Consider the following 288,358-nt stretch of genomic DNA (forward strand, 5'->3'; position numbering starts at 1 on the left):
ACACCAGGGTGTTATGTTTACTTTCTCGCTCCATCCATTCTAGATAGGGCTTCCAATAAAACCAGCCTTTGCTTACTTTATTACGATGTTATGACATAATGGAGATTTCTTAGAGTGGCCCATCCCAGGTGTTCTTACCTTTTATTTCTATCCACTTCTACTCTTGGGCTTTAGGTACAATGGCTGGGAAGCAAAATAGACTATAAACTAGGGATGGCAAGCTGGAGCTTCCAAAAAAAAAAGAGAGAGAGACTGTTTCTGGTTAGGAAGAAATAAGGGAGGGATTAAGTTCATGAAGGACCCTGATACAGAAGCTGGATGCAGTGGGGTGTCACTATTTTACTCACAAACCTTGTGGGAAAATGGTATACACTTGTTAGATGTATAAATTGCCTTTCCTCCAGGAGCTTTGACAGATGGACATAGCACTCCATTCTCCAATGCTCCATGAGAATATCCATGAGCAGAAGAACAACGAACCCTGACACTGAAGACTAATCTTCACATATAACATTCACCCTCCAAAAGGATGGAACAGAATAAAGCCACCAGTCTCGCTGAAAAACCCAAGTCTCAAGAGCTTTGCAAAAGGCCAGCAGAAACAAACTTACCTTATTTCAGAATGAATCCATTTTCCAGAGGACAGGTCAGCCACAGAGAAGTCCCTGTTCCAAGGTTCTGATATATCATCAGGGACAGAATTTGAAAAGAACTCTCTCTTCCAGATCTTAATGGACTGCTGTGAGTAAGTAGACTCATAGCTATTCAGATTCTGAACCTTTAAACTTAGCAAAGATGAACTGCACCCAAAAATACACAGGCAACTAGTGCAGCTCTAGAAGCAGAAATGTTACATGAGCAAATTCTCTGGTGCCAACAGTTGTTCAGGTTGCTACATTCTGGACCAGTGTCAACCCCTGAGACACTTAACAACAGAAGGACCGAGGTCTTGACCTCTCAGTAAGAGTAGGCAGTCCCATAGGGCTTTAAAGGTGACCAAGGTGGGTTGACCTGGAAACACACAGTGTAGCTCTTGAAGCAGAGATGTTATATGGGCAAATTGACTGGTGCCTGTAACTTCAATCTGCTGCATTTTGGAACAACTGGGTCTTCTGAGTAGTTTTCAGGGGTAGCCATTTGCAGAGCACATTGCAGTAATCTAAATAGAACTCTGGATAGTGAACAGGAATAAAAACACAATACAATTATTTAAAAAAGTTAAAAGGAAAAATTTTTTTGAGGCTCCAATAAAACTCACATCCATAAATCAGCCACACCATGCCAGTGTAATGAGTGCCCCAGCCCAAATACTCAGACTCACAAGAGGCTGCTAAATGAAATCTGATTTATTAAAGAACTTAGGGCAAATACAGAGAAAGCTGAGAATGAGCAAAAGCGCGCCAAATACAAACTTAAACCCTTGGTGCAAACGTATCCCACCTCCCGCGTAACAGCCCCGCCCGTCACAGGTGCTAGCAATCGTCAGAGCTGCTAGCCTGGGAAAGTAACCTTGAACGCAGTAGATAATGCAAATACATTCCAGAGCAAAGCCAAAAGATAAATACTCCCATCCTCCCGAGAAAGATGAAACACGCATCCAGCTAATGACATGCGAAACGTTACGATGTATCAAAGACATTGAAACGGCGAACATGACATACCGCCCCCCTAAAAATACCCCTAGGGACCCGGCTTAGTGGGATAAGCAGAGTGGAAACGGGCAACTAGGACAGGGGAAGCCACATCTGGCGCAGCGACCCACTCCGGATGAGGGAAATGCTTCCAACCAACTAAATATTGCAGTATTGCGAAGGCGTCTAGAGTCCAAAATCTCTTTAACTTCAAAGTGTTGCTGACCGTCAATCATGATGGGGGTTGGAGGTGGAGGTTGGTGATGCCAGCGGTCAGAACGAATAGTTGGTTTGAGCAAACTGCAATGAAAAACAGGGTGTAAGCGTTTGAGGTTATGAGGCAAGTCAAGTTTAAAAGTCACAGGGTTAATTTGAGCGGTAATGGGGAAAGGACCCACAAATTTAGGAGCCAGTTTCTTGGAAGGTTGTGAGGACTTTATGAACTTAGTGGAAAGGTAAACCGAGTCCCCGACTTGAAATGCCGGCTGAGGGGCACGCTTCCGATCAGCATAATGTTTATAATCCAATTGTGCATCAGCCAGTGCCCTTTGAATCATCGGCCAGGAGTCTGCCAGTTGCGTTGCCCAATCACCCGGAGTGGTTGATCCGCCTGGAGGTTGCGGTAGATCCGGGATAGGTACAAAGTCTCTGCCTTGGGCAACACGAAATGGGGTTTGGCCGGTGCTTTGATGAACCGCATTGTTGTAAGCCACTTCAGCAAAAGGGAGGAGATCTACCCAGTTGTCCTGTTGGTAATTCACAAAAGCTCGAAGGTACTGCTCCAGAGTAGAATTTAAAGCCTCTGTGGCCCCGTCCGTCTGGGGATGCCACGCCGTGGACAGGGCTTGCTTCGTTCCTAACAGTTTGAGGAACGCCCGCCAAAATTGTGAGGTAAATTGTGTGCCCCTGTCCGAAATCAAGCGGGAGGGACAGCCGTGTAGCCTGTACACGTGTACCAGAAATAGGCGGGCCAATTGATGTGCCGACGGAATGGACACGCAAGGGATGAAGTGGGCTTGTTTTGAGAAATAGTCTTTGACCACCCAAATGACAGTTTTGCGTTGACTGGGTGGTAATTCAACAATAAAGTCCATGGAAATTTCATCCCAGGGGCAAGAAGGGGCAGCCACCGGCTGCAGCAGCCCCTGAGGCTTCCCCCCCTTGCGCTTAGACATCACACAAACAGTGCAGGAGGCAATAAAGTCCTTGACATCTTTGCATAATGTGGGCCACCAGAACTGCCTCCGAACAAGGTGCAAGGTTTTAACAAACCCGAAGTGACCCGCTAGTTTGTCATCGTGTGAACGTAGTAACACCTCTTTTCTTAGGCTTTCAGGGACGTAGAGGCGGTTAGATTTCCAAGCGAAGCCTTGGTCAAAAGTAACATTGTCTTTATTTGCAAGCAACCAAGTATCAGTTTTCAGCTCTTTTAGAAACTTTTGTTGCAACTGGGAAGGAATTGACAAAGCGCTCGGCTGGGCGGCGTCTGCAGCGGGTGGCTGCTGCGCGCGCGTTTGGCTACGCGTCACAGCCTGCATACCCAATTGGGGTGCCGTCCACAGGGTGCTAACCACTTCTGGCGCTGCCCCAGAGTCCTGAGGTTGCCTCGACAACGCATCAGCCAGGAAATTCTTTTTCCCCGGAATAAACTTCAATTGAAAGTTGAACCGATTAAAAAATTGAGCCCAACGGACTTGTTTCGGGCTCAGTTTTCGAGGGGTGCTAAGAGCCTCCAAATTTTTATGGTCAGTCCACACCTCAAAGGGATGATTCGCCCCCTCTAACAGATGCCGCCAAGCTTCTAACGCGGCTTTTACTGCGAATGCCTCTTTCTCCCATACATGCCAACGTCGCTCAGTCTCGGAGAATTTGCGGGACAGGTAGGCACATGGCTTGAGGCATCCTGTCCCATCTTGTTGCATCAACAATGCCCCAATGGAATAATCGGAGGCATCAGCCTGAACCACAAAAGGTTTCGAGGGATCGGGATGTTGCAAAATGGGCTCTTTGATAAAAGCTGCTTTGAGTCGCTCAAACGCCGTTTGACAAGCAGGCGTCCAGCGCAACAGCGCCCCTGGATTCTTTACTCTTCGAGTGTCTCCCAAACCCTTGGTTCGGAGCAATTCGGTTAGTGGTAAGGCAATTTCAGCGAATCCCCTTATGAATAATCTGTAGTAGTTACTGAACCCCAGGAAACTTTGAAGTTGCCTGCGGGTGCGGGGACTTTCCCAGTCCATGATAGCCTGCACCTTAGCAGGGTCCATTTCAATGCCTTTATCCGAAATTCTATACCCCAAATAGTCAATTTGTGTCTGGTGAAATGCACATTTAGACAGTTTGGCATACAATTCAGCTGATCTGAGTTTACTCAGCACCCTTTTCACCAGAGAGACATGCTCTTCCATGGTTTCGGTATAAATCAATACATCATCCAAATACACCAATACCCCCTTAAACAGATGCTCATGCAGTACTTCATTGATCAATTGCATAAATACCCCAGGGGCCCCGGCCAGACCAAAAGGTAACACCTTATACTGGAATGCACCCAACGGGCAATTGAAGGCAGTTTTCCACTCATCGCCCTCCTTGATTCGTACACGATAATAGGCTTCTCTTAAATCGAGTTTAGAGAAGACTTTTCCCTTAGCCAGATGTGACAACATGTCCTTGTTCAATGGCAGGGGATATTTATTGGAAATTGAGACGGCATTTAATCCGCGGAAATTGGTACAAAGTCTCAATGTCCCATCCTTTTTTGGGCGGAAGAGAACCGGTGCCCCCACCGGTGAATTTGCTGGCTCAATGAATCCGCGCGCCAAATTTTTGTCCACAAAGTCTCTCAACAGAGTCAGTTCCTTTTGTGTCATGGAATAAATCTTTGGCTTGGGCAATTGGGTGTTGGGCACCAGTTCAATGGCACAATCCATTTTACGATGAGGGGGCAATTGATCTGCTTCCTTTTCGCCAAACACATCAGCAAACATCCGGTACTCCGGTGGCAAGCCTTCCAGAGGAGGGGCCAGGAAATGCGGAGTCGCAGCTGCTGCAACCCCCACCATCTCCTTTGGGGCACCCTTCCCTTCTGTCGCTTGGTAAAACCCATCCCTAAACGTGATAGTCCGGTAGACCCAGTTTATTTGGGGATTTTGCTGAACCAACCAGGGCACCCCAACACCACCAGAGGACCCCCTACCGGAGCCACGACAAAAGACAAACCTTCCCGATGGCTGCCCAGCTGCAAGGCTACCTGCCCTGTGAAATGGGTGACCGGTTTGCCCCCTGCCATGGACCCATCCAGCTGTGTAAAGGCGATGGGTCGCTGTAAAGGGAAAGTGGGTAGCTCCAGAGCTGCTACCACATCGGGGTGCATTAGACACCGGGAACACCCCGAGTCGATCATGGCCCATACTTCTACAGTCTTGGATCGGGAGCCCAACTTCAACTTCACCGTGAGAATGCGGTAACTGCCACTCACCGATGAAGGCTCGCGCCCTTCTTCCACCACCTGCCCTGCGGCGCCCTTTAAAGCAGGTGGCTGGCGTTTCCCGCCGGCTGCAGTAGTTCGGGCTCACCCTCATCCTCGTAAAACCTCCCCCGCTTTCAGCCACCGCGGCTTTCTGCTTCCTCAGCAGGGAAGGGGACTTTGTCGTCGGCTTGCCGAGCCGTTCCTCTCCCTTTGCCTTCGGGCACGCCGCCACTCGATGCCCCTCCTTACCACATCGCAGACACTGGCCTTTTGCATACCGCTTCTCTCGCTCCTCGTCCCAGGGTCGTTGTCCTGGTCACTCCCCGGTGCTCGGTGGGCGACTGGGCTTCACCTCCCGCCCCGATTTGGTGGTCTTTCGATGGGCGAAGATCTCATGGGCATGCTCAGCCCTTCCCGCCAGCTGGATCCACTCGTACAGCGTATAGGGGTCGTCCCTCCCCAAGGACCAGCGCAGCACCTCTGTGTTCAGGCCGTCCTTGAATAACTCGATGATGGTGGCTTGGGACCAGTCATCCACCTTCCCAGCAAGCGCTTTAAACTCTAGCGCGTAATCAGCCATGGATCTTGACCCCTGCTTAAGTTCTTTCAGAGCTCGCTTTGCCCTCTCTTTCGCCAGGGGATCCTCAAAGTGTTGCCTCAATGCCCAGAGGAACTCGTTGAATTTCTCCAGTTCAGGCGCTTCCGACTGGCACATCTGGACATACCAGTCTGCCGCCCTCCCTTTCAGTTTGGTGGCAATGGTGATGATCTTTGCCTTTTCCGATTGAAAAAGCGACCCCCATTCTTCCATGTAGGCTTTAGCATTCGTCAGGAAAACTGAGAGTTTGGTCGGATCCCCATCAAACTTGACAGGGAAGTCTCTCATCCCGCCCCCCGCCGGGCTGCGCCCCGCCACCGGGGCTACAGGGGTTTGCACTTCCCGGGCTAGTGGCGGCGCGGGGCCCGGGGGCGGCCGCACCGGCAATGCTGCTATTTCCATCTGGACCGCCTGGTCCCCCTTGCGCATCCGCGCCGTCCGTCGCCGCTCCGGGGACTGCCCATGGGACGAAGGGGTCGAATGCTGTTGGCTTGATCCTTCCCGGGTTTCTCTCAACGAGGTCACATCTAGACTCAGTTGCTTCAGTATAGTTTCCAACGAGTCCATTTTTGACTCCAGCACTCGGATACGATCCGGGGTGGGGGAGCCTTCTCTTGGCTGCACCTGAACCACTGTGGGGGATAATGGGTACCTCTGCCTCCAGGATGGGCCCCCTGCCACCGAGACATCCCCTTGGGTCTCATCCCAGGTGACCAGCTCACCCGGGGAAGTTACGGTAGTCTCCGGGGCAGTTTTCATGCCTCCGGCTTCACCCTCCGACTCGGAGCTCGCCTCTTCTAGGATGGCTGACAGCTCCCCCACTTGGGACGGTCGGTCGGGTCGCCTTACGGTCGAATCTGGTTCCCCTTCTTCCATCATCACGATGTCGGGTTCGGTCATCGCTGGCGCTCTCCCTCACAGGGTTAGACAACTTGCCTTTTCCTGGACAGGGGCCAGCGGAGTTAGGATCTTAGATTCTCAGCTTTATGTAATGAGTGCCCCAGCCCAAATACTCAGACTCACAAGAGGCTGCTAAATGAAATCTGATTTATTAAAGAACTTAGGGCAAATACAGAGAAAGCTGAGAATGAGCAAAAGTGCGCCAAATACAAACTTAAACCCTTGGTGCAAACGTATCCCACCTCCCGCGTAACAGCCCCACCCGTCACAGGTGCTAGCAATCGTCAGAGCTGCTAGCCTGGGAAAGTAACTTTGAACGCAGTAGATAATGCAAATACATTCCAGAGCAAAGCCAAAAGATAAATACTCCCATCCTCCCGAGAAAGATGAAACACGCATCCAGCTAATGACATGCGAAACGTTACGATGTATCAAAGACATTGAAACGGCGAACATGACAGCCAGCTCCATCAGTGTCATCCTGGCCCCAGTGCCAGGGAGAAAAGCCAGGTCTTCATTGGTTTCCTGAAGGCCAACAGGGTCAGGACACACCTTCTCCCTCAAGGAAGCATTGCCCACCCACCTCCTTGAAGGTTTTCACCAACCAAGAAGGTGGGGATCTAGGTTACAGATAGTACAGCTGATATCACAGAGAACTCTGTCCCCTTCCTCAGGACCTACATTCACCCCAAATAATCTTGAAAGGTAAGGTCTTTATCACCTCACTGAGATCTGCTCAGCTAGCATCCAGGTCCAGGTGAATATTTTATCCTCCAAATGTCTCACAAACTCATGACCACAACCTCATATATACTCTTCTGAGTTACTTTAAATATGGCTGCAAGTCAGGACTCTGTAGATGCATTAAGGACAGATAAATATTGCCATTTCACTGGATTTTTTACCACAGTGTAGGCTCAAACCTCAGATCTTATACATCTTTGTCTGGGTTCACTCCTCATTTTTCTAGGCATTCTGAGCGTTCGTTCATTGATTCATTGATTCATTGATTCATTGATTCATTGATTCATTGATTCATTGATTCATTCATTCATTCATTCATTCATTCATTCATTCATTCATTCATTCATTCTATATAGCTGCCCATCTTGCAGCAGTGACTTTGGGAAGCAAACCAAGGGTTTTGGTTAAAAGCAAAAAGGGCAAACAACACAATTTTAAAAATATACACACAAACACAAAACAATCCACAGAGCACATGCCCATGGTCCAAACAGTTACTCCAGTTTACAATCAATAAAGAGACAACAGGCAGACAAGACTGTAGAGGAGTATGGAGATAATCCTGAAGAAAGAATGCAAGAAGGACAGCAACAACTTAGCCCTGAGAAAGAGGAGGGGATGAGAAAGAAACTCAAGATTACTCCATCTTGATTCTCCTTGGTATAAGCGGGGACAGAAGAAAACTCTCACAGGCTTTCAAGATTCTGTTATTAATCCTACAGCAGTGGTTCTTAAATGGTTTGACCCAATTCCCCTTTGTCTGGTCTTAAATAATGTCAATATCCTCACAAAAAAACCAGACTTTGTTGTTTTACCCATCTTGAACTGGGCCAGCCAAGTGATGCTGTTGATGTCTTGTCCCAGTGTCTGCAGGCTGTTGGTCTGTATTGGGAGCAACAAACTTAAACTTAATCCTGAAAAGACCAGTATTTGGATGTGGCTGTGGATATTTAGGCCTTCCAAATCTGGGGAATTTCCATCTTTACTTTGGATGGAGTAGCACTTCCCCACTCAACACTGGTGCACAATCTACCATGTCAGTTGTGCCCACTCCTGGATTGGAAGGCCCTTCACAGTTATTCATGCCCTAGTCACCTTACAAATTGACTATTGCAATGTTGTCTACATTAGGCTGCCATTGAAGGCCACTTGGAAGCTACAGCTGGTCCAGAATGGGGTGGCATGAGTAGTGATGGGCATTCTGTGATATGCCTATGCGACACCATTGCTCCATGGGCTACACTGGTTGCCACTTGGTTTCTGGGGGCAATTCAAGATGCTGATTACTGCCTATAAAGCCCTTCATTGCATAGAGCCTGGTTATTTGAGGGACCATCTCTCTCCAACTGTTGCTGCCCATATGGTGAGATCAAGCAGAGTGGATATGCTTCAGGCCCATTTGATGGAACTATCATCTATCAGACCTGGGAACTGTGTCTTCTTTGTTGCAGCACCTATCATCTCCAATAGCATCCCTCCAGAGATCCATCCTGGTGATGTTCAGAAAGTCACTGATAACCTGGCTGTCTTCCCAGGCCATGGGACATGGTGGCGGTTGATCCCCTGTAGGATGTTTTGTTTGTGATAAAGATGTGCCATCTGGATGCATATATTCTGTTTATTTTTATTGTTACTACTTATTGTTGCTGCTTCTTTTAAGCATAAACTGGAGTCATTTGGAGTTGGGCAACCCCTAAACTGTATTATCAATACATATATGCAGTATATACATACATAAAGCATGAACTCTGCTGCTGTGCTATGGAGAGTCTCCTAAAGGTGCAAATCCATCTTTCAGGATGAAGGATCATCAGTATTGGCCTGCTAAGCAATGATTACAAACTAAGATGTTCTCCTTGTACCTTCTCACAAAAACACAGCAGGAGGACTTTAGAGCAGTCTTCTCCAGAAGTGTTGGGACAATGGTTCCAAACCACCAAGGCCATTGGAAATCTGGGAGTAATTGTCTCTCAACTGCTTGAGAACATCCAGTTGGAGACTACTAGGTGTCCACCCTGTACAATCAGCTCTATACTGGCAGACACCCAAACACATATCCCAGAAACCTTGCGGCAATGAGGCAAGTAAAGTAAAGATATATGCAGAGGCAAAGTTCACTTTTACAGTATAGGTTTAGGATCTGAGTTCCCATATAAAGCTGCCAGATTGCATATCAGAAGATCAAACCAACAGGAGAAGGAAGGAGTCACATTCATCATACGCACGTACTACAGCCAAGGTAAAGCCTCCAGCAACTTTCCAGCAACCGTTGCTCCACTGTTAAGGAAGATATGGAAGGGGGTTACTTTAGCATGGAAGGGTAGCCTCCGGATGAGGGAGGTCTCGGAGTGGATCACTGGAGTCGTCAGTTAAAAGGATCAGGTAGAATCGATAGGAAAGATCTTGTGGATTAAAAAGGGTTGGATATGGGAGGAAGGGAATTACAATATAATCTTAAAGAGGGTGGCGAGATGATCTTGTTTGTATGTATCTGCTGTGGAAGATGGGAAGTCAGTTCCTTATCTTTTCTTGTTTCTATCTATATATTACTTTCTTAGCTTCTAAATTTTGGAGAGTGGCTTGATTAAAATTGTATATATAACTGCTGAAAGAGATCAGAAGCCACTTCTGTATATGTATATGTATACTGTATGAATATGTATATGTATATCTATATATATCATCTATCATCTATCATCTATATCTATTTATGCTTTCTGTTTTTTATTTTCTTTTTCTGTTTTTCTATCTTTTTCTGTTTTCTCTTCTCTTCTCTTTTTTCTTTTTCACATCTACCCTGCTCTATTTTTTTTAATTTAAAAAATAGCTTCCTTAGCTTCTCACTTCACTTTTTTGCTTTTTTCCTTTCTTTAATTTCTGTTCATTAATTTTAATTTATCTTTTATTCTTGTGAAAATTCTTAATAAAAATTATTATTAAAAAAAGAAAAGCAGAAAATCTTGGATGAAGTTTCAAGAATTATAATGCATTGGAAGGGGAAAAGATTTAAATACAGCGAATATAATCACTCCCCATGTATCTTGCTGATTTGTTTTTGATTGATGATGCCATCAAGTCATTGTCAACTCTTAGCAGCCACATAGATAGATTTTTTTTCTACGATTAATTGTCCCTAACCAAGTCTTTCAGGCTGTCCAAGAGTGTATTCATTTTTAGCTTTAGTAGATTAATTTTTTAAAGTTGCATTTAGCTAGATCTATTTTTATAGAGAGCCGGTTTGGGGTAATGGCTTAAGCATCAGGCTAAAAACTGGGAGACCCTGAGTTCTAGTCCTGCCTTAGGCACAAAGCCAAGTGGGTGACCTTGGGCCAGTCACTCTCTCTCAGCCCTAGGAAGAAAGCAATGGCAAACCATGTCTAAAAAGCCCTGCCAAGAAAACTGCAGGGACTAGTCCAGGCAGTCGCCAGGAGTCAAAAATGGAGTTGAAGGCTATATATGTTTGTGTGTCTGTGTGTCTGTGTATGTGTGTGTGTGTGAGAGAGAGAGAGAGAAAAAAATTATTTTTAGCTACATTTAATTCAATCAGACTTAGATTTTGCCTCAACATCCCCCCTCTCCTTTTTTGTTGATGATGTTCATTTTGCATGTTATTTATGCAACTATTGCTTGGAATTAGCAATAGTTAATTGCTAACCCATTGATTCCGACGAACGGCATGCAGAAATGCACATCAACATCTTCATTCCTATAGATCTAAAATTTGAACAACTCAGTTTATGTTATGGACACAACATCTTTATCATTTTGTTTGAAGGCTCCAGAGACCACCACCTGGTTGGAACAATTCTCCTTGGCTTAAAAATATACCTTTTCAACATCATGAAGCTTCTTTCTCTCTACATTTTTGCTCTCCTGGCACCTACAGGTAAGTCCAGTAATATAGCCAAGATGAGGCAATAGAACAGTGCTTCCCAAACCTGTGTAAATTACCCAAAATTGGGTAAAAGTGGTTTTTATTTGGGTAACAACACATGAATCCATTACTGAATCACTTGGTACATTTAAATTGACTTAAAGTGTTTTACCTACATTGGGTAAAAAGGACTTTCTGATAAGTGGTTTGGGGTAATGAGGGTAAAAGTTTGGGAAGCACTGCAATAAAGGTTTGGTCCTGTGCAGAGCTGATCAAGATCAGCTTTTATATCAATCAACTTGAACATCATTCTAGCGTTGGCAGTAAGTGTGATCAAATTCCCCCCCCCCCCCCAGCCATGAGATGTGCAAGATGAGGGTGGACTACCCAGGAGAAATATCCTTAAATTACAATACAGGGACTTTCACTGAATAAAATTGGTAGGACATGAAGAGGGCTGAAGCTTCCTGGAGGATAAATGCAATTAGTACTTCTGAGTTTCTGTGTTAGGCTAACTTTGTGTGAAAGAGCATTCCTGCCGATCAGATTTCAGTTACATGAAATCACTGCATAGCTTTTTATCAGCTGGTGATTAATAGGAAGAAAAGGGAGGGAGGAGAGAAAGTTTCAGTGCATTTGAGGATCGTATTAGCCTTGCCCATGCCTTCCATATCACATGCTTCCCATTTAACATACAGATAAAATGTGGAAGCAGGCTTAGAGAAGTAGAGGAAAAACAGCATAATCCAGATCTATGTTCCAAATACACGGTCTCCCTCCTTCCTGTGCTGTATAGGGCAGGAGTTTTTGTAGCCTTCTGACCTGCTTCCTTCTAGAAATTTCAAGAGAAGCCTCCTGTTTTTAGGCACATAATGTTCCTGGAGGTAGACACAGACCTTCTCTTCTTGACTAGTTCTCTTCTTGATTTATGCTTTGCTCAGCAATGCTTTTGGGGGGTTCCCTTAATAAAATCACCACATGTCTAGTAACTAGATTACTCATGCCCAGTCAGCGTTCATTAATTATTACATTTATATTGATCAAGAGTAACACGGTTTATTTGAAAAGAGATCTCCCCTAATGTAATCCCCAGAATAGCAAACTCCTCTGTTGGGTTCAAATAGTGTTAACTGGCCCAAAGTCACCCCATAGTTGGCTTCACACAACACAGTTAACAAGTAAACCCATTTTGTTTGCAGATTAATACAAAATTGGATAAATCAAATATATTACATTTCACATTTTTATTGCTTATTTATATTTATTGTACTTATACTTGCATTGAATTTTAAACGTTGCTGTTATTGTAAACTGCCAAGAGTCCCTCCTTTGGGGGGAGATGGGTGGTGATAAAATTTGATAAATCAATCAATCAATCGATCTCAAGACTAACTCTAGCCAAGTCTGGCATCTTTTGTGAATGAAGCTTCTAACTTGGGAAACACACCTGAGCTCTATTGTTGAGTGGAAACTTGGGACATGGGTTTTTGCAGCCCAAGTTAAGGCGTTAACCCTGATAACAAATTAAAAAAACATTATTACAGTCATAGACCAACAAAAGTAGGGTGGATACAGTCACTGAAAATAAATATAACAAGATTATATAAAGTGGAAAACTATATTGAGACATAGAATGTATAAAAGAGATACAGTACAAAACTAAAAGATTTGTATAAGAGGCGTAGAAGATACAAACATTTAAATAGTGGGAATATTAGAATAGTAGAAGTGAAGGGGAGCATAAAAAGTTGGTACGTGAAAGACTGTATGCTGAACTAGGTGCCCACTGACTCTAGTTTATCATGTTGAGCTCCAAGCACAAGCCAGAAATCATCATCTGATGAATTTTGAGGGCTGCTGCATAGAACCTGGCAACGCTGTATGTTGCATCAGGGCTAATATCTAAAAGCAACAGGGTGGTGTAAAATTGTCCTGTGTGCACTGGATACTTATGTAGTAGTGGTAAGGTGAAGCTAGCAAGAATGCCTTTGCAGTATCAGCGCTGGAGAAGCACATGGCCTATTGTTTCAGTGTGCCCAGGATCCCAAGGGAGGGAGTTTCCTCTATCGACCTTCATGGGCCATTGAGGAGCCCTTACGACACCAGGCTTGTTCTTAGTGACCCTCTTTGCAAAACAAGCCCATCTGGGCACAGCTGGTCGTGTGTAAAAACAATAAGGTAACTCCAGTACTTTATTGCCTTTTTAGCCCCAACGCATCCTGCGCTCAGCTCTATCCTACGAATAAGGCCAAGAAAGTTAGCAGAGGGTGATCTGTTCCTCCCTACTTTTGGCAAAGAGACACAGTCCAAGAGCCAATCCTGCCCTCCTCATTCCCCTGCCTGTCTTTGTCCATGTGAATCCTTCTCAGCTTTCAGTCCCTCCTTATTCAAAATATAATATGAATTTGCCCTAAAGCTATCAAACTCCAAAAACTAGAACAAAAACCACAGCATCAATAGATAGCATGCCATGATCTCTACAGGCTTTATGTAGTTGACATCTCTGGTGCATGCAGCATTTTTTCCATGCAGCATTTTTACAAGAAAGAATATATACCAATTTAGGGGAATATAAGGAGAGAACTTCTTTAAGGAGAGAAAGAAAACCTAATAATTTTTATTCCTTCTTCTTCTCTTCAGTAAAGTCCTTAATCTGTCAAAACGGTCTGGGACAAAATTCCAATTGTGAAAATGGCAAGTGCTATTCACAAAATGAAGAAAATAACATTGGTAAGTGCATATGCCTCTGGGAACACATTCCCATAGATTTTGGGTTTATCAAGGTGGCCAAATATGGTGAAGAAAATGTTAAGAGGCCTTTAAGAGTGGGGAACCGGAGAGAAGAATGAGGCCTGCTATGGATGCGTGGATTTGCAAAAAGCAGGAGGTGTGGAAAAGTTAAGAGGAAGGGGCCCAGGAACTGAAATAAGTGCCTTCATATACATCATACAGTGCACCCTCAAATGGAGAGATAATCTTATGACCTGTCCACTGCATTATTTTGAAAGCAATTTCACCCCAAGCTGGATTAAAGTTGCAGCAACTGCTTCACTCTTACATCAGTAAACCAGCATTTCTTTTCAATCTGCTGGCTAAACCGACAAATATATCCCTAGCATCACTGTGTTTCTAACAAAATATCACAGACTCTTTATAGTACTGTTCCAGGAAAAGAGATAATCCTGTTCCCGTGACATCTTAACCCTATCAGACATATCATGACCCAGCTTAGTCACACCTGCTCCTCAGCCATTGAAGCACAATTCTTAATTTTTTTTGATCAATGACCAGCAGTTTACATATAAACCTATTTTAAAGGGAAAAACCACATTGTTCAGCCTTGCATCAGCCATTGCTTTATTTTTATTATGGCGACACAACATTTAGCTACTGTACAGGTAATAAAAGTTTTTCTAACTGCAGGCAGGGGGTTTGTATAATATTTACTCATTCTTCCTGGGTATGGATACAGTAAGAGGAAGATATAATTATTTTGACTGTCCCTATAGAAGTTACAATCAAATAGCAAGTGGTAGAGTCCTTCTATCCTCCTGGATCTGTGATGGGGTGGGGGTAGAGTATCTACTCTGGAAAAACACAGAGGGAAGGATATTGTGTTTGGCCTTAGGAAATGTTTTTCTTATCCTGGGGAAGGTAAGACCATGTTAATACTTTGCAGATGCTCAAATATCCTTTGCAACCCGAAGCCTGTTGTTCTGTGACAACCTGTTGACCTCACCTTGATGCTCCGTATCAATTCCTCTTTGGGTGTTTGTTTCGCCTGTTCATATCCCAGAGCCATTAAAAATGTCTCTGATAACTCAAGTGATGCTAGTTATGGTTCTACTGCCATTTTCCAGTTGGAAGAGTAATTGTCCATAAAACCTAAAGACAATAGAGCTCTTGAAAAAAACTGGGTTTTCATCCAGTAATTGACTATCAACTTCCAAGCTCATACCTCAATTTTAGACATCCTTGTTTCCCATCTAATTGTGGCATTTGCTACCCCCCTAGGGGCAGCAGGTGTGGATCTCAAAAACTTCATTGGTCCTAGCTCTAATGCATCCTTGAAAGCAACCCATTTTATTGATATAGTGAAGTACAGATCTTAGTGCCCTTTTAAGCATGAACCACATAAAGTATTGGGATCTTATGGTCTTCAGTTTTAGGAGCATGGAAGATGATGGATGGATGGATGGATGGATGATAGATAGATGATAGAGACTGAGCAGAGCTGAAATGAAAATGCATCCTTGGCAGACTCCCCTCTGTGTACAGATCCAGTCAGACAAGGTCCCTTGTGGGTTGCATCTCACTTTTAACGATGTGTTAAAGTTCTGAATCAAAAAAAAAAAGGAGGCACCTTTAAATTCTTACATTTTTTAGTTTCTCCCATAAAATAGTTCTAGGCAAAGGCAAATATGCAGTCTAGGAAGCCATGTCCTTGGAGGACATCATTTTCTGAACATACATCTGCATGAAACAGTGCAATACAAGAATATGACCTATTGTTGATGATCCCTCTCTGAATCCTCCTCACTCAGAGCCAATTTCCTTCCAGTCTTAAAGCATACAGTTTAGTGGCTTGGCATATAATTTGCTAAGCACCCTCAGAAGGCTAATATTCCTATAATAGGGCAGATTTTTCTGATTATCCTTTTTGTATATTGGTCCTATAATTGCTAGCCCCCATCCTTCAGGATATGTTCTGTTGGATCAAGGTGCAAACCTGGGCTTACCGGTGGGGCTAGTCCTCCTCCAGGTCTCTCCCCTCCCCCGGAAGCCATTGCCATTCAACCTAATACAAAATCCATCCAACTCCAACTTAAATATAGTCCAGGTTTCCTACAAGAAAAGGATATCACATTTTGAGTGGATTGTAAAACAAAAAGTTGGTCTTTTGGATTAACCCTAACCCTGCAATGTTCCATGAGATGAGGATGAGACAGCAGTCTGGGGGAGGGGGGATATCATGCTACCTGCTTTTGAGGAGTTACAGGTGTTAAATTTTGGCTTGAGTGTGTTAACTCTGTTAGGCACCTTTAAATTCTTAAGATGCCCTTCCTCCCACTGATTACAGTGAGTTAACCAGTCTGAGTAGATGATATACTCTGTTGAGCGCATCCTACAATTTGAACCAACTGGGTCAAATTCAGCATTTTGGCGTTTCAAGGTTCCTGCTGATTTCTTTCAAAGAGTGTGTAATATCCTGAGCATTGGCCGAGCTTGATGGCAACATTAATACACCATGACCCCACCCAAACACCCACCCACCCATTTACCCAGCGAAGGCCATTTCCAATGACTGACTTATCATACCTTCCTACCATCCCCAAGCTTTCCTGCTGTAAAGGCTGCCCTGCTTCCTGTTGTTTGGTTACAACAAGGGTTGGAAGACCCTGGAACAGGCTCTGAGACCCAAGATGGGAAATGGCTTATGTGCGTTGTGGAAAGTGGGTCCGAGAGTGTGAAAAAATGTTGATGCCAGCAGTGGGGAAGAAGGTTGGGGGAGTGGGGAGGTGCAACCAGAGGAGGCAGACAGAGGTTGCCATGGTGGGAGGTGAAACAGCGTTGGTATAAACCAGGGTTTGGGGGTGGGGAGTCTCCTCATCTCTCCAGGCCCCAACTACAGATGGGAGATCAATCAACTTCTCCCCCCCACCCCCAGCCCCCAAGTGCAGAGATATTTTAGCACCTTGGTTATTTTCTAAAACCAGCTAATCCCGATGCTTCAACAGTGCATTACTGGAACTAATGCATTGCTTCCTTTATAGTAACTGGGTCGGTGGAAAAATACGGCTTACAAAGCTGCCTTCCATCATGCAAAGAACTCAACATAAAATTCACATTTGGAGAAAACAAATATTTCAGAACGGCTACCAAATGCTGTGAGACAGACAACTGCAATACTGTTCCTGAAGGTAAGTGGGTCAGGCATGGACTGCAGTTCATGCAATAGCAATTCAGCAGGTCAGCTAAGGCCTGGGACCCCAATATTGTGGTGGTGTTGAGCACCCCTGGAATACTGAGAATCTGCGGGATGCTTCCATAAAACAGCCTCTGTGGTTTCCCCATTCAGAGAGTGGCTTCTGTGGGGGATGTGTCTAGTCACTGAACACCCCTTTATCTCAAGGCAAGCTCACAAATATTGTTATTAACCCTCCAAGTCTCTCCATACTACACAGAATTCTGACTTGCTGTTTGCTTTTTCTGGGCTTCCAAACTAAGACCCCGGCTGTGGCCATTCAGCATTTTTATGTTTCAAGGAGGCCTCAGTAGGACTAAGAGGCATCCCTCTTAATGAAAGGGAAATGAAAGAAACCCCCTAAGGTGGGGGTGGTAAAGGTTTGGTTGCTATTCAAGGTGTTAAAATGAAAAATAATATTTAAAAAGCTCAAGTGGGACAAGGATTTTGGCAATGCACGGGTGTCATATTGAAAACTACAGGGACTTGGTCTTACACATTTGGGTACCAAAACGTGGCAGCCAGTTCTGCAATGGAGCTTTTTCAGCCACACCACCACACCATCATGGTTTTCTCTGAAAAAGAGACATAGCCGGGAAAAAGTTTCTTGTGATTGGAAAGAATGCAATTTTTTATTTACAAGATTGCTGATTTAGCTATTTCTCGCGCTTATCCCTTTCTCCACAGTACCTAGCGGAGACACGAAAACCAGCAATTTGGCTTGCCCTGCCTGTTTTGCTTTCCCTCCCAATCTCTGTGAAGCCACAGTGATCAGATGTCCTGAAAAAGAGGACCAATGCGTGAACATTACTGGGATCCTTTCTGAAGGTAAAACTGAAACCAAAATACTTGGAGTGAGGAAGTGTCTGGCTGGGTTCACGTAACACACAGACACACACACAAACACAAAAGTAATCCTGGAAAGCTCAGCAAGAATGGACCTGGCTGGCCTTTGGATGAGCTCCATTGGAAAGCCAGGAACACCTCTTGGCACAAGGCAATGGGAAACCACTTCTGTGGTGCTGCTCTGAAAACTACATCAATGTGTCCATGGAGTCACTAAGAGTTGAAGCATCTCTACCTTTTCCTTTGTATTAGCAGCAATTACTTGAGGCTACTTGTCCTCTTTTCCTCTTTTCCAGGTTCTGAAAAAAAATTGTTCTATGGTAGAGGTTGTACCACGCCTGCAGGAAAGAACATTGCTCCCAATGACTTTATAGCCACAGGTCAAAACTCCATGTTTCAAATTCTGGCCATCAGCGTGGAGAAAGCTACAGGTACTTTGTGATCAGTTCAAAGAAGCTTCACGGTTACCCTCCTTCCGTCTGGTCTTATTGAAATCCAGCTGACCAACATCTTTAACTGATCTTGGTTTCCTGTATTGAAAAAGCATCTGAGTCCCAAAGAATTAAGGATGGGGCTAATTCCGAGGGTTGGATTGTAATTTAACCCCAAAGAAGTTTTGATCTTACCTTTGGGAAATCATGTTTTTGTGTCAATACCATTTGATTGTTTTTCATATTTTAAATAGTTTCAATCATTATATCTAATCAAGTCACCAAAAGGTTTTTCCCAAACTCTGACATTAAAATGTATTTGCATTCACTCAATGTGAAAAAGAATGGAAATGGCCCTGTTCAACATAATAAGGCAAAGTATCTATTTGCACATCAGGGTGTTGTGTTTCCTTTTTTGCTCCATTCCTTCCAGCTACAGCTTCCAACTAGCCAGGCTTGGCTTATTGTTTCTTCTTCATTACCATGTTATGATATCAAAGGGATTTCCTAGAGTGGCCCATTCCAGATGTTCTTTCCTTTATCCCTCCTCCCTTCGACTCTTGGGCTTTACGTACAGCTGCTGAGAAGAAAAATGGAAGGTCGGATCAGCTTTCCAGACTATAGACCAGGGATGGCAAGCTGGAGCCTCCAAGTAATGTACTTCTTGTGGGCGGGAAGAAATGAGAGAGGGCCAAGTTCATGAAAGATGGAGAAGTCTGATCCAGTGGGAGCACTACCTTTTCATTCACAATGCTCCTGGAAATCTACATCATTGGTTAGATTGATACCTTGCCTTCTGTCTGGGGGTTCAGAGGGACAACCTAGAACTCCCAGCTCCATTGCTTTTCCTAAAGAAGAGCTTTGTGCTGTCGCACCACTCCCAGTAAGGCCTTGTGGGGGAATACTGTGCCCCACCTGAACCTGGATCTTAACCCTGTGCTGCTGGGAGGAACAGGAAAGAAGAAAGGGTGCAATGGGATGACAATATGAGTTTCTTTTTGCCATGCAGAAAAACTATTGCATTTTATTTTATTTATAAACTTTCTATTCTGATTTTTAATGGTCAAATGACATGCAACAATTTGCCACACCTTAACAACCTTTTTAGAGTACTACTTTACAGTAAAAACACTCCAGGAATGCAGTCTCTTTAAAGGCGCAACCTGACTTCGGTTGTTCTGCTGTTAGAGTGTCATTTTCCTTCTTCCCTCAACACAAATTCTGCTGTCAGAAGAATCTGCAATGCCTCAGTGATGAGGCTGGCAATGATGTGATCAGAGGCAGGGATTTGGTGTGCTCCTGTTGGCTGCTTCAGTCCTTGTGGGCACATTTCCTCTCACCTGGTCACTACCTGCTCTGTCCATTTTGGCTTGGGCACAAGAGAGACTAGACCCTTGCACAGAACAGCCCTTCCTTTCTTCCCCAGGACTATCTATCTCCAGACTATCAATAGTCCTACAGCACTACGGCATGCACCTCTCTCCCTATCTCTCTCCCTCTCTCTGTCTCTGTCTCTGTCTCTATCCCTGTCTCTCTCCCTCTCCCTCTCTCTCTCTCTCTCTCTCCCTCTCTCTCTCTCTGTCTCTCTCCCTATCTCTCTCTCTCTCTCTCTCTCTCTGTCTCTATCCCTCTCTCTCTCTGTCTCTGTCTCTGTCTCTCTCTCTCTCTCTCTCTCTCTCTGTCTGTCTCTATCCCTCTCTCTCTCTCTCTCTGTCTATCTCTCTATCTATCTCTCTCTGTCTCTGTCTCTCTCTCTCTCTCTCTATCTCTATCTCTCTATCTCGATGATGATCATAAAGCACATGAGGGGAGCAGGAGGCATTGCTGCTCCAAGCAGGGACTTTCCTCTATCAACCGTCATGGACCGTTGAGGAGCCATTACAACACCCGGCTTGTTCTTAGTGACCCTCTTTGCAAAACATGCCGGTCTGGGCAGAGTCTTGTGTGGAAACAATAAGGTAACTCGAGTGGTGCCTTTTTAGCCCCAACCCATTCGGTGGTCAGCTCCATCCTACGAATAAGACCAAGAAAGTTAGCAGAGGGTGACCTATTCCTTCCTCCTTTCAACAAAGAGACACAGGTCAAGAGCCCACTCCTGCCCTCCTCACTCCCCCAAAAGAAAGCTGCTCTCGCAACTTCGTGACTTGGTATCGTTTATTTTTCGGGGGTGGGATCATATGGAAAGGGGTGGGGGAGCCTTCCCTGACTCTCTCTGTGGTGATGTTTTTTTTCAAAACCCTTTTTTTAGAATATTAAAAATCCCAGCCCACTTTGCAACAGTTGGAAGAACATCAAAGACCACTGGTACCTGGTGTTAAATATTTATCCTGGAGAGTGGCTGGCTGGGTCAGCCGTGGCAGGCAGATGTGTAGTGTTCCTGCTGATTCTCCCAGAGTTAGGGTTGCTTGACACTTCTCTGCCTCATTCACCCAGGGAGCAAAGGCTGTTCTTCTTGAGCACCTCTAAGCCTTTTGCTGTATGCCTGTCTTCGTGCATGTGAATCCTTCTCAGCTTTCAGTCCCTCCTTATTCAAAATATAATATTAATTTGCCCTAAAGCTATCAAACTCCGAAAACTACAACAACAAAAACCGCAGCATGAATAAATAGCATGCAATGATCTCCACAGGTTTTATACTGTATAGCTGGCATGTCTGGTGGGTACAGCATTTGTTCCATGATTATATACAAGAAAGAATAAATACTAACTTAGAGGAATTATAAGGACAGAATTCTTTTCAGGAGAGAAAAAACCTAATAATTTTTATTCCTTCTTCTCTTCAGAAAAGCTCTTCACCTGTCATGACACTACGACGCAATCTAAGACTTGTATCGGGACCAAATGCTATTCACAAAATGAAGAAAATAACATTGGTAAGTGCATATGCCTCTGGGAACATGTTCCAGTAGCTTTTGGGTCTATCAAGGTGGCCAAATATGGTGAACAAAATGTTAAGAGGCCTTTAAGACTGGGGAACCGGAGAGAAGAATGAGGCCTGCTACGGATGCATGGATTTGCAAAAAGCAGGAGGTGTGGAAAAGTTAAGAGGAAGGGGCCCAGGAACTGAAATAAGTGCCTTCATATACATCATACAGTGCACCCTCAAATGGAGAGATAATCTTAGGACCTGTCCACTGCATTATTTTGAAAGCAATTTCACCCCAAGCTGGATTAAAGTTGCAGCTCCTGCTTCACTCTTACATCAGTAAACCAGCATTTCTTTTCAATCTGCTGGCGAAACAGAGAAATGTGCGCCAAGCATCACTGTGTTTCTAACAAAATATCACAGACTCTTTACAGTGCTGTTCCAGGAAAAGAGATAATCCTGTTCCCGTGACATCTTAACCCTATCAGACATATCATGACCCAGCTTAGTCACACCTGCTCCTCAGCCATTGAAGCACAACAATTCTTAATTTATTTTGATCAATGACCAGCAGTTTACATATAAACCTATTTTAAAAGGAAAAACCACATTGTTCAGCCTTGCATCAGCCGTTGCTTTATTTTTATTCTGGCCACACAACATTTAGCTACTGTACGGTTATAAACGTTTTTCTAACTGCAGGCAGGGGGTTTGTATAATATTTACTCATTCTCCCTGGGTATGGATACAGTAAGAGGAAGATATAATTATTTTGACTGTCCTTATGGAAGTTACAATAGAGTCGCATGTGGCAGAGTCTTTCCATCAACCTGGATCTGGGATGGGGCAAGAATAGAGTATCTATTCTGGAGAAGCACAATGGGAAGGATTTGTGTTCGGCACTAGGAAAGCTTTTTGTCATCCTGCTGATTTCCTTCAAAGAGTTCCTAGCCTCCTGAGCACTGGACGAGCTTTATGGCATCATTAGCACACCATGTCACCACCCACCCACCCACCCACCCACCCACCGACACCTCATTTACCCAGCGAAGGCCATTTCCCACGACTGACTTATCATACCTCCCTCCCATCCCCAAGCTATCCTGCTGTAAAGGCTGCCCTGCTTCCTGTTATTTGGTCACAGCTATGGTTGGGACGGATGAGCCTCATGTGGCGCAGAGCGGTAGGAGGCAGTATTGCAACCAAAACTCTCCCCATGACCTGAGTTCGATCCCAGAGGAAGCCGGATTTTTGGGTAGCCGGCTCAGGTTGACTCAGCCTTCCATCCTTCCGAGGTTGGCAAAATGAGTACCCAGCTTGCTGGGGAAGGCGACGACTGGGGAAGGCAATGGCAAACCATCCTGCTCTATAGTCTGCCAAGAAAATGTCACGAAAGCGGCGTCCCTCCAAAGGGTCAGAACAGGCTGTGAGACCCTAGATGGGAAATGGCTTATCTGCGTTGTGGAAAGTGGGTCCGAGAGTGTGAAAAAATGTTGATGCCAGCAGTGGGGAAGAAGGTTGGGGGAGTGGGGAGGTGCAACCAGAGGAGGCAGACAGAGGTTGCCATGGTGGGAGGTGAAACAGCGTCGGTATAAACCAGGGTTTGGGGGGGACGTCTCCTCAGGACCCCAACTGCAGATGGGAGATCAATCAACCTCTCCCCCCGCACCCCCAGCCCCCAGGTGCAGAGATATTTTAGCACCTTGGTTATTTTCCAAAACCAGCTAATCCCGATGCTTCAACAGTGCATTACTGGAACTAATGTATTGCTTCCTTTATAGTAACTGGGTCGGTGGAAAAATACGGCTTACAAAGCTGCCTTCCATCATGCAAAGAACTCAACATAAAATTCACATTTGGAGAAAACAAATATTTCAGGACGGCTACCAAATGCTGTGAGACAGACAACTGCAATACTGTTCCTGAAGGTAAGTGGGTCAGGCATGGACTGCGGTTCATGCAATAGCAATTCAGCAGGTCAGCTAAAGCCTGGGACCCCAATATTGTGGTGGTGTTGAGCACCCCTGGAATACTGAGAATCTGTGGGGTGCTTCCATAAAACAGCCTCTGTGGTTTCCCCATTCAGAGAGTGGCTTCTGTGGGGGATGTGTCTAGTCACTGAAGACGCCTTTATCTCAAGGCAAGCTCACAAATATTCTTATTAACCCTCCAAGTCTCCACATACTACACAGAATTCTGACTTGCTGTTTGCTTTTTCTGGGCTTCCAAACTAAGACCCCGGCTGTGGCCATTCAGCATTTTTATGTTTCAAGGAGGCCTCAGTAGGACTAAGAGGCATCCTTCTTAATGAAAGGGAAACGAAAGACACCCCCTAAGGTGGGGGTGATAAAGGTTTGGTTGCTATTTAAGGTTTTAAAATGAAAAATAATATTTAAAAAGCTCAAGTGGGGCAAGGATTTTGGCAATGCACGGGTGTCATATTGAAAACTACAGGGACTCGGTCTTACACATTTGGGTACCAAAACGTGGCAGTCAGGTCTGTAATGGAGCTTCTTCAGCCACACCACCACACCATCATGGTTTTCATGAAGAACAGAGCAGACAGGGATTGGCTAGTATCTCATGCCTCAATGATTTCTTGATTGATGTAACACAATAGACCAGAAAGGAGAGTTGAACATGCAGTTACAGCCCCTCCCCACAGTTTTGGACTCCCAACTTTCCTGTGACCCAGATGAGCAAGATCACATGTCACACTATTTCCACCCCTGAAATCATTCAGTGTGTTGCATAAAACTGGACAGAAAATTTCTAAGACTGATCTGTACTTTCAACATTTGGCTTGAAGCCTGGATCTTGTTTAGGGTTTGTTTGGATGATGAACCAAGTCAGGAGTAGAGAAACCCAGTGACTCCCAAGAGAGTTATCAGTCCCAGAAAAACTCTTATAGAAGGCTTAAGAAAGAGAGGAGGCATCGCACAAAGCCAGAAGCCCAAAAGTCAGTCTCGGAATTCAGAGGGAAACTTCATCCAACAAGGCTTAATTGGGCATTAGGGATGTTTGGAAGACAGTAACAAGAACTTATGGACCAGAGTTTCTAAAGTCCTCCAGAAGAAGCTTTTTCTCTTGAATTGTACAGGTAGTCCTTGCTGAACTACCAGAATTGGGACCGGAATGTCAGTTTCTTGGGCTGGTTTGCTGTGATTTATTCTTGATAAACCCATATTGGCCTCTGCCAAGCAATGTGTTCTGTTCTAAATGCTCACAAGCCAATGGCTTAATAATTTGCTCCTGAATTTTGATTATGTGTGATCAAATCAGTGACAACTCCTAGTGACCACATAGATAGGTTTTCTGCATGATTATCTGTCCTCAGCCTGGTCCTTCAAGGCTTCCAACAGTGTTGCAGAGTTTTACCCAGTATTGAAATCTTTGCTGCCCTTGAAAGGATGTCCAAAGTTATGCAGCTGAGAAGCAGTTAGTAAGCGAATCCGACCCAATTTTACGAGCTTTTTTGTGGCGGTCATTAAACAAATCACCACAGGCATTATGCAAAGCACATGGTCATTAAGCGAATCACATGGTTCCCCATTGTTTTTGCTTGTTAGAAGCCGGCTGGTAGAAAATGGTGGTCACGTGACTACAGGATGCTGTGACGGTCACAAATGCAAACTGGTTGCCAAGAACCCAAATCATGACCACATGACTGCAGGGATGCTGCAACGGTCATAAGTGTGAGGAGTGCTCACAAGTCTGTTTTTTCAGCACCATCATATGTCCGAACCATCACTAAGCAAATGGTTGTTAAGGGAGGACTACCTGTACTGTCAATGAATCCATTACTCTTGGAATTCCCTCTTCATTACGCAGACAATACATATTAATAAAAGAGCAGCAAGCACACGGCGGAAAAAGAGCAATACTTAGAAAGAGGCAGTAGGGAAAATGTCATGCCCAGAAGCAAACAACAACTCCTACTGCTAGAGGGAACAGGTCCCACCATTCTGGCCCCCAAGGCCTGCTTCTTTTAATGGGCTTCCTTAAACCAGGAGGAGGGGTCATCTTGATTTCCCAGGAAATGTTTCTTGTTTTTGGAAATAATGTACTTTTTTTTAGTTACAAGATTGCTGATTCAACTATTTCTTATGCTTATCTCCTTCTCCACAGTTCCTAGCAGAGACACGAAAACCAGCAATTTCGCTTGCCCAGCCTGTTTTGCTTTCTCTTCCGCCTCCTGCAATGCCCAAACTATCAAATGTCCGGAATCAGAGGACCAGTGCGTGAACATTATTGGGGAGTTATCTGATGGTAAAACTGAAACCAAAACACTTGGAGTGAGGAAGTGGCTGGCTAGGTTCACATAAGACATTTAGTTGTGGCTGACAGACAGAATTAAATTTCTGAATGTCTTCAACTGCAAATTTTGTCTTGGCTGTATTCTTTGCAAGCACCTAGTAATATAAGGACGTAACTGCAGACAGTCCCTTGTAGGACAAGAACCACTTAGTGATCTCACTGGGCTAGTCATGTGTCCTGCCATTTCCCACTGTTTGGGAGCAGATCCAAACCTGTGTGTGGGTGTATGTGTGTACATTTTTGTGTAGCTTTTGGATGAGCTCCACTGGAAAGCCAGGAACAACTCTTGGCACAAGGCAATGGGAAACCACTTCTGTGGTGCTGCTCTGAAAACTACATCAACGTGTCCATGGAGTCACTAAGACTTGAAGCTTTTCCTTTGTATTAGCAGCAATTACTTGAGGCTACTTGTCCTCTTTTTCTAATTTCCAGGTTCTGAAAAAAAATTGTTCTACGGTAGAGGTTGTACCACGCCTGCAGGAAAGACCATTGCTCCCAATGACTTTATAGCCACAGGTCAAAACTCCATGTTTCAAATTCTGGCCATCAGCGTGGAGAAAGCTACAGGTACTTTGTGATCAGTTCAAAGAAGCTTCACGGTTACCCTCCTTCCGTCTGGTCTTATTGGAATCCAGCTGACCAACATCTTTAACTGATCTTGGTTTCCTGTATTGAAAAAGCATCTGAGTCCCAAAGAATTAAGGATGGGGCTAATTCCGAGGTTTGGATTGTAATTTAACCCCAAAGAAGTTTTGATCTTACCTTTGGGAAATCATGTTTTTGTGTCAATACCATTTGATTGTTTTTCATATTTTAAATAGTTTCAATCATTATATCTAATCAAGTCACCAAAAGGTTTTTCCCAAACTCTGACATTAAAATGTATTTGCATTCACTCAATGTGAAAAAGAATGGAAATGGCCCTGTTCAACATAATAAGGCAAAGTATCTATTTGCACATCAGGGTGTTGTGTTTCCTTTTTTGCTCCATTCCTTCCAGCTATAGCTTCCAACTAGCCAGGCTTGGCTTATTGTTTCTTCTTCATTACCATGTTATGATATCAAAGGGATTTCCCAGAGGGGCTCATCCCAGATGTTCTTTCCTTTATCTCTCCTCCCTTCGACTCTTGGGCTTTACGTACAGCTGCTGAGAAGGAAAATGGAAGGTCTTTCCAGACTATAGACCAGGGATGGCAAGCTGGAGCCTCCAAGTAATGTACTTCTTGTGGGCGGGAAGAAATGAGAGAGGGCCAAGTTCATGAAAGATGGAGAAGTCTGATCCAGTGGGAGCACTACCTTTTCATTCACAATGCTCCTGGAAATCTACATCATTGGTTAGATTGATACCTTGCCTTCTGTCTGGGGGTTCAGAGGGACAACCTAGAACTCCCAGCTCCATTGCTTTTCCTAAAGAAGAGCTTTGTGCTGTCGCACCACTCCCAGTAAGGCCTTGTGGGGGAATACTGTGCCCCACCTGAACCTGGATCTTAACCCTGTGCTGCTGGGAGGAACAGGAAAGAAGAAAGGGTGCAATGGGATGACAATATGAGTTTCTTTTTGCCATGCAGAAAAACTATTGCATTTTATTTTATTCATAAACTTTCTATTCTGATTTTTAATGGTCAAATGACATGCAACAATTTGCCACACCTTAACAACCTTTTTAGAGTACTACTTTACAGTAAAAACACTCCAGGAATGCAGTCTCTTTAAAGGCGCAACCTGACTTCGGTTGTTCTGCTGTTAGAGTGTCATTTTCCTTCTTCCCTCAACACAAATTCTGCTGTCAGAAGAATCTGCAATGCCTCAGTGATGAGGCTGGCAATGATGTGATCAGAGGCAGGGATTTGGTGTGCACCTGTTGGCTGCTTCAGTCCTTGTGGGCACATTTCCGCTCACCTGGTCACTACCTGCTCTGTCCATTTTGGCTTGGGCACAAGAGAGACTAGACCCTTGCACAGAACAGCCCTTCCTTTCTTCCCCAGGACTATCTATCTCCAGACTATCAATAGTCCTACAGCACTACGGCATGCACCTCTCTCCCTATCTCTCTCCCTCTCTCTGTCTCTGTCTCTCTCTCTGTCTCTGTCTCTCTCCCTATCTCTCTCTCTCTCTCTGTCTGTCTCTATCCCTCTCTCTCTCTCTCTCTGTCTATCTCTCTATCTCTCTATCTCTCTCTCTCTCTCTGTCTCTGTCTCTGTCTCTATCCCTGTCTCTCTCCCTCTCCCTCTCTCTCTCTCTCTCTCTCCCTCTCTCTCTCTCTGTCTCTCTCCCTATCTCTCTCTCTCTCTCTCTCTCTCTGTCTCTGTCTCTGTCTCTATCCCTGTCTCTCTCCCTCTCCCTCTCTCTCTCTCTCTCTCTCTGTCTCTATCCCTCTCTCTCTCTGTCTCTGTCTCTGTCTCTCTCTCTCTCTCTCTCTGTCTGTCTGTCTCTATCCCTCTCTCTCTCTCTCTCTCTGTCTGTCTCTATCCCTCTCTCTCTCTCTCTCTGTCTATCTCTCTATCTCTCTATCTCTCTCCCTCTCTCTGTCTCTGTCTCTGTCTCTATCCCTGTCTCTCTCCCTCTCCCTCTCTCTCTCTCTCTCTCTCCCTCTCTCTCTCTCTGTCTCTCTCCCTATCTCTCTCTCTCTCTCTCTCTCTCTGTCTCTGTCTCTGTCTCTATCCCTGTCTCTCTCCCTCTCCCTCTCTCTCTCTCTCTCTCTCTGTCTCTATCCCTCTCTCTCTCTGTCTCTGTCTCTGTCTCTCTCTCTCTCTCTCTCTGTCTCTGTCTCTCTCCCTATCTCTCTCTCTCTCTCTGTCTGTCTCTATCCCTCTCTCTCTCTCTCTCTGTCTATCTCTCTATCTCTCTATCTCTCTCCCTCTCTCTGTCTCTGTCTCTGTCTCTATCCCTGTCTCTCTCCCTCTCCCTCTCTCTCTCTCTCTCTCTCCCTCTCTCTCTCTCTGTCTCTCTCCCTATCTCTCTCTCTCTCTCTCTCTCTCTGTCTCTGTCTCTGTCTCTATCCCTGTCTCTCTCCCTCTCCCTCTCTCTCTCTCTCTCTCTCTGTCTCTATCCCTCTCTCTCTCTGTCTCTGTCTCTGTCTCTCTCTCTCTCTCTCTCTGTCTGTCTGTCTCTATCCCTCTCTCTCTCTCTCTCTGTCTATCTCTCTATCTCTCTATCTCTCTCTGTCTCTCTCTGTCTCTCTCTCTCTCTCTCTCTATCTCTCTATCTCGATGATGATCATAAAGCACATGAGGGGAGCAGGAGGCATTGCTGCTCCAAGCAGGGACTTTCCTCTATCAACCGTCACGGACCGTTGAGGAGCCGTTATGACACCGGCTTGTTCTTAGTGACCCTCTTTGCAAAACATGCCGATCTGGGCAGAGTCTTGTGTGGAAACAATAAGGTAACTCGAGTGGTGCCTTTTTAGCCCCAACCCATTCGGTGGTCAGCTCCATCCTACGAATAAGACCAAGAAAGTTAGCAGAGGGTGACCTATTCCTTCCTCCTTTCAACAAAGAGACACAGGTCAAGAGCCCACTCCTGCCCTCCTCACTCCCCCAAAAGAAAGCTGCTCTCGCAACTTCGTGACTTGGTATCGTTTATTTTTCGGGGGTGGGATCATATGGAAAGGGGTGGGGGAGCCTTCCCTGACTCTCTCTGTGGTGATGTTTTTTTTCAAAACCCTTTTTTTAGAATATTAAAAATCCCAGCCCACTTTGCAACAGTTGGAAGAACATCAAAGACCACTGGTACCTGGTGTTAAATATTTATCCTGGAGAGTGGCTGGCTGGGTCAGCCGTGGCAGGCAGATGTGTAGTGTTCCTGCTGATTCTCCCAGAGTTAGGGTTGCTTGACACTTCTCTGCCTCATTCACCCAGGGAGCAAAGGCTGTTCTTCTTGAGCACCTCTAAGCCTTTTGCTGTATGCCTGTCTTCGTGCATGTGAATCCTTCTCAGCTTTCAGTCCCTCCTTATTCAAAATATAATATTAATTTGCCCTAAAGCGATCAAACTCCGAAAACTACAACAACAAAAACCGCAGCATGAATAAATAGCATGCAATGATCTCCACAGGTTTTATACTGTATAGCTGGCATGTCTGGTGGGTACAGCATTTGTTCCATGATTATATACAAGAAAGAATAAATACTAACTTAGAGGAATTATAAGGACAGAATTCTTTTCAGGAGAGAAAAAACCTAATAATTTTTATTCCTTCTTCTCTTCAGAAAAGCTCTTCACCTGTCATGACACTACGACGCAATCTAAGACTTGTATCGGGACCAAATGCTATTCACAAAATGAAGAAAATAACATTGGTAAGTGCATATGCCTCTGGGAACATGTTCCAGTAGCTTTTGGGTCTATCAAGGTGGCCAAATATGGTGAACAAAATGTTAAGAGGCCTTTAAGACTGGGGAACCGGAGAGAAGAATGAGGCCTGCTACGGATGCATGGATTTGCAAAAAGCAGGAGGTGTGGAAAAGTTAAGAGGAAGGGGCCCAGGAACTGAAATAAGTGCCTTCATATACATCATACAGTGCACCCTCAAATGGAGAGATAATCTTAGGACCTGTCCACTGCATTATTTTGAAAGCAATTTCACCCCAAGCTGGATTAAAGTTGCAGCTCCTGCTTCACTCTTACATCAGTAAACCAGCATTTCTTTTCAATCTGCTGGCGAAACAGAGAAATGTGCGCCAAGCATCACTGTGTTTCTAACAAAATATCACAGACTCTTTACAGTGCTGTTCCAGGAAAAGAGATAATCCTGTTCCCGTGACATCTTAACCCTATCAGACATATCATGACCCAGCTTAGTCACACCTGCTCCTCAGCCATTGAAGCACAACAATTCTTAATTTATTTTTGATCAATGACCAGCAGTTTACATATAAACCTATTTTAAAAGGAAAAACCACATTGTTCAGCCTTGCATCAGCCGTTGCTTTATTTTTATTGTGGCCACACAACATTTAGCTACTGTATGGTTATAAAAGTTTTTCTAACTGCAGGCAGGGGGTTCGTATAATATTTACTCATTCTTCCTGGGTATGGATACAGTAAGAGGAAGATATAATTATTTTGACTGTCCTTATGGAAGTTACAATAGAGTCGCATGTGGCGGAGTCTTTCCATCAACCTGGATCTGGGATGGGGCAAGAATAGAGTATCTGTTCTGGAGAAGCACAATGGGAAGGATTTGTGTTCGGCACTAGGAAAGCTTTTTGTCATCCTGCTGATTTCCTTCAAAGAGTTCCTAGCCTCCTGAGCGCTGGACGAGCTTTATGGCAACATTAGCAAGCCATGTCACCGCCCACCCACCCACCGCCACCTCATTTACCCAGCGAAGGCCATTTCCCACGACTGACTTATCATACCTCCCTCCCATCCCCAAGCTATCCTGCTGTAAAGGCTGCCCTGCTTCCTGTTATTTGGTCACAGCTATGGTTGGGACGGATGAGCCTCATGTGGCGCAGAGCGGTAGGAGGCAGTATTGCAACCAAAACTCTCCCCATGACCTGAGTTCGATCCCAGAGGAAGCCGGATTTTTGGGTAGCCGGCTCAGGTTGACTCAGCCTTCCATCCTTCCGAGGTTGGCAAAATGAGTACCCAGCTTGCTGGGGAAGGCGACGACTGGGGAAGGCAATGGCAAACCATCCTGCTCTATAGTCTGCCAAGAAAACGTCACGAAAGCGGCGTCCCTCCAAAGGGTCAGAACAGGCTGTGAGACCCTAGATGGGAAATGGCTTATCTGCGTTGTGGAAAGTGGGTCCGAGAGTGTGAAAAAATGTTGATGCCAGCGGTGGGGAAGAAGGGAGGGGGAGTGGGGAGGTGCAACCAGAGGAGGCAGACAGAGGTTGCCATGGTGGGAGGCGAAAAAGCATCGGTATAAACCAGGGTTTGGGGGGGACGTCTCCTCAGGACCCCAACTGCAGATGGGAGATCAATCAACCTCTCCCCCCGCACCCCCAGCCCCCAGGTGCAGAGATATTTTAGCACCTTGGTTATTTTCCAAAACCAGCTAATCCCGATGCTTCAACAGTGCATTACTGGAACTAATGTATTGCTTCCTTTATAGTAACTGGGTCGGTGGAAAAATACGGCTTACAAAGCTGCCTTCCATCATGCAAAGAACTCAACATAAAATTCACATTTGGAGAAAACAAATATTTCAGGACGGCTACCAAATGCTGTGAGACAGACAACTGCAATACTGTTCCTGAAGGTAAGTGGGTCAGGCATGGACTGCGGTTCATGCAATAGCAATTCAGCAGGTCAGCTAAAGCCTGGGACCCCAATATTGTGGTGGTGTTGAGCACCCCTGGAATACTGAGAATCTGCGGGATGCTTCCATAAAACAGCCTCTGTGGTTTCCCCATTCAGAGAGTGGCTTCTGTGGGGGATGTGTCTAGTCACTGAAGACGCCTTTATCTCAAGGCAAGCTCACAAATATTCTTATTAACCCTCCAAGTCTCCACATACTACACAGAATTCTGACTTGCTGTTTGCTTTTTCTGGGCTTCCAAACTAAGACCCCGGCTGTGGCCATTCAGCATTTTTATGTTTCAAGGAGGCCTCAGTAGGACTAAGAGGCATCCTTCTTAATGAAAGGGAAACGAAAGACACCCCCTAAGGTGGGGGTGATAAAGGTTTGGTTGCTATTTAAGGTTTTAAAATGAAAAATAATATTTAAAAAGCTCAAGTGGGGCAAGGATTTTGGCAATGCACGGGTGTCATATTGAAAACTACAGGGACTCGGTCTTACACATTTGGGTACCAAAACGTGGCAGTCAGGTCTGTAATGGAGCTTCTTCAGCCACACCACCACACCATCATGGTTTTCATGAAGAACAGAGCAGACAGGGATTGGCTAGTATCTCATGCCTCAATGATTTCTTGATTGATGTAACACAATAGACCAGAAAGGAGAGTTGAACATGCAGTTACAGCCCCTCCCCACAGTTTTGGACTCCCAACTTTCCTGTGACCCAGATGAGCAAGATCACACGTCACACTATTTCCACCCCTGAAATCATTCAGTGTGTTGCATAAAACTGGACAGAAAATTTCTAAGACTGATCTGTACTTTCAACATTTGGCTTGAAGCCTGGATCTTGTTTAGGGTTTGTTTGGATGATGAACCAGGTCAGGAGTAGAGAAACCCAGTGACTCCCAAGAGAGTTATCAGTCCCAGAAAAACTCTTATAGAAGGCTTAAGAAAGAGAGGAGGCATCGCACAAAGCCAGAAGCCCAAAAGTCAGTCTCGGAATTCAGAGGGAAACTTCATCCAACAAGGCTTAATTGGGCATTAGGGATGTTTGGAAGACAGTAACAAGAACTTATGGACCAGAGTTTCTAAAGTCCTCCAGAAGAAGCTTTTTCTCTTGAATTGTACAGGTAGTCCTTGCTGAACTACCAGAATTGGGACTGGAATGTCAGTTTCTTGGGCTGGTTTGCTGTGATTTATTCTTGATAAACCCATATTGGCCTCTGCCAAGCAATGTGTTCTGTTCTAAATGCTCACAAGCCAATGGCTTAATAATTTGCTCCTGAATTTTGATTATGTGTGATCAAATCAGTGACAACTCCTAGTGACCACATAGATAGGTTTTCTGCATGATTATCTGTCCTCAGCCTGGTCCTTCAAGGCTTCCAACAGTGTTGCAGAGTTTTACCCAGTATTGAAATCTTTGCTGCCCTTGAAAGGATGTCCAAAGTTATGCAGCTGAGAAGCAGTTAGTAAGCGAATCCGACCCAATTTTACGAGCTTTTTTGTGGCGGTCATTAAACAAATCACCACAGGCATTATGCAAAGCACATGGTCATTAAGCGAATCACATGGTTCCCCATTGTTTTTGCTTGTTAGAAGCCGGCTGGTAGAAAATGGTGGTCACGTGACTACAGGATGCTGTGACGGTCACAAATGCAAACTGGTTGCCAAGAACCCAAATCATGACCACATGACTGCAGGGACGCTGCAACGGTCATAAGTGTGAGGAGTGCTCACAAGTCTGTTTTTTCAGCACCATCATATGTCCGAACCATCACTAAGCAAATGGTTGTTAAGGGGGGACTACCTGTACTGTCAATGAATCCATTACTCTTGGAATTCCCTCTTCATTACGCAGACAATACATATTAATAAGAGAGCAGCAAGCACACGGCAGAAAAAGAGCAATACTTAGAAAGAGGCAGTAGGGAAAATGTCATGCCCAGAAGCAAACAACAACTCCTACTGCTAGAGGGAACAGGTCCCACCATTCTGGCCCCCAAGGCCTGCTTCTTTTAATGGGCTTCCTTAAACCAGGAGGAGGGGTCATCTTGATTTCCCAGGAAATGTTTCTTGTTTTTGGAAATAATGTACTTTTTTTTAGTTACAAGATTGCTGATTCAACTATTTCTTATGCTTATCTCCTTCTCCACAGTTCCTAGCGGAGACACGAAAACCAGCAATTTCGCTTGCCCAGCCTGTTTTGCTTTCTCTTCCGCCTCCTGCAATGCCCAAACTATCAGATGTCCGGAATCAGAGGACCAGTGCGTGAACATTATTGGGGAGTTATCTGATGGTAAAACTGAAACCAAAACACTTGGAGTGAGGAAGTGGCTGGCTAGGTTCACATAAGACATTTAGTTGTGGCTGACAGACAGAATTAAATTTCGGAATGTCTTCAACTTAACTGCAAATTTTGTCTTGGCTGTAGTTCTTTGCAAGCACCTAGTAATATAAGGACGTAACTGCAGACAGTCCCTTGTAGGACAAGAACCACTTAGTGATCTCACTGGGCTAGTCATGTGTCCTGCCATTTCCCACTGTTTGGGAGCAGATCCAAACCTGTGTGTGGGTGTATGTGTGTACATTTTTGTGTAGCTTTTGGATGAGCTCCACTGGAAAGCCAGGAACACCTCTTGGCACAAGGCAATGGGAAACCACTTCTGTGGTGCTGCTCTGAAAACTACATCAACGTGTCCATGGAGTCACTAAGACTTGAAGCTTTTCCTTTGTATTAGCAGCAATTACTTGAGGCTACTTGTCCTCTTTTTCTATTTTCCAGGTTCTGAAAAAAAATTGTTCTATGGTAGAGGTTGTACCACGCCTGCAGGAAAGAACATTGCTCCCAATGACTTTATAGCCACAGGTCAAAACTCCATGTTTCAAATTCTGGCCATCAGCGTGGAGAAAGCTACAGGTACTTTGTGATCAGTTCAAAGAAGCTTCACGGTTACCCTCCTTCCGTCTGGTCTTATTGGAATCCAGCTGACCAACATCTTTAACTGATCTTGGTTTCCTGTATTGAAAAAGCATCTGAGTCCCAAAGAATTAAGGATGGGGCTAATTCCGAGGTTTGGATTGTAATTTAACCCCAAAGAAGTTTTGATCTTACCTTTGGGAAATCATGTTTTTGTGTCAATACCATTTGATTGTTTTTCATATTTTAAATAGTTTCAATCATTATATCTAATCAAGTCACCAAAAGGTTTTTCCCAAACTCTGACATTAAAATGTATTTGCATTCACTCAATGTGAAAAAGAATGGAAATGGCCCTGTTCAACATAATAAGGCAAAGTATCTATTTGCACATCAGGGTGTTATGTTTCCTTTTTTGCTCCATTCCTTCCAGCTACAGCTTCCAACTAGCCAGGCTTGGCTTATTGTTTCTTCTTCATTACCATGTTATGATATCAAAGGGATTTCCCAGAGGGGCTCATCCCAGATGTTCTTTCCTTTATCTCTCCTCCCTTCGACTCTTGGGCTTTACGTACAGCTGCTGAGAAGGAAAATGGAAGGTCTTTCCAGACTATAGACCAGGGATGGCAAGCTGGAGCCTCCAAGTAATGTACTTCTTGTGGGCGAGAAGAAATGAGAGAGGGCCAAGTTCATGAAAGATGGAGAAGTCTGATCCAGTGGGAGCACTACCTTTTCATTCACAATGCTCCTGGAAATCTACATCACTGGTTAGATTGATACCTTGCCTTCCTTCTGGGGGTTCAGAGGGACAACCTAGAACTCCCAGCTCCATTGCTTTTCCTAAAGAAGAGCTTTGTGCTGTCGCACCACTCCCAGTAAGGCCTTGTGGGGAAATATTGTGGCCCAGCTGAACCTGGATCTTAACCCTGTGCTGCTGGGAGGAACAGGAAAGAAGAAAGGGTGCAATGGGATGACAATATGAGTTTCTTTTTGCCATGCAGAAAAACTATTGCATTTTATTTTATTCATAAACTTTCTATTCTGATTTTTAATGGTCAAATGACATGCAACAATTTGCCACACCTTAACAACCTTTTTAGAGTACTACTTTACAGTAAAAACACTCCAGGAATGCAGTCTCTTTAAAGGCGCAACCTGACTTCGGTTGTTCTGCTGTTAGAGTGTCATTTTCCTTCTTCCCTCAACACAAATTCTGCTGTCAGAAGAATCTGCAATGCCTCAGTGATGAGGCTGGCAGTGATGTGATCAGAGGCAGGGATTTGGTGTGCTCCTGTTGGCTGCTTCCGTCCTTGTGGGCACATTTCCGCTCACCTGGTCACTACCTGCTCTGTCCATTTTGGCTTGGGCACAAGAGAGACTAGACCCTTGCACAGAACAGCCCTTCCTTCCTTCCCCAGGACTATCTATCTCCAGACTATCAATAGTCCTACAGCACTACGGCATGCACCTCTCTCCCTATCTCTCTCCCTCTCTCTGTCTCTGTCTCTGTCTCTATCCCTGTCTCTCTCCCTCTCCTTCTCTCTCTCTCTCTCTCTCTCCCTCTCTCTCTCTCTGTCTCTGTCTCTCTCCCTATCTCTCTCTCTCTCTCTCTCTCTGTCTGTCTCTATCCCTCTCTCTCTCTCTCTCTGTCTATCTCTCTATCTCTCTCTCTCTCTATCTCTATCTCTATCTCTCTATCTCGATGATGATCATAAAGCACATGAGGGGAGCAGGAGGCATTGCTGCTCCAAGCAGGGACTTTCCTCTATCAACCGTCATGGACCGTTGAGGAGCCGTTATGACACCGGCTTGTTCTTAGTGACCCTCCTTTGTCAAACATGCCGATCTGGGCAGAGGTAGTCTTGTGTGAAAATAATAAGGTAAATCCAGTAGTGCCTTTTTGGCCCCAACCCATTCGGTGGTCAGCTCCATCCTACAAATAAGGCCAAGAACGTTAGCAGAAGGTGATCTGTTCCTTCCTACTTCTGGCAAAGAGACACAGGTCAAGAGCCAACTCCTGCCCTCCTCACTCCTGCAAAAGTAAGCTGCTCTTGCAACTTCATGTCTTGGTATTGTTTATTTTTCGTAGGGGGGAAATCATTTGCAAAAGGGGTGGGTGAGCCTTCCCTGACTCTGTCTGAGGTGGTGTTTTTTTCAAATCCCATTTTTTGGATATTAAATATCCCAGCCCACTTTGCAACAGTTGGAAGAGCATCAAAGGTGAAGTTCCCTGTTTGAGCAGGGCATCCTTGGTTGAACGCCAGCGGCACCTGGTGTTAAATATTTTTCCCAGAGCAGCCTTTTTCAACATTTTGACCCTGGGGGAACCCGTGAAATATTTCTCAGGCCTCGGGGAACCCCTGCACTTTCATGCTCAAATATAGACCAGAAGTTACAAAATTATTATATTCGTTTCATGTGTAGGCCTGTATATATACACTAACAGTCTTCTTATACTAAAAATAAAGAATAAAACTTACCTCTTTAATGTGAATTTGCCCGAATTTGAAATTATTTTAAAATAAATCGTGACCTCCCAGGGAATCCCTAGTGAACTCTTGCGGAACCTGAGGGTGCCAGGGAACCCTGTCTGAGAAACCCTGTCCCAGAGAGTGGCTGGCTGGGTCAGCCGTGGCAGGCAGATATGTCGTGTTCCTGCTGATTCTAAGTTAAGATTGCCTGGTGCTTCTCTGCCTCATTCACCCAGGGAGGAAAAGCTGTTCTTCTTGAGCACCTCTAGGCCTTTTGCTGAACTCCTTTCCTTCTACACATGAATCCTTCGCAGCTTTCAGTCCCTCCTTATTCCAAAGATTTGCTCTAAATCTATCAAACTCCAAAACTCCACAACAACAAAAGCCAGAGCATGAAACATAGCATGCCTTGCCAAAAACTTCTCTTTTGTTCTTTATTCGTTTAGTCGCTTCCAACTCTTCGTGACTTCATGGACCAGCCCACGCCAGAGCTTCCTGTCGGTTGTCAGCACCCCCAGCTCCCCCAGGGACGAGTCCGTCACCTCTAGAATATCATCCATCCACCTTGCCCTTGGTCGGCCCCTCTTCCTTTTGCCTTCCACTCTCCCCAGCATCAGCATCTTCTCCAGGGTGTCCTGTCTTCTCATTATGTGGCCAAAGTATTTCAGTTTTGCCTTTAATAGCATTCCCTCAAGTGAGCAGTCTGGCTTGATTTCCTGGAGGATGGACTGGTTTGATCTTCTTGCAGTCCAAGGCACTCTCAGAATTTTCCTCCAACACCACAGTTCAAAAGCATCGATCTTCCTTCTCTCAGCCTTCCTTATGGTCCAGCTCTCGCAGCCATATGTTACTACAGGGAACACCATTGCTTTAACTATGCGGGCCTTTGTTGTCAGTGTGATGTCTCTGCTCTTAACTATTTGATCGAGATTTGTCATTGCTCTTCTCCCAAGGATTAAGCATCTTCTGATTTCCTGACTGCAGTCAGCATCTGCAGTAATCTTTGCACCTAGGAATACAAAGTCTTTCACTGCTTCTACATTTTCTCCCTCTATTTGCCAGTTATCAATCAAGCTGGTTGCCATAATCTTGGTTTTTTTGAGGTTTAGCTGCAAGCCAGCTTTTGCACTTTCTTCTTTCACCTTCATCATAAGGCTCCTCAGGTCCTCTTCACTTTCAGCCATCAAAGTGGTATCATCTGCATATCTGAGATTGTTAATGTTTCTTCCAGCAATTTTAACTCCAGCCTTGGATTCCTCAAGCCCAGCATGTCACATGATGTGTTCTGCGTACAAATTGAATAGGTAGGGTGAGAGTATACAGCCCTGCCATACTCCTTTCCCAATCTTAAACCAGTCCGTTGTTCCGTGGTCTGTTCTTACTGTTGCTACTTGGTCGTTATACAGATTCTTCAGGAGGCAGACAAGATGACTTGGTATCCCCATACCACTAAGAACTTGCCACAATTTGTTATGGTCCACACAGTCAAAGGCTTTAGAATAGTCAATAAAACAGAAATAGACGTTTTTCTGAAACTCCCTGGCTTTTTCCATTATCCATCGGATATTGGCAATTTGGTCTCTAGTTCCTCTGCCTTTTCTAAACCCAGCTTGTACATCTGGCAATTCTCGCTCCATGAATTGCTGAAGTCTACCTTGCAGGATCTTGAGCATTACCTTACTGGCATGTGAAATGAGTGCCACTGTTCGATAGTTTGAACATTCTTTAGTGTTTCCCTTTTTTGGTATGGGGATATAAGTTGATTTTTTCCAATCTGATGGCCATTCTTGTGTTTTCCAAATTTGCTGGCATATAGCATGCATTACCTTGACAGCATCATCTTGCAAGATTTTGAACAGTTCAGTTGGGATGCCGTCGTCTCCTGCTGCCTTGTTATTAGCAATGCTTCTTAAGGCCCACTCAACCTCACTCTTCAGGATGTCTGGCTCTAGCTCACTGACCACACTGTCAAAGCTATCCCCGATATTGTTATCCTTCCTATACAGGTCTTCTGTATATTCTTGCCACCTTTTCTTGATCTCTTCTTCTTCTGTTAGGTCCTTGCCATCTTTGTTTTTGATCATACCCATTTTGGCCTGGAATTTACCTCCGATGTTTATAATTTTCTGGAAGAGGTCTCTTGTCCTTCCATTCTATTGTCTTCTTCCACTTCCACGCATTGCTTGTTTAAAAATAATTCCTTATCTCTTCTGGCTAACCTCTGGAATTTTGCATTTAATTGGGCATATCTCCCCCTATCACTGTTGCCTTTTGCTTTCCTTCTTTCTTGGGCTACTCCTAGTGTCTCAGCAGACAGCCATTTTGCCTTCTTGGTTTTCTCTTTCTTTGGGATGTATTTTGTTGCCGCCTCCTGAACAATGCTGTGAACTTCTGTCCATAGTTCTTCCGGGACCCTATCTACTAAGTCCAGTCCCTTAAATCTATTCTTCACCTCCACTGCATATTCCTTAGGAATATTAGTGAGCTCATATCTAGCTGATCTGTGGGTCTTCCCTAATCTCTTTAGTCTGATCCTAAATTGTGCAAGAAGAAGTTCGTGATCTGAACTACAGTCAGCTCCAGGTCTTGTTTTTACCGACTGTACAGATGTCCGCCACCTTTGGCTGCAAAGGATGTAGTCAATCTGATTTCGGTGTTGTCCATCTGGTGAAGTCCATGTGTAAAGCCATCTCTTAGGTTGTTGGAAGAGAGTGTTTGTTATGCAGAGTGAATTGTCTTGGCAAAATTCTATCAGCCTATGTCCTGCTTCGTTTTGTTCTCCCAGGCCATACTTACCTGTAATTCCAGGTGTCATTTGACTGCCCACCTTAGCATTCCAGTCTCCCGTGATGAAAATAACATCTCTTTTAGGTGTGTTGTCCAGTAGGTGCTGCAGATCCTCATAGAACTGCTCTACTTCAACTTCTTCAGCATTTGTGGTTGGGGCGTATATTTGGATCACTGTGATATTAGATGGCTTGCCCTGAATTCGAATTGAGATCATTCTGTCGTTTTTTGGGTTGTATCCAAGCACTGCTTTAGCCACTTTACTATTAATTATGAAGGCTACTCCATTTCTTCTGTGGTCCTCTTGTCCACAGTAGTAGATCTGGTGGTCATTGATGTGAAGTGGCCCATTCCAGTCCATTTCAGTTCACTGACGCCCAAAATGTCTATCTTTAATCTTGACATCTCACCAATAACCACATCCAATTTGCCCTGGCTCATAGATCTTACATTCCAGGTTCCAATGGTGTGTTGATCCTTAGAACATCGGATTCGCCGTTCACCACCAGCACCGTCGGCCGCTAGCCGTCCTTTCGGCTTTGAGCTAGCTGCGTCATCACGTCTGGGGCTAGTTGAGCTCATCCTTGGTTCCTCCCCAGTAGCATTTTGACCATCTTCCGACCTGGGGGTCTCATCTTCCGATGGTATACCGACATATCTCTGGTTGTACTGATCCATTGAGTTTTCATGGCAAGAATCCTGGGGTGGGTTGCCATTACCTTCCCCAGGGATCTCATTTAGTCTGACCTCTCTGTCATGACCTTTCCGTCTTGGGTGGCCCTTCACGGTTTAGCTCATGGCATCATTGAGGTGCTCAAGCTCCAGCACCACGACAAGGTAACGATCCTTTGCTGAAGAAACCTTCTCTACAGGTTTTATATCGCTGGCATGTCCGGTGGGTGCAGCATTTCTTCCATGGTTATTTAGAAGAAAGAATATATACCATCTCAGAGGAATTATAACAAAAGAATTCTTTTAAGGTGAGGAAAAAAACTAATAATTTTTATTCCTTCTTCTTCTCTTCAGAAAAGCCCACAGATCTCACCTGTCATGACTCTACAACACAATCTAAGACTTGTATCGGGACCAAATGCTATTCACAAAATGAAGAAAATACCATTGGTAAGTGCATATGCCTCTGGGAACACGTTCCAGTAGCTTTTGGGTCTATCAAGGTGGCCAAATATGGTGAACAAAATGTTAAGAGGCCTTTAAGAGTGGGGAACCGGAGAGAAGAATGAGGCCTGCTATGGATGCATGGATTTGCAAAAAGCAGGAGGTGTGGAAAAGTTAAGAGGAAGGGGCCCAGGAACTGAAATAGGTGCCTTCATATACATCATACAGTACACCCTCAAATGGAGAGATAATCTTATGACCTGTCCACTGCATTATTTTGAAAGCAATTTCACCCCAAGCTGGATTAAAGTTGCAGCTCCTGCTTCACTCTTACATCAGTAAACCAGCATTTCTTTTCAATCTGCTGGCTAAACAGAGAAATGTGTGCCAAGCATCACTGTGTTTCTAACAAAATATCACAGACTCTTTATAGTACTGTTCCAGGAAAAGAGATAATCCTGTTCCCGTGACATCTTAACCCTATCAGACATATCATGACCCAGCTTAGTCACACCTGCTCCTCAGCCATTGAAGCACAACAATTCTTAATTTATTTTGATCAATGACCAGCAGTTTACATATAAACCTATTTTAAAAGGAAAAACCACATTGTTCAGCCTTGCATCAGCCGTTGCTTTATTTTTATTCTGGCCACACAACATTTAGCTACTGTACGGTTATAAACGTTTTTCTAACTGCAGGCAGGGGGTTTGTATAGTATTTACTCATTCTCCCTGGGTATGGATAGAGTAAGAGGAAGATATAATTATTTTGACTGTCCTTATGGAAGTTACAATAGAGTCGCATGTGGCAGAGTCTTTCCATCAACCTGGATCTGGGATGGGGCAAGAATAGAGTATCTATTCTGGAGAAGCACAATGGGAAGGATTTGTGTTCGGCACTAGGAAAGCTTTTTGTCATCCTGCTGATTTCCTTCAAAGAGTTCCTAGCCTCCTGAGCACTGGACGAGCTTTATGGCATCATTAGCACGCCATGTCACCACCCACCCACCCACCGACACCTCATTTACCCAGCGAAGGCCATTTCGCTATGATTGACTTATCATACCTCCCTCCAATCCCCAAGCTTTCCTGCTGTAAAGGCTGCCCTGCTTCCTGTTGTTTGGTCACAACAAGGGTTGGAAGACCCTGGAACAGGCTCTGAGACCCGAGATGGGAAATGGCTTATGTGCGTTGTGGAAAGTGGGTCCGAGAGTGTGAAAAAATGTTGATGCCAGCGGTGGGGAAGAAGGTCAGGGGAGGGGGGAGGTGGAACCAGAGGAGGCAGACAGAGGTTGCCATGGTGGGAGGTGAAACAGCGTCGGTATAAACCAGGGTTCAGGGGAGGGGAGTCTCCTCCTCTCTCCAGGCCCCAACTGCAGATGGGAGATCAATCAACCTCTCCCCCCCACCCCCAGCCCCCAAGTGCAGAGATATTTTAGCACCTTGGTTATTTTCCAAAACCAGCTAATCCCGATGCTTTGACAGTGCATTACTGGAACTACTGTATTGCTTCCTTTATAGTAACTGGGGCGGTGGAAAACTACAGCTTACAAAGCTGCCTTCCATCATGCAAAGAACTCAACATAAAATTCACATTTGGAGAAGACAAATATTTCAGGACGGCTACCAAATGCTGTGAGACAGACAACTGCAATACTGTTCCTGAAGGTATGTGGGTCAGGCATGGACTGCAGTTCATGCAATAGCAATTCAGCAGGTCAGCTAAGGCCTGGGACCCCAATATCGTGGTGGTGTTGAGCACCCCTGGAATACTGAGAATCTGCGGGATGCTTCCATAAAACAGCCTCTGTGGTTTCCCCATTCAGAGAGTGGCTTCTGTGGGGGATGCGTCTAATCACTGAGGAACCTTTTATCACAAGGCAAACTCACAAATATTCCTATTGATCCCTCAAGCCTCCCCATACTACACAGAATTCTGACTTGCTGTTTGCTTTTTCTGGGCTTCCAAACTAAGACCCCGGCTGTGGCCATTCAGCATTTTTATGTTTCAAGGAGACCTCAGTAGGACTAAGAGGCATCCTTCTTAATGAAAGGGAAACGAAAGACACCCCCTAAGGTGGGGGTGGTAAAGGTTTGGTTGCTATTCAAGGTGTTAAAATGAAAAATAATATTTAAAAAGCTTAAGTAGGACAAGGATTTTGGCAATGCACGGGTGTCATATTGAAAACTACAGGGACTCGGTCTTACACATTTGGGTACCAAAATGTGGCAGTCAGGTCTGTAATGGAGCTTCTTCAGCCACACCACCACACCATCATGGTTTTCATGAAGAACAGACCAGACAGGGATTGGCTAGTATCTCATGCCTCAATGGTTTCTTGATTGATGTAACACAATAGACCAGAAAGGAAAGTTGAACTTGCAGTTACACCCCGTCCCCACTGTTTTGGATTCCCAACTTTCCTGTGACCCAGATGAGCAAGATCACATGTCACAGTATTTCCACCCCTGAAATCGTTCAGTGTGTTGCATAAAACTGGACAGAAAATTTCTAAGACTGATCTGTACTTTCAACATTTGGCTTGAAGCCTCGATGATGAACCAAGTCAGGAGTAGAGAAACCCAGTGACTCCCAAGAGAGTTATCAGTCCAAGAAAAAAACTTATAGAAGGCTTAAGAAAGAGAGGAGGCATCGCACAAAGCCAGAAGCCCAAAAGTCAGTCTCGGAATTCAGAGGGAAACTTCATCCAACAAGGCTTAATTGGGCATTAGGGATGTTTGGAAGACAGTAACAAGAACTTATGGACCAGAGTTTCTAAAGTCCTCCAGAAGAAGCTTTTTCTCTTGAATTGTACAGGTAGTCCTTGCTGAACTACCAGAATTGGGACCGGAATGTCAGTTTCTTGGGCTGGTTTGCTGTGATTTATTCTTGATAAACCCATATTGGCCTCTGCCAAGCAATGTGTTCTGTTCTAAATGCTCACAAGCCAATGGCTTAATAATTTGCTCCTGAATTTTGATTATGTGTGATCAAATCAGTGACAACTCCTAGTGACCACATAGATAGGTTTTCTGCATGATTATCTGTCCTCAGCCTGGTCCTTCAAGGCTTCCAACAGTGTTGCAGAGTTTTACCCAGTATTGAAATCTTTGCTGCCCTTGAAAGGATGTCCAAAGTTATGCAGCTGAGAAGCAGTTAGTAAGCGAATCCGACCCAATTTTACGAGCTTTTTTGTGGCAGTCATTAAACAAATCACCACAGGCATTATGCAAAGCACATGGTCATTAAGCGAATCACATGGTTCCCCATTGTTTTTGCTTGTTAGAAGCCGGCTGGTAGAAATGGTGGTCACGTGACTACAGGATGCTGTGACGGTCACAAATGCAAACTGGTTGCCAAGAACCCAAATCATGACCACATGACTGCAGGGACGCTGCAACGGTCATAAGTGTGAGGAGTGCTCACAAGTCAGTTTTTTCAGCACCATCATATGTCCGAACCATCACTAAGCAAATGGTTGTTAAGGGGGGACTACCTGTACTGTCAATGAATCCATTACTCTTGGAATTCCCTCTTCATTACACAGACAATACATATTAATAAGAGAGCAGCAAGCACACGGCAGAAAAAGAGCAATACTTAGAAAGAGGCAGTAGGGAAAATGTCATGCCCAGAAGCAAACAACAACTCCTACTGCTAGAGGGAACAGGTCCCACCATTCTGGCCCCCAAGGCCTGCTTCTTTTAATGGGCTTCCTTAAACCAGGAGGAGGGGTCATCTTGATTTCCCAGGAAATGTTTCTTGTTTTTGGAAATAATGTGCTTTTTTTTAGTTACAAGATTGCTGATTCAACTATTTCTTATGCTTATCTCCTTCTCCACAGTTCCTAGCGGAGACACGAAAACCAGCAATTTGGAGTGCCCCGCCTGTTTTAATTTCTCTTCCGCCTCCTGCAATGCCCAAACTATCAGATGTCCGGAATCAGAGGACCAGTGCATGAACATTACTGGGGAGTTATCTGATGGTAAAACTGAAACCAAAACACTTGGAGTGAGGAAGTGGCTGGCTAGGTTCACATAAGACATTTAGTTGTGGCTGACAGACAGAATTAAATTTCTGAATGTCTTCAACTTAACTGCAAATTTTGTCTTGGCTGTAGTTCTTTGCAAGCACCTAGTAATATAAGGACGTAACTGCAGACAGTCCCTTGTAGGACAAGAACCACTTAGTGATCTCACTGGGCTAGTCATGTGTCCTGCCATTTCCCACTGTTTGGGAGCAGATCCAAACCTGTGTGTGGGTGTATGTGTGTACATTTTTGTGTAGCTTTTGGATGAGCTCCACTGGAAAGCCAGGAACAACTCTTGGCACAAGGCAATGGGAAACCACTTCTGTGGTGCTGCTCTGAAAACTACATCAACGTGTCCATGGAGTCACTAAGACTTGAAGCTTTTCCTTTGTATTAGCAGCAATTACTTGAGGCTACTTGTCCTCTTTTCCTCTTTTCCAGGTTCTGTAAAAATCTTGTTCTATGGTAGAGGTTGTACTACAACTGAAGCAAAGACCATTGCTCCTGGTGACACTATAGCCACAAGTCAAAACTTCGTGTTTCAAATTCTGGCCATCAGCCTGGAGAAAGCTACAGGTATTTCATGATCAATTCAAAGAAGCTTCACAGTTACCCTCCTTCTGTCTGGTCTTATTGGAATCCAGCTGACCAACATCTTTAACTGATCTTGGTTTCCTGTATTGAAAAAGCATCTGAGTCCCAAAGAATTAAGGATGGGGCTCATTTGAAGGACTGAGCTGTAATTTAACCCCAAAGAAGTTTTGATTTTACCTTTGGGAAATTGTTTTTGCATCAGGACAATTTGATTGCTTTTAATGTTTGAATTAGTTTCAATCATTAGAGCTAATCAAGTCATCAAAAAGTTTTTCCCAAACTCTGACATTAAAATGTATTTGCATTCACTCAATGTGAAAAAGAATGGAAATGGCCCTGTTCAACATAATAAGGCAAAGTATCTATTTGCACATCAGGGTGTTATGTTTCCTTTTTTGCTCCATTCCTTCCAGCTACAGCTTCCAACTAGCCAGGCTTGGCTTATTGTTTCTTCTTCATTACCATGTTATGATATCAAAGGGATTTCCCAGAGGGGCTCATCCCAGATGTTCTTTCCTTTATCTCTCCTCCCTTCGACTCTTGGGCTTTACGTACAGCTGCTGAGAAGAAAAAGGGAAGGTCGGATCAGCTTTCCAGACTATAGACCAGGGATGGCAAGCTGGAGCCTCCAAGTAATGTACTTCTTGTGGGCGAGAAGAAATGAGAGAGGGCCAAGTTCATGAAAGATGGAGAAGTCTGATCCAGTGGGAGCACTACCTTTTCATTCACAATGCTCCTGGAAATCTACATCACTGGTTAGATTGATACCTTGCCTTCTGTCTGGGGGTTCAGAGGGACAACCTAGAACTCCCAGCTCCATTGCTTTTCCTAAAGAAGAGCTTTGTGCTGTCGCACCACTCCCAGTAAGGCCTTGTGGGGGAATATTGTGGCCCAGCTGAACCTGGATCTTAACCCTGTGCTGCTGGGAGGAACAGGAAAGAAGAAAGGGTGCAATGGGATGACAATATGAGTTTCTTTTTGCCATGCAGAAAAACTATTGCATTTTATTTTATTCATAAACTTTCTATTCTGATTTTTAATGGTCAAATGACATGCAACAATTTGCCACACCTTAACAACCTTTTTAGAGTACTACTTTACAGTAAAAACACTCCAGGAATGCAGTCTCTTTAAAGGCGCAACCTGACTTCGGTTGTTCTGCTGTTAGAGTGTCATTTTCCTTCTTCCCTCAACACAAATTCTGCTGTCAGAAGAATCTGCAATGCCTCAGTGATGAGGCTGGCAATGATGTGATCAGAGGCAGGGATTTGGTGTGCTCCTGTTGGCTGCTTCAGTCCTTGTGGGCGCATTTCCGCTCACCTGGTCACTACCTGCTCTGTCCATTTTGGCTTGGGCACAAGAGAGACTAGACCCTTGCACAGGACAGCCCTTCCTTCCTTCCCCAGGACTATCTATCTCCAGACTATCAATAGTCCTACAGCACTACGGCATGCACCTCTCTCCCTATCTCTCTCTCTCTCTCTCTCTCTGTCTGTCTCTATCCCTCTCTCTCTCTCTCTCTGTCTATCTCTCTATCTCTCTCTCTCTCTCTCTCTATCTCTATCTCTCTATCTCGATGATGATCATAAAGCACATGAGGGGAGCAGGAGGCATTGCTGCTCCAAGCAGGGACTTTCCTCTATCAACCGTCATGGACCGTTGAGGAGCCGTTATGACCCGGGCTTGTTCTTAGTGACCCTCCTTTGTCAAACATGCCGATCTGGGCAGAGGTAGTCTTGTGTGAAAATAATAAGGTAAATCCAGTAGTGCCTTTTTGGCCCCAACCCATTCGGTGGTCAGCTCCATCCTACAAATAAGGCCAAGAACGTTAGCAGAAGGTGATCTGTTCCTTCCTACTTCTGGCAAAGAGACACAGGTCAAGAGCCAACTCCTGCCCTCCTCACTCCTGCAAAAGTAAGCTGCTCTTGCAACTTCATGACTTGGTATCGTTTATTTTTCATAGGGGGGAAATCATATGCAAAAGGGGTGGGTGAGCCTTCCCTGACTCTGTCTGAGGTGGTGTTTTTTTCAAATCCCATTTTTTGGATATTAAATATCCCAGCCCACTTTGCAACAGTTGGAAGTCCATCAAAGGTGAAGTTCCCTGTTTGAGCAGGGCATCCATGGTTGAATGCCAGTGGCACCTGGTGTTAAATATTTTTCCCAGAGCAGCGTTTCTCAACTTTTTGACCCTGGAGGAACCCGTGAAATATTTCTCAGGCCTCGGGGAACCCCTGCACTTTCATGCTCAAATATAGACCAGAAGTTACAAAATTATTATATTCGTTTCATGTGTAGGCCTGTAGATATGCACTATGTAATGGTTGCCTAATCCCAAATACTCAGTCTCACAAGCTCGGGCTTAAAGATAACTGATTTATTAAAGGAATAGTATGCAGATACAGAGAAAGCTGAGAATGAGCAAAAGCGTGCCAAATACAAACTTAAAAGCATTGCCTGTGAGCAAGTTCCGCCCCAATCCCTCATCAGTGCGCACCCCCTCCCAGGTTCTAGGAACTGTTAGACGCGCCTGGGAAAGTAACCTTGAGCAGGAGCGCAAACCCAAACATACATTCCAAGCCCTCAAAACAACAGACGGCGGAGGAATGGAAAAAGCCTGGATGGGCGAATGAACACGGAACAGAAGATGACATGTGAAACGTTACAATGTTAACAGAACACTGAAATGGGTAACATGACATATCGCCCCCTCCCCAAAAGAATGCTATGGAGCAGGTTTGTTAGGATAGGCAGAGTGAAATTGGGCTACTAGACGAGGGGAGAGTACGTCTGTAGCAGCTACCCATTCAGGATGAGGGAAATGTTTCCAACGAACGAGGTACTGCAAAGTGGAGCGCTGGCGGCGAGAGTCCAGGATGGATGTCACCTCGAAATGTTGCTGGTTATCAATCATGAGAGGAGGTGGTGGAACGGGTTGGGGATGCCAGCGGTCCGACGGCAGGTAGGGCTTGAGTAAACTACAATGGAAAACAGGATGTAAACGTTTGAGGTTGTGAGGCAAAGCAAGTTTAAAAGTAACAGGGTTAATTTGTGCCACAATTGGAAAAGGACCCATGAACTTAGGGCCAAGTTTTTTGGAAGGTTGTGGGGACTTGAGAAATTTGGTTGATAAGTAGACTTTATCCCCGACAGTAAAAGATGGTTCAGGTGAGCGCTTTGCATCGGCATAGCGTTTGTAAGTAGCCTGGGCATGGAGGAGAGCTTGTTGAATGTTAAGCCATGAGTGTTTGAGAGAGTCAGCCCAGTCAGTGAGGGAAGCTGGTAGAGGTTGTGGATGGGGAAGTTCAGGAACGAAATCGCGCCCAAAAACTGTTTTAAAAGGAACTTGACCAGTGCTTTGATGAACGGCATTGTTATAGGCGACTTCTGCAAAAGGGAGTAAGTCGACCCAATTGTCTTGTTGGTAATTAACAAAAGCTCTGAGATATTGTTCCAGTGTAGAGTTAACCGCCTCTGTAGAGCCGTCCGTTTCCGGATGCCACGCGGTGGAGAGGGATTGTTTGGTGCCTAGAAGTTTTAAAAATGCCCGCCAGAATTGTGACGTAAATTGTGTGCCTCTGTCACTCACCAAACGGGCGGGGATACCGTGGAGGCGGTACACGTGGACGAGGAAGAGGCGGGCCAGCTGTTGTGCGGTGGGGATAGAAGCGCATGGGATGAAATGGGCTTGCTTCGAGAAAAAATATTTGACCACCCAAATGACTGTTTTGCGTTGACTAGGGGGTAGATCAACGATAAAGTCCATGGATATGTCCTGCCAGGGGACAGATGGGGTGGCGACGGGTTGAAGGAGACCCTGAGGTTTGCCTGTTTTGCGCTTTGTTGCTGCACAAACAGGGCACGCGGTGACATAAGTTTTAAGGTCTTTAAGCAAGGTTGGCCACCAGAATTGTCGGTGAACAAGGTGAAGAGTTTTTAAATAGCCAAAATGCCCAGCCAGCTTGTCATCGTGGCAGTGCTGGAGTATCGTTTTTCGCAAAGCATCGGGTACATAGAGATGATCATTGTGCCAGGCAAGATTGTCGGTGAAAGTTAGAGTGTCTCGATTAGTTTGTAACCAAGTATCTGTTTTAAGGTGGAGAAGCAACTGTTGTTGCAAATCTGATGGAATTGACAAGCATGGCGAGTGGCTGGGAGGTGGAGCGGCTGGAGATTGCATTTGCTGCGCTCGCGTCTGACTGCGCGTCACCGCTGCCAAACTTAATTGTTTTTCGGTCCAGACGGTTCCTTGGACCGTTGGCCCTGGGCCAGCATCTTGGGGTCGGCGGGAGAGCGCATCAGCCAAAAAGTTTTTCTTGCCTGGTATGAATTTAAGGGTGAAGTCAAAGTGGCTGAAAAACTCAGCCCAGCGAAGCTGTTTGGGGCTAAGTTTGCGACTGGTGCTTAGGGCTTCCAGGTTTTTATGGTCAGTCCAGACTTCAAAAGGGTTGGAAGTCCCTTCTAATAAGTGTCGCCACGTTTCTAAAGCAGTTTTTACAGCAAAAGCCTCTTTTTCCCAAACATGCCATCTCCTCTCTGTTTCGGTGAATTTGTGCGAGAGGTAAGCACAGGGTTTTAAGGCGCCAGAGTGGTCAGATTGTAGCACGAGTGCTCCGATGGAGAAATCAGAAGCATCCACTTGTACAACGAATGGTTTAGAGGGGTCTGGATGCTGTAAAATTGGCTCTGTGGTGAAGATTTGTTTGAGCGCTTCGAACTCCTGCTGACAGGTTGGAGTCCATTTAAGGAGCGCTCCTGGGTTCTTTGAACGTCGCGTATCCCCCTGTCCTTTGGTTTTTAACAGTTCAGTAAGGGGGAGGGCGATTTCAGCAAAATTTTGGGCAAATGCCCGATAAAAATTGGCGAATCCGAGGAAACTTTGTAATTGTCTCCTGGTACGGGGAGGCTCCCATGCCACAATAGCTTCCACTTTTGCAGGGTCCATTTCAATGCCCTTAGCGGAAATTCGATAGCCTAGATAATCAATTTGTGACTGATGGAAGGCACATTTTGACAGTTTAGCATACAACTCTGCTTTTTTCAATTTAGCCAGCACCTGACACACCAAGTGGATATGTTCTGACATGGTTTCAGTATAAATCAATACATCATCCAAATATACCAGTACCCCCTTAAATAGGTGGTCATGCAAGACCTCATTGATTAGTTGCATAAAAACCCCAGGTGCTCCCGACAAACCAAAGGGTAAGACTTTGTATTGGAAAGCCCCGAGAGGACAGTTAAACGCTGTTTTCCACTCATCCCCTTCCCTTATGCGAATACGAAAATAGGCTTCTCTCAAATCCAGTTTTGAGAAGATTTTGCCTCTGGCCAGATGTGATAACATATCTTTGATCAGGGGCAAAGGATATTTATTTAATATTGAGACCGCATTGAGCCCACGAAAATCGGTACAAAGCCTTAATGACCCATCCTTTTTTGGCCTGAATAGGACAGGGGCTCCCACCGGGGAGTTAGCAGGCTCAATGAAACCCCTAGCCAGGTTTTTGTCAATGAACTCCCTTAGCGTAGTGAGCTCTTTGGGAGACATGGGGTATATTTTTGGGTGAGGTAATTTTACATTTGGTAAGAATTCAATGGCACAGTCCGTTTTTCGGTGGGGTGGCAAGCGATCTGCTTCCTTTTCCCCAAATACCTCAGCAAGATCCTGATATTGACTGGGCAGTCCCTCAAGAGGTTGAAGCGTTTGTACAGTAGTGTATGCTACCCCTCCACCCTCCATGTCTTCAAGTAGATCTTTTTCGGGTACTTTGTAAAATCCATCCGCAAAAGTCACAGTTCTATGTAGCCAGTTGATAAAAGGAGTTTGTTGCACAAACCAGGGCATGCCTAAGATAACCAGAGGACCCCCCACTGGAGCTACAACAAATGGCAGTTTTTCCTGATGGGAGCCCATCTGCAAGGCGACCAGTCCCGTGGAATGAGTGACTGCTTTCCCTCCCGCCATAGTTCCATCCAATTGGGTGAAGATCATAGGTCTTGGCAAAGGAAACATGGGCAGTTCCAGAGCCGCTACGACATCAGGGTGCATAAGGGAACGGGAGCAGCCTGAGTCGAGCATGGCCCAAACTTCCACAGTTTTGGTTTTTGATCCCAGTTTAACTTTAACAGTCAGTGTAGGGAAGTTTCCACTCACCGAATCGTGGTTACGCCCGGTTTCTTCCACCTGCCCTAGGGCGCCCTTCAGGGCAGGTGGTAGGCTTTTCCCGCCGGCTGTTCAAATTGCAATTCTTCTTCCTCTTCCCCGAAGGGTAGTTCTGGTGGGTCCAGTTCTGCGACGGCAGCTTTCAGTTTCCGCGGCAGAGCAGGCGACTTCACTGCAGGTTTCATCTGCCGTTCTTCTGGACGGCGTCTGGGGCACGAAATGGCGCGATGCCCTTCTTTTCCACATCTCAGGCATTGACCTTTGGAGAACCGTCGTTCCCTTTCCTCTTCCCAGGCTTTTGGTTTGGGGCGGCTGGCAAGTCCAGTCGTGCGCGCTCCTCTGGCAAGTCGGGATTGTCTAAGCTCTTTAGTATGGGCATAGGTTTGCAGGGCATTTTCTGCGCTGCCCGCCAACTGAATCCACCCGTATAGCGTCTTAGGATCGTCTCTTCCTAGTGCCCAACGAAGGATTTCTGGTTCTAGCCCCTGCTTAAACATTTCAATTAAAGTTGGCTCAGACCAGTCTTCCACCTTCCCTGATAAAGCTTTAAATTCCAGCGCATAATTGGCAACTGAGAGGGACCCTTGGTAGAGTTTCCTCAGGGCATTTTTGGCTGTCTCTTGGGCTAGAGGGTCTTCGAAATGCTGTTTAAGTGCCCACATAAAGTCATCGAAGTCCTCTAACTCTGTTGCCTCGGTCTGGCACAGTTGCACATACCAATCAGCTGCCCTCCCTCTCAGTTTGTTGGCAATAAAATTGATTTTGCCGTGTTCTGAACGAAAGTTCCGGCCCCAATCCTCCATATAATGCTTAGCGTTAGTGATAAAAAAGGAGAGTGTAGTGGGATCCCCATCGAACTTCACTCCAAACGGTGGGAAGTTTCTTACCGGCTCAGCTGGCTGTGGCGGCTCCGTGAATGTCAGCGTACGCCGAGCCCCCATGGGTGGCCGATCCCTGGGAGGTCTTGCCTCTCACCCCCCCACCTGATGGGATGCTCGGGTCTTGCTTCTTCCCCTGGGTGGTAGGGTGCTATGCCTTGGGTATTGTGACGGCTCTTCCTCCCAATCTTCCGGGGTGGGCTCTGCACCCCTGGGGAGATCCTTAAGGATTGTCACTATTAGATTCATTTTGTCCTCTAATGCTCTCATACGAGCAGGAGTGACCGGCTCTTCCAGGGGTTGGTTGGTTACCACCACCCTCGGTGACAAGGGGATTTCGGGCTCCCAGGATAGTTGTGGAGACCCCCTCCTCGTTGTTCTCTCCATTACGGTTTTGTGTTCACTCCTGAGGCTCTCCTGCATGGATATCAGCAACTCATCTAATTGGACATCCCGCATCTCCCGACGTGCCGCTCTTTGCGCTCTCGAGGTTAGAGCTGGCCGGATCCTTGCCGCCTCCTGCTCTTCCTCGCTCCCTTCACTCGCGCGAAGCTGATGTTCGGTCATCGCTAGCGTTCCCTCTTACCCAACGAATAGATGGGGCTAGCGGAAGATGATTGAAATGATTCTCAGCTTTATGTAATGGTTGCCTAATCCCAAATACTCAGTCTCACAAGCTCGGGCTTAAAGATAACTGATTTATTAAAGGAATAGTATGCAGATACAGAGAAAGCTGAGAATGAGCAAAAGCGCGCCAAATACAAACTTAAAAGCATTGCCTGTGAGCAAGTTCCGCCCCAATCCCTCGTCAGTGCGCACCCCCTCCCAGGTGCTAGGAACCGTTAGACGCGCCTGGGAAAGTAACCTTGAGCAGGAGCGCAAACCCAAACATACATTCCAAGCCCTCAGAACAACGGAGGGCAGAGGAATGGAAAAAGCCTGGATGGGCGAATGAACACGGAACAGAAGATGACATGTGAAACGTTACAATGTTAACAGAACACTGAAATGGGTAACATGACACTAACAGTCTTCTTATACTAAAAATAAAGAATAAATCTTACCTCTTTAATGTGAATTTGTCCGAATTTGAAATTATTTTTAAATAAATCGTGACCTCCCAGGGAACCCCTAGTGAACTCTTGCGGAACCTGAGGGTGCCAGGGAACCCTGTTTGAGAAACCCTGTCCCAGAGAGTGGCTGGCTGGGTCAGCCGTGGCAGGCAGATATGTCGTGTTCCTGCTGATTCTAAGTTAAGATTGCCTGGTGCTACTCTGCCTCGTTCACCCAGGGAGGAAAAGCTGTTCTTCTTGAGCACCTCCAGGCCTTTTGCTGAACTCCTTTCCTTCTACACATGAATCCTTCGCAGCTTTCAGTCCCTCCTTATTCCAAAGATAAAGCTCATCTGCTCTAAATCTATCAAACTCCAAAACTCCACAACAACAAAAGCCAGAGCATGAATCATAGCATGCCATGATCTCTACAGGTTGTATTTTGCTGGCATGTCTGGGGGGTGCAGCATTTCTTCCATGGTTATTTGCAAGAAAGAATATATACCATCTCAGAGGAATTCTAAGGACAGAATTTTTTCAGGAAAGGAAAAAAAACTAATATTTTTTATTCCGTCTTCTTCTCTTCAGAAAAGGTCTTGACCTGTCATGACTCTACAACACCGTCTAAGACTTGTACCGGGACCAAATGCTACTCACAAAATCAAGAAAATACCATTGGTAAGTGCAGATGCCTCTGGGAACACGTTCCAGTAGCTTTTGTATTTCTCAAACTGGTTAAATATGGCATACAAAATGTTAAGAGGCCTTTAGGAGTGGGGAACCGGAGAGAAGAATGAGGCCTGCTATGGATGCGTGGATTTGCAAAAAGCAGGAGGTGTGGAAAAGTTAAGAGGAAGGGGCCCAGGAACTGAAATAAGTGCCTTTTTTATCCATAATACAGTCCATTCCCAAATGGAGAGATAATCTTTTGACCTGCCCACGGCATTATTTTGAAAGCGATTTCACCCCAAGCTGGATTAAAGTTGCAGCAACTGCTTCAGTCTTACATCAGTAAACCAGCATTTCTTTTCAATCTGCTGGCTAAACCGACAAATATATCCCTAGCATCACTGTGTTTCTAACAAAATATCACAGACTCTTTATAGTACTGTTCCAGGAAAAGAGATAATCCTGTTCCCGTGACATCTTAACCCTATCAGACATATCATGACCCAGCTTAGTCACACCTGCTCCTCAGCCATTGAAGCACAACAATTCTTAATTTATTTTTTATCAATGACCAGCAGTTTACATATAAACCTATTTTAAAGGGAAAAACCACATTGTTCAGCCTTGCATCAGCCGTTGCTTTATTTTTATTATGGCGACACAACATTTAGCTACTGTACAGGTAATAAAAGTTTTTCTAACTGCAGGCAGGGGGTTTGTATAATATTTACTCATTCTTCCTGGGTATGGATACAGTAAGAGGAAGATATAATTATTTTGACTGTCCCTATAGAAGTTACAATCAAATAGCAAGTGGTAGAGTCTTTCTATCCTCCTGGATCTGTGATGGGGTGGAGGTAGAGTATCTACTCTGGAAAAACACAGAGGGAAGGATATTGTGTTTGGCCTTAGGAAATCTTTTTCTTATCCTGGGGAAGGTAAGACCATGTTAATACTTTGCAGATGCTCAAATATCCTTTGCCACCCAAAGCCTGTTGTTCTGTGACAACCTGTTGACCTCACCTTGATGCTCCGTATCAATTCCTCTTTGGGTGTTTGTTTCGCCTGTTCATATCCCAGAGCCATTAAAAATGTCTCTGATAACTCAAGTGATGCTAGTTATGGTTCTACTGCCATTTTCCAGTTGGAAGAGTAATTGTCCATAAAACCTAAAGACAACAGAGCTCTTGAAAAAAACTGGGTTTTCATCCAGTAATTGACTATCAACTTCCAAGCTCATACCTCAATTTTAGACATCCTTGTTTCCCATCTAATTGTGGCATTTGCTACCCCCCTAGGGGCAGCAGGTGTGGATCTCAAAAACTTCATTGGTCCTAGCTCTAATGCATCCTTGAAAGCAACCCATTTTATTGATATAGTGAAGTACAGATCTTAGTGCCCTTTTAAGCATGAACCACATAAAGTATTGGGATCTTATGGCCTTCAGTTTTAGGAGCATGGAAGATGATGGATGGATGGATGGATGGATGATAGATAGATGATAGAGACTGAGCAGAGCTGAAATGAAAATGCATCCTTGGCAGACTCCCCTCTGTGTACAGATCCAGTCAGACAAGGTCCCTTGTGGGTTGCATCTCACTTTTAACGATGTGTTAAAGTTCTGAATCAAAAAAAAAGGAGGCACCTTTAAATTCTTACATTTTCTAGTTTCTCCCATAAAATATTTCTAGGCAACTATTACTGTACAGGTAATAAAAGTTTTTCTAACCGCAGGCAGGGGGTTCGTATAATATTTACTCATTCTTCCTGGGTATGGATACAGTAAGAGGAAGATATAATTATTTTGACTGTCCTTATGGAAGTTACAATAGAGTCCCATGTGGCAGAGTCTTTCCATCAACCTGGATCTGGGATGGGGCAAGAATAGAGTATCTGTTCTGGAGAAGCACAATGGGAAGGATGTTGTGTTCGGCACTAGGAAAGTTTTTTGTCATCCTGCTGATTTCCTTCAAAGAGTTCCTAGCGTCCTGAGCGCTGGACGAGCTTTATGGCATCATTAGCACGCCATGACACCACCCACCCACCCACCGACACCTCATTTACCCAGCGAAGGCCATTTCCCACGACTGACTTATCATACCTCCCTCCCATCCCCAAGCTTTCCTGCTGTAAAGGCTGCCCTGCTTCCTGTTGTTTGGTCACAACAAGGGTTGGAAGACCCTGGAACAGGCTCTGAGACCCGAGATGGGGAATGGCTTATCTACTTGCAGAAAGAGGGCCGAAGAGTGTGAAAAGAAGGTTGAGTGGGAAAGAAGGGAGCGAGAGTGGGGAGGTGCAACCAGAGGAGGCAGACAGAGGTTGCCATGGTGGGAGGTGAAACAGCGTCGGTATAAACCAGGGTTGGGGGGAGAAGGTCTCCTCCTCTCTCTGGGGCCCCAACTACAGATGGGAGATGAACCAATTTTTTTCTCTCTCTCTCCTAAGTGCAGAGAGATTTTAGCTCCATGATTATTTTCCCAAAGCAGGTAAACCTGATGCTTCAACAGTACATTACTGGAATTAATCTATTGCTTCCTTTACAGTAGGTGACTCAAGTAAACCATACAGCTTACAAAGCTGCCTTCCATCATGCAAAGAACTCAACATAAAATTCACATTTGGAGAAGGCAAATATTTCAGGACGGCTACCAAATGCTGTGAGACAGACAACTGCAATACTGTTCCTGAAGGTATGTGCATCAGGCATGGACTGCAGTTCATGCAATAGCAATTCAGCAGGTCAGCTAAGGCCTGGGACCCCAATATCGTGGTGGTGTTGAGCACCCCTGGAATACTGAGAATCTGCGGGATGCTTCCATAAAACAGCCTCTGTGGTTTCCCCATTCAGAGAGTGGCTTCTGTGGGGGTTGTCTAGTCACTGAAGACCCTTTTATCTCAAGGCAAGCTCACAAATATTCTTATTAACCCTCCAAGTCTCCACATACTACACAGAATTCTGACTTGCTGTTTGCTTTTTCTGGGCTTCCAAGCTAAGACCCCGGCTGTGGCCATTCAGCATTTTTATGTTTCAAGGAGACCTCAGTAGGACTAAGAGGCATCCCTCTTAATGAAAGGGAAATGAAAGAAACCCCCTAAGGTGGGGGTGGTAAAGGTTTGGTTGCTATTCAAGGTGTTAAAATGAAAAATAATATTTAAAAAGCTCAAGTAGGACAAGCATTTTGGCAATGCACGGGTGTCATATTGAAAACTACAGGGACTCGGTCTTACATATTTGGTTACCAAAACATGGCAGCCAGTTCTGCAATGGAGCTTTTGCAGCCACACCACCACACCATCATGGTTTTCTCTGAAAAAGAGACATAACTGGGAAAATGTTTCTTGTGGTTGGAAAGAATGCAATTTTTTATTTACAAGGTTGCTGATTCAGCTATTTCTCGCGCTTATCCCTTTCTCCACAGTACCTAGCGGAGACACGAAAACCAGCAATTTGGAATGCCCCGCCTGTTTTAATCTCTCTTCCACCCCTTGTGGGGCCACAGTGATCAAATGTCCTGAAAAAGAGGACCAATGCGTGAACATTACTGGGATATTTACTGAAGGTAAAACTGAAACCAAAATACTTGGAGTGAGGAAGTGTCCAGCTACGTTGACAGAACACATTTAGTCCTGGCTGGCAGACAGAATTAATTTCCTCAATTTGTGCAGCTGAACTGCAAATTTTGTCTTGGCTGCAGTTCCTTGCAAGCACCTAGTAATATGGGGACTTAACTGCAGAGAGTCCCTTGTAGGACAAGAACCACTTGGTGACTGCACTGGGCTAATCCTGTGTCCTGCCATTTTCCACTGTTTGGGAGCAGATCCAAAGATATGTGTTTGTGTGTCTGTGTACATGTGTGCCCAAACACACACTCACATGAACATATACATTGTCCTGAAATGCTCAGCAAGGTTGGACCTGGCTGGCCTTTGGATGAGCTCCACTGGAAAGCCAGGAACACCTCTTGGCACAAGGCAATGGGAAACCACTTCTGTGGTGTGCTCTGAAAACTACATCAACGTGTCCATGAAGTCACTAAGACTTGAAGCGTCTCTACCTTTTCCTTTGTATTAGCAGCAATTAGTTGAGGCTACTTGTCCTCTTTTTTATCTTTTCTAGGTACTATGAAAAAACCCTTCTATGGTAGAGGTTGTACTACAACTGAAGCAAAGACCATTGCTCCTGGTGACACTATAGCCACAGATGAAAAGTCCATGTTTGAAGTTGGTTCCATCAGCCTGGTGGAAGCTAAAGATAATTCTTGGTCAGTTCAAGGAAGCTTCAGAGTTACTCTCCTATTGTCTGTTCTTACTGGAATCCAGCTGACCAACATCTTTTGTTAATGTTGGTTTCCTGTATTGAAAAAAGCATCTGAGTCCCAAAGAATTAAGGAAGTGGCTCATTTGGAGGGTTCAGATGCAATTCAACCCCAAAGATGTTTTGATTTTACCTTTGAGAAATAACGTCTTTTGTCAATACCATTTGATTTTTTTAATGTTTTAATTTGTTTCAATCATTAAATCTAATCAATTCATTAAAAGGATTTCCCCAAACTCTGACATTAAAATGTATTCAGTTAGTTTGGAAAAAAAAAATAGAGGAGGATCTATAAGCAAAAAGTAGAATATATGTTTTTCATATAGAATATCCCTTTTTCAGCTTTGTAATCTTTCATTAAAACCACAATAAACATTGTGTCAGACAGGCCTTTCTCTGAAACACTGACAGTCCTTTTCCTGCTAATTAACTAAAAGTTAAAGTGGTTGTGAAGCCAGAACCAAATGAAGCACATTATGGCATTTCCTCTCATCCAATCCCATGGTCGGTTTTCTCCTGCAAATAAGGGCAAGAAAGTTAACAGAGAGTGATCTGTTTCTTCCTGCTACACACATACATACACACACATGCTGGCCTTGGAACTGTATATAAGGATGAAGCAGATGTTGGTAAGCCTCCTTGACTCTCTTTGGGGTCTCTATCCCAGTTAGGCTACTGTAGTTTTTTCAACACAGTCATTTCCCCATTAAAGACAGCAGAAAATGGCAGCCTCCAAGCCATTGTTACAGCATGTGGAAGACCACCAAACATGGTACTCCCTGTTTGACCAGGGCATCTATTAATGTTTACCACTGACACTCAGTATTAAACATTTACCCAGCTGGGTCAGCCACATCACATAGATATATAGCCTGATTGTTAATCCCTGAGTTAGGATTGCCTGTTGCCTGTCAGTATCATTCACCCAGACAGGAGAATCTGTTCTTGAGATGGAAGATCTGTTCTTGAGGGACCTCCTCTGGCCCACAGCCAGAACTGCCAGGCCATGAAAACAGAGCAACACACACACCAGTGTCCACAACCTCTTTTACACTGAAGCCACACTCTCAAATAGAGTGGTTTGGAGCAATTGGGAACAGGTGTGAAGATTTAAGCCTCTTTGGGTGTAGATAGTGCTGGTGGCCACATGTCAGCACAGACATTAAGGATTATATTTCCTCTGGTCATGTCTGTTGTAGAGCAAAACGAATTCCTGTTAAGCTGGCTAGATTATTGCACCTCTATTGGTCCTGCCACAGCCCTGGGACACTGTTTCTCTAGATTTTATTACCAATCTTCCCCCAGTGAAGGGATATACAAGCATCCTGGTAATAATGGATTTATTTACCAAACTGGCTCTTTTTATGCCTTGCAAAGGCCTCCCAATGGCCCAGGAAACAGCTCAGCTCTTTTTTTAGATAACAGATTCTAGATATGGAGGATTGGTCAATCACATGATTTCAGACAGAGGAAGTCAGTCCAGTTCCAAACTTTGGAAGGCCCTCTTGCTCTTATTAAATATTAAAATTAATTTGTCTTCCTCACATCATCCAGCATTCAGTGGAGAATCTGAGGTTAACCAACTCTTGCAGCAATATTTAAGATGCTATATTTCATAAAAGCAAGACAACTGGACTGACTTCAAACCTCTTACTGAATTTGCTTACAACAATGCAACACACTCTTCTATCAGTATGTCCCTGATCCAGACAACTTATGGATTCCTCCCACAGGTCTTGCCAACAACCAGACAAGAAAGTGCCCTTCCTTGTGCCACAGATTTCCTTCATGAGAGGCAAGAGGCCCAAAGCCTTTTAAAGGAACAGCTGAAATAGCAAAGGCCACATACAAAAAAAGCAGCTGATGCATGCAGACAAGAGGGAGCTAGAATTGCAGAAGGGGTTTCTGTGCAGCTGGACTATCGGTTCTTCCTTGCCAAAAAGCTGCCATGGACCTACAAGGGAACGTAGGAACGAGAGAACCGCCTGCTCTCCGTTGCTCTGATTCCTGTAGCATTGCAGCTACACAGGTCCATGAGGGGGAAGAAACAAAATAGGGAGGTCTGTGCTAGTGTCGGAGGAGATGAGGTGGGAAGCGGCCTGTTTGTTTGTTGCCACTCCCACTTCCTTTCCCTCTCTTCCTTCTTCTTCACCAGAAGAAAGCGCAGGATGTGTGCTGCTCTCCTCCATTCTGGGCACCATGTGGGGGGCCTGGAATTGCCCTTTTTTCCATGCAGCCCTTGGCAGCTGTCGGGCTGAGAGTTTAGGGAAAAACTAAGTATGTAGAAAGGAAAGAAGAACACAGGAACCTCATCTTTTCCACCAAGATGGATGTAGCAGAGCTCCCACAGACAAGGGGCTCCAGCCCTCCCCCACCCCTGCTTAGGGCTGCCCACGTCCCCTCAAGATACTCCCTCTTAAAGAAACTATGGGGCGCAAGAGGCCCACGGGGCTCACGTTTAATCCAACAGGAACTCCTGGCATTCAGCCCTTGACAGATCAGGAAGTACCAGAGCAAAAGAGAACCACCCAAGGAGAGCGAAAACAACAGCGTGGTTTCCTACAGATGCCAGCGGTGAAAAGGGCTGATTTACAAGAAAAAGAAAGTAGCTTTGGACTGCCTTAGGTTTCGGTTTCTTAGAAATAGCAGACACTGTGGGACAGTGTTTCTCAAACTTGGCAACTTGAAAATGTGTGGACTTCAACTCCCGGTATTCCCCAGCCAGCATGCATGGATTTCAACTCCCAGAATTGCCCAGCCAGCATGCATGGACTTCAACTCCCGGAATTCCCCAGCCAGCATGCATGGATTTCAACTCCCAGAATTGCCCAGCCAGCATGCATGGACTTCAACTCCCAGAATTCCCCAGCCAGCATGCATGGATTTCAACTCCCAGAATTGCCCAGCCAGCATGCATGGATTTCAACTCCCAGAATTGCCCAGCCAGCATGCATGGATTTCAACTCCCAGAATTGCCCAGCCAGCATGCGTGGACTTCAACTCCCGGAATTCCCCAGCCAGCATGCGTGGACTTCAACTCCCAGAATTCCCCAGCCAGCATGCATGGACTTCAACTCCCAGAATTCCCCAGCCAGCATGCATGGATTTCAACCCCCAGCATGCTGGCTGGGGAATTCTGGGAGTTGAAGTCCACAGATCTTCAAGTTGCCATCGTTGAAAAACACTGGATAGAGGGTTTGTCCCACCCATTCCCGTCCAAGGCTCTGACTGACTGCACTGCCTGGCATGTGCCCCCTCCCAGTGGCTGGTCACTGCCCTGGGCAGCCATTTCATCCTAGGCTGCTGGGCTGCTCTGTTCTCTCTTGATCGGCATTTGCTGGGTTTTATATCTTTGGACCGATCCATCAACAGTGGCCCTTTTCGTCCACCCTCAGCCCTAGGAGCTCACGCTGCATTCAGCCTCACATCTCCCGGGGGCACCAGTCCGTTTCTGCCCAGCTGAGTGAAGCATGTCCCACCCTCACTTACCCACAGTGCAGCAAGCCCTCCCCTCCCTGTATTATTTTTTAAGCTGCAACATAGGAATGTTGCTCCTTGCTTTCTGTGCAGCTGGACTATCGGTTCTTCCTTGCCAAAAAGCTGCCATGGACCTACAAGGGAACGTAGGAACGAGAGAACCGCCTGCTCTCCGTTGCTCTGATTCCTGTAGCATTGCAGCTACGCAGGTCCATGAGGGGGAAGAAACAAAATAGGGAGGTCTGTGCTAGAGTCGGAGGAGATGAGGTGGGAAGCGGCCTGCGTGTGAAAGCATCTACCACATATACTTGTGGATAAGCCCATCCACGGATAAGAAGACCCTTGGATTTTTAACCAAAATACCATGAAAAATGCACCACCTGCAGAGAAGCTGACCTGCATTTTTCATGGTATTTTTCTTTAAAATCCGAGAGTCTGCTTTTCCAGGGATGAGCTTATCCATGAGTATACATGGGATAAATGGGTAGTTTAAAAAAGTATTACTGTATATCCTTGTGGATAAGCCCATCCAGGGATAAGCTAAACCTAATTTTGGGAAGGCCATGCGGACTAGGGGGAGGGCAGAGTCCCTTCCAAGCACCAGTAGACGGGTCCGCCCAGGAGCCCGCCAGTGACGAGGGGGGCAAGAAGCCTGGGAACAGCCAATCTGGGCTGCAGTCTCCCTGGTACACCCTGAGCACCAGCCTGACCCCCTTGCCAACCCGCTGCAGTCCGGCCTGGAAGTCTGGAAGCTGGCTTGAGAAACAGCCGGGAGCCAGATGGGAGAGGGACGGCTGAGGCTGCAGGGTGGAATTGAAGAGGAACAGAAAAGGCATTTCCAAGCCAAAGGAGCTAAGCACCCTCGCTCAGCAGCCTGGCCCACCACTGGCCTCTGCCTCCCCCCTGAGGCCCTGGAAGACATGGAAGGGATCTTTTTATTTTATTTTATTCCTGCCTTTATTATTTTTATAAATAACTCAAGGCAGGGAACATACCTAATACTCCTTCCTCCTATTTTCCCCACAACAACAACCCTGTGAGGTGGGTTGGGCTGAGAGAGAGTGACTGGCCCAAGGTCACCCAGCCAGCTTTCTTGCCTCAGGTGGGACTAGAACTTTCATACCACACCCAATTGGCTCTTGGGCTGAGAGGGAGTGACTGGCCCAAGGTCACCCAGCTGGCTTTCATGCCCAAGGTGGGACTAGAACTCACAGCCTCCTGGTTTCTAGCTTGGTGCATCAACCACTAGATCAAACTGGCTATCATGAAATAGGCCTGCCCAGTCATCCTGCCAGGGCTGATGCCATAGCCTGCTCTGGGTACGATCTTCTTGAAAGGGAGGTGTGCTTTCTGGCAGTTTTGCAAAATCCTAGGAACTGAAGGCCATTTCGGTAGCAGGGGAGCAAATCTCTCCTGCATCCATAATGTTTCCCTCCCCTGCCCTGCCCAAATTGAGACTCACATTACGGCATCCCTGAGAAATGGCTGTCTGGTTGCCCCCCTTGAGAAGAACAAGTTTTACCAGACAAGACTGAGACTGATCTGAAAGTGGATTTTAAAATGACAAGCTACAAGAATGACATGGAAAAAGATGCTACACTGGATATACAAAAGGAACCGGCTGATGTCTTAATAATTAAAAGGAATATACACATAACAAACCAGAAGAGTGACTTGGATAACTTTCCTATATTGGATTTACAAAAGAGATCTGGTAAAGTTTTGAAGGATTTTGTGAGAAGAGACAAAGAAAAAATGAAAAGAAATCAAATTCAAACATTATTTGAAGGGAATAAAGATCAAGATTGTTAAAAGTAAAAAATATATATAGTTGGTTTATTTGATCAGGTTTAAAATAGCTATGTCATCTCTGGTAACCCTAAATGGACTTTTGCTGATCAGGACTGAACGACGAGGCTTTAAGGATTTGTTTATAGGTAAGAGATGAGATATGGGATGAAGAGATCATTTGCTGTATTTTAAAAGAAGGTGATAAGTTATTAAAATTGTTTGTACTTGTGATGAAGGGGGAAGTAATTTCTTTATATATTTCTTTTCTTTTTCTTTACTATATTCTTATTTTTTCTTTCTGTTCTATTTTTCTATTTTTTTTCTTTTCTGCACCTCCTATTTTTTTCTTTATTCTTTTAATTTGTATTAGTTTTTATCTTTTTAACTGTAATGTTTAACAAAATTATTACTTTATTACCGGGCAATAAAGGTATATAACATCTGCAGTCCAAAGGGTAGAACTTCACCTCTTTCCTGGTACAATCAACTTCAAGTAACCTTGCAGTCCCACCAACCTCTTGCCATCTCCACCCAGTTTATTGTGACAATCCTGATGTCACCAAGTTCACGTGGAAGGAGACTCAAAACTCTCCCCAATAGCAGTTCCTGATACAGCAAGAGAACTGGGAGGGCCATTTTCCCCACTGAGAGGGGAAGGGAACCTCATCCTATCACCCAGCTCCATGTGAACATTTGGGGACAAAACAGTTGCCCACCCCAATACAAAACACTGTTTAAAATGCTGCTCCCAAATCCACTTCCTTAAAGTGGGTGTCTCCAGCCTTTAGTGGGTATAAAAACACCTTAGGACTTCCATCTTGGGGATCCACATCTTCAGGAAAGAAGCAAGGGGCATCTTTTCCAACCAGGGCCAATATCTTCTTTGAAAAATCTGTAGGCTTTCAAGGGCCAAGGAGGATCTGCAAAAAAACTTGGTGACCTCCCTAAACATGTTAGGGGTGGGTGGGTGAGTTTGAAGTGGGCACATGGGTGAATTCAGCCTCCCCTTATGTTAAGGAAAACATCTTAAAAACAGCACCTGTCAAAGCTGGTGCTTTACCATCACATCTTGGCAGAGCATCTGGAGACTAGAAGAAGGGAGGTGAGAGATGGTGATCAGATTGCAATTTTTCCATCCCTGAAAGAGAAGTTAATTATCCCTCAGATGTATCATTTCTCTGTAATTTGCAATCCATTTTCTTCATGTCTCGCCTGTTTAAAAATGAACATCTTAGAAAGAAAACATGATTAGTAATTAGGTATCTTGAGTTAATATTGGTTAAACAATGCAAAGTTAAGAAAACTGAATTCAACTTATTATTCAATGTATACTGAATATTCACAACAAAACCGCTTTCATTTGTTCACAGAGTATTTGAGAAAAGAGGTCCAAACAGATGAATGAATGAATGAATACATTGTTACGCACACACGCTCCCAGGTTCGGCTTAGGGTCAGTCACTCACAGACTCACAGCTTGTTGAGGCACACGGACCTTGACAGCCCCCTTGCTTTCTACCTGGGTTTTCCAGATAGGTGCAGCTTGAGCAGACAAGGCACACAGCCCTGGTCAACAGCTGGGGAATAATCAGGGACGCACACGAATGACTTTCAACCAAACACTGAGGCACAACAGGCTCTTGGGAACATACGGAGACCCAGTGAATTTAAAGTAACAGCAAAACTTTACTGGTTGCAAGATACATTTGCTCTTTCTCACACACACACCTACCCACGTCCAACTAAGCTGCCAGGCTCTAGCTAGAGGGACAGAAGCCACCAAGTCTGGATCCAAAGACGACTCAAGGAGTGGGCGAGCTTCGGGACCCCTTTTATCCCCAAAAGTAGCTGTAGATGTGTCATGAGTGCCGTTGAGCTGAAGACATCAGCGCAATGGCACACATGACAATAACAAGGAAACAGGGGAAGGGGCTCAAGATAAGTAGCCATCAACTTACAAAGACTAAAGAACAAGAGACAATGGCTAAGCGGATCGCGAGGCACACCCAAGCTGTTAGCGCTAGCGCAACGGAGATCGCCCAGCTGACAGCAATCACCGGAGGAATAGGGAAACCGATGATGGGCGATCCCGGAGCGCCAGCGGGGCCTCGCAACCCCTCACCTACTGGCAAGACAGCATGTTGGACAAAGGGGGGTGATGTAACCGCGAGTGAGGGGGCGCTGACCGGCGCGGGGTATTTAAACCCCGCACCGGCGCGCTCCTGTCACTCTCAGCTTTTTTCTATCACTGTATCTACACTGCGAATAAACCAGAGCCTGTTTCATCGGAATCAGTGTCTGTGTGTTACTCGGAGGTAGGCAGAGCATGACACAAAGCTGAGAGTCATAAACTCAGCCTCGCCGAGCCCCACCGGACGATAACGAGCCGCGGGAGGAGTAGACGGCGAGAAGACCAGGAACGATGAGGCTGGCGCGACGCGGACAAGGGGGGCGAGCCGCACGGCAAGAAGCAGAGGAGGACCGATCGAGGCCAGAGGCACCGCGGACTCCCGGAGCCATGGACGCCCACCCGGCCCAACCCGATCCTCAGCTCCAACCCCAAGGGGAGATGGCGACGGAGGCAACCCGGCCACGGGAGGGAGCAACATACCTCCCGAGACCAGCGGAGAACCCCGCGCCCCACATCGCACCCCAGCCACGGGCGTGGAACGGCAGCACAACGGCGGTAAGCACGGGGGAGGACGAAGAAGCAACCCAGCCGACGGCGGAGGAAGCGGACCAACGGTCGAGAGGGCCTGAACCCCACCGGCAACCCACCCCCGCCGACACACCGATGGAACCGGCCCCAGCGGCGGCGCGGATTGCGGACGAGGACGCACAAGCTAGACTCGCGGCCATGGAGACCCAACTGAAGGAACTCCGGACCATGCTTCAGTCGTTGATGCCCCCCGCACCGCCCAATGATGTCCCCGCACAGGTCCACACCCCGAGCGAAGCGCCAAACTCCCACGGGCCAGATGAAGGTCAACAAACGGCCCAGGCGGACGACGCCACAGGCCGGGAAGCGAGAGGAAGGGGCTCACAAAACGCCCAGGCCCCAAAGGACTTCCCCATCTTCTTTGATGGGAACCCCGCGAAACTGTCGTTCTTCATCATGAACGCCAGGGAGTTCATGGGGAGGCACGGACACTCCTATGACTCCGAAGCGGACAAGATCGCAGCCGTGGCGATCAAACTACAAGACCGGGCGGCGGACTGGTACGTCTAACTGTACGAGTCCAGCTCCCCCGCCCTCGCCAACTTCCCCGCCTTCATCAACGAGATGAAGAGCTACTTTCAGGACCCACTAGCCAAAGTGAGGGCGAAAAGCGCACTCCAAAGACTTAAACAGGGCGCACGCACTGTCCCGGACTACGCCCTTGAGTTCAAAGCCCTCGCGGGGAAGGTCAACGACTGGTCCGAGACCACCCTGCTGGAAATGTTCAAAAGGGGGCTCAACCGCGACGTACTTCAATGGGCCCTCTACCGCGACGACCCAGAGACTCTACACGGGTGGATCCACCTCGCGGGGAAAGCAGAACACGCGCACCGCACCTTCCTCATGACAACTACAGAAGACACGACCAACACCTGCAAAAAGGTACCCGCACCACACGTGGGGACGGCCGGCCCCACATACCCAAGGAAGAAATTTAATCGCGGGCCCTGCGGGAGGTGTGGAAAACTGGGGCACAAGACGGCAGATTGCTTCGCCAACCGACCGCCGACCAGTGTGCCTAAACCCACCCCGAAAACTAGCCCCAAACCACCTAACCCGCCGCCGCCCCCTCACCGCCGAATGACCGGAGCCACAGCGACACCAGAGGAAGGCTGGGACGCCTACTGGGGGGAAGAGGACGCCGTAGACCCAGACCAGCCAGCGGGATACGCTCCCTGCCTGCCCTGAAACGCGTTGCGAGGCAGGCGGTGGGACAGCAGCGCGGACCACCTCGACGGAACGGCGAAAGCTCCGTTATAATGGCGGCAATCAAACTCTCTGCCGGCAACGGAGCCACCACGGCCGCGGCACTAGTGGACTCGGGGTGCTCAAAAAACCTCATCCACCCCGACTTAGTTGCCAAACTCGACCTCCGCTGCTCCCCCCTCCCCACGCCGCTGGCATTCCACCAGCTGGACGGCTCAACAGCGGGAGGGAAATCAGCCACGATGCAAACCGAGCCGGTCACCCTGTGTAATGATTGCCTAAACCCAAATACTCAGTCTCACAAGCTCGGGCTTAAAGATAACTGATTTATTAAAGGAATAGTATGCAAATACAAAGAAAGCTGAGAATGAGCAAAAGCGCGCCAAATACAAACTAAATACCCTCGCTTCAAACCCAATCCCGCCCCTCGCCCCACCATAGCAACCACCCCCTCCCAGGTGTTGGCAACCATCACACATCGGCCTGGGAAAGTAACCTTGAAGACATGTCATAACCCAAACATACATTCCTGCAGAACAGCAAGGAGATTACAGCCTGGCACGGCTGAAATTCCCCTCCCCGCAAATGACAGACACGGAACAGGAGAGTGACATGTGAAACGTTACGATGTATTCAAACCATTGGAACGATGAACATGACATATCGCCCCCCTTAAAGAAACTAAACTAAGCAGCAAGTTCATGCGGCTAGGCAGAATAAAGACGGGCTAAGTGATTTTACAGTGTGGGACACGCATCAGCACCTATACATAGGAAGACACGCATCAAAGAATCCACATGTGAAACGCTCCCATTCATCTCTACACAAGATCTAAGCATTGGCATGAAAATTTTCACGATTCAGATATTAGCATTGAACATTGCGATCATGACAAAACGCAAGGAACAGGTTACAGTGGTTAAACAGCATATAAATGCAAAAGGCTAAACAGCATGAGAATGCTAAAGCAAACCACAGAGCCCCGCCCCTCCACTCAGTCCGGAGGGACATGCTTCCAGCAAACAAAGCCCTGAAACCCACCCCTATCTCGCCCGAAATCCAGGATTTCTCGCTGATCGCCAGCCTCGCTCGGTGGGTCCACCTCCTCCGCCCTCAGTGCGATGAATGCGTCGCCTTCTTCCTCGGGCCCCAAGGCGGGCTGTCTCACCTCGGCCTCTCCGCTGCATCCCGCCCGACCGCCGCCGCTCTCCACGCAGCCCAGGCCCCTCGAGGCCGCACCCTTCTTGGCGCTGACACAGGCAGGAACGATGGCTCTCTCCTGCCGCGCTTGCATCCCGTGGAGCAGCGCCATCTCCAGCCACAGGAAGTTCCTCATCCAGTCCCGCTGCGCCTCCGAGCGCTCGCACCGCAGCTCGGCTTCGGTCAGCAGGAACACCCACCACTCCAACGAAAATGCCGATGTGCCGCCCTCCTTCGCTGGAACCATGCAGCCACGCCGCGTCCCAGCCTGGGCCATCAAGGATGCCAGCCACTCCGGGGACCACACCGGGGCGCCGCTCTCCACCTCCAAACCCATCCCCGACTCCGGAACATCGCTACCGGCCACCGCGCTGAGGTCGCTCCCCCGCGACTCTGCCCGTTGCGGCCTGACCCGCCGATCAGCGAATTCCACCTCCGGAAACGTGGGGTATTGGGGTCTCCAGGTGGCATGAGCTAGCCCCGACCGAGCTTCCGCCGCGCCGTCCCCGCTGGAGCGCTGTTGCGCCCCGATTCGTCCATCCATTGTTAAAGTCATCGCTAGCTCTCCCCTTCACCAAAGGCTTGGATGGGGGCTAGCGGAAAATTTCATTATGATTCTCAGCTTTATGTAATGATTGCCTAAACCCAAATACTCAGTCTCACAAGCTCGGGCTTAAAGATAACTGATTTATTAAAGGAATAGTATGCAAATACAAAGAAAGCTGAGAATGAGCAAAAGCGCGCCAAATACAAACTAAATACCCTCGCTTCAAACCCAATCCCGCCCCTCGCCCCACCATAGCAACCACCCCCTCCCAGGTGTTGGCAACCATCACACATCGGCCTGGGAAAGTAACCTTGAAGACATGTCATAACCCAAACATACATTCCTGCAGAACAGCAAGGGGATTACAGCCTGGCACGGCTGAAATTCCCCTCCCCACAAATGACAGACACGGAACAGGAGAGTGACATGTGAAACGTTACGATGTATTCAAACCATTGGAACGATGAACATGACACCCTGCAAATGGGCACTCACACCGAACGCACATCGTTCGTCGTCACCCACATCGGACGACCCATTGCAGTCCTGGGAATGCCATGGCTCGCGACAAACAACCCGCGCATCGACTGGGAGACCCGCACCTTCACATTTGGCGACGGCGAGTATCGGGCACCAGTTCCGGCGGGCAGAACCAACCCCACTGTGGGACGAGCAGAGGCGACTACACAGGACAACGCAGCTACCACAGCAGACCTACCGGAACAATACGCCGACTTCTCCGAGGTCTTCGGAGAGGCGGAAGCTGACCAACTACCCCCCCACCACAAGACGGACTGTCGGATCGACCTGCTGCCCGACGTCCCCTTACCTAGAACAAAGATCTACTCGATGACCCCGAAGGAGATGGCAACCCTCCGGGAGTTCATCGATAAAAACCTAGACAGGGGATTCATAGAGCCAGCATGCTCACCGGTCGGAGCCCCCGTCTTATTCCGGGAGAAGAAAGACGGCACCCTACGGCTCTGCACCGACTACCGGGGCCTAAACGCGGCTTCCCTGTCCAACAAATACCCCTTACCCCTGGTGAAAGACATGCTCGCCCACCTGTCCACGGGCAAGGTCTTCTCCAAACTGGACCTTCGCATCCGAATCAGGGAGGGGGACGAATGGAAGACTGCGTTCAACTGCCCCCTAGGCGCCTTCCAGTACAAAGTGCTGCCGTTCGGACCCGCGGGGGCCCCGGGGGTGTTTATGCAGCTCATCAATGAGGTCCTGCATGAACACCTGTTCAAAGGGGTCCTTGTCTACATAGACGACATCCTTATCTACACTAAAACGCACGAGGAACATGTGACCCTAGTCAGACAAGTCCTCGATAAGCTCAGAAGGGCGCAGCTCTATGCCAAACCCACAAAGTGCGAATTCCATAAAGCGCGCCTAGACTACCTGGGGTACCGAATCTCCGGAGACGGCATAGAAATGGACCCCACAAAAGTCGAGGCGGTGCTGAACTGGGAACGCCCCCGCAACAGACGCCAACTCCAGAGCTTCCTCGGCTTCGCGAATTTTTACAGATCATTCGCCCGGGGGTTCGCAGAGATAGCCCTCCCCCTAACGGACCTCCTCAAAACCAAAGGGGTGGGGGACACCCGACGCGCCAAGAATCCGGGCACAGTATTGAATTGGACTCCCGCGTGCCAGACTGCATTCAACAAGTTGAAAGCGCTGTTCACCACGGAGCCAATCCTCGTGCACCCGGACCCAGAACGGCCGTTCGTGGTCCAAGCCGACGCCTCAGACTTCTCCCTGGGGGCCATCCTACTCCAAAAGGACCCCACAGGACTCCTGAAACCATACGCCTACCTGTCGAGGAAATTCTACGAGACAGAAAGGCGATGGCACGTCTGGGAGAAAGAAGCCTTTGCGGTAAAATCGGCGCTAGAAACATGGAGACACCTACTCGAGGGAGCCGCCCAACCATTCGAGGTCTGGACCGACCACCGGAACCTCGAGGCCCTCCGAACGCCCAGACGCCTCAGCCCAAAACAGGTCCAATGGGCCCAATTCTTCAGCCACTTCAACTTCCAGCTGAAGTTCATGCCGGGTAAAAAGAACTTCCTGGCTGACGCCCTTTCCCGACTACCCCAAGACGAAGAGCCCGCCCCAGACACCATTGGGACGGTCCTATCCGCTTCTCAACTGGGGATGGCCGTGACCACCCGGAGCAGCGCTCGGAGGCAGCTCGACTCTACGGCGCAACCGACGGCGGGACAACCTGTGACCAGACGATGCCAACCGCAACTACCAGGGGGGATACGCACGGACCTCGCCGCCGCCCTCAAAACCGACCCCTGGTTCCTGGCAAACCCCGACAAGGTAACGATGGCACAGGACCTGGCATGGGGGGAAGGCAGAATCTATGTCCCGGACTCGCAACGCCAAGCGATCTTGCATAGATCCCACGACACCAAGCAAGCGGGACACTTTGGGTTCCTTAAGACCCTGCACCTAACAAGGCGTCAATTCTGGTGGCCCGCACTAAGACGGGACGTGAAAGCTTACGTAGCGTCCTGCCCAACGTGCGCCAGAGCCAAACGGGCACCAGGCAAACCCGCGGGGCTTTTACAACAGGTGGCAGAACCCTCCCGCCCATGGGAGGAAATCTCCATGGATTTTATAGTGGACCTCCCACCCAGCCAGAAGAAAACGGCCATTTGGGTGGTGAAAGACTATTTTTCGAAACAGGCCCACTTCATCCCCTGCACGTCGGTCCCGTCCGCACAACAACTAGCCAAACTCTTCCTCATCCACGTGTACAGGTTACACGGATGTCCCGCACGTGTGGTGACCGACAGGGGCACACAATTCACTTCTAAATTCTGGCGGGCCTTCCTAAAGCTGACGGGGACCCAACAGGCCCTATCCACTGCCTGGCACCCCCAGACGGACGGAGCCACAGAGGCCCTCAATGCCACCCTAGAACAATTCATACGCTCATACACCAACTATCATCAAGACGACTGGGCCGAACTGCTCCCATTCGCCGAAGTCGCATACAACAACGCCGTTCACACGAGCACGGGGAAAACTCCGTTCGAGGTAGTCTCGGGGCGCGACTTCGTCCCCATACCGGAGCTACCACAACCCCCGGAACCCCAGGTGGACGCTAGCGACTGGGGACGGAAGATTGCGGAATCGTGGCCAATAATCACGGCAGCGCTGAAGGATGCACAGGCGGCCTACAAAGAGCAGGCCGACAAGCACCAGCGCCAACAACCGACGTTCCAGGCGGGGGATATGGTCTACCTATCCACCAAATTCCTAAAGTCACCCCAACCCTCGAAAAAACTGGGGCAAGTACATCGGGCCGTTCCGAGTCACGCAGATAGTGAACCCGGTGGCAATACGCTTGGACCTGCCACACAACCTACGGAGACTCCACCCGGTGTTCCACACCAGCCTCCTGAAACCGGCAACCACCTCTCGATGGCACCCAAGCACGCCACTGCCCTCACCGGTGATGATCGACGGGCAACATCACTTTGACGTAAGGGACATACTCGACTCTCGCAGGCAACGGGGAACTTTACACTATTTGGTCAGGTGGAAACACTTCCCCCACCCAGAATGGGTGGCAGCGCACAATGTTAATGCGCCTGACCTGACCCGGGCTTTTCACCGGGCGTACCCCGACAAGCCTAAAGCAAGACTAGCAAACCGACACCTGCATAACCCCTCCCCCGCGGGCCCCCCCTGCCTACCGTGCCCCAAGGGAAAGGGCCCCCCCAAGCCCGCGACTTGGGTGGACCTCCCCCCCCCGGGACTCACCCCCCCCGCCCCGGGCCCACGAGGCAGTGACAAGCGGTCGCCAGCACCCTCCCCCCGCCCCGGGCCCACGGGGGAGTGGCAATCAAGTCAACAGTGCATCCTGGGGACAACGCCCAGGAGCACACATAACAAAGGTGACGCACTTAGAATGAAAATAAGGGCCCTACCTGGAGCTGATAAGCACCCGACCAGCCACGCCTCTCTCCTCGTCGAACTGAGCCAAACAAACAGGGTGTGACCGGGGCATGCGCACTAAGAACACACCCTAGAGGGACACGTGGTAGAGGGCGGAACAAAGGGAGGGGCGAAAACACTCCGGCGGGAAATTCAAAAAAAACAAACAAAAAAAAACCATTTTGACAGCTCTCCTGGTAAAAAACCGGAAAGCCGGGGGGGGGGGCACTATTCGGACAGGGGGCAGTATGTCATGAGTGCCGTTGAGCTGAAGACATCAGTGCAATGGCACACATGACAATAACAAGGAAACAGGGGAAGGGGCTCAAGATAAGTAGCCATCAATTTACAAAGACTAAAGAACAAGAGACAATGGCTAAGCGGATCGCGAGGCACACCCAAGCTGTTAGCGCTAGCGCAACGGAGATCGCCCAGCTGACAGCAATCACCGGAGGAATAGGGAAATCGATGATGGGCGATCCCGGAGCGCCAGCGGGGCCTCGCAACCCCTCACCTACTGGCAAGACAGCATGTTGGACAAAGGGGGGTGACGTAACCGCGAGTGAGGGGGCGCTGACCGGCGCAGGGTATTTAAACCCCGCACCGGCGCGCTCCTGTCACTCTCAGCTTTTTTCTATCACTGTATCTACACTGCGAATAAACCAGAGCCTGTTTCATCGGAATCAGTGTCTGTGTGTTACTCGGAGGTAGGCAGAGCATGACAAGATGGGATTGGGGGTGGTGATTCTCCATATGCTCAGGCCCAACTTCCTTTGTCTGGTTCAGGTGACATTTTTCCTTTGTCTCCTTAACGACTTGCTTCCTTCTTATCTACCTCCCTGAAGGGATCTTTTAGACAAGTTTCCTGGCTTTTGTCCTCTTTGTGTACGTGTCTGCTCCATCTTTAGGTAATGGCAGATTCAGCCTAGTCTCACACATATGAAAACAAAATAGAATGATTCTCCTGCAGGTCCTTTGTATTAGGGGGTGAACCAGTTTTACATAGATTTTACTGCAAGACCATTCGGTCAAATTATGCAAAACCTGCTGCTTTTTAGCTTGCGGTTTTCCCAAATATTAAATGTATGCAGTATTTAAGCCAACAACGGCATGTCAAATGATCAGGGTTCAGGATCTGAGGACAGGATCTGTGTTCTTAGCTGCATATATATCTGGTCAATGCAAAATTACATTAGTTTGTTGTGAAAAGCAAATGAAACACATTGTCTCCCTTGATTAATTCACACTTTGCATGCCCAAGTTGGCTATTTTCATGCTGATATTGTTTTTACCAGCTTTAATCTTGTGTCTTAAATGTGCTAAAAAGCAAACAGGAAATACATATATGATCAATGCAGATAAAATGGCTTTTATCCAAATATTTATGCTCTCTAAATTAATCTATCTATGGGGTTGCTTCAACTGAACCTGGCAAGACTGAGTGGCTTTGGGTTTTAGGGCCTAAAGAATCTGGGACTTTACCATCTTTGGTTCTGGATGTGATGGCACTGCCCCAAACGGACCCGATGCGCAATCTAGGCATCCTTCTGGACTCATGACTCCTGCTCAAGGAGCAGTTGACACTCATGGCCAGGCGGGCCATTGTACAACTTCGTATTCTGAGCCAATTGTGCCCATTCCTGGATCGTGACACTCTGCTCAGTCAGTCATGCCCTGGTCACCTCCCAAATGGACTACTGTAATGTGCTCTACATGGGGCTGCCCTTGAAGAGCGCCTGGAAGCTTTAGCTGGTGCAAAACGTGGTAGCGCGGGCAGTTATGTGTGTCCCTAGATGGACACATGTTGCACCTCTGCTGTGTGAGCTGCATTGGTTGCCAGTTTGCTTCTGGGTCCAATTTAGGGGGCTGGTTTTGACCTTAAAAGCCCTATATGGCATGGGGCCAGGTTATCTGAAGGACTGCCTCTTCCCTATTACATCTACTCATCCCATCAGGTCCAGCAAGAAAGGCATGCTGCAGATCCCATCCATGAAACAGCTCCATATGATGGGACCTAGGAGGCGAACATTTTCTGCCACAGCACCCACCCTCTGGAACATCATCCCTCCTGAGGTACGGTTAAGCCCCAGCCATTATGGCCTCCCATAAAACTCTCAAAACATGTTTTTTTCTGCAAGCCTGGGGAGCCCCTGGTAATAGGCAGCCTGTATGCTGGTTATACTGTATGTAAACATCTTCCCTCTCGTGATCTTGTTTTATCCATGTTTATTGTTTTAATGCGTTTGCAAAATGTTTTAATTCTTGGTTTTATTGTATGCCACCCAGAGTCACTTCAGGTGAGATTAGTGGCTATAGAAATTTGACAAACACATAAACAAACATAACATAACATCCATACTCACTTGCCCTAAAGCTTACAACAACAACAACAACAACAACAACAACAACAAATCTCTGCAAATATACTCTGGTGAGAACCAGGCAGTATGACAACAGAAGTTTTATGTATCTACTCTGTTGGCACGTACAGTTTGTCATTCCATCCATGGTTCTTTACAAGAAGAAAATGGGTGGCAGAGAAGAATATACTCCTACCGAAGACTCTTGGAGAACAATGAGTTTTTGAATGACTTTTCTTCCTCTTCTCCTCAACAAAGTCTTTAATGTGTTCTTCTCAAAGCTCTGCTTTGAGAAAATACCCTAGATGAGAAGATGTCCCCTCCAGCCATTCTACCCACACCTGTCAAAATCTCTGTCCAACCCCTCCCTCCTTCCCCAGAGCATGGAAAGGAACCAGCCAAAGGAGATCCTAAAGGATCTAAAGCAAAGTCCTCAACGAAGGAGAACAGCCAACCGTTTCCAAGTAGGCAAGCTTTACTGCGGACACAAGGAATCCCAGGAGGGGGAGCAAGGAAAGAGGAGGAATGCACCCCACAACTCAGGAACCACCTCCGCCTCACAGCCAGAACTGCCAGGCCATGAAAACAGAGCAGCACGCACCAGCGTCCGCACCCTCTTTCTCACTGAAGCCACACTCTCAAACAGAGTGGTTTGGAGCAATTGGGAACAGAAGTGGAGATTTACAGGTGTTGGGAATGGGTGTGGAGATTTGGTGTGGCTTTCTACAAAGTCTTTGACTCTCGCAAGGCCTTCCAGGAACCTGGACTCGAAATGTATTCGCCCCTTCCCAGGGATTAACCAAATAAACCCAGTAGTGTTCCAGTTGCAACTGCCAGTGTCAGTGAAGGTTCACTCTGTATTCCATTGTTCTTGCTAGTGAAAGAGTCACACACACACACACACGGCATTCTGTGTTTACAGGCAGCAACCCCCTGCCATAAACGGGGAGGAAGAGTAGGAGGTGAGGCAGTGCTGGACTCTAGACCCAGAGGGAAGAGGGTTGAATACCTGATCCACTGGAAAGGCTACCCAGAGTCGGAGAGGTCATGAAAGGCAGCAACAGACATAAATGCACCGCAATTGGTGCCCTACTTTCATGACCAATAGCTTGACAAGTCCTGTCCTCAGCAACTAGTAGCCTTGCAGGAGTTTGGCGCTGACTAAAATGGACAAGAAGTGTTCTTCTATGGGGTGGGGGGTTCCTCAGGGTTAACAAGAGACCAAGTAGGGGTCAGGGAAAATTACCAAGCTCCTTCCACCTCAGGCATACAGGACGGGGGGGGGGGGAGCAGCAGCTGCCCGATCAGAGGGTGGCAGTCATTTTTACAGGAGCAGCTGGGTTGCAGGAAGCCTTGTGTGATCTTGGGGAGTTACTTGCAGAAGATGGGAGTGGCACAGCTGCACTTTGTCCTAACAGCCCATAATCAGTTTCCCCTGTGAACTCGAGAAGGAGTGGGGGCGAGTCTGAATGGGAGGGTGAAGTAATGATATGGGAGTGACCTTGGGAGACAGGGCAGAGAGACACAGCCAGGGAACAGTCAGATAAGAGGGAGCACAGCCCGCCCTTGCATGGTGGGCAGAGCAAGAGACACAGAAGGGATCCTCCCTAATTTATTGGGCTGTAAAGGTGATGGTGGGAGATCTGTACTTTCAGGCTTGCAAGATTCTGTTTATGTAACCTTACAGTAAAGCAGAATTAGCTTCTCTGGCCATGTTTCCTGTCTGGTCCAACACGCAGGGCTGACACATACTGTATGTATTCATGGATAAGCATCTGCGGAAATGCCGACGCTTCACATTTTAACTGAACTGTCATGAACTATTAGCCATCCATGGATAAGCCGACCCTCAAATTTTTGTATGCTGCAATTTTCACAATTGGCTTATCCACCGGTGGTACATTTTTCATGATATTTGGTTAAAAAATTGAGGGTCTACTTATCCAAGGATAGGCTTACATACAAGGATATATGGGATATGCAGGTATTTTTTTAAAAGCTGAGGGGAAAATCTACTGTATATTTACAGATAAACCACACCCAATTTGGGGGGGTTATTTTGATGCCTAAAAATCTCAGCTTATCTGCCAGTATGTACGGTAACTATTAAGACAAAGGCGGGCAATCTGTATGCCGGTTTGGGAGGCCAATGGGAAGAGACTAGCCAGTGTAAGCAGGTTTCTGGGTGCTGCAGTTCAGACACAGGACAATTCACCCCAAAAACCTCTTACCACGTATGTGCCAATCTTCCACAAATTCACACTGAGCTTTGTAATCAGGGCTTTTGCAAGCAATTGCAAGCTTTTTTCATGCATTAAAGACAAAGAGCTCACTACCAAAACAAAAAACCCCCACAGGCAATCAGATCATAAATAAATATCATAAACATCGTTTTCAAAATAATCATAAAGAGGCGTTATCTATATGTGTTGCTGCAAGTGGCTGAAGAATGAACCAATAGAGTCCAGGTGTATAGTCACAGTGAGCTTGATGATTGTGTACTTCAGATGTCAAAATTCAGTGGATCACCATATCAGTGCAGCACACCTTAGGGTAGCCAATAGGAAACTAGCAAGAAAGGCTATTTTAAAAAACGATAATAATTAGGCACAATTAGAGGAGACCTCCTTCTCTCCAACAGGACATGTGAGATGTTCTGCCTAGTAGGGCCTAATAGTTCTCTTCCTTTGGTATGGTATGGTATGTAGTAATCTGGTATGTATGTACTTCTCTAGCTTTGGTAATGGTACGTAGGAATGGCCCTGGGAGACAGGAGGAAGAGCCCCAGACTAGGCAACAGTCAGATAAGAGGCAGCTGAGCTCACAGAAGGAAAGTGTCCTGTCTCAGGTCACCGACCCACAAACACACAGAGAGGTACCTGGGAAGGCTGACATCAATCTTGTAAATCTGATAATACAAATCTCCTGCCATCTCTTTTACAGCCTGAGAAGTTAGGGAAGCTCCTTTCTGAGTTTCTTTCTCTACCCATTATGCAGCAGTGGGCTATGTCCTCTCTTATCTGATTGGTCCCTAGGCAGCATCTCTTCCCCGGTCTCCCAAGGTCATTCCCACATTCCATTACGTGGCCCTAGTGTCTGAGAAAACCACCAGGTCTTCACTGTTTTCCTGAAGGCCAACAGGGTCAGGACACACGTTCTCCCTCAAGGAAGCCCACCCACCTCCCTGGAGGTTTTCACCAACCAAGAAGGTGGGGATCTAGGTTACAGATAGCGCCGGTGATATCACAGAGAACTCTGTCCCCTTCCTCAGGACCTACATTCATCCCAAATAATCTTGAAAGGTTATCTTTATCACCTCATTAGGATCTGCTCAGCCAGCATTCAGGTCCAAGTGAATATGAGTGATTTTTATCCTCCAAATGTCTCACAGACTCTTGACCACAGCCTTATAAATACTCTTCTGAGTTACTTTAAGTATGGCTGTGTGTCAGGACTCACAGATAAATATTGCTGGAGTCTGATGCTGGGGGAATACTGTTCCAGAGAATGAGGGCAGTGATGGAGAAGGCACAGCTGCAGGATCCCAACAGATTATCCCTGCTGGACTACAGGAGCCAGATGGAGCCCTTTTCCAGCTCCAAAAGGATAGGCAGAAACTGTTGGGAATAAGCAGTCCCATAGATATTCAGGTCCTAAATGATAAAGGTCTTTAAAATTGAGAACCAGCACTTTGAAGTGCAACCACAAACAAACTGGTAACCAGTGCAGCTCTTGAAACAGAATTCCTACACAGCAAATCAGCTGCATTCTGGATCAGTTGAAGCTTCTGTGCGGTCTTTGAGGGCAGTCCCATATAAAGCACATTGCAGCAATTACAGTATCCCAAACAGGAGGTGACCCAGACTTGAGTGACAATGTGCAAGGCCTTGTTTTCCAGAAAATACTTTATATTTTGCAGAGATAAAGCTGTGAAAAGGGTTTTCCTCAACTAACTGCTTCAAGCAGAAACTGTGAATCCCTTGGATTCTGGGACCCCACACAGAAACAAAGATGGAATATGTCTGCAGCTAAAGGGCATTCATGTCTAAAGTTACTCCAACTTGAAGCAGAGTTGTTACACAGGCAAATCAAATGTTTGTTTAACACTACATAAAACTGTTGGAGGAGGTTATCTGAATGGTTCAGGTTCAGGCATCATCAATATACCCAACGGTACATCATGACCCTGGGCCAACCAAGTGATGCTGTTGATGTCTTGTCCCAGTGTCTGGAGGCTTGGTCTGTATTGGGAGCAACAAACTTAAACTTAATCCTGAAACGACCAGTATTTGGATGCGGCTGTGGATATTTAGGCCTTCCAAATCTGGGGACTTTCCATCTTTACTTTGGATGGAGTAGCACCTCCCCACTCAACACTGGTGCACAATCTACCATGTCAGTTGTACCCACTCCTGGATTGGAAGGCCCTTTACATAGTTACTCATGCCCTAGTTACCTTAGGTAAAGGTAAGGTAAAGGTAAAGGTTTCCCTTGACGTAAAGTCCAGTCGAGTCCGACTCTAGGGGGCGGTGCTCATCTCCGTTTCTAAGCCTTGGAGCCGGCGTTGTCCATAGGACACTTCCGGGTCATGTGGCCAGCATGACTCACGGAACGCCGTTACCTTCCCGCCGAAGCGGTACCAATTAATCTACTCACATTTTGCATGTTTTCGAACTGCTTGGTGTGCAGGAGCTGGGATTAACAACGGGAGCTCACCCCGCCGCGCAGTTTCGAACCGCCGACCTTCCGATCGACAGCTCAGCGGTTTAACCCGCAGCGCCACCGCGTCCCTAGGTAAAGGTAAAGTTATCCCTTAACATTACGTCCAGTCATGTCCGACTCTAGGGGGCGGTGCTCATCTCCGTTTCAAAGCCGAAGAGCCGGCGTTTGTCCATAGACACTTCTGTGGTCATGTTACCTTACATGTTACCTAGTTACCTTACAAATTGACTATTGCAATGTTGTCTACATTAGGCTGCCATTGAAGACCACTTGGAAGCTACAGCTGGTCCAGAATGGGGTGGCATGAGTAGTGATGGGCATTCTGTGATATACCTATGCGACACCATTGCTCCATGGGCTACACTGGTTGCCACTTGGTTTCTGGGGGCAATTCAAGATGCTGATTACCGCCTATAAAGCCCTTCATTGCATAGAGCCTGGTTATTTGAGGGACCATCTCTCTCCAACTGTTGCTGCCCATATGGTGAGATCAAGCAGAGCGGATATGCTTCAGGTCCATTTGATGGAACTATCATCTATCAGACCTGGGAACTGTGCCTTCTTTGTTGCAGCACCTATCATCTCCAATAGCATCCCTCCAGAGATCCATCCTGGTGATGTTCAGAAAGTCATTGATAACCTGGCTGTCTTCCCAGGCCATGGGACATGGTGGCGGTTGATCCCCTGTAGGATGTTTTGTTTGTGATAAAGATGTGCCATCTGGATGCATATATTCTGTTTATTTTTTATTGTTACTACTTATTGTTGCTGCTTCTTATAAGCATAAACCGGAGTCATTTGGAGTTGGGCAACCTCTAAACTGTATTATCAATACATATATGCAGTATATACATACATAAAGCATGAACTCTGCTGCTGTGCTATGGAGAATCTCCTAAAGGTGCAAATCCATCTTTCAGGATGAAGGATCATCAGTATTGGCCTGCTAAGCAATGATTACAAACTAAGATGTTCTCCTTGTACCTTCTCACAAAAACACATCAGGAGGACCTTAGAGCAGTCTTCTCCAGAAGTGTTGGGACAATGGTTCCAAGCCCCCAAGCCCATTGGAGTTCTGGGAGTAATTGTCTCTCAACTGCTTGAGATCATCCAGCTGGAGACTCATAGGTGTCCACAATTAGCTGTATACTGGCAGACATCCAAACTCATTTCCCAGAAACTTTGCTTGTTGTTGTTTATTCGTTTAGTCACTTCCGACTCTTCATGACTTCATGGACCAGCCCACGCCAGAGCTTCCTGTCAGTCGTCAACACCCCCAGCTCCCCCAGGGACGAGTCCGTCACCTCTAGAATATCATCCATCCACCTTGCCCTTGGTCGGCCCCTCTTCCTTTTGCCCTCCACTCTCCCTAGCATCAGCATCTTCTCCAGGGTGTCCTGTCTTCTCATTATGTGGCCAAAGTATTTCAGTTTGGCCTTTAATATCATTCCCTCAAGTGAGCAGTCTGGCTTTATTTCCTGGAGGATGGACTGGTTTGATCTTCTTGCAGTCCAAGGCACTCTCAGAATTTTCCTCCAACACCACAGTTCAAAAGCATCGATCTTCCTTCGCTCAGCCTTCCTTATGGTCCAGCTCTCGCAGCCATATGTTACTACGGGGAACACCATTGCTTTAACTTCGCAGTTATGGCAAAAGAGAAGTAGAGATAGATGACGAGGCAAAATTCACTTTTATGTGTTAGGAACTCTGGGATTAATTGTCTCTCAACTGCTTGAGAACATCCAGTTGTTCAATATATGATTACTGCAGTGAGATTGCTGTATGTAAAGAGATGGAAAGATTCGACACTACCCCCTATGGAGGAATGGCTGGTGAAGTTAATTTTGTTGAAATGGATAAAATGACTTCTTTAAGTCATTATCTATGTTTATTGATGACTGGAAACCTCTTACTTTTTGCCTAAAAATGAAAAAAATGAACTTGTGATTTATGGCTTTGATGATTAGACAGGATAGATTATAGAAAGAAGAGTAACATGATGTAACTTTAGAGAGAGAGGTTAAAATGTATTTGTGCTTATAACTGCTGTGAAGAATATCGGAAGCCACTTCTCTGTATCTTTTTTTTTCTTTTCTTTTTTCTTCAATTTTTTTCTTTTCTCGCACTTTTTGCTTTTTCTTTGATTTCTTTGATTTCTTTGATTTCTTTCTTTTTTCTTACTTTATATTAGTTTGTGTTAGTTTTTATCTTCTTGTTTAAAAGTTACAATAAAAATTATATTTGAAAAAAGGGAACATCCAGTTGGAGACTACTAGATGTCCACCCTGTACAATTAGTTCTATAGGTAGTCCTTTGTTGTAGTATCGGCTGAGGCAGTTGCAGAAAATCCCAGGGTGTTGCAGAAAATCCCAGGGTGTTGCAGAAAATCCCAGGGTGTTAGCAGCAAACAGTAATGCACATAGATAGCAAGCAAAGTATTGGCTAAGATATAACTTCCTTGTATCATTATCCCTCCCTATGATGTCACTTCCTTGCCTGTTCAATAAAAGGGAGGTGCGCAATTGTTCTGGGCTCTCTCCCGCCTAAACGAACCGTTGTGCCAGTGTCATTCTTCCCGTGAGGAGCCCGCCCGGTCGGACCAGGCCGGTTGCGCCATCACCTGTTGGCAACACATCCCGCAGAGGACCCGCAACGCCACAGTCCTTGACTTATGACCATTCATTATGATGGTGCTGAATGAATGTGGTTACAACTAGTCCTCAGAGTTACAGCCATACCAGCACCCCATGGTCACCTGATCGCAATCTGGGCACTTGGCAACTCATTCGCACTTATGACCAATTGCCAAGCACCCCGAAATCATGTGATTGCCATTTACAACCTTCCTTGCCAGCTTCCCCAGAAAGTTAGTGGGGAAGCTGGCAGGGAAGGTCACAAGTCGTTGGGGTAAGTCTCCCACACCCACACACCCTCCCCAGCCCCTCTGCGCTCACATTGTGCCAACCACTTGCACATCCTCCCTGAGCCACACGGTGCATCTCACGCATCTCTGCACACCCCTGCATGCCCTCCCAACCCTACCCTGCGCCCCTGTGCACCCCCTCACTCCCTCCCCCAATCAGCAGCGGCCACTTACCTGCCCGCCAGCTTGGGACTCGTATCCTGCCAGCTTCCCCACTGACTTTGGGAAACCAGCAGGAAGTTGCCTCGCCTAATGCCCATGGGATTCAGTTAACAACAGCAACCAGGACTGCAGGGATTGCCGTCACTAACTGATGTGGTCACACTTCACAACTGCATCACTTAGCCACAGAAATTTTGGTCCCAGTTGTCGTCATAAGTCAAGGACTACCTGTATACTGGCAGACATCCAAACACATATCCCAGAAACTTTGCAACGATGGGGAAAGGAAAGGAAAAATAGATGCAGAGGCAAAGTACACTTTTATATGCTTAGGAACCGAGATCCTATATAAAGCTGCCAGATTGCATATCAGAAGATCAAACCAGCAGGAGAAGGAAGGAGTCACATTCATCATACGCACCTACTACAGCCAAGGTAAAGCCTCCAGCAACTTTCCAGGAACTGTTGCTCCACTGTTAAGGAAGATATGGAAGGGGGTTGCTTTAGCATGGAAGGGTAGCCTCCGGATGAGGGAGGTCTCGGAGTGGATCACTGGAGTCGTCAGTTAAAAGGATCGGGTAGAATCGATAGGAAAGCGGAAGATCTTGTGGATTAAAAAGGGTTGGATATGGGAGGAAGGGAATTACAATATAATCTTAAAGAGGGTGGCGAGATGATCTTGTTTGTATGTATCTGCTGTGGAAGATGGGGAGTCAGTTCTTTATCTTTTCTTGTTTCCATCTATAACTTTCTTACCTTCTCAGCTCACTTTTTCCTTTTTTGTTTTCTTTCATTACTTTTCTTTAATTTTACTTTATACTAACTTTTATTCTTGTGAAAATTCTTAATGTTATGTTCTTATAATTCTTATAATGTTGAATGTGTTAGAAAGGGGGGAAATTTAAATACAGAGTATATAATCACTCCCCATGTATCTCGTTGATTTATTTTTGATTGATGATGTGCGATCAAGTCATTGTCAACTCTCAGCAGCCACATAGATAGGTTTTTTTTTCCATGACAAATTGTCCCTAACCTGGTCTTTCAGGTTGTCCAAGGGTGCATTCATCTTTAGCGTTAGTAGATTTATTTTTTAAAGTTACATTGAGCTAAATCTACTTTTATAGAGAGCCGGTTTGGGCTAGTGGCTAAGGCATCAGGCTAGAAACTGGGAGACCCTGAGTTCTAGTCCTGCCTTAGGCACAAAGTCAGCTGCAAAGACTAGTCCAGGCAGTCGCCAGGAGTCAAAAACAGACTTGAAGGCTCTGTGTGTGTGTGTGTGTGTGTGTATCACTTCTCACCCCTATGGGTGGCATGTGTCTTCCTCAACCTCGGGTCCTCCGCCAGAGGCCTGGGAGTTTGAGGGTTCTGCGCAGGATCTTAGCTGTTCCTGGCACTGCACTCTTCTGGACAGAGAGCTCTGATGTTGCTCCTGGGATCTGTTGGAGCCACTCTCCCAGCCTGGGAGTCACAGCCCCGAGTGCTCCTGCCACCACTGGGACCACTTTGGCCTTCACTTTCCACATCCTCTCTAGTTCCTCCTTCAGGCCTTGGTACTTCTCCAGCTTCTCATACTCCTTCTTCCTGATGCTGCTGTCACTTGGCACCGCTACATCTATCACCACCACTGTCTTCTGGTCCTTGTCTACTACCATGATGTCTGGTATCATGTATATATGATTTATTTTTAACCAAATTTAATTCTATCAGACTTAGCTTTTGCCTCAAATACCTCCCCTCCTTTTTTGTTGTTCTTGTTAATGAAATCCACTTTGCATGTTATTTATGCAACTATTTCTTGGAATTTGTTGGTAATCCAATAGCGTAACCCATTCACTTTGATGAACTGCATGCAGAAATGCACATCAACATCCTCATTCCTATAGTTCTAAAATTTGAAAAGCTCAGTTTATGTTGTGGAGACAACATCTTTATCATTTTGTTTGAAGGCTCCAGAGACCACCACCTGGTTGGAACAATTCTCCTTGGCTTAAAAATATACTTTTTCACCATCATGAAGCTTCTTTCTCTCTACCATTTTGCTCTCCTGGCAGCTACAAGTAAGTCCAGTAATATAACCAAGGTGATGCAATATAGAGTTTGGTCCTGTGCAGAGCTGGTCCAGATCAATGTTTTATATCAATAAACTTGAACATCATTCTAGTGTTGGCAGCCACGGGATGTGTGTATGAGGGTGGGCTATCCAGGAGAAATCTCCTTAAATTGCATTTCAGGGACTTTCACTGAATAAAATTAGTAGGACATGGAGAGGGCTGAAGCTTCCTAGAGGATCTGTAATTAGTACTTCTGAATTTCTGTGTTAGGCTAACATGACAAAAGGGCATTCCTGCAGGTCCGATTTCAGTCAAATGAAATCACTGCATAGCTTTTTATCAGCTGGTGATTAATAGAAAGAAAAGGGAGGGAGGAGAGAAAGTTTCAGTGCATTTGAGGATCGTATTAGCCTTGCCCATGCCTTCCATATCACATGCTTCCCATTTAACATACACATAAAATGTGGACGCAGGCTTAGAGAATAATGCTGGGTTCACTTATCATAATAAGCTGGAAAAAAAACTAAAGTCAAGACTAACTCTAGCCAAGTCTGGCATGTTTTGCGAATGAAGCTTTTAACTTGGGAAACACACCTGAGCTCTATTGTTGAGTGGAAACTTGGGACATGGGTTTTTGCAGTCCAAGTTAAGGCATTAACCCTGATAACAAATTTTAAAAAACATTATTACAGTCATAGACCAACAAAAGTAGGGTGGATACAGTCATTGAAAATAAATATAACAAGATTATATAAAGTGGAAAACTATATTGAGACATAGAATGTATAAAAGAGATACAGTACAAAACTAAAAGATTTGTATAAGAGGCGTAGAAGATACAAACATTTAAATAGTGGGAATAGTAGAATAGTAGAAGTGAAGGGGAGCATAAAAAGTTGGTACATGAAAGACTGTATGCTGAACTAGGTCTCATTGACTCTAGTTTATCATGTTGAGCTCCAAGCACAAGCCAGAAATCATCATCTGATGAATTTTGAGGGCTGCTGCATAGAACCTGGCAACGCTGTATGTTGCATCAGGGCTAATATCTAAAAGCAACAGGGTGGTGTAAAATTGTCCTGTGTGCACTGGATACTTATGTAGTAGTGGTAAGGTGAAGCTAGCAAGAATGCCTTTGCAGTATCAGCGCTGGAGAAGCACATGGCCTATTGTTTCAGTGTGCCCAGGATCCCAAGGGAGGGAGTTTCCTCTATCGACCTTCATGGGCCATTGAGGAGCCATTATGACACCAGGCTTGTTCTTAGTGACCCTCTTTGCAAAACATGCCCATCTGGGCAGAGCTGTTCATGTGTAAAAACAATAAGGTAACTCCAGTACTTTATTGCCTTTTTAGCCCCAACGCATCCTGCGCTCAGCTCTATCCTACGAATAAGGCCAAGAAAGTTAGCAGAGGGTGATCTGTTCCTCCCTACTTTTGGCAAAGAGACACAGTCCAAGAGCCAATCCTGCCCTCCTCATTCCCCTGCTTGTCTTTGTCCATGTGAATCCTTCTCAGCTTTCAGTCCCTCCTTATTCAAAATATAATATGAATTTGCCCTAAAGCTATCAAACTCCAAAAACTAGAAGAAAAACCACAGCATCAATAGATAGCATGCCATGATCTCTACAGGCTTTATGTAGCTGACATCTCTGGTGCATGCAGCATTTTTTCCATGGTTATTTGCAAGAAAGAATATATACCAACTTAGGGGAATATAAGGAGAGAACTTCTTTAAGGAGAGAAAGAAAACCTAATAATTTTTATTCCGTCTTCTTCTCTTTAGTAAAGTCCTTAAGCTGTCAAAACAAACAAAAGCCCCCTTGTAAAAATGAGAACTGCTATTCAACAAATCAAGACAATAACATTGGTAAGTGCATATGCCTCTGGGAACACGTTCCAGTAGCTTTTGGGTTTATCAAGGTGGCCAAATATGGTGAACAAAATGTTAAGAGGCCTTTAAGAGTGGGGAACCGGAGAGAAGAATGAGGCCTGCTATGGATGCATGGATTTGCAAAAAGCAGGAGGTGTGGTAAGGTTAAGAGGAAGTGGCCCAGGAACTGAAATAAGTGCCTTTTTTATCCATAATACAGTCCATTCCCAAATGGAGAGATAATCTTTTGACCTGCCCACGGCATTATTTTGAAAGCGATTTCACCCCAAGCTGGATTAAAGTTGCAGCAACTGCTTCACTCTTAACATGTCGATGAAGATTCTCAGGCATCCAGGTGAAATTGTCTGTAGGTTGAGTCAGTTGTAACAGCAGTAAAGCACCATTTCCTTTCAATCTGCTGGAACAAGCTACAGTTCCTGTAGCTAAACAAAAAATATATATACCAAGCATCACTGTGTTTCTAACAAATTTCACACACTCTTTATAGTACTGTTCCAGGCAGAGAGATAATCCTGTTTCTCTGACATTTTAACTCTATCAGATGTAACATGACCCAACCGAGTCATACCTGCTTTTCAGCCATTGAAGCACAACAAGTCTTTATTTATTTTGATCAATGAGCAGCAGTTTACATATAAACCTATTTTATATGTTTGTTGTTCAGCCTTACATCAGCTGTTGCTTTATTTTTACTGTGGCCACACAACATTTAGCTACTGTACAGGTGATAGAAGTTTTCCTAACTGCAGGAAGTGGGTTCATATAATATTTATTCATTCTTCCTGGGTATGGATACAATAAGGATAAGATATAATTATTTTGACTATAGAAATTACAATAGAATAGCATGTGGTAGAGACTTTCTATTATCCTGGATCTGGGATGGGGTAGGGGTAGAGTATCTACTCTGGAGAAACACAAAGAGAAGGATGTTGTGTTTGGCCCTAGGAAATATTTTTCTCATCCTGGGGAAGGTAAGATTATGTTAATATTTTGCAGATTCCTAAATACATTTTGCAACCCAAGGCCTGTTGTTCTGTTACAACCTCTTGACCTCACCTGGATGCTCCATATCAATTCATCTTCGGGTGTTTGTTTCTGAAGCCATTAGTGGACAGCTAGGACTACTGAATAGAGCAGAGCTTAATGAAAACCCGCACACAGAAAAAGAATATTGTCTAGAATAGCAATAATGAGTACGTTAGAGAAATACAGGTTATTGATCTTACACATTTAGCCCTCACAAGCATAAAGAATCACACACTTAGACACAGGGGGTTTAAAGTAATTAAGAGAATATCTTCCTCATTTTATTCGGTCCAGTTAGATTTTCATTCCGGAAAGATGGCTTCTTGTTCTTCTTTTGTCCCTAAACTTAATTTACCCTCAGGCCTCATTGCTGCTGAAGGGTGGTTAGAGAAAGGGAGAATTCTAGGCCCACCGCATGGCCCAAGATGGAGAGAGCTGCAACAGACTGCTCCTTCTCTGTCAGTGGAAGGAGGAAGAAAGAGGAAGTGGGAGGGACAACAAACAGCTTCCTCAAGAAGCACAGAGTACTGCACTGTGGAACAAACTCATCTACATGCTAATGAGGCATGCTGATTTGCCAGGACCTCCAATACCCCTTCTCAAATCAAAGTCATGCATCATACCTACACAAGATTTAACTCACTTTGTAGGCCCTGATAGACACCCTTTGCAAGTGGCTTTGTCAGAATGTCTGCAATCATGTTCTCTGAGGGACAATACTCCAGATTTATTAGTCCTGTCTCCTGTGCCTCTCTAATCACATGGTAACGAACATCCATGTGCTTGGTCCATCCTCCCACCTTCTTTGATAGAGAGAGTCTTATACAACTTTGGTTGTCCTCAAAGATTCTTATTGGAGCAGGAACACTAACCCCCAGATCCTCAAGTAGATACTTCAGCCATTGCACCTCTGCGCATGTCTCAGCCACTGAGACGTACTCTGCTTCAGTAGTTGAGTGTGCCAATATAGTCTGCTTGTGACTAGCCCAGCTCACAGCCCCTCCCCCAAACAAAAACACATTCCCACTAGTGGATTTACGATCAGTTGCATTCTCTGCCCAATCTGCATCGGTGTACCCCACTAGTTCAGGAGAATCATGCTGGCAGCTTAAGCTTCAGGTCTGCAGTCCCCTTCAGGTATCTTGCCACCCGCTTAATGCCTGTCCAGTCCCTTTGGGTGGGTGTGCTGGTCTTTCTGAAGAGCATCCCCACTGCAGTCAAAATAACTGGCCTTGTTGTGGTTGACAGATATAACAGCTTCCCAATGGCCTCTCTGTAGCCATTGTTCTGGGGCAACAGTTCACTAGTGTCCTTGACTTTGTGAAAGCCTATCTCCATTGGAGTTGGCACTGTGTTTGCATCTTCCAGCCCCAGGCTCTCCAATAACTCTAGAATCTTTTGCCTCTGACTAAGGAGAAAACTTCCATCCTCTTCTCTGTCAATTTGTATCCCCAAGTAGTAGCTTGCCTTCCCAAGGCATTTCACCTCTACTTCCATGTTCAAATTGGATAGAATTTCATCAATGTCCCTTTGATCCTCATAACAGAGAATCAAGTCATCCACAAATGTCAGAATGAACATGTCTCTGCCATTCTTGTGTCATGTGTAAAAGCAGGGATCAGCTTTGCCCTGAGTGAAACCTTGCTTTATTAGCATCCGGTTTAATTTCGCATTCCAGGCCCTGGCTGCTTGTTTCAGCCCATAGATCCCCTTTTGAAGCTTACACACAAAATGCCTTTTGTTTGGATCAGTGAATCCTTCAGGTTGTTGCCTATACAACTCCTCCTGAATTTCCCCATGCAAGAATGCTGTTTTTATATCTATATGTTCCATTTGCATGTTTCTGCTTGCTGCTAGACTTAAAAGAAGTCGAATTGTTGTGTGGGTCACAACTGGTGCAAAAGTTTGGTCATAGTCTTTCCCATACTTTTGTGAATAGCCCTTGGCTACCAGTCTAGCTTTGTATCTTTGGACTTCTCCCTTCTTATTCTGTTTGGCCTTAAAGACCCATTTGCAACCAATTGCCTTTTTGCCAACAGGTAACTTTGTGAGTGTCCAAGTGTTGTTGTGTTGCAGAGCCTCAAACTCTTCTTGAGCTGCTTTTCTCCACTTACTTGCTTCAGCTGGTGGCAGCTGTTGCACTTCCTTCCATGATGCAGGCAAAGCCACCCCTGCGAGGTAGGACAGTCGCTTGGCCGGAACTTCCTTGTTGACTCACAATGAATGCCTCAGGTCCGGAACTGGACTCAGTTCTGGATCGTACTGCATCTCTGCCCTTTCTGTTCTTCCTGGTTCCTCATCATCTGAGTCAGGCGGGGTCTCTGGCTCGATGTCCTCTCTGGGCTTGCAGGCTCACTGCATCTGGAAACACTGGGTAAGGTACTTTGAACAAGTCATCATAACCTCCCCCTTCTGCAGTGCTATTGGTTAGAGGATTTTTATTTGGCTTTGTTTCATCTGTTGCTTTCGTTGGTAATCTATTTTGTAGGTAAGTAACTGTGATTGCTACTTCCCCCCAGTGTCTGTTACTCCCAACAGATGCTTGAATTGGCCCACACAGCTTGGTGTGAATTTGCTCCAGTGGCTGCTTGGAGCACCTGGTGCTTTGTTTTGGAATTGCAGGCCTAGTGGCCTTTCCCTGTATGCAGGCTTTGTGCCTTGCATCAGTCTTACCACAGTCCTTGACTTCCACATTGCTTGCCAATCCATTTTTCTTCATCTGAAGAATTGCATTTAAATCTCTGACCAAATCATCTGTGCCATAGGGTGGCACTGTTGTCCTCCTTTCCTCAGTGACTAGCCACACATGCCATGTCTGGCCTCTCACAATTGAGAAAGATCAAATCTTGATCTAGGAATCCTGTTAAAAAGATACCTTTTTGATCCATTATTTCACATTTGTCACCTTTAAATCAAAGGGTATACCCCTTTTTCATGAGGGCAGATGTGCCAATCAGGTTCATTCTTAATCCTGGAACATACAAAACGTTAGTTGCAATCATATTTTTCTGGGTGATGCCATTTCCATACTTTAGGAGGGCACGCCCCTCCCCTTTCACTGGGATTTTTCTTCCATCAGCCAAACCAATCTTCCTTTGAACTTGGGTTCAATTCAATAAAGAAAGAAGGATCATTCATCATGTGCATACTACAGCTACTGTCCAAAATGAAGGAAGATCAACTTTTATTAATGGCTAAATGCAACAAAAGTTGTTTCTGGAGCCTTTTCTCTGTTCGTTTTCTGATCTGCCTTCCTGGCCCAACAATTTTTCTTTAAGTGCCCACTCTTTCCACAAAAATGGCACTTGATGGGTTTCTTTGTCTTTGAATCACTTTTCTGCTTCTGACCTCCATCTTTGCCCTGAGGCTTTAAAAAATAGCCTGTCTCATGATGGATCTGCTTTGAATTTGTATAGAAGGCCTGCCTGCTATGCTCAGACTTCAATTGTTGAATTAAGTCTGAGAGGTGTTGTGTTGACCCTTATACCTGGCAGCAATGCTTGAATAACTCTGAGGGAGAGATCCTAATAAAAATCCAACTTGAATTCTATTATCCAAAATCACATCATTACAAGCAAGCTTGTGCAATAATAACTGAACTTTGGAAATATGTTGATCAATGTCTGCATCTGGTTGCAGTTTTACATTAGATAACTCTCTCACCAAATTAACAACTTGGGAATCTCCTCCTTCCCCAAAGAGTTTAAAGAATTCCTCCACCATTCCCTTTGCAGTCTCTCTGTGCTGGATCTGCAACAACATTGATCCATCCAAGGAACTCATAATTAGTCCTTGGAGTTTAAGATCATTGGCTACCCAGTTTGCATAGCCTCCTGAATCTGGACTAGGAGGATTTTCCTTCAAAATATTATACAGATTCAGAATCTTTGCCTGCCTCTCCACCTAAATTTTACAGGGGTAAAACTCTCCAGGTTTGTGTTTAAAAATCACTGGATTATGAGGCAGTACACTGGCCATATTTGTCTAAACAAAAGATTGAAAAATCACTCCAAAAATAATAATTTCTTTAAAAAAAAAATTTCTTCCCTTTATGCTTTCTGGCTATTTCCTTGTGCAAGATAACATCTTCAGCAGTTAGACTGAGTATTCTCTCAAAAACAACAATGCTCATGCAAAAACAAAACAAGCCCAAAAAAGAAAATTTCTCATTTTGTAAAAACCTGGGCTCATAACCCAATGAAGCCATTAGCAGACAGCTAGGACCACAGAAGGGAGCAGAGCTTAACACAGAGGAGAAGCTGTGCACAGAAAAAGAATAACACAGGTTATTGATCTTACACATTCAGCCCTCCCAAGCATAAAGAATCACACACTTCGACAGAGTAGGTTCAAGATAAGTAAAAAGAGTGTTACTGACTTTATTCTTGGTTGTTACATCCATCTTTGCCGGAAAAATGAAGTTCCTTGTATCTTCTGTTCTTTCTAAAACTTAATTCACCCTAAACTCTCAGCCCTATAGCTGCCAAGAGCTGCATGGAAGAAAATGGGAATTCCAGACCTACCACATGGTGCCCAGAGATATGGAGCAGCACACAGCCATGTGCTTCATTCCCAATGGTGTAGGAGGAAGAGAGAGAGGAAGTGGGAGTGGCAACAAATGTCTTCCTCAGTGTGATGATTGCCAATAAACTTAGCAGCCAGCTTCTTCGAGGGCTGAGGGGACTTTATAAACTTTGTTGAGAGATAGACCAAATCCCCCACCCGAAAAGTGGGCTGTTGGCTCCGGTGGCGATCAGCATGTCGTTTATAGGCAGCTTGAGCATCCCGAAGAGCGGTCCGAATGACAGACCATGAAGCAGCAAGCTTAGAGCCTCAATCACAGGTGGCAACAGTGGGCGCGGCCGGCTGAGGAAACTCCGGAATGGGAACAAAGTCCCGACCTGACACAATGCGGAAGGGGGTCTGCCCAGTGCTTTGGTGAACGGCATTATTGTAAGCCACTTCAGCAAAAGGTAGCAAATCAACCCAATCATCCTGATGATAATTTATGTAAGAGCGAAGAAATTGCTCCAAAGTGGCATTAAGGACCTCAGTGGATCCATCTGTCTGGGGATGCCAAGGAGTAGACAGCGCCTGCTTAGTGCCAATGAGCTTCAAAAAAGCCCGCCAAAACTTCGAGGTAAATTGTGTGCCCCTATCGGTCACCAAACGGGAGGGGCATCCGTGTGGCCTGTACACGTGTACCAAAAAAAGTTTAGCCAGCTGTTGCGCCGAAGGAATAGAAACGCAGCGCACAAAATGAGCCTGCTTAGAAAAGTAGTCCTTGACCACCCAAATGACAGTTTTCTTCTGACTTGGGGGTAGGTCAACAATGAAATCCATAGAAATCACATCCCAAGGGTGTGCAGGGTCAGCCACCGGCTGCAGTAGCCCTCGTGGCTTACCCACAGCCCTCTTAGACATAGCACAGACAGGACAAGAAGCCACACAGGCTTTGACATCCTTACGCAGGGTGAGCCACCAGAATTGTCTACGAACCAAATGGAGGGACTTCAAAAAGCCAAAGTGGCCCGCCTGCTTACTGTCATGAGACCGAACCAGTATAGCAGAACGTTGAGAGTCAGGTACGTACAACCAGCCCTTAACCCAAGCAAGATCGTGCTCAAAGGACACCTTTTCAGGATGAGCAAGAAGCCAGGGATCGGATTTCAGTGCAGCCACAAAATCAGAGCGGAGCGCTGTGGACAGCAGAGGCAGCTTTTGAACAGGAGGGGAGGGAGGCGATGCGTGGCCCCTCGCATGACTCTGGGTAAGAGCCACCAACCCTAATTGCGGTCCCAATAAAACGGTGCCAATAACATCGGAGACCGGGCCCTCGTCCTGCGGCAATCTGGACAAGGCATCAGCAAAAAAATTCTTTTTTCCGGGGATGAATTTAAGGTGAAAATTGAAACAACTGAAAAACTGAGCCCACCGAATCTGCTTCGGGCTGAGGCGCCTAGGAGTCCGGAGCACCTCGAGGTTGCGATGATCAGTCCAAACCTCAAAAGGGGAAGAAGCCCCCTCTAATAAATGCCTCCAAGCCTCTAAGGCTGCTTTGACAGCAAAAGCCTCCTTCTCCCAAACATGCCAGCGTCTCTCCGTCTCTGAAAACTTGTGCGAGAGATAGGCACAAGGCTTCAAAAGCCCAGAGGGATCCTTTTGCAGCAAAATAGCTCCAATTGAAAAATCAGAAGCATCAACCTGCACCACGAACGGAAGGTCCGGGTCTGGGTGAGCGAGCACCGGCTCTTCAGTAAAAAGAGCCTTGATCCGATCAAAAGCAACTTGACATTCAGGAGTCCAGTTGAGCACAGCCCCCGGGTTTTTAACCTTATGGGTCTCCCCCAACCCCTTAGTCCGTAACAAATCAGTAAGGGGGAGGGCAATTTCAGCGAACCCCCTGACAAAGGAGCGGTAAAAATTGGCAAACCCAAGGAAACTTTGAAGTTGCTGTCTTGTTCTGGGTCACTCCCAATTAAGTAGCACTTGAACCTTAACAGGATCCATCTCAATGCCTTTAACAGAGATCCTGTAACCGAGGTAATCCAGGGATGATTTGTGGAACTCACACTTAGAAAGCTTCGCATAAAGTTTGGCGTGGCGAAGCTTTGTGAGAACCTGTTTAAGAAGCTGTTTATGTTCCTCCAGTGATTTAGTATAAATGAGAACGTCATCCAAATACACCAATACCCCTTTGAACAAGTGTTCATGTAAAACCTCATTAATCAGCTGCATGAAAACCCCCGGAGCACCTGCCAGACCAAATGGCAGCACCTTATATTGAAAAGACCCCAATGGGCAATTAAAAGCTGTTTTCCATTCATCCCCCTCCCTAATGTGAATGCGATAGTAGGCTTCGCGGAGATCCAATTTGGAAAACACTCTGCCTGTGGACAGATGCGCGAGCATGTCCTTGATGAGGGGCAGAGGGTATTTGTTGGAAAGTGAGGCGGAATTTAACCCACGGTAGTCCGTGCAAAGTCTCAGGCTGCCATCCTTTTTCTCCCGAAATAAGACGGGAGCCCCGACTGGAGAATTAGCCGGTTCAATGAAGCCACGAGCCAGGTTCTTGTCAATGAACTCCCTCAAAGCGGAAAGTCAGAATGGATTAAACATCTGGAACAGCTGGAGTCCAGTAAAGCTCAGACTTCGACGGATCTGGATTGAAATCCCAAGTCGATTTTGACAGCTAGGATAGGGCAATCAGCACTCACCATGTTAGAGTTGTGCCCGGATTCTACCACCTGCCCAGCGGCGCTGGTTAAGACAGGTGGAAGTCGTTTCCCACCGGCTGTTCGAACTCTCCCAACACGTCACCCGGAGTGTACATGTCCTCCTCCTCAGCGGTCGCCAACGCTCCCATCAGCCGCCTCGGGGGGCTGGTAGTTTTTCTTGGAGGCTTTTGCGGTGCCTTGCCAGGGCGATCCGGAGCCTTGGCTTTGGGGCAGTCAATGGCGTGGTGACCAGGTTTTCCACAGGTGATGCATTGCCCCTGTGCAAAACGCCAGCGCCGTTTCGCATCCCATCGTGTGGTCGGCGGCAGTGCCAGGGCACGGGTAGCAGAGACTGGCTTGTCTTCTTTGGTTGCCATCATGAAAGTGCGCTGAGCATGTTCTGCTTTACCAGCGAGGCAAATCCAGTCATGCAAAGAATTTGGATCATCGCACCCAAGCGCCCAGTGCAAGACTTCGCGATTGAGGCCATCCTTAAAGCGATCAATCAGGGTGGCCTCCGACCATTCAGGAACTTTAACTGCCAAAACTTTAAACTCAAGGGCATAATCAGTGACAGTCTGCTGCCCTTGCACCAGTTGCTTCAAAGCATCCTTGACCCTTTCCTTGGCCAAGGGATCCTCAAAATAGCGCTTGAGCACAGCTAAAAAGGTGTCGAAAGTGGCTAGCGCTGGCGCCCCGATCTCTGAGAGCTGCACATACCAGTCAGCAGCCCTGCCCTTTAGCTTTGTCGCCACAGCAGCTATCTTCTCTTCTTCTGAAGGGAAGAGGTGCCCACGGCGCCTCATGAAACGGGCGGCATTGGTGATGAAGAAGGACAGGTTAGTAGGGTCGCCATCAAATTTCACCAGGAAATCCCGGGGAGGATCCCCAGCTGGAGGAACTCCAAGAGATGGCCGACTCGGCGGGACCCCTATAGGAGTGGAACCCCGGGGACCTGATGGAAAGTCCCGAGGTGGAGTCTGACCATCAGCCCCCTGTGATGGGGAAGGCGGGAGGCTAGGCTGCCTAATTGCTGCGGGACCACGGACAATTTTCACGAGGTCCCCAAAGGCAGCAGACATGGAATGGAGAACATGTTCTATGGATTCAATCTTGGATTCCAGGACCCTGATTCTGTCCAGTGTAGCAGAATCCTCCAGCGCCGCCCCCTCTGGCTGCAGGCTTCTCAACACCCCGGGGTGCACCTCCGACGGGGTGTCCGGCCAGCGGAGCTTCCATGTGGTACGGGACGTGCTGGCCAGGGGATCTACCAAGGCATCCCACAGGAATTGTTCTTGACCCGTCGCATCATTGTCCGGGGGAGGGGGAAGCCGCTTTTTAGATCCTGCAGTCGAAAAAGAATCCCCTGACGGAGGTGTAGTTTGGGCAGGGACAGGGCTTGGGTCCCGGCTCGGGAACGTTGATTCTGGCAACTGTTCCGTCTCCTCCTCAAACTCCGCAGGATCCTTTCCACCTTCAGCCATCGCTAATTCCCCTTTCGCAAGAAAATTTTCCGGTAAAGAGTAGCGAGGTCGGTTGTTACGATGACTCTCAGCTTTATGTGATGATTGCCTTAATTCAAATAAAACTCCGAGACTCAGAATCTTGATTCAGGTTCTTGGTTTTTTTAGAAAAGAGTGCAAACAGGTAAAAAGCTGAGAATGAGGAAAGCGCGCCTAAACTCAAACTAAATAGCGTCTTTGCAAACCTCACCCCACCCCCTCCCTCACAAGCAGCCCTCCCCACATTCCCAGGTGCTCCTAACGAGCTCTGCTGATCAACGGGCTAAAAGACCTTGACATTTAAGAGATAGCCCAAACACATTCCTCCTGGCACAGATCAGCACGTCTTCAGTACAAGGCTCGCAGCAGCACCCTCCCAGCCAGGACACGTAACAGCACCATGGCAAGCGAACCATTACAATGTAGAAACACCGGAACGGTGAACATGACACTCAGAAGCAGGGAAAGTTTGCATCCTAGACCAAACATCCATATGCTAATAAGGCATGCTGGATTTGCCAGGACCTCCAACACTATCCTGTTCCCCTCTATAACCTATATAATCTAACTTGGTGTTTGGCTTTTTTAGTATGTGTATAGAGATATAAAGATATTGAGTTTTCAAAGCTGAGATCAACCCATTTTATCAATGTAGTTGTCCTAACAGCCAGGACTCATAACAGTATTGAACTACAGGTCTTAGTGCCTTTTCAGCATCATCCACATAAAGTTTTGGGATCTTATGGCCTTCCGTTTTAGGAGCATGGGAGGCTGGGCTGTTCAGGATTTCTAACACACGGTTGATCTATCGCTTGAGCAGAGATGGAATGAAAATACATCCTCGGCAGACTCCCCTGTCTATATGGATCCTGTCAGAGAAGATACTTTGTGGGTTCCATCTCACTTTTAAGGTGGCCTTGAAGTTCTGAATAAAAAAAAAAGGAGGCACCTTTCAATTCTTACATTTTTCAGTTTCTCCCATAAAATAGTTCTAGGCAAAGGCAAATATGCAGTCTAGGAAGCCATGTCCTTGGAGGACATCATTTTCTGAACATACGTCTGCATGAAACAGTGCAATACAAGAATATGACCTATTGTTGATGACCCCTCTCCGAATCCTCCTCGCTCAGAGCCAATTTCCTTCCAGTCTTGAAGCGTACAGTTTAGGGGCTTGGCATATAATTTGCTCAACACTCGCAGAGCACTAATGGGCCTATAATAGGGCAGATTTTTCTTATTATCCTTTTTGTGTATTGGTATTATAATTGGTAGAGACTCGGTTTGGTGTTCAAGACATTATTCTAGAAACCGGGAGACCGTGAGTTCCAGACCCGCCTTAGGCATAAAGCCAGCTGGGTGACCTTGGGCCAGTCACTCTCTTTCAGCCCTAGAAATGAGACAATGGCAAACACTTCTGAAAAACCCTGCCAAGAAAACTGCAGGGACTTGTCCAGACAGTCTCCTAGAATCAGACATGATTTTAACAGATTTTTTTTAAAAAAAACTATACTATCTAGCCCCCCTCCTTCAGGGTATGATATGTTTGACCAAGATGCAAACCTGGGCTTACCGGTAGGGCTAGTCCTCCTCCAGGACTCCCCACTTCCTGTGAGGCATTACCGTACAAGACTTAATACAACATCCATCCAACTCAAATGTAGCCCACATTTCCTACAAGAAAAGGATATCACATTTTGAGTGGAATTTAAAACAAAAAGTTGGTCTTTTGGATTAACTGCCCAGCCTGCAATGTTCCAGGAGATATGAGGATGAGAGGACAGGCTTTGATGGGGGGTATGCTCGCCCAGAGTCCCTCTTCTGGGGGGAGATGGGCAGTGGCAAAATTTGAAAAATAGATACAATAAATACATAAATATCATGCTACCTGCTTTTGAGGAGTTTCAGGTGTTAAATTTTGGCTTGAGAGTGTTGCTTCTGTCAGGCAGTGAGATGCCTTTCCTCCTCTTGACGACAGGGAGGAGAAGTGGGGAAATATCTCTCCCAGGTCAAGTGATTGCAGTGAGTTAACTGGTCTGAGTAGATGAAATACTTTGTTGAGTGCATCCTATAATTTGAACCAACTGGGTCAAATTCAGCATTTTGGCATTTCAAGGTTCCTGCTGATTCCTTCAAAGAGTGTGTAACATCCTGAGTACTGGCCGAGCTTTATGGCAATATTAATACACCATGACCCCACCCACCCACCCACAGACATCTCATTTACCCAGCTAAGGCCATTTCCCACGACTGACTTATCATACCTTCCTACCATCCCCAAGCTTTCCTGCTGTAAAGGCTGCCCTACTTCCTGTTGTTTGGTCACAACAAGGGTTGGAACAGGCTCTGAGACCCGAGATGGGAAATGGCTTATCTGCGTTGTGGAAAGTGGGTCCGAGAGTGTGAAAAAATGTTGATGCCAGTGGTGGGGAAGAAGGTCGGGGGAGGGGGAGGTGCAACCAGAGGAAGCAGACAGAGGTTGCCATGGTGGGAGGCGAAAAAGCATCGGTATAAACCAGGGTTTGGGGGGAGAAAGTCTGCTCATCTCGCCAGGCCCCAACTGCAGATGGGAGATCAATCAACCTCTCCCCCCCCACCCCTACCCCCAAGTGCAGAGATATTTTAGCCCCTTGGTTATTTTCCAAAACCAGCTAATCCTGACGCTTCAGCAGTGCATTACTGGAATTAACGTATTGCTTCCTTTCCACTAGGTTTCCCGATGGGGCCCCACCTCTCAAATCGCTGCTCTAGTTCATGCAAAGATGTCAGTATGGCATTCACATTTGGGAAAGAGAAGTATTTCAGGGCAGCTATCGCATGCTCTCCAACGGAGCAGTGCAGTGCTAATGCTCAAGGTATGTGCGTCAGGCATGGACTGCAGTTCATGCAATAGCAATTCAGCAGGTCAGCTAAGGCCTGGGACCCCAATATCGTGGTGGTGTTGAGCACCCCTGGAATACTGAGAATCTGCGGGTGCTTCCATAAAACAGCCTCTGAGTTTTCCCCATTCAGAGAGGCTTCTGTGGGGGTTGTCTGGTCACTGAAGACCCCTTTATCTCAAGGCAAACTCACAAATATTCTTATTAACCCTCCAAGTCTCCACATACTACACAGAATTCTGACTTGCTGTGTGCTTTTTCTGGGCTTCCAAAGTAAGCCCCCGGCTGTGGCCATTCAGCATTTTTATTTTTTCAAGAAGGCCTCAGAAAGACTAAGAGGCATCCTTCTTAATGAAGGGTAAATGAAAGACATCTCCTAAGGGGTGGTGGTAAAGGTTTGGTTGCTATTTAAGGTGTTAAAATTAAAAATAATATTTAAAAAGCTCAAGGTAGAAAATGGTGGTCACGTGACTACAGGATGCTGTGACGGTCACAAATGCAAACTGGTTGCCAAGAACCCAAATCACGATCACATGACTGCAGGGACGCTGCAACGGTCATAAGTGTGAGGAGTGCTCACAAGTCAGTTTTTTCAGCACCATCATATGTCCGAACCATCACTAAGCAAATGGTTGTTAAGGGAGGACTACCTGTACTGCCAATGAATCCATTACTCTTGGAATTCCCTCTTCATTACGCAGACAATACATATTAATAAAAGAGCAGCAAGCACACGGCAGAAAAAGAGCAATACATAGAAAGGTGCAGTAGGGAAAATGTCATGCCCAGAAGCAAACAACAACTCCTACTGCTAGAGGGAACAGGTCCCACCATTCTGGCCCCCAAGGCCTGCTTCTTTTAATGGGCTTCCTTAAACCAGGAGGAGGGGTCATTTCAATATCCAGGGAAATGTTTGTTCTTGTTGGAAAGAATGTACTTTTTTTTAGTTACAAGATTGCTGATTCAGCTTTTTCTCATGCTTATCTCCTTGTCCACAGTACCTGCCGCAGACAGCAAAGAGAGCAATTTGGCTTGCCCCGCGTGTTTTGCTTTCTCCACCTCCTGTGATGCCACATTGGTCAAATGTCCTGAGTCAGAGAAGCAGTGCGTGAACATTACTGGGATGTTTTCTGAAGGTAAAACTGAAATCAAAATACTTGGAGTGAGGAAGTGTCCAGCTAGGTTGACAGAACACATTTAGTCCTGGCTGGCAGACAGAATTAATTTCCTCAATTTGTGCAGCTGAACTGCAAATTTTGTCTTGGCTGCAGTTCCTTGCAAGCGCCTAGTAATATGGGGACTTAACTGCAGACAGTCCCTTGTAGGACAAGAACCACTTGGTGACTGCACTGGGCTAATCCTGTGTCCTGCCATTTTCCACTGTTTGGGAGCAGATCCAAAGATATGTGTTTGTGTGTCTGTGTACATGTGTGCCCAAACACACACTCACATGAACATATACATTGTCCTGAAATGCTCAGCAAGGTTGGACCTGGCTGGCCTTTGGATGAGCTCCACTGGAAAGCCAGAAACACCTCTTGGCACAAGGCAATGGGAAACCACTTCTGTGGTGCTGCTCTGAAAACTACATCAACGTGTCCATGAAGTCACTAAGACTTGAAGCGTCTCTACCTTTTCCTTTGTATTAGCAGCAATTAGTTGAGGCTACTTGTCCTCTTTTTTATCTTTTCTAGGTCCTGTGGCAAAACCCTTCTATGGTAGAGGTTGTACTACGCTCACAGCAAACCAGATTCCTCTCGGTCAGAATATAGATACAAGTCAAACCTCCGGGGTTCTAATTTCTGGAATCAGTGTACAGCCAGCTACAGGTACTTTGTGATCAGTTCAAGGAAGCTTCCCGGTTACCCTCCTTCTGTCTGGTCTTATTGGAATCCAGCAGACCAACATCCTTTATTGATCCTGTGTCAGGATCCTGGTTTCCTATATTGAAAGAGCATCTGAGTCCCAAAGAATTAAGGAAGTGGCTCATTTGGAGGGTTCAGTTGCAATTCAACCCCAAAGATGTTTTGATTTTACCTTTGAGAAATAATGTTTTTTGGGAAATACCATTTGATTTTTTTAATGTTTTAATTTGTTTCAATCATTATATCTAATCAATTCATTAAAAGGATTTCCCCAAACTCTGACATTAAAATATATTCAGTTAGTTTGGAAAAAAAAATAGAGGAGGATCTATAAGCAAAAAGTAGAATATATGTTTTTCATATAGAATATCCCTTTTTCAGCTTTGTAATCTTTCATTAAAACCATAATAAACATTGTGTCAGACAGGCCTTTCTCTGAAACACTGACAGTCCTTTTCCTGCTAATTAACTAAAAGTTAAAGTGGTTGTGAAGCCAGAACCAAATGAAGCACATTATGGCATTTCCTCTCATCTAGATACTGGTCTCTACCTGCTATATCCATTTTGGCTTGGGCACAAGGTACTTGCTTGCCCAGAACAGCCCTTCCTTCCTTCCTTCCTTCCTTCCTTCCTTCCTTCCTTCCTTCCTTCCTTCCTTCCTTCCTTCCTTCCTTCCTTCCTTCCCACCTCTGGACTATCAACGTTCCAGCTATCAATAGTCCTACAACACTGTGCACTATGGCATGCATCTCTCTCCCTCTTTCTATCTCTGTCTCTCTCTCTCTCTCTCTCTTTCATTTCTGTATATCTGGCTGATGAACATAAGGCATATGAGGGGAGCAGGAGACATGGCCACTCCAAGTAGGGAGTTTCCTCTATCAACCTTCATGGACCACTGAGGAGCCATTACGACACCCGGCTTGTTCTTAGTGACCCTCTTTGCAAAACATGCCGATCTGGGCAGAGGTAGTCTTGTGTGAAAATAATAAGGTAGCTCCAGTAGTGCCTTTTTGGCCCCAACCCATTCTGTGGGCAGCTCCATCCTACGAATAAGGCCAAGAAAGTTAGCAGAAGGTGATCTGTTCCTTCCTACTTCTGGCAAAGAGACACAGGTCAAGAGCCAACTCCTGCCCTCCTCACTCCTGCAAAAGTAAGCTGCTCTTGCAACTTCATGACTTGGTATCGTTTATTTTTCGTAGGGGGGAAATCATATGGAAAGGGGTGGGTGAGCCATCCCTGATTCTGTCTGTGGTGGTGTTTTTTTCAGAACCCTTTTTAGAATATTAAATATCCCAGCCCACTTTGCAACAGTTGGAAGTCCATCAAAGGTGAAGTTCCCTGTTTGAGCAGGGCATCCATGGTTGAATGCCAGTGGCACCTGGTGTTAAATATTTTTCCCAGAGCAGCCTTTCTCAACTTTTTGACCCTGGAGGAACCCGTGAAATATTTCTCAGGCCTCGGGGAACCCCTGCACTTTCATGCTCAAATATAGACCAGAAGTTACAAAATTATTATATTCGTTTCATGGGTAGGCCTGTAGATATGCACTAACAGTCTTCTTATACTAAAAATAAAGAATAAATCTTACCTCTTTAATGTGAATTTGCCCGAATTTGAAATTATTTTTAAATAAATCGTGACCTCCCAGGGAACCCCTAGTGAACTCTTGCGGAACCTGAGGGTGCCAGGGAACCCTGTTTGAGAAACCCTGTCCCAGAGAGTGGCTGGCTGGGTCAGCCGTGGCAGGCAGATATGTCGTGTTCCTGCTGATTCTAAGTTAAGATTGCCTGGTGCTTCTCTGCCTCATTCACCCAGGGAGGAAAAGCTGTCCTTCTTGAGCACATCTAGGCCTTTTGCTGAACTCCTTTCCTTCTACACATGAATCCTTCGCAGCTTTCAGTCCCTCCTTATTCCAAAGATAAAGCTCATTTGCCCCAAACTCCAAAACTCCACAACAACAAAAGCCAGAGCATGAATCATAGCATGCCATGATCTCTACAGGTTTTATTTAGCTGGCATGTCTGGTGGGTGCAGCTGTTCTTCCATGGTTATTTGCAAGAAAGAATATATACCATCTCAGAGGAATTCTAAGGACAGAATTCTTTTCAGGAAAGGAAAAAAACCTAATATTTTTTATTTCTTCTTCTTCTCTTCAGAAAAGGTCTTGACCTGTCATGACTCTACAACACAATCTAAGACTTGTATCGGGACCAAATGCTACTCACAAAACCAAGAAAATACCATTGGTAAGTGCATATGCCTCTGGGAACACGTTCCAGTAGCTTTTGTATTTCTCAGACTGGTTAAATATGGCATACAAAATGTTAAGAGGCCTTTAGGAGTGGGGAACCGGAGAGAAGAATGAGGCCTGCTATGGATGCGTGGATTTGCAAAAAGCAGGAGGTGTGGTAAGGTTAAGAGGAAGGGGCCCAGGAACTGAAATAAGTGCCTTTTTTATCTGTAATACAGTCCATTCCCAAATGGAGAGATAATCTTTTGACCTGCCCACGGCATTATTTTGAAAGCGATTTCACCCCAAGCTGGATTAAAGTTGCAGCAACTGCTTCAGTCTTACATCAGTAAACCAGCATTTCTTTTCAATCTGCTGGCTAAACCGACAAATATATCCCTAGCATCACTGTGTTTCTAACAAAATATCACAGACTCTTTACAGTGCTGTTCCAGGAAAAGAGATACCCTGTTTCTGTGACATCTTACCCCTATCAGACATATCATGACCCAGCTTAGTCACACCTGCTCCTCAGCCATTGAAGCACAACAATTCTTTATTTATTTTGATCAATGACCAGAGGTTTACATCTAAACCTATTTTAAAAGGAAAAACCACGTTGTTCAGCCTTGCATCAGCTGTTGCTTTATTTTTATTGTGGCCACAGAACATTTAGCTACTGTACAGCTAATAAAAGTTTTTCTAACTGCAGGAAGGGGGTTCATATATTAGTTATTCATTTTTCCTGGGTATTGTATCCCAGGTATGGCTACAATAAGAATAAGATACAATTATTTTGACTGTCCTTATGGAAGTTACAATAGAACAGCAAGTGGCAGGGTCTTTCTATCATCCTGTATCCGTGATGGGGTATGGGTGGAGTATCTACTCTGGAGAAGCACAAAGGGAAGGATGTTGTGTTTGGCCTTAGCAAATGTTCCTTACCTTCTTAGGAAGGTAAGCCTATGTTAATACTTTGCAGATTCCCAATTATCCTTTGCAATCCAAGGCCTGTAGTTCTGTGCAAACCTGTTGACCTCACCTTGATGCTCCGTATCAATTCCTATTTCGGTGTTTGTTTCGCCTGTTCATATCCCAGAGGCATTAAAAATGTCTCTGATAACCCAAGTGATGCTAGTTATGGTTCTACTGCCATTTTCCAGTTGGAAGAGTAATTGTCAGTAAAAGTGAAAGGCAATGAAGCTGTTGAGAAAAACTGGGTCTTCATCCAGTAATTGACTATCAACGTCCAAGCTCATTCCTCAGGTTTAGACATCCTTGTTTCTCATCTAATCGTGGCACTTGCTACCCCCCTAGGGGCAGCAGGTGTGGATCTCAAAAACGTCTTTGGTCCTGGCTCTAATGCATCCTTCTTGACATAGGGTTGCATTTATGCTCCATAAAGGATCTGGGCCAGGGCTTTATCTTCAGAAAGATATTGTTGTAGGTATTAGTTCTCCACCTTTAGTTTAAAAAGACGCCCTTCAGGATGGCTGATAATCTTGAGGGGAGCTGGAAGACAAAGTCACGCTCTGCATTACATTCCCAATTTCTTTGTAATGGAAAGCAATCCGAAGAGATTTAAAGTGTTAACCTGTTCCATCCTATTCTCCTCCATAACCTATATAATCTAACTTGGTGTTTGGCTTTTTTTAGCATCCGTTTAGAGATATAAAGACATTGAGTTTTCAAAGCTGAAATCAACCATTTTATCAATGTAGTGAACTACAGATCTTAGTGCCTTTTCAGCATCATCCACATAAAGTTTTGGGATCTTATGGCCTTCCGTTTTAGGAGCATGGGAGGCTGGGCTGTTCAGGATTTCTAACACACGGTTGATCTATCGCTTGAGCAGAGCTGGAATGAAAATACATCCTTGGCAGACTCCCCTCTCTATATGGATCCTGTCAGAGAAGATACTTTGTGGGTTCCATCTCGCTTTTAAGGTGGCCTTGAAGCTCTGAATAAAAAAAAAAGGAGGCACCTTTCAATTCTTACATTTTTCAGTTTCTCCCATAAAATAGTTCTAGGCAAAGGCAAATATGCAGTCTAGGAAGCCATGTTCTTGGAGGACATCATTTTCTGAACATACGTCTGCATGAAACAGTGCAATACAAGAATATGACCTATTGTTGATGACCCCTCTCCGAATCCTCCTCGCTCAGAGCCAATTTCCTTCCAGTCTTGAAGCGTACAGTTTAGGGGCTTGGCATATAATTTGCTCAACACTCGCAGAGGACTAATGGGCCTATAATAGGGCAGATTTTTCTTATTATCCTTTTTGTGTATTGGTATTATAATTGGTAGAGACCCAGTTTGGTGCTCAAGACATTATTCTAGAAACCGGGAGACCGTGAGTTCCAGACCCGCCTTAGGCATAAAGCCAGCTGGGTGACCTTGGGCCAGTCACTCTCTTTCAGCCCTAGAAATGAGACAATGGCAAACACTTCTGAAAAACCCTGCCAAGAAAACTGCAGGGACTTGTCCAGACAGTCTCCTAGAATCAGACATGATTTTAACAGATTTTTTTTTAAAAAAACTATAATATCTAGCCACCATCCTTCAGGGTATGATATGTTTGACCAAGATGCAAACCTGGGCTTACCGGTAGGGCTAGTCCTCCTCCAGGACTCCCCACTCCCTGTGAGGCATTACCGTACAAGACTTAATACAACATCCATCCAACTCAAATGTAGCCCACATTTCCTACTAGAAAAGGATATCACATTTTGAGTGGAATTTAAAACAAAAAGTTGGTCTTTTGGATTAACTGCCCAGCCTGCAACGTTCCATGAGATGAGGATGAGAGAGCAGGCTTTGGGGGGGAGGGGGGTTGAGATATCATGCTACCTGCTTTTGAAGAGTTACATTGAGTACAGTGAGGCGAAGTAGGGAAACGTGTCTCCCAGGTCAACTAATAGCAATTAGTTCACTGTCTGAGTAGATGATATACTCTGTTGAGTGCATCCTACAGTTTGAACCAACTGGGTCAAATTCAGCATTTTGGAGTTGCAGAGTTCCTGCTGATTCCTTCAAAAAGTGTATAACATCCTGAGTACTGGCAGAGACGTATGGCAACATTAGCACGCCATGACACCACCCACCCACCCACAGACACCTCATTAACCCAAGGAAGGCCATTTCGCCATGATTGACTTATCATACCTTCCTACCATCCCAAAGCTATCCTGCTCTAAAGTCTGCCCTGCTTACTGTTACTTGGTCACAACAAGGGTTGGAAGAGCCTGGAACAGGCTCTGAGACCCGAGATGGGGAATGACTTATCTACTTGCAGAAAGAGGGCCGAAGAGTGTGAAAAGAAGGTTGAGTGGGAAAGAAGGGAGCGAGAGTGGGGAGGTGCAACCAGAGGAGGCAGACAGCGGTTGCAATGGTGGGAGGTGAAACAGCATCTGTATAAACCAGGGTTGGGTAGAGAAGGTCTCCTCCTCTCTCTGGGGCCCCAACTACAGATGGGAGATGAACCAATTTTTTTCTCTCTCTCTCCTAAGTGCAGAGAGATTTTAGCTCCATGATTATTTTCCCAAAGCAGGTAAACCTGATGCTTCGACAGTACATTACTGGAATTAATCTATTGCTTCCTTTACAATAGGTGACTTGGGGAAACAATACAGCTTACAAAGCTGCCTTCCATCATGCACAGAAAGCAACATAAAATTCACATTTGGAGCAGGCAAATATTTCAGGACAGCTACCAAATGCTGTGACGCAGACAACTGCAATTCTCCTGTCGAAGGTATGTGGGTCAGGCATGGACTGCGGTTCATGCAATAGCAATTCAGCAGGTGAGCTAAGGCCTGGGACCCCAATATCGTGGTGGTGTTGAGCACCCCTGGAATACTGAGAATCTGCGGGATGCTTCCATAAAACAGCCTCTGTGGTTTCCCCATTCAGAGAGTGGCTTCTGTGGGGGATGCGTCTAATCACTGAGGAACCTTTTATCACAAGGCAAACTCACAAATATTCCTATTGACCCCTCAAGTCTCCACATACTACACAGAATTCTGACTTGCTGTTTGCTTTTTCTGGGCTTCCAAGCTAAGCCCCCGGCTGTGGCCATTCAGCATTTTTATTTTTTCAAGAAGGCCTCAGTAGGACTAAGAGGCATCCTTCTTAATGAAGGGGAAATGAAAGACACCCCCTAAGGTGGGGGTGGTAAAGGTTTGGTTGCTATTTAAGGTGTTACAATGAAAAATAATATTTAAAAAGTTCAAGGTGTCATATTGAAAACTTCAGGGTCTCAATCTTACACTTTTGGTTACCAAAACATGGCTGTCGGTTCTGCAATGGAGATTTTTCAGCCATGCCACCACACCATCATGGTTTTTGTGAAAAACAGACCAGACAGGACTTCGCTACTGCCTCAAGGCTGAATGGGTTTGTTGATTCACATTTACACTCCCCCCGCACACACACAAACACACTGTTTTGGATTCCCATCTTTCTTGAGAGCCAGAGGAGCAAGATCACACATCACACGATTTCCACCCCTGAAATCGTTCAGTGTGTTGCATAAAACTGGACAGAAAATTTCTAAGACTGATCTGTACTTTCAACATTTGGCTTGAAGCCTGGATCTTGTTTAGGGTTTGTTTGGATGATGAACCAGGTCAGGAGTAGAGAAACCCAGTGACTCCCAAGAGAGTTATCAGTCAGAGAAAAACTCTGATAGAAGGCTTAAGAAAGAGAGGAGGCATCGCACAAAGCCAGAAGCCCAAAAGTCAGTCTCGGAATTCAGAGGGAAACTTCATCCAACAAGGCTTAATTGGGCATTAGGGATGTTTGGAAGACAGTAACAAGAACTTATGGACCAGAGTTTCTAAAGTCCTCCAGAAGAAGCTTTTTCTCTTGAATTGTACAGGTAGTCCTTGCTGAACTACCAGAATTGGGACCGGAATGTCAGTTTCTTGGGCTGGTTTGCTGTGATTTATTCTTGATAAACCCATATTGGCCTCTGCCAAGCAATGTGTTGTGTTCTAAATGCTCACAAGCCAATGGCTTAATAATTTGCTCCTGAATTTTGATTATGTGTGATCAAATCAGTGACAACTCCTAGTGACCACATAGATAGGTTTTCTGCATGATTATCTGTCCTCAGCCTGGTCCTTCAAGGCTTCCAACAGTGTTGCAGAGTTTTACCCAGTATTGAAATCTTTGCTGCCCTTGAAAGGATGTCCAAAGTTATGCAGCTGAGAAGCAGTTAGTAAGCGAATCCGACCCAATTTTACGAGCTTTTTTGTGGCGGTCATTAAACAAATCACCACAGGCATTATGCAAAGCACATGGTCATTAAGCGAATCACATGGTTCCCCATTGTTTTTGCTTGTTAGAAGCCGGCTGGTAGAAAATGGTGGTCACGTGACTACAGGATGCTGTGACGGTCACAAATGCAAACTGGTTGCCAAGAACCCAAATCACGATCACATGACTGCAGGGACGCTGCAACGGTCATAAGTGTGAGGAGTGCTCACAAGTCAGTTTTTTCAGCACCATCATATGTCCGAACCATCACTAAGCAAATGGTTGTTAAGGGGGGACTACCTGTACTGTCAATGAATCCATTACTCTTGGAATTCCCTCTTCATTACGCAGACAATACATATTAATAAAAGAGCAGCAAGCACACGGCGGAAAAAGAGCAATACATAGAAAGATGCAGTAGGGAAAATGTCATGCCCAGAAGCAAACAACAACTCCTACTGCTAGAGGGAACAGGTCCCACCATTCTGGCCCCCAAGGCCTGCTTCTTTTAATGGGCTTCCTAAAATCCAGGAGGAGGGGTCATCTTGATTTCCCAGGAAATGTTTCTTGTTTTTGGAAAGAATGTACTTTTTTTTAGTTACAAGATTGCTGATTCAGCTTTTTCTCATGCTTATCTCCTTGTCCACAGTACCTGCCGCGGACAGCAAAGACAGCAATTTGGCTTGCCCCGCGTGTTTTGCTTTCTCCACCTACTGTGATGCCGCATTGGTCAAATGTCCTGAGTCAGAGAAGCAGTGCGTGAACATTACTGGGACATTTACTGAAGGTAAAACTGAAACCAAAATACTCGGAATGAGGAAGTGTCTGGCTAGGTTCACATAACACACACACACACAAACACACAAACACACAAGTAATCCTGGAAAGCTCAGCAAGGTTGGACCTGGCTGGCCTTTGGATGAGCTCCACTGGAAAGCCAGAAACACCTCTTGGCACAAGGCAATGGGAAACCACTTCTGTGGTGCTGCTCTGAAAACTACATCAACGTGTCCATGGAGTCACTAAGACTTGAAGCGTCTCTACCTTTTCCTTTGCATTAGCAGCAATTAGTTGAGGCTACTTGTCCTCTTTTTTATCTTTTCTAGGTACTATGAAAAAACCCTTCTATGCTAGAGGTTGTACTACAGTCACAGCAAACCAGATTCCTCTCAGTCATGGTATACCTATTAGTCAAACCACCGAGGTTCAAATTTCTGGAATCAGCGTACAGCCAGCTACAGGTACTTTGTGATCAGTTCAAGGAAGCTTCCCGGTTACCCTCCTTCTGTCTGGTCTTATTGGAATCCAGCTGACCAACATCCTTTATTGATCCTGTGTCAGGATCCTGCTTTCCTATATTGAAAGAGCATCTGAGTCCCAACTAATTAAGGAAGTGGCTCATTTGGAGGGTTCAGTTGCAATTTAACCCCAAAGATGTTTTGATTTTACCTTTGAGAAATAATGTTTTTTGGAAATACCATTTGATTTTTTTAATGTTTTAATTTGTTTCAATCATTAAATCTAATCAATTCATTAAAAGGATTTCCCCAAACTCTGACATTAAAATGTATTCAGTTAGTTTGGAAAAAAAATAGAGGAGGATCTATAAGCAAAAAGTAGAATATATGTTTTTCATATAGAATATCCCTTCTTCAGCTTTGTAATCTTTCATTAAAACCATAATAAACATTGTGTCAGACAGGCCTTTCTCTGAAACACTGACAGTCCTTTTCCTGCTACTTAACTAAAAGTTAAAGTGGTTGTGAAGCCAGAACCAAATGAAGCACATTATGGCATTTCCTCTCATCTAGATACTGGTCTCTACCTGCTATATCCATTTTGGCTTGGGCACAAGGTACTTGCTTGCACAGAACAGCCCTTCCTTCCTTCCTTCCTTCCTTCCTTCCTTCCTTCCTTCCTTCCTTCCTTCCTTCCTTCCTTCCTTCCTTCCTTCCTTCCTTCCTTCCCACCTCTGGACTTCAATGTTCCAGCTATCAATAGTCCGACAACACTATGCACTATGGCATGCATCTCTCTCCCTCTTTCTATCTCTGTCTCTCTCTCTCTCTCTTTCATTTCTGTATATCTGGCTGATGAACATAAGGCATATGAGGGGAGCAGGAGACATGGCCACTCCAAGTAGGGAGTTTCCTCTATCAACCTTCATGGACCACTGAGGAGCCATTACGACACCCGGCTTGTTCTTAGTGACCCTCTTTGCAAAACATGCCGATCTGGGCAGAGGTAGTCTTGTGTGAAAATAATAAGGTAGCTCCAGTAGTGCCTTTTTGGCCCCAACCCATTCTGTGGGCAGCTCCATCCTATGAATAAGGCCAAGAAAGTTAGCAGAAGGTGATCTGTTCCTTCCTACTTCTGGCAAAGAGACACAGGTCAAGAGCCAACTCCTGCCCTCCTCACTCCTGCAAAAGTAAGCTGCTCTTGCAACTTCATGACTTGGTATCGTTTATTTTTCGTAGGGGGGAAATCATATGCAAAAGGGGTGGGTGAGCCTTCCCTGACTCTGTCTGAGGGGGTGTTTTTTTCAGAACCCTTTTTAGAATATTAAATATCCCAGCCCACTTTGCAACAGTTGGAAGTCCATCAAAGGTGAAGTTCCCTGTTTGAGCAGGGCATCCATGGTTGAATGCCAGTGGCACCTGGTGTTAAATATTTTTCCCAGAGCAGCCTTTCTCAACTTTTTGACCCTGGAGGAACCCGTGAAATATTTCTCAGGCCTCGGGGAACCCCTGCACTTTCATGCTCAAATATAGACCAGAAGTTACAAAATTATTATATTCGTTTCATGGGTAGGCCTGTAGATATGCACTAACAGTCTTCTTATACTAAAAATAAAGAATAAATCTTACCTCTTTAATGTGAATTTGCCCAAATTTGAAATTATTTTTAAATAAATCGTGACCTCCCAGGGAACCCCTAGTGAACTCTTGCGGAACCTGAGGGTGCCAGGGAACCCTGTCTGAGAAACCCTGTCCCAGAGAGTGGCTGGCTGGGTCAGCCGTGGCAGGCAGATATGTCGTGTTCCTGCTGATTCTAAGTTAAGATTGCCTGGTGCTTCTCTGCCTCATTCACCCAGGGAGGAAAAGCTGTTCTTCTTGAGCACCTCTAGGCCTTTTGCTGAACTCCTTTCCTTCTACACATGAATCCTTCGCAGCTTTCAGTCCCTCCTTATTCCAAAGATAAAGCTCATTTGCCCCAAACTCCAAAACTCCACAACAACAAAAGCCAGAGCATGAATCATAGCATGCCATGATCTCTACAGGTTGTATTTAGCTGGCATGTCTGGTGGGTGCAGCTGTTCTTCCATGGTTATTTGCAAGAAAGAATATATACCATCTCAGAGGAATTCTAAGGACAGAATTCTTTTCAGGAAAGGAAAAAAACCTAATATTTTTTATTCCGTCTTCTTCTCTTCAGAAAAGGTCTTGACCTGTCATGACTCTACAACACAATCTAAGACTTGTATCGGGACCAAATGCTACTCACAAAATCAAGAAAATACCATTGGTAAGTGCATATGCCTCTGGGAACACGTTCCAGTAGCTTTTGTATTTCTCAAACTGGTTAAATATGGCATACAAAATGTTAAGAGGCCTTTAGGAGTGGGGAACCGGAGAGAAGAATGAGGCCTGCTATGGATGCATGGATTTGCAAAAAGCAGGAGGTGTGGAAAAGTTAAGAGGAAGGGGCCCAGGAACTGAAATAAGTGCCTTTTTTATCTGTAATACAGTCCATTCTCAAATGGAGAGATAATCTTTTGACCTGCCCACGGCATTATTTTGAAAGCGATTTCACCCCAAGCTGGATTAAAGTTGCAGCAACTGCTTCACTCTTACATCAGTAAACCAGCATTTCTTTTCAATCTGCTGGCTAAACCGACAAATATATCCCTAGCATCACTGTGTTTCTAACAAAATATCACAGACTCTTTATAGTACTGTTCCAGGAAAAGAGATAATCTTGTTCCCGTGACATCTTACCCCTATCAGACATATCATGACCCAGCTTAGTCACACCTGCTCCTCAGCCATTGAAGCACAACAATTCTTTATTTATTTTGATCAATGACCAGCAGTTTACATATAAACTTATTTTAAAAGGAAAAACCACGTTGTTCAGCCTTGCATCAGCTGTTGCTTTATTTTTATTGTGGCCACATAACATTTAGCTACTGTACAGCTAATAAAAGTTTTTCTAACTGCAGGAAGGGGGTTCATATATTAGTTATTCATTTTTCCTGGGTATTGTATCCTAGGTATGGATACAATAAGAATAAGATACAATTATTTTGACTGTCCTTATGGAAGTTACAATAGAACAGCAAGTGGCAGGGTCTTTCTATCATCCTGTATCCGTGATGGGGTATGGGTAGAGTATCTACTCTGGAGAAGCACAAAGGGAAGGATGTTGTGTTTGGCCTTAAGAAATGTTTCTTACCTTTTTAGGAAGGTAAGCCTATGTTAATACTTTGCAGATTCCCAATTATCCTTTGCAATCCAAGGCCTGTAGTTCTGTGCAAACCTGTTGACCTCACCTTGATGCTCCATATCAATTTCTATTTCGGTGTTTGTTTCACTTGTTCGTAAAAATGTCTCTGATAACCCAAGTAATGGTACTACTGCCATTTTCCAGTTGGAAGAGTAATTGTCAGTAAAAGTGAAAGGCAATGAAGCTGTTTTGAAAAACTGGGTCTTCATCCAGTAATTGACTATCAACGTCCAAGCTCATTCCTCAGTTTTAGACATCCTTGTTTCTCATCTAATTGTGGCATTTGCTACCCCCCTAGGGGCAGCAGGTGTGGATCTCAAAAACGTCTTTGGTCCTGGCTCTAATGCATCCTTCTTGACATAGGGTTGCATTTATGCAGCATAAAGGATTTGGGCCGGGGCTTTATCTTCAGAAAGATATTGTTGTAGGTATTAGTTCTCCACCTTTAGTTTAAAAAGATGCCCTTCAGCATGGCTGATGACCTTGAGGGGAGCTGGAAGCCAAAGTCACGCTCTGCATTACATTCCCAATTTCTTTGTAATGGAAAGCAATCCGAAGAGATTTAAAGTGTTAACCTGTTCCATCCTATTCTCCTCCATAACCTATATAATCTAACTTGGTGTTTGGCTTTTTTTAGTATCCGTTTAGAGATATAAAGACATTGAGTTTTCAAAGCTGAAATCAACCCATTTTATCAATGTAGTGAAGTACAGATCTTAGTGCCTTTTCAGCATCATCCACATAAAGTTTTGGGATCTTATGGCCTTCCGTTTCAGGAGCATGGGAGGCTGGGCTGTTCAGGATTTCTAACACACGGTTGATCTATCGCTTGAGCAGAGCTGGAATGAAAATACATCCTTGGCAGACTCCCCTCTCTATATGGATCCTGTTAGAGAAGATACTTTGTGGCTTCCATCTCACTTTTAAGGTGGCCTTGAAATTCTGAATAAAAAAAAAAGGAGGCACCTTTCAATTCTTACATTTTTCAGTTTCTCCCATAAAATAGTTCTAGGCAAAGGCAAATATGCAGTCTAGGAAGCCATGTCCTTGGAGGACATCATTTTCTGAACATACGTCTGCATGAAGCAGTGCAATACAAGAATATGACCTATTGTTGATGACCCCTCTCCGAATCCTCCTCGCTCAGAGCCAATTTCCTTCCAGTCTTGAAGCGTACAGTTTAGGGGCTTGGCATATAATTTGCTCAACACTCGCAGAGGACTAATGGGCCTATAATAGGGCAGATTTTTCTTATTATCCTTTTTGTGTATTGGTATTATAATTGGTAGAGACCCAGTTTGGTGCTCAAGACATTATTCTAGAAACCGGGAGACCGTGAGTTCCAGACCCGCCTTAGGCATAAAGCCAGCTGGGTGACCTTGGGCCAGTCACTCTCTTTCAGCCCTAGAAATGAGACAATGGCAAACACTTCTGAAAAACCCTGCCAAGAAAACTGCAGGGACTTGTCCAGACAGTCTCCTAGAATCAGACATGATTTTAACAGATTTTTTTTTAAAAAAACTATAATATCTAGCCACCATCCTTCAGGGTATGATATGTTTGACCAAGATGCAAACCTGGGCTTACCGGTAGGGCTAGTCCTCCTCCAGGACTCCCCACTCCCTGTGAGGCATTACCGTACAAGACTTAATACAACATCCATCCAACTCAAATGTAGCCCACATTTCCTACTAGAAAAGGATATCACATTTTGAGTGGAATTTAAAACAAAAAGTTGGTCTTTTGGATTAACTGCCCAGCCTGCAACGTTCCATGAGATATGAGGATGAGAGGACAGGCTTTGGGGGGGAGGGGGGTTGAGATATCATGCTACCTGCTTTTGAAGAGTTACATTGAGTACAGGGAGGCGAAGTAGGGAAACGTGTCTCCCAGGTCAACTAATAGCAATTAGTTCACTGTCTGAGTAGATGATATACTCTGTTGAGTGCATCCTACAGTTTGAACCAACTGGGTCAAATTCAGCATTTTGGAGTTGCAGAGTTCCTGCTGATTCCTTCAAAAAGTGTATAACATCCTGAGTACTGGCAGAGACGTATGGCAACATTAGCACGCCATGACACCACCCACCCATCCACAGACACCTCATTAACCCAGCGAAGGCCATTTCGCCATGATTGACTTATCATACCTTCCTACCATCCCAAAGCTATCCTGCTCTAAAGTCTGCCCTGCTTACTGTTATTTGGTCACAACAAGGGTTGGAAGAGCCTGGAACAGGCTCTGAGACCCAAGATGGGGAATGACTTATCTACTTGCAGAAAGAGGGCCGAAGGGTGTGAAAAGAAGGTTGAGTGGGAAAGAAGGGAGGGAGAGTGGGGAGGTGCAACCAGAGGAGGCAGACAGCGGTTGCAATGGTGGGAGGTGAAACAGCATCTGTATAAACCAGGGTTGGGTAGAGAAGGTCTCCTCCTCTCTCTGGGGCCCCAACTACAGATGGGAGATGAACCAATTTTTTTCTCTCTCTCTCCTAAGTGCAGAGAGATTTTAGCTCCATGATTATTTTCCCAAAGCAGGTAAACCTGATGCTTCGACAGTACATTACTGGAATTAATCTATTGCTTCCTTTACAATAGGTGACTTGGGGAAACAATACAGCTTACAAAGCTGCCTTCCATCATGCACAGAAAGCAACATAAAATTCACATTTGGAGAAGGCAAATATTTCAGGACAGCTACCAAATGCTGTGACGCAGACAACTGCAATTCTCCTGCTGAAGGTATGTGGGTCAGGCATGGACTGCAGTTCACGCAATAGCAATTCAGCAGGTCAGCTAAGGCCTGGGACCCCAATATCGTGGTGGTGTTGAGCACCCCTGGAATACTGAGAATCTGTGGGGTGCTTCCATAAAACAGCCTCTGTGGTTTCCCCATTCAGAGAGTGGCTTCTGTGGGGGTTGTCTAGTCACTGAAGACCCTTTTATCTCAAGGCAAACTAACAAATATTCTTATTAACCCTCCAAGTCTCCACATACTACACAGAATTCTGACTTGCTGTTTGCTTTTTCTGGGCTTCCAAGCTAAGCCCCCGGCTGTGGCCATTCAGCATTTTTATTTTTTCAAGAAGGCCTCAGTAGGACTAAGAGGCATCCTTCTTAATGAAGGGGAAATGAAAGAAACCCCCTAAGGTGGGGGTGGTAAAGGTTTGGTTGCTATTTAAGGTGTTACAATGAAAAATAATATTTAAAAAGTTCAAGGTGTCATATTGAAAACTTCCGGGCCTCGATCTTACACTTTTGGTTACCAAAACATGGCTGTCGGTTCTGCAATGGAGATTTTTCAGCCATGCCACCACACCATCATGGTTTTTGTGAAAAACAGACCAGACAGGACTTCGCTACTGCCTCAAGGCTGAATGGGTTTGTTGATTCACATTTACACTCCCCCCCCCACACACAAACACACTGTTTTGCACTCCCAACTTTCCTGTGACCCAGATGAGCAAGATCACATGTCACAGTATTTCCACCCCTGAAATCGTTCAGTGTGTTGCATAAAACTGGACAGAAAATTTCTAAGACTGATCTGTACTTTCAACATTTGGCTTGAAGCCTGGATTTTGTTTAGGGTTTGTTTGGATGATGAACCAAGTCAGGAGTAGAGAAACCCAGTGACTCCCAAGAGAGTTATCAGTCAGAGAAAAACTCTGATAGAAGGCTTAAGAAAGAGAAGAGGCATCGCACAAAGCCAGAAGCCCAAAAGTCAGTCTCAGAATTCAGAGGGAAACTTCATCCAACAAGGCTTAATTGGGCATTAGGGATGTTTGGAAGACAGTAACAAGAACTTATGGACCAGAGTTTCTAAAGTCCTCCAGAGGAAGCTTTTTCTCTTGAATTGTACAGGTAGTCCTTGCTGAACTACCAGAATTGGGACCGGAATGTCAGTTTCTTGGGCTGGTTTGCTGTGATTTATTCTTGATAAACCCATATTGGCCTCTGCCAAGCAATGTGTTGTGTTCTAAATGCTCACAAGCCAATGGCTTAATAATTTGCTCCTGAATTTTGATTATGTGTGATCAAATCAGTGACAACTCCTAGTGACCACATAGATAGGTTTTCTGCATGATTATCTGTCCTCAGCCTGGTCCTTCAAGGCTTCCAACAGTGTTGCAGAGTTTTACCCAGTATTGAAATCTTTGCTGCTGTCCTAACAGCCAGGAACCACGCTGAGACAAGGAACAGGTCTCTAGTGTTTTATTACTGCTACATAACAGAAATCCTAACAAACTGAAGAAGCGTGGGAAAAACCCAGACATATAAACCCCAAAGGTTAAGGCGAGCCCGATCTGTGTCTCTTGGAATGGCTACCTAATTCCTCAGTGCTACGCATGCACTTTACAGCCTGGATGGGAGCCCCCTGCTCACCATCCTTACTCATGACAGCTGCCCTTGAAAGGATGTCCAAAGTTATGCAGCTGAGAAGCAGTTAGTAAGCAAATCCGACCCAATTTTACGAGCTTTTTTGTGGCGGTCATTAAACAAATCACCACAGGCATTATGCAAAGCACATGGTCATTAAGCGAATCACATGGTTCCCCATTGTTTTTGCTTGTTAGAAGCCGGCTGGTAGAAAATGGTGGTCACGTGACTACAGGATGCTGTGACGGTCACAAATGCAAACTGGTTGCCAAGAACCCAAATCACGATCACATGACTGCAGGGACGCTGCAACGGTCATCAGTGTGAGGAGTGCTCACAAGTCAGTTTTTTCAGCACCATCATATGTCCGAACCATCACTAAGCAAATGGTTGTTAAGGGAGGACTACCTGTACTGTCAATGAATCCATTACTCTTGGAATTTCCTCTTCATTACACAGACAATACATATTAATAAAAGAGCAGCAAGCACACGGCGGAAAAAGAGCAATACATAGAAAGATGCAGTAGGGAAAATGTCATGCCCAGAAGCAAACAACAACTCCTACTGCTAGAGGGAACAGGTCCCACCATTCTGGCCCCCAAGGCCTGCTTCTTTTAATGGGCTTCCTTAAACCAGGAGGAGGGGTCATCTTGATTTCCCAGGAAATGTTTCTTGTTTTTGGAAAGAATGTACTTTTTTTTAGTTACAAGATTGCTGATTCAGCTTTTTCTCATGCTTATCTCCTTGTCCACAGTACCTGCCGCGGACAGCAAAGACAGCAATTTGGCTTGCCCCGCGTGTTTTGCTTTCTCCACCTACTGTGATGCCGCATTGGTCAAATGTCCTGAGTCAGAGAAGCAGTGCGTGAACATTACTGGGACATTTACTGAAGGTAAAACTGAAACCAAAATACTCGGAATGAGGAAGTGTCTGGCTAGGTTCACATAACACACACACAAACAGACAAGTAATCCTGGAAAGCTCAGCAAGGTTGGACCTGGCTGGCCTTTGGATGAGCTCCACTGGAAAGCCAGAAACACCTCTTGGCACAAGGCAATGGGAAACCACTTCTGTGGTGCTTGTCTGAAAACTACATCAACGTGTCCATGGAGTCACTAAGACTTGAAGCGTCTCTACCTTTTCCTTTGCATTAGCAGCAATTAGTTGAGGCTACTTGTCCTCTTTTTTATCTTTTCTAGGTACTATGAAAAAACCCTTCTATGCTAGAGGTTGTACTACGCTCACAGCAAACCAGATTCCTCTCAGTCATGGTATACCTATTAGTCAAACCACCGAGGTTCAAATTTCTGGAATCAGCGTACAGCCAGCTACAGGTACTTTGTGATCAGTTCAAGGAAGCTTCCCGGTTACCCTCCTTCTGTCTGGTCTTATTGGAATCCAGCTGACCAACATCCTTTATTGATCCTGTGTCAGGATCCTGGTTTCCTATATTGAAAGAGCATCTGAGTCCCAAAGAATTAAGGAAGTGGCTCATTTGGAGGGTTCAGTTGCAATTCAACCCCCAAGATGTTTTGATTTTACCTTTGAGAAATAATGTTTTTTGGAAATACCATTTGATTCTTTTAATGTTTTAATTTGTTTCAATCATTATATCTAATCAATTCATTAAAAGGATTTCCCCAAACTCTGACATTAAAATATATTCAGTTAGTTTGGAAAAAAAAATAGAGGAGGATCTATAAGCAAAAAGTAGAATATATGTTTTTCATATAGAATATCCCTTTTTCAGCTTTGTAATCTTTCATTAAAACCATAATAAACATTGTGTCTGACAGGCCTTTCTCTGAAACACTGACAGTCCTTTTCCTGCTAATTAACTAAAAGTTAAAGTGGTTGTGAAGCCAGAACCAAATGAAGCACATTATGGCATTTCCTCTCATCTAGATACTGGTCTCTACCTGCTATATCCATTTTGGCTTGGGCACAAGGTACTTGCTTGCACAGAACAGCCCTTCCTTCCTTCCTTCCTTCCTTCCTTCCTTCCTTCCTTCCTTCCTTCCTTCCTTCCTTCCCACCTCTGGACTTCAATGTTCCAGCTATCAATAGTCCTACAACACTGTGCACTATGGCATGCATCTCTCTCCCTCTTTCTATCTCTGTCTCTATCTCTCTCTCTTTCATTTCTGTATATCTGGCTGATGAACATAAGGCATATGAGGGGAGCAGGAGACATGGCCACTCCAAGTAGGGAGTTTCCTCTATCAACCGTCATGGACCGTTGAGGAGCCATTACTACACCAGCCTTGTTCTTAGTGACCCTCTTTGCAAAACATGCCGATCTGGGCAGAGGTAGTCTTGTGTGAAAATAATAAGGTAGCTCCAGTAGTGCCTTTTTGGCCCCAACCCATTCTGTGGGCAGCTCCATCCTATGAATAAGGCCAAGAAAGTTAGCAGAAGGTGATCTGTTCCTTCCTACTTCTGGCAAAGAGACACAGGTCAAGAGCCAACTCCTGCCCTCCTCACTCCTGCAAAAGTAAGCTGCTCTTGCAACTTCATGACTTGGTATCGTTTATTTTTCATAGGGGGGAAATCATATGCAAAAGGGGTGGGTGAGCCTTCCCTGACTCTGTCTGAGGGGGTGTTTTTTTCAGAACCCTTTTTTAGAATATTAAATATCCCAGCCCACTTTGCAACAGTTGGAAGTCCATCAAAGGTGAAGTTCCCTGTTTGAGCAGGGCATCCATGGTTGAATGCCAGTGGCACCTGGTGTTAAATATTTTTCCCAGAGCAGCCTTTCTCAACTTTTTGACCCTGGAGGAACCCGTGAAATATTTCTCAGGCCTCGGGGAACCCCTGCACTTTCATGCTGAAATATAGACCAGAAGTTACAAAATTATTATATTCGTTTCATGTGTAGGCCTGTAGATATGCACTAACAGTCTTCTTATACTAAAAATAAAGAATAAAACTTACCTCTTTAATGTGAATTTGTCCGAATTTGAAATTATTTTTAAATAAATCGTGACCTCCCAGGGAACCCCTAGTGAACTCTTGCAGAACCTGAGGGTGCCAGGGAACCCTGTTTGAGAAACCCTGTCCCAGAGAGTGGCTGGCTGGGTCAGCCGTGGCAGGCAGATATGTCGTGTTCCTGCTGATTCTAAGTTAAGATTGCCTGGTGCTTCTCTGCCTCATTCACCCAGGGAGGAAAAGCTGTCCTTCTTGAGCACCTCTAGGCCTTTTGCTGAACTCCTTTCCTTCTACACATGAATCCTTTGCAGCTTTCAGTCCCTCCTTATTCCAAAGATAAAGCTCATTTGCCCCAAACTCCAAAACTCCACAACAACAAAAGCCAGAGCATGAATCATAGCATGCCATGATCTCTACAGGTTTTATTTAGCTGGCATGTCTGGTGGGTGCAGCAGTTCTTCCATGGTTATTTGCAAGAAAGAATATATACCATCTCAGAGGAATTCTAAGGACAGAATTCTTTTCAGGAAAGGAAAAAAACCTAATATTTTTTATTCCGTCTTCTTCTCTTCAGAAAAGGTCTTGACCTGTCATGACTCTACAACACAATCTAAGACTTGTATCGGGACCAAATGCTACTCACAAAATCAAGAAAATACCATTGGTAAGTGCATATGCCTCTGGGAACACGTTCCAGTAGCTTTTGTATTTCTCAAACTGGTTAAATATGGCATACAAAATGTTAAGAGGCCTTTAGGAGTGGGGAACCTGAGAGAAGAATGAGGCCTGCTATGGATGCATGGATTTGCAAAAAGCAGGAGGTGTGGTAAGGTTAAGAGGAAGGGGCCCAGGAACTGAAATAAGTGCTTTTTTTATCTGTAATACAGTCCATTCCCAAATGGAGAGATAATCTTTTGACCTGCCCACGGCATTATTTTGAAAGCGATTTCACCCCAAGCTGGATTAAAGTTGCAGCAACTGCTTCACTCTTACATCAGTAAACCAGCATTTCTTTTCAATCTGCTGCTAAACCGACAAATATATCCCTAGCATCACTGTGTTTCTAACAAAATATCACAGACTCTTTATAGTGCTGTTCCTGGAAAAGAGATACCCTGTTTCTGTGACATCTTACCCCTATCAGACATATCATGACCCAGCTTAGTCACACCTGCTCCTCAGCCATTGAAGCACAACAATTCTTTATTTATTTTGATCAATGACCAGAGGTTTACATCTAAACCTATTTTAAAAGGAAAAAACACGTTGTTCAGCCTTGCATCAGCTGTTGCTTTATTTTTATTGTGGCCACAGAACATTTAGCTACTGTACAGCTAATAAAAGTTTTTCTAACTGCAGGAAGGGGGTTCATATATTAGTTATTCATTTTTCCTGGGTATTGTATCCCAGGTATGGCTACAATAAGAATAAGATACAATTATTTTGATTGTCCTTATGGAAGTTACAATAGAACAGCAAGTGGCAGAGTCTTTCTATCATCCTGTATCCGTGATGGGGTATGGGTGGAGTATCTACTCTGGAGAAGCACAAAGGGAAGGATGTTGTGTTTGGCCTTAGCAAATGTTCCTTACCTTCTTAGGAAGGTAAGCCTATGTTAATACTTTGCAGATTCCCAATTATCCTTTGCAATCCAAGGCCTGTAGTTCTGTGCAAACCTGTTGACCTCACCTTGATGCTCCGTATCAATTCCTATTTCGGTGTTTGTTTCACTTGCTCGTAAAAATGTCTCTGATAACCCAAGTAATGGTACAACTGCCATTTTCCAGTTGGAAGAGTAATTGTCAGTAAAAGTGAAAGGCAATGAAGCTATTTTGAAAAACTGGGTCTTCATCCAGTAATTGACTATCAACTTCCAAGCTCATACCTCAGTTTTAGACATCCTTGTTTCTCATCTAATTGTGGCATTTGCTACCCCCCTAGGGGCAGCAGGTGTGGATCTCAAAAACAACTTTGGTCCTGGCTCTAATGCATTCTTCTTGACATAGGGTTGCATTTATGCAGCATAAAGGATTTGGGCCGGGGCTTTATCTTCAGAAAGATATTGTTGTAGGTATTAGTTCTCCACCTTTAGTTTAAAAAGATGCCCTTCAGGATGGCTGATGATCCTGAGGGAGCTGGAAGACAAAGTCACGCTCAGCATTACATTCCCAATTTCTTTGTAATGGAAAGCAATCTGAAGAGATTTAAAGTGTTAACCTGTTCCATCCTATTCTCCTCCATAACCTATATAATCTAACTTGGTGTTTGGCTTTTTTTAGTATCCGTTTAGAGATATAAAGACATTGAGTTTTCAAAGCTGAAATCAACCCATTTTATCAATGTAGTGAACTACAGGTCTTAGTGCCTTTTCAGCATCATCCACATAAAGTTTTGGGATCTTATGGCCTTCCGTTTTAGGAGCATGGGAGGCTGGGCTGTTCAGGATTTCTAACACACGGTTGATCTATCGCTTCAGCAGAGATGGAATGAAAATACATCCTCGGCAGACTCCCCTGTCTATATGGATCCTGTCAGAGAAGATACTTTGTGGGTTCCATCTCACTTTTAAGGTGGCCTTGAAGCTCTGAATAAAAAAAAAAGGAGGCACCTTTCAATTCTTACATTTTTCAGTTTCTCCCATAAAATAGTTCTAGGCAAAGGCAAATATGCAGTCTAGGAAGCCATGTCCTTGGAGGACATCATTTTCTGAACATACGTCTGCATGAAACAGTGCAATACAAGAATATGACCTATTGTTGATGACCCCTCTCCGAATCCTCCTCGCTCAGAGCCAATTTCCTTCCAGCCTTGAAGCATACGGTTTAGGGGCTTGGCATATAATTTGCTCAACACTCGCAGAGGACTAATGGGCCTATAATAGGGCAGATTTTTCTTATTATCCTTTTTGTGTATTGGTATTATAATTGGTAGAGACCCAGTTTGGTGCTCAAGACATTATTCTAGAAACTGGGAGACCGTGAGTTCCAGACCTGCCTTAGGCATAAAGCCAGCTGGGTGACCTTGGGCCAGTCACTCTCTTTCAGCCCTAGAAATGAGACAATGGCAAACACTTCTGAAAAACCCTGTCAAGAAAACTGCAGGGACTTGTCCAGACAGTCTCCTAGAATCAGACATGATTTTAACAGATTTTTTTTTAAAAAAACTATAATATCTAGCCACCATCCTTCAGGGTATGATATGTTTGACCAAGATGCAAACCTGGGCTTACCGGTAGGGCTAGTCCTCCTCCAGGACTCCCCACTCCCTGTGAGGCATTACCGTACAAGACTTAATACAACATCCATCCAACTCAAATGTAGCCCACATTTCCTACTAGAAAAGGATATCACATTTTGAGTGGAATTTAAAACAAAAAGTTGGTCTTTTGGATTAACTGCCCAGCCTGCAACGTTCCATGAGATGAGGATGAGAGAGCAGGCTTTGGGGGGGAGGGGGGTTGAGATATCATGCTACCTGCTTTTGAAGAGTTACATTGAGTACAGGGAGGCGAAGTAGGGAAACGTGTCTCCCAGGTCAACTAATAGCAATTAGTTCACTGTCTGAGTAGATGATATACTCTGTTGAGTGCATCCTACAGTTTGAACCAACTGGGTCAAATTCAGCATTTTGGAGTTGCAGAGTTCCTGCTGATTCCTTCAAAAAGTGTATAACATCCTGAGTACTGGCAGAGACGTATGGCAACATTAGCACGCCATGACACCACCCACCCACCCACAGACACCTCATTAACCCAAGGAAGGCCATTTCGCCATGATTGACTTATCATACCTTCCTACCATCCCAAAGCTATCCTGCTCTAAAGTCTGCCCTGCTTACTGTTATTTGGTCACAACAAGGGTTGGAAGAGCCTGGAACAGGCTCTGAGACCCAAGATGGGGAATGACTTATCTACTTGCAGAAAGAGGGCCGAAGGGTGTGAAAAGAAGGTTGAGTGGGAAAGAAGGGAGGGAGAGTGGGGAGGTGCAACCAGAGGAGGCAGACAGCGGTTGCAATGGTGGGAGGTGAAACAGCATCTGTATAAACCAGGTTTGGGTAGAGAAGGTCTCCTCCTCTCTCTGGGGCCCCAACTACAGATGGGGGACGAATCAATTTTTTTCTCTCTCTCTCCTAAGTGCAGAGAGATTTTAGCTCCATGATTATTTTCCCAAAGCAGGTAAACCTGATGCTTCGACAGTACATTACTGGAATTAATCTATTGCTTCCTTTACAATAGGTGACTTGGGGAAACAATACAGCTTACAAAGCTGCCTTCCATCATGCACAGAAAGCAACATAAAATTCACATTTGGAGAAGGCAAATATTTCAGGATGGCTACCAAATGCTGTGACGCAGACAACTGCAATTCTCCTGTCGAAGGTATGTGGGTCAGGCATGGACTGCGGTTCATGCAATAGCAATTCAGCAGGTCAGCTAAGGCCTGGGACCCCAATATCGTGGTGGTGTTGAGCACCCCTGGAATACTGAGAATCTGCGGGATGCTTCCATAAAACAGCCTCTGTGGTTTCCCCATTCAGAGAGTGGCTTCTGTGGGGGATGCGTCTAATCACTGAGGAACCTTTTATCACAAGGCAAACTCACAAATATACCTATTGACCCTCCAAGTCTCCACATACTACACAGAATTCTGACTTGCTGTTTGCTTTTTCTGGGCTTCCAAGCTAAGACCCCGGCTGTGGCCATTCAGCATTTTTATGTTTCAAGAAGGCCTCAGTAAGACTAAGAGGCATCCTTCTTAATGAAGGGGAAATGAAAGACACCCCCTAAGGTGGGGGTGGTAAAGGTTTGGTTGCTATTTAAGGTGTTACAATGAAAAATAATATTTAAAAAGTTCAAGGTGTCATATTGAAAACTTCAGGGTCTCGATCTTACACTTTTGGTTACCAAAACATGGCTGTTGGTTCTGCAATGGAGATTTTTCAGCCATGCCACCACACCATCATGGTTTTTGTGAAAAACAGACCAGACAGGACTTCGCTACTGCCTCAAGGCTGAATGGGTTTGTTGATTCACATTTACACTCCCCCCGCACACACACAAACACACTGTTTTGGATTCCCATCTTTCTTGAGAGCCAGAGGAGCAAGATCACACATCACACGATTTCCACCCCTGAAATCGTTCAGTGTGTTGCATAAAACTGGACAGAAAATTTCTAAGACTGATCTGTACTTTCAACATTTGGCTTGAAGCCTGGATCTTGTTTAGGGTTTGTTTGGATGATGAACCAGGTCAGGAGTAGAGAAACCCAGTGACTCCCAAGAGAGTTATCAGTCAGAGAAAAACTCTGATAGAAGGCTTAAGAAAGAGAGGAGGCATCGCACAAAGCCAGAAGCCCAAAAGTCAGTTTCGGAATTCAGAGGGAAACTTCATCCAACAAGGCTTAATTGGGCATTAGGGATGTTTGGAAGACAGTAACAAGAACTTATGGACCAGAGTTTCTAAAGTCCTCCAGAAGAAGCTTTTTCTCTTGAATTGTACAGGTAGTCCTTGCTGAACTACCAGAATTGGGACCGGAATGTCAGTTTCTTGGGCTGGTTTGCTGTGATTTATTCTTGATAAACCCATATTGGCCTCTGCCAAGCAATGTGTTGTGTTCTAAATGCTCACAAGCCAATGGCTTAATAATTTGCTCCTGAATTTTGATTATGTGTGATCAAATCAGTGACAACTCCTAGTGACCACATAGATAGGTTTTCTGCATGATTATCTGTCCTCAGCCTGGTCCTTCAAGGCTTCCAACAGTGTTGCAGAGTTTTACCCAGTATTGAAATCTTTGCTGCCCTTGAAAGGATGTCCAAAGTTATGCAGCTGAGAAGCAGTTAGTAAGCGAATCCGACCCAATTTTACGAGCTTTTTTGTGGCGGTCATTAAACAAATCACCACAGGCATTATGCAAAGCACATGGTCATTAAGCGAATCACATGGTTCCCCATTGTTTTTGCTTGTTAGAAGCCGGCTGGTAGAAAATGGTGGTCACTTGACTACAGGATGCTGTGACGGTCACAAATGCAAACTGGTTGCCAAGAACCCAAATCACGATCACATGACTGCAGGGACGCTGCAACGGTCATAAGTGTGAGGAGTGCTCACAAGTCAGTTTTTTCAGCACCATCATATGTCCGAACCATCACTAAGCAAATGGTTGTTAAGGGAGGACTACCTGTACTGTCAATGAATCCATTACTCTTGGAATTCCCTCTTCATTACGCAGACAATACATATTAATAAAAGAGCAGCAAGCACACGGCGGAAAAAGAGCAATACTTAGAAAGAGGCAGTAGGGAAAATGTCATGCCCAGAAGCAAACAACAACTCCTACTGCTAGAGGGAACAGGTCCCACCATTCTGGCCCCCAAGGCCTGCTTCTTTTAATGGGCTTCCTTAAACCAGGAGGAGGGGTCATTTCAATATCCAGGGAAATGTTTGTTCTTGTTGGAAAGAATGTACTTTTTTTTAGTTACAAGATTGCTGATTCAGCTTTTTCTCATGCTTATCTCCTTGTCCACAGTACCTGCCGCGGACAGCAAAGACAGCAATTTGGCTTGCCCCGCGTGTTTTGCTTTCTCCACCTCCTGTGATGCCGCGTTGATCAAATGTCCTGAGTCAGAGAAGCAGTGCGTGAACATTACTGGGACTATTATTCAAGGTAAAACTGAAACCAAAATACTCAGAGTGAGGAAGTGTCCAGCTACGTTGACAGAACACATTTAGTCCTGGCTGGCAGACAGAATTAATTTCCTCAATTTGTGCAGCTGAACTGCAAATTTTGTCTTGGCTGCAGTTCCTTGCAAACGCCTAGTAATATTGGGACTTAACTGCAGACAGTCCCTTGTAGGACAAGAACCACTTGGTGACTGCACTGGGCTAATCCTGTGTCCTGCCGTTTTCCACTGTTTGGGAGCAGATCCAAAGATATGTGTTTGTGTGTCTGTGTACATGTGTGCCCAAAGACACACTCACATGAACATATACATTGTCCTGAAATGCTCAGCAAGGTTGGACCTGGCTGGCCTTTGGATGAGCTCCACTGGAAAGCCAGGAACACCTCTTGGCACAAGGCAATGGGAAACCACTTCTGTGGTGCTGCTCTGAAAACTACATCAACGTGTCCATGGAGTCACTAAGACTTGAAGCGTCTCTACCTTTTCCTTTGCATTAGCAGCAATTAGTTGAGGCTACTTGTCCTCTTTTTTATCTTTTCTAGGTCCTGTGGCAAAACCCTTCTATGGTAGAGGTTGTACTATGCTCACAGCAAACGAGATTCCTCCCATTCACGGTATACCTACAGGTCAAACCTCCGGGGTTCTAATTTCTGGAATCAGCATACAGCCAGCTACAGGTACTTTGTGATCAGTTCAAGGAAGCTTCCCGGTTACCCTCCTTCTGTCTGGTCTTATTGGAATCCAGCTGACCAACATCCTTTATTGATCCTGTGTCAGGATCCTGGTTTCCTATATTGAAAGAGCATCTGAGTCCCAAAGAATTAAGGAAGTGGCTCATTTGGAGGGTTCAGTTGCAAATCAACCCCCAAGATGTTTTGATTTTACCTTTGAGAAATAATGTTTTTTGGGAAATACCATTTGATTTTTTTAATGTTTTAATTTGTTTCAATCATTATATCTAATCAATTCATTAAAAGGATTTCCCCAAACTCTGACATTAAAATATATTCAGTTAGTTTGGAAAAAAAAATAGAGGAGGATCTATAAGCAAAAAGTAGAATATATGTTTTTCATATAGAATATCCCTTCTTCAGCTTTGTAATCTTTCATTAAAACCATAATAAACATTGTGTCAGACAGGCCTTTCTCTGAAACACTGACAGTCCTTTTCCTGCTAATTAACTAAACGTTAAAGTGGTTGTGAAGCCAGAACCAAATGAAGCACATTATGGCATTTCCTCTCATCTAGATACTGGTCTCTACCTGCTATATCCATTTTGGTTTGGGCATGTTAGCGACAAAACTCGAAACAAATTAGACTCCAACAGTCTTTGAGTTTAGAAGTCAAAAAAGACTTTATTTCGCTCTCTCTCTGAGCTTCTACGGTTTGCAAAGCGTGCTGGACTTTCCAGGAGCATGATGCAACGAGTCCAAAAGAAAAGCCACACCACACAATATTTCAAGTTTATTTTTATACATTTTCCTGTCCCGTCGCTCCTCTTTATCCGTTTCCCCATTGGCTGGGTACTCTCAGACTTACAATCTTCCGGCCGCCTTTGTTTTAAACCATCATCATATTAGGTGATGTGTTTAGCCGTTGCCCTGATGAGTTTAGCCATTACCAGATGATGAGTTTAGCCATTGCCATGATAAGTGATGAGTTTAGCCCTTATCATTGGATGAGTTTTCCCCACGATCTCCTCCTGACTTCGTGTTGGTTTAAGTATTTAACATGGCGTTGCTTTTGCTCACTAGCTTGAACTTATTGACGCATTAAAATCTTTACCTCTCACAATCCCCCCTTTTAATTTTTATCGATCTTTTTAATTTGTAACTCGAATTGTTGTAATATTTTACTTGCTTCGGAACTCCCATATTTATTTTCCATTAGGGTCATCATTTTTTCCTTTGGTATCATATTCTCTATCGTGCTTTGTACAATATTTCTGATCAGGGGGATAATGCATGGGACGCACATTAGGCCAATAAAAATTAACATTCCCATCATTAAAGCTTGCTTCCAACTGCTGAATAATCCTCCCAAAAATCCCCCACTGTCAGTATCTAGAATTCCTTTCCATGTTTGGACGGGCACGTGTATTAATTTCCTCAGGTTGGCGGTAAGATCTGCTACCACCTTTCCAGTTTCACCTATTTCCAGACAGCAGTTTGTTAGGTTGAACTTCCCGCATACACCTCCCTCTTTTGCCAATATGTAATCAGGGGCTAATTTGTTTTGGTATACTGCGGTTCTACGTTTGTCCTGTTGTTCAGCAATTACATTTAAGGCAGCATCTATTCTTTTGCCCGCTATTTCCAATACTGCCTGTAACCTTATTCTTCTATTAAGCATGTAGATTGGGGTTCTATATCCATAGGACCCATCCTCAGCCCGTGATGCCGGGTCATAATATGCAATTATTCTTTCTGGAGGCCATTCGTCATCTTTCCATTTTCCCACTTCTATCCCTGCTATACTTCGTTTTTGTCTCCCTATCTCATCGTATACTGGGATTCCTAAAACCTGCTTTCTTCTCATGGGTAAGAGGAAGAAAGAAGGCCTTATCCATCCCAACATACAAGTTCCACTCCAGTTTCCTGGTAGCTTTTCGTAAGCTTGGTTTCCACATATCCAATACATATTTTCCGGTGATATCCAATCTTTTCCCTTTTCTATAGTGATATTGAACTTCACTGGTTTTGACTCATTATTAGGGCTTGTCCACTCTTGTTCATCCCATACCCCTGAACACATTAAGTCTCCGACAGGAATAGTTCCGTTTTGTCTAAAGCAGATTCTTGCCACCAGGTTTGTGGTTAACGTCCAAATAATGTCAGAGGTTGCTTTTCTCTGAGTAATGTTTCCCGTCTTAGTGAGATTGTTGAATTGGCCAGGGTCAGCCTCTTTAGGCTCCCACGGCCACTTCTCACCCATGTTTGTCCCCCCACAGACAAAACAATTTTTTTACATCTAGGGTTTGAGCAATACCTTCTGCCATTTCCACAAACAAATTTTGGGCTTTTGTGGAAACCACTTGTTTGTCTCCTAATTGTTTTAAGGTCTCATAAACTGACCAAGTTATGCTCCTTTCCTCCCCTGTTTCCTGCAATATTTGTTTTACTTCCAATGTTATAATTGCCCCGGGGTCTGTCCCTTTTCCATATATCAGGATCCCATAGGTATATTTTCTTCAGCAAAGGATCGTTACCTTGTTGTGGTGCTGGAGCTTGAGCACCTCAATGATGCCATGAGCTAAACCGTGAAGGGCCACCCAAGACGGGAAGGTCATGCTAAATGCGATCCCTGGGGAAGGTAATGGCAACCCACCCCAGTATTCTTGCCGTGAAAACTAAATGGATCAGTACAACCAGAGATATGTCGGTATACCATCGGAAGATGAGACCCCCAGGTCGGAAGATGGTCAAAATGCTACTGGGGAGGAACAGAGGATGAGCTCAACTAGCCCCAGTCGTGATGACGCAGCTAGCTCAAAGCCGAAAGGACAGTTAGCGGCCGACGGTGCTGGTGGTGAACGGCGAATCCGATGTTCTAAGGATCAACACACCATTGGAACCTGGAATGTAAGATCTATGAGCCAGGGCAAATTGGATGTGGTTATTGGTGAGATGACAAGATTAAAGATAGACATTCTGGGCGTCAGTGAACTGAAATGGACTGGAATGGGCCACTTCACATCAAATGACCACCAGATCTACTACTGTGGACAAGAGGACCACAGAAGAAATGGAGTAGCCTTCATAATTAATAGTAAAGTAGCTAAAGCAGTGCTTGGATACAACCCAAAAAACGACAGAATGATCTCAATTCGAATTCAGGGCAAGCCATCTAACATCACAGTGATCCAAATATACGACCCAACCACAAATGCTGAAGAAGCTGAAGTAGAGCAGTTCTATGAGGATCTGCAGCACCTACTGGACAACACGCCTAAAAGAGATGTTATTTTCACCACAGGAGACTGGAATGCTAAGGTGGGCAGTCAAATGACACCTGGAATTACAGGTAAGTATGGCCTGGGAGAACAAAATGAAGCAGGACATAGGCTGATAGAATTTTGCCAAGACAATTCACTCTGCATAACAAACACTCTCTTCCAACAACCTAAGAGACGGCTTTATACATGGACTTCACCAGATGGACAACACCGAAATCAGATTGACTACATCCTTTGCAGCCAAAGGTGGCGGACATCTGTACAGTCGGTAAAAACAAGGCCTGGAGCTGACTGTAGTTCCGATCATGAACTTCTTCTTGCACAATTTAGGATCAGACTAAAGAGATTAGGGAAGACCCACAGATCAGCTAGATATGAGCTCACTAATATTCCTAAGGAATATGCACTGGAGGTGAAGAATAGATTTAAGGGACTGGACTTAGTAGATAGGGTCCCGGAAGAACTCTGGACAGAAGTTGGCAGCATTGTTCAGGAGGCGGCAACAAAATACATCCCAAAGACAGGGAAAACCAAGAAGGCAAAATGGCTGTCTGCTGAGACACTAGAAGTAGCCCAAGAAAGAAGGAAAGCAAAAGGCAACAGTGATAGGGGGAGATATGCCCAATTAAATGCAAAATTCCAGAGGTTAGCCAGAAGAGATAAGGAATTATTTTTAAACAAGCAATGCACAGAAGTGGAAGAAGACAATAGAATAGGAAGGACAAGAGACCTCTTCCAGAAAATTAGAAACATCGGAGGTAAATTCCAGGCCAAAATGGGTATGATCAAAAACAAAGATGGCAAGGACCTAACAGAAGAAGAAGAGATCAAGAAAAGGTGGCAAGAATATACAGAAGACCTGTATAGGAAGGATAACAATATCGGGGATAGCTTTGACGGTGTGGTCAGTGAGCTAGAGCCAGACATCCTGAAGAGTGAGGTTGAGTGGGCCTTAAGAAGCATTGCTAATAACAAGGCAGCAGGAGACGACGGCATCCCAGCTGAACTGTTCAAAATCTTGCAAGATGATGCTGTCAAGGTAATGCATGCTATATGCCAGCAAATTTGGAAAACACAAGAATGGCCATCAGATTGGAAAAAATCAACTTATATCCCCATACCAAAAAAGGGAAACACTAAAGAATGTTCAAACTATCGAACAGTGGCACTCATTTCGCATGCCAGTAAGGTAATGCTCAAGATCCTGCAAGGTAGACTTCAGCAGTTCATGGAGCGAGAATTGCCAGATGTACAAGCTGGGTTTAGAAAAGGCAGAGGAACTAGAGACCAAATTGCCAATATCCGCTGGATAATGGAAAAAGCCAGGGAGTTTCAGAAAAACATCTATTTCTGTTTTATTGACTATTCTAAAGCCTTTGACTGTGTGGACCATAACAAATTGTGGCAAGTTCTTAGTGGTATGGGGATACCAAGTCATCTTGTCTGCCTCCTGAAGAATCTGTATAACGACCAAGTAGCAACAGTAAGAACAGACCACGGAACAACGGACTGGTTTAAGATTGGGAAAGGAGTACGGCAGGGCTGTATACTCTCACCCTACCTATTCAACTTGTATGCAGAACACATCATGCGACAAGCTGGCCTTGAGGAATCCAAGGCTGGAGTTAAAACCTCTGGAAGAAACATTAACAATCTCAGATATGCAGATGATACCACTTTGATGGCTGAAAGTGAAGAGGAACTGAGGAGCCTTATGATGGAGGTGAAAGAAGAAAGTGCAAAAGCTGGTTTGCAGCTAAACCTCAAAAAAACCAAGATTATGGCAACCAGCTTGATTGATAACTGGCAAATAGAGGGAGAAAACGTAGAAGCAGTGAAAGACTTTGTATTCCTAGGTGCAAAGATTACTGCAGATGCTGACTGCAGTCAGGAAATCAGAAGACGCTTAATCCTTGGGAGAAGAGCAATGACCAATCTCGATAAAATAGTGAAGAGCAGAGACATCACACTGACAACAAAGGTCCGCATAGTTAAAGCAATGGTGTTCCCTGTAGTAACATATGGCTGCGAGAGCTGGACCATAAGGAAGGCTGAGCGAAGGAAGATTGATGCTTTTGAACTGTGGTGTTGGAGGAAAATTCTGAGAGTGCCTTGGACTGCCAGAAGATCCAACCAGTCCATCCTCCAGGAAATAAAGCCAGACTGCTCACTTGAGGGAATGATATTAAAGGCAAAACTGAAATACTTTGGCCACATAATGAGAAGACAGGACACCCTGGAGAAGATGCTGATGCTAGGGAGAGTGGAAGGCAAAAGGAAGAGGGGCCGACCAAGGGCAAGATGGATGGATGATATTCTAGAGGTGACGGACTTGTCCCTGGGGGAGCTGGGGGTGTTGACGACCGACAGGAAGCTCTGGCCTGGGCTGGTCCATGAAGTCACGAAGAGTCGGAAGCGACTAAACGAATAAACAACAACATAGGTATATTTTATTGGTTTGATCGGAGTTAATGTCATTATAATGGGATTACATTCCCCAGTTTTACAGTTGCTCTGGGCTACCCCATTTTGTATTCGCAACTTATGTTCTCCTATGGGTCGGTTCGTCCACGTGGCAGTGGTCACACATTTCCATTCTGGACAATAATACCAGTCTTGTACATTACAACTATAATCATTGTCATAATTGTTGGGGCCTTGTTTTGGATAGGCACATAGATACTTGGCATCTAACATGTACGTGCGTTCCCACCTCAATCCACCACAGTTTCCCATTGGCCAGCCATTAGCATTGATGACCTTGCATGCATCAAAGTTTAGTTGCACATGGGTTCCATATGTTCGAATGAGTTTAGAGGTTATATTTTTATGGGTTCCTGAAGTATGGTGAGTTAAGATCACCAGTATCATAGTGATCTTAGTAACTTCCTTAGGGTCATAAGATATCATTTTGTTCTCTGTCTCACAGACTTGGAATTCTTGATTATTCTCAATGCACACCCCCTTTTGTTGACATCCCTCCGGTTGTTTAGTGTGATATTGTAGGGTTTTTGTTTTTGTTCACCCCTGCTGTACCCAACTGACATACTTTTCACAATTTGATTTTTCTGCTTCTTTGTTTGTAGAAAGGATCTGTCCCCACAAGATATTTACAACTATTACCTTCGCCCAGTATACTTTATGTAAAGACATTTTAGTCATATCACCTGCAGCCACAAGGACACGGGTAGCCTTCGGGTTCTAGCCAATCTTCCTCTAGGGTTATATCACACTCTTCGGTACAATCAGCATGAACCGCTCCACACCCCTCACAGTGGCCACAACAACAACACTGGAAAATACAAGGGCATTCACAGAACCAGCACATTCGCACAACCCTCCCCTGGTTTATTTTTACGTAATATCATTTGGAGGTCTCCGTTGTGCTTGCTTGGTCCGGTTACCACTTTCCACTCTTCCGGAGTTTGTGGTTCTGGCCCTCTCTTGGCTCTGGTATGATGAGTCCTTTTCAGCCGTCCTGATCGTGGTCTCAGAGGTCAGCAATACCTGGAACAGTCCGTCCCACTTAGGTTGGAGCTTTTCTTCTTTCCAACTCTTGATCAGGACCCAATCTCCGATTTGGAATTTGTGAACAGGGAACTCTAGAGGGGGTTGTTGAGCCAACAATCCTTTTTTCCTATAAAATTCAAAATACTGGGACAGGGTGTGCACATAGATTCGTATAATTTTATCTCTAGTTTCCAGAGAGTCTATACAAATTCTTCCCGGAGCAAACCCTACTCCATATAATAATTCATAAGGAGATAATCCTATGTCGCGCCTAGGTTGTGTCCTAATTCTCAGTAATGCTAAAGGCAAACATTTGGTCCGTGGCATTTTTGTTTCTAACATGAGTTTACTGAGGCTTTCTTTAATCTTAGAATTCATTCTCTCTACTTTCCCACTTGAGGGTGCATGCCATGGGGTATGGAAATCCCATTTTATATCTAAGGTTTGCATGATTCCCTGCAAGAGTTTTTCTGTGAAGTGACTCCCTGGATCGCTATCGATTTGAGTGATCAATCCATATCGGGGTATTATATGATCCAATAGGAGCCATATCACGGATCGGGCATTAGCTTGTACAGTGGGGTAAGCCTCTACCCAGCCTGTAAGATGGTCGATTATCACTAAGAGGTACTTATAAGTTCCGACCTTGGGAAATTCTGAAAAATCTACCTGGATACATTGAAATGGTCAGAAAGCCGGAGGTCTCCCACCCGGGTTTCCTTTTCTCAAGGCAAATCGATTAACTCGTTTACAAATTAAACACCCTTCGATGACCTGAGCGGCCAGGGTATAGATCCCAAAGCATGCGTATGACTTTAAAATACAATCTACCATGGCTTGGGTTCCCCAATGGCTTCCCTCATGTAAATGGACTAAAAGATGTCTGGCTATTGCTTTGTTTATAATTTGTCTCCCATCCGGGAGAAACCAGCGGCCATCCCGTCCTTCTTGCCCCCCCCCCTCCCTCTTCATGTATTCTTTTTCTTTATCTGAAAAGATAGGGTTTTCTACTTCTGGTTTTACCTCGGGGATAAGTACATACATGGGTTCAGCTTCTCGAGCTGCCTTCTTAGCTTCTTCATCTGCCAGATTATTGCCCACTATTTCGAAGGTATTCCCCTTCCTATGAGCTTCTACATGTACTACTGCAATCCTTTTTGGTTTCACTAGTGAGTCCAGAATTTCTGTAATTAGTTTTTCGTGTATTAATTCTCTCCCTTTGCTGTTCACCATTCCCCGATCTCTCCAAATCCGTGAGTCAGTCAACCATCTTCCTGCCTTTTGTTGGAGGATGGTTCACACTTGATGTGGTGTGCTTACCACCAGAGCCCCTCTGAAAGTCAGTTTTCGGCTCTCCTGAACAAGAATGGCAGTAGCCGCCACTGCTTGTACACAAGTCGGCCATCCGCGGATGACAGGGTCCATTTGTTTTGACATGTATGCTACCAGTTTCCTCTGTCCAGCCCATTTTTGAGTGAGTACTCCATGAGCTATGCCTTCCTCAGCATTTACAAACAAGTAGAATGGTTTATCCAAGTTGGGCAAGCTTAAAACTGGTGCTTTTGTTAGGGCCTCCTTTAATTCCTTAAAGACTTCTTTTTCTGCATTTTCCCAGTGTAAGATCCAAGGTTTCTTCTCGGTAAGTTTCCCATATAAACTTTTTGTTTGCTTGGCATAATTTTCGATCCATAATCTACAATATCCTATTAGTCCTAAAAACTTTCTCAAATCCTTCTTGGTTTTACGGAGAGGTTGCCTTATTACTCCCTCTATTCTTTCAGGTGTGATTTTTCGGCTTCCCTGACTAACTAGGTGACCTAGGTATTTAACTTCTCTCTCTACATATTGAAGTTTGGTTTTTGATACCCTCAACCCTTTCTGGGCTAAGTAATTCAACAATTGGTTAGTTGCGTCTTTGGTAAGTTGCTCTCTTGTCCCTGATACTAAAAGGTCATCTACATATTGTATCAAATATGTTCCCCGAGGACTTTGGAACCCCTCCAGAACCTGTTCTAGTACTTGTCCGAACAGGTTCAGGGACTCAGTGAAGCCCTGTGGAAGTACTGTCCATTGATATTGTTGCTTCTGTCCCAAGAATGGGTTTTCCCATTCAAATGCAAACAAGGGTCTTGATTCTTTTGCCAGTGGACATGCCCAAAAAGCATCTTTTAAATCTATTACACTAAACCATTTTTGGTCGGATGGAATATGTCCCATTAAAGTATATGGATTTGGAACTACTGGATGCCTAGTTTCCACTACTTGGTTTAAGAGCCGGAGGTCCTGGACCATCCGGTATGTTCCGTCCAGTTTACAGACTGGAAGGATAGGGGTGTTATATGGGGATTGAGTCGGCTCTAATAGTCCATCTTTCACGAGGCCGTCTATTACTGGTTGTAACCCCCTTCTCCCTTCCATCGAGATCGGATATTGTTTTTGTCTAACAACTTCTCCTTCCCTCTTCAATTTAATTTGTAACGGAGGGACTTGAAGTCGTCCTCTATTTCCTTCCGCTACCCAGGCTTCCTTATCAATAGCTTTCTGATCTTCCTCTGTTAATAGTAACATCTGCTGGGAGTCGTCCGAAAAGGATATGGAAAGATTTAATTTTCCTAATAAGTCTCTTCCTAATAAGTTTACCCCGGCTTCTGGTATATATAGAATTTTCCCCTTTACTCCTGTTCCTTCCCCGTATTGGATCTTCACTTCTTCCAATTCTGTCACATAAAACGGTTCTCCTTTTACCCCTGAAATTTTTACTTTTCTTTCACTCTTTCTTACAGAACTGGAAATGGTTGCTACTGAGGTCCGGGCTGCCCCAGTATCAATTAAAACACCATCTCCTCTCCTTCTGGTCCCACCTTTAAGTTTATCAAGGGCTCCTGGTGGGATTGATAAAATATGGCCCCTGACCCCCCTAGTAGGGGATATTGTAGTCTTCCTGAGCCATGGCATATATCTGTTGTTCCTTCTGAAGTTTGGGACAGTCTTTTAAAGTGTCCTTTCTGCCCACATTGAAAACATGCTCTTTCCCTCTTTCCCTCGGACTTCCATCCCCCTCTTCCTGTCCGGTAGTTTCCGGCCTCTACTCTTGGCCCTATTCTTCCTTCTCTCTTCCCTTCCTTCATTCCTCCCTCTTCTTTCTTTTCATAATTCATGACTTGGTGGACAGTTGCCACCATCATTTTACTCTGTTGTTTCGCCTTTTCATTATCTCTCTGGACATAGACCTTTTGTGCCTCCTTCAACAAATCCTCAATTGATTTATCCACCCATCCATCTGCTTTTTGCATTTTTTTTCTTATATCAGGCCATGATTTGGTGACGAATTGGACTCGAACAAGTTGGATATTCCCTGCTGCCTCGGGGTCTATCCCGGAATATTTGCGCATTCCATCTTTTAATCTTTGTAAGAATGCGGCTGGCGATTCCTCTTTTTCTTGTTCTATCTGGAGGGCTTTGGTCATGTTTTGAGCTTTGGGTACTGCTTCCTTCATTCCCCTAATTATCAGTACTCTTAAGTCCTCCATGTTCTGTCTCCCCTGATTCGTATTATTGTCCCAGTTTGGTTTGGCAAGAGGAAATTTTACATCCCCCGCTGGGCCGGCTTGATGCTCTCTTTCCCAAATTTGGATAGCGGCTTTTCTTATCAGGTGCCTCTCTTCAGCAGAAAATAAGAGTATTTATTATAGCCATTAATTCATCCCATGTATAGAAGTTCGGCCCCAATAAATTATCCAATTGTTCTGCTGCCCCCAATGGGTCCTCTATTAAATTTTTCATCTCCTTTTTAAACATCCACAATTCTGATGCCTTTAATGGTTCATGTACATAACTGATGACTGGCTGTCCTTGAGCGTTCAATCCGGAGGGGACCTCCCTCAAAGGAAAACTTGTTGTTATTTCTTCGCCTTCAAATGGCAAATTCCTTAAATCCTTTTTACATTGTTCAATTTCTTTCCTTAAATTTGTATATAAATTTGACGGGGGTGGACTAGGAGGGGGAGGTACCATGGGCATTATGGGTTGTGGATTATAAGGGGGTGGTGGTAGGTATCTCCTTTTTTCCCCTTGGTCTAATTCTTCTTCCCCCTCTCCTTCTGTATTTTGGACTAAGATCCGACTCTCCTCCTGGTCTTGTGGCCACTTATTTGGCACCCATATAAGGGCATAATCTAGTTCCGGTTTTAAAGTTTTACATTTCTTATTTTTCACATACTCATACAAATTCTGACAGGCGAAATAGTTGTCACTCCCTTCTTGTGGCCAATCTATTCTTTCGTCTTCCCACCATACAAAGCAACATAGGTGGATCATCTCTTCCTTAGTTAACCCCATTTTAGTGATTATTTTATTATACGGGGGCTTTCCCCATCCAGCCAGTAGGAGTCCTAATGGACTCCTCGGATATATTTTTAATTGTTTTTTCTTTCTTTCCCTCACTCGTGGACGACTCTTTATATTGCCCATACTGGTTACCGTCCTGTCTTTATCCTTACCAGTCTGCTTTTGAGACTCCTTTCGTACTTCACCAAGTCACTTCCTCCGCTTCCCGGACAATCCTCTCGCGAGGGTATGGAACCGCGGTACTAAGGAGTCACTCTCGCTTTGCCTTGCAGCCCTCTTTGGCTCTCAGGGCGTCTCACAGACACACTTCTCACAGATCTCAGACTCAGAACAGTCCTACCCAGTCCCCCAACCGCCCAGGTGTGAATCGGACACCTTCCGGGTTCTACTCACCTGGTTCTGTGCACAGAGTCTCCCGGTCCTTTTACAGGGTTCAGCAATCTCTCTCTTGGTCCACTCTCAAGATCTTTTTCTATTTTGACTGCTATGTGGGTTCGTGGGGCTCGAAAGGCTCCTATTCCAAGATCGCCACTGTCACGAGGCAAACCGGAGCCGTCACAAAGGGATGGGGCATGCCTCCCCTGGTTACCTCGTTAGCCAAGGCAGTCCCGGAACCCTGAGTCGAGCCCCACGTTGGGCGCCAAAAACTGTTAGCGACAAAACTCGAAACAAATTAGACTCCAACAGTCTTTGAGTTTAGAAGTCAAAAAAGACTATTTCGCTCTCTCTCTGAGCTTCTATGGTTTGCAAAGCGTGCTGGACTTTCCAGGAGCACGATGCAACGAGTCCAAAAGAAAAGCCACACCACACAATATTTCAAGTTTATTTTTATACATTTTCCTGTCCCGTCGCTCCTCTTTATCCGTTTCCCCATTGGCTGGGTACTCTCAGACTTACAATCTTCCGGCCGCCTTTGTTTTAAACCATCATCATATTAGGTGATGTGTTTAGCCGTTGCCCTGATGAGTTTAGCCATTACCAGATGATGAGTTTAGCCATTGCCATGATAAGTGATGAGTTTAGCCCTTATCATTGGATGAGTTTTCCCCACTATCTCCTCCTGACTTCGTGTTGGTTTAAGTATTTAACATGGCGTTGCTTTTGCTCACTAGCTTGAACTTATTGACACATTAAAATCTTTACCTCTCACAGGCACAAGGTACTTGCTTGCACAGAACAGCCCTTCCTTCCTTCCTTCCTTCCTTCCTTCCTTCCTTCCTTCCTTCCTTCCTTCCTTCCTTCCTTCCCACCTCTGGACTATCAATGTTCCGGCTATCAACAGTCCTACAACACTGTGCACTATGGCATGCATCTCTCTCCCTCTTTCTATCTCTGTCTCTATCTCTTTCATTTCTGTATATCTGGCTGATGAACATAAGGCATATGAGGGGAGCAGGAGGCATTGCTGCTCCAAGCAGGGACTTTCCTCTATCAACCGTCATGGACCATTGAGGAGCCATTACGACACCAGGCTTGTTCTTAGTGACCCTCTTTGCAAAACATGCCGATCTGGGCAGAGGTAGTCTTGTGTGAAAATAATAAGGTAGCTCCAGTAGTGCCTTTTTGGCCCCAACCCATTCTGTGGGCAGCTCCATCCTACGAATAAGGCCAAGAAAGTTAGCAGAAGGTGATCTGTTCCTTCCTACTTCTGGCAAAGAGACACAGGTCAAGAGTCAACTCCTGCCCTCCTCACTCCTGCAAAAGTCAGCTGCTCTTGCAACTTCATGACTTGGTATCGTTTATTTTTCGTAGGGGGGAAATCATATGGAAAGGGGTGGGGGAGCCATCCCTGATTCTGTCTGTGGTGGTGTTTTTTTCAGAACCCTTTTTAGAATATTAAATATCCCAGCCCACTTTGCAACAGCTGGAAGTCCATCAAAGGTGAAGTTCCCTGTTTGAGCAGGGCATCCATGGTTGAATGCCAGTGGCACCTGGTGTTAAATATTTTTCCCAGAGCAGCCTTTCTCAACTTTTTGACCCTGGAGGAACCCGTGAAATATTTCTCAGGCCTCGGGGAACCCCTGCACTTTCATGCTCAAATATAGACCAGAAGTTACAAAATTATTATATTCGTTTCATGGGTAGGCCTGTAGATATGCACTAACAGTCTTCTTATACTAAAAATAAAGAATAAATCTTACCTCTTTAATGTGAATTTGCCCGAATTTGAAATTATTTTTAAATAAATCGTGACCTCCCAGGGAAGCCCTAGTGAACTCTTGTGGAACCTGAGGGTGCCAGGGAACCCTGTTTGAGAAACGCTGTCCCAGAGAGTGGCTGGCTGGGTCAGCCGTGGCAGGCAGATATGTCGTGTTCCTGCTGATTCTAAGTTAAGATTGCCTGGTGCTTCTCTGCCTCATTCACCCAGGGAGGAAAAGCTGTTCTTCTTGAGCACCTCTAGGCCTTTTGCTGAACTCCTTTCCTTCTACACATGAATCCTTCTCAGCTTTCAGTCCCTCCTTATTCCAAAGATAAAGCTCATTTGCCCTAAATCTATCAAACTCCAAAACTCCACAACAACAAAAGCCAGAGCATGAATCATAGCATGCCATGATCTCTCCAGGTTTTATTTAGCTGGCATGTCTGGTGGGTGCAGCAGTTCTTCCATGGTTATTTGCAAGAAAGAATATATACCATCTCAGAGGAATTCTAAGGACAGAATTCTTTTCAGGAAAGGAAAAAAACCTAATATTTTTTATTCCGTCTTCTTCTCTTCAGAAAAGGTCTTCACCTGTCAAGACACTACAACACAATCTAAGACTTGTATCGGGACCAAATGCTACTCACAAAATCAAGAAAATACCATTGGTAAGTGCATATGCCTCTGGGAACACGTTCCAGTAGCTTTTGTATTTCTCAAACTGGTTAAATATGGCATACAAAATGTTAAGAGGCCTTTAGAAGTGGGGAACCGGAGAGAAGAATGAGGCCTGCTATGGATGCGTGGATTTGCAAAAAGCAGGAGGTGTGGTAAAATTAAGAGGAAGGGGCCCAGGAACTGAAATAAGTGCCTTTTTTATCTGTAATACAGTCCATTCCCAAATGGAGAGATAATCTTTTGACCTGCCCACGGCATTATTTTGAAAGCGATTTCACCCCAAGCTGGATTAAAGTTGCAGCAACTGCTTCAGTCTTACATCAGTAAACCAGCATTTCTTTTCAATCTGCTGGCTAAACCGACAAATATATCCCTAGCATCACTGTGTTTCTAACAAAATATCACAGACTCTTTATAGTGCTGTTCCTGGAAAAGAGATACCCTGTTTCTGTGACATCTTACCCCTATCAGACATATCATGACCCAGCTTAGTCACACCTGCTCCTCAGCCATTGAAGCACAACAATTCTTTATTTATTTTGATCAATGACCAGAAGTTTACATCTAAACCTATTTTAAAAGGAAAAACCACGTTGTTCAGCCTTGCATCAGCCGTTGCTTTATTTTTATTGTGGCCACATAACATTTAGCTACTGTACAGGTAATAAAAGTTTTTCTAACTGCAGGAAGGGGGTTCATATATTAGTTATTCATTTTTCCTGGGTATTGTATCCTAGGTATGGATACAATAAGAATAAGATACAATTATTTTGACTGTCCTTATGGAAGTTACAATAGAACAGCAAGTGGCAGAGTCTTTCTATCATCCTGTATCCGTGATGGGGTATGGGTAGAGTATCTACTCTGGAGAAGCACAAAGGGAAGGATGTTGTGTTTGGCCTTAGCAAATGTTTCTTACCTATTTAGGAAGGTAAGCCTATGTTAATACTTTACAGATTCCCAAATATCCTTTGCAATCCAAGGCCTGTAGTTCTGTGAAAACCGGTTGACCTCACCTTGATGCTCTGTATCAATTCCTCTTTGGGTGTTTGTTTCGCCTGTTCGTAAAAATGTCTCTGATAACCCAAGTAATGGTTCTACTGCCATTTTCCAGTTGGAAGAGTAATTGTCAGTAAAAGTGAAAGGCAATGAAGCTGTTTTGAAAAACTGGGTCTTCATCCAGTAATTGACTATCAACTTCCAAGCTTATTCCTCAGGTTTAGACATCCTTGTTTCTCATCTAATTGTGGCATTTGCTACCCCCCTAGGGGCAGCAGGTGTGGATCTCAAAAACGTCTTTGGTCCTGGCTCTAATGCATCCTTCTTGACATAGGGTTGCATTTATGCAGCATAAAGGATTTGGGCCGGGGCTTTATCTTCAGAAAGATATTGTTGTAGGTATTAGTTCTCCACCTTTAGTTTAAAAAGATGCCCTTCAGCATGGCTGATGACCTTGAGGGGAGCTGGAAGCCAAAGTCACGCTCTGCATTACATTCCCAATTTCTTTGTAATGGAAAGCAATCCGAAGAGATTTAAAGTGTTAACCTGTTCCATCCTATTCTCCTCCATAACCTATATAATCTAACTTGGTGTTTGGCTTTTTTTAGTATCCGTTTAGAGATATAAAGACATCGAGTTTTCAAAGCTGAAATCAACCCATTTTATCAATGTAGTGAAGTACAGATCTTAGTGCCTTTTCAGCATCATCCACATAAAGTTTTGGGATCTTATGGCCTTCCGTTTCAGGAGCATGGGAGGCTGGGCTGTTCAGGATTTCTAACACACGGTTGATCTATCGCTTGAGCAGAGCTGGAATGAAAATACATCCTTGGCAGACTCCCCTCTCTATATGGATCCTGTCAGAGAAGATACTTTGTGGGTTCCATCTCGCTTTTAAGGTGGCCTTGAAGTTCTGAATAAAAAAAAAAGGAGGCACCTTTAAATTCTTACATTTTTTAGTTTCTCCCATAAAATAGTTCTAGGCAAAGGCAAATATGCAGTCTAGGAAGCCATGTCCTTGGAGGACATCATTTTCTGAACATACGTCTGCATGAAACAGTGCAATACAAGAATATGACCTATTGTTGATGACCCCTCTCCGAATCCTCCTTGCTCAGAGCCAATTTCCTTCCAGTCTTGAAGCGTACAGTTAGGGGCTTGGCATATAATTTGCTCAACACTCGCAGAGGACTAATGGGCCTATAATAGGGCAGATTTTTCTTATTATCCTTTTTGTGTATTGGTATTATAATTGGTAGAGACCCAGTTTGGTGCTCAAGACATTATTCTAGAAACCGGGAGACCGTGAGTTCCAGACCCGCCTTAGGCATAAAGCCAGCTGGGTGACCTTGGGCCAGTCACTCTCTTTCAGCCCTAGAAATGAGACAATGGCAAACACTTCTGAAAAACCCTGCCAAGAAAACTGCAGGGACTTGTCCAGACAGTCTCCTAGAATCAGACATGATTTTAACAGATTTTTTTTAAAAAACTATAATATCTAGCCCCATCCTTCAGGGTATGATATGTTTGACCAAGATGCAAACCTGGGCTTACCGGTAGGGCTAGTCCTCCTCCAGGACTCCCCACTCCCTGTGAGGCATTACCGTACAAGACTTAATACAACATCCATCCAACTCAAATGTAGCCCACATTTCCTACTAGAAAAGGATATCACATTTTGAGTGGAATTTAAAACAAAAAGTTGGTCTTTTGGATTAACTGCCCAGCCTGCAACGTTCCATGAGATGAGGATGAGAGAGCAGGCTTTGGGGGGGAGGGGGGTTGAGATATCATGCTACCTGCTTTTGAAGAGTTACATTGAGTACAGGGAGGCGAAGTAGGGAAACGTGTCTCCCAGGTCAACTAATAGCAATTGGTTCACTGTCTGAGTAGATGATATACTCTGTTGAGTGCATCCTACAGTTTGAACCAACTGGGTCAAATTCAGCATTTTGGCGTTTCAAGGTTCCTGCTGATTCCTTCAAAAAGTGTATAACATCCTGAGTACTGGCAGAGACGTATGGCAACATTAGCACGCCATGACACCACCCATCCACCCACAGACACCTCATTAACCAAGGAAGGCCATTTCGCCATGACTGACTTATCATACCTTCCTACCATCCCAAAGCTATCCTGCTCTAAAGTCTGCCCTGCTTACTGTTATTTGGTCACAACAAGGGTTGGAAGAGCCTGGAACAGGCTCTGAGACCCGAGATGGGGAATGACTTATCTACTTGCAGAAAGAGGGCCGAAGAGTGTGAAAAGAAGGTTGAGTGGGAAAGAAGGGAGCGAGAGTGGGGAGGTGCAACCAGAGGAGGCAGACAGAGGTTGCGATGGTGGGAGGTGAAACAGCATCTGTATAAACCAGGGTTGGGGGGAGAAGGTCTCCTCCTCTCTCTGGGGCCCCAACTACAGATGGGAGATGAACCAATTTTTTTCTCTCTCTCTCCTAAGTGCAGAGAGATTTTAGCTCCATGATTATTTTCCCAAAGCAGGTAAACCTGATGCTTCGACAGTACATTACTGGAATTAATCTATTGCTTCCTTTACAATAGGTGACTTGGGGAAACAATACAGCTTACAAAGCTGCCTTCCATCATGCACAGAAAGCAACATAAAATTCACATTTGGAGAAGGCAAATATTTCAGGACAGCTACCAAATGCTGTGACGCAGACAACTGCAATTCTCCTGCTGAAGGTATGTGGGTCAGGCATGGACTGCAGTTCACGCAATAGCAATTCAGCAGGTCAGCTAAGGCCTGGGACCCCAATATCGTGGTGGTGTTGAGCACCCCTGGAATACTGAGAATCTGTGGGATGCTTCCATAAAACAGTCTCTGTGGTTTCCCCATTCAGAGAGTGGCTTCTGTGGGGGTTGTCTAGTCACTGAAGACCCTTTTATCTGAAGGCAAACTCACAAATATTCTTATTAACCCTCCAAGTCTCCACATACTACACAGAATTCTGACTTGCTGTTTGCTTTTTCTGGGCTTCCAAACTAAGCCCCCGGCTGTGGCCATTCAGCATTTTTATTTTTTCAAGAAGGCCTCAGTAGGACTAAGAGGCATCCTTCTTAATGAAGGGGAAATGAAAGACACCCGCTAAGGTGGGGGTGGTAAAGGTTTAGTTGCTATTTAAGGTGTTAAAATTAAAAATAATATTTAAAAAGCTCAAGGTGTCATATTGAAAACTTCAGGGGCTCGGTCTTACACTTTTGGATACCAAAACGTGGCAGTCAGTTCTGCAATGGAGCTTTTTCAGCCACACCACCACACCATCATGGTTTTCGGGAAAAACAGACCAGAGAGGGCTTGGCTACTGCCTCAAGGCTGTATGGGTTTGTTGATTCACACAACACAATAGACCAGAAAGGAGAGTTGAACTTGTACCCCCCGACACACACACACTGTTTGGGATCCCATCTTTCTTGTGACCCAGACGAGCACACATCACACTATTTCCACCACTGACCTGTTTCAGTGTGCTGCATAAAATTTCTAAGAGAATTTCTAAGACTGATCTGTACTTTCAACATTTGGCTTGAATCCTGGATCTTCATGCCCAAAGCAAACGACAACTCCTTCCGGTCACAGTATTCCAGCCCCCAATGCCTGTTTCTTTTAATAGGTTTCCTGAAGTCCAGGAGGAGGGCCATTTCAATATCCAGGGAAATGTTTGTTCTTGTTGGAAAGAATGCACTTTTTTACTTACAAGATTGCTGATTCAGCTATTTCTCACGCTTATCTCCTTCTCCACAGTACCTAGCGGAGACACGAAAACCAGCAATTTGGAGTGCCCCGCCTGTTTTAATTTCTCTTCCACCCCCTGTGAGGCCACAGTGATCAAATGTCCTGAAAAAGAGGACCAATGCGTGAACATTACTGGGATATTTACTGAAGGTAAAACTGAAACCAAAATACTTGGAGTGAGAAAGTGTCCAGCTAGGTTGACAGAACACATTTAGTCCTGGCTGGCAGACAGAATTAATTTCCTCAATTTGTGCAGCTGAACTGCAAATTTTGTCTTGGCTGCAGTTCCTTGCAAGCGCCTAGTAATATGGGGACTTAACTGCAGACAGTCCCTTGTAGGACAAGAACCACTTGGTGACTGCACTGGGCTAATCCTGTGTCCTGCCGTTTTCCACTGTTTGGGAGCAGATCCAAAGATATGTGTTTGTGTGTCTGTGTACATGTGTGCCCAAACACACACTCACATGAACATATACATTGTCCTGAAATGCTCAGCAAGGTTGGACCTGGCTGGCCTTTGGATGAGCTCCACTGGAAAGCCAGAAACACCTCTTGGCACAAGGCAATGGGAAACCACTTCTGTGGTGTGCTCTGAAAACTACATCAACGTGTCCATGGAGTCACTAAGAGCTGAAGAGTCCCTACCTTTTCTTTTGTATTAGCAGCAATTAGTTGAGGCTACTTGTCCTCTTTTCCTCTTTTCCAGGTTCTGAAAAAAAATTGTTCTATGGTAGAGGTTGTACCACACTCTCAGATAAGAAGATTGCTCTCGGTCAAACTATATACACAAGTGCAACCTCCTGGCTTCAAATTTATGACACCAATGTGGAGAAAGCTACAGATAGTTCGTGGTCAGTTCAAGGAAGCTTCATGGTTACCCTCCTTCTGTCTGGTCTTATTGGAATCCAGCCGACCAACATCCTTTATTGATCCTGGTTTCCTGTATTGAGAAAACATCTGAGCCCCAAAGAATTAAGGCTTTGGCTAATTTGAATGGCTGAGCTGTAATTTAACCCCACAGATGTTTGGATTTCACCTTTGAGAAATGGTTTTTGTGTCCATACGATTTGGTTTTGTTAATGTTTGAATTAGTTTCAATCATTATAGCTAATTAATTCATCAGAAGGATTTTCCCAAACTCTGACATTAAAATGTATTTGCATTCAGTTCATGTGAAAAAATAAGAATTAAAAATAGAGGAGGATCTATAAGCAAAAAGTAGAATATACGCTTTTGGTATGGAATATTCCTTTTTCAGCTTTGGAAACTTCCACTGAAACCATGATAAAAATTGTGACAGATGGGCCTTTGTCTGAAACACTGTCATGTTCCCTGTTGCAAGGCATAAGTGCATCACAACGGGGAACATGCACATCAGGAAAGGGGAAGGGAGAACCATCATCCCTTAAACACACACATTATCCCTTAAGCACCCAAGCCCATGAGTAAATCACCAGGACAATAGAAGTGCACCTCAGACCGGACCGGATAACCATAAGCACACCGGGAGAACTCCCACCAATTACCCCGAGGGACGCACCTGCACAGGACGAAGGCAAGAATGATAAAGAAGATCGTCGGAGATCGCCCAAGTCACCCATCACCGGACACATTACCACCCTAATCACCCATCCGGACCTGGCTTGGGGGACAATAGGGGGTGGAGGACAAGGTCCGCCACCGGGGTATAAACGGGACACCCTGCCACCACTCCCGCATTCCCATCTTTCTCTCTGCATGCATTCCGTTTCAATAAAGCCGGAAATTCTTAGACCCTCTAAGTGAGTCCATGTTTTATTCGAAGCGTGGCTGCCCTGACAAACACTGGCAGTCCATTTCCTGTCTAATTAACTAAAAGTTAAAGTGGTCTTGAAGCCAGAACCAAAAAGAACCACATTAAGGCGTATAATGACCAGTGATTCTATTTGAAATAGGGCAGATTCCTACGTCCCTAAAACCATGCGAGCAACTGGATGAGTTACTTTGTTGTGGTAGTTGAGTTCTCTCACCCCACCCTCATGGACAGAAACTTGCTTGTATTTCGCCTGACGAATTCCAGACTTTTTTATTTCTTTTCACACTTCTTCCTCCTCTTAGGGCATCTTCGGAGCCCCCAGAATTCGATGCTTAGAGCTCTGTAACCGCTGAATTTTGGCTTGATCAGTAACTAATAAAAGAACTGGATCCTTGCCAGGGAAGAAGGGAAATGGCCCTGTTCAACATAATAAGGCAAAGTATCTATTTGCACATCAGGGTGTTATGTTTCCTTTTTTGCTCCATTCCTTCCAGCTACAGCTTCCAACTAGCCAGGCTTGGCTTATTGTTTCTTCTTCATTACCATGTTATGATATCAAAGGGATTTCCCAGAGGGGCTCATCCCAGATATTCTTTCCTTTATCTCTGCTCCCTTCGACTCTTGGGCTTTACATACAGCTGCTGAGAAGGAAAAGGGAAGGTCGGATCAGCTTTCCAGACTATAGACCAGGGATGGCAAGCTGGAGCCTCCAAGTAATGTACTTCTTGTGGGCGGGAAGAAATGAGAGAGGGCCAAGTTCATGAAAGATGGAGAAGTCTGATCCAGTGGGAGCACTACCTTTTCATTCACAATGCTCCTGGAAATCTACATCACTGGTTAGATTGATACCTTGCCTTCCTTCTGGGGGTTCAGAGGGACAACCTAGAACTCCCAGCTCCATTGCTTTTCCTAAAGAAGAGCTTTGTGCTGTCGCACCACTCCCAGTAAGGCCTTGTGGGGGAATACTGTGCCCCACCTGAACATGGATCTTAACCCTGTGCTGCTGGAAGGAACAGGATGTCATGTTCACTGTTTCAGTGTGCACTGTACATCGTAACATTTCACATGCCATGGCACTGACGCGCATTTCTGTTTGGGAAGGAGCTGCTGTGAAACCTTGTACCGAGCTCTGTATCTATGTTCATTTCAATGGAATGTGTTTGGGTTATCTACTTTGCTCAAGGACTTTTCCCGCAGACCATCAGAAACCGTTAGGAGCACCTGGGAATGTGAACTTGAGAAGATTCTACGGGGGGAGGGATCTCGTTTGCACCGAGGGTTTTTAGTTTGATTTTGGTGCACTTTCATCATTCTCAGCTTTCTTTGTGCCTGCATACTATTCTTTAATAAATCAGATATCTCTGTACTTCTGCTTGTGAGTCTGAGAGTAATTTTAGAATAGGCAATCATCACATAAAGCTCAGAATTACCAAAGTACACTGTTAGCTCCTACCAAGATGAATTCTTGTGAGGGAAGTAGTTAACGATGGCCGAGTTGAAACTCACGACCGAGGGACTTGAGGAGCTGGCTAGCTCAATGCCCAAGTCGACGGTCAGGAATGGAGAACTGACCCCCCCCCCCCGAGCTTTCATGTTACCAGAAGGATTCGAGTTCCAGCCCTGAGCTGGAGGAATCCAGCGACGGGGGAGAACCAGCACAACCGGCACCAAGCGAATCGCCCGCGGAGTTGATCACCTGGGATACGATGGGAGAACCCCAGCCAGGGACGTCCCAGGCGTCCTGGAAGAATCGGTTCCCGCTGACCCCAGATGTGGAATCTACCACGGTATCAACGGAGAGACAGCCTAACGTGCAGGGGGGGGGGGAGGAATCTCAACCCCCTGAAAGGCTGAGAGTGCTGGAGGCAAAAATGGAATCGATGGAGTATCTGTTGAAAAACCTGTCTTTATCATTGGGCGGGCAGGGGAGGTACGACGGAGGCCCCAGCTTCGTGCAAACATCCCCCATCCTCCCACCCGAGCCGCCGGCGGAGCGGGGCCGGAGACGGCTCCGGGATGGATCTCCACCCCGCAGAGGGGCAACCACCGTGACCTGGGGCCCCACCACTCAAGCAGCTGCCGGTTCCGCTCCAGCAGGAGGGGAGGTGAAGGACTTTTCCATCAAATTTGATGGAGATCCAACCAAGCTATCTTCTTTCTAACTAATGCAAAGAGTTACATGAGGCAATTTGGCCCATGTTTCCCTTCTGAAGAAGCTAAGATAACAGCAATTGCCACCAAATTAAAAGGCAGAGTGGCTGACTGGTATGTCCAATTGACTGAGGCTAACTCCCCTGAGCTCGAGTATTTTGAGGACTTTATGTCTGCGTTAAAGCTGCATTTTGAGGATCCGCTGGCCAAGGCAAGGGCTAAGAAGGCGCTGAAGGATCTCACCCAGGGCCAGATGTCTGTAGCCGATTATGCCTTGGAATTTAAAGCCTTAGCCAGCAAAATCCCCAATTGGTCTCAGTCAACCTTCATAGAACGGTTTGAAGAAGGGCTCAATCGGGACATCCTAAAATAGGCGCTGTGTAGAGACGACCTAGAGTCGTTGCACGAATGGATCTGTCTGGCTGGGAAGGCTGAGCATGCTCAGCATACTTTCATGCAAACCAGACGACCTGAGAGACAACCAGCCATGATGCAGGGACCCCGAAGAGGTGCAACTGCTGCCCGGCCAGGCTATAGAGCCTGGGAAGAGGAGAGAGATCGGCGCTACGCGCGGGGTCAATGTCTCCAGTGCGGAAAGGAAGAGCATCAGGCAGCAGACTGCCCAAAAGCCAAGGCTGGAGATCGAGCGGCAAAGTTACCGGCCAAATCGCCCCCCCCTCGCGACGGATGACAGCAGCCAAGGGGGCAGCCGACGCGGAGGAAGAGATTTATTTCTCAGGAGAGGCTGCCTCTAAGGAGCTGGCAGGAAACGCCAGCCACCTGCCCTGAAAAGCGCCTGCGGGCAGGTGGAGGAGGATGGGCGCGAGGACGCTATGGTGAGTGCTGATTGCCCTCTTTAGCGGTGAAAGTGAAATTGGGCTCCCGCACTAAGGCTACGGAAGTCTGGGCTCTAGTTGACTCTGGGTGTTCCAGGTGTCTCATCCACCCTGATTTGGTTGCTGCTCTGGACTTGCCTAGCTTTCCCCTCCAGCAGCCTTTGATCTTTACCCAGTTGGATGGGTCAATGGCGGGGGGGGGGGCAGCAACCTATTTCACTGGAGCTGTCGCAATACAAATGGGCAGCCACCAGGAGACTTTGAAATTTATTGTGGCGCCTGTTGGCAATCCCTTAGTAATTCTGGGGATTCCCTGGTTGACTTTTCAAAACCCATATATAAACTGGGAACACAGAACTGTAACTTTTAAAGATGGGTTTTACCAAGCTCCTACAGCAGAGAGAGCTTCACGTGCGGGGGTTGGAAGGGCCACAATCACCATGCCGCGCCCTAGCTTGGCACACTTATAAGGCTTGCCTGACCGATACCAAGACTTTGCAGACGTCTTTGGGGAAGTGGAAGCAGATCAGCTGCCCCCCCCCCATCGGAAAACTGACTGTGCAATAGAGTTGGTGCCCAACGCTCAATTGCCCAAGCCAAAAATTTATCCAATGACTCAGAAGATGCTTGAGGCATTACAGGACTTTATTGACAAAAATCTGTCAAGGGGGTTTATTGAACCTGCAAATTCCCCAGTTGGGGCCCCTGTGCTATTCCGGGAAAAGAAAGATGGCACGCTTCGACTCTGTACGGACTATCGGGGGTTAAATTCTGTCTCAATCTGCAACAAGTACCCTCTGCCCATCATAAAGGACATGCTAGCTCATTTGTCAAAGGGCAAGATTTTCTCCAAGCTCGATCTTCACGAAGCCTACTTTCGCATTCGCATAAAAGCTGGGGATGAGTGGAAAACTGCTTTTAATTGCCCACTAGGATCGTTTCAATACAAAGTCCTCCCTTTTGGGTTGGCAGGGGTGCCCGGAGTTTCAATGCAAATGATTAATGAAGTATTACATGATCATTTGTTTAAAGGGGTCCTGGTTTATTTAGATGATGTTCTCATTTACATTGAAATCGAGGAGGAACACGAACGTCTTCTCAAACAGGTATTAAGCAAGCTTAGAGATGCCAAACTTTATGCCAAGCTTTCCAAATGTGAGTTTCACAAGACCCAACTTGACTATCTGGGCTATAGGGTGTCTGACAAGGGCATTGAAATGGACCCTGCAAAAATCCAGGCGATCTTAAGTTGGGAATGTCCCCACACCCGGAGGCAATTGCAGAGTTTCCTCGGGTTCAGTAATTACTACCGCCAATTTATCCAGGGGTTCCCTGAGATTGCTTTGCCCCTCATTGATTTACTCCATACCAAGGGCTTGGGGGAGACACGCAAAGTGAAACACCCTGGGGCAGTGCTCAATTGGACGCCTGAATGCCAGGCAGCGTTTGAAAAGTTAAAAACCCTCTTCACTGCTGAGCCTATTCTACAGCACCCTGATCCTGAACGCCCCTTTGTGGTCCAAGTTGATGCTTCTGACTTCTCAGTTGGGGCTATATTGTTACAGAGCGATTCTGAAAATCACTTAAAACCCTGCGCTTACTTGTCCAGAAAATTTTCTGAAACAGAACGCCGGTGGCATGTTTGGGAAAAGGAGGCTTTTGCTGTAAAAGCTGCTTTGGAGGCTTGGCGTCACCTCCTGGAAGGTGCCAAATGCCCTTTCGAGGTTTGGACTAATCACAGAAATTTGGAAGCCCTCTGCACTCCCCGGCATCTCAGTCCTAAACAAATTCGCTGGGCTCACTTTTTCAGCCGCTTTGACTTCCAGTTAAAATTTATTCCCGGAAAGAAAAACTTTCTGGCCGATGCGTTGTCACGGTTACCTCAGGACAATGACCAGGTGGAAGATGTGGTTGGGACTGTTCTCACTGAACCACAACTGGGCTTGGTTGCTGTCACTCGGAGCCAGACCCAGGCGCTGGCAGCACCGCCCTCAGCACCTCCTGGGAGGCAGAAAGTCCAAGTTCCTTGTCAATTGCAGAAGGACTTTCTCCAGGCACTGAAATCTGACACTTGGTTGCTAGCTAATAAAGACAAAGTTTCTTTTGAAAACGATCTGGCATGGGTGGACCACCGCCTTTATGTCCCTGACATTTTGAGAGCTGATATTTTGCAGCGTTCCCATGATGACAAGCTTGCTGGACACTTTGGGTTTGTCAAGACCTTGCACTTGGTTCGCCGTCAGTTTTGGTGGCCCACCTTAAGACGAGATGTCAAAGACTATGTAGCTTCCTGTCCTGTTTGTGCGATGTCGAAGCGACAGGGGGGGAAGCCGCAGGGGCTTCTACACCCTGTGGCAAGCCTGTCCCATCCCTGGGATGAGATTTCTATGGATTTTATTGTGGATCTTCCTCCCAGTCAGAAGAAAACTGTCATTTGGGTTGTGAAAGATTTTTTTTCCAAACAAGCCCATTTCATTCCATGTGCATCCATCCCATCTGCTCAGCAGTTGGCGCGCCTATTTTTAGTCCACATCTACCGTCTTCACGGTAGCCCCTCCCATTTGGTCAGCGACCACAGAACACAATTTACTTCCCAATTTTGGAAGTCATTTTTAAAGTTGATTGGCACCAAACAGGCACTGTCCACGTCTTCGCATCCCCAGACTGACGGGGCCACAGAGATTTCAAACTACACCCTCGAGCAATTTCTTCAGGAATACATTAACTACCATCAGGACAATTGGGTGGACCTGCTGCCTTTTGCTGAGGTAGCTTACAACAATGCTGTCCATCAGAGCACCGGGCAAACCCCTTTTCGTGTGGTTTCTGGTCATGACTTTGTTCCCATCCCTGAACTGCCCCTGCCCACAACCCCCTGACCAGACTTGCTCTGCCTCTGACTGGGCTGTTAAACTTGCTGATTCCTGACCAGTGATTCAGCAAGCTTTGGCTGATGCCCAAGCTGCTTACAAATTCCAGGCCGATAAACATCGTTCTTTGCAGCACGATTTCAAGGTTGGGGATCAGGTATATCTATCTACCAAGTTCATCAAGTCCCCACAACCCTCTAAAAAACTTGCTCCCAAGTTCATTGGTCCTTTCCCTATTGTTGATCTTGTCAATCCAGTTACTGTTAAGTTAGATCTGCCTCACAACTTGAAATGCTTGCACCCTGTTTTCCATTGCAGCTTGCTCAAGCCTGCTAACCCCTCTTCCCGCTGGCATCCCCAACCACCTCCTCCTCCTCCGATCATGATTGACGGCCAGCAGCACTTTGAAGTTAAGGAAATCGTTGATTCCCGCAAGCTTCGAGGCACCCTCCAATATCTGGTTCGCTGGAAGCACTTCCCCATCCCGAATGGGTGTTCGCTTGCCACGTTAATGCTCCTGATTTAGTTCGCCGTTTCCACTCAGCCTACCCTTTGAAGCCTGCTGCTTAGTCTTTTGTTTTGGGGGGGCAGTATGTCATGTTCACTGTTTCAATGTGCACTGTACATGGTAACGTTTCACATGCCATGGCGCTGACACGCATTTCTGTTTGGGAGGCAGCTGCTGTGAAACCTTGTACCGAGCTCTGTATCTATGTTCATTTCAATGGAATGTGTTTGGGTTATCTACTTTGCTCAAGGACTTTTCCCGCAGACCATCAGAAACCGTTAGGAGCACCTGGGAATGTGAACTTGAGAAGATTCTACGGGGGGAGGGATCTCATTTGCACCGAGGGTTTTTAGTTTGATTTTGGTGCACTTTCATCATTCTCAGCTTTCTTTGTGCCTGCATACTATTCTTTAATAAATCAGATATCTCTGTACTTCTGCTTGTGAGTCTGAGAGTAATTTTAGAATAGGCAATCATCACACAGGAAAGAAGAAAGGGTACAATGGGATGACAATATGAGTTTCTTTTTGCCATGCAGAAAAACTATTGCATTTTATTTTATTCATAAACTTTCTATTCTGATTTTTAATGGTCAAATGACATGCAACAATTTGCCACACCTTAACAACCTTTTTAGAGTACTACTTTACAGTAAAAACACTCCAGGAATGCAGTCTCTTTAAAGGCGCAACCTGACTTTGGTTGCTCTGCTGTTAGAGTGTCATTTTCCTTCTTCCCTCAACACAAATTCTGCTGTCAGAAGAATCTGCAATGCCTCAGTGATGAGGCTGGCAGTGATGTGATCGGAGGCAGGGATTTGGTGTGCTCCTGTTGGCTGCTTGAGTCCTTGTGGGCACATTTCCTCTCATCTGGAAACTGGTTACTAACTGCTATGTCCATTTAGGCTTGGGTGCAAGAGAGACTAGATGCTTGCACACAACAGCCCTTCCTTCCTTCCTTCCTTCCTTCCTTCCTTCCTTCCTTCCTTCCTTCCTTCCTTCCTTCCTTCCTTCCACTATTAGTGGACAGCTAGGACCACTGAATGGAGCAGAGCTTAATACAGCGAAAAAGATATGCACAGAAAAGAATATTATCTAAAATAGCATTAATGAGCATATATTAGAGAAATATAGCTTATTGATCTTACACACTTAGCCCACCCAAGCATAAAGAATTACACACTTGGACAAAGTAGGTTCAAAAGTAAGCAAAAAGAAAGTCTTATTTATTTGGTCCAGTTACATCCATCCAGGAAAAATTATTCTTGTTCTGCTTTCTTTCCCTAAACTGAATTAATCCTTAGCCCTCATAGCTGCTAAAGGCTGCATGCAGAAAGGGGGAACCTTCTGACTCTAGGCCCATGCATGGCCCCCAGATGGAAGAAGCAGCAGCAGCAGCATGCTTCCTTCTCAGAGGGTAGAAGAAGGTAGGAATAAGGAATGTGGGAGGGACAACAAACAGCCTCCTCCAGAAGCACATAGAGAACTGCATCCTAGAACAAACTCATCCACATGCTAATGAGGCATGCTGATTTGCTGGGACCTCCAACACTTCCTTCCATCAATCTTTCAGCTATCAATAGTCCTACAGCACTATGGCATGCATCTCTCTCTCTCTCTCTCTCTCTCCATCTGGCTGATGATCATAGGGCATATGAGGGAAGCAGGAGGAATCAGAAGGAATATCTGTTGATCTCTGCAGAGGCACCATCCTGACAGGTGGTGGTTTGGTTTGGTTTTTTATGCTAGGACTATCAATCTTTCAGGACTATCAAAGGTTTCTTCATGAGTCTTTCTCAGCCACCTCTTCCCCAATCCTACTTCACCTACTAATTCTGAGAAGATTAAAAACCTTTAGCCTCAATCCATTTGCTTGCGATTAAAGCTAGAACAGGTGCTCACTGCAGCTGGTTGCTACTAGTTTCCAAGAAGAATAAAGGTAGTGTCCGAACAGCCAGGAACCACGCTGAGACGGGGAGACCTTGGGAGACGGGGCCAAGAGACCCCGCCAAGGGAACCATCGGATAAAAGACCACACAGCCCGCAGCTGGATAGGGGGCGGGGCAAGAGGCTCAGAAGGGACCCTCCCTAGTCTCTTGGCCTCTGGGTGGGGGGAGAGAATTTAGACCTACAAGATTCTGTTAATGTAGCTTTACAGTAAAGCAAAATTAGCTCATCTGATCGTGTTCTCTGTCTGGTCTATGCAGTAGGGCTGACATCTCTGTCCCCAAATCTTTCAACGTACAGTACCTGTACACGTGCCTTGTTTCCTTCCACATCTGATACTTTGCATCAGGAGTCCAGACCAAAGGTCCCACCACCACATGTACTCCCTGAAGGCCTTATATGAAGTTCTCAAAGCCTCTCTAAAGGTTGCCATCAAACTGCAGGTTGTAAAATAACCAACAGGGAAAAGCTATTAAATGCATGAAAAGCATTTGTAATAATGCTGCTGAATTTACTACATTTATTTATTTACTTACTTACTTACTGCATTTGTTCATTTATTAACTACCTTTATTATTTACTACAGTGTTTATTTACTACATGAATTTGTTTATTTGTTTATTAAATTTCTTTGCCGCCCGTCTCGCGTACGACGATTCTGGGCGGCTTACAAATAGTAAAAATAGCAATCACTAAAACAGTTCAATATAAATACCTAAAAATACAAATACAAATACAAAATACACAATATAAAATACAAAATTCCAGATGGGAAGATCTTAACCTTGGCACCCTCATGGGGCCAACCACCCCCATGAATACCTGTCTCCCCTCCCATCCCAGGCCAGGTGGCACAACCATGTTTTTACTCCCTTCCGAAAGGCCAGGAGACTCGGGGCCTGTCTTACCCCCGGGGGTAGCTTGTTCCAAAGGGCGGGTGCTACGGCAGAGAAGGCCCTCTTCCTGAACCCTGCCAATCAGCAATCCCGCAGGGACAGGGTCCGTAGCATGCCCTCTCTGCCGGACCAGGTGGGACGGGTTGATGTAACATCCTACATTTATTCTCTGTCAATTAATTCAAATTAATTTAAACCAAGTTTATTTTTGTCCTTTCTCTGCCCACTTGTGCCCTGGCTCTGCCTATGACTTGGAGCATGCCTTCTTATCACGCTGAGCTTCATGTAGCCTTCATCCTGATAAAAAGTGGAACATCCCTGTTCTGAGTGAACTAGAAAACCTCAATGGGCAAGAGGGATGAAAAAGCTAGACAGCCTGTGCTTACCTTCCAGGACCAGCCATTTCAAACCCATAATCTTTATTTGATTCAGAGGAGAAATCAGTGCATCTCTTTTCCCAGATATGCTTTCTTTGCAAAACATAGCATCAAAAGGCTGGTAGCCACAAGGGTGAGCTGAGAATATGAGCCAAGACAGCCCAGGTTCAAATCTTTATTCACCCAAAGTGCTCCTATTTCTCAGCTCCATCCATCATTCTTTTACCAACCCAGATTGAGTTAATGACTATACTTCAGGACTTTCTTATGGCATTGCTCTAAAGATTTCAGATTTGATGTATGAGAACAATTAAAAAAAAAACACCTTGAAGTTGTGATTCTTTGAGAGCATACTGGAGAATCAGACTCATTGAGTCCTGAAGACCTGAAGATGAAGAGTTCCTCATATAAGAATGGGCAAGTTTTTTATTGCTAGGTGCTACAGTTTGCATCTTTAGTATTCATACTACTAGTGACTCACAAAAATCCCCATTAAACCACTGCAAGAAGCCATACAAATTCAACATACAAAAATCTCCACCCCTAACAAAATCCAACATCCCACAGCAACTTCCTTCTTTCTTGTCCATTAAAAGCTAGGCAAAAGAGTTCTGTTGGCAGAGCCCTCCAGCGTCTAGTCAAGCAGGGTGCCATTTGCTCTTCTGGAGTTCAGGTTCTCTGCAAAATGAGTCCATATGGTGAGAAACAGCGTGTTCTAACTCCCTCTCCTCTGATCTCATTTGGGGGGCACTCTCAACATCCCCACCCTGGCTGAATGACCTGGATGGGTTGGTTCTGCCTGGAGGAGGCAGCCCTTCAGATGTCTAGGGTCAAATCTTGAAGGGCTTTATAGATTATGACAGGCACTCTGAGCTGTATTTGGAACCCTAGTGGTAGCCATTGCTGCGCTCCCAAAAGCAGGGTTCTATGGCAGTGTTTCTCAACCTTGGCAACTTGAAGATGTGTGGACTTCAACTCCCAGAATTCCCCAGCCAGCCATGCTGAGAGTTGAAGTCCACACATCTTCAAGTTGCCAAGATTGAAATATTGTCAGTCTTCCCAAGTAGACCAGACAGGAAACACGACCAGATGAGCTAGTTCTACTTTATTGTAAGGCTACATTAACAGAAACTTGCAAGTCTGAAAGTACAATATTCCCCCACCCCCACATCTCCTTTACACCCTGAGAAATTAGGGAGGGCCCCTCCTGAACCTTAGCAGCGTCTCTTCGCCCAGTTTCCCAAGGTCATTCTCACATACCATTACAGAAACAGTGTTCTGTGGTATTGGCAGTTCTCAACGGCAAACAGCCCCAGTTTGTACCAACTGCAGCTTCTGAGTAGCCTTTGAAGGGAGCCCCACGTACAGTGCATTGCTACCATCGGTATGAGGGCTGAGAAGGGCATGGATAACAATTGCAAGGGCATGATGCTCCAGGAAGGGCTGCAACTGGTACGCCAGCTGAAGCTGAGCGAATTCCCATCTAGCCAAGCCACCAGTACTGAGGAGAACCACAAATCACAGACCTGCTCCTTCATTAGACGTGCCTCCCTATCCAGAGTTATCCCTGAAGCAGACAAAATGCTGGATGGTTTCTGAAGAACGAACACCTCCATCTTTCAGGGATTTCAGCCCAGCTTGTTTCTTCTCATTAAGATCCTAACAGCCTCTAGACATCAAGTCATCAAGCCAAAATTTCATCAGAATGATGAAAAGTTCATGGCAGTGTTGCAGTGCAGACTTTGTACGTGCATTGTGATTTCACAGGCAAGTACATAAGTGGCACAGCGGCTTCATGAGATCATGATATACATTTCATCACGTTGATGAATTCTCAGCTTGCCGTAGATGCCCACCCCCACCAGAAGAGGTAGAGAATAACCGCAACAGCAACCATGCTCAAAGAAGCAACGCAGTAAAAGTCGTGTTGTTGTTAGTAGTAGTAGTGATAGTACTGTGTTGTTTCTCAATGAATAAAAACATGAGAATGTCCTTAACCGTTACCATGGATGCCCACTTTGGGCATGCTGGCGTATATCAAACCTCCTGTTATTCTCCCCCTCCAAAATAAAAAGAATAAAAAGAGGAGGGACAGACGTCCTCTACCAGTCCCCCAGTTATGATGGACTCCAGTCCGTACCTAAGTTAGACAACCCTCTGGGTTACTGACTACTCCCAACAAGCCTCAGCCAACTTGCTGGTTCTTCACTGACGTTGTCCCTTTTCCTACTTTCATTGCGCAAATTGATATTACCCAACGCTGTGTGGGATCTGATGATCACTCATGTCTCCCATTCCACCCACTTGAGGGAATTGTTCGAAACCATCCCACACTCCAACAACTATAAAGCTCAGCGCATTCGATAGCTGGCTTCAGGAAAGGCAGTCGAATCGCTCTGCGAACACAATGGCTGCTGGCCTCTTGGTCTTCTCTCTCATCTCTTCAGCCTTATTGACAGGTGGTGAGTATTGCTATTCAACACTGAGATCTTAGAGAGGCAGTAGAGGGAGGCTTCTTCCCTGGGTAAGGACACATGGCTGGACAGGCAGATACTCCACTGCTAGAACTACCTGCAAAAATCTTTGGTTTCTCTCTCTTTTTTTAAATTCTGGGATGAGTTGTGAGAAAACGGCTCACTTACATTAGAAACCAAAGCATGTGGAGATAGATGCAAGAAAGTATATTTACAGGAGACTCTCAGTTAACCGGCACCCATTGTCATGAGCACTGATGGTGAGCAGGAGGGGGCCCCTATCCAGGGGGGAAAATGCATGCGTAGTACTGAGGGGTTGAGCAGCCATTCAGAGAGACACAGAACAGACCCACCTTGACTTTTGGGGTTTACCTGTCTGGGTTTTTCCCACGCTTCTTCAGTTTGTTAGGATTTTCTGTCTAGTGTAGCAGTAATAAACACTGGAGACCTATTCCTTGTCTCAGCGTGGTTCCTGGCTGTTAGGACACCCATGGGATTGGCAGATGCCAAATAAATGTAGTTTCTAGTTGCTTGAGAGTTACTGTTAAACCCTAATACCCACTAGATGGCAGCAGAGAGATACAGATTTTTTTGCCAGTTGCTTGAGAGTGCCGGTTTTCTTCCCCGGTTCCATTTGTGTGCCAGTCGCTTGAGTTCCGCTTAACTGAGAGTCCGCTGTATTAGAATACACTTACGGGGATCACCAGGCTCCCTGCCAGCAGACGCCAGGAGAGACCCCCCAGCAAAACTCCCCATGCTGTGCATGTTTGATCAATTACATGTGAAGCAGAAAGATAAAAAGGACTACAGTAATACGATTACATTGCCACCCTTCCCCTGGATGGCTCTGAGAAGCTATTGCGCTGACCTCCTTGCCATATTTCACGCTTGCAGTATCCTCCCTGATAATTATCATGTGCCATAAACAGCAGTGTTTACACTGTGATCTCTTGTTATACCCTTCTATTCTTGCTTCCTAGAAAGACAACAGTCAGGCTTATTTAACTGTCCGTGGTCCAGGGTCACAGCATTAAGAACCCGGCTATACAAATACATTGCTGCCTCTAAGCTGCCTGAAGATTTATACCTCTCAATAGGTGCATACATTCTCACATCATGTGATGTGTAGCAGATGTCCAATTATACCATCACAGATGGAGGGAACAGAAATGTGCTGGTCGGTGCTTTGTGAGATAACCAAGGCCAGTGTCAGAGAGAGTCTTCCAAAATATACTTACCTTTCAATCAGACTCTCCCAGCCCAAGCCATCCCATTAGGGTGGATTTCAAGGATCATAATTCTCAGGACATACACACTGAGGTTAGGAGAAACCACAGGAGGTTCTCTTGAGAGCGTCAAGCTCTCATGTTTTCTAACATGTTTTTTCCACGTTCAATTTGAATGAGATTTATCAGAAAGGAATGAGATTACAGAAATCTCAGCAATTGGCTTGCTTTCCCTTTCAGACACAATTTAGCTCTATGCTTGTATCAGCTTTTTACTACAGACTGTCAGTAAATGAATTGGGAAGTTCATCACCAACCAAAGAGCGGATGGATGGGCAGGAGGCTAAGACTGAGGTTCTAAACATCCCATTGTGGTGGTTATGGTCTTTTGAGTCAGTCTTGACTCCTGGGGGCTGCAGGAACAGGTCATGCCATTTTCTTGGCCATATTTTTGGAGATGACTTGCCAGACCTTCTTCCTAGGGCTAAGAAGAAGCCACCGGCACCCAGCTGACTTTTGCGCCTGAAGCAAGACTAGAACTCGCAGTCTCCCAGCTCCTAATTCAATGCCTTTAAGCACAACACCAAACTGGCTGTCATAAACAAACCATTATAAATAGGAGACTCTGGTTTTGTTCATAGTTCCACGATACTCTATATTGGTTCTTCAAGGATAGTGACAGGCATCTATTCAGCTTGTTCAGAAGACTGATCTCAATCAATAATAAAAAGCAGTGTCTGGGAGAGAATCTCATCTAAAGGGTTGAATAGCTCCTTGTGAAGAGTCACCTTTCCTATTCAAAAGCTGAGCTAATTTCTGATATCCATGTTTTCAGTCTCTTCCTCTTCCCTCCAACCATCAAAACTTCAAACTTTTGGCAGAAATATAGGTTACATACCTAGCAAAAAAAACCTGATATTAACCCATTATCTTGAACTTCTAAAAAAAAAAAAAGGATTTTAATTAATTATTGCATGATTTGGTTGGCTTTGCGCATGTATAATCATTGTGCTTCTCCCTTCTGCAGTATCATCCCTAAAATGCCAAACGTGTTTTGCTTCCAGAGGACAATGTAGAAATGAGGACATGGAGATAGTCGAGTGTGGAACAGATCAAACAGTTTGCCTTTCCGGGACTTTTCGTACTACTTATAGTGAGTGAAATGTGTTTTCAGTTTAGCTGACAGCCGACATTATCATCAGTTAGTATCTCAGGTATTGAGGCATAATTCAGAGTTCTTGAAGGTGAATTACATCATTAGCTTCAATTAATGTCAACATACTCCACCATTTTCAAGGGAGTGTGTTTACTAGGAATGTTATGTAGAGAAAATATTATTTTCTTTTGCACTTCCATACATGGAAAATACTGGGGGGGAAGTAGTAAGAGAAAGGAAGGAATTGAATGTTCCTTCTAATTGTAGAGAACGGTCTTCCGGGAGTTCCCCAATCAAAATTCACTGTTCCTTCTTATCTGTGATAAATGGAGGAAACCAAGTTGAAGAACGTATGGGCTAACTTTGAGCATTAATTTGCCAGTCTGAGTTCTTTCTCATATTAAGGAAAAAATAGACGATCTACTCAACCAGCCAACATCCATGAATACAAGGGAACTCAAATGGAATATTTAAATGAGCAGATTGCTTTTTAAAATTTCTTTTAAATTATTTTATTTTTTATAAATCCCAACATTTCATTTCTGTTCCACAGCCAGTCCTTCACTTAGTTTCACTTTTAAGACTTGTGCAAAAGCTGAGGAATGTCCCTCCGGCTATTTCACTGTCACTTCTGTACGTGGAAAATACCTGGAGGGGAAATGTAACTGTTGCCAGTCAGATGGTTGCAATATAATGCCTGTTTCTTGTAAGTAATTCAACTCAAGGTATCTTTGCGTAAGGCCGGGAAGGAAAACTGCAGTACTGTGGGCAGGGAGTGAGGAAGGAAGGGGAGCATGCTTCACCCAGCCCAAGCAGAAAGCAAGAGGACACCAACGGAGATGTAAAGGGTGAATGGAGCATAAGCCTCTGGGGGTGGGGGTGGGGGTGGGGGGGTGGGGAGTGAGTGAGGAAAGTTCACTAGCTGAGCAAGCCATTGCTGGGTCAACTGTAAGATAATAAAAATAGCAGCTCTCAATAAGTGAAGAACATGGCAGTCTGGCAACCCAGGATAAAATGGCTGCCTTGGGCAGTAACCAGCCATTGAAGGGAAGCCATTGTTGCCAATCAGAGCTGGGGCTGTCATAGAGGGAAGTGAGCACTGCTGATCATCCTCTCAGAAGGGCTTAAGATGGGTCCAGAGAGAAAACATCCATTTTGAAGCAGAGCTTCAGAACATGCGTCAGGGGACATTTGCGATCGATTGGGAGCAGGTAGAAGGAGGTATCATCTACTTCTTCCTGCACTGAAGAAGTGGTGGGTAGCCTGTATTGTTGATGGGATAAGCAGAGGGCACAGCTCTACCTTTAGACACTTGGGACTACAAATCCTGTCCTGGCTGGGAATTCTGGAAGCCAGGGTGCAAAAGACCTTGATATTTAAAATGGGACGATGGCCATGAAAATGTTTGCTAACTTTGGATTGGTTTCTGCAGTGCCAAACCGTGAGGAGCTTAAACCCAATGGAATGGTATGCTCAGGATCATACACAAAACAGGGGGATTCTCCACAACCAGTTGAACCAGTTCTCTGTCTTGGCAAAGAGAATCAGTGTATGAATGTAACTCTTGGCATGACTTTACGTGAGTAGAATTTCTTTCTCCCTTTATTTCTTTTTAATTAGAGAAACGCGAAGGAAAGAGAAAATAAAACATAACTAAAAATAAATAAGGGAAAAGGAGGGAAACAAAAATAAAAAACTTGGGGGAGAGACAGAGAGAGACTGACTGCAGGATGGGTCAAAAAACATCAAGAGGGCAGCCATTACCATGCAATTGAAGTCCTGGGGCTTCAATCATGTGATTCTGGCCTCCATCTTGACTTTTTTGATCCACCCTTCTGATTCCTGAATGGATGAGTAGAATGGAAAGAGATAGACATATGAGCCCCAAACACTTAATTTTCTGTTAGGCTAAAGTAACTCGCCCAGCTGAAAGGAACCATAGGGAGGGTATCTAAGGCAGGCATGGTTAACGAGCCCTCAACTCTGGAAAATGAGATGACATCCTAGAGAGGCCTCACAAATATGGGCCAGAACAAGTGAAGGGTCAGGTAGGGTCTCTCCAAATTTATCCAGGGAGGTGGTCATTACAACAGGCAAAAGGGGAAGACAGATGGGAAGCATCAGACTGGTGATGGACTGCTGGCTGGTAAAAAGGTAAAAAAGGCCAGCAAACACAAAGGTCCAGCCATCCTGTGTAGAGTTCATGCAGATAGGTCAACTGACTGAGAGATGTGATGGCTGGCTCATTTGTGTTCTGCAAATGGGCCTATTTTTTTTTTTAGAAGACTCTTATTTCAAAGTCAAGAACAACTCATTTGTCTCCTAAAAGAATACCAATTCTTTTGCTTGTAATTAAACAACTACTTATGATGCCTGTAGACAATCAACTAGGACATCATGATGTGGAAATCCACTTTCTGATGCATGCAGACAAGAGGGAGCTAGAATTGCAGAAGGGGTTTCTGTGCAGCTGGACTATCGGTTCTTCCTTGCCAAAAAGCTGCCATGGACCTACAAGGGAACGTAGGAACGAGAGAACCGCCTGCTCTCCGTTGCTCTGATTCCTGTAGCATTGCAGCTACGCAGGTCCATGAGGGGGAAGAAACAAAATAGGGAGGTCTGTGCTAGAGTCGGAGGAGATGAGGTGGGAAGCGGCCTGCGTGTGAAAGCATCTACCACATATACTTGTGGATAAGCCCATCCACGGATAAGAAGACCCTTGGATTTTTGAGCAAAATATCAGGAAAAGTCTGCCCATAGATAAGCCGACCCACATTTTTCATGGTATATTTGTTACAAATTTGAGAGACTGCTTATTCACGGATGGGGAATCCTCCTCCTCCTCCTCCTCCTCCTCATAGCGTTTTCCCCACAGGTGCATATATACACAAGTATATATGGGATATACAGGTACTTTAAAAAATATTACCATATATCTTTGTAGATAAGCCCATCCATGGACAAACTCAACCCAATTTTTTGGTGTATTTTGGCACCTAAACTTCTTGGATTATCCACAAATATACACAGCATGCGTGCAAACATCTGGGAAAACACAGGAAGGCCATGGGGACTAGGGGGAGGGCAGAGTCCCTTCCAGGCACCGGTAGACAGGTCCATCCAGGTGTTGGAAGTCCTGGCAAATCCAGCATGCCTCATTAACATGCAAATTGAGTTGTCCCACAATGCAACTCTGAGGAAGCTGTTTGTTGCCACTCCCACTTCCTTTCCCTCTCTTCCTTCTTCTCCACCAGAAGAAAGCACAGGATGTGTGCTGCTCTCCTCCATTCTGGGCACCATGTGGGGGGCCTGGAATTGCCCTTTTTTCCATGCAGCTCTTGGCAGCTGTCGGGCTGAGAGGTTAGGGCAAAACTAAGTATGTAGAAAGGAAAGAAGAACAAAGGAACCTCATCTTTTCCACCAAGATGGATGCAGCAGAAGCAACATTAAAGTCAGGAAGAAATTCCTTTTACTTATCTCAACCTAATGTGTCTAAGCGTGTGATTCTTTATGCTCGGGAAGGCTGAATGTGTAAGAGCAATAACCCGTGTTTCTCTGGCTTGCTCATTGAAGCTATTTTAAGGTAACTCCTTTTCTGTGCCAGCTTCTCAGCTGTGTTAAGCTCTGCTCCATTTCAGTGGTTCTAGCAGGCGACTAAATTGGCTTCACCAGGAGCCCGCCAGTGACAAGGGAGGCAAGAAGCCTGGGAACAGCCAATCTGGGCTGCAGTCTTCCTGGTACACCCTGAGCACCAGCCTGACCCCCTTGCCAACCCGCTGCAATCCAGCCTGAACGTCTGGAAGCTGGCTTGAGAAACAGCCGGGAGCCAGATGGGAGAGGGACGGCTGAGGCTGCAGGGTGGAATTGAAGAGGAACAGAAAAGGCGTTTCCAAGCCAAAGGAGCTAAGCACCCTCGCTCAGCAGCCTGGCCCACCACTGGCCTCTGCCTCCCCCCTGAGGCCCTGGAAGACATGGAAGGGATCTTTTTATTTTATTTTATTTATTTTATTTTAATCCTGCCTTTATTATTTTTATAAATAACTCAAGGCAGGGAACGTACCTAATACTCCTTCCTCCTATTTTCCCCACAACAACAACCCTGTGAGGTGGGTTGGGCTGAGAGGGAGTGACTGGCCCAAGGTCACCCAGCTGGCTTTCATGCCTAAGGCGGGACTAGAACTCTCATACCATACCTGATTGGCTCTTGGGCTGAGAGGGAGTGACTGGCCCAAGGTCACCCAGCTGGCTTTCATGCCCAAGGTGGGACTAGAACTCACAGCCTCCTGGTTTCTAGCTTGGTGCATCAACCACTAGATCAAACTGGCTATCATGAAATAGGCCTGCCCAGTCATCCTGCCAGGGCTGATGCCATAGCCTGCTCTGGGTACGATCTTCTTGAAAGGGAGGTGTGCTTTCTGGCAGTTTTGCAAAATCCTAGGAATTGAAGGCCATTTCGGTAGCAGGGGAGCAAATCTCTCCTGCATCCATAATGTTTCCCTCCCCTGCCCTGCCCAAATTGAGACTCACATTACGGCATCCCTGAGAAATGGCTGTCTGGTTGCCCCCCTTGAGAAGAACAAGTTTTACCAGACAAGACTGAGACTGATCTGAAAGTGGATTTTAAAATGACAAGCTACAAGAATGACATGGAAAAAGATGCTACACTGGATATACAAAAGGAACCGGCTGATGTCTTAATAATTAAAAGGAATATACACATAACAAACCAGAAGAGTGACTTGGATAACTTTCCTATATTGGATTTACAAAAGAGATCTGGTAAAGTTTTGAAGGATTTTGTGAGAAGAGACAAAGAAAAAATGAAAAGAAATCAAATTCAAACATTATTTGAAGGGAATAAAGATCAAGATTGTTAAAAGTAAAAAAAATGCCCAAGTTGGTTTATTTGATCAGGTTTAAAATAGCTATGTCATCTCTGGTAACCCTAAATGGACTTTTGCTGATCAGGACCGAACGACGAGGCTTTAAGGATTTGTTTATAGATAAGAGATGAGATATGGGATGAAGAGATCATTTGTTGTATTTTAAAAGAAGGTGATAAGTTATTAAAATTGTTTGTACTTGTGATGAAGGGGGAAGTAATTTCTTTATATATTTCTTTTCTTTTTCTTTACTATATTCTTATTTTTTCTTTCTGTTCTATTTTTCTATTTTTGTCTTTTCTGCACCTCCTATTTTTTTCTTTATTCTTTTAATTTGTATTAGTTTTTATCTTTTTAACTGTAATGTTTAACAAAATTATTACTTTATTACTGGGCAATAAAGGTATATATTCCCTTTTATAACATCTGCAGTCCAAAGGGTAGAACTTCACCTCTTTCCTGGTACAATCAACTTCAAGTAACCTTGCAGTCCCACCAACCTCTTGCCATCTCCACCCAGTTTATTGTGACAATCCTGATGTCACCAAGTTCACGTGGAAGGAGACTCGAAACTCTCCCCAATAGCAGTTCCTGATACAGCAAGAGAACTGGGAGGGCCATTTTCCCCACTGAGAGGGGAAGGGAACCTCATCCTATCACCCAGCTCCATGTGAACATTTGGGGACAAAACAGTTGCCCACCCCAATACAAAACACTGTTTAAAATGCTGCTCCCAAATCCACTTCCTTAAAGTGGGTGTCTCCAGCCTTTAGTGGGTATAAAAACACCTTAGGACTTCCATCTTGGGGATCCACATCTTCAGGAAAGAAGCAAGGGGCATCTTTTCCAACCAGGGCCAATATCTTCTTTGAAAAATCTGTAGGCTTTCAAGGGCCAAGGAGGATCTGCAAAAAAACTTGGTGACCTCCCTAAACATGTTAGGGGTGGGTGGGTGAGTTTGAAGTGGGCACATGGGTGAATTCAGCCTCCCCTTATGTTAAGGAAAACATCTTAAAAACAGCACCTGTCAAAGCTGGTGCTTTACCATCACATCTTGGCAGAGCATCTGGAGACTAGAAGAAGGGAGGTGAGAGATGGTGATCAGATTGCAATTTTTCCATCCCTGAAAGAGAAGTTAATTATCCCTCAGATGTATCATTTCTCTGTAATTTGCAATCCATTTTCTTCATGTCTCGCCTGTTTAAAAACGAACATCTTAGAAAGAAAACATGATTAGTAATTAGGTATCTTGAGTTAATATTGGTTAAACAATGCAAAGTTAAGAAAACTGAATTCAACTTATTATTCAATGTATACTGAATATTCACAACAAAACCGCTTTCATTTGTTCGCAGAGTATTCGAGAAAAGAGGTCCAAACAGATGAATGAATGAATGAATACATTGTTATGCACACACGCTCCCAGGTTCGGCTTAGGGTCAGTCACTCACAGACTCACAGCCTGTTGAGGCACACGGACCTTGACAGACCCCTTGCTTTCTACCTGGGTTTTCCAGATAGGTGCGGCTTGAGCAGACAAGGCACACAGCCCTGGTCAACAGCTGGGGAATAATCAGGGACGCACATGAATGACTTTCAACCAAACACTGAGGCACAACAGGCTCTTGGGAATATACGGAGACCCAGTGAATTTAAAGTAACAGCAAAACTTTACTGGTTGCAAGATACATTTGCTCTTTCTCACACACACACCTACCCACGTCCAACTAAGCTGCCAGGCTCTAGCTAGAGGGACAGAAGCCACCAAGTCTGGATCCAAAGACGACTCAAGGAGTGGGCGAGCTTCGGGACCCCTTTTATCCCCAAAAGTAGCTGTAGATGGGATTGGGGGGGGTGATTCTCCATATGCTCAGGCCCAACTTCCTTTGTCTGGTTCAGGTGACATTTTTCCTTTGTCTCCTTAACGACTTGCTTCCTTCTTATCTACCTCCCTGAAGGGATCTTTTAGACAAGTTTCCTGGCTTTTGTCCTCTTTGTGTACGTGTCTGCTCCATCTTTAGGTAATGGCAGATTCAGCCTAGTCTCACACATATGAAAACAAAATAGAATGATTCTCCTGCAGGTCCTTTGTATTAGGGGGTGATCCAGTTTTACATAGATTTTACTGCAAGACCATTCGGTCAAATTATGCAAAACCTGCTGCTTTTTAGCTTGCGGTTTTCCCAAATATTAAATGTATGCAGTATTTAAGCCAACAACTGCATGTCAAATGATCAGGGTTCAGGATCTGAGGACAGGATCTGTGTTCTTAGCTGCATATATATCTGGTCAATGCAAAATTACATTAGTTTGTTGTGAAAAGCAAATGAAACACATTGTCTCCCTTGATTAATTCACACTTTGCATGCCCAAGTTGGCTATTTTCATGCTGATATTGTTTTTACCAGCTTTAATCTTGTGCCTTAAATGTGCTAAAAAGCAAACAGGAAATACATATATGATCAATGCAGATAAAATGGCTTTTATCCAAATATTTATGCTCTCTAAATTAATCTATCTATGTGGTTGCTTCAACTGAACCTGGCAAGACTGAGTGGCTTCGGGTTTTAGGGCCTAAAGAATCTGGGACTTTACCATCTTTGGTTCTGGATGTGGTGGCACTGCCCCAAACGGACCCGATGCGCAATCTAGGCATCCTTCTGGACTCATGACTCCTGCTCAAGGAGCAGTTGACACTCATGGCCAGGCGGGCCATTGTACAACTTCGTATTCTGAGCCAATTGTGCCCATTCCTGGATCGTGACACTCTGCTCAGTCAGTCATGCCCTGGTCACCTCCCAAATGGACTACTGTAATGTGCTCTACATGGGGCTGCCCCTGAAGAGCGCCTGGAAGCTTTAGCTGGTGCAAAATGTGGTAGCACGGGCAGTTATGTGTGTCCCTAGATGGACACATGTTACACCTCTGCTGTGTGAGCTGCATTGGTTGCCAGTTTGCTTCTGGGTCCAATTTAGGGGGCTGGTTTTGACCTTAAAAGCCCTATATGGCATGGGGCCAGGTTATCTGAAGGACTGCCTCTTCCCTATTACATCTACTCATCCCATCAGGTCCAGCAAGAAAGGCATGCTGCAGATCCCATCCATGAAACAGCTCCATATGATGGGACCTAGGAGGCGAACATTTTCTGCCACAGCACCCACCCTCTGGAACATCATCCCTCCTGAGGTACGGTTAAGCCCCAGCCATTATGGCCTCCCATAAAACTCTCAAAACATGTTTTTTTCCGCAAGCCTGGGGAGCCCCTGGTAATAGGCAGCCTGTATGCTGGTTATACTGTATGTAAACATCTTCCCTCTCGTGATCTTGTTTTATCCATGTTTATTGTTTTAATGCGTTTGCAAAATGTTTTAATTCTTGGTTTTATTGTATGCCACCCAGAGTCACTTCAGGTGAGATTAGTGGCTATAGAAATTTGACAAACACATAAACAAACATAACATAACATCCATACTCACTTGCCCTAAAGCTTACAACAACAACAACAACAACAAATCTCTGCAAATATACTCTGGTGAGAACCAGGCAGTATGACAACAAAAGTTTTATGTATCTACTCTGTTGGCACGTACAGTTTGTCATTCCATCCATGGTTCTTTACAAGAAGAAAATGGGTGGCAGAGAAGAAAATACTCCTACCGAAGACTCTTGGAGAACAATGAGTTTTTGAATGACTTTTCTTCCTCTTCTCCTCAACAAAGTCTTTAATGTGTTCTTCTCAAAGCTCTGCTTTGAGAAAATACCCTAGATGAGAAGATGTCCCCTCCAGCCATTCTACCCACACCTGTCAAAATCTCTGTCCAACCCCTCCCTCCTTCCCCAGAGCATGGAAAGGAACCAGCCAAAGGAGATCCTAAAGGATCTAAAGCAAAGTCCTCAACGAAGGAGAACAGCCAACCGTTTCCAAGTAGGCAAGCTTTACTGCGGACACAAGGAATCCCAGGAGGGGGAGCAAGGAAAGAGGAGGAATGCACCCCACAACTCAGGAACCACCTCCGCCTCACAGCCAGAACTGCCAGGCCATGAAAACAGAGCAGCACGCACCAGCGTCCGCACCCTCTTTCTCACTGAAGCCACACTCTCAAACAGAGTGGTTTGGAGCAATTGGGAACAGAAGTGGAGATTTACAGGTGTTGGGAATGGGTGTGGAGATTTGGTGTGGCTTTCTACAAAGTCTTTGACTCTCGCAAGGCCTTCCAGGAACCTGGACTCGAAATGTATTCGCCCCTTCCCAGGGATTAACCAAATAAACCCAGTAGTGTTCCAGTTGCAACTGCCAGTGTCAGTGAAGGTTCACTCTGTATTCCATTGTTCTTGCTAGTGAAAGAGTCACACACACACACACACGGCATTCTGTGTTTACAGGCAGCAACCCCCTGCCATAAACGGGGAGGAAGAGTAGGAGGTGAGGCAGTGCTGGACTCTAGACCCAGAGGGAAGAGGGTTGAATACCTGATCCACTGGAAAGGCTACCCAGAGTCGGAGAGGTCATGAAAGGCAGCAACAGACATAAATGCACCGCAATTGGTGCCCTACTTTCATGACCAATAGCTTGACAAGTCCTGTCCTCAGCAACTAGTAGCCTTGCAGGAGTTTGGCGCTGACCAAAATGGACAAGAAGTGTTCTTCTATGGGGTGGGGGGTGCCTCAGGGTTAACAAGAGACCAAGTAGGGGTCAGGGAAAATGACCAAGCTCTTTCCACCTCAGGCATACAGGATGGGGGGGGGGCAGCAGCTGCCCGATCAGAGGGTGGCAGTCATTTTTTACAGGAGCAGCTGGGTTGCAGGAAGCCTTGTGTGATCTTGGGGAGTTACTCGCAGAAGATGGGAGTGGCACAGCTGCACTTTGTCCTAACAGCCCATAATCAGTTTCCCCTGTGAACTCGAGAAGGAGTGGGGGCGAGTATGAATGGGAGGGTGAAGTAATGATATGGGAGTGACCTTGGGAGACAGGGCAGAGGGACACAGCCAGGGAACAGTCAGATAAGAGGGAGCACAGCCCGCCCCTGCATGGTGGGCAGAGCAAGAGACACAGAAGGGATCCTCCCTAATTTATTGGGCTGTAAAGGTGATGGTGGGAGATCTGTACTTCAGGCTTGCAAGATTCTGTTTATGTAACCTTACAGTAAAGCAGAATTAGCTTCTCTGGCCATGTTTCCTGTCTGGTCCAACACATTGGGCTGTAAAGGTGATGGTGGGAGATCTGTACTTCAGGCTTGCAAGATTCTGTTTATGTAACCTTACAGTAAAGCAGAATTAGCTTCTCTGGCCATGTTTCCTGTCTGGTCCAACACGCAGGGCTGACACATACTGTATGTATTCATGGATAAGCATCTGCGGAAATGCCGACGCTTGACATTTTAACTGAACTGTCATGAACTATTAGCCATCCACAGATAAGCCGACCTTCAAATTTTTGTATGCTGCAATTTTCACAATTGGCTTATCCACCGGTGGTGCATTTTTCATGATATTTTGGTTAAAAAATTGAGGGTCTACTTATCCAAGGATAGGCTTACTGTAATGATTGCTTATTCCAATAAAAGGAGTCTCATCAGTAATTACTAGAGAAAACTAATTTATTAAATGAATAGTATGCAAAGTACGAAGAAAGCTGAGAATGAGCAAAAGCGTGCCAAATACAAACTTAAAAAGCCTTGCTCCGGTTGCGAACCCTCCCCTCAGGCTAGCATAGCAACCACCCACCCCAGATGCTAGCAACCGTTAGAATTGGCCTGAGAAAGTAACCTTGAACAGCAGAGATAACCCAAACATACATTCCAGAAGATCACAAGTCAGCACAAAGGAAATTTACCAGCGTGGCCAGGCAGGCACGCAACTGCAGATATGACATGTCAAACGTTACGAGGAACCATAAACATCGGAACGGGAACATGACACTTACATACAAGGATATATGGAATATGCAGGTATTTTTTAAAAAGCTGAGGGAAAAATCTACTGTATATTTACAGATAAACCACACCCAATTTGGGGGGGTTATTTTGATGCCTAAAAATCTCAGCTTATCTGCCAGTATGTACGGTAACTATTAAGACAAAGGCGGGCAATCTGTATGCCAGTTTGGGAGGCCAATGGGAAGAGACTAGCCAGTGTAAGCAGGTTCCTGGGTGCTGCAGTTCAGACACAGGACAATTCACCCCAAAAACCTCTTACCATGTATGTGCCAATCTTCCACAAATTCACACTGAGCTTTGTAATCAGGGCTTTTGCAAGCAATTGCAAGCTTTTTTCATGCATTAAAGACAAAGAGCTCACTACCAAAACAAAAAAACCCCACAGGCAATCAGATCATAAATAAATATCATAAACATCATTTTCAAAATAATCATAAAGAGGCGTTATCTATATGTGTTGCTGCAAGTGGCTGAAGAATGAACCAATAGAGTCCAGGTGTATAGTCACAGTGAGCTTGATGATTGTGTACTTCAGATGTCAAAATTCAGTGGATCACCATATCAGTGCAGCACACCTTAGGGTAGCCAATAGGAAACTAGCAAGAAAGGCTATTTTTAAAAAAGATAATAATTAAGCACAATTAGAGGAGACCTCCTTCTCTCCAACAGGACATGTGAGATGTTCTGCCTAGTAGAGCCTAATAGTTCTCTACCTTTGGTATGGTATGGTATGTAGTAATCTGGTATGTATGTACTTCTCTAGCTTTGGTAATGGTACATAGGAATGGCCCTGGGAGACAGGAGGAAGAGCCCCAGACTAGGCAACAGTCAGATAAGAGGCAGCTGAGCCCACAGAAGGAAAGTGTCCTGTCTCAAGTCACGGACCCACAAACACACAGAGAGGTACCTGGGAAGGCTGACATCAATCTTGCAAATCTGATAATACAAATCTCCTGCCGTCTCTTTTACAGCCTGAGAAGTTAGGGAAGCTCCTTTCTGAGTTTCTTTCTCTACCCGTTATGCAACAGTGGGCTATGTCCTCTCTTATCTGATTGGTCCCTAGGCAGCATCTCTTCCCCCGTCTCCCAAGGTCATTCTCACATTCCATTACGTGGCCCTAGTGTCTGAGAAAACCACCAGGTCTTCACTGCTTTCCTGAAGGCCAACAGGGTCAGGACACACGTTCTCCCTCAAGGAAGCCCACCCACCTCCCTGGAGGTTTTCACCAACCAAGAAGGTGGGAATCTAGATTACAGATAGCGCAGGTGATATCACAGAGAACTCTGTCGCCTTCCTCAGGACCTACATTCATCTCAAATAATCGTGAAAGGTTATCTTTATCCCTCATTAGGATCTGCTCAGCCAGCATTCAGGTCCAAGTGAATATGAGTGATTTTTATCCTCCAAATGTCTCACAGACTCTTGACCACAGCCTTATAAATACTCTTCTGAGTTACTTTAAGTATGGCTGTGTGTCAGGACTCACAGATAAATATTGCTGGAGTCTGATGCTGGGGGAATACTGTTCCAGAGAATGAGGGCAGTGATGGAGAAGGCACAGCTGCAGGATCCCAACAGATTATCCCTGCTGGACTACAGGAGCCAGATGGAGCCCTTTTCCAGCTCCAAAAGGATAGGCAGAGACTGTTGGGAATAAGCAGTCCCATAGGTCCTAAATGATAAAGGTCTTTAAAATTGAGAACCAGCACTTTGAAGTGCAACCACAAACAAACTGGTAACCAGTGCAGCTCTTGAAACAGAATCCTACACAGCAAATCAGCTGCATTCTGGATCAGTTGAAGCTTCTGTGCGGTCTTTGAGGGCAGTCCCATATAAAGCACATTGCAGCAATTACAGTATCCCAAACAGGAGGTGACCCAGACTTGAGTGACAATGTGCAAGGCCTTGTTTTCCAGAAAATACTTTATATTTTGCAGAGATAAAGCTGTGAAAAGGGTTTTCCTCAACTAACTGCTTCAAGCAGAAACTGTGAATCCCTTGGATTCTGGGACCCCACACAGAAACAAAGATGGAATATGTCTGCAGCTAAAGGGCATTCATGTCTAAAGTTACTCCAACTTGAAGCAGAGTTGTTACACAGGCAAATCAAATGTTTGTTTAACACTACATAAAACTGTTGGAGGAGGTTATCTGAATGGTTCAGGTTCAGGCATCATCAATATACCCAACGGTACATCGTGACCCTGGGCCAACCAAGTGATGCTGTTGATGTCTTGTCCCAGTGTCTGGAGGCTTGGTCTGTATTGGGAGCAACAAACCTAAACTTAATCCTGAAACGACCAGTATTTGGATGCGGCTGTGGATATTTAGGCCTTCCAAATCTGGGGACTTTCCATCTTTACTTTGGATGGAGTAGCACCTCCCCACTCAACACTGGTGCACAATCTACCATGTCAGTTGTACCCACTCCTGGATTGGAAGGCCCTTTACATAGTTACTCATGCCCTAGTTACCTTAGGTAAAGGTAAAGTTATCCCTTAACATTACGTCCAGTCATGTCCGACTCTAGGGGGCGGTGTTCATCTCCGTTTCAAAGCCGAAGAGCCGGCGTTTGTCCATAGACACTTCTGTGGTCATGTTACCTTACATGTTACCTAGTTACCTTACAAATTGACGATTGCAATGTTATCTACATTAGGCTGCCATTGAAGACCACTTGGAAGCTACAGCTGGTCCAGAATGGGGTGGCATGAGTAGTGATGGGCATTCTGTGATATACCTATGCGACACCATTGCTCCATGGGCTACACTGGTTGCCACTTGGTTTCTGGGGGCAATTCAAGATGCTGATTACCGCCTATAAAGCCCTTCATTGCATAGAGCCTGGTTATTTGAGGGACCATCTCTCTCCAACTGTTGCTGCCCATATGGTGAGATCAAGCAGAGTGGATATGCTTCAGGTCCATTTGATGGAACTATCATCTATCAGACCTGGGAACTGTGCCTTCTTTGTTGCAGCACCTATCATCTCCAATAGCATCCCTCCAGAGATCCATCCTGGTGATGTTCAGAAAGTCACTGATAACCTGGCTGTCTTCCCAGGCCATGGGACATGGTGGCGGTTGATCCCCTGTAGGATGTTTTGTTTGTGATAAAGATTTGCCATCTGGATGCATATATTCTGTTTATTTTTTATTGTTACTACTTATTGTTGCTGCTTCTTTTAAGCATAAACCAGAGTCATTTGGAGTTGGGCAACCTCTAAACTGTATTATCAATACATATATGCAGTATATACATACATAAAGCATGAACTCTGCTGCTGTGCTATGGAGAGTCTCCTAAAGGTGCAAATCCATCTTTCAGGATGAAGGATCATCAGTATTGGCCTGCTAAGCAATGATTACAAACTAAGATGTTCTCCTTGTACCTTCTCACAAAAACACATCAGGAGGACCTTAGAGCAGTCTTCTCCAGAAGTGTTGGGACAATGGTTCCAAGCCCCCAAGCCCATTGGAGTTCTGGGAGTAATTGTCTCTCAACTGCTTGAGATCATCCAGCTGGAGACTTATAGGTGTCCACAATTAGCTGTATACTGGCAGACATCCAAACTCATTTCCCAGAAACTTTGCTTGTTGTTGTTTATTCGTTTAGTCGCTTCCGACTCTTGATGACTTCATGGACCAGCCCACGCCAGAGCTTCCTGTCGGTCGTCAACACCCCCAGCTCCCCCAGGGACGAGTCCATCACCTCTAGAATAACATCCATCCACCTTGCCCTTGGTCGGCCCCTCTTCCTTTTGCCCTCCACTCTCCCTAGCATCAGCATCTTCTCCAGGGTGTCCTGTCTTCTCATTATGTGGCCAAAGTATTTCAGTTTTGCCTTTAATATCATTCCCTCAAGTGAGCAGTCTGGCTTTATTTCCTGGAGTATGGACTGGTTTGATCTTCTGGCAGTCCAAGGCACTCTCAGAATTTTCCTCCAACACCACAGTTCAAAAGCATTGATCTTCCTTCGCTCAGCCTTCCTTATGGTCCAGCTCTCGCAGCCATATGTTACTACGGGGAACACCATTGCTTTAACTTCGCAGTTATGGCAAAAGAGAAGTAGAGATAGATGACGAGGCAAAATTCACTTTTATGTGTTAGGAACTCTGGGATTAATTGTCTCTCAACTGCTTGAGAACATCCAGTTGTTCAATATATGATTACTGCAGTGAGATTGCTGTATGTAAAGAGATGGAAAGATTTGACACTACCCCCTATGGAGGAATGGCTGGTGAAGTTAATTTTGTTGAAATGGATAAAATGACTTCTTTAAGTCATTATCTATGTTTATTGATGACTGGAAACCTCTTACTTTTTGCCTAAAAATGAAAAAAATGAACTTGTGATTTATGGCTTTGATGATTAGACAGGATAGATTATAGAAAGAAGAGTAACATGATGTAACTTTAGAGAGAGAGGTTAAAATATATTTGTGCTTATAACTGCTGTGAAGAATATCGGAAGCCACTTCTCTATCTTTTTTTTTCTTTTCTTTTTTCTTCAACTTTTTTCTTTTCTCGCACTTTTTGCTTTTTCTTTGATTTCTTTCTTTTTTCTTACTTTATATTAGTTTGTGTTAGTTTTTATCTTCTTGTTTAAAAGTTACAATAAAAATTATATTTGAAAAAAGGGAACATCCAGTTGGAGACTACTAGATGTCCACCCTGTACAATTAGTTCTATAGGTAGTCCTTGACTTATCACCATTCATTATGATGGTGCTGAATGAATGTGGTTACAACTAGTCCTCAGAGTTACAGCCATCCCAGCACCCCATGGTCACCTGATCGCAATCTGGGCACTTGGCAACTCATTCGCACTTATGACCAATTGCCAAGCACCCCGAAATCATGTGATTGCCATTTACAACCTTCCTTGCCAGCTTCCCCAGAAAGTTAGTGGGGAAGCTGGCAGGGAAGGTCACAAGTCGTTGGGGTAAGTCTCCCACACCCACACACCCTCCCCAGCCCCTCTGCGCTCACATTGTGCCAACCACTTGCACATCCTCCCTGAGCCACACGGTGCATCTCACGCATCTCTGCACACCCCTGCATGCCCTCCCAACCCTACCCTGCGCCCCTGTGCACCCCCTCACTCCCTCCCCCAATCAGCAGTGACCACTTACCTGCCTGCCAGCCTGGGACTTGCATCCTGCCAGCTTCCCCACTGACTTTGGGAAACCAGCAGGAAGTTGCCTCGCCTAATTCCCATGGGATTCAGTTAACAACAGCAACCAGGACTGCAAGGATTGCCGTCACTAACTGATGTGGTCACACTTCACAACTGCATCACTTAGCCACAGAAATTTTGGTCCCAGTTGTCGTCATAAGTCAAGGACTACCTGTATACTGGCAGACATCCAAACACATATCCCAGAAACTTTGCAACGATGGGGAAAGGAAAGGAAAAATAGATGCAGAGGCAAAGTACACTTTTATATGCTTAGGAACCGAGATCCTATATAAAGCTGCCAGATTGCATATCAGAAGATCAAACCAGCAGGAGAAGGAAGGAGTCACATTCATCATACGCACCTACTACAGCCAAGGTAAAGCTTCCAGCAACTTTCCAGGAACTGTTGCTCCACTGTTAAAGAAGATATGGAAGGGGGTTGCTTTAGCATGGAAGGGTAGCCTCCGGATGAGGGAGGTCTCGGAGTGGATCACTGGAGTCGTCAGTTAAAAGGATCGGGTAGAATCGATAGGAAAGCGGAAGATCTTGTGGATTAAAAAGGGTTGGATATGGGAGGAAGGGAATTACAATATAATCTTAAAGAGGGTGGCGAGATGATCTTGTTTGTATGTATCTGCTGTGGAAGATGGGGAGTCAGTTCTTTATCTTTTCTTGTTTCCATCTATAACTTTCTTACCTTCTCAGCTCACTTTTTCCTTTTTTGTTTTCTTTCATTACTTTTCTTTAATTTTACTTTATACTAACTTTTATTCTTGTGAAAATTCTTAATGTTATGTTCTTATAATTCTTATAATGTTGAATGTGTTAGAAAGGGGGGAAATTTAAATACAGAGTATATAATCACTCCCCATGTATCTCGCTGATTTATTTTTGATTGATGATGTGCGATCAAGTCATTGTCAACTCTCAGCAGCCACATAGATAGGGTTTTTTTCCCATGACAAATTGTCCCTAACCTGGTCTTTCAGGTTGTCCAAGGGTGCATTCATCTTTAGCGTTAGTAGATTTATTTTTTAAAGTTACATTGAGCTAAATCTACTTTTATAGAGAGCCGGTTTGGGCTAGTGGCTAAGGCATCAGGCTAGAAACTGGGAGACCCTGAGTTCTAGTCCTGCCTTAGGCACAAAGTCAGCTGCAAAGACTAGTCCAGGCAGTCGCCAGGAGTCAAAAACAGACTCGAAGGCTCTGTGTGTGTGTGTGTGTGTGTATCACTTCTCACCCCTATGGGTGGTATGTGTCTTCCTCAACCTCAGGTCCTCCGCCAGAGGCCTGGGAGTTTGAGGGTTCTGCGCAGGATCTTAGCTGTTCCTGGCACTGCACTCTTCTGGACAGAGAGCTCTGATGTTGCTCCTGGGATCTGTTGGAGCCACTCTCCCAGCTTGGGGGTCACAGCCCCGAGTGCTCCTGCCACCACTGGGACCACTTTGGCCTTCACTTTCCACATCCTCTCTAGTTCCTCCTTCAGGCCTTGGTACTTCTCCAGCTTCTCATACTCCTTCTTCCTGATGCTGCTGTCACTTGGCACCGCTACATCTATCACCACCACTGTCTTCTGGTCCTTGTCTACTACCATGATGTCTGGTATCATGTATATATGATTTATTTTTAACCAAATTTAATTCTATCAGACTTAGCTTTTGCCTCAAATACCTCCCCTCCTTTTTTGTTGTTCTTGTTAATGAAATCCACTTTGCATGTTATTTATGCAACTATTTCTTGGAATTTGTTGGCAATCCAATAGCGTAACCCATTCACTTTGATGAACTGCATGCAGAAATGCACATCAACATCCTCATTCCTATAGTTCTAAAATTTGAAAAGCTCAGTTTATGTTGTGGAGACAACATCTTTATCATTTTGTTTGAAGGCTCCAGAGACCACCACCTGGTTGGAACAATTCTCCTTGGCTTAAAAATATACTTTTTCACCATCATGAAGCTTCTTTCTCTCTACCATTTTGCTCTCCTGGCAGCTACAAGTAAGTCCAGTAATATAACCAAGGTGATGCAATATAGAGTTTGGTCCTGTGCAGAGCTGGTCCAGATCAATGTTTTATATCAATAAACTTGAACATCATTCTAGTGTTGGCAGCCATGAGATGTGCGTATGAGGGTGGGCTATCCAGGAGAAATATCCTTAAATTGCATTTCAGGGACTTTCACTGAATAAAATTAGTAGGACATGGAGAGGGCTGAAGCTTCCTAGAGGATCTGTAATTAGTACTTCTGAATTTCTGTGTTAGGCTAACTTGACAAAAGGGCATTCCTGCAGGTCCGATTTCAGTTAAATGAAATCACTGCATAGCTTTTTATCAGCTGGTGATTAATAGAAAGATAAGGGAGGGAGGAGAGAAAGTTTCAGTGCATTTGAGGATCGTATTAGCCTTGCCCATGCCTTCCATATCACATGCTTCCCATTTAACATACACATAAAATGTGGACGCAGGCTTAGAGAATAATGCTGGGTTCACTTATCATAATAAGCTGGAAAAAAAACTAAAGTCAAGACTAACTCTAGCCAAGTCTGGCATGTTTTGCGAATGAAGCTTCTAACTTGGGGAACACACCTGAGCTCTATTGTTGAGTGGAAACTTGGGACATGGGTTTTTGCAGTCCAAGTTAAGGCATTAACCCTGATAACAAATTTTAAAAAACATTATTACAGTCATAGACCAACAAAAGTAGGGTGGATACAGTCATTGAAAATAAATATAACAAGATTATATAAAGTGGAAAACTATATTGAGACATAGAATGTATAAAAGCGATACAGTACAAAACTAAAAGATTTGTATAAGAGGCGTAGAAGATACAAACATTTAAATAGTGGGAATATTAGAATAGTAGAAGTGAAGGGGAGCATAAAAAGTTGGTATGTGAAAGACTGTATGCTGAACTAGGTGCTCATTGACTCTAGTTTATCATGTTGAGCTCCAAGCACAAGCCAGAAATCATCATCTGATGAATTTTGAGGGCTGCTGCATAGAACCTGGCAACGCTGTATGTTGCATCAGGGCTAATATCTAAAAGCAACAGGGTGGTGTAAAATTGTCCTGTGTGCACTGGATACTTATGTAGTAGTGATAAGGTGAAGCTAGCAAGAATGCCTTTGCAGTATCAGCGCTGGAGAAGCACATGGCCTATTGTTTCAGTGTGCCCAGGATCCCAAGGGAGGGAGTTTCCTCTATTGACCTTCATGGGCCATTGAGGAGCCCTTACGACACCAGGCTTGTTCTTAGTGACCCTCTTTGCAAAACATGCCCATCTGGGCAGAGCTGGTCGTGTGTAAAAACAATAAGGTAACTCCAGTACTTTATTGCCTTTTTAGCCCCAACGCATCCTGCGCTCAGCTCTATCCTACGAATAAGGCCAAGAAAGTTAGCAGAGGGTGATCTGTTCCTCCCTACTTTTGGCAAAGAGACACAGTCCAAGAGCCAATCCTGCCCTCCTCACTCCCCTGCCTGTCTTTGTCCATGTGAATCCTTCTCAGCTTTCAGTCCCTCCTTATTCAAAATATAATATTAATTTGCCCTAAAGCTATCAAACTCCAAAAACTAGAAGAAAAACCACAGCATCAATAGATAGCATGCCATGATCTCTACAGGCTTTATGTAGCTGACATCTCTGGTGCATGCAGCATTTTTTCCATGGTTATTTGCAAGAAAGAATATATACCAACTTAGGGGAATATAAGGAGAGAATTTCTTTAAGGAGAGAAAGAAAACCTAATAATTTTTATTCCGTCTTCTTCTCTTCAGTAAAGTCCTTAAGCTGTCAAAACAATCCGGGACCAGATTCCCCTTGTACAAATGGGAAGTGCTATTCAACAAATCAAAACAATAACATTGGTAAGTGCGTATGCCTCTGGGAACACGTTCCAGTAGCTTTTGGGTTTATCAAGGTGGCCAAATATGGTGAACAAAATGTTAAGAGGCCTTTAAGAGTGGGGAACCGGAGAGAAAAATGAGACCTGCTATGGATGCATGGATTTGCAAAAAGCAGGAGGTGTGGAAAAGTTAAGAGGAAGGGGCCCAGGAACTGAAATAAGTGCCTTTTTTATCCATAATACAGTCCATTCCCAAATGGAGAGATAATCTTTTGACCTGCCCACGGCATTATTTTGAAAGCGATTTCACCCCAAGCTGGATTAAAGTTGCAGCAACTGCTTCACTCTTAACATGTCGATGAAGATTCTCAGGCATCCAGGTGAAATTGTCTGTAGGTTGAGTCAGTTGTAACAGCAGTAAAGCACCATTTCCTTTCAATCTGCTGGAACAAGCTACAGTTCCTGTAGCTAAACAAAAAATATATATACCAAGCATCACTGTGTTTCTAACAAATTTCACACACTCTTTATAGTACTGTTCCAGGCAGAGAGATAATCCTGTTTCTCTGACATTTTAACTCTATCAGATGTAACATGACCCAACCGAGTCATACCTGCTTTTCAGCCATTGAAGCACAACAAGTCTTTATTTATTTTGATCAATGACCAGCAGTTTACATATAAACCTATTTTATATGTTTGTTGTTCAGCCTTACATCAGCTGTTGCTTTATTTTTACTGTGGCCACACAACATTTAGCTACTGTACAGGTGATAGAAGTTTTCCTAACTGCAGGAAGTGGGTTCATATAATATTTATTCATTCTTCCTGGGTATGGATACAATAAGGATAAGATATAATTATTTTGACTATAGAAATTACAATAGAATAGCATGTGGTAGAGACTTTCTATTATCCTGGATCTGGGATGGGGTAGGGGTAGAGTATCTACTCTGGAGAAACACAAAGGGAAGGATGTTGTGTTTGGCCCTAGGAAATATTTTTCTCATCCTGGGGAAGGTAAGATTATGTTAATATTTTGCAGATTCCTAAATACATTTTGCAACCCAAGGCCTGTTGTTCTGTTACAACCTGTTGACCTCACCTGGATGCTCCATATCAATTCATCTTCGGGTGTTTGTTTCTGAAGCCATTAGTGGACAGCTAGGACTACTGAATAGAGCAGAGCTTAATGAAAACCCGCACACAGAAAAAGAATATTATCTAGAATAGCAATAATGAGTACGTTAGAGAAATACAGGTTATTGATCTTACACATTTAGCCCTCACAAGCATAAAGAATCACACACTTAGACACAGGGGGTTTAAAGTAATTAAGAGAATATCTTCCTCATTTTATTCGGTCCAGTTAGATTTTCATTCCGGAAAGATGGCTTCTTGTTCTTCTTTTGTCCCTAAACTTAATTTACCCTCAGGCCTCATTGCTGCTGAAGGGTGGTTAGAGAAAGGGAGAATTCTAGGCCCACCACATGGCCCAAGATGGAGAGAGCTGCAACAGACTGCTCCTTCTCTGTCAGTGGAAGGAGGAAGAAAGAGGAAGTGGGAGGGACAACAAACAGCTTCCTCAAGAAGCACAGAGTACTACACTGTGGAACAAACTCATCTACATGCTAATGAGGCATGCTGATTTGCCAGGACCTCCAACACCCCTTCTCAAATCAAAGTCATGCATCATACCTACACAAGATTTAACTCACTTTGTAGGCCCTGATAGACACCCTTTGCAAGTGGCTTTGTCAGAATGTCTGCGATCATGTTCTCTGAGGGACAATACTCCAGATTTATTAGTCCTGTCTCCTGTGCCTCTCTAATCACATGGTAACGAACATCCATGTGTTTGGTCCATCCTCCCACCTTCTTTGATAGAGAGAGTCTTATACAACTTTGGTTGTCCTCAAAGATTCTTATTGGAGCAGGAACACTAACCCCCAGATCCTCAAGTAGATACTTGAGCCATCGCACCTCTGCGCGTGTCTCAGCCACTGAGACGTACTCTGCTTCAGCAGTTGAGTGTGCCAATATAGTCTGCTTGTGACTAGCCCAGCTCATAGCCCCTCCCCCAAACAAAAACACATTCCCACTAGTGGATTTACAATCAGTTGCATTCTCTGCCCAATCTGCATTGGTGTACCCCACTAGTTCAGAAGAATCATGCTGGCAGCTTAAGCTTCAGGTCTGCAGTCCCCTTCAGGTATCTTGCCACCCGCTTAATGCCTGACCAGTCCCTTTGGGTGGGTGTGCTGGTCTTTCTGAAGAGCATCCCCACTGCAGTCAAAGTAACTGGCCTTGTTGTGGTTGACAGATATAACAGCTTCCCGATGGCCTCTCTGTAGCCATTGTTCTGGGGCAACAGTTCACTAGTGTCCTTGACTTTGTGAAAGCCTGTCTCCATTGGAGTTGGCACTGTGTTTGCATCTTCCAGCCCCAGGCTCTCCAATAACTCTAGAATCTTTTGCCTCTGACTAAGGAGAAAACTTCCATCCTCTTCTCTGTCAATTTGTATCCCCAAGTAGTAGCTTGCCTTCCCAAGGCATTTCACCTCTACTTCCATGTTCAAATCGGATAGAATTTCATCAATGTCCCTTTGATCCTCATAATAGAGAATCAAGTCATCCACAAATGTCAGAATGAACATGTCTCTGCCATTCTTGTGTCATGTGTAAAAGCAGGGATCAGCTTTGCCCTGAGTGAAACCTTGCTTTATTAGCATCCGGTTTAATTTCGCATTCCAGGCCCTGGCTGCTTGTTTCAGCCCGTAGATCCCCTTTTGAAGCTTACACACAAAATGCCTTTTGTTTGGATCAGTGAATCCTTCAGGTTGTTGCCTATACAACTCCTCCTGAATTTCCCCATGCAAGAATGCCATTTTTATATCTATATGTTCCACTTGCATGTTTCTGCTTGCTGCTAGACTTAAAAGAAGTCGAATTGTTGTGTGGGTCACAACAGGTGCAAAAGTTTGGTCATAGACTTTCCCATACTTTTGTGAATAGCCCTTGGCTACCAGTCTAGCTTTGTATCTTTGGACTTCTCCCTTCTTATTCTGTTTGGCCTTAAAGACCCATTTGCAACCAATTGCCTTTTTGCCAAAAGGTAACTTTGTGAGTGTCCAAGTGTTGTTGTGTTGCAGAGCCTCAAACTCTTCTTGAGCTGCTTTCCTCCACTTACTTGTTTCAGCTGGTGGCAGCTGTTGCACTTCCTTCCATGATGCAGGCAAAGCCACCCCTGCGAGGTAGGACAGTCGCTTGGCCGGAACTCCCTTGTTGACTCACAATGAGTGCCTCAGGTCCGGAACTGGACTCAGTTCTGGATCGTACTGCATCTCTGCCCTTTCTGTTCTTCCTGGTTCCTCATCATCTGAGTCAGGTGGGGTCTCTGGCTCGATGTCCTCTCTGGGCTTGCCGGCTCACTGCATCTGGAAACACTGGGTAAGGTACTTTGAACAAGTCATCATAACCTCCCCCTTCTGCGGTGCTATTGGTTAGAGGATTTTTATTTGGCTTTGTTTCATCTGTTGCTTTCGTTGGTAATCTATTTTGTAGGTAAGTAACTGTGATTGCTACGTCCCCCCAGTGTCTGTTACTCCCAACAGATGCTTGAATTGGCCCACACAGCTTGGTGTGAATTTGCTCCAGTGGCTGCTTGGAGCACCTGGTGCTTTGTTTTGGAATTGCAGGCCTAGCGGCCTTTCCCTGTATGCAGGCTTTGTGCCTTGCATCAGTCTTACCACAATCCTTGACTTCCACATTGCTTGCCAATCCATTTTTCTTCATCTGAAGAATTGCATTTAAATCTCTGACCAAATCATCTGTGCCATAGGGTGGCACTGTTGCCCTCCTTTCCTCGGTGACTAGCCACACATGCCATGTCTGGCCTCTCACAACTGAGAAAGATCAAACCTTGATCTAGGAATCCTGTTAAAAAGATACCTTTTTGATCCATTATTTCACATTTGTCACCTTTAAATCAAAGGGTATACCCCTTTTTCATGAGGGCAGATGTGCCAATCAGGTTCATTCTTAATCCTGGAACATACAAAATGTTAGTTGCAATGATATTTTTCTGGGTGATGCCATTTCCATACCTTAGGAGGGCACGCCCCTCCCCTTTCACTGGGATTTTTCTTCCATCAGCCAAACCAATCTTCCTTTGAACTTGGGTTCAATTCAATAAAGAAAGAAGGATCATTCATCATGTGCATACTACAGCTACTGTCCAAAATGAAGGAAGAGCAACTTTTATTAATGGCTAAAAATGCAACAAGAGTTGTTTCTGGAGCCTTTTCTCTGTTCGTTTTCTGATCTGCCTTCCTGGCCCAACAATTTTTCTTTAAGTGCCCACTCTTTCCACAAAAATGGCACTTGATGGGTTTCTTTGTCTTTGAATCACTTTTCTGGTTCTGACCTCCATCTTTTCCCTGAGGCTTTAAAAAATAGCCTGTCTCATGATGGGTCTGCTTTGAATTTGTATAGAAGGCCTGCCTGCTATGCTCAGACTTCAATTGTTGAATTAAGTCTGAGAGGGGTTGTGTTGACCCCTATAACTGGCAGCAATGCATGAATAACTCTGAGGGAGAGATCCTAATAAAAATCCAACTTGAATTCTATCATCCAAAATCACATCATTACAAGCAAGCTTGTGCAATAATAACTGAACTTTGGAAATATGTTGATCAATGTCTGCATCTGGTTGCAGTTTTACATTGGATAACTCTCTCACCAAATTAACAACTTGGGAATCTCCTCCTTCCCCAAAGAGTTTAAAGAATTCCTCCACCATTCCCTTTGCAGTCTCTCTGTGCTGGATCTGCAACAACATTGATCCATCCAAGGAACTCATAATTAGTCCTTGGAGTTTAAGATCATTGGCTACCCAGTTTGCATAGCCTCCTGAATCTGGACTAGGAGGATTTTCCTTCAAAATATTATACAGATTCAGAATCTTTGCCTGCCTCTCCACCTAAATTTTGCAGGGATAAAACTCTCCAGGTTTGTGTTTAAAAATCACTGGATTATGAGGCAGTACACTGGCCATATTTGTCTAAACAAAAGATTGAAAAATCACTCCAAAAATAATAATTTCTTTCAAAAAAAATTTCTTCTCTTTATGCTTTCTGGCTATTTCCTTGTGCAAGATAACATCTTCAGCAGTTAGACTGAGTATTCTCTCAAAAACAACAATGCTCATGCAAAAACAAAACAAGCCCCAAAAAGAAAATTTATCATTTTGTAAAAACCTGAGCTCATAACCTAATGAAGCCATTAGCAGACAGCTAGGATCACAGAATAGAGCAGAGCTTAACACAGAGGAGAAGCTGTGCACAGAAAAAGAATATTATCTTAAATAGCTTTAATGAGCACATCAGAGAAACACAGGTTATTGATCTTACACATTCAGCCCTCCCAAGCATAAAGAATCACACACTTAGACAGAGTAGGTTCAAGATAAGTAAAAAGAGTGTTACTGACTTTATTATTGGTTGTTACATCCATCTTTGCTGGAAAAATGAAGTTCCTTGTATCTTCTGTTCTTTCTAAAACTTAATTCACCCTATACTCTCAGCCCTATAGCTGCCAAGAGCTGCATGGAAGAAAATGGGAACTCCAGGCCCACCACATGGTGCCCAGAGATATGGAGCAGCACACAGCCATGTGCTTCACTCCCAGTGGTAAAGGAGGAAGAGAGAGAGGAAGTGGGAGTGGCAACAAATGTCTTCCTCAGAAGCAGGAAGAGTTTGCATCCTAGACCAACCATTCATATGCTAATAAGGCATGCTGGATTTGCCAGGACCTCCAACACTATCCTGTTCCCCTCTATAACCTATATAATCTAACTTGGTGTTTGGCTTTTTTAGTATGTGTATAGAGATATAAAGATATTGAGTTTTCAAAGCTGAGATCAACCCATTTTATCAATGTAGTTGTCTTAACAGCCAGGACTCATAACAGTACTGAACTACAGGTCTTAGTGCCTTTTAAGCATCATCCACATAAAGTTTTGCGATCTTGGCCTTCCGTTTTAGGAGCATGGGAGGCTGGGCTGTTCAGGATTTCTAACACACGGTTGATCTATCGCTTGAGCAGAGATGGAATTAAAATACATCCTTGGCAGACTCCCCTGTCTATATGGATCCTGTCAGAGAAGATACTTTGTGGCTTCCATCTCACTTTTAAGGTGGCCTTGAAGTTCTGAATAAAAAAAAAAGGAGGCACCTTTCAATTCTTACATTTTTCAGCTTCTCCCATAAAATAGTTCTAGGCAAAGGCAAATATGCAGTCTAGGAAGCCATGTCCTTGGAGGACATCATTTTCTGAACATACGTCTGCATGAAACAGTGCAATACAAGAATATGACCTATTGTTGATGACCCCTCTCCGAATCCTCCTTGCTCAGAGCGAATTTCCTTCCAGTCTTGAAGCGTACAGTTTAGGGGCTTGGCATATAATTTGATAAACACTCGCAGAGCACTAATGGGCCTATAATAGGGCAGATTTTTCTTATTATCCTTTTTGTGTATTGGTATTATAATTGGTAGAGACCCAGTTTGGTGCTCAAGACATTATTCTAGAAACCGGGAGACCGTGAGTTCCAGACCCGCCTTAGGCATAAAGCCAGCTGGGTGACCTTGGGCCAGTCACTCTCTTTCAGCCCTAGAAATGAGACAATGGCAAACACTTCTGAAAAACCCTGCCAAGAAAACTGCAGGGACTTGTCCAGACAGTCTCCTAGAATCAGACATGATTTTAACAGATTTTTTATAAAACTATAATATCTAGCCCCCATCCTTCAGGGTATGATATGTTTGACCAAGATGCAAACCTGGGCTTACCGGTAGGGCTAGTCCTCCTCCAGGACTCCCCACTCCCTGTGAGGCATTACCGTACAAGACTTAATACAACATCCATCCAACTCAAATGTAGCCCACATTTCCTACTAGAAAAGGATATCACATTTTGAGTGGAATTTAAAACAAAAAGTTGGTCTTTTGGATTAACTGCCCAGCCTGCAACGTTCCAGGAGATATGAGGATGAGAGGACAGGCTTTGATGGGGGGTATGTTCGCCCAGAGTCCCTCTTCTGGGGGGAGATGGGCAGTGGCAACATTTGAAAAATAAGTACAATAAATACATAAATATCATGCTACCTGCTTTTGAGGAGTTTCAGGTGTTAAATTTTGGCTTGAGGGTGTTGCTTCTGTCAGGCAGTGAGATGCCTTTCCTCCTCTTGACGACAGGGAGGAGAAGCGGGGAAATATCTCTCCCAGGTCAAGTGATTGCAGTGAGTTAACTGGTCTGAGTAGATGAAATACTTTGTTGAGCGCATCCTATAATTTGAACCAACTGGGTCAAATTCAGCATTTTGGCGTTTCAAGGTTCCTGCTGATTTCTTGCAAAGAGTGGGTAACATCCTGAGTACTGGCCGAGCTTTATGGCATCATTAGCACACCGTGTCACCGCCCACCCACCCACAGACATCTCATTTACCCAGCTAAGGCCATTTCCCACGACTGACTTATCATACCTCCCTCCCATCCCCAAGCTTTCCTGCTGTAAAGGCTGCCCTGCTTCCTGTTGTTTGGTCACAACAAGGGTTGGAACAGGCTCTGAGACCCGAGATGGGAAATGGCTTATCTGCGTTGTGGAAAGTGGGTCCGAGAGTGTGAAAAAATGTTGATGCCAGCGGTGGGGAAGAAGGTCGGGGGAGGGGGAGGTGCAACCAGAGGAGGCAGACAGAGGTTGCCATGGTGGGAGGCGAAAAAGCATCGGTATAAACCAGGGTTTGGGGGGAGAAAGTCTGCTCATCTCTCCAGGCCCCAACTACAGATGGGAGATCAATCAACCTCTCCCCCCCACCCCCACCCCCAAGTGCAGAGATATTTTAGCCCCTTGGTTATTTTCCAAAACCAGCTAATCCTGACGCTTCGGCAGTGCATTACTGGAATTAACGTATTGCTTCCTTTACAATAGGTTTGCCGGCAGGATCACAAGTCATATATCACTGCTCTGATCAATGCAAAAGTCTCAGTATGAAATTCACATTTGGGAAAGACAAGTATTTCAGGGCAGCTATCGCATGCTCTCCAACGGAGCAGTGCAATGCTAAAGCTCAAGGTATGTGGGTCAGGCATGGACTGCAGTTCATGCAATAGCAATTCAGCAGGTCAGCTAAGGCCTGGGACCCCAATATCGTGGTGGTGTTGAGCACCCCTGGAATACTGAGAATCTGTGGGGTGCTTCCATAAAACAGTCTCTGTGGTTTCCCCATTCAGAGAGTGGCTTCTGTGGGGGATGCGTCTAGTCACTGAAGACCCTTTTATCTCAAGGCAAACTCACAAATGTTCTTATTAACCCTCCAAGTCTCCACATACTACACAGAATTCTGACTTGCTGTTTGCTTTTTCTGGGCTTCCAAGCTAAGCCCCCGGCTGTGGCCATTCAGCATTTTTATTTTTTTCAAGGAGGCCTCAGTAGGACTAAGAGGCATCCCTCTTAATGAAGGGGAAACGAAAGACACCCCCTAAGGTGGGGGTGGTAAAGGTTTGGTTGCTATTTAAGGTGTTAAAATGAAAAATAATATTTAAAAACTTCAAGGTGTCATATTGAAAACTTCCGGGCCTCGATCTTACACTTTTGGTTACCAAAACATGGCAGTCAGTTCTGCAATGGAGATTTTTCAACCACACCACCACACCATCATGGTTTTTGTGAAAAACAGACCAGACAGGACTTGGCTACTGCCTCAAGGCTGAATGGGTTTGTTGATTCACATTTACACTCCCCCCGCACACACACAAACACACTGTTTTGGATTCCCATCTTTCTTGAGAGCCAGAGGAGCAAGATCACACATCACACGATTTCCACCCCTGAAATCGTTCAGTGTGTTGCATAAAACTGGACAGAAAATTTCTAAGACTGATCTGGACTTTCAGCATTTGGCTTGAAGCCTGGATTTTGTTTAGGGTTTGTTTGGATGATGAACCAAGTCAGGAGTAGAGAAACCCAGTGACTCCCAAGAGAGTTATCAGTCAGAGAAAAACTGTTATAGAAGGCTTAAGAAAGAGAGGAGGCATCGCACAAAGCCAGAAGCCCAAAAGTCAGTCTCGGAATTCAGAGGGAAACTTCATCCAACAAGGCTTAATTGGGCATTAGGGATGTTTGGAAGACAGTAACAAGAACTTATGGACCAGAGTTTCTAAAGTCCTCCAGAGGAAGCTTTTTCTCTTGAATTGTACAGGTAGTCCTTGCTGAACTACCAGAATTGGGACCGGAATGTCAGTTTCTTGGGCTGGTTTGCTGTGATTTATTCTTGATAAACCCATATTGGCCTCTGCCAAGCAATGTGTTGTGTTCTAAATGCTCACAAGCCAATGGCTTAATAATTTGCTCCTGAATTTTGATTATGTGTGATCAAATCAGTGACAACTCCTAGTGACCACATAGATAGGTTTTCTGCATGATTATCTGTCCTCAGCCTGGTCCTTCAAGGCTTCCAACAGTGTTGCAGAGTTTTACCCAGTATTGAAATCTTTGCTGCCCTTGAAAGGATGTCCAAAGTTATGCAGCTGAGAAGCAGTTAGTAAGCAAATCCGACCCAATTTTACGAGCTTTTTTGTGGCAGTCATTAAACAAATCACCACAGGCATTATGCAAAGCACATGGTCATTAAGCGAATCACATGGTTCCCCATTGTTTTTGCTTGTTAGAAGCCGGCTGGTAGAAAATGGTGGTCACGTGACTACAGGATGCTGTGACGGTCACAAATGCAAACTGGTTGCCAAGAACCCAAATCACGATCACATGACTGCAGGGACGCTGCAACGGTCATAAGTGTGAGGAGTGCTCACAAGTCAGTTTTTTCAGCACCATCATATGTCCGAATCATCACTAAGCAAATGGTTGTTAAGGGAGGACTACCTGTACTGTCAATGAATCCATTACTCTTGGAATTCCCTCTTCATTACACAGACAATACATATTAATAAAAGAGCAGCAAGCACACGGCGGAAAAAGAGCAATACTTAGAAAGAGGCAGTAGGGAAAATGTCATGCCCAGAAGCAAACAACAACTCCTACTGCTAGAGGGAACAGGTCCCACCATTCTGGCCCCCAAGGCCTGTTTCTTTTAATGGACTTCCTAAAATCCAGGAGGAGGGGTCATCTTGATTTCCCAGGAAATGTTTCTTGTTTTTGGAAAGAATGTACTTTTTTTTAGTTACAAGATTGCTGATTCAGCTTTTTCTCATGCTTATCTCCTTGTCCACAGTACCTGCCGCGGACAGCAAAGACAGCAATTTGGCTTGCCCCGCGTGTTTTGCTTTCTCCACCTACTGTGATGCCGCATTGGTCAAATGTCCTGAGTCAGAGAAGCAGTGCGTGAACATTACTGGGACATTTACTGAAGGTAAAACTGAAACCAAAATACTCGGAATGAGGAAGTGTCTGGCTAGGTTCACATAACACACACACACACAAACACACAAACACACAAGTAATCCTGGAAAGCTCAGCAAGGTTGGACCTGGCTGGCCTTTGGATGAGCTCCACTGGAAAGCCAGAAACACCTCTTGGCACAAGGCAATGGGAAACCACTTCTGTGGTGCTGCTCTGAAAACTACATCAACGTGTCCATGGAGTCACTAAGAGCTGAAGAGTCTCTACCTTTTCCTTTGCATTAGCAGCAATTAGTTGAGGCTACTTGTCCTCTTTTTTATCTTTTCTAGGTCCTGTGGCAAAACCCTTCTATGCTAGAGGTTGTACTATGCTCACAGGAAACGAGATTCCTCTTGGTCACGGTATACCTACAAGTCAAACCTCCGGGGTTCTAATTTCTGGAATCAGCGTACAGCCAGCTACAGGTACTTTGTGATCCGTTCAAGGAAGCTTCCCGGTTACCCTCCTTCTGTCTGGTCTTATTGGAATCCAGCTGACCAACATCCTTTATTGATCCTGTGTCAGGATCCTGGTTTCCTATATTGAAAGAGCATCTGAGTCCCAAAGAATTAAGGGTGTGGCTCATTTGGAGGGTTCAGTTGCAATTCAACCCCCAAGATGTTTTGATTTTACCTTTGAGAAATAATGTTTTTTGGAAATACCATTTGATTTTTTTAATGTTTTAATTTGTTTCAATCATTAAATCTAATCAATTCATTAAAAGGATTTCCCCAAACTCTGACATTAAAATATATTCAGTTAGTTTGGAAAAAAAAATAGAGGAGGATCTATAAGCAAAAAAGTAGAATATATGTTTTTCATATAGAATATCCCTTTTTCAGCTTTGTAATCTTTCATTAAAACCATAATAAACATTGTGTCAGACAGGCCTTTCTCTGAAACACTGACAGTCCTTTTCCTGCTAATTAACTAAAAGTTAAAGTGGTTGTGAAGCCAGAACCAAATGAAGCACATTATGGCATTTCCTCTCATCTAGATACTGGTCTCTACCTGCTATATCCATTTTGGCTTGGGCACAAGGTACTTGCTTGCACAGAACAGCCCTTCCTTCCTTCCTTCCTTCCTTCCTTCCTTCCTTCCTTCCTTCCTTCCCACCTCTGGACTATCAATGTTCCGGCTATCAACAGTCCTACAACACTGTGCACTATGGCATGCATCTCTCTCCCTCTTTCTATCTCTGTCTCTATCTCTTTCATTTCTGTATATCTGGCTGATGAACATAAGGCATATGAGGGGAGCAGGAGACATGGCCACTCCAAGTAGGGAGTTTCCTCTATCAACCGTCATGGACCGTTGAGGAGCCATTACGACACCCGGCTTGTTCTTAGTGACCCTCTTTGCAAAACATGCCGATCTGGGCAGAGGTAGTCTTGTGTGAAAATAATAAGGTAGCTCCAGTAGTGCCTTTTTGGCCCCAACCCATTCTGTGGGCAGCTCCATCCTACGAATAAGGCCAAGAAAGTTAGCAGAAGGTGATCTGTTCCTTCCTACTTCTGGCAAAGAGACACAGGTCAAGAGCCAACTCCTGCCCTCCTCACTCCTGCAAAAGTAAGCTGCTCTTGCAACTTCATGACTTGGTATCGTTTATTTTTCGTAGGGGGGAAATCATATGGAAAGGGGTGGGTGAGCCATCCCTGACTCTGTCTGAGGTGGTGTTTTTTTCAGAACCCTTTTTAGAATATTAAATATCCCAGCCCACTTTGCAACAGTTGGAAGTCCATCAAAGGTGAAGTTCCCTGTTTGAGCAGGGCATCCATGGTTGAATGCCAGTGGCACCTGGTGTTAAATATTTTTCCCAGAGCAGCCTTTCTCAACTTTTTGACCCTGGAGGAACCCGTGAAATATTTCTCAGGCCTCGGGGAACCCCTGCACTTTCATGCTCAAATATAGACCAGAAGTTACAAAATTATTATATTCGTTTCATGTGTAGGCCTGTAGACATGCACTAACAGTCTTCTTATACTAAAAATAAAGAATAAATCTTACCTCTTTAATGTGAATTTGCCCGAATTTGAAATTATTTTTAAATAAATCATGACCTCCCAGGGAACCCCTAGTGAACTCTTGCGGAACCTGAGGGTGCCAGGGAACCCTGTTTGAGAAACGCTGTCCCAGAGAGTGGCTGGCTGGGTCAGCCGTGGCAGGCAGATATGTCGTGTTCCTGCTGATTCTAAGTTAAGATTGCCTGGTGCTTCTCTGCCTCATTCACCCAGGGAGGAAAAGCTGTTCTTCTTGAGCACCTCTAAGCCTTTTGCTGAACTCCTTTCCTTCTACACATGAATCCTTCGCAGCTTTCAGTCCCTCCTTATTCCAAAGATTTGCTCTAAATCTATCAAACTCCAAAACTCCACAACAACAAAAGCCAGAGCATGAATCATAGCATGCCATGATCTCTCCAGGTTTTATTTAGCTGGCATGTCTGGGGGGTGCAGCAGTTCTTCCATGGTTATTTGCAAGAAAGAATATATACCATCTCAGAAGAATTCTAAGGACAGAATTCTTTTCAGGAAAGGAAAAAAACCTAATATTTTTTATTCCGTCTTCTTCTCTTCAGAAAAGGTCTTCACCTGTCAAGACACTACAACACAATCTAAGACTTGTATCGGGACCAAATGCTACTCACAAAAACAAGAAAATACCATTGGTAAGTGCATATGCCTCTGGGAACACGTTCCAGTAGCTTTTGTATTTCTCAAACTGGTTAAATATGGCATACAAAATGTTAAGAGGCCTTTAGGAGTGGGGAACCTGAGAGAAGAATGAGGCCTGCTATGGATGCGTGGATTTGCAAAAAGCAGGAGGTGTGGTAAGGTTAAGAGGAAGGGGCCCAGGAACTGAAATAAGTGCCTTTTTTATCTGTAATACAGTCCATTCCCAAATGGAGAGATAATCTTTTGACCTGCCCACGGCATTATTTTGAAAGCGATTTCACCCCAAGCTGGATTAAAGTTGCAGCAACTGCTTCACTCTTACATCAGTAAACCAGCATTTCTTTTCAATCTGCTGGCTAAACCGACAAATATATCCCTAGCATCACTGTGTTTCTAACAAAATATCACAGACTCTTTATAGTGCTGTTCCTGGAAAAGAGATACCCTGTTTCTGTGACATCTTACCCCTATCAGACATATCATGACCCAGCTTAGTCACACCTGCTCCTCAGCCATTGAAGCACAACAATTCTTTATTTATTTTGATCAATGACCAGAAGTTTACATCTAAACCTATTTTAAAAGGAAAAACCACGTTGTTCAGCCTTGCATCAGCCGTTGCTTTATTTTTATTGTGGCCACCTAACATTTAGCTACTGTACGGTTATAAAAGTTTTTCTAACTGCAGGAAGGGGGTTCATATATTAGTTATTCATTTTTCCTGGGTATTGTATCCTAGGTATGGATACAATAAGAATAAGATACAATTATTTTGACTGTCCTTATGGAAGTTACAATAGAACAGCAAGTGGCAGAGTCTTTCTATCATCCTGTATCCGTGATGGGGTATGGGTAGAGTATCTACTCTGGAGAAGCACAAAGGGAAGGATGTTGTGTTTGGCCTTAGCAAATGTTTCTTACCTTCTTAGGAAGGTAAGCCTATGTTAATACTTTGCAGATTCCCAATTATCCTTTGCAATCCAAGGCCTGTAGTTCTGTGAAAACCTGTTGACCTCACCTTGATGCTCCGTATCAATTCCTCTTTGGGTGTTTGTTTCGCCTGTTCGTAAAAATGTCTCTGATAACCCAAGTAATGGTACTACTGCCATTTTCCAGTTGGAAGAGTAATTGTCAGTAAAAGTGAAAGGCAATGAAGCTGTTTTGAAAAACTGGGTCTTCATCCAGTAATTGACTATCAACGTCCAAGCTCATTCCTCAGTTTTAGACATCCTTGTTTCTCATCTAATTGTGGCATTTGCTACCCCCCTAGGGGCAGCAGGTGTGGATCTCAAAAACGTCTTTGGTCCTGGCTCTAATGCATCCTTCTTGACATAGGGTTGCATTTATGCAGCATAAAGGATTTGGGCCGGGGCTTTATCTTCAGAAAGATATTGTTGTAGGTATTAGTTCTCCACCTTTAGTTTAAAAAGATGCCCTTCAGCATGGCTGATGACCTTGAGGGGAGCTGGAAGCCAAAGTCACGCTCTGCATTACATTCCCAATTTCTTTGTAATGGAAAGCAATCCGAAGAGATTTAAAGTGTTAACCTGTTCCATCCTATTCTCCTCCATAACCTATATAATCTAACTTGGTGTTTGGCTTTTTTTAGTATCCGTTTAGAGATATAAAGACATTGAGTTTTCAAAGCTGAAATCAACCCATTTTATCAATGTAGTGAAGTACAGATCTTAGTGCCTTTTCAGCATCATCCACATAAAGTTTTGGGATCTTGGCCTTCCATTTTAGGAGCATGGAAGGCTGGGCTGTTCAGGATTTCTAACACACAGTTGTCTATCGCTTGAGCAGAGATGGAATGAAAATACATCCTTGGCAGACTCCCCTCTCTATATGGATCCTGTTAGAGAAGATACTTTGTGGCTTCCATCTCACTTTTAAGGTGGCCTTGAAATTCTGAATAAAAAAAAAAGGAGGCACCTTTCAATTCTTACATTTTTCAGTTTCTCCCATAAAATAGTTCTAGGCAAAGGCAAATATGCAGTCTAGGAAGCCATGTCCTTGGAGGACATCATTTTCTGAACATACATCTGCATGAAACAGTGCAATACAAGAATATGACCTATTGTTGATGACCCCTCTCCGAATCCTCCTCGCTCAGAGCCAATTTCCTTCCAGTCTTGAAGCGTACAGTTTAGGGGCTTGGCATATAATTTGCTCAACACTCGCAGAGCACTAATGGGCCTATAATAGGGCAGATTTTTCTTATTATCCTTTTTGTGTATTGGTATTATAATTGGTAGAGACTCAGTTTGGTGTTCAAGACATTATTCTAGAAACCGGGAGACCGTGAGTTCCAGACCCGCCTTAGGCATAAAGCCAGCTGGGTGACCTTGGGCCAGTCACTCTCTTTCAGCCCTAGAAATGAGACAATGGCAAACACTTCTGAAAAACCCTGCCAAAAAAACTGCAGGGACTTGTCCAGACAGTCTCCTAGAATCAGACATGATTTTAACAGATTTTTTATAAAAAAAACTATAATATCTAGCCCCATCCTTCAGGGTATGATATGTTTGACCAAGATGCAAACCTGGGCTTACCGGTAGGGCTAGTCCTCCTCCAGGACTCCCCACTCCCTGTGAGGCATTACCGTACAAGACTTAATACAAACTCCATCCAACTCAAATGTAGCCCACATTTCCTACAAGAAAAGGATATCACATTTTGAGTGGAATTTAAAACAAAAAGTTGGTCTTTTGGATTAACTGCCCAGCCTGCAACGTTCCATGAGATGAGGATGGGAGAGCAGGCTTTGGGGGGGAGGGGGGTTGAGATATCATGCTACCTGCTTTTGAAGAGTTACATTGAGTACAGGGAGGCGAAGTAGGGAAACGTGTCTCCCAGGTCAACTAATAGCAATTAGTTCACTGTCTGAGGGGATGATATACTCTGTTGAGTGCATCCTACAGTTTGAACCAACTGGGTCAAATTCAGCATTTTGGAGTTGCAGAGTTCCTGCTGATTCCTTCAAAAAGTGTATAACATCCTGAGTACTGGCAGAGACGCATGGCAACATTAGCACGCCATGACACCACCCACCCACCCACAGACACCTCATTAACCCAGCGAAGGCCATTTCGCCATGACTGACTTATCATACCTTCCTACCATCCCAAAGCTATCCTGCTCTAAAGTCTGCCCTGCTTACTGTTACTTGGTCACAACAAGGGTTGGAAGAGCCTGGAACAGGCTCTGAGACCCGAGATGGGGAATGACTTATCTACTTGCAGAAAGAGGGCCGAAGAGTGTGAAAAGAAGGTTGAGTGGGAAAGAAGGGAGCGAGAGTGGGGAGGTGCAACCAGAGGAGGCAGACAGAGGTTGCGATGGTAGGAGGTGAAACAGCATCTGTATAAACCAGGGTTGGGGGGAGAAGGTCTCCTCCTCTCTCTGGGGCCCCAACTACAGATGGGAGATGAACCAATTTTTTTCTCTCTCTCTCCTAAGTGCAGAGAGATTTTAGCTCCATGATTATTTTCCCAAAGCAGGTAAACCTGATGCTTCGACAGTACATTACTGGAATTAATCTATTGCTTCCTTTACAGTAGGTGACTCAAGTAAACCATACAGCTTACAAAGCTGCCTTCCATCATGCAAAGAACTCAACATAAAATTCACATTTGGAGAAGGCAAATATTTCAGGACAGCTACCAAATGCTGTGACGCAGACAACTGCAATTCTCCTGTCGAAGGTATGTGGGTCAGGCATGGACTGCAGTTCATGCAATAGCAATTCAGCAGGTCAGCTAAGGCCTGGGACCCCAATATCGTGGTGGTGTTGAGCACCCCTGGAATACTGAGAATCTGTGGGATGCTTCCATAAAACAGTCTCTGTGGTTTCCCCATTCAGAGAGTGGCTTCTGTGGGGGTTGTCTAGTCACTGAAGACCCCTTTATCTCAAGGCAAACTCACAAATATTCTTATTAACCCTCCAAGCCTCCACATACTACACAGAATTCTGACTTGCTGTTTGCTTTTTCTGGGCTTCCAAGCTAAGCCCCCGGCTGTGGCCATTCAGCATTTTTATGTTTCAAGGAGGCCTCAGTAGGACTAAGAGGCATCCCTCTTAATGAAGGGGAAATGAAAGACACCCCTTTAGGTGGGGGTGGTAAAGGTTTGGTTGCTCTTCAAGGTGTTAAAATTAAAAATAATATTTAAAAAGCTCAAGGTGTCATATTGAAAACTTCAGGGCCTCGATCTTACACTTTTGGTTACCAAAACGTGGCAGTCAGTTCTGCAATGGAGCTTTTTCAGCCACACCACCACACCATCATGGTTTTTGGGAAAAACAGACCAGAGAGGGCTTGGCTACTGCCTCAAGGCTGTATGGGTTTGTTGATTCACACAACACAATAGACCAGAAAGGAGAGTTGAACTTGTACCCCCCGACACACACACACTGTTTGGGATCCCATCTTTCTTGTGACCCAGACGAGCACACATCACACTATTTCCACCACTGACCTGTTTCAGTGTGCTGCATAAAATTTCTAAGAGAATTTCTAAGACTGATCTGTACTTTCAACATTTGGCTTGAATCCTGGATCTTCATGCCCAAAGCAAACGACAACTCCTACCGGTCACAGTATTCCAGCCCCCAATGCCTGTTTCTTTTAATAGGTTTCCTGAAGTCCAGGAGGAGGGCCATTTCAATATCCAGGGAAATGTTTGTTCTTGTTGGAAAGAATGCACTTTTTTACTTACAAGATTGCTGATTCAGCTATTTCTCGCGCTTATCCCTTTCTCCACAGTACCTAGCGGAGACACGAAAACCAGCAATTTGGAGTGCCCCGCCTGTTTTGCTTTCCCTCCCAACCCCTGTGAGGCCACAGTGATCAAATGTCCTGAAAAAGAGGACCAATGCGTGAACATTACTGGGATCCTTTCTGAAGGTAAAACTGAAACCAAAATACTTGGAGTGAGGAAGGGTCCAGCTACGTTGACAGAACACATTTAGTCCTGGTTGGCAGACAGAATTAATTTCCTCAATTTGTGCAGCTGAACTGCAAATTTTGTCTTGGCTGCAGTTCCTTGCAAGCGCCTAGTAATATGGGGACTTAACTGCAGACAGTCCCTTGTAGGACAAGAACCACTTGGTGACTGCACTGGGCTAATCCTGTGTCCTGCCGTTTTCCACTGTTTGGGAGCAGATCCAAAGATATGTGTTTGTGTGTCTGTGTACATGTGTGCCCAAAGACACACTCACATGAACATATACATTGTCCTGAAATGCTCAGCAAGGTTGGACCTGGCTGGCCTTTGGATGAGCTCCACTGGAAAGCCAGAAACACCTCTTGGCACAAGGCAATGGGAAACCACTTCTGTGGTGTGCTCTGAAAACTACATCAACGTGTCCATGGAGTCACTAAGAGCTGAAGAGTCTCTACCTTTTCTTTTGTATTAGCAGCAATTAGTTGAGGCTACTTGTCCTCTTTTCCTCTTTTCCAGGTTCTGAAAAAAAATTGTTCTATGGTAGAGGTTGTACCACACTCTCAGATAAGAAGATTGCTCTCGGTCAAACTATATACACAAGTGCAACCTCCTGGCTTCAAATTTATGACACCAATGTGGAGAAAGCTACAGATAGTTCGTGGTCAGTTCAAGGAAGCTTCATGGTTACCCTCCTTCTGTCTGGTCTTATTGGAATCCAGCCGACCAACATCCTTTATTGATCCTGGTTTCCTGTATTGAGAAAACATCTGAGCCCCAAAGAATTAAGGCTTTGGCTAATTTGAATGGCTGAGCTGTAATTTAACCCCACAGATGTTTGGATTTCACCTTTGAGAAATGGTTTTTGTGTCCATACGATTTGGTTTTGTTAATGTTTGAATTAGTTTCAATCATTATAGCTAATTAATTCATCAGAAGGATTTTCCCAAACTCTGACATTAAAATGTATTTGCATTCAGTTCATGTGAAAAAATAAAAATTAAAAATAGAGGAGGATCCATAAGCAAAAAGTAGAATATATGCTTTTAGTATGGAATATTCCTTTTTCAGCTTTGGAAACTTCCACTGAAACCATGATAAAAATTGTGACAGACGGGCCTTTGTCTGAAACACTGTCATGTTCCCCGTTGCAAGGCATAAGTGCATCACAACGGGGAACATGCACATCAGGAAAGGGGAAGGGAGAACCATCATCCCTTAAACACACACATTATCCCTTAAGCACCCAAGCCCATGAGTAAATCACCAGGACAATAGAAGTGCACCTCAGACTGGACCGGATAACCATCAGCACACCGGGAGAACTCCCACCCATTACCCTGAGGGACGCACCTGCACAGGACGAAGGCAAGAATGACAAAGAAGATCGTCGAAGATCGCCCAAGTCACCCATCACCGGACACATTACCACCCTAATCACCCATCCGGACCTGGCTTGGGGGACAATAGGGGGTGGAGGAGGACAAGGTCCGCCACCAGGGTATAAACGGGACACCCTGCCACCACTCCCGCATTCCCATCTTTCTCTCTGCATGCATTCCGTTTCAATAAAGCTGGAAATCCTTAGACCCTCTAAGTGAGTCCATGTTTTATTCGAAGTGTGGCTGCCCTGACAAACACTGGCAGTCCATTTCCTGTCTAATTAACTAAAAGTTAAAGTGGTCTTGAAGCCAGAACCAAAAAGAACCACATTAAGGCGTATAATGACCAGTGATTCTATTTGAAATAGGGCAGATTCCTACGTCCCTAAAACCATGCGAGCAACTGGATGAGTTATTTTGTTGTGGTAGTTGAGTTCTCTCACCCCACCCTCATGGACAGAAACTTGCTTGTATTTCGCCTGACGAATTCCAGACTTTTTTATTTCTTTTCACACTTCTTCCTCCTCTTAGGGCATCTTCGGAGCCCCCAGAATTCGATGCTTAGAGCTCTGTAACTGCTGAATTTTAGCTTGATCAGTAACTAATAAAAGAACTGGATCCTTGCCAGGGAAGAAGGGAAATGGCCCTGTTCAACATAATAAGGCAAAGTATCTATTTGCACATCAGTGTCATGCGCTGCCTGCCTCTGAATAATGCTCAGACACTGGTTCGATGGATCAGGCTCTGGTTTATTCACAGCGCAGTTACAGCGTCGGAAGAAAAAAGCTGAGAGTGACAGGAGCGCGCCGGTGCGGGGTTTAAATACCCCACACCGGTCAGCGCCCCCTCACTCGTGGTCACGTCACCCCCCTTTGTCCAATACGTTGCCCTGCCGGTGGGTGAGGGGTTGTGAGGCCCCGCTGGCGTTCCGGGATCGCTCATCCTCGGGTTTTCTATTCATCCGGTGATTGCTGTCAGCTGGGCGATCCCCGTTGTATTGGCGCTGATGGCTCGGGTGTGCTCCGTGATCCGTTTAGTTATTGTTTGTTGGCCGTTAGTCGTTGTGAGTTGATGGCTACTTATCTTGAGCCCCTTCTCCTGTTTCCTTGCTATTGTCATGTGTGCCATTGCGCTGATGACTTCAGCTCAACGGCACTCATGACATACTGCCCCCTGTCCGAATAGTGCTCCCCCCCGGTTTTCTGGTTTTTTTTTTTTTTTTTTTCCCGTGGAGCTGTCAAACGGCCCTTTTTTTTTGTTTTTTTTTTTGAAATTCCCGCCGGAGTAGTTGTCGCCCCTCCCTTTGCTCCTCCCTCTACCACGTGCCTTCCCAGGGTGTGTCCATGGTGCGCATGCCCGGGTCACGTCCTGTCGTGCGCATGCTCCAGCCACACCCTGTTTGTTTGGCTCAGTTCGGCGAGGAGAGAGGCGTGGCTGGTCGGGTGCTTATCAGCTCCAGGTAGGGCCCTTCTTTTTTTTATTTAAAGTGCGTCGCCTTTGTTATATCTCCTGGGCGTTGCCCCCAGGTTGCCCTGTTGACTTACTTGCCACTCCCCCGCGGCCGGGGGGCGGGGGGAGGGTGCTGGCGAACGCTTGTCACCGCCTCGTGGGCCCGGGGCGGGGGGAGTGAGTCCCAGGGGGGGAGGTCCACCCAAGTCGCGGGCTTGGGGGGGCCCTTTCCCTTGGGGCACGGGAGGCGGGGGGGGCCTGCGGGGGGGGGGTTGCAGGGGGCGGCTTGCTGACCTTGGTTGTGGCTTGTCGGGGTATGCCCGGTGAAATGCTCTGGTTAGGTCAGGCGCGTTAACGTTGTGCGCCGCCACCCATTCCGGGTGGGGGAAGTGTTTCCACCTGACCAGATAGTGTAGAGTTCCTCGTTGCTTGCGGGAGTCGAGTATGTCCCTTATCTCGAAGTGGTGTTGCCTGTCGATCATCACCGGTGAGGGCTGTGGCATGCTTGGGTGCCATCGAGAGGTGGTTGCCGGTTTCAGGAGGCTGGTGTGGAACACCGGGTGGAGTCTCCGTAGGTTGTGTGGCAGGTCCAAGCGTATTGCTACCGGGTTCACTATTTGGGTGACTCGGAATGGCCCGATGTACTTAGGCCCCAGTTTTTTCGAGGGTTGGGTTGACTTTAGGAACTTGGTGGATAGGTAGGCCATATTCCCCGCTTGGAACGTCGGTTGTTGGCGCCGGTGCTTGTCGGCCTGCTCTTTGTAGGCTGCCTGTGCATCCTTCAGCGCCGCCGTGATTATTGGCCATGATTCCGCGATCTTCCATCCCCAGTCGTTAGCGTCCACCTGGGGTTCCGGGGGTTGAGGTAGCTCCGGTATGGGGACGAAGTCGCGCCCCGAGACTACTTCGAACGGAGTTTTCCCCGTGCTCGTGTGGACGGCGTTGTTGTATGCGACTTCGGCGAACGGGAGCAGCTCAGCCCAGTCGTCTTGGTGATAGTTAGTATATGAGCGTATGAATTGCTCTAAGGTGGCATTAAGAACCTCTGTGGCTCCGTCCGTCTGGGGGTGCCAGGCCGTAGATAGGGCCTGTTGGGTCCCCGTCAGCTTTAGGAAGGCCCACCAGAATTTGGAGGTGAACTGTGTGCCCCTGTCGGTCACCACACGTGCGGGACTTCCGTGTAGCCTGTACACGTGGATGAGGAAGAGTTTGGCTAGCTGTTGTGCGGATGGGACCGACGTGCAGGGGATGAAGTGGGCCTGCTTTGAGAAGTAGTCCTTCACCACCCAAATGGCCGTTTTCTTCTGGCTGGGTGGGAGGTCCACTATAAAATCCATAGAGATTTCCTCCCATGGGCGGGAGGGTTCTGCCACCCGTTGTAATAGCCCCGCGGGTTTGCCTGGTGCCCGTTTGGCCCTAGCGCACGTTGGGCAGGACGCTACGTATGCTTTTACGTCTCGCCTGAGCGCGGGCCACCAGAATTGACGCCGTGTTAGGTGTAGGGTCTTGAGGAACCCAAAGTGTCCCGCTTGTTTGGCGTCGTGTGACCTATGCAAGATCGCCTGGCGTTGCGAGTCCGGGACGTAGATTCTGCCTTCCCCCCATGCTAGGTCCTGTGCCATCGTTACCTTGTCGGGGTTTGCCAGGAACCAGGGGTCGGTTTTGAGGGCGGCGGCGAGGTCCGTGCGCATTCCCCCTGGTAGTTGCGGTTGGCTTCTTCCGGTCGCAGGTTGTCCCGCCATCGGCTGCGCTGTAGAGTCGAGCTGCCTCCGAGCGCCGCTTCGGGTGGTCACGGCCATCCCCAGTTGTGAGGCGGATAGGACCGTCCCAATGGTGTCTGGGGCGGGCTCTTCGTCTTGGGGCAGTCGGGAGAGGGCGTCGGCCAGGAAGTTCTTTTTGCCCGGCATGAACTTCAGCTGGAAATTAAAGCGGCTGAAGAATTGGGCCCATCGGACCTGTTTTGGGCTAAGGCGTCTGGGCGTTCGTAGGGCCTCGAGGTTCCGGTGGTCGGTCCAGACCTCGAATGGTTGGGTGGCTCCCTCGAGTAGGTGTCGCCATGTCTCTAGCGCTGATTTTACCGCGAAGGCTTCTTTCTCCCAGACGTGCCATCGCCTTTCTGTCTCGGAGAACTTCCTTGACAGGTGGGCGCATGGTTTCAGGAGTCCCGTGGGGTCTTTCTGTAGCAGGATGGCCCTCAGGGAGAAGTCTGAGGCGTCGGCTTGGACCACAAACGGCCGTTCTGGGTCCGGGTGCGCGAGGATTGGCTCCGTGGTGAACAGCGCTTTCAGCTTGTTGAATGCGGTCTGGCATGCGGGAGTCCAATTCAGCACTGTGCCCGGGTTCTTGGTGCGTCGGGTGTCCCCCACCCCTTTGGTTTTGAGGAGGTCCGTTTTGGGGAGGGCTATCTCTGCGAACCCCCGGGCGAATGACCTGTAAAAATTCGCGAATCCGAGGAAGCTCTGTAGTTGGCGTCTGTTGCGGGGGCGCTCCCAGTTTAGCACCGCCTCGACTTTTGCGGGGTCCATTTCTATGCCGTCCCTGGAGATTCGGTACCCCAGGTAGTCTAGGCGCGCTTTGTGAAACTCGCACTTTGTAGGCTTGGCATAGAGCTGCGCCCTTCTGAGCTTGTCGAGGACTTGCCTGACTAGGGTCACATGTTCCTCGTGCGTTTTTGTGTAAATAAGGACATCGTCGATGTAGACCAGGACCCCTTTGAACAGATGTTCATGCAGTACCTCATTGATGAGCTGCATGAACACCCCAGGGGCCCCCGCGAGTCCGAAGGGCAGCACTTTGTACTGGAAGGCGCCTAGGGGGCAGTTGAACACAGTCTTCCATTGTCCCCCTCCCTGATTCGGATGCGATAGTACGCCTCACGAAGGTCCAATTTGGAAAAGACTTTGCCCGTGGACAGGTGGGCGAGCATGTCCTTCACCAGAAGTAAGGGGTATTTGTTGGACAGGGAAGCCGCGTTTAGGCCCCGGTAGTCGGTGCAGAGCCGTAGGGTGCCGTCTTTCTTCTCCCGGAATAGGACGGGGGCTCCGACCGGTGAGCATGCTGGCTCTATGAATCCCCTGTCTAGGTTTTTATCGATGAACTCCCGGAGGGTTGCCATCTCCTTCGGGGTCATCGAGTAGATCTTTGGTCTAGGTAAGGGGACGTCGGGCAGTAGGTCGATCCGGCAATCCGTCTTGCGGTGGGGGGGTAGTTGGTCAGCTTCTGCCTCTCCGAAGACCTCGGAGAAGTCGGCGTATTGTTCCGGTAGGTCTGCTGTGGTAGCGGTGTTGTCTTGTGTAGTCGCCTCCGCTCGTCCTACAGTGGGGTTGGTTCTGCCCGCTGGAACTGGTGCTCGATACTCGCCGTCGCCGAATGTGAAGGTGCGGGTCTCCCAGTTGATGCGCGGGTTGTTTGTCGCGAGCCATGGCATCCCCAGGACTGCAATGGGCCGTCCGATGTGAGTGACGACGAACGATGTGCGTTCGGTGTGAGTGCCCATTTGCAGGGTGACCGGCTCGGTTTGCAGCGTGGCTGGTTTCCCTCCCGCTGTAGAGCCGTCCAGCTGGTGGAATGCCAGCGGCGTGGGGAGGGGGAAGCAGCGGAGGTCGAGTTTGGCGACTAGGTCGGGGTGGATGAGGTTTTTTGAGCACCCCGAGTCCACTAGTGCCGCGGCCGTGGTGGCTCCGTTGCCGGCAGAGAGTTTGATTGCCGCCATTATTACGGGGCTTTCGTCGTTCCGTCGAGGTGGTCCGCGCTGCTGTCCCACCGCCTGCCTCGCAACGCGTTTCAGGGCAGGCGGGGAGCTTTTCCCGCCGGCTGGTCGGGGTCTACGTTATCCTCTTCCCCCCAGTAGGCGTCCCAGCCTTCCTCTGGTGTCGCTGTGGCCACGGTCATTCGGCGGTGAGGGTGCGGCCCCAGGTTGGGTGGTTTGGGGCTAATTTTCGGGGTGGGTTTAGGCGCACTGGTCGGCGGTCGGTTGGCGAAACAATCCACCGTCTTGTGCCCTAATTTGCCACACTTCCCGCAGGGCTCCCGATTGAATTTCTTTTTTGGGTATATGGGGCCGGCCATCCCCACGTGTGGTGCGGGTACCTTTTTTCCGGCATAGTTTGTGTCTTCCGTGGTTGTCATGAGGAAGGTGCGGTGCGCGTGTTCGGCTTTCCCCGCGAGGTGGATCCACCCGTGTAGCGTTTCTGGGTCGTCGCGGTAGAGGGCCCATTGGAGAACGTCGCGATTGAGCCCCCTTTTGAACATTTCCAGCAGGGTGGTCTCGGACCAGTCGCTGACCTTCCCCGCGAGGGCTTTGAACTCCAGGGCGTAGTCAGGGACCGTGCGTGTGCCCTGTTTAAGTGTTTGGAGTGCGCTTTTCGCCCTTACTTTGGCTAGGGGGTCTTCGAAGTAGTTTTTCATCTCATTGATGAAGGCAGGGAAGGTGGCGAGGGCGGGGGAGCTGGACCCGTACAGTTGGACGTACCAGTCCGCCGCCCTGTCTTGTAGTTTGATCGCCACGGCGGCGATCTTGTCGGCTTCGGAGTCGTAGGAGTGTCCGTGCCTCCCCATGAACTCCCTGGCGTTCATTACGAAGAACGAGAGTTTCGTGGGGTTCCCATCGAAGAAGATGGGGAAGTCCTTTGGGGCCCGGGCATTTTGCGTGGCCCTGCCTCTCGCTTCCCGGCCTGTGGTGTCGTCCGCCTGTGCCGTCTGCTGACCCTCCGCTGGCCCGTGGGGGTTCGGTGCTTCGCTCGGGGTGTGGGCCTGTGCGGGGACGTCGTTGGGTGGCGCGGGGGGCATAAGCGACTGGAGCATGGTCCGGAGTTCCGTCAGTTGGGCCCGCATGGCCGCAAGTTCCTCTCGTGCCTCCTCGTCCACAGCCCGCGCCACCGCTGGGGCCGGTTCCGTCGGTGCGTCGGCGGGGGTGGGTTGCCGGCGGGGTTCATCCTCCCTCTGCCGCTGGTCCGCTTCCTCCGCCGTCTGCTGGGTGTCTCCATCGTCCTCCTCCGTGTTGGCCGCCGTTGGGCTGTCGCTCCACGCCCGTTGCTGGGGTGCGATGTGGGGCGCGGGGTCCTCCGCTGGTTTCGGAAGGCATGTTGCTCCCTCCCGCGGTCGGGTTGCCTCCGTCGCCATCTCCCCTTGGGGTTGGAGCTGAGGCTCGGGTCGGGTGGGGTGGGCGTCCATGGCTCCGGGAGTCCGCAGTGCCTCTGGCCTTGGTTGGTCCTCCTCTGTCTCTTGCCGTGCGGCTCGCCCTCCTTGCCCGCGTCGCTCCGGCTTCATCTTGCTGGTCTTCTCGCCGTCTATTCCTCCCGCGGCTCGTTGTCGTCCGGTGGGGCTCGGCGAGGCTGAGTTTATGACTCTCAGCTTTATGTCATGCGCTGCCTGCCTCTGAATAATGCTCAGACACTGGTTCGATGGATCAGGCTCTGGTTTATTCACAGCGCAGTTACAGCGTCGGAAGAAAAAAGCTGAGAGTGACAGGAGCGCGCCGGTGCGGGGTTTAAATACCCCGCGCCGGTCAGCGCCCCCTCACTCGTGGTCACGTCACCCCCCTTTGTCCAATACGTTGCCCTGCCGGTGGGTGAGGGGTTGTGAGGCCCCGCTGGCGTTCCGGGATCACCCATCCTCGGGTTTTCTATTCATCCGGTGATTGCTGTCAGCTGGGCGATCCCCGTTGTATTGGCGCTGATGGCTCGGGTGTGCTCCGTGATCCGTTTAGTTATTGTTTGTTGGCCGTTAGTCATTGTGAGTTGATGGCTACTTATCTTGAGCCCCTTCTCCTGTTTCCTTGCTATTGTCATGTGTGCCATTGCGCTGATGACTTCAGCTCAACGGCACTCATGACAATCAGGGTGTTATGTTTCCTTTTTTGCTCCATTCGTTCCGGACACAGCCTCCAGTTGAATCAGGCTTTGCTTATAGTTCCTTCTTCATTACCATATTATGATCTAAAAGGGATTTCCTAGAGTGGCCCATTCCAGATGTTCTTTCCTTTATCCCTCCTCCCTTCGACTCTTGGGCTTTACGTACAGCTGCTGAGAAGAAAAAGGGAAGGTCGGATCAGCTTTCCAGACTATAGACCAGGGATGGCAAGCTGGAGCCTCCAAGTAATGTACTTCTTGTGGGCGGGAAGAAATGAGAGAGGGCCAAGTTCATGAAAGATGGAGAAGTCTGATCCAGTGGGAGCACTACCTTTTCATTCACAATGCTTCTGGAAATCTACATCACTGGTTAGATTGATATCTTGCCTTCCTTCTGGGGGTTCAGAGGGACAACCTAGAACTCCCAGCTCCATTGCTTTTCCTAAAGAAGAGCTTTGTGCTGTCGCACCACTCCCAGTAAGGCCTTGTGGGGGAATACTGTGCCCCACCTGAACCTGGATCTTAACCCTGTGCTGCTGGAAGGAACAGGATGTCATGTTCACTGTTTCAGTGTGCACTGTACATCGTAACATTTCACATGCCATGGCGCTGACGCGCATTTCTGTTTGGGAAGGAGCTGCTGTGAAACCTTGTACCGAGCTCTGTATCTATGTTCATTTCAATGGAATGTGTTTGGGTTATCTACTTTGCTCAAGGACTTTTCCCGCAGACCATCAGAAACCGTTAGGAGCACCTGGGAATGTGAACTTGAGAAGATTCTACGGGGGGAGGGATCTCGTTTGCACCGAGGGTTTTTAGTTTGATTTTGGTGCACTTTCATCATTCTCAGCTTTCTTTGTGTCTGCATACTATTCTTTAATAAATCAGATATCTCTGTACTTCTGCTTGTGAGTCTGAGAGTAATTTTAGAAAAGGCAATCATCACACAGGAAAGAAGAAAGGGTGCAATGGGATGACAATATGAGTTTCTTTTTGCCATGCAGAAAAACTATTGCATTTTATTTTATTCATAAACTTTCTATTCTGATTTTTAATGGTCAAATGACATGCAACAATTTGCCACACCTTAACAACCTTTTTAGAGTACTACTTTACAGTAAAAACACTCCAGGAATGCAGTCTCTTTAAAGGCGCAACCTGACTTCGGTTGTTCTGCTGTTAGAGTGTCATTTTCCTTCTCCCTCAACACAAATTCTGCTGTCAGAAGAATCTGCAATGCCTCAGTGATGAGGCTGGCAGTGATGTGATCGGAGGCAGGGATTTGGTGTGCTCCTGTTGGCTGCTTGAGTCTTTGTGGGCACATTTCCTCTCATCTGGAAACTGGTTACTAACTGCTATGTCCATTTAGGCTTGGGTGCAAGAGAGACTAGATGCTTGCACACAACAGCCCTTCCTTCCTTCCTTCCTTCCTTCCTTCCTTCCTTCCTTCCTTCCTTCCTTCCTTCCTTCCTTCCTTCCACTATTAGTGGACAGCTAGGACCACTGAATGGAGCAGAGCTTAATACAGCGAAAAAGATATGCACAGAAAAGAATATTATCTAAAATAGCATTAATGAGCATATATTAGAGAAATATAGCTTATTGATCTTACACACTTAGCCCACCCAAGCATAAAGAATTACACACTTGGACAAAGTAGGTTCAAAAGTAAGCAAAAAGAAAGTCTTATTTATTTGGTCCAGTTACATCCATCCAGGAAAAATTATTCTTGTTCTGCTTTCTTTCCCTAAACTGAATTAATCCTTAGCCCTCATAGCTGCTAAAGGCTGCATGCAGAAAGGGGGAACCTTCTGACTCTAGGCCCATGCATGGCCCCCAGATGGAAGAAGCAGCAGCAGCAGCATGCTTCCTTCTCAGAGGGTAGAAGAAGGTAGGAATAAGGAATGTGGGAGGGACAACAAACAGCCTCCTCCAGAAGCACACAGAGAACTGCATCCTAGAACAAACTCATCCACATGCTAATGAGGCATGCTGATTTGCTGGGACCACCAACACTTCCTTCCATCAATCTTTCAGCTATCAATAGTCCTACAGCACTATGGCATGCATCTCTCTCTCTCTCTCTCTCCATCTGGCTGATGATCATAGGGCATATGAGGGAAGCAGGAGGAATCAGAAGGAATATCTGTTGATCTCTGCAGAGGCACCATCCTGACAGGTGGTGGTTTGGTTTGGTTTTTTATGCTAGGACTATCAATCTTTCAGGACTATCAAAGGTTTCTTCATGAGTCTTTCTCAGCCACCTCTTCCCCAATCCTACTTCACCTACTAATTCTGAGAAGATTAAAAACCTTTAGCCTCAATCCATTTGCTTGCGATTAAAGCTAGAACAGGTGCTCACTGCAGCTGGTTGCTACTAGTTTCCAAGAAGAATAAAGGTAGTGTCCTAACAGCCAGGAATCACGCTGAGACGGGGAGACCTTGGGAGACGGGGCCAAGAGACCCCGCCAAGGGAACCATCGGATAAAAGACCGCACAGCCCGCAGCTGGATAGGGGGCGGGGCAAGAGGCTTAGAAGGGACCCTCCCTAGTTTCTCAGGCTCTGGGTGGGGGGAGAGAATTTAGACCTACAAGATTCTGTTAATGTAGCTTTACAGTAAAGTAAAATTAGCTCATCTGATCGTGTTCTCTGTCTGGTCTATGCAGTAGGGCTGACATCTCTGTCCCCAAATCTTTCAACGTACAGTACCTGTACAAGTGCCTTGTTTCCTTCCACATCTGATACTTTGCATCAGGAGTCCAGACCAAAGGTCCCACCACCACATGTACTCCCTGAAGGCCTTATATGAAGTTCTCAAAGCCTCTCTAAAGGTTGCCATCAAACTGCAGGTTGTAAAATAACCAACAGGGAAAAGCTTTTAAATGCATGAAAAGCATTTGTAATAATGCTACTGAATTTACTACATTTATTTATTTACTTACTGCATTTGTTCATTTATTAACTACCTTTATTATTTACTACAGTGTTTATTTACTACATGAATTTGTTTATTTGTTTATTAAATTTCTTTGCCGCCCGTCTCGCGTACGACGACTCTGGGCGGCTTACAAATAGTAAAAATAGCAAATCCCTAAAACAGTTCAATATAAATACCTAAAAATACAAATACAAACACACAATATAAAATACAAAATTCCAGATGGGAAGATCTTAACCTTGGCACCCTCACGGGGCCAACCACCCCCATGAATAACTGTCTCCCCTCCCATACCAGGCCAGGTGGCACAACCATGTTTTTACTCCCTTCCGAAAGGCCAGGAGAGTGGGGGCCTGTCTTACCCCCAGGGGTAGCTTGTTTCAAAGGGCAGGTGCTACGGCAGAGAAGGCCCTCTTCCTGAACCCTGCCAATCAGCAATCCCTCGGGGACAGGGTCCGTAGCATGCCCTCTCTGCCGGACCAGGTGGGACGGGTTGATGTAACATCCTACATTTATTCTCTGTCAATTAATTCAAATTAATTTAAACCAAGTTTATTTTTGTCCTTTCTCTGCCCACTTGTGCCCTGGCTCTGCCTATGACTTGGAGCATGCCTTCTTATCACGCTGAGCTTCATGTAGCCTTCATCCTGATAAAAAGTGGAACATCCCTGTTCTGAGTGAACTAGAAAACCTCAATGGGCAGGAGGGATGAAAAAGCTAGACAGCCTGTGCTTACCTTCCAGGACCAGCCATTTCAAACCCATAATCTTTATTTGATGCAGAGGAGAAATCAGTGCATCTCTTTTCCCAGATATGCTTTCTTTGCAAAACATAGCATCAAAAGGCTGGTAGCCACAAGGGTGAGCTGAGAATATGAGCCAAGACAGCCCAGGTTCAAATCTTTATTCACCCAAAGTGCTCCTATTTCTCAGCTCCATCCATCATTCTTTTACCAACCCAGATTGAGTTAATGACTATACTTCAGGACTTTCTTATGGCATTGCTCTAAAGATTTCAGATTTGATGTATGAGAACAATTAAAAAAAAAACACCTTGAAGTTGTGATTCTTTGAGAGCATACTGGAGAGTCAGACTCATTGAATCCTGAAGACCTGAAGATGAAGAGTTCCTCATATAAGAATGGGCAAGTTTTTTATTGCTAGGTGCTACAGTTTGCATCTTTAGTATTCATACTACTAGTGACTCACAAAAATCCCCATTAAACCACTGCAAGAAGCCATACAAATTCAACATACAAAAATCTCCACCCCTAACAAAATCCAACATCCCACAGCAACTTCCTTCTTTCTTGTCCATTAAAAGCTAGGCCAAAGAGTTCTGTTGGCAGAGCCCTCCAGCGTCTAGTCAAGCAGGGTGCCATTTGCTCTTCTGGAGTTCAGGTTCTCTGCAAAATGAGTCCATATGGTGAGAAACAGCGTGTTCTAACTCCCTCTCCTCTGATCTCATTTGGGGGGCACTCTCAACATCCCCACCCTGGCTGAATGACCTGGATGGGTTGGTTCTGCCTGGAGGAGGCAGCCCTTCAGATGTCTAGGGTCAAATCTTGAAGGGCTTTATAGATTATGACAGGCACTCTGAGCTGTATTTGGAACCCTAGTGGTAGCCATTGCTGCGCTCCCAAAAGCAGGGTTCTATGGCAATGTTTCTCAACCTTGGCAACTTGAAGATGTGTGGACTTCAACTCCCAGAATTCCCCAGCCAGCCATGCTGAGAGTTGAAGTCCACACATCTTCAAGTTGCCAAGGTTGAAATATTGTCAGTCTTCCCAAGTAGACCAGACAGGAAACACGACCAGATGAGCTAGTTCTACTTTATTGTAAGGCTACATTAACAGAACCTTGCAAGTCTGAAAGTACAATATTCCCCCCCCCCACATCTCCTTTACACCCTGAGAAATTAGGGAGGGCCCCTCCTGAACCTTAGCAGCGTCTCTTCGCCCAGTTTCCCAAGGTCATTCTCACATACCATTACAGAAACAGTGTTCTGTGGTATTGGCAGTTCTCAATGGCAAACAGCCCCAGTTTGTACCAACTGCAGCTTCTGAGTAGCCTTTGAAGGGAGCCCCACGTACAGTGCATTGCTACCATCGGTATGAGGGCTGAGAAGGGCATGGATAACAATTGCAAGGGCATGATGCTCCAGGAAGGGCTGCAACTGGTACGCCGGCTGAAGCTGAGCGAATGCCCATCTAGCCAAGCCACCAGTACTGAGGAGAACCACAAATCACAGACCTGCTCCTTCATTAGACGTGCCTCCCTATCCAGAGTTATCCCTGAAGCAGACAAAATGCTGGATGGTTTCTGAAGAACGAACACCTCCATCTTTCAGGGATTTCAGCCCAGCTTGTTTCTTCTCATTAAGATCCTAACAGCCTCTAGACATCAAGTCATCAAGCCAAAATTTCATCAGAATGATGAAAAGTTCATGGCAGTGTTGCAGTGCAGACTTTGTACGTGCATTGTGATTTCACAGGCAAGTACATAAGTGGCACAGCTGCTTCATGAGATCATGATATACATTTCATCACGTTGATGAATTCTCAGCTTGCCGTAGATGCCCACCCCCACCAGAAGAGGTAGAGAATAACCGCAACAGCAACCATGCTCAAAGAAGCAACGCAGTAAAAGTCGTGTTGTTGTTAGTAGTAGTAGTGATAGTACTGTGTTGTTTCTCAATGAATAAAAACATGAGAATGTCCTTAACCGTTACCATGGATGCCCACTTTGGACATGCTGGCGTATATCAAACCTCCTGTTATTCTCCCCCTCCAAAATAAAAAGAATAAAAAGAGGAGGGACAGACGTCCTCTACCAGTCCCCCAGTTATGATGGACTCCAGTCCGTACCTAATTTAGACAACCCTCTGGGTTACTGACTACTCCCAACAAGCCTCAGCCAACTTGCTGGTTCTTCACTGACGTTGTCCCTTTTCCTACTTTCATTGCACAAATTGATATTACCCAACGCTGTGTGGGATCTGATGATCACTCATGTCTCCCATTCCACCCACTTGAGGGAATTGTTCGAAACCATCCCACACTGCAACAACTATAAAGCTCAGCGCATTCGATAGATGGCTTCAGGAAAGGCAGTCGAATCGCTCTGCGAACACAATGGCTGCTGGCCTCTTGGTCTTCTCTCTCATCTCTTCAGCCTTATTGACAGGTGGTGAGTATTGCTATTCAACACTGAGATCTTAGAGAGGCAGTAGAGGGAGGCTTCTTCCCTGGGTAAGGACACATGGCTGGACAGGCAGATACTCCACTGCTAGAACTACCTGCAAAAATCTTTGGTTTCTCTCTCTTTTTTTAAATTCTGGGATGAGTTGTGAGAAAACGGCTCACTGTAATGATTGCCCTAGCCCCAAATACTCAGACTCACAAGAGGCTGCTAAATGAAATCTGATTTATTAGAGTACTAAAGACAAATACAGAGAAAGCTGAGAATGAGCAAAAGCGCGCCAAATACAAACTTAAACCCTTGGTGCAAACGTATCCCGCCTCCCTCGTAACAGCCCCGCCCGGCACAGGTGCTAGCCAACGTCAGAGTTGCTAGCCTGGGAAAGTAACCTTGAGCGCAATAGATAATACAAATACATTCCAAAGCAAAGCCAAAAGATAACCGTTCCCATCCTCCCCAGAAAGATGAAACACGCATCCAATTAATGACATGCGAAACGTTACGATGCATCAAAGACATTGAAACGGCGAACATGACATACCGCCTCCCTAAAAATACACTTAGGGACCCGGTTTTGTGGGATAAGCAGAGTGGAAGCGGGCCACCAAAACAGGGGAAGCTACATCTGGTGCAGCGACCCACTCTGGATGAGGGAAATGTTTCCAACGAACTAAATATTGCAAAGTATTGCGAAGGCGTCTAGAGTCGAGAATTTCTTTAACTTCGAAGTGTTGCTGACCATCAATCATGATGGGGGTGGGAGGTGGAGGTTGACGATGCCAGCGGTCAGAAGGAATAGTCGGTTTGAGTAAGCTGCAATGAAAAACAGGGTGTAAGCGTTTAAGGTTATGAGGCAAGTCAAGTTTAAAAGTCACAGGGTTAATCTGAGCGATAATCGGGAAAGGACCCACAAACTTAGGCGCAAGTTTCTTTGAAGGTTGTGATGACTTGATAAACTTGGTAGAAAGGTACACCGAGTCCCCAACTTGGAATGCAGGTTGGGGGGCCCGCTTTCGATCAGCATACAATTTATAATCCGCTTGAGCATCAGCCAATGCCTTTTGAATCATTGGCCAGGAGTCAGCCAGTTGTGTTGTCCAATCATCTGGAGTGACTGCAGTTGTTGGAGGTTGCGGTAGATCAGAGATAGGTACAAAGTCTTTACCCTGAGCTACCCGAAATGGGGTTTGGCCAGTGCTTTGATGCACTGCATTGTTGTAAGCAACTTCAGCAAACGGTAGGAGGTCTACCCAATTGTCCTGTTGATAATTCACAAAAGCTCGAAGGTACTGCTCTAAAGTAGAGTTAACCGCCTCAGTGGCCCCGTCCGTCTGAGGATGCCAAGCCGTGGACAGGGCTTGCTTCGTGCCCAACAGCTTGAGAAACGCCCGCCAAAATTGCGAGGTAAATTGTGTACCTCTGTCCGAAATCAAGCGGGAGGGACATCCGTGTAATCTGTACACGTGTACAAGGAATAGGCGAGCCAATTGACGTGCCGACGGAATGGACACGCAAGGGATGAAGTGAGCCTGTTTGGAGAAATAGTCTTTGACCACCCAAATGACCGTTTTGCGTTGGCTGGGCGGTAGCTCGACAATAAAGTCCATGGAGATTTCCTCCCAAGGGGAAGAAGGGGCTGCCACTGGTTGCAGCAGTCCTTGGGGCTTGCCCGCCTTGCGCTTGGACATTGCACAAACAGTGCAGGAGGCAATGTAGTCCTTGACATCTTTACGTAATGTGGGCCACCAGAATTGCCTCCGAACGAGGTGCAAGGTTTTTACAAACCCGAAATGACCTGCGAGTTTGTCATCGTGTGAACGTAGTAACACATCTTTTCTGAGGCTTTCAGGAACGTAGAGGCGGTCGGATTTCCAAGCGAAGCCTCTGTCAAAAGTAACATTGTTCTTATTCGCAAGCAACCAAGTATCCGTTTTTAGTTCTTTGAGAAACTTTTGTTGCAACTGGGAGGGAATTGACAAAGCACTTGGCTGAACAGCGCTTGTGGTGGGCGGCTGCTGCGCGCGCGTTTGGCTTCGCGTCACAGCCTGCATGCCCAATTGGGGCGCCGTCCATAGGGTGCTTACCACATCTGGCGCTGCCCCAGAGTCCTGAGGTTGCCTTGACAAGGCATCAGCCAAGAAGTTCTTTTTCCCTGGAATAAATTTGAACTGAAAATTGAATCGATTGAAAAATTGAGCCCAACGAACCTGTTTGGGGCTCAGTTTTCGAGGGGTACTAAGAGCCTCCAAGTTTTTATGGTCAGTCCATACTTCAAAGGGATGATTTGCCCCTTCCAACAGATGCCGCCAAGCTTCCAATGCAGCTTTTACGGCAAATGCCTCCTTCTCCCAAACATGCCAACGCCTCTCAGTCTCGGAAAATTTGCGGGATAAGTAGGCACAGGGCTTGAGGCATCCTGCCTCGTCCTTTTGCATCAACAATGCCCCAAGAGAATAATCGGAGGCATCTGCCTGTACCACAAACGGCTTTGAGGGATCAGGATGCTGTAAAATGGGCTCCTTGACGAAAGCTGCTTTCAGCTGCTCAAACGCCGTCTGACAAGCAGGCGTCCACCTCAACAGCGCTCCGGGATTCTTGACTCTCCTAGTATCTCCCACCCCTTTGGTTCGCAGCAGCTCAGTTAGGGGCAAGGCAATCTCAGCGAACCCCCTTATGAACAATCTGTAGTAGTTGCTGAACCCCAGGAAACTTTGAAGTTGCCTGCGGGTGCGGGGACTCTCCCAGTCCATGATAGCCTGCACCTTGGCAGGGTCCATTTCTATGCCTTTAGCTGAAATCCTATACCCCAAGTAGTCAATTTGGGTCTGATGAAAGGCACATTTCGACAGCTTGGCATACAATTCAGCAGATCTGAGTTTACACAATACTTGCTTTACCAGAGCTACATGCTCTTTCATGGTTTCAGTATAAATCAACACATCATCCAAATATACTAGTACACCTTTGAACAGATGTTCATGCAAAACTTCATTGATTAGTTGCATAAATACCCCAGGGGCCCCAGCCAACCCAAACGGCAACACCTTATACTGGAAAGCTCCCAACGGGCAATTGAATGCAGTTTTCCACTCATCCCCCTCCTTGATTCGTACACGATAGTAGGCTTCTCTTAAATCAAGCTTAGAGAAGATCTTTCCCTTGGCCAGATGTGACAACATGTCCTTTATCAATGGCAAGGGATATTTGTTGGAAATTGAGACGGCATTTAATCCGCGGAAATCCGTACAAAGTCTCAATGTCCCGTCCTTTTTTGGGCGAAAAAGAACCGGCGCCCCCACGGGTGAATTCGCCGGCTCAATAAAACCGCGCGCCAGATTTTTGTCCACAAATTCCCTCAACAGAGTCAGTTCCTTCTGCGTCATGGAATAAATTTTTGGTTTAGGCAATTGGGTGTTGGGCAACAGTTCTATGGCACAGTCCGTCTTTCGATGGGGGGGCAACTGATCGGCTTCCTTTTCACCGAATACATCAGCAAACATCCAGTACTCGGCCGGCAAGCCTTCCAGAGGGGAGGCCGGGTAAGGCGGAGTCGCAGCTGCCGCAACCCCCACCATCTCCTCTGGGGCACCCTTCCCCTCAGCCGCTTGATAAAACCCATCCCTAAACGTGATAGTTCGGTAGACCCAGTTTATTTGGGGGTTTTGCTGCACCAACCAGGGTACCCCCAACACCACTAATGGTCCCCCAACAGGAGCCACGACAAAAGACAACCCTTCCTGGTGACTGCCAGTTGCAAGGCTACACGCCCTGTAAAATGGGTGACCGGTTTGCCCCCTGCCACGGACCCATCCAATTGAGTAAAAGCGATGGGTCGCTGTAAAGGGAACGTGGGGAGCTCCAAAGCCGCCACCACGTCGGGGTGCATAAGACACCGGGAACACCCCGAATCAATCATGGCCCATACTTCCACAGTCTTGGATTGGGAGCCCAATTTCAATTTCACCATGAGTATGCGGTAAGTGCCACTCACCGATGGAGGCTCGCGCCCGTCCTCTACCACCTGCCCAGCGGCGCCCTTTAGAGCAGGTGGCTGGCGTTTCCCGCCGGCTGCGGGATTTCGGTCTCCCCCTCAATTTCGTAGAACATCACATCGTCTCCCTCGGTTTCAGCCACCGCAGCTTTCTGTTTCCTCGGCAATGCAGGGGACTTTGCTGGCGGTTTTCCGGGTCGTTCCTCTACCTTCGCCTTCGGGCATGCTGCCACTCGATGCCCCTCCTTACCACATCTCAGACACAAGCCTTTTGCGTACCACTTCTCCCGCTCCTCGTCCCAGGGTCGTTGTCCCGGTTTCCCCCCGGTGGTCGATGGGCGGCTGGGCTTCACCTCCCGCCCCGACTTGGCGGTCTTCCCCTGGGCAAAGATCTCCTGGGCATGTTCAGCCCTCCCCGCCAGCAGGATCCACTCATACAGCGTGTATGGGTCGTCCCTCCCCAGGGACCAGCGTAGCACTTCTGTATTCAAGCCATCCTTGAAGAGCTCGATAATGGTTGCTTGGGACCAGTCATCCACCTTCCCAGCTAGCGCTTTAAACTCCAAAGCATAATCGGCCACTGATCTGAACCCCTGCTTGAGTTCCTTCAGGGCTCGCTTTGCTCTCTCTTTTGCTAAGGGGTCCTCGAAGTGTTGCTTCAACGCCCCGAGGAACTCCTCGAGACTTTCCAGTTCAGGCGCTTCCGACTGGCACATCTGGACATACCAGTCTGCCGCCCTCCCCTTCAGTTTGGTGGCAATGGTGATGATCCTTGCCTTTTCCGATTGGAAAAACGCCCCCCATTCTTCCATATAGGCTTTCGCGTTCGTCAGGAAGAACGAGAGTTTGGTCGGGTCCCCATCAAACTTGACAGGGAAGTCTCGCATGCCGCCTCCCGCCGCGCTGCGCCCCACCACCGGTGCTGCCGCGGCTTGTGTTTCCCTGGCTCGGGGCGGCACGGGGCCCCGGGGCGATCGCCCTGGCGATGCTGCGATTTCCATCTGGACCGACTGGTCCCCTTCGCGCCTCCGTACCACCCGTCGCCGTTCCGGGGACAGCCCCTGGGAAGAGGGGGTTGAATGCCTCTGGCTTGATTCTTCCCGGACCTCTCGCAACGAGGTCACATCCAAGCTCAGCTGTTTCAATATAGCCTCCAACGAATCCATTTTGGACTCCAACACTCGGATCCGATCCGGAGTGGGTGAGCCCTCCGTTGGCTGCACTTGCACCACGTTGGGGGATAATGGGTATCTCTGCCTCCAGGAGGGACCCCCCGCTGCCGTGGCATCTCCTTGGGTCTCATCCCATGTGAGCAGCTCGCCCGGAGAATTTACGGTGGTCTCTGGGGCCGTTTTCAGCCCCCCGGCTTCACTCTCCGACTCGAAGCTCGCCTCCTCTCGGATGGCTGAGAGCTCCCCACCTTGGGACGGTCGGCCGGACTGCCTCACGGTCGAGTCCGGTTCCCCTTCCTCCATCATCATGATGTCGGGTTCAGTCATCGCGGGCTCTCTCCCTCACAGGGTTAGACGCTGGTCTTTCCTGGACAGGGGCCAGCGGAGTTAGGAACTTAGATTCTCAGCTTTATGTAATGATTGCCCTAGCCCCAAATACTCAGACTCACAAGAGGCTGCTAAATGAAATCTGATTTATTAGAGTACTAAAGACAAATACAGAGAAAGCTGAGAATGAGCAAAAGCGCGCCAAATACAAACTTAAACCCTTGGTGCAAACGTATCCCGCCTCCCTCGTAACAGCCCCGCCCGGCACAGGTGCTAGCCAACGTCAGAGTTGCTAGCCTGGGAAAGTAACCTTGAGCGCAATAGATAATACAAATACATTCCAAAGCAAAGCCAAAAGATAACCGTTCCCATCCTCCCCAGAAAGATGAAACACGCATCCAATTAATGACATGCGAAACGTTACGATGCATCAAAGACATTGAAACGGTGAACATGACACTCACTTACATTAGAAACCAAAGCATTTGGAGATAGATGCAAGAAAGTATATTTACAGGAGACTCTCAGTTAACCGGCACCCATTGTCATGAGCACCGATGGTGAGCAGGAGGGGGCCCCTATCCAGGGGGGAAAATGCATGCGTAGTACTGAGGGGTTGAGCAGCCATTCAAAGAGACACAGATCAGACCCACCTTGACTTTTGGGGTTTACCTGTCTGGGTTTTTCCCACGCTTCTTCAGTTTGTTAGGATTTTCTGTCTAGTGTAGCAGTAATAAACACTGGAGACCTATTCCTTGTCTCAGCGTGGTTCCTGGCTGTTAGGACACCCATGGGATTGGCAGAAGCCAAATAAATGTAGTTTCTAGTTGCTTGAGAGTTACTGTTAAACCCTAATACCCACTAGATGGCAACAGAGAGATACAGATTTTTGCCAGTTGCTTGAGAGTGCCGGTTTTCTTCCCCGGTTCCATTTGTGTGCCAGTCGCTTGAGTTCCGCTTAACTGAGAGTCCGCTGTATTAGAATACACTTACGGGGATCACCAGGCTCCCTGCCAGCAGACGCCAGGAGAGACCCCCCAGCAAAACTCCCCATGCTGTGCCTGTTTGATCAATTACATGTGAAGCAGAAAGATAAAAAGGACTACAGTAATACGATTACATTGCCACCCTTCCCCTGGATGGCTCTGAGAAGCTATTGCGCTGACCTCCTTGCCATATTTCACGCTTGCAGTATCCTCCCTGATAATTATCATGTGCCATAAACAGCAGTGTTTACACTGTGATCTCTTGTTATACCCTTCTATTCTTGCTTCCTAGAAAGACAACAGTCAGGCTTATTTAACTGTCCGTGGTCCAGGGTCACAGCATTAAGAACCTGGCTATACAAATACATTGCTGCCTCTAAGCTGCCTGAAGATTTATACCTCTCAATAGGTGCATATATTCTCACATCATGTGATGTGTAGCAGATGTCCAATTATACCATCACAGATGGAGGGAACAGAAATGTGCTGGTCGGTGCTTTGTGAGATAACCAAGGCCAGTGTCAGAGAGAGTCTTCCAAAATATATTTACCTTTCAGTCAGACTCTCCCAGCCCAAGCCATCCCATTAGGGAGGATTTCAAAGCTCATAATTCTCAGGAAATACACACTGAGGTGAGGAGAAACCACAGGAGGTTCTCTTGAGAGCGTCAAGCTCTCATGTTTTCTAACATGTTTTTTCCACGTTCAATTTGAATGAGATTTATCAGAAAGGAATGAGATTACAGAAATCTCAGCAATTGGCTTGCTTTCCCTTTCAGACACAATTTAGCTCTATGCTTGTATCAGCTTTTTACTACAGACTGTCAGTAAATGAATTGGGAAGTTCATCACCAACCAAAGAGCGGATGGATGGGCAGGAGGCTAAGACTGAGGTTCTAAACATCCCATTGTGGTGGTTATGGTCTTTTGAGTCAGTCTTGACTCCTGGGGGCTGCAGGAACAGGTCATGCCATTTTCTTGGCCGTATTTTTGGAGATGACTTGCCAGACCTTCTTCCTAGGGCTAAGAAGAAGCCACCGGCACCCAGCTGACTTTTGCGCCTGAAGCAAGACTAGAACTCGCAGTCTCCCAGCTCCTAATTCAATGCCTTTAAGCACAACACCAAACTGGCTGTCATAAACAAACCATTATAAATAGGAGACTCTGGTTTTGTTCATAGTTCCACGATACTCTATATTGGTTCTTCAAGGATAGTGACAGGCATCTATTCAGCTTGTTCAGAAGACTGATCTCAATCAATAATAAAAAGCAGTGTCTGGGAGAGGATCTCATCTACAGAGTTGAATAGCTCCTTATGAAGAGTCACCTTTCCTATTCAAAAGCTGAGCTAATTTCTGATATCCATGTTTTCAGTCTCTTCCTCTTCCCTCCAACCATCAAAACTTCAAACTTTTGGCAGAAAGATAGGTTACATACCGAGCAAAAAAAACCTGATATTAACCCATTGATCTTGAACTTCTAAAAAAAAAAAAGGATTTTAATTAATTATTGCATGATTTGGTTGGCTTTGCGCATGTATAATCATTGTGCTTCTCCCTTCTGCAGTATCATCCCTAAAATGCGAAACGTGTTTTGCTTCCAGAGGAGAATGTAGAAATGAGGACATGGAGATAGTCGAGTGTGGAACAGATCAAACAGTTTGCCTCTCCGGGACTTTTCGTACTACTTATAGTGAGTGAAACGTGTTTTCAGTTTAGCTGACAGCCGACATTATCATCAGTTAGTATCTCAGGTATTGAGGCATAATTCAGAGTTCTTGAAGGTGAATTACATCATTAGCTTCAATTAATGTCAACATACTCCACCATTTTCAAGGGAGTGTGTTTACTAGGAATGTTATGTAGAGAAAATATTATTTTCTTTTGCACTTCCATACATGGAAAATACTGGGGGGGAAGTAGTAAGAGAAAGGAAGGAATTGAATGTTCCTTCTAATTGTAGAGAACAGTCTTCCGGGAGTTCCCCAATCAAAATTCACTGTTCCTTCTTATCTGTGATAAATGGAGGAAACCAAGTTGAAGAACGTATGGGCTAACTTTGAGCATTAATTTGCCAGTCTGAGTTCTTTCTCATATTAAGGAAAAAATAGACGATCTACTCAACCAGCCAACATCCATGAATACAAGGGAACTCAAATGGAATATTTAAATGAGCAGATTGCTTTTTAAAATTTCTTTTAAATTATTTTATTTTTTATAAATCCCAACATTTCATTTCTGTTCCACAGCCAGTCCTTCACTTAGTTTCACTTTTAAGACTTGTGCAAAAGCTGAGGAATGTCCCTCCAGCTATTTCACTCTCACTTCTGTACGTGGAAAATACCTGGAGGGGAAATTTAACTGTTGCCAGTCAGATGGTTGCAATATAATGCCTGTTTCTTGTAAGTAATTCAACTCAAGGTATCTTTGCATAAGGCCGGGAAGGAAAACTGCAGTACTGTGGGTAGGGAGTGAGGAAGGAAGGGGAGCATGCTTCACCCAGCCCAAGCAGAAAGCAAGAGGACACCAACGGAGATGTAAAGGGTGAATGGAGCATAAGCCTCTGGGGGTGGGGGTGGGGGTGGGGGTGGGGGGTGGGGAGTGAGTGAGGAAAGTTCACTAGCTGAGCAAGCCATTGCTGGGTCAACTGTAAGATAATAAAAATAGCAGCTCTCAATAAGTGAAGAACATGGCAGTCTAGCAACCCAGGATAAAATGGCTGCCTTGGGCAGTAACCAGCCATTGAAGGGAAGCCATTGTTGCCAATCAGAGCTGGGGCTGTCATAGAGGGAAGTGAGCACTGCTGATCATCCTCTCAGAAGGGCTTAAGATGGGTCCAGAGAGAAAACATCCATTTTGAAGCAGAGCTTCAGAACATGCGTCAGGGGACATTTGCGATCGATTGGGAGCAGGTAGAAGGAGGTATCATCTACTTCTTCCTGCACTGAAGAAGTGGTGGGTAGCCTGTATTGTTGATGGGATAAGCAGAGGGCACAGCTCTACCTTTAGACACTTGGGACTACAAATCCTGTCCTGGCTGGGAATTCTGGAAGCCAGGGTGCAAAAGACCTTGATATTTAAAATGGGACGATGGCCATGAAAATGTTTGCTAACTTTGGATTGGTTTCTGCAGTGCCAAACCGTGAGGAGCTTAAACCCAATGGAATGGTATGCTCAGGATCATACACAAAACAGGGAGATTCTTCACAACCAGTTCAACCAGTTCTCTGTCTTGGCAAAGAGGATCAGTGTATGAATATAACTCTTGGCATGACTTTACGTGAGTAGAATTTCTTTCTCCCTTTATTTCTTTTTAATTAGAGAAACATGAAGGAAAGAGAAAATAAAACATAACTAAAAATAAATAAGGGAAAAGGAGGGAAACAAAAATAAAAAACTTGGGGGAGAGACAGAGAGAGACTGACTGCAGGATGGGTCAAAAAACATCAAGAGGGCAGCCATTACCATGCAATTGAAGTCCTGGGGCTTCAATCATGTGATTCTGGCCTCCATCTTGACTTTTTTGATCCACCCTTCTGACTCCCCTGAATGGATGAGTAGAATGGAAAGAGATAGACATATGAGCCCCAAACACTTAATTTTCTGTTAGGCTAAAGTAACTCGCCCAGCTGAAAGGAACCATAGGGAGGGTATCTAAGGCAGGCATGGTTAACGAGCCCTCAACTCTGGAAAATGAGATGACATCCTAGAGAGGCCTCACAAATATGGGCCAGAACAAGTGAAGGGTCAGGTAGGGTCTCTCCAAATTTATCCAGGGAGGTGGTCATTACAACAGGCAAAAGGGGAAGACAGATGGGAAGCATCAGACTGGTGATGGACTGCTGGCTGGTAAAAAGGTAAAAAAGGCCAGCAAACACAAAGGTCCAGCCATCCTGTGTAGAGTTCATGCAGATAGGTCAACTGACTGAGAGATGTGATGGCTGGCTCATTTGTGTTCTGCAAATGGGCCTATTTTTTTTTTAGAAGACTCTTATTTCAAAGTCAAGAATAACTCATTTGTCTCCTAAAAGAATACCTATTCTTTTGCTTGTAATTAAACATCTACTTATGATGCCTGTAGACAATCAACTAGGACATCATGATGTGGAAATCCACTTTCTTCAGCTAATCAAATAATTGCAATGGCAGGGGGAGGAATCTGCAGGAAAGCCAGTACTGTTTCTCACACATTTCTCTCCCTAATGCATATATCTGTAGACATTTGCCCTACATTTTGGGTGCAACTTTGCCTAATACAACTTTCCTTGTAAGCTGCTGTGGTGTATACTTCTTTAGTAAGCAAATTTCCAAGGCAAGTGCCTTTTTGTACAATCTGCATCCTAATAAAAGCATTCCGGTGTAGCTGCTAGATATTTCACCAGAACAGTGTCTGTCAACTATGTAACCATTCAGAGCAGTATGAAAATGTACTCTCATGACCAACCTTCCACTGCAAAAAAAGTATGCTCGCGTTCTCCAACATCCTAAGACATGTACTAAATCTAGAGGTGCAGTGGGCAGAAGGAATAATCTTGAGGAACAGCAGAACAATGGTCAGATAAAAGAAGTCTGAGTCCGGGCCGGAACTGTAACCTGAAAAATCATCTCAGATGAGACCCTCCCTAGTTCTCACCAAGGTAAAGGGAGGGAGGGGGAAGCATATTCAAACCTGCAAGATTCTGTTATTGTAATCTTATAATAAAAGTACTATTAGTGCAAAGATACATACATATGGAAGAAAGGAAGGAAGGAAGGAAGGAAGGAAGGAAGGAAGGAAGGAAGGAAGGAAGGAAGGAAGGAAGGAAGGAAGGAAGGAAGGAAGGAAGGAAGGAAAAGTAGTATTAATGGACAGATACATAAGGAAGGAAGGAAGGAAGGAAGGAAGGAAGGAAGGAAGGAAGGAAGGAAGGAAGGAAGGAAGGAAGGAAGGAAAGGTGCTTTAAAAAGTGAGGGGGGGAAAAGTAGTATTAGCATGCAAGACTTTGGTTTCCTAGTCTGGTCTATCTTGAAAGGCTGACAAGAGGGCAGTAGCTTCATGACTGATACAAGGACTTAACCATCAGCATGGTGCAAATATCTCCCCAAAGAGTAGCTACTTTGGGGGGATCTTTCATCAGGAAAACTATCATTGTTTTATAATGTCCTCATAATAAAATTTCAGAGATGCTTATTCTTTCTCTTTTTTCCCACCACAGTTGGAGCTTTTAATGACGAGGCTTTTATCCAAGGATGTGCAACAAAGGATGCATGTTCCTACCCTGCAGGAGATACACAAATAGCCAATGGCCTTTTAAAGTTCAATATCCCCTCAACGCAGTGCAGCGATGCTCCAGAATCACTTGATGAGATTTATTTTGATCTGTAGAAAGAATATAGCCTTCTTCCCTTTGCCTTTGATGATTTGTAGACGTGGGAAGGAGACTGGAGCCTCAACAGTAAGAATAACAGTGGTTTGGGGGTCAACTTTCTTGGAACCTTGGCAGTAGTTTACAATATGGAGGAGCAGGATTTAAATGTTGTGTTTTGGGATTCTGGCTCAGGGGAATGTGGGGAATGTGGCTTTTCTCTAAACATTCTGTTTTCACTAAATCAAATTACAGAATAAATTGTGGCGACAAAAGAATTTGGGTCTGTGTATTTTTCTAAGGAGGGTTTGAATGCATACGAGAAGATAACTTGATAAACTAGGTGTTCCCTCCTCTTGTGTCATCCGTTTTTAAGTCGGTTCAGCTATAGTCTTATGTACTTTTCTTTTGGAATACTTTCTATAGTTCTCTCTTGTCACATCCTTCTCCCCAGAGGTAATGAGTCTAATAACATATTTAGGAGCACTTCATAAATGTTGGGAAGGGCTACTGTGCCTAGTGCCCTGCAAGTTCTCGTTATGGATCCCAGATGCCAAATCCCTCATTGCATTTCTTCTCTTCCTCTTTCAGCTCGTCCTGGGTTAACTGATGAGTGGAATTTAAAACAAAAAGTTGGTCTTTTGGATTAACTGCCCAGCCTGCAACGTTCCAGGAGATATGAGGATGAGAGGACAGGCTTTGATGGGGGGTATATTCGCCCAGAGTCCCTCTTCTGGGGGGAGATGGGCAGTGGCAACATTTGAAAAATAAGTACAATAAATACATAAATATCATGCTACCTGCTTTTGAGGAGTTTCAGGTGTTAAATTTTGGCTTGAGGGTGTTGCTTCTGTCAGGCAGTGAGATGCCTTTCCTCCTCTTGACGACAGGGAGGAGAAGTGGGGAAATATCTCTCCCAGGTCAAGTGATTGCAGTGAGTTAACTGGTCTGAGTAGATGAAATACTTTGTTGAGCGCATCCTATAATTTGAACCAACTGGGTCAAATTCAGCATTTTGGCGTTTCAAGGTTCCTGCTGATTTCTTGCAAAGAGTGGGTAACATCCTGAGTATTGGCCGAGCTTTATGGCATCATTAGCACACCGTGTCACCGCCCACCCACCCACAGACACCTCATTTACCCAGCTAAGGCCATTTCCCACGACTGACTTATCATACCTTCCTACCATCCCCAAGCTTTCCTGCTGTAAAGGCTGCCCTGCTTCCTGTTATTTGGTCACAACAAGGGTTGGAACAGGCTCTGAGACCCGAGATGGGAAATGGCTTATCTGCGTTGTGGAAAGTGGGTCCGAGAGTGTGAAAAAATGTTGATGCCAGCGGTGGGGAAGAAGTTCGGGGGAGGGGGAGGTGCAACCAGAGGAGGCAGACAGAGGTTGCCATGGTGGGAGGCGAAAAAGCATCGGTATAAACCAGGGTTTGGGGGGAGAAAGTCTGCTCATCTCTCCAGGCCCCAACTACAGATGGGAGATCAATCAACCTCTCCCCCCCACCCCCACCCCCAAGTGCAGAGATATTTTAGCCCCTTGGTTATTTTCCAAAACCAGCTAATCCTGACGCTTCGGCAGTGCATTACTGGAATTAACGTATTGCTTCCTTTACACAAGGTTTGCCGGCGGGATCACAAGTCATATATCACTGCTCTGATCAATGCAAAAGTCTCAGTATGAAATTCACATTTGGGAAAGACAAGTATTTCAGGGCGGCTACCGTATGCTCTGCAACGGGGCAGTGCAATGCTAATGCTCAGGGTATGTGCGTCAGGCATGGACTGCGGTTCATGCAATAGCAATTCAGCAGGTCAGCTAAGGCCTGGGACCCCAATATTGTAGTGGTGTTGAGCACCCCTGGAATACTGAGAATCTGCGGGATGCTTCCATAAAACAGCCTCTGTGGTTTCCCCATTCAGAGAGTGGCTTCTGTGGGGGTTGTCTAGTCACTGAAGACCCTTTTATCTCAAGGCAAACTCACAAATATTCTTATTAACCCTCCAAGCCTCCACATACTACACAGAATTCTGACTTGCTGTTTGCTTTTTCTGGGCTTCCAAGCTAAGCCCCCGGCTGTGGCCATTCAGCATTTTTATTTTTTCAAGAAGGCCTCAGTAGGACTAAGAGGCATCCTTCTTAATGAAGGGGAAATGAAAGACACCCCCTAAGGTGGGCGTGGTAAAGGTTTGGTTGCTATTTAAAGTGTTAAAATTAAAAATAATATTTAAAAAGCTCAAGGTGTCATATTGAAAACTTCAGGGGCTCGGTCTTACACTTTTGGATACCAAAACGTGGCAGTCAGTTCTGCAATGGAGCTTTTTCAGCCACACCACCACACCATCATGGTTTTTGGGAAAAACAGACCAGAGAGGGCTTGGCTACTGCCTCAAGGCTGTATGGGTTTGTTGATTCACACAACACAATAGACCAGAAAGGAGAGTTGAACTTGTACCCCCCGACACACACACACTGTTTGGGATCCCATCTTTCTTGTGACCCAGACGAGCACACATCACACTATTTCCACCACTGACCTGTTTCAGTGTGCTGCATAAAATTTCTAAGAGAATTTCTAAGACTGATCTGTACTTTCAACATTTGGCTTGAATCCTGGATCTTCATGCCCAAAGCAAACGACAACTCCTACCGGTCACAGTATTCCAGCCCCCAATGCCTGTTTCTTTTAATAGGTTTCCTGAAGTCCAGGAGGAGGGCCATTTCAATATCCAGGGAAATGTTTGTTCTTGTTGGAAAGAATGCACTTTTTTACTTACAAGATTGCTGATTCAGCTATTTCTCGCGCTTATCCCTTTCTCCACAGTACCTAGCGGAGACACGAAAACCAGCAATTTGGAGTGCCCCGCCTGTTTTAATTTCTCTTCCACCCCCTGTGAGGCCACAGTGATCAAATGTCCTGAAAAAGAGGACCAATGCGTGAACATTTCTGGGACATTTCATGAAGGTAAAACTGAAACCAAAACACTTGGAGTGAGGAAGTGTCCAGCTAGGTTGACAGAACACATTTAGTCCTGGCTGGCAGACAGAATTAATTTCCTCAATTTGTGCAGCTCAACTGCAAATTTTTTCTTGGCTGCAGTTCCTTGCAAGCGCCTAGTAATATGGGGACTTAACTGCAGACAGTCCCTTGTAGGACAAGAACCACTTGGTGACTGCACTGGGCTAATCCTGTGTCCTGCCGTTTTCCACTGTTTGGGAGCAGATCCAAAGATATGTGTTTGTGTGTCTGTGTACATGTGTGCCCAAACACACACTCACATGAACATATACATTGTCCTGAAATGCTCAGCAAGGTTGGACCTGGCTGGCCTTTGGATGAGCTCCACTGGAAAGCCAGAAACACCTCTTGGCACAAGGCAATGGGAAACCACTTCTGTGGTGTGCTCTGAAAACTACATCAACGTGTCCATGGAGTCACTAAGAGCTGAAGAGTCCCTACCTTTTCCTTTGTATTAGCAGCAATTAGTTGAGGCTACTTGTCCTCTTTTCCTCTTTTCCAGGTTCTGAAAAAAAATTGTTCTATGGTAGAGGTTGTACCACACTCTCAGATAAGAAGATTGCTCTCGGTCAAACTATATACACAAGTGCAACCTCCTGGCTTCAAATTTATGACACCAATGTGGAGAAAGCTACAGATAGTTCATGGTCAGTTCAAGGAAGCTTCATGGTTACCCTCCTTCTGTCTGGTCTTATTGGAATCCAGCCGACCAACATCCTTTATTGATCCTGGTTTCCTGTATTGAGAAAACATCTGAGCCCCAAAGAATTAAGGCTTTGGCTAATTTGAATGGCTGAGCTGTAATTTAACCCCACAGATGTTTGGATTTCACCTTTGAGAAATGGTTTTTGTGTCCATACGATTTGGTTTTGTTAATGTTTGAATTAGTTTCAATCATTATAGCTAATTAATTCATCAGAAGGATTTTCCCAAACTCTGACATTAAAATGTATTTGCATTCAGTTCATGTGAAAAAATAAGAATTAAAAATAGAGGAGGATCTATAAGCAAAAAGTAGAATATACGCTTTTGGTATGGAATATCCCTTTTTCAGCTTTGGAAACTTCCACTGAAACCATGATAAAAATTGTGACAGACGGGCCTTTGTCTGAAACACTGTCATGTTCCCCGTTGCAAGGCATAAGTGCATCACAACGGGGAACATGCACATCAGGAAAGGGGAAGGGAGAACCATCATCCCTTAAACACACACATTATCCCTTAAGCACCCAAGCCCATGAGTAAATCACCAGGACAATAGAAGTGCACCTCAGACCGGACCGGATAACCATCAGCACACCGGGAGAACTCCCACCCATTACCCCGAGGGACGCACCTGCACAGGACGAAGGCAAGAATGACAAAGAAGATCGTCGGAGATCGCCCAAGTCACCCATCACCGGACACATTACCACCCTAATCACCCATCCGGACCTGGCTTGGGGGACAATAGGGGGTGGAGGACAAGGTCCGCCACTGGGGTATAAACGGGACACCCTGCCACCACTCCCGCATTCCCGCAGTCTTTCTCTCTGCATGCATTCCGTTTCAATAAAGCCGGAAATTTTTAGACCCTCTAAGTGAGTCCATGTTTTATTCGAAGCGTGGCTGCCCTGACAAACACTGGCAGTCCGTTTCCTGTCTAATTAACTAAAAGTTAAAGTGGTCTTGAAGCCAGAACCAAAAAGAACCACATTAAGGCGTATAATGACCAGTGATTCTATTTGAAATAGGGCAGATTCCTACGTCCCTAAAACCATGCGAGCAACTGGATGAGTTACTTTGTTGTGGTAGTTGAGTTCTCTCACCCCACCCTCATGGACAGAAACTTGCTTGTATTTCGCCTGACGAATTCCAGACTTTTTTATTTCTTTTCACACTTCTTCCTCCTCTTAGGGCATCTTCGGAGCCCCCAGAATTCGATGCTTAGAGCTCTGTAACCGCTGAATTTTGGCTTGATCAGTAACTAATAAAAGAACTGGATCCTTGCCAGGGAAGAAGGGAAATGGCCCTGTTCAACATAATAAGGCAAAGTATCTATTTGCACATCAGGGTGTTATGTTTCCTTTTTTGCTCCATTCGTTCCGGACACAGCCTCCAGTTGAACCAGGCTTTGCTTATAGTTCCTTCTTCATTACCATATTATGATCTAAAAGGGATTTCCTAGAGTGGCCCATTCCAGATGTTCTTTCCTTTATCTCTCCTCCCTTCGACTCTTGGGCTTTACGTACAGCTGCTGAGAAGAAAAAGGGAAGGTCGGATCAGCTTTCCAGACTATAGACCAGGGATGGCAAGCTGGAGCCTCCATGTAATGTACTTCTTGTGGGTGGGAAGAAATGAGAGAGGTCCAAGTTCATGAAAGATGGAGAAGTCTGATCCAGTGGGAGCACTACCTTTTCATTCACAATGCTCCTGGAAATCTACATCACTGGTTAGATTGATATCTTGCCTTCCGTCTGGGGGTTCAGAGGGACAACCTAGAACTCCCAGCTCCATTGCTTTTCCTAAAGAAGAGCTTTGTGCTGTCGCACCACTCCCAGTAAGGCCTTGTGGGGGAATACTGTGCCCCACCTGAACCTGGATCTTAACCCTGTGCTGCTGGAAGGAACAGGATGTCATGTTCACTGTTTCAGTGTGCACTGTACATCGTAACATTTCACATGCCATGGCGCTGACGCGCATTTCTGTTTGGGAAGGAGCTGCTGTGAAACCTTGTACCGAGCTCTGTATCTATGTTCATTTCAATGGAATGTGTTTGGGTTATCTACTTTGCTCAAGGACTTTTCCCGCAGACCATCAGAAACCGTTAGGAGCACCTGGGAATGTGAACTTGAGAAGATTCTACGGGGGGAGGGATCTCATTTGCACCGAGGGTTTTTAGTTTGATTTTGGCGCGCTTTCATCATTCTCAGCTTTCTTTGTGTCTGCATACTATTCTTTAATAAATCAGATATCTCTGTACTTCTGCTTGTGAGTCTGAGAGTAATTTTAGAATAGGCAATCATCACATAAAGCTCAGAATTACCAAAGTACACAGTAGCTCCTACCAAGATCAATTCTTGTGAGGGAAGTAGTTAACGATGGCCGAGTCGAAACTCACGACCGAGGGACTTGAGGAGCTGGCTAGCTCGATGCCCGAGTCGACGGTCAGGAATGGAGAACTGACCCCCCCCCCCAAGCTTTCATGTTACCAGAAGGATTTGAGTTCCAGCCCTGAGCTGGAGGAATCCAGCAACTGGGGAGAACCAGCACAACCGGCACCAAGCGAATCGCCCGCGGAGTTGATCACCTGGGATACGATGGGAGAACCCCAGCCAGGGACGTCCCAGGCGTCCTGGAAGAATCGGTTCCCGCTGACCCCAGATGTGGAATCTACCACGGTATCAACGGAGAGACAGCCTAACGTGCAGGGGGGGGGGGAGGAATCTCAACCCCCTGAAAGGCTGAGAGTGCTGGAGGCAAAAATGGAATCGATGGAGTATCTGTTGAAAAACCTGTCTTTATCATTGGGCGGGCAGGGGAGGTACGACGGAGGCCCCAGCTTCGTGCAAACATCCCCCATCCTCCCACCCGGGCCGCCGGCGGAGCGGGGCCGGAGACGGCTCCGGGATGGATCTCCACCCCGCAGAGGGGCAACCACCGTGACCTGGGGCCCCACCACTCAAGCAGCTGCCGGTTCCACTCCAGCAGGAGGAGGGGTGAAGGACTTTTCCATCAAATTTGATGGAGATCCAACCAAGCTATCTTCTTTCTAACTAATGCAAAGAGTTACATGAGGCAATTTGGCCCATGTTTCCCTTCTGAAGAAGCTAAGATAACAGCAATTGCCACCAAATTAAAAGGCAGAGTGGCTGACTGGTATGTCCAATTGACTGAGGCTAACTCCCCTGAGCTCGAGTATTTTGAGGACTTTATGTCTGCATTAAAGCTGCATTTTGAGGATCCGCTGGCCAAGGCAAGGGCTAAGAAGGCGCTGAAGGATCTCACCCAGGGCCAGATGTCTGTAGCCGATTATGCCTTGGAATTTAAAGCCTTAGCCGGCAAAATCCCCAATTGGTCTCAGTCAACCTTCATAGAACGGTTTGAAGAAGGGCTCAATCGGGACATCCTAAAATGGGCGCTGTATAGAGACGACCTAGAGTCGTTGCACGAATGGATCTGTCTGGCCGGGAAGGCTGAGCATGCTCAGCATACTTTCATGCAAACCAGACGACCTGAGAGACAACCAGCCACGATGCAGGGACCCCGAAGAGGTGCAACTGCTGCCCGGCCAGGCTATAGAGCCTGGGAAGAGGAGAGAGATCGGCGCTACGCGCGGGGTCAATGTCTCCAGTGCGGAAAGGAAGGGCATCAGGCAGCAGACTGCCCAAAAGCCAAGGCTGGAGATCGAGCGGCAAAGTTGCCGGCCAAATCGCCCCCCCCCCTCGCGACGGATGACAGCAGCCAAGGGGGCAGCCGACGCGGAGGAAGAGATTTATTTCTCAGGAGAGGCTGCCTCTAAGGAGCTGGCAGGAAACGCCAGCCACCTGCCCTGAAAAGCGCCTGCGGGCAGGTGGAGGAGGATGGGCGCGAGGATGCTATGGTGAGTGCTGATTGCCCTCTTTAGCGGTGAAAGTGAAATTGGGCTCCCGCACTAAGGCTACGGAAGTCTGGGCTCTAGTTGACTCTGGGTGTTCCAGGTGTCTCATCCACCCTGATTTGGTTGCTGCTCTGGACTTGCCTAGCTTTCCCCTCCAGCAGCCTTTGATCTTTACCCAGTTGGATGGGTCAACGACGGGGGGGGGGGCAGCAACCTATTTCACTGGAGCTGTCGCAATACAAATGGGCAGCCACCAGGAGACTTTGAAATTTATTGTGGCGCCTGTTGGCAATCCCTTAGTAATTCTGGGGATTCCCTGGTTGACTTTTCAAAACCCATATATAAACTGGGAACACAGAACTGTAACTTTTAAAGATGGGTTTTACCAAGCTCCTACAGCAGAGAGAGCTTCACGTGCGGGGGTTGGAAGGGCCACAATCACCATGCCGCGCCCTAGCTTGGCACACTTATAAGGCTTGCCTGACCGATACCAAGACTTTGCAGATGTCTTTGGGGAAGTGGAAGCAGATCAGCTGCCCCCCCCCCATCGGAAAACTGACTGTGCAATAGAGTTGGTGCCCAACGCTCAATTGCCCAAGCCAAAAATTTATCCAATGACTCAGAAGGAGCTTGAGGCATTACGGGACTTTATTGACAAAAATCTGTCAAGGGGGTTTATTGAACCTGCAAATTCCCCAGTTGGGGCCCCTGTGCTATTCCGGGAAAAGAAAGATGGCACGCTTCGACTCTGTACGGACTATCGGGGGTTAAATTCTGTCTCAATCTGCAACAAGTACCCTCTGCCCATCATAAAGGACATGCTAGCTCATTTGTCAAAGGGCAAGATTTTCTCCAAGTTCGATCTTCACGAAGCCTACTTTAGCATTCGCATAAAAGCTGGGGATGAGTGGAAAACTGCTTTTAATTGCCCACTAGGATCGTTTCAATACAAAGTCCTCCCTTTTGGGTTGGCAGGGGCGCCCGGAGTTTCAATGCAAATGATTAATGAAGTATTACATGATCATTTGTTTAAAGGGGTCCTGGTTTATTTAGATGATGTTCTCATTTACATTGAAATCGAGGAGGAACACGAACGTCTTCTCAAACAGGTATTAAGCAAGCTTAGAGATGCCAAACTTTATGCCACGCTTTCCAAATGTGAGTTTCACAAGACCCAACTTGACTATCTGGGCTATAGGGTGTCTGACAAGGGCATTGAAATGGACCCTGCAAAAATCCAGGCGATCTTAAGTTGGGAACGTCCCCACACCCGGAGGCAATTGCAGAGTTCCCTTGGGTTCGGTAATTACTACCGCCAATTTATCCAGGGGTTCCCTGAGATTGCTTTGCCCCTCATTGATTTACTCCATACCAAGGGCTTGGGGGAGACACGCAAAGTGAAACACCCTGGGGCAGTGCTCAATTGGACGCCTGAATGCCAGGCAGCGTTTGAAAAGTTAAAAACCCTCTTCACTGCTGAGCCTATTCTACAGCACCCTGATCCTGAACGCCCCTTTGTGGTCCAAGTTGATGCTTCTGACTTCTCAGTTGGGGCTATATTGTTACAGAGCGATTCTGAAAATCACTTAAAACCCTGCGCTTACTTGTCCAGAAAATTTTCTGAAACAGAACGCCGGTGGCATGTTTGGGAAAAGGAGGCTTTTGCTGTAAAAGCTGCTTTGGAGGCTTGGCGTCACCTCCTGGAAGGTGCCAAATGCCCTTTCGAGGTTTGGACTGATCACAGAAATTTGGAAGCCCTCTGCACTCCCCGGCATCTCAGTCCTAAACAAATTCGCTGGGCTCACTTTTTCAGCCGCTTTGACTTCCAGTTAAAATTTATTCCCGGAAAGAAAAACTTTCTGGCCAATGCGTTGTCACGGTTACCTCAGGACAATGACCAGGTGGAAGATGTGGTTGGGACTGTTCTCACTGAACCACAACTGGGCTTGGTTGCTGTCACTCGGAGCCAGACCCAGGCGCTGGCAGCACCGCCCTCAGCACCTCCTGGGAGGCAGAAAGTCCAAGTTCCTTGTCAATTGCAGAAGGACTTTCTCCAGGCACTGAAATCTGACACTTGGTTGCTAGCTAATAAAGACAAAGTTTCTTTTGAAAACGATCTGGCATGGGTGGACCACCGCCTTTATGTCCCTCATTTTGAGAGCTGATATTTTGCAGCGTTTTCATGATAACAAGCTTGCTGGACACTTTGGGTTTGTCAAGACCTTGCACTTGGTTCGCCATCAGTTTTGGTGGCCCACCTTAAGACGAGATGTCAAAGACTATGTAGCTTCCTGTCCTGTTTGTGCGATGTCGAAGCGACAGGGGGGGAAACCGCAGGGGCTTCTACACCCTGTGGCAAGCCTGTCCCATCCCTGGGATGAGATTTCTATGGATTTTATTGTGGATCTTCCTCCCAGTCAGAAGAAAACTGTCATTTGGGTTGTGAATGATTTTTTTTCCAAACAAGCCCATTTCATTCCATGTGCATCCATCCCATCTGCTCAGCAGTTGGCGCGCCTATTTTTAGTCCACATCTACCATCTTCACGGTAGCCCCTCCCATTTGGTCAGCGACCACAGAACACAATTTACTTCCCAATTTTGGAAGTCATTTTTAAAGTTGATTGGCACCAAACAGGCACTGTCCACGTCTTCGCATCCCCAGACTGACGGGGCCACAGAGATTTCAAACTACACCCTCGAGCAATTTCTTCAGGAATACATTAACTACCATCAGGACAATTGGGTGGACCTGCTGCCTTTTGCTGAGGTAGCTTACAACAATGCTGTCCATCAGAGCACCGGGCAAACCCCTTTTCGTGTGGTTTCTAGTCATGACTTTGTTCCCATCCCTGAACTGCCCCTGCCCACAACCCCCTGACCAGACTTGCTCTGCCTCTGACTGGGCTGTTAAACTTGCTGATTCCTGACCAGTGATTCAGCAAGCTTTGGCTGATGCCCAAGCTGCTTACAAATTCCAGGCCGATAAACATCGTTCTTTGCAGCACGATTTCAAGGTTGGGGATCAGGTATATCTATCTACCAAGTTCATCAAGTCCCCACAACCCTCTAAAAAACTTGCTCCCAAGTTCATTGGTCCTTTCCCTATTGTTGATCTTGTCAATCCAGTTACTGTTAAGTTAGATCTGCCTCACAACTTGAAATGCTTGCACCCTGTTTTCCATTGCAGCTTGCTCAAGCCTGCTAACCCCTCTTCCCGCTGGCATCCCCAACCACCTCCTCCTCCTCCGATCATGATTGACGGCCAGCAGCACTTTGAAGTTAAGGAAATCGTTGATTCCCGCAAGCTTCGAGGCACCCTCCAATATCTGGTTCGCTGGAAGCACTTCCCCATCCCGAATGGGTGTTCGCTTGCCACGTTAATGCTCCTGATTTAGTTCGCCATTTCCACTCAGCCTACCCTTTGAAGCCTGCTGCTTAGTCTTTTGTTTTGGGGGGGCAGTATGTCATGTTCACTGTTTCAATGTGCACTGTACATGGTAACGTTTCACATGCCATGGCGCTGACACGCATTTCTGTTTGGGAGGCAGCTGCTGTGAAACCTTGTACCGAGCTCTGTATCTATGTTCATTTCAATGGAATGTGTTTGGGTTATCTACTTTGCTCAAGGACTTTTCCCGCAGACCATCAGAAACCGTTAGGAGCACCTGGGAATGTGAACTTGAGAAGATTCTACGGGGGGAGGGATCTCGTTTGCACCGAGGGTTTTTAGTTTGATTTTGGTGCACTTTCATCATTCTCAGCTTTCTTTGTGCCTGCATACTATTCTTTAATAAATCAGATATCTCTGTACTTCTGCTTGTGAGTCTGAGAGTAATTTTAGAATAGGCAATCATCACACAGGAAAGAAGAAAGGGTACAATGGGATGACAATATGAGTTCCTTTTTGCCATGCAGAAAAACTATTGCATTTTATTTTATTCATAAACTTTCTATTCTGATTTTTAATGGTCAAATGACATGCAACAATTTGCCACACCTTAACAACCTTTTTAGAGTACTACTTTACAGTAAAAACACTCCAGGAATGCAGTCTCTTTAAAGGCGCAACCTGACTTCGGTTGTTCTGCTGTTAGAATGTCATTTTCCTTCTTCCCTCAACACAAATTCTGCTGTCAGAAGAATCTGCAATGCCTCAGTGATGAGGCTGGCAGTGATGTGATCAGAGGCAGGGATTTGGTGTGCTCCTGTTGGCTGCTTGAGTCCTTGTGGGCACATTTCCTCTCATCTGGAAACTGGTTACTAACTGCTATGTCCATTTAGGCTTAGGTGCAAGAGAGACTAGATGCTTGCACACAACAGCCCTTCCTTCCTTCCTTCCTTCCTTCCTTCCTTCCTTCCTTCCTTCCTTCCTTCCTTCCACTATTAGTGGACAGCTAGGACCACTGAATGGAGCAGAGCTTAATACAGCGAAAAAGATATGCACAGAAAAGAATATTATCTAAAATAGCATTAATGAGCATATATTAGAGAAATATAGCTTATTGATCTTACACACTTAGCCCACCCAAGCATAAAGAATTACACACTTGGACAAAGTAGGTTCAAAAGTAAGCAAAAAGAAAGTCTTATTTATTTGGTCCAGTTACATCCATCCAGGAAAAATTATTCTTGTTCTGCTTTCTTTCCCTAAACTGAATTAATCCTTAGCCCTCATAGCTGCTAAAGGCTGCATGCAGAAAGGGGGAACCTTCTGACTCCAGGCCCATGCATGGCCCCCAGATGGAAGAAGCAGCAGCAGCAGCATGCTTCCTTCTCAGAGGGTAGAAGAAGGTAGGAATAAGGAATGTGGGAGGGACAACAAACAGCCTCCTCCAGAAGCACATAGAGAACTGCATCCTAGAACAAACTCATCCACATGCTAATGAGGCATGCTGATTTGCTGGGACCTCCAACACTTCCTTCCATCAATCTTTCAGCTATCAATAGTCCTACAGCACTATGGCATGCATATCTCTCTCTCTCTCTCTCCATCTGGCTGATGATCATAGGGCATATGAGGGAAGCAGGAGGAATCAGAAGGAATATCTGTTGATCTCTGCAGAGGCACCATCCTGACAGGTGGTGGTTTGGTTTGGTTTTTTATGCTAGGACTATCAATCTTTCAGGACTATCAAAGGTTTCTTCATGAGTCTTTCTCAGCCACCTCTTCCCCAATCCTACTTCACCTACTAATTCTGAGAAGATTAATAACCTCTAGCCTCAATCCATTTGCTTGCGATTAAAGCTAGAACAGGTGCTCACTGCAGCTGGTTGCTACTAGTTTCCAAGAAGAATAAAGGTAGTGTCCGAACAGCCAGGAACCACGCTGAGACGAGGAGCAGGTCTCTAGTGTTTATTACTGCTACATAAGACAGAAAATCCTAACAAACTGAAGAAGCGTGGGAAAAACCCAGACAGAAAACCCCCAAAGGTTAAGGCGGGTCTGATCTGTGTCTCTTTGAATGGCTGCTTAATTCCTCAGTACTACGCAAGCGTTTTCCCCCCTGGATAGAGGCCCCCTCCTGCTCGCCATCAGTACTCATGACAGGTAGAGTAGTAAAACCAGAGTCTGAAAATATATCATTCTAACCACAAGCTTTAAACATTTAAGGTGAAATATTCTTGGATCACAATGTGTGGTGCTGCTTCCAAGAAGGAAAAGAATCGGTTCCCATGATAACAATTCTTAGAGAGATTTCCCAGAAGTTCTCCAGAATTTCTATAAGTACATTCTATGCTAATCTTGAGCCTTTTTTGTCCAAAGATTCATTACTCAATAAAAGCAGGCTGAGCAGTGACCAAAATAAGGAGAGCTCCATGTATATTGCTAGGCATGGGAAGACATATCCATATAGTAGCTTGTCAAGCCAGGATATCTGTTCAGATCTCCTCTTGTAATGGTATGTGGGAAAGACCTTGGGAGACGGGGCCAAGACACCCCGCCAAGGGAACCATCGGATAAAAGACTGCACAGCCCGCAGCTGGATAGGGGGCGGGCAAGAGGCTCAGAAGGGACCCTCCCTAGTCTCTTGGGCTCTGGGTGGGGGGAGAGAATTTAGACCTACAAGATTCTGTTAATGTAGCTTTACAGTAAAGTAAAATTAGCTCATCTGATCGTGTTCTCTGTCTGGTCTATGCAGTAGGGCTGACATCTCTGTCCCCAAATCTTTCAACGTACAGTACCTGTACAAGTGCCTTGTTTCCTTCCACATCTGATACTTTGCATCAGGAGTCCAGACCAAAGGTCCCACCACCACATGTACTCCCTGAAGGCCTTATATGAAGTTCTCAAAGCCTCTCTAAAGGTTGCCATCAAACTGCAGGTTGTAAAATAACCAACAGGGAAAAGCTTTTCAATGCATGAAAAGCATTTGTAATAATGCTACTGAATTTACTACATTTATTTATTTACTTACTTACTTACTGCATTTGTTCATTTATTAACTACCTTTATTATTTACTACAGTGTTTATTTACTACATGAATTTGTTTATTTGTTTATTAAATTTCTTTGCCGCCCGTCTCGCGTACGACGACTCTGGGCGGCTTACAAATAGTAAAAATAGCAAATCCCTAAAACAGGTCAATATAAATACCTAAAAATACAAATACACAATACACAATATAAAATATAAAATATAAAATTCCAGATGGGAAGATCTTAACCTTGGCACCCTCACGGGGCCAACCACCCCCATGAATAACTGTCTCCCCTCCCATACCAGGCCAGGTGGCACAACCATGTTTTTACTCCCTTCCGAAAGGCCAGGAGACTGGGGGCCTGTCTTACCCCCGGGGGTAGCTTGTTCCAAAGGGCGGGTGCTACGGCAGAGAAGGCCCTCTTCCTGAACCCTGCCAATCAGCAATCCCGCAGGGACAGGGTCCGTAGCATGCCCTCTCTGCCGGACCAGGTGGGACGGGTTGATGTAACGTCCTACATTTATTCTCTGTCAATTAATTCAAATTAATTTAAACCAAGTTTATTTTTGTCCTTTCTCTGCCCACTTGTGCCCTGGCTCTGCCTATGACTTGGAGCATGCCTTCTTATCACGCTGAGCTTCATGTAGCCTTCATCCTGATAAAAAGTGGAACATCCCTGTTCTGAGTGAACTAGAAAACCTCAATGGGCAAGAGGGATGAAAAAGCTAGACAGCCTGTGCTTACCTTCCAGGACCAGCCATTTCACACCCATAATCTTTATTTGATTCAGAGGAGAAATCAGTGCATCTCTTTTCCCAGATATGCTTTCTTTGCAAAACATAGCATCAAAAGGCTGGTAGCCACAAGGGTGAGCTGAGAATATGAGCCAAGACAGCCCAGGTTCAAATCTTTATTCACCCAAAGTGCTCCTATTTCTCAGCTCCATCCATCATTCTTTTACCAACCCAGATTGAGTTAATGACTATACTTCAGGACTTTCTTATGGCATTGCTCTAAAGATTTCAGATTTGATGTATGAGAACAATTAAAAAAAAAACACCTTGAAGTTGTGATTCTTTGAGAGCATACTGGAGAGTCAGACTCATTGAATCCTGAAGACCTGAAGATGAAGAGTTCCTCATATAAGAATGGGCAAGTTTTTTATTGCTAGGTGCTACAGTTTGCATCTTTAGTATTCATACTACTAGTGACTCACAAAAATCCCCATTAAACCACTGCAAGAAGCCATACAAATTCAACATACAAAAATCTCCACCCCTAACAAAATCCAACATCCCACAGCAACTTCCTTCTTTCTTGTCCATTAAAAGCTAGGCAAAAGAGTTCTGTTGGCAGAGCCCTCCGGCGTCTAGTCAAGCAGGGTGCCATTTGCTCTTCTGGAGTTCAGGTTCTCTGCAAAATGAGTCCATATGGTGAGAAACAGCGTGTTCTAACTCCCTCTGATCTCATTTGGGGGGCACTCTCAACATCCCCACCCTGGCTGAATGACCTGGATGGGTTGGTTCTGCCTGGAGGAGGCAGCCCTTCAGATGTCTAGGGGTCAAATCTTGAAGGGCTTTATAGATTATGACAGGCACTCTGAGCTGTATTTGGAAGCCTAGTGGTAGCCATTGCTGCGCTCCCAAAAGCAGGGTTCTATGGCAGTGTTTCTCAACCTTGGCTACTTGAAGATGTGTGGACTTCAACTCCCAGAATTCCCCAGCCAGCCATGCTGAGAGTTGAAGTCCACACATCTACAAGTTGCCAAGGTTGAAATATTGTCAGTCTTCCCAAGTAGACCAGACAGGAAACACGACCAGATGAGCTAGTTCTACTTTATTGTAAGGCTACATTAACAGAACCTTGCAAGTCTGAAAGTACAATATTCCCCCCCCACATCTCCTTTACACCCTGAGAAATTAGGGAGGGCCCCTCCTGAACCTTAGCAGCGTCTCTTCGCCCAGTTTCCCAAGGTCATTCTCACATACCATTACAGAAACAGTGTTCTGTGGTATTGGCAGTTCTCAACGGCAAACAGCCCCAGTTTGTACCAACTGCAGCTTCTGAGTAGCCTTTGAAGGGAGCCCCACGTACAGTGCATTGCTACCATCGGTATGAGGGCTGAGAAGGGCATGGATAACAATTGCAAGGGCATGATGCTCCAGGAAGGGCTGCAACTGGTACGCCGGCTGAAGCTGAGCGAATGCCCATCTAGCCAAGCCACCAGTACTGAGGAGAACCACAAATCACAGACCTGCTCCTTCATTAGACGTGCCTCCCTATCCAGAGTTATCCCTGAAGCAGACAAAATGCTGGATGGTTTCTGAAGAACGAACACCTCCATCTTTCAGGGATTTCAGCCCAGCTTGTTTCTTCTCATTAAGATCCTAACAGCCTCTAGACATCAAGTCATCAAGCCAAAATTTCATCAGAATGATGAAAAGTTCATGGCAGTGTTGCAGTGCAGACTTTGTACGTGCATTGTGATTTCACAGGCAAGTACATAAGTGGCACAGCTGCTTCATGAGATCATGATATACATTTCATCACGTTGATGAATTCTCAGCTTGCCGTAGATGCCCACCCCCACCAGAAGAGGTAGAGAATAACCGCAACAGCAACCATGCTCAAAGAAGCAACGCAGTAAAAGTCGTGTTGTTGTTAGTAGTAGTAGTGATAGTACTGTGTTGTTTCTCAATGAATAAAAACATGAGAATGTCCTTAACCGTTACCATGGATGCCCACTTTGGACATGCTGGCGTATATCAAACCTCCTGTTATTCTCCCCCTCCAAAATAAAAAGAATAAAAAGAGGAGGGACAGACGTCCTCTACCAGTCCCCCAGTTATGATGGACTCCAGTCCGTACCTAATTTAGACAACCCTCTGGGTTACTGACTACTCCCAACAAGCCTCAGCCAACTTGCTGGTTCTTCACTGACGTTGTCCCTTTTCCTACTTTCATTGCACAAATTGATATTACCCAACGCTGTGTGGGATCTGATGATCACTCATGTCTCCCATTCCACCCACTTGAGGGAATTGTTCGAAACCATCCCACACTGCAACAACTATAAAGCTCAGCGCATTCGATAGATGGCTTCAGGAAAGGCAGTCGAATCGCTCTGCGAACACAATGGCTGCTGGCCTCTTGGTCTTCTCTCTCATCTCTTCAGCCTTATTGACAGGTGGTGAGTATTGCTATTCAACACTGAGATCTTAGAGAGGCAGTAGAGGGAGGCTTCTTCCCTGGGTAAGGACACATGGCTGGACAGGCAGATACTCCACTGCTAGAACTACCTGCAAAAATCTTTGGTTTCTCTCTCTTTTTTTTAATTCTGGGATGAGTTGTGAGAAAACGGCTCACTTACATTAGAAACCAAAGCATTTGGAGATAGATGGAAGAAAGTATATTTACAGGAGACTCTCAGTTAACCGGCACCCATTGTCATGAGCACCGATGGTGAGCAGGAGGGGGCCCCTATCCAGGGGGGAAAATGCATGCGTAGTACTGAGGGGTTGAGCAGCCATTCAAAGAGACACAGATCAGACCCACCTTGACTTTTGGGGTTTACCTGTCTGGGTTTTTCCCACGCTTCTTCAGTTTGTTAGGATTTTCTGTCTAGTGTAGCAGTAATAAACACTGGAGACCTATTCCTTGTCTCAGCGTGGTTCCTGGCTGTTAGGACACCCATGGGATTGGCAGATGCCAAATAAATGTAGTTTCTAGTTGCTTGAGAGTTACTGTTAAACCCTAATACCCACTAGATGGCAGCAGAGAGATACAGATTTTTTTGCCAGTTGCTTGAGAGTGCTGGTTTTTTTCTGGTTGCTTGAGAGTGCCGGTTTTCTTCCCCGGTTCCATTTGTGTGCCAGTCGCTTGAGTTCCACTTAACTGAGAGTCCGCTGTATTAGAATACACTTACGGGGATCACCAGGCTCCCTGCCAGCAGACTCCAGGAGAGACCCCCCAGCAAAACTCCCCATGCTGTGCCTGTTTGATCAATTACATGTGAAGCAGAAAGATAAAAAGGACTACAGTAATACGATTACATTGCCACCCTTCCCCTGGATGGCTCTGAGAAGCTATTGCGCTGACCTCCTTGCCATATTTCACGCTTGCAGTATCCTCCCTGATAATTATCATGTGCCATAAACAGCAGTGTTTACACTGTGATCTCTTGTTATACCCTTCTATTCTTCCTTCCTAGAAAGACAACAGTCAGGCTTATTTAACTGTCCGTGGTCCAGGGTCACAGCATTAAGAACCCGGCTATACAAATACATTGCTGCCTCTAAGCTGCCTGAAGATTTATACCTCTCAATAGGTGCATATATTCTCACATCATGTGATGTGTAGCAGATGTCCAATTATACCATCACAGATGGAGGGAACAGAAATGTGCTGGTCGGTGCTTTGTGAGATAACCAAGGCCAGTGTCAGAGAGAGTCTTCCAAAATATACTTACCTTTCAGTCAGACTCTCCCAGCCCAAGCCATCCCATTAGGGAGGATTTCAAGGATCATAATTCTCAGGAAATACACACTGAGGTGAGGAGAAACCACAGGAGGTTCTCTTGAGAGCGTCAAGCTCTCATGTTTTCTAACATGTTTTTTCCACGTTCAATTTGAATGAGATTTATCAGAAAGGAATGAGATTACAGAAATCTCAGCAATTGGCTTGCTTTCCCTTTCAGACACAATTTAGCTCTATGCTTGTATCAGCTTTTTACTACGGACTGTCAGTAAATGAATTGGGAAGTTCATCACCAACCAAAGAGCGGATGGATGGGCAGGAGGCTAAGACTGAGGTTCTAAACATCCCATTGTGGTGGTTATGGTCTTTTGAGTCAGTCTTGACTCCTGGGGGCTGCAGGAACAGGTCATGCCATTTTCTTGGCCGTATTTTTGGAGATGACTTGCCAGACCTTCTTCCTAGGGCTAAGAAGAAGCGACTGGCACCCAGCTGACTTTTGCGCCTGAAGCAAGACTAGAACTCGCAGTCTCCCAGCTCCTAATTCAATGCCTTTAAGCACAACACCAAACTGGCTGTCATAAACAAACCATTATAAATAGGAGACCCTGGTTTTGTTCATAGTTCCACGATACTCTATATTGGTTCTTCAAGGATAGTGACAGGCATCTATTCAGCTTGTTCAGAAGACTGATCTCAATCAATAATAAAAAGCAGTGTCTGGGAGAGGATCTCATCTAAAGGATTGAATAGCTCCTTATGAAGAGTCACCTTTCCTATTCAAAAGCTGAGCTAATTTCTGATATCCATGTTTTCAGTCTCTTCCTCTTCCCTCCAACCATCAAAACTTCAAACTTTTGGCAGAAAGATAGGTTACATACCGAGCAAAAAAAACCTGATATTAACCCATTATCTTGAACTTCTAAAAAAAAAAAAGGATTTTAATTAATTATTGCATGATTTGGTTGGCTTTGCGCATGTATAATCATTGTGCTTCTCCCTTCTGCAGTATCATCCCTAAAATGCGAAACGTGTTTTGCTTCCAGAGGAGAATGTAGAAATGAGGACATGGAGATAGTCGAGTGTGGAACAGATCAAACAGTTTGCCTCTCCGGGACTTTTCGTACTACTTATAGTGAGTGAAACGTGTTTTCAGTTTAGCTGACAGTCGACATTATCCCAATTAGTATCTCAGGTATTGAGGCATAATTCAGAGTTCTTGAAGGTGAATTACATCATTAGCTTCAATTAATGTCAACATACTCCACCATTTTCAAGGGAGTGTGTTTACTAGGAATGTTATGTAGAGAAAATATTATTTTCTTTTGCACTTCCATACATGGAAAATACTGGGGGGGAAGTAGTAAGAGAAAGGAAGGAATTGAATGTTCCTTCTAATTGTAGAGAACGGTCTTCCGGGAGTTCCCCAATCAAAATTCACTGTTCCTTCTTATCTGTGATAAATGGAGGAAACCAAGTTGAAGAACGTATGGGCTAACTTTGAGCATTAATTTGCCAGTCTGAGTTCTTTCTCATATTAAGGAAAAAATAGACGATCTACTCAACCAGCCAACATCCATGAATACAAGGGAACTCAAATGGAATATTTAAATGAGCAGATTGCTTTTTAAAATTTCTTTTAAATTATTTTATTTTTTATAAATCCCAACATTTCATTTCTGTTCCACAGCCAGTCCTTCACTTAGTTTCACTTTTAAGACTTGTGCAAAAGCTGAGGAATGTCCCTCCGGCTATTTCATTGTCACTTCTGTACGTGGAAAATACCTGGAGGGGAAATTTAACTGTTGCCAGTCAGATGGTTGCAATATAATGCCTGTTTCTTGTAAGTAATTCAACTCAAGGTATCTTTGCGTAAGGCCGGGAAGGAAAACTGCAGTACTGTGGGCAGGGAGTGAGGAAGGAAGGGGAGCATGCTTCACCCAGCCCAAGCAGAAAGCAAGAGGACACCAACGGAGATGTAAAGGGTGAATGGAGCATAAGCCTCTGGGGGTGGGGGTGGGGGTGGGGGGGTGGGGAGTGAGTGAGGAAAGTTCACTAGCTGAGCAAGCCATTGCTGGGTCAACTGTAAGATAATAAAAATAGCAGCTCTCAATAAGTGAAGAACATGGCAGTCTGGCAACCCAGGATAAAATGGCTGCCTTGGGCAGTAACCAGCCATTGAAGGGAAGCCATTGTTGCCAATCAGAGCTGGGGCTGTCATAGAGGGAAGTGAGCACTGCTGATCATCCTCTCAGAAGGGCTTAAGATGGGTCCAGAGAGAAAACATCCATTTTGAAGCAGAGCTTCAGAACATGCGTCAGGGGACATTTGCGATCGATTGGGAGCAGGTAGAAGGAGGTATCATCTACTTCTTCCTGCACTGAAGAAGTGGTGGGTAGCCTGTATTGTTGATGGGATAAGCAGAGGGCACAGCTCTACCTTTAGACACTTGGGACTACAAATCCTGTCCTGGCTGGGAATTCTGGAAGCCAGGGTGCAAAAGACCTTGATATTTAAAATGGGACGATGGCCATGAAAATGTTTGCTAACTTTGGATTGGTTTCTGCAGTGCCAAACCGTGAGGAGCTTAAACCCAATGGAATGGTATGCTCAGGATCATACACAAAACAGGGGGATTCTCCACAACCAGTTGAACCAGTTCTCTGTCTTGGCAAAGAGAATTAGTGTATGAATATAACTCTTGGCATGACTTTACGTGAGTAGAATTTCTTTCTCCCTTTATTTCTTTTTAATTAGAGAAACGCGAAGGAAAGAGAAAATAAAACATAACTAAAAATAAATAAGGGAAAAGGAGGGAAACAAAAATAAAAAACTTGGGGGAGAGACAGAGAGAGACTGACTGCAGGATGGGTCAAAAAACATCAAGAGGGCAGCCATTACCATGCAATTGAAGTCCTGGGGCTTCAATCATGTGATTCTGGCCTCCATCTTGACTTTTTTGATCCACCCTTCTGACTCCCCTGAATGGATGAGTAGAATGGAAAGAGATAGACATATGAGCCCCAAACACTTAATTTTCTGTTAGGCTAAAGTAACTCGCCCAGCTGAAAGGAACCATAGGGAGGGTATCTAAGGCAGGCATGGTTAACGAGCCCTCAACTCTGGAAAATGAGATGACATCCTAGAGAGGCCTCACAAATATGGGCCAGAACAAGTGAAGGGTCAGGTAGGGTCTCTCCAAATTTATCCAGGGAAGTGGTCATTACAACAGGCAAAAGGGGAAGACAGATGGGAAGCATCAGACTGGTGATGGACTGCTGGCTGGTAAAAAGGTAAAAAAGGCCAGCAAACACAAAGGTCCAGCCATCCTGTGTAGAGTTCATGAAGATAGGTCAACTGACTGAGAGATGTGATGGCTGGCTCATTTGTGTTCTGCAAATGGGCCTATTTTTTTTTTAGAAGACTCTTATTTCAAAGTCAAGAATAACTCATTTGTCTCCTAAAAGAATACCTATTCTTTTGCTTGTAATTAAACATCTACTTATGATGCCTGTAGACAATCAACTAGGACATCATGATGTGGAAATCCACTTTCTTCAGCTAATCAAATAATTGCAATGGCAGGGGGAGGAATCTGCAGGAAAGCCAGTACTGTTTCTCACACATTTCTCTCCCTAATGCATATATCTGTAGACATTTGCCCTACATTTTGGGTGCAACTTTGCCTAATACAACTTTCCTTGTAAGCTGCTGTGGTGTATACTTCTTTAGTAAGCAAATTTCCAAGGCAAGTGCCTTTTTGTACAATCTGCATCCTAATAAAAGCATTCCGGTGTAGCTGCTAGATATTTCACCAGAACAGTGTCTGTCAACTATGTAACCATTCAGAGCAGTATGAAAATGTACTCTCATGACCAACCTTCCACTGCAAAAAAAGTATGCTCGAGTTCTCCAACATCCTAAGACATGTACTAAATCTAGAGGTGCAGTGGGCAGAAGGAATAATCTTGAGGAACAGCAGAACAATGGTCAGATAAAAGAAATCTGAGTCCGGGCCGGAACTGTAACCTGAAAAATCATCTCAGATGAGACCCTCCCTAGTTCTCACCAAGGTAAAGGGAGGGAGGGGGAAGCATATTCAAACCTGCAAGATTCTGTTATTGTAATCTTATAATAAAAGTACTATTAGTGCAAAGATACATACATATGGAAGAAAGGAAGGAAGGAAGGAAGGAAGGAAGGAAGGAAGGAAGGAAGGAAGGAAGGAAGGAAGGAAGGAAGGAAGGAAGGAAGGAAAAGTAGTATTAATGGACAGATACATACGGAAGGAAGGAAGGAAGGAAGGAAGGAAGGAAGGAAGGAAGGAAGGAAGGAAGGAAGGAAGGAAGGAAGGAAGGAAGGAAAGGTGCTTTAAAAAGTGAGGGGGGGAAAAGTAGTATTAGCATGCAAGACTTTGGTTTCCTAGTCTGGTCTATCTTGAAAGGCTGACAAGAGGGCAGTAGCTTCATGACTGATACAAGGACTTAACCATCAGCATGGTGCAAATATCTCCCCAAAGAGTAGCTACTTTGGGGGGATCTTTCATCAGGAAAACTATCATTGTTTTATAATGTCCTCATAATAAAATTTCAGAGATGCTTATTCTTTCTCTTTTTTCCCACCACAGTTGGAGCTTTTAATGACGAGGCTTTTATCCAAGGATGTGCAACAAAGGATGCATGTTCCTACCCTGCAGGAGATACACAAATAGCCAATGGCCTTTTAAAGTTCAATATCCCCTCAACGCAGTGCAGCGATGCTCCAGAATCACTTGATGAGATTTATTTTGATCTGTAGAAAGAATATAGCCTTCTTCCCTTTGCCTTTGATGATTTGTAGACGTGGGAAGGAGACTGGAGCCTCAACAGTAAGAATAACAGTGGTTTGGGGGTCAACTTTCTTGGAACCTTGGCAGTAGTTTACAATATGGAGGAGCAGGATTTAAATGTTGTGTTTTGGGATTCTGGCTCAGGGGAATGTGGGGAATGTGGCTTTTCTCTAAACATTCTGTTTTCACTAAATCAAATTACAGAATAAATTGTGGCGACAAAAGAATTTGGGTCTGTGTATTTTTCTAAGGAGGGTTTGAATGCATACGAGAAGATAACTTGATAAACTAGGTGTTCCCTCCTCTTGTGTCATCCGTTTTTAAGTCGGTTCAGCTATAGTCTTATGTACTTTTCTTTTGGAATACTTTCTATAGTTCTCTCTTGTCACATCCTTCTCCCCAGAGGTAATGAGTCTAATAACATATTTAGGAGCACTTCATAAATGTTGGGAAGGGCTACTGTGCCTAGTGCCCTGCAAGTTCTCGTTATGGATCCCAGATGCCAAATCCCTCATTGCATTTCTTCTCTTCCTCTTTCAGCTCGTCCTGGGTTAACTGATGAGTGGAATTTAAAACAAAAAGTTGGTCTTTTGGATTAACTGCCCAGCCTGCAACGTTCCAGGAGATATGAGGATGAGAGGACAGGCTTTGATGGGGGGTATGTTCGCCCAGAGTCCCTCTTCTGGGGGGAGATGGGCAGTGGCAACATTTGAAAAATAAGTACAATAAATACATACATATCATGCTACCTGCTTTTGAGGGGTTTCAGGTGTTAAATTTTGGCTTGAGGGTGTTGCTTCTGTCAGGCAGTGAGATGCCTTTCCTCCTCTTGACGACAGGGAGGAGAAGCGGGGAAATATCTCTCCCAGGTCAAGTGATTGCAGTGAGTTAACTGGTCTGAGTAGATGAAATACTTTGTTGAGCGCATCCTATAATTTGAACCAACTGGGTCAAATTCAGCATTTTGGCGTTTCAAGGTTCCTGCTGATTTCTTGCAAAGAGTGGGTAACATCCTGAGTATTGGCCGAGCTTTATGGCATCATTAGCACACCGTGTCACCGCCCACCCACCCACAGACACCTCATTTACCCAGCTAAGGCCATTTCCCACGACTGACTTATCATACCTTCCTCCCATCCCCAAGCTTTCCTGCTGTAAAGGCTGCCCTGCTTCCTGTTGTTTGGTCACAACAAGGGTTGGAAGACCCTGGAACAGGCTCTGAGACCCAAGATGGGAAATGGCTTATCTGCGTTGTGGAAAGTGGGTCCGAGAGTGTGAAAAAATGTTGATGCCAGCGGTGGGGAAGAAGGTCGGGGGAGGGGGAGGTGCAACCAGAGGAGGCAGACAGAGGTTGCCATGGTGGGAGGCGAAAAAGCATCGGTATAAACCAGGGTTTGGGGGGAGAAAGTCTGCTCATCTCGCCAGGCCCCAACTACAGATGGGAGATCAATCAACCTCTCCCCCCCACCCCCACCCCCAAGTGCAGAGATATTTTAGCCCCTTGGTTATTTTCCAAAACCAGCTAATCCTGACGCTTCGGCAGTGCATTACTGGAATTAACGTATTGCTTCCTTTACACAAGGTTTGCCGGCGGGATCACAAGTCATATATCACTGCTCTGATCAATGCAAAAGTCTCAGTATGAAATTCACATTTGGGAAAGACAAGTATTTCAGGGCGGCTACCGTATGCTCTGCAACGGGGCAGTGCAATGCTAATGCTCAGGGTATGTGCATCAGGCATGGACTGCAGTTCATGCAATAGCAATTCAGCAGGTCAGCTAAGGCCTGGGACCCCAATATCGTGGTGGTGTTGAGCACCCCTGGAATACTGAGAATCTGTGGGGTGCTTCCATAAAACAGCCTCTGTGGTTTCCCCATTCAGAGAGTGGCTTCTGTGGGGGTTGTCTAGTGTCATGAGTGCCGTTGAGCTGAAGTCATCAGCGCAATGGCACACATGACAATAGCAAGGAAACAGGGGAAGGGGCTCAAGATAAGTAGCCATCAACCCATAACGACTAACGGTCAAGAAACAATAGCTAAACGGATCACGGAACACACCCAAGCCATCAGCGCTAATACAACGGAGATCGCCCAGCTGAAAGCAATCACCGGAGGAATAGAGAAACCGATGATGGGCGATCCCGGAACGCCAGCGGGGCCTCGCAACCCCTCACCCACCGGCAGGGCAACGTATTGGACAAAGGGGGGTGACGTGACCACGAGTGAGGGGGCGCTGACCAGCGCGGGGTATTTAAACCCCGCACCGGCGCGCTCCTGTCACTCTCAGCTTTTTTCCCGATGCTGTACCTACGCTATGAATAAACCAGAGCCTGTTCCACCGATTCAGTCTCTGAGCATTATTCAGGGGTAGGCAGTGCATGACATAAAGCTGAGAGTCATAAACTCAGCCTCGCCGAGCCCCACTGGACGACAACGAGCCGCGGGAGGAATAGACGGCAAGAAGACCAGAAAGATGAAGCCGGAGCGACGCGGACAAGGAGGGCGAGCCGCACGGCAAGAAACAGAGGAGGACCGACCGAGCCAGAGGCACCGCGGACCCCCGGAGCCATGGACGCCCACCCGACCCGACCCGAGCCTCAGCTCCAACCCCAAGGGAAGATGGCGACGGAGGCAACCCGACCGCGGGAAGGAGCAACATACCTTCCGAAACCAGCGGAGGACCCCGCGCCCCACATCGCACCCCAGCAACGGGCGTGGAGCGACAGCCCAACGGCGGTCAGCACGGAGGAGGACGACGGAAACACCCAGCAGACGGCGGAGGAAGCAGACCAACGGCAGAGGGAGGCTGAACCCCGCCGGCAACCCACCCCCGCTGACACACCGACGGAACCGGCCCCAGCGGCGGCGCGGACCATGGACGAGGAAGCACGAGCTGAACTCGCGGCCATGCGGGCCCAACTGGAGGAACTCCGGAACATGCTTCAGTCGCTCATGCCCCCCGCGCCGCCCAACGACGTCCCCGCACAGGCCCACACCCCGAGCGAAACACCGAACCCCCACGGGCCAGCTGAAGGTCAGCAGACGGCCCAGGTGGACGACACCACAGGCCGGGAAGCGAGAGGAAGGGCCGCGCAAAACGCCCGGGCCCCAAAGGACTTCCCCATCTTCTTCGATGGGAACCCCACGAAACTGTCGTTTTTTATAACGAATGCCAGGGAGTTCATGGGGAGGCACGGACACTCCTACGACTCCGAAGCGGACAAGATCGCCGCCGTGGCGATCAAATTACAAGACAGGGCGGCGGACTGGTACGTCCAACTGTAGGAGTCCAGCTCCCCCGCCCTCGCCAACTTCCCCGCCTTCATCAATGAGATGAAAAACTACTTCGAAGACCCCCTAGCCAAAGTGAGGGCGAAAAGCGCACTCCAAAGACTTAAACAGGGCACACGCACTGTCCCAGACTACGCCCTGGAGTTCAAAGCCCTCACGGGGAAGGTCAGCGACTGGTCCGAGACCACCCTGCTGGAAATGTTCAAAAGGGGGCTCAGCCACGACGTACTCCAATGGGCCCTCTACCGCGACGACCCAGAAACGCTGCACGGGTGGATCCACCTCGCGGGGAAAGCCGAACACGCGCACCGCACCTTCCTCATGACAACCACGGAAGACACAAACTATACCTGCAAAAAGGTACCCGCACCACACGTGGGGACGGCCGGCCCCATATACCCAAAGAAGAAATTCAATCGGGAGCCCTGCGGGAAGTGTGGCAAACTAGGGCACAAGTCGGTGGATTGCTTCGCCAACCGACCGCCGACCAGTGCGCCTAAACCCACCCCGAAAATTAGCCCCAAACCACCTAACCCGGGGCCGCCCCCTCACCGCCGAATGACCGTGGCCACAGCGACACCAGAGGAAGGCTGGGATGCCTACTGGGGGAAAGAGGACAACGTAGACCCCGACCAGCCGGCGGGAAAAGCTCCCCGCCTGCCCTGAAACGCGTTGCGAGGCAGGCGGTGGGACAGCAGCGCGGACCACCTCGACGGAACGGCGAAAGCCCCGTAATAATGGCGGCAATTAAACTCTCTACCGGCAACGGAGCCACCACGGCCGCGGCACTAGTGGACTCGGGGTGTTCAAAAAACCTCATCCACCCCGACCTAGTCGCCAAACTCGACCTCCGCTGCTTCCCCCTCCCCACGCCGCTGGCATTCCACCAGCTGGACGGCTCTACAGCGGGAGGGAAACCAGCTACGCTGCAAACCGAGCCGGTCACCCTGCAAATGGGCACTCACACCGAACGCACATCGTTCGTCGTCACTCACATCGGACGGCCCATCGCAGTCCTGGGGATGCCATGGCTCGCGACAAACAACCCGCGCATCAACTGGGAGACCCGCACCTTCACATTCGGCGACGGCGAGTATCGGGCACCAGTTCCAGCGGGCAGAACCAACCCCACTGTGGGACGAGCGGAGGCGACTACACAGGACAACGCCGCTACCATAGCAGACCTACTGGAACAATACGCCGACTTCTCCGAGGTCTTCGGAGAGGCGGAAGCTCACCAACTACCCCCCCACTGCAAGACGGATTGCCGGATCGACCTGCTGCCCGACGTCCCCTTACCTAGACCAAAGATCTACTCGATGACCCCGAAGGAGATGGCAACCCTCCGGGAGTTCATCGATAAAAACCTAGACAGGGGATTCATAGAGCCAGCATGCTCACCGGTCAGAGCCCCCGTCTTATTCCGGGAGAAGAAAGACGGCACCCTACGGCTCTGCACCGACTACCGGGGCCTAAATGCGGCTTCCCTGTCCAACAAATACCCCTTACCCCTGGTGCAGGACATGCTCGCCCACCTGTCCACGAGCAAAGTCTTTTCCAAATTGGACCTTCGCGAGGCGTACTATCGCATCCGAATCAGGGAGGGGGACGAATGGAAGACTGCGTTCAACTGCCCCCTAGGCGCCTTCCAGTACAAAGTGCTGCCATTCGGACTCGCGGGGGCCCCTGGGGTGTTTATGCAGCTCATCAATGAGGTACTGCATGAACACCTGTTCAAAGGGGTCCTTGTCTACATCGCCGACGTCCTTATCTACACAAAAACGCACGAGGAACATGTGACCCTAGTCAGGCAAGTCCTCGACAAGCTCAGAAGGGCGCAACTCTACGCCAAGCCTACAAAGTGCGAATTTCATAAAGCGCGCCTAGACTACCTGGGGTACCGAATCTCCGGGGACGGCATTGAAATGGACCCCGCAAAAGTCGAGGCGGTGCTAAACTGGGAGTGCCCCCACAACAGACGCCAACTCCAGAGCTTCCTTGGCTTCGCGAATTTTTACAGGTCATTCGCCTGGGGGTTCGCAGAGATAGCCCTCCCCCTAACGGACCTCCTCAAAACCAAAGGGGTGGGGGACACCCGACGCGCCAAGAACCCGGGCACAGTGTTGAATTGGACTCCCACGTGCCAGACTGCATTCAACAAGCTGAAAGCGCTGTTCACCACGGAGCCAATCCTCGCGCACCCGGACCCAGAACGGCCGTTCGTGGTCCAAGCCGACGCCTCAGACTTCTCCCTGGGGGCCATCCTACTCCAAAAGGACCCCACAGGACTCCTGAAACCATGCGCCTACCTGTCAAGGAAGTTTTCCGAGACAGAAAGGCGGTAGCACATCTGGGAGAAAGAAGCCTTCGCGGTAAAATCGGCGCTAGAAACATGGCGACACCTACTCGAGGGAGCCACCCAACCATTCGAGGTCTGGACCGACCACCGGAACCTCGAGGCCCTACGAATGCCCAGACGCCTTAGCCCAAAACAGGTCCGATGGGCCCAATTCTTCAGCCGCTTTAATTTCCAGCTGAAGTTCTTGCCGGGCAAAAAGAACTTCCTGGCCGACGCCCTCTCCCGACTGCCCCAAGACGAAGAGCCTGCCCCAGACACCATTGGGACGGTCCTATCCGCCTCGCAACTGGGGATGGCCGTGACCACCCGAAGCGGCGCCCGGAGACAGCTCGACTCTACGGCGCAACCGACGGCGGGACAACCTGCGACCAGACGAAGCTAATCGCAACTACCAGGGGGAATACGCACGGACATCGCCGCCGCCCTCAAAACCGACCCCTGGTTCCTGGCAAACCCCGACAAGGTAACGATGGCACAGGACCTGGCATGGGGGGAAGGCAGAATCTATGTCCCGGACTCGCAACGCCAAGCGATCTTGCATAGGTCACACGACGCCAAGCAAGCGGGACACTTTGGGTTCCTCAAGACCCTACACCTAACACGGTGTCAATTCTGGTGGCCCGCGCTCAGGCGAGACGTGAAAGCATACGTAGTGTCCTGCCCAACGTGCGCTAGGGCCAAACGGGCACCAGGCAAACCCGCGGGGCTATTACAACGGGTGGCAGAACCCTCCCGCCCATGGGAGGAAATCTCTATGGATTTTATAGTGGACCTCCCACCCAGCCAGAAGAAAACGGCCATTTGGGTGGTGAAGGATTACTTCTCAAAACAGGCCCACTTCATCCCCTGCACGTCGGTCCCGTCCGCACAACAACTAGCCAAACTCTTCCTCATCCACATGTACAGGCTACACGGATGTCCCGCACGTGTGGTGACTGACAGGGGCACACAGTTCACCTCTAAATTCTGGCGGGCCTTCCTAAAGCTGACGGGGACCCAACAGGCCCTATCCACTGCCTGGCACCCCCAGACGGACGGAGCCACAGAGGTCCTCAATGCCACCCTAGAGCAATTCATACGCTCATATACCAACTATCACCAAGACGACTGGGCCGAACTGCTCCCGTTCGCCGAAGTCGCATACAACAACGCCGTCCACACGAGCACGGGGAAAACTCCGTTCGAGGTAGTCTCGGGGCGCGACTTTGTCCCCATACCGGAGCTACCTCAACCCCCGGAACCCCAGGTGGACGCTAGTGATTGGGGACGGAAGATCGCGGAATCATGGCCAATAATCACGGCGGCGCTGAAGGATGCACAGGCAGCCTACAAAGAGCAGGCCGACAAGCACCGGCGCCAACAACCGACGTTCCAGGCGGGGGATATGGTCTACCTATCCACCAAATTCCTAAAGTCCCCCCAACCCTCGAAAAAACTGGGGCCTAAGTACATCGGGCCGTTCCGAGTCACGCAAGTAGTGAACCCGGTGGCAATACGCTTGGACCTGCCACACAACCTACGGAGACTCCACCCGGTGTTCCACACCAGCCTCCTGAAACCGGCAACCACCTCTCGATGGCACCCAAGCACGCCACAGCCCTCACCGGTGATGATCGACGGGCAACATCACTTCGACGTAAGGGACATACTCGACTCCCGCAAGCAACGAGGAACCCTACACTATTTGGTCAGGTGGAAACACTTCCCCCACCCGGAATGGGTGGCGGGGCACAACGTTAACGCGCCTGGCCTGACCCGGGCTTTTCACCGGGCATACCCCGACAAGCCAAAGCCAAGGTTAGCAAGCCGTCCCCTGCAAAACCCCTACCCCGCGGGCCCCCCCCGCCTACCATGCCCCAAGGGAAAGGGCCCCCCCAAGCCCGCGACTTGGGTGGACCTCCCCCCCCGGGACTCACTCCCCCCGCCCCGGGCCCACGAGGCAGTAACAAGCGTTCGCCAGCACCCTCCCCCCGCCCCGGGCCCACGGTGGAGTGGCAAGCAAGTCAACAGGGCTACCTGGGGGCAACGCCCAGGAGCACAAATAACAAAGGCGACGCACTTTAATTAAAAAAGAAGGGCCTTACCTGGAGCTGATAAGCACCCGACCAGCCACGCCTCTCTCCTCGCCGAACTGAGCCTAACAAATAGGGTGTGGCCGGAGCATGCGCACGCCAGGGCGTGACCTGGGCATGCGTACTAGGACACACCCTGGGAAGGCACGTGGTAGAGGGAGGAGCAAAGGGAGGGGCGAAAACTACTCCGGCGGGAATTTCAAAAAAAAAAAAAAGAGTGCCGTTTGACAGCTCCACCGAAAAAAAAAAAAAAAAAAACCAGAAAACCGGGGGGGAGCACTATTCGGACAGGGGGCAGTATGTCATGAGTGCCGTTGAGCTGAAGTCATCAGCGCAATGGCACACATGACAATAGCAAGGAAACAGGGGAAGGGGCTCAAGATAAGTAGCCATCAACCCATAACGACTAACGGTCAAGAAACAATAGCTAAACGGATCACGGAACACACCCAAGCCATCAGCGCTAATACAACGGAGATCGCCCAGCTGAAAGCAATCACCGGAGGAATAGAGAAACCGATGATGGGCGATCCCGGAACGCCAGCGGGGCCTCGCAACCCCTCACCCACCGGCAGGGCAACGTATTGGACAAAGGGGGGTGACGTGACCGCGAGTGAGGGGGCGCTGACCGGCGCGGGATATTTAAACCCCGCAACGGTGCGCTCCTGTCACTCTCAGCTTTTTTCCCGATGCTGTACCTACGCTATGAATAAACCAGAGCCTGTTCCACCGATTCAGTCTCTGAGCATTATTCAGGGGTAGGCAGTGCATGACATCTAGTCACTGAAGACCCTTTTATCTCAAGGCAAATTCACAAATATTCTTATTAACCCTCCAAGTCTCCACATACTACACAGAATTCTGACTTGCTGTTTGCTTTTTCTGGGCTTCCAAGCTAAGACCCCGGCTGTGGCCATTCAGCATTTTTATTTTTTCAAGAAGGCCTCAGTAGGACTAAGAGGCATCCTTCTTAATGAAGGGGAAATGAAAGACACCCGCTAAGGTGGGGGTGGTAAAGGTTTGGTTGCTATTTAAGGTGTTAAAATTAAAAATAATATTTAAAAAGCTCAAGGTGTCATATTGAAAACTTCAGGGGCTCGGTCTTACACTTTTGGATACCAAAACGTGGCAGTCAGTTCTGCAATGGAGCTTTTTCAGCCACACCACCACACCATCATGGTTTTTGGGAAAAACAGACCAGAGAGGGCTTGGCTACTGCCTCAAGGCTGTATGGGTTTGTTGATTCACACAACACAATAGACCAGAAAGGAGAGTTGAACTTGTACCCCCCGACACACACACACTGTTTGGGATCCCATCTTTCTTGTGACCCAGACAAGCACACATCACACTATTTCCACCACTGATCTGTTTCAGTGTGCTGCATAAAATTTCTAAGAGAATTTCTAAGACTGATCTGTACTTTCAACATTTGGCTTGAATCCTGGATCTTCATGCCCAAAGCAAACGACAACTCCTACCGGTCACAGTATTCCAGCCCCCAATGCCTGTTTCTTTTAATAGGTTTCCTGAAGTCCAGGAGGAGGGCCATTTCAATGTCCAGGGAAATGTTTGTTCTTGTTGGAAAGAATGCACTTTTTTACTTACAAGATTGCTGATTCAGCTATTTCTCGCGCTTATCCCTTTCTCCACAGTACCTAGCGGAGACACGAAAACCAGCAATTTGGAGTGCCCCGCCTGTTTTAATTTCTCTTCCACCCCCTGTGAGGCCACAGTGATCAAATGTCCTGAAAAAGAGGACCAATGTGTGAACATTACTGGGATATTTACTGAAGGTAAAACTGAAACCAAAATACTTGGAGTGAGGAAGTGTCCAGCTACGTTGACAGAACACATTTAGTCCTGGTTGGCAGACAGAATTAATTTTCTCAATTTGTGCAGCTGAACTGCAAATTTTGTCTTGGCTGCAGTTCCTTGCAAGCGCCTAGTAATATGGGGACTTAACTGCAGACAGTCCCTTGTAGGACAAGAACCACTTGGTGATTGCACTGGGCTAATCCTGTGTCCTGCCATTTTCCACTGTTTGGGAGCAGATCCAAAGATATCTGTTTGTGTGTCTGTGTACATGTGTGCCCAAAGACACACTCACATGAACATATACATTGTCCTGAAATGCTCAGCAAGGTTGGACCTGGCTGGCCTTTGGATGAGCTCCACTGGAAAGCCAGAAACACCTCTTGGCACAAGGCAATGGGAAACCACTTCTGTGGTGTGCTCTGAAAACTACATCAACGTGTCCATGGAGTCACTAAGAGCTGAAGAGTCTCTACCTTTTCTTTTGTATTAGCAGCAATTAGTTGAGGCTACTTGTCCTCTTTTCCTCTTTTCCAGGTTCTGAAAAAAAATTGTTCTATGGTAGAGGTTGTACCACACTCTCAGATAAGAAGATTGCTCTCGGTCAAACTATATACACAAGTGCAACCTCCTGGCTTCAAATTTATGACACCAATGTGGAGAAAGCTACAGATAGTTCGTGGTCAGTTCAAGGAAGCTTCATGGTTACCCTCCTTCTGTCTGGTCTTATTGGAATCCAGCCGACCAACATCCTTTATTGATCCTGGTTTCCTGTATTGAGAAAACATCTGAGCCCCAAAGAATTAAGGCTTTGGCTAATTTGAATGGCTGAGCTGTAATTTAACCCCACAGATGTTTGGATTTCACCTTAGAGAAATGGTTTTTGTGTCCATACGATTTGGTTTTGTTAATGTTTGAATTAGTTTCAATCATTATAGCTAATTAATTCATCAGAAGGATTTTCCCAAACTCTGACATTAAAATGTATTTGCATTCAGTTCATGTGAAAAAATAAGAATTAAAAATAGAGGAGGATCTATAAGCAAAAAGTAGAATATATGCTTTTGGTATGGAATATCCCTTTTTCAGCTTTAGAAACTTCCACTGAAACCATGACAAAAATTGTGACAGACGGGCCTTTGTCTGAATCGCTGGCAGTCCATTTCCTGTCTAATTAACTAAAAGTTAAAGTGGTCTTGAAGCCAGAACCAAAAAGAACCACATTAAGGCGTATAATGACCAGTGATTCTATTTGAAATAGGGCAGATTCCTACATCCCTAAAACCATGCAAGCAACTGGATGAGTTACTTTGTTGTGGTAGTTGAGTTCTCTCACCCCACCCTCATGGACAGAAACTTGCTTGTATTTCGCCTGACGAATTCCAGACTTTTTTATTTCTTTTCACACTTCTTCCTCCTCTTAGGGCATCTTTGGAGCCCCCAGAATTCGATGCTTAGAGCTCTGTAACTGCTGAATTTTGGCTTGATCAGTAACTAATAAAAGAACTGGATCCTTGCCAGGGAAGAAGGGAAATGGCCCTGTTCAACATAATAAGGCAAAGTATCTATTTGCACATCAGGGTGTTATGTTTCCTTTTTTGCTCCATTCGTTCCGGACACAGCCTCCAGTTGAACCAGGCTTTGCTTATAGTTCCTTCTTCATTACCATATTATGATCTAAAAGGGATTTCCTAGAGTGGCCCATTCCAGATGTTATTTCCTTTATCTCTCCTCCCTTCGACTCTTGGGCTTTACGTACAGCTGCTGAGAAGAAAAATGGAAGGTCGGATCAGCTTTCCAGACTATAGACCAGGGATGGCAAGCTGGAGCCTCCAAGTAATGTACTTCTTGTGGGCGGGAAGAAATGAGAGAGGGCCAAGTTCATGAAAGATGGAGAAGTCTGATCCAGTGGGAGCACTACCTTTTCATTCACAATGCTTCTGGAAATCTACATCATTGGTTAGATTGATATCTTGCCTTCCTTCTGGGGGTTCAGAGGGACAACCTAGAACTCCCAGCTCCATTGCTTTTCCTAAAGAAGAGCTTTGTGCTGTCGCACCACTCCCAGTAAGGCCTTGTGGGGGAATACTGTGCCCCACCTGAACCTGGATCTTAACCCTGTGCTGCTGGAAGGAACAGGATGTCATGTTCACTGTTTCAGTGTGCACTGTACATCGTAACATTTCACATGCCATGGCGCTGACGCGCATTTCTGTTTGGGAAGGAGCTGCTGTGAAACCTTGTACCGAGCTCTGTATCTATGTTCATTTCAATGGAATGTGTTTGGGTTATCTACTTTGCTCAAGGACTTTTCCCGCAGACCATCAGAAACCGTTAGGAGCACCTGGGAATGTGAACTTGAGAAGATTCTACGGGGGGAGGGATCTCGTTTGCACCGAGGGTTTTTAGTTTGATTTTGGCGCGCTTTCATCATTCTCAGCTTTCTTTGTGTCTGCATACTATTCTTTAATAAATCAGATATCTCTGTACTTCTGCTTGTGAGTCTGAGAGTAATTTTAGAATAGGCAATCATCACATAAAGCTCAGAATTACCAAAGTACACAGTAGCTCCTACCAAGATCAATTCTTGTGAGGGAAGTAGTTAACGATGGCCGAGTCGAAACTCACGACCGAGGGACTTGAGGAGCTGGCTAGCTCAATGCCCGAGTCGACGGTCAGGAATGGAGAACTGACCCCCCCCCCCGAGCTTTCATGTTACCAGAAGGATTTGAGTTCCAGCCCTGAGCTGGAGGAATCCAGCAACTGGGGAGAACCAGCACAACCAGCACCAAGCGAATCGCCCGCGGAGTTGATCACCTGGGATACGATGGGAGAACCCCAGCCAGGGACGTCCCAGGCGTCCTGGAAGAATCGGTTCCCGCTGACCCCAGATGTGGAATCTACCACGGTATCAACGGAGAGACAGCCTAACGTGCAGGGGGGGGGGAGGAATCTCAACCCCCTGAAAGGCTGAGAGTGCTGGAGGCAAAAATGGAATCGATGGAGTATCTGTTGAAAAACTTGTCTTTATCATTGGGCGGGCAGGGGAGGTATGACGGAGGCCCCAGCTTCGTGCAAACATCCCCCATCCTCCCACCCGGGCCGCCGGCGGAGCGGGGCCGGAGACGGCTCCGGGATGGATCTCCACCCCGCAGAGGGGCAACCACCGTGACCTGGGGCCCCACCACTCAAGCAGCTGCCGGTTCCACTCCAGCAGGAGGGGGGGTGAAGGACTTTTCCATCAAATTTGATGGAGATCCAACCAAGCTATCTTCTTTCTAACTAATGCAAAGAGTTACATGAGGCAATTTGGCCCATGTTTCCCTTCTGAAGAAGCTAAGATAACAGCAATTGCCACCAAATTAAAAGGCAGAGTGGCTGACTGGTATGTCCAATTGACTGAGGCTAACTCCCCTGAGCTCGAGTATTTTGAGGACTTTATGTCTGCGTTAAAGCTGCATTTTGAGGATCCGCTGGCCAAGGCAAGGGCTAAGAAGGCGCTGAAGGATCTCACCCAGGGCCAGATGTCTGTAGCCGATTATGCCTTGGAATTTAAAGCCTTAGCCGGCAAAATCCCCAATTGGTCTCAGTCAACCTTCATAGAACGGTTTGAAGAAGGGCTCAATCGGGACATCCTAAAATGGGCGCTGTATAGAGACGACCTAGAGTCGTTGCACGAATGGATCTGTCTGGCCGGGAAGGCTGAGCATGCTCAGCATACTTTCATGCAAACCAGACGACCTGAGAGACAACCAGCCACGATGCAGGGACCCCAAAGAGGTGCAACTGCTGCCCGGCCAGGCTATAGAGCCTGGGAAGAGGAGAGAGATCAGCGCTACGCGCGGGGTCAATGTCTCCAGTGCGGAAAGGAAGGGCATCAGGCAGCAGACTGCCCAAAAGCCAAGGCTGGAGATCGAGCGGCAAAGTTGCCGGCCAAATCGCCCCCCCCCCCTCGCGACGGATGACAGCAGCCAAGGGGGCAGCCGATGCGGAGGAAGAAATTTATTTCTCAGGAGAGGCTGCCTCTAAGGAGCTGGCAGGAAACGCCAGCCACCTGCCCTGAAAAGCGCCTGCGGGCAGGTGGAGGAGGATGGGCGCGAGGATGCTATGGTGAGTGCTGATTGCCCTCTTTAGCGGTGAAAGTGAAATTGGGCTCCCGCACTAAGGCTACGGAAGTCTGGGCTCTAGTTGACTCTGGGTGTTCCAGGTGTCTCATCCACCCTGATTTGGTTGCTGCTCTGGACTTGCCTAGCTTTCCCCTCCAGCAGCCTTTGATCTTTACCCAGTTGGATGGGTCAACGACGGGGGGGGGGGCAGCAACCTATTTCACTGGAGCTGTCGCAATACAAATGGGCAGCCACCAGGAGACTTTGAAATTTATTGTGGCGCCTGTTGGCAATCCCTTAGTAATTCTGGGGATTCCCTGGTTGACTTTTCAAAACCCATATATAAACTGGGAACACAGAACTGTAACTTTTAAAGATGGGTTTTACCAAGCTCCTACAGCAGAGAGAGCTTCACGTGCGGGGGTTGGAAGGGCCACAATCGCCATGCCGCGCCCTAGCTTGGCACACTTATAAGGCTTGCCTGACCGATACCAAGACTTTGCAGATGTCTTTGGGGAAGTGGAAGCAGATCAGCTGCCCCCCCCCATCGGAAAACTGACTGTGCAATAGAGTTGGTGCCCAACGCTCAATTGCCCAAGCCAAAAATTTATCCAATGACTCAGAAGGAGCTTGAGGCATTACGGGACTTTATTGACAAAAATCTGTCAAGGGGGTTTATTGAACCTGCAAATTCCCCAGTTGGGGCCCCTGTGCTATTCCGGGAAAAGAAAGATGGCACGCTTCGACTCTGTACGGACTATCGGGGGTTAAATTCTGTCTCAATCTGCAACAAGTACCCTCTGCCCATCATAAAGGACATGCTAGCTCATTTGTCAAAGGGCAAGATTTTCTCCAAGCTCGATCTTCACGAAGCCTACTTTCGCATTCGCATAAAAGCTGGGGATGAGTGGAAAACTGCTTTTAATTGCCCACTAGGATCGTTTCAATACAAAGTCCTCCCTTTTGGGTTGGCAGGGGCGCCCGGAGTTTCAATGCAAATGATTAATGAAGTATTACATGATCATTTGTTTAAAGGGGTCCTGGTTTATTTAGATGATGTTCTCATTTACATTGAAATCGAGGAGGAACACGAACGTCTTCTCAAACAGGTATTAAGCAAGCTTAGAGATGCCAAACTTTATGCCACGCTTTCCAAATGTGAGTTTCACAAGACCCAACTTGACTATCTGGGCTATAGGGTGTCTGACAAGGGCATTGAAATGGACCCTGCAAAAATCCAGGCGATCTTAAGTTGGGAACGTCCCCACACCCGGAGGCAATTGCAGAGTTTCCTCGGGTTTGGTAATTACTACCGCCAATTTATCCAGGGGTTCCCTGAGATTGCTTTGCCCCTCATTGATTTACTCCATACCAAGGGCTTGGGGGAGACACGCAAAGTGAAACACCCTGGGGCAGTGCTCAATTGGACGCCTGAATGCCAGGCAGCGTTTGAAAAGTTAAAAACCCTCTTCACTGCTGAGCCTATTCTACAGCACCCTGATCCTGAACGCCCCTTTGTGGTCCAAGTTGATGCTTCTGACTTCTCAGTTGGGGCTATATTGTTACAGAGCGATTCTGAAAATCACTTAAAACCCTGCGCTTACTTGTCCAGAAAATTTTCTGAAACAGAACGCCGGTGGCATGTTTGGGAAAAGGAGGCTTTTGCTGTAAAAGCTGCTTTGGAGGCTTGGCGTCACTTCCTGGAAGGTGCCAAATGCCCTTTCGAGGTTTGGACTGATCACAGAAATTTGGAAGCCCTCTGCACTCCCCGGCATCTCAGTCCTAAACAAATTCGCTGGGCTCACTTTTTCAGCCGCTTTGACTTCCAGTTAAAATTTATTCCCGGAAAGAAAAACTTTCTGGCCAATGCGTTGTCACAGTTACCTCAGGACAATGACCAGGTGGAAGATGTGGTTGGGACTGTTCTCACTGAACCACAACTGGGCTTGGTTGCTGTCACTCGGAGCCAGACCCAGGCGCTGGCAGCACCGCCCTCAGCACCTCCTGGGAGGCAGAAAGTCCAAGTTCCTTGTCAATTGCAGAAGGACTTTCTCCAGGCACTGAAATCTGACACTTGGTTGCTAGCTAATAAAGACAAAGTTTCTTTTGAAAACGATCTGGCATGGGTGGACCACCGCCTTTATGTCCCTGACATTTTGAGAGCTGATATTTTGCAGCGTTTTCATGATAACAAGCTTGCTGGACACTTTGGGTTTGTCAAGACCTTGCACTTGGTTCGCCGTCAGTTTTGGTGGCCCACCTTAAGACGAGATGTCAAAGACTATGTAGCTTCCTGTCCTGTTTGTGCGATGTCGAAGCGACAGGGGGGGAAACCGCAGGGGCTTCTACACCCTGTGGCAAGCCTGTCCCATCCCTGGGATGAGATTTCTATGGATTTTATTGTGGATCTTCCTCCCAGTCAGAAGAAAACTGTCATTTGGGTTGTGAATGATTTTTTTTCCAAACAAGCCCATTTCATTCCATGTGCATCCATCCCATCTGCTCAGCAGTTGGCGCGCCTATTTTTAGTCCACATCTACCGTCTTCACGGTAGCCCCTCCCATTTGGTCAGCGACCACAGAACACAATTTACTTCCCAATTTTGGAAGTCATTTTTAAAGTTGATTGGCACCAAACAGGCACTGTCCATGTCGTCGCATCCCCAGACTGACGGGGCCACAGAGATTTCAAACTACACCCTCGAGCAATTTCTTCAGGAATACATTAACTACCATCAGGACAATTGGGTGGACCTGCTGCCTTTTGCTGAGGTAGCTTACAACAATGCTGTCCATCAGAGCACCGGGCAAACCCCTTTTCGTGTGGTTTCTAGTCATGACTTTGTTCCCATCCCTGAACTGCCCCTGCCCACAACCCCCTGACCAGACTTGCTCTGCCTCTGACTGGGCTGTTAAACTTGCTGATTCCTGACCAGTGATTCAGCAAGCTTTGGCTGATGCCCAAGCTGCTTACAAATTCCAGGCCGATAAACATCGTTCTTTGCAGCACGATTTCAAGGTTGGGGATCAGGTATATCTATCTACCAAGTTCATCAAGTCCCCACAACCCTCTAAAAAACTTGCTCCCAAGTTCATTGGTCCTTTCCCTATTGTTTATCTTGTCAATCCAGTTACTGTTAAGTTAGATCTGCCTCACAACTTGAAATGCTTGCACCCTGTTTTCCATTGCAGCTTGCTCAAGCCTGCTAACCCCTCTTCCCGCTGGCATCCCCAACCACCTCCTCCTCCTCCGATCATGATTGACGGCCAGCAGCACTTTGAAGTTAAGGAAATCGTTGATTCCCGCAAGCTTCGAGGCACCCTCCAATATCTGGTTCGCTGGAAGCACTTCCCCATCCCGAATGGGTGTTCGCTTGCCACGTTAATGCTCCTGATTTAGTTCGCCGTTTCCACTCAGCCTACCCTTTGAAGCCTGCTGCTTAGTCTTTTGTTTTGGGGGGGCAGTATGTCATGTTCACTGTTTCAATGTGCACTGTACATGGTAACGTTTCACATGCCATGGCGCTGACACGCATTTCTGTTTGGGAGGCAGCTGCTGTGAAACCTTGTACCGAGCTCTGTATCTATGTTCATTTCAATGGAATGTGTTTGGGTTATCTACTTTGCTCAAGGACTTTTCCCGCAGACCATCAGAAACCGTTAGGAGCACCTGGGAATGTGAACTTGAGAAGATTCTATGGGGGGAGGGATCTCATTTGCACCGAGGGTTTTTAGTTTGATTTTGGTGCACTTTCATCATTCTCAGCTTTCTTTGTGCCTGCATACTATTCTTTAATAAATCAGATATCTTTGTACTTCTGCTTGTGAGTCTGAGAGTAATTTTAGAAAAGGCAATCATCACACAGGAAAGAAGAAAGGGTACAATGGGATGACAATATGAGTTTCTTTTTGCCATGCAGAAAAACTATTGCATTTTATTTTATTCATAAACTTTCTATTCTGATTTTTAATGGTCAAATGACATGCAACAATTTGCCACACCTTAACAACCTTTTTAGAGTACTACTTTACAGTAAAAACACTCCAGGAATGCAGTCTCTTTAAAGGCGCAACCTGACTTCGGTTGTTCTGCTATTAGAGTGTCATTTTCCTTCTTCCCTCAACACAAATTCTGCTGTCAGAAGAATCTGCAATGCCTCAGTGATGAGGCTGGCAATGATGTGATCAGAGGCAGGGATTTGGTGTGCTCCTGTTGGCTGCTTGAGTCTTTGTGGGCACATTTCCTCTCATCTGGAAACTGGTTACTAACTGCTATGTCCATTTAGGCTTGGGTGCAAGAGAGACTAGATGCTTGCACACAACAGCCCTTCCTTCCTTCCTTCCTTCCTTCCACTATTAGTGGACAGCTAGGACCACTGAATGGAGCAGAGCTTAATACAGCGAAAAAGATATGCACAGAAAAGAATATTATCTAAAATAGCATTAATGAGCATATATTAGAGAAATATAGCTTATTGATCTTACACACTTAGCCCACCCAAGCATAAAGAATTACACACTTGGACAAAGTAGGTTCAAAAGTAAGCAAAAAGAAAGTCTTATTTATTTGGTCCAGTTACATCCATCCAGGAAAAATTATTCTTGTTCTGCTTTCTTTCCCTAAACTGAATTAATCCTTAGCCCTCATAGCTGCTAAAGGCTGCATGCAGAAAGGGGGAACCTTCTGACTCTAGGCCCATGCATGGCCCCCAGATGGAAGAAGCAGCAGCAGCAGCATGCTTCCTTCTCAGAGGGTAGAAGAAGGTAGGAATAAGGAATGTGGGAGGGACAACAAACAGCCTCCTCCAGAAGCACATAGAGAACTGCATCCTAGAACAAACTCATCCACATGCTAATGAGGAATGCTGATTTGCTGGGACCTCCAACACTTCCTTCCATCAATCTTTCAGCTATCAATAGTCCTACAGCACTATGGCATGCATCTCTCTCTCTCTCTCTCTCCATCTGGCTGATGATCATAGGGCATATGAGGGAAGCAGGAGGAATCAGAAGGAATATCTGTTGATCTCTGCAGAGGCACCATCCTGACAGGTGGTGGTTTGGTTTGGTTTTTTATGCTAGGACTATCAATCTTTCAGGACTATCAAAGGTTTCTTCATGAGTCTTTCTCAGCCACCTCTTCCCCAATCCTACTTCACCTACTAATTCTGAGAAGATTAATAACCTCTAGCCTCAATCCATTTGCTTGCGATTAAAGCTAGAACAGGTGCTCACTGCAGCTGGTTGCTACTAGTTTCCAAGAAGAATAAAGGTAGTGTCCGAACAGCCAGGAACCACGCTGAGACGAGGAGCAGGTCTCTAGTGTTTATTACTGCTACATAAGACAGAAAATCCTAACAAACTGAAGAAGCGTGGGAAAAACCCAGACAGAAAACCCCCAAAGGTTAAGGCGGGTCTGATCTGTGTCTCTTTGAATGGCTGCTTAATTCCTCAGTACTACGCAAGCGTTTTCCCCCCTGGATAGAGGCCCCCTCCTGCTCGCCATCAGTACTCATGACAGGTAGAGTAGTAAAACCAGAGTCTGAAAATATATCATTCTAACCACAAGCTTTAAACATTTAAGGTGAAATATTCTTGGATCACAATGTGTGGTGCTGCTTCCAAGAAGGAAAAGAATCGGTTCCCATGATAACAATTCTTAGAGAGATTTCCCAGAAGTTCTCCAGAATTTCTATAAGTACATTCTATGCTAATATTGAGCCTTTTTTGTCCAAAGATTCATTACTCAATAAAAGCAGGCTGAGCAGTGACCAAAATAAGGAGAGCTCCATGTATATTGCTAGGCATGGTAAGACATATCCATATAGTAGCTTGTCAAGCCAGGATATCTGTTCAGATCTCCTCTTGTAATGGTATGTGGGAAAGACCTTGGGAGACGGGGCCAAGAGACCCCGCCAAGGGAACCATCGGATAAAAGACTGCACAGCCCGCAGCTGGATAGGGGGCGGGCAAGAGGCTCAGAAGGGACCCTCCCTAGTCTCTTGGGTTCTGGGTGGGGGGAGAGAATTTAGACCTACAAGATTCTGTTAATGTAGCTTTACAGTAAAGTAAAATTAGCTCATCTGATCGTGTTCTCTGTCTGGTCTACGCAGTAGGGCTGACATCTCTGTCCCCAAATCTTTCAACGTACAGTACCTGTACACGTGCCTTGTTTCCTTCCACATCTGATACTTTGCATCAGGAGTCCAGACCAAAGGTCCCACCACCACATGTACTCCCTGAAGGCCTTATATGAAGTTCTCAAAGCCTCTCTAAGGGTTGCCATCAAACTGCAGGTTGTAAAATAACCAACAGGGAAAAGCTATTAAATGCATGAAAAGCATTTGTAATAATGCTACTGAATTTACTACATTTATTTATTTACTTACTTACTTACTGCATTTGTTCATTTATTAACTACCTTTATTATTTACTACAGTGTTTATTTACTACATGAATTTGTTTATTTGTTTATTAAATTTCTTTGCCGCCCGTCTCGCGTACGACGACTCTGGGCGGCTTACAAATAGTAAAAATAGCAAATCCCTAAAACAGTTCAATATAAATACCTAAAAATACAAATACAAACACACAATATAAAATACAAAATTCCAGATGGGAAGATCTTAACCTTGGCACCCTCACGGGGCCAACCACCCCCATGAATAACTGTCTCCCCTCCCATCCCAGGCCAGGTGGCACAACCATGTTTTTACTCCCTTCCGAAAGGCCAGGAGACTGGGGGCCTGTCTTACCCCCAGGGGTAGCTTGTTCCAAAGGGCGGGTGCTATGGCAGAGAAGGCCCTCTTCCTGAACCCTGCCAATCAGCAATCCCTCGGGGACAGGGTCCGTAGCATGCTCTCTCTGCCGGACCAGGTGGGACGGGTTGATGTAACGTCCTACATTTATTCTCTGTCAATTAATTCAAATTAATTTAAACCAAGTTTATTTTTGTCCTTTCTCTGCCCACTTGTGCCCTGGCTCTGCCTATGACTTGGAGCATGCCTTCTTATCACGCTGAGCTTCATGTAGCCTTCATCCTGATAAAAAGTGGAACATCCCTGTTCTGAGTGAACTAGAAAACCTCAATGGGCAGGAGGGATGAAAAAGCTAGACAGCCTGTGCTTACCTTCCAGGACCAGCCATTTCAAACCCATAATCTTTATTTGATGCAGAGGAGAAATCAGTGCATCTCTTTTCCCAGATATGCTTTCTTTGCAAAACATAGCATCAAAAGGCTGGTAGCCACAAGGGTGAGCTGAGAATATGAGCCAAGATAGCCCAGGTTCAAATCTTTTTTCACCCAAAGTGCTCCTATTTCTCAGCTCCATCCATCATTCTTTTACCAACCCAGATTGAGTTAATGACTATACTTCAGGACTTTCTTATGGCATTGCTCTAAAGATTTCAGATTTGATGTATGAGAACAATTAAAAAAAAAACACCTTGAAGTTGTGATTCTTTGAGAGCATACTGGAGAGTCAGACTCATTGAATCCTGAAGACCTGAAGATGAAGAGTTCCTCATATAAGAATGGGCAAGTTTTTTATTGCTAGGTGCTACAGTTTGCATCTTTAGTATTCATACTACTAGTGACTCACAAAAATCCCCATTAAACCACTGCAAGAAGCCATACAAATTCAACATACAAAAATCTCCACCCCTAACAAAATCCAACATCCCACAGCAACTTCCTTCTTTCTTGTCCATTAAAAGCTAGGCAAAAGAGTTCTGTTGGCAGAGCCCTCCGGCGTCTAGTCAAGCAGGGTGCCATTTGCTCTTCTGGAGTTCAGGTTCTCTGCAAAATGAGTCCATATGGTGAGAAACAGCGTGTTCTAACTCCCTCTGATCTCATTTGGGGGGCACTCTCAACATCCCCACCCTGGCTGAATGACCTGGATGGGTTGGTTCTGCCTGGAGGAGGCAGCCCTTCAGATGTCTAGGGGTCAAATCTTGAAGGGCTTTATAGATTATGACAGGCACTCTGAGCTGTATTTGGAAGCCTAGTGGTAGCCATTGCTGCGCTCCCAAAAGCAGGGTTCTATGGCAGTGTTTCTCAACCTTGGCTACTTGAAGATGTGTGGACTTCAACTCCCAGAATTCCCCAGCCAGCCATGCTGAGAGTTGAAGTCCACACATCTACAAGTTGCCAAGGTTGAAATATTGTCAGTCTTCCCAAGTAGACCAGACAGGAAACACGACCAGATGAGCTAGTTCTACTTTATTGTAAGGCTACATTAACAGAACCTTGCAAGTCTGAAAGTACAATATTCCCCCCCCACATCTCCTTTACACCCTGAGAAATTAGGGAGGGCCCCTCCTGAACCTTAGCAGCGTCTCTTCGCCCAGTTTCCCAAGGTCATTCTCACATACCATTACAGAAACAGTGTTCTGTGGTATTGGCAGTTCTCAACGGCAAACAGCCCCAGTTTGTACCAACTGCAGCTTCTGAGTAGCCTTTGAAGGGAGCCCCACGTACAGTGCATTGCTACCATCGGTATGAGGGCTGAGAAGGGCATGGATAACAATTGCAAGGGCATGATGCTCCAGGAAGGGCTGCAACTGGTACGCCGGCTGAAGCTGAGCGAATGCCCATCTAGCCAAGCCACCAGTACTGAGGAGAACCACAAATCACAGACCTGCTCCTTCATTAGACGTGCCTCCCTATCCAGAGTTATCCCTGAAGCAGACAAAATGCTGGATGGTTTCTGAAGAACGAACACCTCCATCTTTCAGGGATTTCAGCCCAGCTTGTTTCTTCTCATTAAGATCCTAACAGCCTCTAGACATCAAGTCATCAAGCCAAAATTTCATCAGAATGATGAAAAGTTCATGGCAGTGTTGCAGTGCAGACTTTGTACGTGCATTGTGATTTCACAGGCAAGTACATAAGTGGCACAGCTGCTTCATGAGATCATGATATACATTTCATCACGTTGATGAATTCTCAGCTTGCCGTAGATGCCCACCCCCACCAGAAGAGGTAGAGAATAACCGCAACAGCAACCATGCTCAAAGAAGCAACGCAGTAAAAGTCGTGTTGTTGTTAGTAGTAGTAGTGATAGTACTGTGTTGTTTCTCAATGAATAAAAACATGAGAATGTCCTTAACCGTTACCATGGATGCCCACTTTGGACATGCTGGCGTATATCAAACCTCCTGTTATTCTCCCCCTCCAAAATAAAAAGAATAAAAAGAGGAGGGACAGACGTCCTCTACCAGTCCCCCAGTTATGATGGACTCCAGTCCGTACCTAATTTAGACAACCCTCTGGGTTACTGACTACTCCCAACAAGCCTCAGCCAACTTGCTGGTTCTTCACTGACGTTGTCCCTTTTCCTACTTTCATTGCGCAAATTGATATTACCCAACGCTGTGTGGGATCTGATGATCACTCATGTCTCCCATTCCACCCACTTGAGGGAATTGTTCAAAACCATCCCACACTCCAACAACTATAAAGCTCAGCGCATTCGATAGCTGGCTTCAGGAAAGGCAGTCGCATCGCTCTGCGAACACAATGGCTGCTGGCCTCTTGGTCTTCTCTCTCATCTCTTCAGCCTTATTGACAGGTGGTGAGTATTGCTATTCAACACTGAGATCTTAGAGAGGCAGTAGAGGGAGGCTTCTTCCCTGGGTAAGGACACATGGCTGGACAGGCAGATACTCCACTGCTAGAACTACCTGCAAAAATCTTTGGTTTCTCTCTCTTTTTTTAAATTCTGGGATGAGTTGTGAGAAAACGGCTCACTTACATTAGAAACCAAAGCATTTGGAGATAGATGCAAGAAAGTATATTTACAGGAGACTCTCAGTTAACCGGCACCCATTGTCATGAGCACCGATGGTGAGCAGGAGGGGGCCCCTATCCAGGGGGGAAAATGCATGCGTAGTACTGAGGGGTTGAGCAGCCATTCAAAGAGACACAGATCAGACCCACCTTGACTTTTGGGGTTTACCTGTCTGGGTTTTTCCCACGCTTCTTCAGTTTGTTAGGATTTTCTGTCTAGTGTAGCAGTAATAAACACTGGAGACCTATTCCTTGTCTCAGCGTGGTTCCTGGCTGTTAGGACACCCATGGGATTGGCAGATGCCAAATAAATGTAGTTTCTAGTTGCTTGAGAGTTACTGTTAAACCCTAATACCCACTAGATGGCAGCAGAGAGATACAGATTTTTTTGCCAGTTGCTTGAGAGTGCTGGTTTTTTTCTGGTTGCTTGAGAGTGCCGGTTTTCTTCCCCGGTTCCATTTGTGTGCCAGTCGCTTGAGTTCCGCTTAACTGAGAGTCCGCTGTATTAGAATACACTTACGGGGATCACCAGGCTCCCTGCCAGCAGACTCCAGGAGAGACCCCCCAGCAAAACTCCCCATGCTGTGCCTGTTTGATCAATTACATGTGAAGCAGAAAGATAAAAAGGACTACAGTAATACGATTACATTGCCACCCTTCCCCTGGATGGCTCTGAGAAGCTATTGCGCTGACCTCCTTGCCATATTTCACGCTTGCAGTATCCTCCCTGATAATTATCATGTGCCATAAACAGCAGTGTTTACACTGTGATCTCTTGTTATACCCTTCTATTCTTCCTTCCTAGAAAGACAACAGTCAGGCTTATTTAACTGTCCGTGGTCCAGGGTCACAGCATTAAGAACCCGGCTATACAAATACATTGCTGCCTCTAAGCTGCCTGAAGATTTATACCTCTCAATAGGTGCATATATTCTCACATCATGTGATGTGTAGCAGATGTCCAATTATACCATCACAGATGGAGGGAACAGAAATGTGCTGGTCGGTGCTTTGTGAGATAACCAAGGCCAGTGTCAGAGAGAGTCTTCCAAAATATACTTACCTTTCAGTCAGACTCTCCCAGCCCAAGCCATCCCATTAGGGAGGATTTCAAGGATCATAATTCTCAGGAAATACACACTGAGGTGAGGAGAAACCACAGGAGGTTCTCTTGAGAGCGTCAAGCTCTCATGTTTTCTAACATGTTTTTTCCACGTTCAATTTGAATGAGATTTATCAGAAAGGAATGAGATTACAGAAATCTCAGCAATTGGCTTGCTTTCCCTTTCAGACACAATTTAGCTCTATGCTTGTATCAGCTTTTTACTACGGACTGTCAGTAAATGAATTGGGAAGTTCATCACCAACCAAAGAGCGGATGGATGGGCAGGAGGCTAAGACTGAGGTTCTAAACATCCCATTGTGGTGGTTATGGTCTTTTGAGTCAGTCTTGACTCCTGGGGGCTGCAGGAACAGGTCATGCCATTTTCTTGGCCGTATTTTTGGAGATGACTTGCCAGACCTTCTTCCTAGGGCTAAGAAGAAGCGACTGGCACCCAGCTGACTTTTGCGCCTGAAGCAAGACTAGAACTCGCAGTCTCCCAGCTCCTAATTCAATGCCTTTAAGCACAACACCAAACTGGCTGTCATAAACAAACCATTATAAATAGGAGACTCTGGTTTTGTTCATAGTACCACGATACTCTATATTGGTTCTTCAAGGATATTGACAGGCATCTATTCAGCTTGTTTAGAAGACTGATCTCAATCGATAATAAAAAGCAGTGTCTGGGAGAGGATCTCATCTAAAGGGTTGAATAGCTCCTTATGAAGAGTCACCTTTCCTATTCAAAAGCTGAGCTAATTTCTGATATCCATGTTTTCAGTCTCTTCCTCTTCCCTCCAACCATCAAAACTTCAAACTTTTCGCAGAAATATAGGTTACATACCGAGCAAAAAAAACCTGATATTAACCCATTATCTTGAACTTCTAAAAAAAAAAAAGGATTTTAATTAATTATTGCATGATTTGGTTGACTTTGCGCATGTATAATCATTGTGCTTCTCCCTTCTGCAGTATCATCCCTAAAATGCGAAACGTGTTTTGCTTCCAGAGGACAATGTAGAAATGAGGACATGGAGATAGTCGAGTGTGGAACAGATCAAACAGTTTGCCTCTCCGGGACTTTTCGTACTACTTATAGTGAGTGAAACGTGTTTTCAGTTTAGCTGACAGTCGACATTATCCCAGTTAGTATCTCAGGTATTGAGGCATAATTCAGAGTTCTTGAAGGTGAATTACATCATTAGCTTCAATTAATGTCAACATACTCCACCATTTTCAAGGGAGTGTGTTTACTAGGAATGTTATGTAGAGAAAATATTATTTTCTTTTGCACTTCCATACATGGAAAATACTGGGGGGGAAGTAGTAAGAGAAAGGAAGGAATTGAATGTTCCTTCTAATTGTAGAGAACGGTCTTCCGGGAGTTCCCCAATCAAAATTCACTGTTCCTTCTTATCTGTGATAAATGGAGGAAACCAAGTTGAAGAACGTATGGGCTAACTTTGAGCATTAATTTGCCAGTCTGAGTTCTTTCTCATATTAAGGAAAAAATAGACGATCTACTCAACCAGCCAACATCCATGAATACAAGGGAACTCAAATGGAATATTTAAATGAGCAGATTGCTTTTTAAAATTTCTTTTAAATTATTTTATTTTTTATAAATCCCAACATTTCATTTCTGTTCCACAGCCAGTCCTTCACTTAGTTTCACTTTTAAGACTTGTGCAAAAGCTGAGGAATGTCCCTCCGGCTATTTCATTGTCACTTCTGTACGTGGAAAATACCTGGAGGGGAAATTTAACTGTTGCCAGTCAGATGGTTGCAATATAATGCCTGTTTCTTGTAAGTAATTCAACTCAAGGTATCTTTGCGTAAGGCCGGGAAGGAAAACTGCAGTACTGTGGGTAGGGAGTGAGGAAGGAAGGGGAGCATGCTTCACCCAGCCCAAGCAGAAAGCAAGAGGACACCAACGGAGATGTAAAGGGTGAATGGAGCATAAGCCTCTGGGGGTGGGGGTGGGGGTGGGGGTGGGGGGGTGGGGAGTGAGTGAGGAAAGTTCACTAGCTGAGCAAGCCATTGCTGGGTCAACTGTAAGATAATAAAAATAGCAGCTCTCAATAAGTGAAGAACATGGCAGTCTGGCAACCCAGGATAAAATGGCTGCCTTGGGCAGTAACCAACCATTGAAGGGAAGCCATTGTTGCCAATCAGAGCTGGGGCTGTCATAGAGGGAAGTGAGCACTGCTGATCATCCTCTCAGAAGGGCTTAAGATGGGTCCAGAGAGAAAACATCCATTTTGAAGCAGAGCTTCAGAACATGCATCAGGGGACATTTGCGATCGATTGGGAGCAGGTAGAAGGAGGTATCATCTACTTCTTCCTGCACTGAAGAAGTGGTGGGTAGCCTGTATTGTTGATGGGATAAGCAGAGGGCACAGCTCTACCTTTAGACACTTGGGACTACAAATCCTGTCCTGGCTGGGAATTCTGGAAGCCAGGGTGCAAAAGACCTTGATATTTAAAATGGGACGATGGCCATGAAAATGTTTGCTAACTTTGGTTTGGTTTCTGCAGTGCCAAACCGTGAGGAGCTTAAACCCAATGGAATGGTATGCTCAGGATCATACACAAAACAGGGGGATTCTCCACAACCAGTTGAACCAGTTCTCTGTCTTGGCAAAGAGAATTAGTGTATGAATATAACTCTTGGCATGACTTTACGTGAGTAGAATTTCTTTCTCCCTTTATTTCTTTTTAATTAGAGAAACATGAAGGAAAGAGAAAATAAAACATAACTAAAAATAAATAAGGGAAAAGGAGGGAAACAAAAATAAAAAACTTGGGGGAGAGACAGAGAGAGACTGACTGCAGGATGGGTCAAAAAACATCAAGAGGGCAGCCATTACCATGCAATTGAAGTCCTGGGGCTTCAATCATGTGATTCTGGCCTCCATCTTGACTTTTTTGATCCACCCTTCTGACTCCCCTGAATGGATGAGTAGAATGGAAAGAGATAGACATATGAGCCCCAAACACTTAATTTTCTGTTAGGCTAAAGTAACTCGCCCAGCTGAAAGGAACCATAGGGAGGGTATCTAAGGCAGGCATGGTTAACGAGCCCTCAACTCTGGAAAATGAGATGACATCCTAGAGAGGCCTCACAAATATGGGCCAGAACAAGTGAAGGGTCAGGTAGGGTCTCTCCAAATTTATCCAGGGAAGTGGTCATTACAACAGGCAAAAGGGGAAGACAGATGGGAAGCATCAGACTGGTGATGGACTGCTGGCTGGTAAAAAGGTAAAAAAGGCCAGCAAACACAAAGGTCCAGCCATCCTGTGTAGAGTTCATGAAGATAGGTCAACTGACTGAGAGATGTGATGGCTGGCTCATTTGTGTTCTGCAAATGGGCCTATTTTTTTTTTAGAAGACTCTTATTTCAAAGTCAAGAATAACTCATTTGTCTCCTAAAAGAATACCTATTCTTTTGCTTGTAATTAAACATCTACTTATGATGCCTGTAGACAATCAACTAGGACATCATGATGTGGAAATCCACTTTCTTCAGCTAATCAAATAATTGCAATGGCAGGGGGAGGAATCTGCAGGAAAGCCAGTACTGTTTCTCACACATTTCTCTCCCTAATGCATATATCTATAGACATTTGCCCTACATTTTGGGTGCAACTTTGCCTAATACAACTTTCCTTGTAAGCTGCTGTGGTGTATACTTCTTTAGTAAGCAAATTTCCAAGGCAAGTGCCTTTTTGTACAATCTGCATCCTAATAAAAGCATTCCGGTGTAGCTGCTAGATATTTCACCAGAACAGTGTCTGTCAACTATGTAACCATTCAGAGCAGTATGAAAATGTACTCTCATGACCAACCTTCCACTGCAAAAAAAGTATGCTCGAGTTCTCCAACATCCTAAGACATGTACTAAATCTAGAGGTGCAGTGGGCAGAAGGAATAATCTTGAGGAACAGCAGAACAATGGTCAGATAAAAGAAATCTGAGTCCGGGCCGGAACTGTAACCTGAAAAATCATCTCAGATGAGACCCTCCCTAGTTCTCACCAAGGTAAAGGGAGGGAGGGGGAAGCATATTCAAACCTGCAAGATTCTGTTATTGTAATCTTATAATAAAAGTACTATTAGTGCAAAGATACATACATATGGAAGGAAGGAAGGAAGGAAGGAAGGAAGGAAGGAAGGAAGGAAGGAAGGAAGGAAGGAAGGAAGGAAAAGTAGTATTAATGGACAGATACATACGGAAGGAAGGAAGGAAGGAAGGAAGGAAGGAAGGAAGGAAGGAAGGAAGGAAGGAAGGAAGGAAGGAAGGAAGGAAGGAAGGAAAGGTGCTTTAAAAAGTGAGGGGGGGAAAAGTAGTATTAGCATGCAAGACTTTGGTTTCCTAGTCTGGTCTATCTTGAAAGGCTGACAAGAGGGCAGTAGCTTCATGACTGATACAAGGACTTAACCATCAGCATGGTGCAAATATCTCCCCAAAGAGTAGCTACTTTGGGGGGATCTTTCATCAGGAAAACTATCATTGTTTTATAATGTCCTCATAATAAAATTTCAGAGATGCTTATTCTTTCTCTTTTTTCCCACCACAGTTGGAGCTTTTAATGACGAGGCTTTTATCCAAGGATGTGCAACAAAGGATGCATGTTCATACCCTGCAGGAGATACACAAATAGCCAATGGCCTTTTAAAGTTCAATATCCCCTCAACGCAGTGCAGCGATGCTCCAGAATCACTTGATGAGATTTATTTTGATCTGTAGAAAGAATATAGCCTTCTTCCCTTTGCCTTTGATGATTTGTAGACGTGGGAAGGAGACTGGAGCCTCAACAGTAAGAATAACAGTGGTTTGGGGGTCAACTTTCTTGGAACCTTGGCAGTAGTTTACAATATGGAGGAGCAGGATTTAAATGTTGTGTTTTGGGATTCTGGCTCAGGGGAATGTGGGGAATGTGGCTTTTCTCTAAACATTCTGTTTTCACTAAATCAAATTACAGAATAAATTGTGGCGACAAAAGAATTTGGGTCTGTGTATTTTTCTAAGGAGGGTTTGAATGCATACGAGAAGATAACTTGATAAACTAGGTGTTCCCTCCTCTTGTGTCATCCGTTTTTAAGTCGGTTCAGCTATAGTCTTATGTACTTTTCTTTTGGAATACTTTCTATAGTTCTCTCTTGTCACATCCTTCTCCCCAGAGGTAATGAGTCTAATAACATATTTAGGAGCACTTCATAAATGTTGGGAAGGGCTACTGTGCCTAGTGCCCTGCAAGTTCTCGTTATGGATCCCAGATGCCAAATCCCTCATTGCATTTCTTCTCTTCCTCTTTCAGCTCGTCCTGGGTTAACTGATGAGTGGAATTTAAAACAAAAAGTTGGTCTTTTGGATTAACTGCCCAGCCTGCAACGTCCCAGGAGATATGAGGATGAGAGGACAGGCTTTGATGGGGGGTATGTTCGCCCAGAGTCCCTCTTCTGGGGGGAGATGGGCAGTGGCAACATTTGAAAAATAAGTACAATAAATACATAAATATCATGCTACCTGCTTTTGAGGAGTTTCAGGTGTTAAATTTTGGCTTGAGGGTGTTGCTTCTGTCAGGCAGTGAGATGCCTTTCCTCCTCTTGACGACAGGGAGGAGAAGTGGGGAAATATCTCTCCCAGGTCAAGTGATTGCAGTGAGTTAACTGGTCTGAGTAGATGAAATACTTTGTTGAGCGCATCCTATAATTTGAACCAACTGGGTCAAATTCAGCATTTTGGCGTTTCAAGGTTCCTGCTGATTTCTTGCAAAGAGTGGGTAACATCCTGAGTATTGGCCGAGCTTTATGGCAATATTAATACACCATGACCCCACCCACCCACCCACAGACATCTCATTTACCCAGCTAAGGCCATTTCCCACGACTGACTTATCATACCTTCCTCCCATCCCCAAGCTTTCCTGCTGTAAAGGCTGCCCTGCTTCCTGTTGTTTGGTCACAACAAGGGTTGGAAGACCCTGGAACAGGCTCTGAGACCCGAGATGGGAAATGGCTTATCTGCGTTGTGGAAAGTGGGTCCGAGAGTGTGAAAAAATGTTGATGCCAGTGGTGGGGAAGAAGGTCGGGGGAGGGGGAGGTGCAACCAGAGGAGGCAGACAGAGGTTGCCATGGTGGGAGGCGAAAAAGCATCGGTATAAACCAGGGTTTGGGGGGAGAAAGTCTGCTCATCTCTCCAGGCCCCAACTACAGATGGGAGATCAATCAACCTCTCCCCCCCACCCCCACCCCCAAGTGCAGAGATATTTTAGCCCCTTGGTTATTTTCCAAAACCAGCTAATCCTGACGCTTCAGCAGTGCATTACTGGAATTAACGTATTGCTTCCTTTCCACTAGGTTTGCCGGCGGGATCACAAGTCATATATCACTGCTCTGATCAATGCAAAAGTCTCAGTATGAAATTCACATTTGGGAAAGACAAGTATTTCAGGGCGGCTACCGTATGCTCTGCAACGGGGCAGTGCAATGCTAATGCGCAGGGTATGTGCATCAGGCATGGACTGCAGTTCATGCAATAGCAATTCAGCAGGTCAGCTAAGGCCTGGGACCCCAATATCGTGGTGGTGTTGAGCACCCCTGGAATACTGAGAATCTGTGGGGTGCTTCCATAAAACAGCCTCTGTGGTTTCCCCATTCAGAGAGTGGCTTCTGTGGGGGTTGTCTAGTGTCATGAGTGCCGTTGAGCTGAAGTCATCAGCGCAATGGCACACATGACAATAGCAAGGAAACAGGGGAAGGGGCTCAAGATAAGTAGCCATCAACCCATAACGACTAACGGTCAAGAAACAATAGCTAAACGGATCACGGAACACACCCAAGCCATCAGCGCTAATACAACGGAGATCGCCCAGCTGAAAGCAATCACCGGAGGAATAGAGAAACCGATGATGGGCGATCCCGGAACGCCAGCGGGGCCTCGCAACCCCTCACCCACCGGCAGGGCAACGTATTGGACAAAGGGGGGTGACGTGACCACGAGTGAGGGGGCGCTGACCGGCGCGGGGTATTTAAACCCCGCACCGGCGCGCTCCTGTCACTCTCAGCTTTTTTCCCGATGCTGTACCTACGCTATGAATAAACCAGAGCCTGTTCCACCGATTCAGTCTCTGAGCATTATTCAGGGGTAGGCAGTGCATGACATAAAGCTGAGAGTCATAAACTCAGCCTCGCCGAGCCCCACCGGACGACAACGAGCCGCGGGAGGAATAGACGGCGAGAAGACCAGAAAGATGAAGCCGGAGCGACGCGGACAAGGAGGGCGAGCCGCACGGCAAGAAACAGAGGAGGACCGACCGAGGCCAGAGGCACCGCGGACCCCCGGAGCCATGGACGCCCACCTGACCCGACCCGAGCCTCAGCTCCAACCCCAAGGGGAGATGGCGACGGAGGCAACCCGACCGCGGGAAGGAGCAACATACCTTCCGAAACCAGCGGAGGACCCCGCGCCCCACATCGCACCCCAGCAACGGGCATGGAGCGACAGCCCAACGGCGGTCAGCACGGAGGAGGACGACGGAAACACCCAGCAGACGGCGGAGGAAGCAGACCAACGGCAGAGGGAGGCTGAACCCCGCCGGCAACCCACCCCCGCCGACACACCGACGGAACCGGCCCCAGCGGCGGCGCGGACCATGGACGAGGAAGCACGAGCTGAACTCGCGGCCATGCGGGCCCAACTGGAGGAACTCCGGACCATGCTTCAGTCGCTCATGCCCCCCGCGCCGCCCAACGACGTCCCCGCACAGGCCCACACCCCGAGCGAAACACCGAACCCCCACGGGCCAGCTGAAGGTCAGCAGACGGCCCAGGCGGACGACACCACAGGCCGGGAAGCGAGAGGAAGGGCCGCGCAAAACGCCCGGGCCCCAAAGGACTTCCCCATCTTCTTCGATGGGAACCCCACGAAACTGTCGTTTTTTATAACGAACGCCAGGGAGTTCATGGGGAGGCACGGACACTCCTACGACTCCGCAGCGGACAAGATCGCCGCCGTGGCGATCAAATTACAAGACAGGGCGGCGGACTGGTACGTCCAACTGTACGAGTCCAGCTCCCCCGCCCTCGCCAACTTCCCCGCCTTCATCAATGAGATGAAAAACTACTTCGAAGACCCCCTAGCCAAAGTGAGGGCGAAAAGCGCACTCCAAAGACTTAAACAGGGCACACGCACTGTCCCAGACTACGCCCTGGAGTTCAAAGCCCTCGCGGGGAAGGTCAGCGACTGGTCCGAGACCACCCTGCTGGAAATGTTCAAAAGGGGGCTCAGCCACGACGTACTCCAATGGGCCCTCTACCGCGACGACCCAGAAACGCTGCACGGGTGGATCCACCTCGCGGGGAAAGCCGAACACGCGCACCGCACCTTCCTCATGACAACCACGGAAGACACAAACTATACCTGCAAAAAGTACCCGCACCACACGTGGGGACGGCCGGCCCCATATACCCAAAGAAGAAATTCAATCGGGAGCCCTGCGGGAAGTGTGGCAAACTAGGGCACAAGACGGCGGATTGCTTTGCCAACCGACCGCCGACCAGTGCGCCTAAACCCACCCCGAAAATTAGCCCCAAACCACCTAACCCGGGGCCACCCCCTCACCGCCGAATGACCGTGGCCACAGCGACACCAGAGGAAGGCTGGGATGCCTACTGGGGGAAAGAGGACAACGTAGACCCCGACCAGCCGGCGGGAAAAGCTCCCCGCCTGCCCTGAAACGCGTTGCGAGGCAGGCGGTGGGACAGCAGCGCGGACCACCTCGACGGAACGGCGAAAGCCCCGTAATAATGGCGGCAATTAAACTCTCTACCGGCAACGGAGCCACCACGGCCGCGGCACTAGTGGACTCGGGGTGTTCAAAAAACCTCATCCACCCCGACCTAGTCGCCAAACTCGACCTCCGCTGCTTCCCCCTCCCCACGCCGCTGGCATTCCACCAGCTGGACGGCTCTACAGCGGGAGGGAAACCAGCTACGCTGCAAACCGAGCCGGTCACCCTGCAAATGGGCACTCACACCGAACGCACATCGTTCGTCGTCACTCACATCGGACGGCCCATCGCAGTCCTGGGGATGCCATGGCTCGCGACAAACAACCCGTGCATCAACTGGGAGACCCGCACCTTCACATTCGGCGACGGCGAGTATCGGGCACCAGTTCCAGCGGGCAGAACCAACCCCACTGTGGGACGAGCGGAGGCGACTACACAGGACAACGCCGCTACCATAGCAGACCTACCGGAACAATACGCTGACTTCTCCGAGGTCTTCGGAGAGGCGGAAGCTCACCAACTACCCCCCCACCGCAAGACGGATTGCCGGATCGACCTGCTGCCCGACGTCCCCTTACCTAGACCAAAGATCTACTCGATGACCCCGAAGGAGATGGCAACCCTCCGGGAGTTCATCGATAAAAACCTAGACAGGGGATTCATAGAGCCAGCATGCTCACCGGTCGGAGCCCCCGTCTTATTCCGGGAGAAGAAAGACGGCACCCTACGGCTCTGCACCGACTACCGGGGCCTAAACGCGGCTTCCCTGTCCAACAAATACCCCTTACCCCTGGTGCAGGACATGCTCGCCCACCTGTCCACGAGCAAAGTCTTTTCCAAATTGGACCTTCGCGAGGCGTACTATCGCATCCGAATCAGGGAGGGGGACGAATGGAAGACTGCGTTCAACTGCCCCCTAGGCGCCTTCCAGTACAAAGTGCTGCCATTCGGACTCGCGGGGGCCCCTGGGGTGTTTATGCAGCTCATCAATGAGGTACTGCATGAACATCTGTTCAAAGGGGTCCTTGTCTACATCGCCGACGTCCTTATCTACACAAAAACGCACGAGGAACATGTGACCCTAGTCAGGCAAGTCCTCGACAAGCTCAGAAGGGCGCAACTCTACGCCAAGCCTACAAAGTGCGAATTTCATAAAGCGCGCCTAGACTACCTGGGGTACCGAATCTCCGGGGACGGCATTGAAATGGACCCCGCAAAAGTCGAGGCGGTGCTAAACTGGGAGTGCCCCCGCAACAGACGCCAACTCCAGAGCTTCCTTGGCTTCGCGAATTTTTACAGGTCATTCGCCTGGGGGTTCGCAGAGATAGCCCTCCCCCTAACGGACCTCCTCAAAACCAAAGGGGTGGGGGACACCCGACGCGCCAAGAACCCGGGCACAGTGTTGAATTGGACTCCCACGTGCCAGACTGCATTCAACAAGCTGAAAGCGCTGTTCACCACGGAGCCAATCCTCGCGCACCCGGACCCAGAACGGCCGTTCGTGGTCCAAGCCGACGCCTCAGACTTCTCCCTGGGGGCCATCCTACTCCAAAAGGACCCCACAGGACTCCTGAAACCATGCGCCTACCTGTCAAGGAAGTTTTCCGAGACAGAAAGGCGGTGGCACGTCTGGGAGAAAGAAGCCTTCGCGGTAAAATCGGCGCTAGAAACATGGCGACACCTACTCGAGGGAGCCACCCAACCATTCGAGGTCTGGACCGACCACCGGAACCTCGAGGCCCTACGAACACCCAGACGCCTTAGCCCAAAACAGGTCCGATGGGCCCAATTCTTCAGCCGCTTTAATTTCCAGCTGAAGTTCTTGCCGGGCAAAAAGAACTTCCTGGCCGACGCCCTCTCCCGACTGCCCCAAGACGAAGAGCCTGCCCCAGACACCATTGGGACGGTCCTATCCGCCTCGCAACTGGGGATGGCCGTGACCACCCGAAGCGGCGCCCGGAGACAGCTCGACTCTACGGCGCAACCGACGGCGGGACAACCTGCGACCAGACGAAGCTAATCGCAACTACCAGGGGGAATACGCACGGACATCGCCGCCGCCCTCAAAACCGACCCCTGGTTCCTGGCAAACCCCGACAAGGTAACGATGGCACAGGACCTGGCATGGGGGGAAGGCAGAATCTATGTCCCGGACTCGCAACGCCAAGCGATCTTGCATAGGTCACACGACGCCAAGCAAGCGGGACACTTTGTGTTCCTCAAGACCCTACACCTAACACGGCGTCAATTCTGGTGGCCCGCGCTCAGGCGAGACGTGAAAGCATACGTAGTGTCCTGCCCAACGTGCGCTAGGGCCAAACGGGCACCAGGCAAACCCGCGGGGCTATTACAACGGGTGGCAGAACCCTCCCGCCCATGGGAGGAAATCTCTATGGATTTTATAGTGGACCTCCCACCCAGCCAGAAGAAAACGGCCATTTGGGTGGTGAAGGATTACTTCTCAAAACAGGCCCACTTCATCCCCTGCACGTCGGTCCCGTCCGCACAACAACTAGCCAAACTCTTCCTCATCCACGTGTACAGGCTACACGGATGTCCCGCACGTGTGGTGACTGACAGGGGCACACAGTTCACCTCTAAATTCTGGCGGGCCTTCCTAAAGCTGACGGGGACCCAACAGGCCCTATCCACTGCCTGGCACCCCCAGACGGACGGAGCCACAGAGGTCCTCAATGCCACCCTAGAGCAATTCATACGCTCATATACCAACTATCACCAAGACGACTGGGCCGAACTGCTCCCGTTCGCCGAAGTCGCATACAACAACGCCGTCCACACGAGCACGGGGAAAACTCCGTTCGAGGTAGTCTCGGGGCGCGACTTTGTCCCCATACCGGAGCTACCTCAACCCCCGGAACCCCAGGTGGACGCTAGTGATTGGGGACGGAAGATCGCGGAATCATGGCCAATAATCACGGCGGCGCTGAAGGATGCACAGGCAGCCTACAAAGAGCAGGCCGACAAGCACCGGCGCCAACAACCGACGTTCCAGGTGGGGGATATGGTCTACCTATCCACCAAATTCCTAAAGTCCCCCCAACCCTCGAAAAAACTGGGGCCTAAGTACATCGGGCCGTTCCGAGTCACGCAAATAGTGAACCCGGTGGCAATACGCTTGGACCTGCCACACA

At 46.1% G+C, this 288,358-nt stretch overlaps 1 protein-coding gene and 5 long non-coding RNA genes across 7 annotated transcripts; all 6 read left to right on the forward strand.

Annotated features, from left to right (window-relative positions):
* Positions 1-11,103: 11,103 nt before the first annotated feature.
* Positions 11,104-148,694, forward strand: LOC134503526 (phospholipase A2 inhibitor and Ly6/PLAUR domain-containing protein-like). The gene is made up of 5 exons (XM_063312328.1): positions 11,104-11,228; positions 41,095-41,190; positions 57,120-57,266; positions 147,774-147,914; positions 148,471-148,694. The coding sequence occupies exons 1-5, from the start codon at positions 11,183-11,185 to the stop codon at positions 148,692-148,694; spliced, it is 654 nt and encodes a 217-aa protein (XP_063168398.1). The 5' UTR covers positions 11,104-11,182.
* LOC134503671 (uncharacterized) lies at positions 113,181-117,065 on the forward strand. Its single transcript, XR_010068571.1, has 2 exons — positions 113,181-113,410; positions 116,986-117,065. It is a non-coding gene; the product is annotated as an uncharacterized LOC134503671 (long non-coding RNA).
* Positions 122,100-126,011, forward strand: LOC134503211 (uncharacterized). Its single transcript, XR_010068515.1, has 2 exons — positions 122,100-122,361; positions 125,932-126,011. It is a non-coding gene; the product is annotated as an uncharacterized LOC134503211 (long non-coding RNA).
* Positions 148,695-196,869: 48,175 nt separating the features above from the next.
* On the forward strand, positions 196,870-200,609 carry LOC134503669 (uncharacterized). 2 transcript variants are annotated; one of them, XR_010068570.1, is made up of 2 exons: positions 196,870-196,962; positions 200,527-200,609. It is a non-coding gene; the product is annotated as an uncharacterized LOC134503669 (long non-coding RNA). The 2 variants fall into 2 exon arrangements; XR_010068569.1 differs by having other exon boundaries at positions 200,530-200,609.
* A 40,454-nt stretch (positions 200,610-241,063) lies between these two features.
* LOC134503116 (uncharacterized) lies at positions 241,064-241,784 on the forward strand. The gene is made up of 2 exons (XR_010068502.1): positions 241,064-241,450; positions 241,700-241,784. It is a non-coding gene; the product is annotated as an uncharacterized LOC134503116 (long non-coding RNA).
* Positions 241,785-270,412: 28,628 nt separating this feature from the next.
* Positions 270,413-271,122, forward strand: LOC134503150 (uncharacterized). Its single transcript, XR_010068507.1, has 2 exons — positions 270,413-270,788; positions 271,038-271,122. It is a non-coding gene; the product is annotated as an uncharacterized LOC134503150 (long non-coding RNA).
* Positions 271,123-288,358: the final 17,236 nt, after the last annotated feature.

This window comes from Candoia aspera, chromosome 10, assembly GCF_035149785.1.
Source record: "Candoia aspera isolate rCanAsp1 chromosome 10, rCanAsp1.hap2, whole genome shotgun sequence".
Classification (NCBI taxonomy): Eukaryota; Metazoa; Chordata; class Lepidosauria; order Squamata; family Boidae; genus Candoia; species Candoia aspera.

Coding starts and splice junctions, on each gene's coding strand:
- LOC134503526 (XM_063312328.1), top strand. CDS start 11,183: ATGAAGCTTCTTTCTCTCTACATTTTTGCTCTCCTGGCACCTACAG. Junction 11,229..41,094: donor TGCTCTCCTGGCACCTACAG/GTAAGTCCAGTA, acceptor TCTTCTCTTCAG/AAAAGCCCACAGATCTCACC. Junction 147,915..148,470: donor TACTGGGATATTTACTGAAG/GTAAAACTGAAA, acceptor CCTCTTTTCCAG/GTTCTGAAAAAAAATTGTTC.